The sequence below is a fragment of the Lissotriton helveticus genome, chromosome 4_1, assembly GCF_964261635.1.
Source record: "Lissotriton helveticus chromosome 4_1, aLisHel1.1, whole genome shotgun sequence".
NCBI classification, from domain to species: Eukaryota; Metazoa; Chordata; class Amphibia; order Caudata; family Salamandridae; genus Lissotriton; species Lissotriton helveticus.
This window is the reverse complement of record NC_136063.1, coordinates 2,064,921,963-2,065,210,320: the sequence shown is the minus strand read 5'-3', so window position 1 is coordinate 2,065,210,320 and position 288,358 is coordinate 2,064,921,963.

The window sequence follows — 288,358 nt, the reverse complement described above, 5'->3', positions numbered from 1 at the left end:
TGGGACTGGCCACGCCCATGCAGGTGCAGAAACCAACAGTCAGGAGAGCAGGAGGACAGACTGAGGAGCAGGCTTCCCTGAGCTAATCTGTACAGCACCATGGAGAGTCAGGATGCACAGACGGATGCTGCTGAGCGCAAAAGGAAGATGAAGTTCAGCCCTGAAGAACTGCAGGTGCTTGTTGCTGAGGTCGTCAGACATTACAGCAAGATGGGGGGCGTGGCTACGCGGGCGAACGAAATGGCCGCCTGATCGTAGAGCTCCGCCGGGCGAGAAATGACCGGGGCCGTTCGCCACTGATCCGGCGCTGCGCTGAGGACGAATTACGCCTGCAGCCGATCCTTGGAGCCTACTGATGCAGCCTGCCTGATCTGGAGGACGGGGGACACCGTGGAAGGTCGGACCAGCTGAGCGGTGCTGCGGCCGGCTGCGCCTCGCGGGCCGTTACGTTGCAGCTGCGGAGCGCCTGGTGAGTCTCCTGATTGCCCCCTTGCTGTCCCCCTCGGCCCTAGGGCCGCTGTAGTTCTCTCCCGGGTCCGCTGCTCGGCCCCGGTGGTCTCCGTGGGTGGAGGTGCGGCCCCTCGGTGCGTGACCGGCACTTGCGGCCTAGTCCGGCCTTGGGAGCCGGGGCCTCGATTTTTGGGGACCGCCGGGTGGGGCGGCGGCGAGCGGGGAGCGCGGGCGGCGGGCTTTGGGGCTGAGGGGCGCTTGGCGAGGGGTGTGGCCGGCGGGCTTCAGGGCGCTCTGCGAACGGCCTGGCGTCGCTGCACTCGGTGGGGGCCTACCTCCATTGCCCCACCGCTACCGTGCACCCAAGACCTGCGCCTGTCCCCCTGCGGAACTTGGCCTCCTGCGCTCCTGCTGATGCGGTGGCCCTGGTTAGCTGCCGCCCGTACAGCTTCTTGTGACCGACGCTGGCTACCTGACCTGCGAGACCTGGCCCAGCTGAGTTGCCTTTGCCTCGAGGCCTTGCCTACTTGGTCCCCCCGCCACACCACCTTTGGCTGCCTGTTTTGGTGGGCCCCTTGATCCGCCGGCTGCTGCCGGGTGGTTGCCGCAGCCGCCTGCTGACCCTACTTCTTGGCCTCTGGCGCACTCCTCCAGCCAGATTCATGCCCTGCTGTCCTGTGTGCAACTGCAGCGTGAGTCAGCCCCAGGGCGTTGGACCGCCGAGTACCCCTGCTCTGATCCCGTCCTACCCGCCTTGCTGCTGAGGTGCCCGGACACTGTGCTTGACTCTCTGGGTGCCGCTGTTGTCATAGAGTCCTGTGCCACTGGCGATTTGCCCGCCACTGCCTCCACCATGGTGAAGAAGGATGTTACCCAGAAGCGCCTTACCTTCAGTTCAGCGCCCGTACGTGCTTCTGCAGCTTCGCCGGCGGCGGAGGTAGACACTGGGGGCCAGTTGGCAGCGAAAGACACTGCGGGTATGGTTGCTGAGATGATGGGTGAGATGAGGGCTGGATTCAAGGCCTTGGATTCTCGTTTTGATACCCTCGAAAAGAAAATGGCGGACATGGGCGCGACGATCCAACTGCACGATAGGCGTCTGGACCTGGCGGAATCCAGAGTTTCCGACCTCGAGGATGGTGCGGCGTCGATGCTGAAAAGGTTGGAACGAGTGGAGAAGATCCTTAAAGACGTCGCAATTAAGAACGAGGATTTGGAGGCGCGCAGCAGGCGCAATAATATCCGAATTATCGGCGTGGCGGAGACGACAGCTACCGGACGCTTTGACACTTTTGTGGAACACCTCCTGATCGAACTTTTTGGCCGAGACACGTTTACTGCTGGCTTCGTGGTTGAGCGCGCTCACAGATCGCTGGGGCCCCGACCCAACCCTGGCCTGCCGCCCCGGCCCATTATTGCCAGGCTTATGAACTTCAGGGACAGAGATGCGGCGCTGAAGGCTGCCAGGGAGGCGGGCGAGGTTCGGTGGCAGGGAGATGTGCTCTCTTTCTACCCGGACTTCACCATCATGGTCCAAGATGCCCGCCGTAAATACACTGGTGTCAAAGCTGCCTTGCGCAAAATGGGATTGCGCTATGGTATGCTGTATCCTGCCAGGCTCCGGGTGGACGTGGACGGCAGGTTTCGCATTTTTGACTCTCCTGCGGAGGCACAGGAATTTTGTCGAGCCTACAAAAACAGGGGGTCCCCTCGACAATCTGATGTTGCTCAACAGTCTCCGCCGCACACTGACTCGCAGGCTAGTGCTGACCTGTTTACCGAAACCGGCCAGGGTTGACTTAGCACCTTTCCATCTTCTCGATCCGGAGTGTTTGCCCCAGTAATCTGCATCTGATACTACTGTTCCTATTTTTTTACTTTTGCAGTGCTTTTTCATACTTGCTGACATTTGAACGTGGCCCCGGTTGTGGTTCTTGCATGGCGGAGCGTCGCCTACCCCCATGGCGCGAGCCGCATTGTTGTTTTCTCTAACATTGTCTTTATTTTGCAGGTACATTAGTGGACAACTGTTGTTGTTTGCTGCTCTAGGTTGTTTCCGGAAGGGTGGGTTTAGCCTCCTTGGGCTTGAGGAGTGGCTGGGTGGTGGGTGGTTGGGATGGGCTTGTTTAAGCTTTGGTCTTGTTGTTTGTGCATTCGCACTGTTTTTCTATCTAAGTGATGCCTTTTTTGCGATAGGGAATGGCAGGTCCGTACACGCATGTTTTCTTACGATTCCACTAAGATTGAATGGCTAAGTTAGGGCAGCAGTCTGGTCCTTCCAGGCTCACCTCCATGTCTTGGAACGTCCGAGGTTTAAATGATACGAGGAAAAGGCGACAGGTTCTAAACTATGCAGCGCGGCATGGGGTGGATGTCCTATTTTTGCAGGAGACACACCTAGTGGATGCTGACTCTTCCTCCTTTGCAAAAAGCTGGGGCGCGCACAGATTTTTTTCTAGCTATAGCAGATATGCAAGGGGGGTTGCAATCCTGATCCATCGACGTGTTCCATTCGTGCTCTCAGACAGCATATTGGATGTAGATGGCAGATATGTTGTGGTTACGGGTGTGCTTCTGGGCTTTAAGGTCACCTTTGTTGGAATATATGGCCCCAATTCGGACTCCCCTGCCTTCTTCCGGGGACTTCAGGATGTTCTGCTGAGATTAGACACTGATATGATGATACTGGGGGGTGACTTTAACCTGCTCATGACCCCTGCCAGGGACAGCACCTCCTCTTCCCCGGATTGTAAGCCCCGCTCCCGTGCTGTGCTGGCGGATGTGTGCGCTCATTACTCACTGATTGACATTGAGGCCCGTTTGCATTCCACCTCACCCGTCTACACCCACCACTCAGGGTATCACAACACTAGCACCAGAATAGACTACTGGCTCCTTTCCCCAGGGGTAGCCGGTTGGGTGAGTGACCATTTGACACTCCCGCGCACTCTGTCTGACCACTCTCCCATAGTGCTGACCCTGCTCATCCCCAGGTTGGGAGGGTACGAGAAACAATGGCGTTTTCCTGGCAGGGCGTTAGCTGACCCGGTCTTCAAGGAGGACATTCGCACTGCCATAGAGGAGTACTTTGAGTTGAACGAGGGCACAGTGGACACTTGGGCTACATTGTGGGAGGGTTTCAAGGCCACCATTAGGGGGGTTTGCATCAACAAACATGTAGGGGCTTTGCGCGACATCCGTGCCTCCCTGACCCGTATTGAGAAGGACATTGCCGCTTTGGATACTAACACGCTCACTGACGCGAATGGTGGGGTGGAGGCAAAGAGGTTGGCACTGCTGCAAGAGTTCAGAGACACTGCAGACAGAGAACTGACATATCTCTGCACACAACACTCGGCTAGGCAGTATGGTGAAGGAGACAGGCCTGGCAAGCTCTTGGCCCATCTGCTTCGTCCCCCCCGCCAGGCTTCATTTATCTCGGACATGGTAGATGATCAGGGAGCTCGTCATCAGACCACCCCTGCCATCTGCGATGCCTTCCTATCCTACTATAAGGAATTGTACACCTCGGGACTATCGGCTGACTGTCGCGACCCTGGCCCCTATATTAACGAAATCTCTATGGTCTTCCTGGAGAAACACATGCAGGACTTTCTGGCGATGCCTATTGAACCGGACAGCGTTGTGGAAGCCATTGATGCATTGAAAAGCTCGTCGGCGCCGGGGCTAGATGGCTTTTCAGCTGACTTCTATAAGGAGTACAAGGAGGAACTGGTGCCTCGCCTGATCGAGGTTTATGCGGAGTCGCTCGAGACGGGGATTCTGCCACCCACACTGCGGGAGGCCGTTATCATCTTACTCCCCAAACCGGATCGGGACCCCACTAGGTGCGGTTCCTACAGGCCCCTTTCCCTGCTCAATCTTGACTATAAAATTTTGGCGAAAGTCCTTGCCACCCGACTATCTTTACTTATGGAGTCTATCATTTCGCCAGCCCAGTCCGGGTTCGTTCCCCATAGATCCACCTCCTTTAATCTGCGGACGTTGTTTTCTGTTCTTCACAAAATTGAGCCGACTACGCCGGCAGCTGCGGTGTTTTTAGACGCCGAGAAGGCATTTGACACTTTAGAATGGTCGTTCTTTCTATCTGTCATGCACCGCATGGGCATGCCGTCCTTGTTTGTCTCCACGGTCGAGCTGCTTTATACTGCCCCCAGAGCGAGACTGCGCCTTAATGGCACGCTCTCTGATAGCTTCCCTCTTTCCCGGGGAACCAGGCAGGGATGCCCCCTGTCCCCTCTGTTATATATTCTAGCCATGGACCCTTTGGTATTTTCAGGAGCGCCACCTGCACCGCGGGCTCCAGTTCCGGACAGGCCCGTTACTCGTCTCCCTCTACGCTGATGATACCATTCTGTATGTCAGGTCTCCGGAGACCAATCTGTCACCTTTGCTGCTTGAGGTGGAACGCTTCGGGAGGTACTCCGGTCTTCGTATTAATTGGCATAAATCTGAGATCTTTCCGCTCACCCCCTCCACTGCTCGCTGGGACTGCCCGTTCCCGCTGGAATGGAATGCAGACTCGGTGAAATATCTGGGTATCCACATTCATCTAGAAACGGTATCCATGATTCGTCTTAACTATGGGCGAGCGTTGGACTTTCTGGAGGATAATATTGCACGGTGGATTCGCCTCCCTATCTCTATGGCCGGCCGTATCGCCATAATTAAAATGATCATTCTTCCCCGCTTTCTGTACTTATTTAATAACATACCGGTCCCGCTCACTCGGATTTTCTTCACGCAGCTCCGCTCATTGTTGTTGCGGTTAGTGTGGGGGGATAAAAGGCCGCGAGTTTCTTGGCGCATTTTAACGCTGCCTTATGAGCGAGGTGGCTTTGGAGTGCCGGACTTTTATATTTATTACCTGGTCGCGCAGTGCGCCTATGCACACCCTTGGTTTCACCCGGACGCTCGGATCCCGTATTTGAGACCTGAAGCGGACTTGGTGCTGCCACTTACCCTCAACTCGATCTTGCCCGGAGGCTTTCCGCGCGACCCCCTTGACATACAAACTGTGTCCACTACATCGTGGGCCTGGATGCAGGTGCGTAGACTGCTCCAGCTGGACGTACTGTATTCCCCGGCTCTTCCATTACCTAACCCTCACTGGCTCCCCATCACTGCGGAAGCGGTGGTCTGCAGAACGCTGGCCAAATACCAGCTCACCACAATAGGTGATCTGTTTCCGGACGGACATGTTTTCTCTGTGTCCGAGGATCCACGGTTCACGGACCGGACATTTATGGATTCCTTTGTCCTGACCAGACTGAGGTCCCTGCTTAGAGTGCAGTTTCCGTCGTTCCCATTGCCGCCGGATGAAATGACAGCACTGACTTTTCTACTCCAGTCGCAAACGGGAGCCCATATGGTCTCCAGGTTGTATGGACTTTGTGTGGCGGCCCTCCCGTCTTCGGATGCGAGGGTTCGGGCGGCGTGGGAGCTTGATTTGGGCGGCCCCATCACAGATGCCCAATGGGATGCCTGTTGCCGCTCCACTAAAGAGGTCTCTATTAACAGTAGACACAAACTAATTCATTTCAAATTTTTGAGGCGACTATACTTCACCCCGGCGTTGGCCCACAGAATCGATCCAAACAGACCTCATCACTGCCCTAAATGCAAAGCTCCCCATGCCGATTTTGCACATCTCACATGGACCTGTCCGAAACTGCACACTTACTGGCTACAGGTACACCACATTTTGGGAGACATTCTAGAGTGCGAACTGCAACATAAGCCGGAAATTGCACTGCTTGGCTATGTCGCAGAGTTCCCCCGGGCCACGCGTAAGCTTGCCGCCATAGGTTTCTTGCTGGCGAAAAGGGAAATTGCTTTACTTTGGGGGTCCAGGCGAATCCCTACTTCCGTGAATTGGATGCGCAGCCTTGCCCAATGTAACACCAATAGTGTGGAATATTCCACCCAGATTCCTACAGCCTCACGCCCACTTGACATTTGGGGCCCATATCGACAGTATCTTAGCAAGATTACACGGGATGCACACTCCCAGGCTACTAGCTCAATTGTCCCAGAGGGGGTGGGCTAGGTGATTGTAGCTGCACCACCAGTGCGCTGCCTATTGGGGTCTGCAGGGCTTAACGTCCACACACCGCTGGAGTGGGTTATGAGTGAGCTGCTGATTTTTGGACTGTGTGCTGCTTGGGGCCGGGGCGTCTCCCTCTTCAGTTCCCTTGCACGCCTTGCCCCGGATGGGGTGTTTGCTTCGCCCTAGTCCTTATGCTTGTCGTTTTAATTACCCTCGTCTGCCTATGCCTCTGGTTATGCCATCTTACTAGTCACTAGGTGTATTGCTTGCCGCTCTGTCTGTCATGAAGGCTCACTTGTTTTCGTTTTGTTTGTGAAAAGTTGTATCTCTTTATACCGCATGTGCAATTTTCCTTCAGGTTTGGAAAAGTGAAAATAAGAATCTAGAATGTGCTACACTACCTGTAATGTCATTGGTCCAGTCATCCATGTACTTCTTTTGTATAACGATCATTAACGTTTTTATTGTCGACAAATTCTTGTGTATTTGTATGCTTGCACGGACCAATCTGATGCTAATAAAGAGATTAAAAAAAAAAAAAGACATTACAGCAAGATCTTTGGCAAACAATCACTGCATGTAGCTGAGTCCATCAAGTGCACCACCTGGATCGACATACAAGGCAAGGTAAATGCCATTGGTGTCACCCACCGTGAACCTGACGATTTGAAATAACTGTGGTATGATCTCCGCATCATCACCAAGAGGAAACTAGCTGCCCACCGCAAGGAATGTGCTGCAACAGGGGGAGGAAGAAACCGAGCCCCACGACTCACCGACATAGAGGAGCTGGTGGAATCCACCCTTGAGCCTGAATCCATCCACGGCATCGGGGACGCTGACAGCTCTGCAAGAGCTGCAAAGAAACAAGGTAAGATGCAAGTACATTGTCATTAACCCATTTACCTATTCCCCTCACACACTCTGTGTGCCTAAATCATACTCCAGAACAGGTTTTACCAATGTCCTGCAATGCATCATGGGAAATGTAGTCATGGGTAGATACCTCTGAGCAGTCAGCATGCCATGCAGCAAGGGAAGCAACAGACTACTAGCACAGGCAAATGAGAGACAGGCAAATGTGCTATACTAGTGTGTTTAATCATGAGACACAGGTGAACCACTCCACTGACACAATGTCCATGTCTGTCCACAGGAGATTCAATGCGCAGCACAGCAAAGGATAGGGATAAGAGGAGGGAAGATGCTGGACCCAGCACTTTACACGGAGGGAAGGAGAAAGAGCAGGCAGCCGAGTCACCTGAGGAGCCTACACCACCGCAGCCACAGTCCCCTCTGTTATTTGGGAGTCAGGAGACAGGAGCGGCTGCACAGTCCCCCACCCCCACAACTCCATCCCCAGTGCTGGAAAGGTCAAGGCGCCTTGATGTGCCCCCTCCCCGCATCCTGGAAACATCAGAGGAGGAGGAGAAGGAGGGTGACATGCCCATCAACCCACAGGATTCAGCCGACGCTGAGCAGCTGCCCACTCCCAGAGCTGTGCGGGCCAGTATCCGAGGAAGAAGGCCACGGGAGGCTGATGATGTGCCTGACGATCAGGGGGTCTTCTGCGGACTGGAGGCCACCATGGTCAAGGTACAGCACCTGCAGGCGAGAGCAATGGTGGGGGTTCAGAGGCAGGCACGCACAACCAACAACAAGCTTGATGAAATAGGCAAGGGCATTGGAGACATATCCGAGAGCATGCAGTCAATGGCATCTGGCATTTCCGACATCACACAGTGCATGACTGTCCTGTGTGACAAGTTGGACAGGGACCATTTGGAGAGACGCAAGGCTCGTGTCGATGTGCGGCAGCAGACAAAAGCCCTGAACAGATTTGCTACTGCAACCACCGTGCTGTGCAGACGGTCAGTGGCGATGCAGGATGCCATTGTGCAGTGCTGCAACAATTTATCAGTGGGAATGGCCAGAGTGACCTCTGCAATGGAGCTCATGCTCGCACAACAGACTGCCACTTGAGGCGACACATGTGTGGGGGAAAGTGAGGAGCCCACCAGCAGGAGTGGCGCAAGCACTCCTGTACAAGAAGTACGTAGGAGCGGCAGGCGTCATGCAACTGAGACAGGCCACACCGAGAACATTGACTCACAGCCACACCAGTCCCACCCTGTGGTCCGTGGCCGTAAACATTGACTATGCCCTTCACCCAAGGAACAGGTCACGGTGGTGTTAACCGTGTCAACACAGTCATGGACATTTATGTATCGTGTAACCAATGTGTGCTATTTAGCACTTGCGTAGTGAAAATTAAACTACGTACGTCATGAACTCTGCCTGTCTGTGTCTCATTACTCACTCAGAAATATTGCTGTGTGACCTCTGCCCGTCTCAGTCTCCCATCTGTAGCTGCTGCTGCTACTGTACCATGGGGCTCTGCCAGTTCTGTGTCATCATCAATGTCCTCATGATGTGTGATCTCCACCTCTGTGCCTTCCTTTGTGGCGAGATTGTGTAACATTGCACAGGTCGCAATGATTTTGCAGCACAGGATTGGCGTGTACTGGCGTGCCCCTCCACTCTTGTGGAGGCAGTGAAACCTGCTCTTTAGGAGTCCAAATGTGTGCTCCACAACGTTGCGTGTAGATCTGTGAGCCACATTGTATCGCCTTTTACTCCTGGTGGATGGGTTGAGGTAGGGGGTGAGCACAAAGGACCGCAGGGCATATGCACTGTCGCCTAGGGGGGAGAAAGAATGACATTAATTGCATGTACATGATACATTGCTCTGCTGTGAGTGTCATGGTGTGTCAATGTCATTTACCTAGCAGGTATCTGTTTCCAAATTCTCCAGCAAGTAGGCGTGTGCATATTCCACTATTCTGGAATATGTACGGATCATGGGTACTTCCAGGGAACTTCGCAACGATGTCTGTGATGATGTTCCCAGCGTTGCACATGACCTGTACGTTGATGGAGTGCGTTGACTTGCGGTTTCTGTATATGTGTTCTGTGGCTGCAGGTGGACAGAGTGGTACGTGGGTGCCATCAATGCAGCCTATCACGTGAGGGAAGTGTGCCAGTTGATAGAAATCAGTCTTGGTTTTTGCAAGTTCCGCTGGTGTATCAGGGAATGAAATGTAATGCTCCATCATCTGCATCATGGCGTCAAGGAACCTCCTGAAGAAGCGGGACAGGCAGCTCTGGGACACACCACCCACTGCAGCTATCACACTCTGGTAGCTCCCGGAGGCAAGCAGGTGTAAGTTACACAGCACCTGCACATGGGGTGGGATGGCGTGGGTCCTGGGTATTGGGTGCTCCAGGAGTGGGTGTAGGTCCCTGATCAAGTCCTGGATGGTTTGGGGACGTAGCCTGTACCTCTGGAGTATTTCAGGCTCTGTCAGTTGGAACAGTGTTATCCTCTGCCTGTACACTTGTTCCTCCCTTTGACATTCTCTCTCTTCTAATGCCTGTAGCCTTTGCCGCCTTGCAATGACGTAGAAAGCCGCCATTATGGTTGCACAGGTGCATTTTGGGACACTTTTTATGGCCCTCACCTGGTTACCACCTGCATTCAATCCATGGTAAATACCGACTCATAAATACCGAATTTCCGAGAATTCGGTATTTTTGGGCTTTCCTACATCTCCATGGCCATTTTTTACCGTTTCTTATTTACCGATTCGGAAAATAAGAATTCGGTAAATATGAAATCGGTATATTCCGCCTCGGTAAAAATACCGACTCATATTTACCGAGTCGGAATTATACCGACTCATATTTACCGAGTCGGAATTATACCAACTCATGTTTTCCGATTCGGTAAATAATATCCTCCTACATCTCATTTCATGGATACCGGTCGGTAACGGCCGAAATTACCGATTTTCGGCCGTTACCGACCGGTATTGGGCTACCTACATCTGGCCCTAAATTGCCCAGTGAAAACATTCCAGATGATAATGTGGTAATACTCCTGTCAATCACAGCCACTGCCAAAGCCTTTCCTACGTTAACCCTGTTGATCTCAGACATGGGTTCTAGGGACCTAATAAAAAATCCCTAAGATCCATGTCATCAGAAAGAAGGGACAAGTGTTGCTTCACCTCGGAAAGTGTTGAGGTTTTTAGCCAATCTAGGCATAACTTCCCAATACTATATGACGTCACCACCCCCGAATGTTCTGTTTGCACATATTGCTGATCAGGCCTATTAACCATAAACTCTTCGGTGTTACCCAGGAATCTAGATTGACACCTATTTGTGTCTGTCGGCCAAACCAACCATCTCTTCTAATTGGGATCTGAGGAATTAAAAGAACCATTACGTATCATGGTATCTAGTGTCTCCTTACTGAAGTGTGTAAAGTGCTGCCAATTCTCTAAGCGTAAGAATGCGGTAATACGTGGTGTGTTCAAATCCTTATTTTTTGTTATACCAATACATGAAGTTTGTTGCACTGTTTTGGTCAGGAAAACTATTTGATGAGGTATGAGTCATGTTCTAAATAAGGCCTCTGTTCCCTGAATCTGCCAGTCTTTTGTTTCCCAGACAGATTTAGTGTCTATGGTGTCTTTCCAAAAGTCAAAACCCTGTTAAGACAGTTGAGAAATAAAGGAAGCAGAATATATCAGCTTGGTGTTTGTAAGCATATTTTTCTTTGCAGGTGTAGGTGGAAGCCTTTATTAATATGAGGCTGTGTCTGATGGTTCAAAACCTGAAAAATAAGCAAACATTTGTGCAAATGTCTTTTGACTACCATTTGGCGGTGTTGGGCAGTGTTCCCATTGTGTGTAATTATAAACAGTGCACAGGGTACTAGCTGGGTGCAAAGAATGGTGACCATAATGTTGGTATCATAACATGTGCATAGTTAGATGTCCCATCAAACAATTTTTCATTAGAAAACACTGCTGATCACTCTAGATATGCAAGCAAATTATGCACAGATTTAATGTCCCAATTATCAGAGAAAGCACTAGCGGTGATGATATCAATTAAGGAAATATTGAACAAATAAGGAATAATTCATCAGGACCATATACATTATACGATATCCTGTCCTATACAATTACTTCAGGAACTGGAACTGCTGTAATGTTTACCAGGTATAGGCCCGTCAGTTCATGGTCCGATGATGCATGTGGTCTAAGAACCAAGTTCACAAGTTGTACTGCGGAGCATTCTAGGAGAAAGTGTCCATTCAAAAGTAGGAAAAAAGACAGTCACTAAACCAATCCAAAGTACGGGAAAAGTAATCCAATTATAATCCAGAGATGTATCCAGGGAACACCATAGTAAGCCTTTTTCAGCCAATGATGGAGAGCATACATTCGTTGCTTGAAAAGAAGAGGTGGTGTTGGCAGTTCAGGTTTACTTGTATCTGATGAGAAATCATCATAATGCACAAAGTAGCCAGATGCCATCCGGTCTATTCTTGGCAGCTCAGCAGGTTTTGTTGAACTGGTAGATAACTCGATATGTGGCATATTTACATAGACATCTGCAAGCTTTTTAATTGAAATTTCTGTACTTGTTGATTGTACAGTTGTAATGGTTTCAACAGGGAGAAGTATCATTTCATTGTCTTCAGTTGTTATTAAAGCTTCCATCTGAACTTCCTGTACTGTACCGAGAGGAGTGTGGTGGCTACCCAGAAGCCCACGTGGCCTACTGTTGAGAATCAGCCACATAGTGTGGTTTGATCAGATCATTTGAGACAAAACTTTTGTCTCGGCGACCGACAAGGGGCGATAGAAGTACAGACGGGCCAAATTATTTCTTGTCCACTACCTTTTCTCTGACCAGGTCCTCAATCCTCGGGACCCAGGTATGTCTTGCCAGAATTACTTTCCCTTCTCCAGTGGTGGTGCGTTTTACTAGGACGTTGCTTTGTAAGGCCTGGAATTCATTGAGTTTGTGTAAAACAGCCAAATGTTCATTGATGTCAAATGGTGTTTCAGCCGCCACTGTGCTAACACTATCAAGGTCATTTAAACACATTCTCACACCAAACAGGAGTTCATAAGGTGTACGACCCCAAGGGATTTTCTTGCCATGTTAAGTGCAGTCTCGACCCCATATAGGTGATTAACCCAACTGCCACCGAGCCTAGTACCCTAGTTGAAAGGATTGCTTTAAGCCATGGTTCTTCCTCTCAATGAACGAATTTCCCTTGGGATGGTGGGGGGGGGGCAAGATGGCGGCCGTGGCGTGGGCTGTGTAGGCAGCTCAGATCCTCTCTCCTGGCCCTGGGCTAATAGCTGTTTACGGAGAGGAGTGGTGTGGTTTCGGTTACTTGGTGAAATAGTAACACGTTGAAAGAAGGAAGGTGGAGACCAACGACGGCGGTTACTCTAATATTCTCTTTTTGCTGCTTTAATCCGGCTACAGTGGAAGAGACGCCGAGAAGAGCTGAGTAAAAGCCGCGGCGTAATCAAGGACGTGGTGGCGCTGTGAGAGAGCACAGATTGAGTGTAGTCTGGAAAGCAGCAGGAAGATTAGCGGCTGGAACGGCAGCTTCAGCACTCTGTGGGAACGCGGATAGTTGATGCTGGAAGTGGATACAGATACGGATGTTGGGCAGTTTGCTAGCGATCTGGCACAGAGCCCCACTTTGGCGACTCCCCGCTTTGTTGCTGGGGTATCGTTGTGGAGTAATTCGTGGTCGAGGAGGAGCCACGTCGAAAAAGAAGATGCCACCGAAAGCTCCGGCGCAGGTAAACGAAGCAGTGAAGGTCACTACCCGTAGTGGGAAAATCAAGGACCAAGTCACGGGAGAGACTGCTGAAAAGACGGGGGAAAACAGCTGGTGACCCAGGCGAAGCAGGTGAGAGCGTTCCTGACACCCCTGGTACCCCGAGCAGTGTTAAAGCGTATCTGAAAAAAGGAGGTGAAAGTCGGGGGAAGAGTGTTGCGACTTTACGCGTACTCAAACAAGGAACCCAGACTCTGCCTGCTATGTTTGAGAAAGCTAGGTTAGCTCATAACAGAAAGTAACAAGTTTTAAGAAAAAACAAATTATAAGAAAAAACAAATTTTATAAGAGAAAACCTCTCTGACAACAAATAAAATTCAAAGTATTTTTATGAAAAGATAAAGTCACATTAAAATACCGGAATTACTTCATTCCACTTCAATTCCAATTATAAGTGAAGGAGTGACTATTGGTGAACAAAGTGAATAGTGCAACAATTGCAGTGACACTTATTTACAAATATATACAAAATTATACATGGGAAAAAGGGGCAAGGGGAAATATTTTGGCGGTCAGAGTTCTGAATTAATATTCCAAGGAGACAGATGGTGACTGTGACTGTTCCCGGAGGGTTCTTGACCAATATTATGCGTCGACGTTTCGATCCTAGTGTGCCCCGATTGGTGGTCACGCGGATCTTTATCAAGACAAGAGGGGGGGAGATACCAGGGGTAGGGGGGGGGGTGGTTGTTATCTGTATTGAATTCCGGATACACAGGAGGCAGCAGTCACACGCTGTGCATAGGCCAATCGGTCAATCTCATATGGGGAACCGCTTTCACATAGAGCGAGTAACCGGCTTACAAGTCTCGCAATCACTCGTGATTGCGAGACTTGTAAGCCGGTTACTCGCTCTATGTGAAAGCGGTTCCCCATATGAGATTGACCGATTGGCCTATGCACAGCGTGTGACTGCTGCCTCCTGTGTATCCGGAATTCAATACAGATAACAACCACCCCCCCCCCTACCCCTGGTATCTCCCCCCCTCTTGTCTTGATAAAGATCCGCGTGACCACCAATCGGGGCACACTAGGATCGAAACGTCGACGCATAATATTGGTCAAGAACCCTCCGGGAACAGTCACAGTCACCATCTGTCTCCTTGGAATATTAATTCAGAACTCTGACCGCCAAAATATTTCCCCTTGCCCCTTTTTCCCATGTATAATTTTGTATATATTTGTAAATAAGTGTCACTGCAATTGTTGCACTATTCACTTTGTTCACCAATAGTCACTCCTTCACTTATAATTGGAATTGAAGTGGAATGAAGTAATTCCGGTATTTTAATGTGACTTTATCTTTTCATAAAAATACTTTGAATTTTATTTGTTGTCAGAGAGGTTTTCTCTTATAAAATTTGTTTTTTCTTATAATTTGTTTTTTCTTAAAACTTGTTACTTTCTGTTATGAGCTAACCTAGCCATCACGTAAAAGCAATTGATTGACCCGACGGAACCACTTTTGTCTTTAACCATACATGCCCAGGTTCTGAGGGACACAGGGTTACCCCTTTTTGGTATAAATATGCTATGTTTGAGAGGCAGAATGTTCTTAATATGGAATCTCCGTTAGTATTGACTGAAGCGGGTTGTGAAGCTGCCTCTGCGAGTGCTCATAGTGATCAGTTGCATTCAAAGAAAGTATTAATAAATGCAGTAGAAGTCCTTGATGTAAATTTAAATGAGGAGCATCGTCGTTCAGCAGAGATTGGTGTTGACAGCTGCATCGTGGGAAATGGAGTCCTGGAAAAAGTTGACGAATTAATGAGGGGCAGTTTGGATAATTTTGTAACGGAAATAGACCTGCTTGCTTTAAGTGAGGGCGCACAAGGGGGGACAGCGGTATATGAATCTGGCGAAAATTTTTACTCATTGTCTGAGGCATCTTCTGATGAGGGCTCAAATGCGAGTAAAGACATGGTGGATTATAGCGAAGGCAGCAGTCTTGATGAGGATTTAAGACAAAGCATGGCCTCCCCCAATTCTAGTGTTACTACTATTAAGAGGCGGAAAGAAAAAGGGTCACCAGAAAGTGCTTTAACCCCCAGTGAAATTATAAAGGGTGCACAAGTGTAAAATTCAGCCAGCCACGAAGGGGAGAAAAGTGGAAAAGACATATCAGACATACCACCCCCACAGGAGATTACCTTGGCTACTATTTACGAAACAATGATGGGCCATAGAGCAGAGAGCAAAGCGGAGAATACCCGAATGCAGGCTACATGTAGCAAGGTCAAGAACGCCGTTAGGCGTGAGATAAAAATCGGTGCGGAAACAGCTGATAGAGTTACTGAAGCAGAGGCCAGAATTTCAGCTCTAGAAGACTATGCGGCCGCACAAAAAGTGGAGTTAGAGTCCATTAAGGCTCATCCTGACGACCTGAGCTATAAACTGTCGGAACTTGAAAACCAGGCCCGTAGGAACAACTTACGTTTTTTGGGGGTTCCAGAGAAGAAGGAGGGCTCGGATGTACGTAAATTTGTTGAAGGAAGCTTTTCCTGAATTGACATCTCGGGACTGGTTTAGGGAAATCCAAAGGGCACATCGGTTTCCGTTTACAGTAAAGAAATCTCGTCAAGGAGAAGAGAATCTCCCTAGTGCAATCTTAGTTTGCTTTAACAATTTCCTAGCTCGAGAGGACATATATGCCCTGGCACAACCAGATAGGAAAGCATCTGCTAAGGACTGTAATTTTTTTTTTAGACCGGATTTCTGCCAGGCCACAGTCTCAAAGTGGTGGCATCTACGTCAATTAATATAGGACTTTCAAAAAAAGGGGGCGGTGGTGTATTTACAGAATCCGGCGAAACTCAAAGTTATGTTTAAAGGTCAAACTAAATTTTTCTGGTCAGAAATTCAGGCTAAAGAGTATTTGGACACTGTAGAGGGTGGTGCTATAAGATGTAATGCAGGGAAAATCTGGGATAAGTGGTGTTTTGTTAGTTACGCTGTGGAGATCTCCCTCGCTGAGTATATTAATCTTTTTTTCATTCTCCAGACTTCTGGTTCTTCTCTCCTGAAGTTGTGATATAGGTTTATTATTTGGTCTTTGGGGCCGGGGGGGGGGGGGGGGTACGGCATTCCATATTGTGCAGGAACTAAAGGTCCTTGGGCCTCATATGTTGGGTAGGATGGGCGGGGGAGGGTGGGAGTGGGAGTGGGAGGAATGGATGGGTGGGTAAGGGGTTGGGCACGGGGTCCAGGTGGTGGGGGGGAAAAGACAGCAGCAGACAGGAATGGGCTTAAGCAGGAAGGTGATATGCAGACGAAAGTAAAATCAGATAAGAGCTATAAAAGACGTGAAAGAAACTATAAAGTATTTATAGCTAAGAAAACTGGCTGCTCAATTTGGGAATTGGTTCTAGGTAATAATAATGCTTACGGAAAGGAAAATTAAGATCTGTACATTAAATATATGTGGCCTTAATGACCCCAAGAAACGTCAAGTCTTAGCTAAAATCGTGCAGATATTACATATTGATATACTGTGTTTGCAGGAAATACATGTCGCATGGGCTAACAGAGAGTATTTAAAAAATATGGGTATGGAGCTGGTAGTCTGCTCTAAACAAACTGGTGTGAAAAAAGGGGAGTGGGTGAATGTGTAAAGGCTGCGGCAGACAAATGGGGCCGCTGGGCTATTTCCGAGCTTAAGGTTTGGCAATGTAGGTTTACACTTTGTAATGTTTATGGGCCTAATTTGGACTATGGGGAACTCTTCAATTTCTTGAATTTAGAATTAGCACAGTGGACGTTGCTAGCTAAAGCCAAAATTGAGATTCATCCTAAATTGGTCTCAGACCACAATCCGATTATATTAGAGTGGGCTTTAGACTCGGAAGAAAAAGTAGAGCTTCAACAGTGGTCCTTTGATAGGAAATTGCTTTTGGACAAGGAGTACGGTCAGTTCATAGCCAAAATAATTCAGGAATTTTTCGATATCAACAAAGGCACGGCTGCCCAGGAGTTAGTCTGGGACGCGTTTAAATCAGTAGTCCGTGGGGAAACCCTTAGTTTTTCTAAATTTAAACGCAAAAAGATCCTGCTTAAACATCAACAGGATTTTGATCAGGTTCTTACGGCTGAGAAGAAGCTGGCAGAGACAATAAGGTCAGGTGTAGAAGCAGAAGCACTTTACTCGGTCCAAAGGGATCTTACTATTAAAAGGGCTAGTGCATATGCCAACATTGCCGATCAAATCACCAAAAAGTATGTACAGCATAAAGAAGCGGCGTATGAGTTTGGGGAGAAAACGGGTAGAGTGTTGGCAAAAAGGGCAAGGGAGAAAGCAGCTTATAATGATATCCCTAAAATCAGAGATCTACAGGGGGTTTTGCAAGAGACTAAGGAAGGTGTGTTAACTGCTTTCCAAGGATTTTATCAATCGTTATACAGTGACGAGACAGGCGGAGTGGAAGCGGGCGAATATTTAAAGGATGTGATCCCAGTAACATTGTCGGATATTCAAAGCACGATATTGTTGGTACCGCCAGGTTGGGGAGAAGTTGAACTAGCAATATTAGGCTTGGCCCAGGGTAAGGCCATGGGCCCGGATAATATCCCATTGGAATTTTATCGGACATTCAGGAATATGATGAAAACGGAATTGGAAGAAGTCTGCCAGCATGCTTTTTTGGGGAAGGCTCCTCACTCGTGGTCTAATGCTACGATTGTGGTGTTTAAAAAGAAAGGCAAAAACAATACCGAAATGGGGTCTTATAGGCCGATTTCATTATTGAATTCGGATAGTAAAATCTATTCCAAACTTATTGCTAACAGGTTAAATGATTTGATGCCGGGTCTGGTTTCTTCAAGACAACACGGATTTATACAGCGTAGAGACACTACAGACCATATAAGGCGGATTATATCTTTGTTGGATTGGTCACAGGGTATGCATTCTCCTGTTGGTGTGGCCCTGTTAGACGCTGAAAAAGCGTTCGACAGGGTCTCATGGAGTTTTATGTGGTCAGTCCTGGCAAGGAAGGGGTTTCTGGCGGAATTTAGCAGGGCAATTCAGACATTGTATATCCACCCGTCTGCTGTTATTCGGGTTTCCGGGAAGACATCAGGGAAGGTGCCGATAGCAAGGGGGACGAGACAGGGTTGTCCCTGTTCCCCCTTGCTGTTTGCATTATATATTGATCCCTTCATCATTACCCTGGAGAAAAACAAGGCAATTAAACCTGTGCAGATAAATAATTGGGACTTTAAAGTTTGTGCGTATGCAGATGATATAGCGGTATTGACATCGGATATTAGCAATGCATTACCTAATATTATAGAGGCCGCTGAGGTGTTCGGCCGGTTTTCTGGCTATAAACTAAACGTTGAAAAGACACAGCTTATTCATTCGGAGGCCGGTCGCCCAGAGAATAATAAGTTCGAAAAGGAGGCTATTTATTTAGGTATAAAGATTACAGCTAACGTTGAGGATATCATTCCTGTAAACCTGGACGCTATCATACCTTCTTCTAAGAAAATATTAGAAAGAATAAATAACATACAGATTTCACTTTTTGGGCGTAGCAATGTACTTAAAATGCTTATCTTTCCCAAATGTTTGTATTTATTTCGGGCAATCCCCTTTCTTATATCTACCTATTATTTTTCCCGAATAGAGAGAATGTGCTCTAGATTTCTCTGGGGGTATCACCGGGCTCGGAGAGCATTTAAAAGCTGTACGCTGCCCAGAGAGAGAGGAGGGTGGGGTATCCCGAATCTCCAGTTTTATCATTGGATGGCAATATTACAGCATATGGGGGTGTTAATATTACCGGAAGATCCAACTGAGGATTTTTCCTCCCCATCTATATATGAGATACTTTTGGGTGCCGAGGCAAAACAATGCGTAAACCGCATTGTTGAGCCAAGCTATTACAAGAAAACTAAATTTAAGATCTTTTGTACTGCCTATGTAATATGGAGGACAATAAAAAAGAGACTTGGAATAGGCCCTAGTTCATAATTTGGGGATTTGTAAGCTTGGGGATTTGTTTCAGGGGAATTATTTTGTTTCTTTTGACTATCTAAGGAAGGAATATAAGCTACATCGCACTGACTTTTTCAAATACCTTCAGCTACGAAGCTTTTGCGAACAGAAAATATCAAAGAATATGATTGTATTAGGGAAAATTGAGATTATCGAAGCGATTAAGGATAGGTATAAAATGGGGCCCCTATATCAGTTACTTTTGGAGAAGGTAGAAGATGACCTAGTGGTTAATGAAGTAAAATGGCAAAATAAATTGAGTATTGAGCGAGTCAATTTGGAGAGAAGTATAGAGATGGCTACTAATGTATTACTGAATGGACCATTGATAAGGCAACATTTCATGTCAGTCTTTGAGTTATATTATACGCCAGGCAAACTGGCTAAATGGAATTCGGCGCGGGGGACTAACTGTAGTCGCTGTGGCCTATATGCAGCGGATGCTGCTCATATGTTCTTTTTTTGCCCTAAGCTTTCCCAGTTTATTGCTGATGTAGAGTTTTATTTAATGAATAGTTTGGGTATCCGAGTACAATTAACGGCAGCATTGGTTATCTTTGGATGTGAAGAGAGTACGGTTCATAAGGGCTTAGTTGCAGAGGAAGGTTTCATTTTTATATGCATGTCTGTTTATCGTTCATGTATCATGTCTCAATGGCTCGATGTGGAATCACCAAATTTTATCAAGTGGCAAACTAAATTATTGTCTATCTATCATCTTGAGACTGCTTTGTATAAAATTAGGGCATCAGGAAGAAAACTTTTTGGTATAAATTATGGTCTCCAATCACCAATTGGATAGGACTTTAAGGAAAACTGTCGTATTCTCTGTATTTTCAATATCTTCTTTATGTATTTCTTTGTCTTGCTAGTATGTTTATGGAGATCTGTATTTGTCCAAAAGAGGTTTTATGTCGTTAGGTTACAAACTGTCTCAAAGAAAATGCAGGTGTTTGCCTATTGATATGCAAGTACTTTTGTTGTCTGTCTGCTGTCATAAAACTCAATTAATTTTTTTTTTTAAAAAGGGATGGTAGGGGGAGGATTAGACGCCGGACCCTGATTGGAATGTAGTGTGCCAATAGCGTATGTCCCAATAAAGACTTGCACATTCTTTATAAAGGTTTGAGCGTCAGCCGAGCACTGTGGCCAAACACACAGGAATCTGGAACATGAATCCACTGCCACCCAGATATACTTGTAAACCCCATCTGATTGTGAGGGGTGCAGTGGTCCAAATAAACACAAGCCAAAGGCTTGTCTGAGATCAATAGAGGTGTCTGTGCTGGAAGTGCTATGGTGGAACCTTTTATCTGCTGGCAGATGTGACATTTAAGGACAAAGTCCTTGGTCTGTATTGATAGACCTGTCCACCTATACTGATGCTTCAGTAAAGAAACTGTAGCAGTAATCCCTGCATGTATCATTCATAATCTGCGATCAATGTTTGCTATATCTCTATCCCCCACTACTGGAATCTGAGCATACAGAATGTTTTGTGTATCTAACTTGTAGGAGTACTTCAGTGGACAGCATTTTGTTCTGTTGCACGTGGCATTAACTGCCACCATAGTAGTTCCATCTATCCTCGAGCAGTACAAGCTTTTGCCTTGGCGGCTTCATTCGCCATCAATTTCCCTTCAATGTGAATGCCAACTTTTAAGGACTCAATGTATGAATAACATGAGTCTGTGTCTGGCCTTCTTTAAGCTTTGCCCCTTATTCCCAAAGTATCTTGTGATTTACTTTGCAACCTTTCGAATCCCTAAATCTATTCTGGGCCCAATAATGTAAATATTCATTATAGGACTGGACACAGTCAAATGAATCACACACAATTTGTGTGGGGAATTCACAATCCGTATTTTGTAGTGCCAGTCCCAGAGCTTTAGGATCTGCCAGCTGCGCCGTGTGTGTTTTCCCTGGACAGAACTTTTGTCATACATGCACCCTTTTACAAATACGCTAGATGTGCAATATTGATGTTGTTTTCCTACGGCCAGCTGGGCAGAACCATCGATATAAATGAACCATTCATATCGATCTAGAGGCATAATTTCATTCGGCACAGGGTATTCTTGTTCGTATTGCAAGAATGCTTGTGTTTGCAATGTAGAATCAAATCTGTAATCTACATGTGTTGCAGTGAGAGAGTTAGCCCATTGAATCCATTGTGGATGTAATGCTTTAACATTTGGGATGCTTGGTTTTGTAACAACCTCTAGGGTCGGAACCGCGGTCAAGACAATTATGAGTTTCCCCTGCGCTAGTGCTCTCTCCCTCACTACAGCAGTCTGTAATGCTGTGAGTATCTTCTCAGTGGGTGCAAAACCCATTTGAGCATTCGTGTACAATTGTGATTTGTATGCAATAGGGACTGTATCACCTTCATTGAAAGTGATATACATGTACCCAGTTGGTCCAGTGACTACTCGAATCACTAGGTTAGTTGTGTTAAGACGTGTATGTAAATGTTTAGAAGCTATCATGTCAGCTTGTACGGAACACAGAATATCTGTATGTTCCTGAGTCCAATGGGTCACTGAAAAATCAGGTCTAATCAAGTCGTAGAAAGGTTTTACCCTTTCTGCGTAATCCAAAATGTATGTCCTGCTAAAATTCACGAATCCTAAAATGGATTGCGGTTTTTTCAGAGTCGTTGGAGGTTGGAGCATTAGTTTGTGACAGGATATAGTCCTGAAATCCATCTCTCGTGATGCACCACTTTATGTGCAGATAGAACAATTAATGATAACTCTTCGCCCCTTTGTAATAGCACCAACGCGTTTCGACCTTCATGTTGGGCCTGTGAGGTGTTTCAGGAAAGGTCTTCTTCAGGGCTGTAACTTCATGGACACGTTGGGTCAGCTTGTTCCTTTGTTCTTTTGAGGGTTCCTGTTTTGCCTGAGAAAAGGAAAGCATATACCATTGCTCTCAAGCAGTTTCAAAAAAATATTAAGAAAGCCAAAATTAACATTTTTGCTTAACAAATACCTGCCTCCGAAAATGTCCCAAGAACAGTTTTTAAATTAATTAACCATGTTTGCATATGCTGCATTAGTTGCCTTTTCTTGTTGCATAATTTAGTCAACCATGTCTCATAATTTAGTACTCTCTGATACATAATTCCTTTGACCCTGGTTAAAGCACTGTGAGTTTTCAGAAGGAGCACACCCGCACACACACATGTACAGGGGCTATCTTGTAAGTATGTACTTCTTGATATCAAAGGTAGATTTGTAGCTTTGGGAAATTACTTTCATACTGCGAATGGCCCAGCAGCTCCCCAAAAATAAACCATTGCATATAAGCCAAGACGTAAGTATGCTGTGGTATTGAGTATGTGCAAGGTTAAGTAATACTGTCTCTTTTTGTCTTCTTTATTGTCTTTATAAAACCTGCAGATTCATCATAAAAGAAAGATACGTCTTTTTTGTTTGTTTATTTACTGTTGCACACATCTCACAAACGCACACATCCACCGACTGATTTAGAACAATTATTTGGCCTTCTACCTTGGAAAGTATTTTAGAAGGAAGGTTAGAGTCAGTCAGCACAGATGGAGTCACAGTGAATGACTGCTGCCCAGGCCCTAACTCAGGTTATGAAGGACAGCTCTGAGGCAGGATCAGATACTGAGAGGAATATGGAGCAGAATCTGGAAGGAATTTTTCCATCTGCGGAGTTTCACCAGTGGCAGGACACAATGCAAACGTGCTGCATTTCCTGAGTAATCATTTACCTCTATGGGTCAGCATATGGAACTGAGCGTACCGTTGTGAATTTTTGGCTTTGTCTAGGAATACTCTTGTATATGTATGTCTGACCACTTTTTCCACACAGTGCAAAGGTGTACTTCTCCCAATTCATTTGTTCACCCCACTGTAACTGTTCGAGGAACAGACCAGCCCAGAATGCATTGTAGCCTCTGCTTTGTAGTATTCTTGCACACATTGCTTAGAGGTTGCTTTATTAAAGTACTCACTATTCCACGGTTTCTATAGAACTTTAGTCAGGTGGTGATTGTCCAGATGAGACCTGGATACTAACTATGTGTCGAAACATTGACATTCTCTTCCTAAATTTCTTTCAAAACATGTTATAATTTGCAATGAGATACCATATATGAACAGAAAAACTCTCCTCTTCTGTTTGCTTGAAATAAAATCCTATGCATCATTGGGATCTGTTCAATGACTTGTTCTATGTTGTATATATATATTTGTTCGCTATCTGAGCACTTTGTTATCGGTACTAATTTTGAAACATAATGAAATGTATATTGTCCTTATACCAAAAATGTGAAAATCATGATCATACAAGATATTGTGTCACGTACCTTTTTTCAGTAACACTATGATACAAGTTACTAATTGAGTTTTCACACTTTCAAAGCAAAAGTAGAACTGTCAGTGAATGAGCCTAATGGACATTTGTTTGGCTTATTACTTTAGTGAACCTAGGCAGTATTCCAAGCATGTTTGCCTTAGTTTCAACAGTAGAGATGCTCGCACAGTTCGAGGAAATGAAGGCCTTAAATGGCATTCTCAAACACCCCCAACGTGCATCCACAAACTGGAAGGAGTTGGATTTACAACAGTAAGTGCGCTGACAGGGCATTAAGGACACATTTTCTTGAGCTTCAAGTAACTATTGACGAAAGCCATTAGTATAGGTTCACTTGGCAAGTATACAGGATTAGTCAGGACTTTGATGAGGGCAGAGATATGAACAGGTAGGAAAAGCTAAGTCTAGGTGTGCTTTAACAGGGATATTACATAGGTTGATGGCAGATAGTAAAGGTAGTACAGATACACATGCCATCACTTTGTCTTCACCTACAGATTCGAACCCATTGGTGATGCGCTTACCCCGATACCAAATGACTCACTCATTCAGGTAAGTAGATTACCCCAAACTATTCAGAACGCAGCAGGCAGTTTCCTCCCTCAAGACCCCAAAACGCACACACCCTTCTCCTTAAACAGTTACACTGAATCCCCATCCACAGCTCTTTTCAAACTTCTGACACACGTTCAAAGCCTTTAACAGCATACCTCAATACCACCTCAGATTCCAGATACCTTCCCGCCGCCTGTGCTCAGCTGGACTCAAACTTGGAAACACTTTTGCTCCAAAAGGGTGGAATGACCTGCCTGTACACAATTACTGCATTCTGCATGTAGCTGAACACTTGGCTCTTCGACTAGGTTAATCCATGGACCAGCACTAGGCCCAGGCACACAAGTGGGGCAGAGTTTGTATCTGCATAAGTGGGGTCATTCAGGGTGGTAGGAATTTTATGGACTCCTGTGGATTCTAGACAATTCCATCACAGAATTGTAAGGAAAGTTAGTTGTTTCAGGCAAAGTTTGAGGTTTGCAGAGCATTTTGGGTAAGAAAACCTCATGAGAACCATTTAAGACACATCATTGTGGAATGCCCTGGTTGTCTAGTTTTCTAAAATGCTATGGTTCATAGTTTTGCATGAGTGATGCCACAGCATGGCCCCAAATACAGCAACTTCCCCTATTACTTATCTTTCAACATAGCTATTCAGGGCCTTTTGTGTCGTTATGTATTGGCCTACCCACACAAGTGGGGTACGGTTCTTATCGGGAGATGTGCGGGAACTCAGGTAAGGAAATGTGTGCTCCCCGCCTATTCCAGAACTTTCTGTCACAGAAGAGTGTAGAAAATCTGTTTTTCTAACCACAGGCTGATGTTTACAAAGGCTTGTGGGTACAATATCCTGATGAGAGTCACACAAGTCATGCACCTCTGGACTCTCCTGGTTGTCTAGTTTTCAAAATAATTTCAGGTTTTCTAGATTTGCCTAGGTACCGACTGAGCTAGGGCCCAAAATCTGCAGCTGCCCACTTTACAAAAAAGAGTCTGTTTTGAGTGGACAAATGTGATGTATCCATTTTGCATTTTGGGCCGTTCCTCTCGCGGGCACTATGCCTACTCACACAAGTGAGGTACCATTTTTATAATGAGACTTAGGGAAATGCCAAGTGGAAGGAGGTTTGTGGCTCCCCACAGATTCCAGAACTTTCCATCACTGAATTGTGAGGAAAATTAGATTTTTGGTCAAAAAATGAGGTTGACAAAGGATTTTGAATAAAGGAATCGTTTGAGAGCCACACAAGTCATCCCATCCTAGATTCCCCAGTGTCTGGATTTCAAAAATTACACTTTTGCTAGATTTACCTAGGTGCCAGCTGAGCTAGGGACCAAAATCCACAACTACTCTCTTTGCAAAAAAAGAGTCAGTTTTGAGTGTAAAAATTTACCTATCGATGTTGCATTTTGGGCTGTTTTCTGTCATGGTCAGTGGCCCACCCACACAAGTGAGGTACCATTTTTATAGGGTGCCTTGGGGGAATTCTGGATTGAAGGAAGTTTGCGGCTTCCTGAAGTTTCTTGAACTTTCCATTTCAGAAATGTCAGGAAAATGTGTTTTTTTGTCAAGGTTTGAGGTTTGCCAGGGATTCTGGGTAAAAAAAAACCTGGTGAGAGCCATGCAAATCATCCCACCCTGGATACTCCTAGGTGTCTAGTTCTAAAAAAATTACAGGTTTGCTAGATTTCCCTAGGTGCTGGCTGACGTAGGACCCAAAATCTACAGTAAACACATTAAAAAAAAGTGTCCGTTTGCAAAGGAAAAATGTGATGCATCCGTGTTGTGTTTTGGCCCATTTCCTGTAATGTGCATTAGGCCAGCCACTCAAGTGAGGTACCAGTTTTCATGGGAGAATTTGGGTAATGGTGGGTGGAAAGAAGTTTATGGCTCCCTGCAGGTTCCAGAACTTTCTATCACAGAAATGTGAGGACAATTCGTTTTTTTAGTTAAAGTTTGAGGGTTGCAAGGGATTCTTGATATACAGAGACCTAGTTAGAGCCATTCAAGTCAACCCACTCTGGATTTCCTCAGGTGCCTAGTTTTTAAAAATGTGCAAGTTCATTAGGTTTCATTAAGGGCCGGCTGAGCTAGGGCCCAATATCCACAGCTACCCACTTGGTAAAAATGGGTCAGTTTTGAGTAGAAAGATTTGATGTATCCGTGTTTCTTTTGGGCTGTTTCCTGTTGAGGGCACAAGGCCTACCCACACACATGAGGCACCATTTTGATTGCGAGACTTGGGGTAATTCTGGGTGGAAGAAAGGGTGTGGTCCCCACAGATTCCAGAACTTTCCATCACAGAAATTAGTTTTTTAAGTCAAGGTTTGAGGTTTGCAAGGGATTCTCACCTAGGGAGTCTCACCACCCTTTATTCCCCTAGGTGTCATGTTTTAAAAAATTTACATGTTTACTAGGTTTTCCTAGGTGCTTACTGTGCTAGGGTCCAAAAACTACACCTACCCACATTGGAAAGAAAGGGTATGTTTTCAGTGAATAAATGTGATGCATTCGTGATGTGCTTTCGCCCATTTAATTTTTGCGGGCACTAGGTCTACCCATACAAATTAGGTGCCATTTTTACTGGGAGACTTGGGGGCGTTTTGGATGCAAAGAAGTTTGTGCTCCCTGCAGAATCCAGAACTTTCCATCACAGAAATGTGGGAAAAATGTGTTTTTCATTCTGTGTTTGAGGTTTGCAAGGGAGGAAGGGTACAGAACCTGATGAGAGCCATTCAAGTCACCCCACCCTGGATCCCACCATATGCCGAGTTTTCAAACGTGCACGTTTCCTGGGTTTCTTTAGAAGCCAGCTGAGATAGAACCCAAATCCCCAGCTACCCACATTGGAAAAAATGGGTCAGTTTTCAAGTTTGATAGGTTTTCCTAGGTGCCGGGCTGAGCTAGGGCCCAAAATTCACAGCTTCCCACTTTGTAACTAAAAAGGGTCCGTTTTGAGTAGAAAAATTTGATGTTTTCATGTTGCCTTTTAGACCATTTCCTGTTGCGGGCACTAGACTTACCCACACAAGTGAGGTAAGATTTATGTCAGCAGACTTGTGGGTGCATATAATAGTAGAACATGTGTTATTATCAATTAGATTTTGCTGCCTTTGTGCCTTTCAAACATAAGGCAGTGAAAAAGAAATCATACGCTAGTACGGTTACCCTACCCACAAATTCAAAGATGGACAAATAACTGCTGCTCTTAAACTCCACATCTTGTGCCCATTTCATAAATACATAGGTTTTCTTGAAACCCAGTTTTCGCTCTTCATATTTCACCATATGAATTGGACTATACTCAGTACACAATAAAATTACATTGTATGGCGCACGTCAGTTGTTGGCGCTGGGTACCTTGCCTTCATTGAACACAAGGGTCTAGCAGACGTAATGGTATATTGATTTTGTAAATCGGCCGTCATGAAAAAAGTTACAGATGAAAATGTGGTCACAAATGGCTGTTTTTTCCTACTAAATTTCAATATTTCTTTATTTTAACAGTTATCTTCTTTAGGAAAACCTTCAAGGAGCTACACATATGACTTCTTTCTGAATTTGGAAGTTTGCCTAAATTTGAGAAAGCTATAGGTTTAAAGGATCACCCATGGGTTTCACACTTTTTTCCATCACAAAGTGGAAGTAGGTTGAGAGCACAAAAAATTGGGAAAATGGGCTACCTCATTGAAAAATGCCAAAACTGTTGTACAAAATTAAGTTTTCATCGCAGCATGTTCCTGAAACCTGGTCAGATGGTGACTTAAACTGAGCAAACTGTTCATTGATGCCTTTTTCTAGGATGAAAAGCAAACTTGTATGCCTATTTAAAAAAAAAAAAAGAAAACTCAAAGTCCATGAACCATGGGTACCATTAGAATCCCCAGGATGTTGGAGAAAAGGAGACACATTTGACATGTGGGAAAAAAGTTACAAAGCCCTTGGTGCAAACTAACCACTGATTGACAAAAAAGGGCTCAGCACCAAGATTTGGGGGAAAGCCCAGCAGTTAAATTGAATGTAAAATATAATAGTGCAAAATAATATAACAAATAAAAGAAACAAAATGAATACAGTTAAAATAAATACACTTTACTCTCTCATACAGCACAAAAATCCATAACCCCACAAAAAATTATATTAAATTATAAATTAAACAATGATAACTTTAAAATAGTCATTAAATAAAACAAATGAAGTTAAAACCAAAAATAAATATAAAATACATTTCACAAATTGTATTGTTATATACACTTATTCATCAAGTAATAATTAAGACAAATGCTACACATAATTTATGTAGCAGGAAAAAATCAATTACAAATGTACATAATGTGTTATTAATTCAATCTTTTATTCACCTACAAATGAATAATATTTAAATAACCCCCCACACGCTATTTTATTACAAACCCAACAACCCACAAATACTAATTCAATGTAAAAAAATAATTACTTAATTACTTATTTAAAATGACAAAATATTCTAAAAAGATTAAAAGAATTACAATAAAAATATAAACACAAAAATTGATATTTTAAATGATATACATTACATTAATTAACAAAATATATTTAATGCAACTCTATTGAAGGAAAGGATATTATATACACAAATATTTTAAAAAAATGATATTCTTACCTTCTATATTCTCTTCCTCAATATTTTTGTAGTGACTATATTTTTGGCACAATATTTATGTAAAATGATATTTTAATGTGATATTAGTGGAAATTACAGAATGAGGGTAGTTTAGATGCCCACAAAAAATGTTGCTACGGATGACTTTGGTTGAGGACTAAAGATAATTTCAGACACTCTCGAAAGGATTTCACCAAGGTTTGTATGAGGTGTGGGTTGGAGGAGAGTACAGATGCCCACAACATACTAAAGGCCAGATTTACAAAGGGTTATTCATCAGGTTTGCATTACTTTTTTAAAGCAGACCTGCTGCAAAATCTGTTTTGAGATTTATAGATCAATGCACATTGATATGAAAAAGTAATGCAAACCAGAGCGATGCTCTGCTGTGCGTTACTCTACATCAGGGAGGCATTGCATGGGTGGTGCATGGGCATTCCCAGGCAACCACCCATGGCCTTTGACACAAAACCCTGTCTACTAACAACAGCAGACAGGATTTTGCACCAACAATTAGCACAATTTCACAGTTTGCAAATTCCCATTCTGCATATGTGATGCACTGTACAGAAAATAAACTACAATTAAGCGCAATGACCGACAATTTAAGGCCAGTTTTGGTCCATACCTAGGACCAGATGTAGGTAATCGTGAAATACGGATTCCTTAATACCGAATGTTACTGATTCGGTATTAAGGAATCAGTATATCCGATGTACGTACGTAAAGATTCGGTAAAAATTTCCAAAAATTGCGATTTGGAATGGATCGATAAAAAAAAAACATTACCGAAAGCCCAATACCGAATCGTAAATACTGAATCCCAATACCGAATCGGTAAATATTGATTCTGTAATTTAAAAATTTGGTAATTGTGGAATCAGCCAATCCTGTGCATCCCAATTACCTTCCAAACAGGAAGTGGTCACACCCAGGCAGCTGCACTGAAAATGGAGCTGACTGTGAGGCAGGGAGCAGAGCAGAGAAGCCAGGAGCCACACAGCCTCTTTTTGCAACGAAAACCAAGCAAAATGGCAAACCAGGAGAGGGAGAAGGAGGGAGCAGAAAGGAAAAGAAAGCAGAAATTTAGCGAGAAGGAGCTGGAGGTCCTCATCGAAGATGTCACCAAGGACCATGACAAGTTGTTTGGCAAGCAGTCCCTGCATGTGCCAGAATCTCAAAAAAGACAGATCTGGCTTGCTATTCAGAGCAAGATCAATCCCATCGGAGTCACCCTGCGCTCCATTGAGGATCTTAAAAAAAGATGGTATGATCCGAGGAAGACTGCTAAGGCGAGGATGGCACAGAGGCAGAAGCAGGCCAGCAAAAATGGTGGAGGGAGGCAAACAGCACCTGCAACAACTGCCCTGGAGCTCCTGGTTGAGTCCACCCTCCAGCCGGAGAGTGTGAGTGGGGTTGGCGATGCAGACAGTTCTGCCAGAGCTGCCAACAAAGAAGGTAAGATGCATGCACAACCCCAATCCCCAGAGAGGAATAGGGACTCCCACTCCAGTACATGTTTTACTCATAACCTGCAATGCATTATGGGAGATGTAGTCAGATGTAACACATGTTCAGAACAGGCAGTCCAGCAAACCCAACGGTATGTGACAGCAATTAGTAAGCAGAGGACAGTCAGTGTGATTGGCAGGCATTATGTTTATTAGAATGCTAATGCTGCCAGATAAGTGAGCATGTCTACATTCTGTCTTCACAGGTGAGACGTCTCGCAGTGCAGCAGAGGGGAGCAGAGGGAAGGCGCCCAGGCCACAGAGGAGACAAGAGGAGGAGGACCAGTCGCCTGCAGGTCACACAACCCCAGCACCACCAGCACAACCATCAATGCCACAACCGCCAACATCACCATCACCACAGCTACCTTCAATGCCACCATCACCACCATCACCATCACCAACGCCACAATCAAAGCCACCACCACCGTCAGGCAGGAGGCATGCAGTGGCCACCCTCCAGCAGATGGAGGAGTCCGAGGTGGACAGCACAGGGGGCTAACAGTCGACAGTGGCTGAGCACGGCAACAGGGCAAGGGCAGCCAGTCCTCACATCCAGGACAAAGATAACAGTGTGTTTGCTGGGTTTGAAGGCAACATGCTGAAGGTCCAGCACCTGAAAGGGAGAGCGATCAGGTCAGTGCATCGGGAGATGGCACACATGAATGCTCACATGCATCGCATTAAAAAGGGCATCAGTGCCAGGAACACCACCATGGCTGTGAGTATGAGTGACGTGGGGCGGCTGTGAGGCAGCTCTGCAGCAATTTGGAGGAGGACCGTCTGTTTAGGCGCAGGGAGAGGCAGAAACTGGAAAATTACACCAAGGCGGTGAACCGCCTGTCCACTGTAACCTCTGTAATGTGCAAACGCTCAATACCCATGCAGGAGGAGATGGCACACTGTAGTCGGGATGTGGCTAGGGGGCTGGACACAGTGACCACTGCACTGGAAGTGCTGCAAACAGACAAGGTGGCCACTACAGCTGATAGGGGGGAAACTGAGGAGGCTACGAGCCTTAGTAGCATCACGCCCCCTCCCACAGAGACCAGGAGGCACAGCAAATGCCACAGCGCTGGCCCTAGACAAACTGGCAGTGCAGACAGTGGGGCAAAGGAACGTGGCAGTGCAGCGAGTGGGCGCAAGAACTAGAGCCAGCCATGATATGGTTGTACAGAAATGGGTGATGTAACCCATGTTTGTATGGACACTGCTTTTGATCTTGGTGGTGTGCTCTGATCATTAAACACCATCTCTCAAATACAGTAACTGGCTATGTCTCCTTACTCACTCAGAAATAGTGTTATCTCAGTCCGTCTGTGTCTCCCATCCGGTGCTGCTGCCACACCTGCTGCGCTGTGCTCTGGCTGTGGATAGTCCTCACCCTTGTCCTCAGTGTCAGTTAGTTCCACTGCTGTTCCTTTCTTTGTGGCAAGGTTATGCAGCATTGCACATGTTGCTATTATTTTGCAGCAGATGATGGGGCGGTACTGACGTGCACCTCCACTTTTGTGGAGGCAACGGAACCTGCTTTTTAGTAGTCCAAAGGTGCGCTCCACAACGTTGGGCGTGCTTTTATGTGCCACATTGTATCTCCTCTCACTTGGGGTAGATGGGTTGAGGTATGGAGTTAGGATGAATGACCGGACGGCATATGCGCTGTCACCTAAATGGGAAAGAATGTGCCATTAATTTGGGTCACCAATATATTCTTCCAAGGTATACATCAGGGTGTGTCACATTGATTTACCTAGAAGGAATCCTTCTCCAAATTCACCAGCAGCCAGACGTGCATAGATCCCACCGTTCCTGAATATGTAGGAGTCATGGGTACTCCATGGGAATTTGGCCACAATGTCAGTAATGATGTAGTCTGCATCACATATCAGCTGCACGTTGATGGAGTGAGTGGATTTGCGGTTGCGGTATATGTATTCTGTAGCTGCAGGTGGGCAGATTGGTATGTAGGCCCCATCTAGGATGGTTTGTGAGTATAGCCTGTACCTGTCATGTATTTCTGCCTCAGTCAGTCTGTAAACACGCTCTTCCCATCTCCAAACCCTCAGTCCTGCTGCTCGCAAACGCAGCCGCCTTGCTATGACGTAGGGAGCTGCCATTGTGTTCACACTGTTTCATTTTGGGGCTGTTTTTATGCACTGCACCTGATTACCACCTGCTCTGGGTCAGTGGTAATTACCGATTCTTAAATACCGAATTTGGACACATTCGGTATTACCGATTTTTGGTACATCGCATTACCAAATTTTTACCGATTTCTTATTTACCGATTCAGTATTTTGGAGTTTCGGAGTCGGCCGATCGGAAAATAAGGAATCGGTAACTGATTTCCCTTTAATTTAATGATTAGTTATTACTGATGGCATTCGGTAATACCTACATCGCACCTGGCTACAAACCGGTCGGTAACGCTGAAATTTACTGAATTTTGGCTTTACCGACCGGTATTTAGCCACCGACATCTAGCCCAAAATGTATTATAAAGATAAATACTGAAAAAGAGCCAATTAGGGTCCCAAAGGAATAACTATTCTAATCCAAAAGTGCCAGTCAGATTGGATGAGGAGGCCTCAGCCACTAGTTGTGACATGGTTTATCATTTACAACCTCATCCCACCCTGGTACGATGATTTTACCAGCGCTGACTCAACCTCGTTAAGTGGTAGTTCTTAGATAAAAACTGACTGGACAAGATGGGATCAAGATAAAATAAAAATACTTTAAGGTAAACCCAGTCTAATACCAGTTTAGTGGGTACCTTAGGTACAACTAAAACCAACAAGAGGATGGTATATAGGTACAATGACCTAACCATCGATATTAAGCTCACGTGTTTCTGCCCTCAATCTTGCCAATAATGTTTTGGGGCATTCATCAGGGCCAATGGGGAAACCTATCTCTACTCCTCACATTAAGTAAGTTAGTGTGATGTGTGTAGTTGTCATTGTGAGTCCTACCTTGACAACCCAAGGAAAAGGTCCCAAAAATATCATGAAAAACAGAAACACCTATTTATTCGGATTCACTAAACTTATATATGGCACACAGGTGGAAGTTTAAATACAAGGTTATAGTAAACACATGCAATATAATTATGTGTCACTGCACTGCAAACAAAGAAACACACTTGGGTTGGATGGACACATGGTTGAGCCGAGCTGTTAACTGCTAGCTCTGACTCTCGAGAACTAGAGCTTCATGGTCTAGGTGGAAATGATATCCTCTGTAGTCACACACTAATCATGTGACATAGTAAAGTGAAGTAACTACACTTATTTTAATAGATGTGATTTCGGGAGAAATTTACATTCTTCCTTTGCTCGCCTTCATAGTTAAAAATCTCCTTTTTCGTGGGGTGACAGTTAATAATTAGTTCTCAATATCCCAGTAGCAACCCCCTCAGCTACTCAGTAAACATATACATTTAGTAATACTAGAGGTGACATGATGTGATATGAGGATGAACTTCATGCCAGTTAAACAAAACATAATGGGCCATATTATCAAGTAATTGCGATAATGATTGCAAAGCGCGCTTAGCTCGTTTTTGTCTATCGCCATCTATCACTGAGTTACATCGCCGTGTTAGCCGCGTATTAGCAACGCTTTGCTAACAGGCGATTTTCAAACCAGCGATTGATTGCGATAAACATCATTAGCATGTGAAATCAAGCGATGATTTCACAGCGCTAATGAAAAGCTTGTAAATATGGGAGTGTGGACTTAATCTGTCAATCCACCCCCCATTTAAAAGATTGCTAATTCAGGATTTTAGCTGACATTAGATTCCTGCTATAACCGCGGTTAGCGAGGCTATTTTATCGCATTGCTTGTGTGGGTCCGGCTTGTTAATAGCGCGATGTTGTCTTTGCGACTATTTTGCTGTTGTTTTGTGAGGGAACGCCTACTTTGCATCTAATTAGCGATGCGAGGCATTAGTAAAACTGCTGCTAACATGCGCTAAGGCATGTTAGCGGTGCATTGATGATATGGAGATAAATATATCGCCGCTTTTCGGCCAAATACGGCCGCTAAAGCGGCGATGTTGGGCTTGATAATATTCTCCAAGATTTTCTATCGAGCATCCAAACAAATAGCTGCCTTGACCATATTTACGGCGACTCACTTAATATGCAAGTCGCAACTTCAGACATACTTCTGTGGGACTATATGTATTTCCATGCAAACGAACAACCACATAAATTGATCGCAGTTTTGACCTTCACTCACACTTCCTCACATACAAACAAGAAGGTATGGTGTTCCTCAATTATAATAACTGACAAAAACGTACTTTGTGAAGAGGTATCCTATGTTGGAAACCTAAATAGCTTGTGTAACCCAGTGGCTCATTGCCTGCACTGAGAGCCAGCAGCACCTTATGAAGAGATGGCATCTGACTTCATTGATGTAATGTGTGTTGGGCCTGCACCAGTGAGTCTGATGAAAAATGTAGTTCCCTTGGCAGTCGATATGCGTCATGAACCAGAATAAAACACTCCATGATATCCAGGGACTGCGGGATGTATATAAGGAGTGCACCCCCTATAAAAAGAGAGAAAGGCAAAAACAACTTTATAGCCTTATTACCTAAAATTTCAGTAGGAGGTATGAATGTCAACCCATATAAAAACACCATACTGCCCTTTCAACAATTTGTTAGAAACATTGGGGGCCATGTACTCCATTTTATCTCCAAATACTCTTTCTCCCTCATTGGTACGTCCCACTTTCACCATTACTTATTTGATATTGTCATACTATTACAGAGATGAGCCAATACATAACAAATATATGGGCTCACCTCATCCTTAGCTTTCAACACATTTAGTACTGATCCCTAGTCACTATACGAAGACATATGAGGTGACAAATCCACATACAAAAAGCATTATAGAACACCAACCACTGACTTTTAACCCTCCTTGCTCTTTCTCCAATATGATTTTTTTTTCTAAGGGCATTCAAATATGATCAAGAAACGTCATAATTGAGTCCTGCACATTAGTGCGCAGCCTATATATCCAATGCTGTTCAAATAACAGAAGTGATTTTGGTCAAATCTTTAGAAAAGCATTTTAGCATTTCAATGACATACCAAATCAAATCCTTATCAGTATGTCCCTTGTCAATGAAGGGACAGGGATGCCTTTAGAAATCCTAGGTTTTATCATTAAACTGCATGAGGCAAATTATACAGAGGTGAGGTCGGGACAGCAGGGTGAACTAAGTGATCGGTTCCCAGTAAATAAGGGAGTGTGGCAAGGGTGTGTCCTTGCCCCTACCCTATTCTCCCTGTTCATAAATAAGGTAATGACTTATTAAATTAACTTCCCAACTGATGCTCCACTTTTAATGTTTGCAGAAGATACTTTAATTTTATCCAAAACTCAAACGGGTCTGCAACGTGCCCTTGACCGATTTACAGACTTCTGCAACTACCACGATCTTATAGTAAATGTTGACAAAACAAAATTCATGGTGCTGCATAAGTATAATTCTGTTAAAGGCAGAGTAGAATGGAAAAGCACCTTTGGAACAAACTGATGCCTTTACATACTTAGGTGTGACTATGGGTAGAAGGATGAACTGGTCACCGCAGTTAGACGTTCTAGTTGTCAGGCATAATCAGTTAACAGGAGCCCTACTAAAAGAACATCGACTCTCAACCACTAAACCAATGATGATTTATAAAGGGAAAATCAGAGCTTCCATAATATATGGTGCCGAACTCTGGGGGTTAGAAAATCTAGTCCTTCTAGTTCGGGCACAAAATACGTTTCTGAGGTCATTGACCTCACTCCCACAATCAACCCCTATTAAGCCTCTGCTATTAGATCTAGGCTGCACTTCCTTTGATGAGGTGGTGGGTTTCAGACCCCTAGCATACTGGAGGAGGCTATGGACCACCCCCGAATTGGCGTCCTTTGCTGATGCCTTAATGTATGTCAAGAATGCTGACCTGTCCTCAAAAATTAAATGGCTTCAGAAGCTTAAGCGCAATTTGTTTGACATGGGGCTTGGACACCTGTGGAAAGATCCTACAGGGAACTCATTTCCCAATAAAAAGGAGTACCAAGCACTCTATTGGGATATGATCACTAAGAAGTCCTTGTCAGTGGTGGGCAGTAATTCCCTTACAGGCATCTTCCTGGAACACAAGTTTGAAGTGAAAGCCGAGGCCTACTGGAATTTAAGTACGATACCTGGAGACAGGAAATTATATCATCAATTTAGAGTGGGCACTCTCCCGTTAAGATCATTCACTGCCAAATGGAACAACTCATTAGACACTAATTGTCCCGTGTGTCTAACCCAGGAAGAATTGATATCCCATGTCTTATTTGAGTGCCAGGCTAATAAGGGCCCCGGCCACAAGTGGCTTAAGCCGCTTTGTTTAAATCTAGGTACTAGGTCTAGCATGGTAGCTTTGCGTATTTTGGCAACAAATACACGAGTAGACATTGTTATAGTCATCACGAAATTTCTCAGTTGGGCCTGGGCACTGCGAAGGAAAAATCTCTCTTCTTAGGACCTACCACTAGACCAAGCTGCTTCTCCCCAGTAGATGCTTAACGAGGATGTTTTTCTAATATGGTTTTGTCTTTAAAAGCTATTGTAATGCTATACTGTCAGAGTCTTTCGATAATGTTTGTACTAAACTTTGTAAGAATTTTATGTTTTCTCTATGGTTTTTACCCTTTTACCTAATCTTTTATGACTGTATTGTGCCTTTTATGATTGGAAAATTATCGAATAAAGACTATTTGAACTGAACTGAAAACTGAACTATGAGCCCGATTATAATGGAGTAAGGAGTGGCTCCAACCTTTGGTCGGAGCCATTCATACTGCATCGTAATCTCCTGTTTGGAATAATTTCTGACTGACCCATTTTGATGCAGTCAGTCGGATATTATTCCAAACAAGAGATCTGATTGGCAAGGAGAGCCCGTCCGCCATTCGGAAAGCCTTCAGCAATCCCTCGACCGGCTCTTTCAGCCCAAGGGATTACGATGGCAGTTTCCCACTGCCTTTCTGTGCCGGCCTTTCCAACACAGAAAGGCATTGGGAAACTGTCTTTGGGCATCCCCAGCAGTGCCCCAATGGGTGCAAGGCCGCTGAATGGCGGCGTGGAGGCACCTATGGTGCCCCCTTGTTGATGCCTGAACCCGGTGGCAGGCACCTTGAGGTGCCTGCCACCGGGTGCAGGGATGAACTGCTCTTCGGGCCTTTGCTATGAGAGCATGCATTCCGTTCGGAATGCATGCTCCCATAGCAAAGTATAAGATTGCGACCGAACAGGGTTCAGTCGCATCCTAATAGCCCGGCTGGAACCGACAACAAAAGGTCGTTGGGTTCCATTTCCAGAGCGATATCGGACGGACTCCGGTCCATCTGACATTGCAATCAGGCCCTATGTAGAAAGGATTTCATAATTGTAAATAGTCGAAAATGGCCATTTAGGGAATGCAATTACCATCAATGTAGAAATGGTGGCAGCTAGGAGCAAAATGAAAAACACCCAAAATGCATCTGGCTCATTCAAAATGGGAGCTCTGTCTGTCTTGGAAAGTATGATGAGGATTTTTGCTGGTAGGCATAGAAGGAGGCAGAGACAGGAGAGGATATTTAGTGTGAGGCTCACCCTTTTTGAACAGACTGAGGACGAGATATATGAGAAGTACAGACTCAGTAGTGAGGTAAATTTGAAATTAACTGTTGAGTTGTAATCTCGGCTACAGACCCCAACAGTCAGGAGCAATGCAGTCCCACCAAATGTACAGGTATGGTGTTGTCTACACCTTTTGACTTCAGGCAGTCACCAGGGAGTCATAGCAGTGGCAGGAGGGGTGTCCCAAATGAAATTTTCTAGATTTTGTCACAGGTTACTGGACATCATGGTTAGCAAAGTAAACAAATATATATATTTACAATGTTGGCAACAGGATCGCCCTGTTTCCCAGTGTAATTGGGTGTGTTAATGGCACACATATTGGCTATGCCCTTCTGTGCAAATTAATTTATAAAGAGAAATAGGAAATGCACCCATTTTCACAATTTACAGGAAGTGTATTATGCCTCATGCATCAAAATTTACCTTGTAGGCAGATTCCCAGGCAGCACTCGGGACTCCTTTATGTTCCACCACAATGGAATACGTAACCATTTGACTCTGTGTGACTTTGGCAATGGCTTATTACTTGGTAAGAGAGTAGCAAACTCAATTCATACAATGTCCATAAATATGTTTGTAATGTGATCTAAGGTTTCTCCTTCACATACAATAAAAGGAGTCAGTACATATGCCTTGCACCCTTGGATACAGACACCGTACTTAAATCCAAGAACAAGAAGTGAAAGGCAGTATAACAGGGCACATACAACACTATCAGTCATTGAACGTACCTTTGGTATACTGAAGACTAGGTTCAGATGTCTCCACAAGACCTGCGGAGCACTGCTTTACAGACCTGAGACATGTTGCAAATTCACAGCCACATATGCCATTTTCCATACCATAACGATGAGCAAGGGTCTGCAAAACATCAACATAGAGGCCGATTTAGACTCAAATGAGAGCATACCACCAGAATAGGTGTAGCTGGATGGGACACAATCAGCAGAGATTAATGCATGATGAACAAAGATTACCAACAACTATATTTTGAGGTAAGAGTGATTACAACATCTAAGAAATAGACATCACACATTTTTGTAATGCATGGCGCATAAGTGGAAGATCACATTTTATTCAGGTTGTGACAATAATGTATCTATGTTAAATCAGCTGTATCCACTGCGGATGTGATGTTGTTTCAACAAAGCAGAAAAGTATGTCATATCAAACAAACCAAAGTCGACTCATTACTCTGAGGGCTCAGTGGATTCACTTTTTCCGGCCTCTGGGGTTGGTTGCCTTCTCACCAACACTACCCTGTGGAAGAGGGGACATGTCAGATCCAGAAGTGTTTTAGTATGTACTACTTGGACAGCATCCCTATGGCATAGATCTGGCACTGATGCCAGAGCTATCTTCACTCAGGTGGTGGCAGAATTTTGGAAACAGACAGATTGTGTGTCTGTATGTTTTCAATAGCTGTGGTCACCTGTATTAGCCCACATGGAACATCTTGAAAGCACGTTTTGGTTAGGTTTGCTCTATTGAGGTATCCCTTCCTGTACATTAACAAATCGAAAATGCCAGTTTTCTTTTTCCATGTGTGCTGCTACATGCAGCACACATGGAAAAAGCAAAAACGAGGAGAAATAAAAGTTTTCTCCACGTTTAGCCACCTTAAGATTGGAAATGTCCTGGTCTTAATTTGTGCACTACCTCCTATTCGCTGCCTTTGATAATAGGCGGTAGCGTCAAACTTAATGGGTGTTGCGGTGGTACGCCCAACGCAACACCCGCTGCATGCCCCCCTTTCACGCTAAGTTTAGCATTAAAAGGGCCCTATTCTAAAAGGCAGCATTAAGCCACTTAACGTTTAGCCACATTAGGTGGGTTAACGCTGCCTTGAGAAGAGGGATATGGCACTATCGCCACGGGAACCTCAATAAAAGTGACGTTCCGGTGCCGATATTGTTTTTAGAATATGCCCCATAGAGTCTAGAAAAAGGCAAACATTGTGGGCTAATCATGCAGAAAAGGTGGATTTTCCACAGATACAATTGACATAGTCCGACAATACCTGTTAAGTAATTATAATATCTAGTTTATTAACACATCTTCTAACAATGCAGTATAGAAATGCATATATTTCATTGTCAAATTATGTGTTAAGTGTACTACATATGAGCTCTACTAAGAGTGTTTAGTATATTATCTATAAAATACCTACAGCTGTAGGTCAACTAGCTGCACTATCTCTGAATGTGAGAGTGTCATGTTTGCTATCAGTTTCTCTCCCACATGTACCTTATCAGGGATTCTTTTATATCGCCCTCCAGGAGCACACGCTAACTTCTGTAATGACCTCCCTAACATAGCTATAAACTACGCAAGCCTCACTCCCAATTTCTCCATTCTGGGGGATTTTAACATCCACCTTGATGAACCTGACACTCCCGCTTCTCAAAACCTTATGGCAGGCTTAGATGTGCTTCATCTTAAACAAATTGTTAATGGCCCCACCCACAGAGCAGGTCTTCTGCTAGACCACTTCTTCACTAATCTTGATAACATCAGCCTGAAGGAATCTACTGTATTTCCTTGGTCAGATCATACTGTCTTATCCTTTTCTTGCCCCCCCCCCCGATCAGGCACCCCCTGTCATAACAACAAAAAAATTGAGTCGCATTTGGTCAAGTTACTGTGGTTCTGAAAATTATGGACTCGTGTAATAATTCTGGACTCGAGAATTAAACTTCGTCGTAACATGACGAATTTGGTATCAAAAGTCCGAGAATGGCTAGTACACTATGTACAAGCATTTTCGTCATGTTCAAGTGACGATTTCGCCTCGAAATCGTTATTCTCGTTCTGAACCCTTGGCTTCCATTTTGTGTATGGCAGCCATTTTGTGAGTTGCCCTCACACAGGCAAATGGATCAAGCCAAATTCGATTCCAAAGGACACGTACACCTTGATTGACTTTTCTCTGACCTGGGCAAGTTGGAACCATTGCCCCAGGCCGAACCTGTTCGGTCAGTTCCTCTCCCAGTGGCCGAACGAGATAGCATCAAGGCAGGATAGGCCATAAACCTTCTCATCGCACACACACCCTGCCGAATCTTGCTCACACCTGTCCTCGCTCTTTTCTCTTTCACTTGCTTTATGATGGGGAGGTGCCCGTTTTTATTGGGGGTCCACCGGTATCTGATGGAAATGCTGGACCTTGCCGGGTAATTTATTATGGGCTGGACAAACAGAAATGTGGGCTGTCATCATGACTCTGCTTTTCCTTTGTATTGGAAACATTTTTATGGTATAAGTAAAATGTGGAGAATGTTTGCCTAAAGCACAATATTTCGTATAAAAAGAGAAGCCTGACTTTGTGAATTTGAGCAGTCTCCTGAGAATATACATCCCGTGTGTTGTACTTCTAGGACCTGTTACTTGGTTGCAGCCAATAAAATCGATCCTTGACTTCACCTAGAAAACTCTCAGTTTCTGTGGTCTGAATCAGGAAAGTACTCGAGGTCTTTGGGTGTACCCTGCACCGCTAGGTTACCGGTTCGGTACCGGTTCTGAAAAACCCAGTACCTCAGTTGGCGCCCAACGTTGGGCGATACCAGCGGTACCGGTCCAGCCAGAGGTTCGTGAGGAGCTTCGTGTGAAAATTCTGGAGGAAGGCCAACCACTTCAACGACCCCTGCATGTCGACGTGGTCCGAAAGTCTTTGCTGCGAGGTTCCCCGCTTCCCAACAGCTACGAAGGACTGCCGCCCTGGCTATCGCCCTGATTTGGACCCTTGAAGTTTGGTAGAGCGAAACGCTAAGACGAGTCTTCTGGTGACGTCATCGATATTTCAGTTAAGTATAAGTGGAGCGTCTCCCAGTCCTTAGTTGGTTCTTAGTTTGGGTATCCTTTGGGAATAATTTGGAACTTGCAAGTGCCAAAGCCGAAGGACTCGTGTATTCATGAGAAATATCGTAATCGATAATCCTTTGAAGTTTGGAGCTAGACTAGAGAGCGAAGATGCCTGGTCTTAGCAGACTTGGAAATTTGTTTTGTCTTGGTTGGAATACTAGGGATTCCCGATTGGCGGATTCGTGTCCGGTTCCTCCGATTGGAACTCCAACTTATGAATTATATGTGAAACATGGAGTAGGCCCCATCACATATAACGAAGTGTGGATCAAATACACCAGAAAAGATGGTGTTTTAAAATGGCCCCAATATGGTAGCTTTGATACCGAAATCCTAGATAATCTTGAAGTTAAACTTTTTAAGAAGAAAGCCCGGCCGGCGATGTTTGACTCTTTCCGCCTATGGCGTAAGGAAGCCAAACAGAAGGAAATTAAATTAGCGAAGAAAAATAAGAGAGAAAGGGGAATATCGATAATGCAAGCTGCTATGCAGTTTAAAGACAATGAAGAAGAACAGATGAGTGAGCAGTTGCACAGGCAACGTAAAATGGTAATAGATAAATGCTATCCAGTTTTGCCACGTCTTCAGCAAGATGCAGCAAAAGAGCTTGAAAAAGACCCGTTAATGTCGCATCTGTTAAGTTCGCCACCCCCCCTATGCGCAAAATGCTACGGCACCTCCGCAACGTTTGGTTGTGCAACCTGTGATTGCATTGCCTCCTGCTCCTCCACAGCACCCACCAGCTGTTCTTCAGCTGGCTCCTGCTCCTTCGGTACAGCCTCCTCAAGGCCCACCGATCACATCTGCTTCACCTGTGCTTTCTACGACTTTGCCTAACGCACCTTCTATTTCTCCTAATGCTCCCTCTGCTATTGCCTCTGCTACAGCCTTATCTCACCCTGTTTTTCCGCCCGTTCTTCTGTCAGTTTCTCCTTCCGTTCGACAGAGAATGGCCAACACTGTTACTAATCTTTTCTCACCTTTTCTCGGGTCGCCTAATACGACCCCTAACACGGAACGAAGACAGTTGCGGAGTCAACTGCCTGACTATCGAGAGAGAGATTTACTGAATCGTTTAGCGCATAAATGGGTTATCGACGCTGTAAGGTATGATGTCGAGTCTGTCATGGAAGTCTTCCGTCAATGGGAAGCACCTAAGCAGAGATATGTTTTTGAACAAATGTGTGTTTTTCTCTGCGAAGATTTGGAAGACAATGATCTAGAATGCAACCCGCCCGAGTTGTGTCGTGTGCGGTTCGATTTCGCAGAGGGCATGATCGTAGGTCCCGATGTCGAGAGAGCAGTTGAGATATTGTTGTCGTATCGGAGTAAGGGGGGCACTTCTCGATCACTATTTGAGCGTGACGCATCCGGTAGGAAAAAGGCGCGACAGTATCCCATGAGAGAAGTTCCCCCACAGTGGAGGGAAGGGGACCTACAAGCTAACCCACCTATTCAGCCTCATTTTCAGCGTGTGTGGGTACATGTTCCTTGGAAGCGAGCTGAAGTTTTAGCCCTTAAACAGACATTGCCTGATCCCCGTATAAATCCTGCAGGGTATTACAAAGAGTTGTCACAGACTGCTGGGTCATGTATAATGAATTTGGCAGACATAGACATGTTATTTGGGAACGTTGTTCCACAGCCTTTATGGGGAAAGATTCGTCATGTAGATCATGATCAGGAATTAGGTGACTCATGGGCTAATATTGCTGCTGCAGATGCCCTACAAATTCGTGGTGCTAAGCCTGAGCCTTTAATAGCTGAACTTCATGGTAAAATAATTGATTACATGAAAACGATAATGCCTGCGATGCGTGTAAACTGGGATAAATTGTCTGCGTGTAAGCAGAAGAAAGAAGAAACTGTGTCTGATTTCTTCACCAGGTTTGAAGAAACGTTTGTCGACCACAGTGGTCAAGATCTGAGCACAGAAGGTGGTCAGCGATTGTTCGTCGATAAATTCGCGCACAATCTGCTTCCGGAGTTGTGCAAAAAGTTGAAAGATTCAGAGAGTTCTTGGGCAGTTTCCTCTTCAGCACAGATATTGGCTACTGCACAATATTATGAAAATAGAGACAAAGACGAGAAAGATAGAGCAGAAAAGAAAACTAAAGAACTGAAAACGAAGGTTTTGTTACAGCAAGCATACCCGCCACGTGGTGGTGGTGGCCAGAATAATGGTGGTCAGAATAACTATCAGAATAATTATCAGCAGCCTCAACAGTATCAGAGGAACTCGCAAAGAGTCGAGTATACTCAGCCGCGTGTTCCTGTAGGCCCCAACCAGTGTTCGTATTGCAAGGAAGAGGGTCATTTCAAGAATAGTTGCCCTATTTTGTTACAGCTCGCAAATGGTGGTTCAAACACAAGAGGTAGAGGTGTTCAGCAAGCACCTAGAGGTAGAGGAGATGGAAACGTCCCCCAAAACGCACGTCCCCTTCCACCTCAAAATTCTATGAATAGGTTCGATCAGCAGAATAACGTATCTGGTAAGACAGCTCAGTACTATACTGATGATTATTATACAGAAGATGAGCATTGGGAAGGTAATGATTGCTAGGACAGCCATAGACAAAGAGAGGGAGTTGTTTCAGTTCCAGTAGATCAGAGTGGACCATACGTTGAGGTGATTACATCAGGTGTGTCAGAACCTTTTCTGTTGGATACTGGTGCTACAAAGAGTTCTATTATGCACTCCAAACTCCCTGGCGCACCTTTGTCTGGCGAAATGAATGTTTCTGTAGGTTTTTCTGGCGCCCCGGTTAGAAATCCGATTTCTGACCCTTTGTCTCTTTCTGTTGGTCCTTGCGAATTAGAAGCACCCCTTATTCTGACAACAGGTTGTGGTGAAAACTGGTTAGGATTAGATCTGTTAAAAAGATTGTATGCGACTTTGTACTGCTCTCCTTCAGGAGTACAACTTACTTTAGGTAAGAAAGTGTTTCCTCGATGTACTTGTCCAGGGATAAACTTCCAACAGAATTGTCGTTTCTGCCTGATATTCTTTGGGCTACGGGTCCTAATGATCTGGGTCTCTTAGAAATACCACCATATGTTGTAACATTGAAAGCCAATGTTAAATTGCCACGAATTCCCCAATACAAAATTTCTAGTGAAGGTGAAAAAGCTTTGCTAGCGATCGTTTACGATCTAATTGAAAAAGATGTCATTGAAGAGACTAGAGGCAACGTTTGCAATAGTCCTGTTCTGCCTGTTTTGAAACGAACCGATCCTTCTCAGCCACCTGTTTACAGATTTGTGATTGATTTGAGAGAGGTCAATAAAATAGTTGTGCCACAATTTCCAGTTGTCCCCGACATTACTGCCCTATTGACTATGATTCCAGCTTCTGCAACATGGTTTTCGGTGATTGCCTTGAAGAATGCTTTCTTCAGCATCCCGATTGCTGAAGAGAGCAGGAACATTTTCGGCTTCAGTTTAGGAGGACGCAGCTTCCGCTTTAAACGAGATCCACAGGGCTACTGTGAAAGTCCATCAATATATAGTCAAGCTTTAAAGACACAGCTTGATACGATTGTTTTACCTGAAGGTGCTACTGTGGTACAGTACGTTGATGATTTGCTTATGACTGCAGACACTGAGGAAATATGTAAGAAAGCCACGTTGTCATTGTTGCGTCATCTGTGTGATTTGCATCACAAGGTGTCACTTTCCAAATTACAATATTGTCGACAAGAAGTGACCTACTTAGGTCATCTCTTATCGAAGGAGGGAAGGAAACTGACCCCAGAAAGAATTCATGCAAAAGCGCAATTGAGTGTGCCAAGAACACAGAAAGAAGTGCGTGCTTTCTTGGGTATTACATCGTACTGTAGGCAATGTATACCAAATCTTTCGTTATTAGCCAAACCTTTGGTGGCATTAACGTGTAAAGATACACCCAATCCCGTTCCTTGGTCTGAAGAGTGTCAGAAAAGTTTTTCTGAATTGCGCACAGCATTATGTTCGGCTCCTGTGTTAGGTACCCCCAACTACAGTAAGCCCTTTACATTGTATGTCTATGAGAAAGATGGTTGTGCATTGTCCGTGTTAACACAGTTATTCAGTGACAAGCAGCGTCCATGTGCATATTTTTCGTCGACTTTGGATCCGGTTGCTAAAGCATTGCCAAGTTGTTTAAGAGCAACAGCGGCAGCAGCTGTTTCTAAACGACAGTCTGCTGGTCTAGTAATGAATAATATGCTAGTTGTGATGGTCCCACATGCAGTAGAGACGTTGTTAAACAGAACCAAGACACAGCACTTAACTAGTGCTCGATTGTCAGGTTACGAGTTAACATTGTTAGCGAGTCATGTGCATATAAAAAGATGCAACACCCTAAACCCAGCTAAGTTGTTGCCAATTGTAGAGGAATTAGATGCTTCAGAACAGCATGATTGTTTTCTTAGAACCGAAGAAGAAACGAAAGGGAGAATAGACCTCCAGGACACTCCTCTTGCTGAATGTGATGGTACATTGTGGGTGGATGGTTCATGCTTCAAGCTCCCGAATGGTGACACGACTGCAGCATATGCTGTCACGACTTTGCATACAATTGTTGAAGCTGCACGTATCCCACATAATTCAGCTCAAGCAGCAGAATTGATTGCACTCACGAGAGCATGTGTGTTGTCAAAAGGAATGAAAGTGACTGTCTATACCGACAGCCAGTATGCATTTGGAGTGGCTCACAGTTTTGGACGATCGTGGAAAGAACGTGGGTTCCTGACTTCGCATGGAGCTAAGATTCAACATGGTCAGTTGGTGAATGAGCTTCTTGAATCGCTGACCCTGCCTCTGCAAGTGGCGATTGTGAAATGTAGTGCTCACAAGAAGGTGACTGATGATGTTGGTTGTGGAAATGCATTCGCTGACGAAATCGCGAAAGAAACTGCAAGGAATGTGATGAACCGAATGTATGTTGCAGGTCCTGCAAGATGGGTTGGTGATGTTGGAATGTGTGAAGACACGATAGAGAGTGTGAAGTCGATTCAAGCTGAAGCTACAGAGAAAGAGTTGAGTGTGTGGAGAGAAAGTACGGGTAGAATGGATGCAAATGGTTGTTGGGTTGAATTGTCAGAGCATCATAGATGGTTGTTACCCGATGCATATGTGCTTGCAGTGGTTACAATGGCTCATGGAATGGCTCACATCAGCGTGAAAGGGATTTGCAAGTTGTTGGCTCCAGTATGGCAAAATACAGGGATTCCCAAGTGTGCAGAGAATGTTGTCAAGAATTGCATGGTGTGTCTGAAACACAATCCTGGTAGGGGAACCCCAACTCCAGCTGGTCATTTTGCGCCTCCTACGTATCCGTTTGAGGTTTTGCAGCTAGATTTCATCCACATGGAGAGGTGCAACAATTTAAAATGTGTACTCGTTGTTGTTTGCGCCTTCTCAAGATGGGTGGAAGCATAACCCCTAAAAGACAATACTGCCTTGTCCACAGCGAAAGTCCTTGTGAAAGAGTTCTTCCCTAGATTTGGAATGCCTAGAATGGTCTGGAGTGATAACGGAAGTGAATTTGTGGGTCGAGTGATGAAGAAAGTATGCGAAGGGCTAGGCATTCAACAGAAGTTCCACGCTGCAAATCACCCCCAATCAGCTGGATTAGTAGAATGTTACAATGGCACGCTTAAGTTAAAACTAGCCAAAATTCAAGCGAGCACAGGTCTTAAATGGCCTGATGCTCTACCCTTAGCACTCCTATCCACCAGAATGACTGTGCATTCGCGAGTGAAACTCAGTCCCTATGAGATAGTCTTTGGCCGCCCGGCCAGCATATGGGGAGTGCCAAGGCCCACAAAGTTCAGCGAACTAGAACACCCTGTTTTGCTCGATTATCTGTACGAATTGACGGCTAAATTGCGTGTTTTGCATCAACAGGTTCATGACACCCTGCCTCCGGTCTCTGAAACTCCAGGTCACGCCATCGACCCCTGGATCCTGGGTCCTTGTGAAAAACTTCCAACGAACCAAGATCGACCAGCCCAGGTGGACCGGACCGCACCTCGTCCTTCTTTCCACAAGATCAGCTGTTCGAGTGGAGGGGAAGGCAAACTGGATCCACGGGATCCACTGCAAACGGATCCCTCTACCTCTGCCGTACGACAAGTGGGTCCAGAGGGGCGTTGGCGACTCAGAAACTGAAACCGTGCCTCGTTTTCTGCCTTTCAGTGATGCACGAGTAAAAGGAACACTGACTAAACAAGAGAGTGATGAGATTTTACAACCAGCAGTATCACCGTCATTGCGATTGGACACTTCAGAACCTGAACTCCTTTTCCAAGATAATACAATACCAGGAAAACAACGGTATAATTTGAGGCCGAGAAATACGAACTAATAAAAGTGTTTTTTTTTTCCTTCCAAAGTACTATTTTTGAAAGCGCAGCTCTCCCATCTGAGAAACTTGCTTATTTTTGTTTTTCGAACCGCCATCCGGGTTCCGCTGCTAGGGCCGCGATTGCCCAAAGTCTTTGGGGTGCAGCTGACGACGTTAGGTCGGCAGTTCTGGTTGGTCCAAGGGAGTTGCCCTAGACTGACAGAAGCATTCCTTAGCAGAATCAACCTCCCATCGCGGGCAGCGGATTGGTGTCAGTACAACGCGTTGTATTACAACGCATTCCGTTACAACGTAGATTTTACAACGCGGGATCCATTACAACGGATGTCATTACAATGCATGACATTACATCGCAGATGCTATTACAACGCATGGCATTACATCGTAAGTATAGGTAAGTTGACTTTTTAAAAAAAATGTTATTTAGTTTATTGTAATTAAATTTTTTTAAATAATTTAATTAAAAGACATTTAAAAATTGTCATTAATTTAATTTAATAAAATAATATCTATTTAATAAATGTAAATATAATAAAAATTGTAATTAATTTAATTTAATTAAAAAAAGTAATTAGTTTAATGTACATATTTTTTATAATGAAATTAAATTAAATTAATAATATTAAATTATTTAATTTAATTAATTTAATTAAAAAATGTAATTAATGTAAAATAATTAATTTAATTTATTAAATATATTTCAATTAATTTTAAAATGGTAAATATAATTTAATTATCCCTAAAGCCAAACCCTGCCCTGAAACCTAAAAACACCCCTGTACCCCAAAACCCAAACCCTGCCCTGAAACCTAAAAACACCCCTGTACCCCAAAACCCAAACCCTGCCCTGAAACCTAAAAACACCCCTGTACCCCAAAACCCAAACCCTGCCCTGAAACCTAAAAACACCCCTGTACCCCAAAACCCAAACCCTGCCCTGAAACCTAAAAACACCCCTGTACCCCAAAACCCAAACCCTACCCTGAAACCTAAAAACACCCCTGTACCCCAAAACCCAAACCCTACCCTGAAACCTAAAAACACCCCTGTACCCCAAAAACCAAACCCTACCCTGAAACCTAAAAACACCCCTGTACCCCAAAACCCAAACCCTACCCTGAAACCTAAAAACACCCTGTACCCCCAAACACCTATACATATACTCCTATACTCATATTTATTTAAAAAATTACTTAAAATAATAAATTTAATTTATAATATTTAAAAACATAAATAAATATTTTTATTTATTTTTATTTATAATTAATATTAATTAAATCATTTATATTATATTAAATAAAATTAAAATAAATTATATACTTACCAATACTTACGATGTAATGGTATGCGTTGTAATAGCATCTGCGATGTAATGCCATGCGTTGTAATGCCATGCGTTGTAATGGATCCTGCGTTGTAATAGCTGCGTTGTAACAGCATTACGACGTAAAAGTTGCGTTGTAAGTGATACACACCCGGGCAGCACCTTAGAGAGGATGGAGTTTTTCGAGATGGAGAGACCTGCCAAGGAAATCAACTTTAAACACAGAATATGTAAAATAATGACAAAGAAAAGCTTTTTGATATTGTGCATTTTCATGTTATTCAGCGTGATGACATTTTTTATAGGTTATGTTTTATTGTCTTTTCGAGTAACATTTGCACCCACTGCATCGCCCATACCTCCTCCTACTGTTTCCTCTCATTCTTTTCAACCCCTTCCTGAACATGAATCCGCTAGGAGATTAGAGTTCATTAATAACTCCTTTGTTCAGCTCTTGCACCAACACCAACTTGTAATGAACACGACTAACTGTTGGGTGTGTGGTCTTATGCCTCACACAACGGATAAAGGTATCCCTTATCTGGTCCTGCCTTTCAGCCACAACGGTTCTGTGTGGGCATACAGAACAATGTTCATATATGCACATGAGATCTACCCCCTACGTTCTGTAACAGACAATCCTAAGAATAGTGCTCTAGTTAAGGGTATAGTCGACATGATTAAGGAAGGTATCTCTTATGAGACTATCCCTAGAGATGAGACACAAGTATACATAGGATGGAACGTGACTGGATATGGAGCTACCCTGAGTGAGAAACAGCAAGCTAAGAGGTCTTCCCCGATTTGGATTGTACCCCATCAGGGTCACCTGTGTCTGCAAGGTATTGGCAAGAATCCCAGAGCTCAGTTAGGGAAGAGTATCTGCACTAAAACGTATGATTTTGCAGCCCAGACTTACCCTTCGTTTTTAGCAGCTAAGGGTACCTATTTCATCTGCCATGATAGAGCCTATACATGGTTGCCCCCTGACTTCTCGGGCACATGTTTTGTTTCGTTCCCGCTGCCTCCCACTTACACAGCAGCGGCTTATTACCACAAGACAAGGATAGTTAGAGGTGTTTTGAGTAAAGAAGACACTGCAGGTCAAGAATCTGGGGGTTTTCTGCCGTTCTGGGGACCCATGGTTAACAGCAGGAACATAAGGCAATTGACAAGGGTAGTTGAATCCACCATAGTTGAAACCGCTGGTGCCCTTAGTAACTTGACTGCTGAGCTCCAGTCGGATCGTCTTATGACCCTTCAGAACAGGGTTGCTTTAGATGTCATACTTGCAGACCGAGGTGGAGTATGTAAATTGATCCAATCGAGTTGCTGTGTTTTCATCCCAGATAACGCTCCAACAGTGTACCAGGCCATCTCCAAACTACATAAGATTTCCGAATCTATTCATGTGGATAAAGGAGATTGGTCGTTAATGGGATGGTTCTGGGAACTGATATCCGGCTGGGGATGGAAAATTCTGATGGTCATTGGGATGGTCTTAGCCATTCTTTTCCTGGTCTGTCTGTGCGTGCAGTGTGCTCCTGCAGTATGTGGCCTCTGTGCTACATCATGTGTAAGGAAACCTGTATCACGAGACGAACTAAGTACTAGAATGATGTTGCAGCAACATCTCAATGACTTTAGGAATATAGACCTGGACTCAGATTAGCATGAGATTAGGTTAAATTGCCTATGTAAGGGCAAAAGGAGGGTTTGTGGTTCTGAAAATTATGAACTCGTGTAATAATTCTGGAATCGAGAATTAAACTTCGTCGTAACATGACGAATTTGGTATCAAAAGACCGAGAATGGCTAGTACACTATGTACAAGCATTTTCGTCATGTTCGAGTGACGATTTCGCCTCGAAATCGTTATTCTCGTTCTGAACCCTTGCCTTCCATTTTGTGTATGGCAGCCATTTTGTGAGTTGCCCTCACACAGGCAAATGGATCAAGCCAAATTCGATTCCAAAGGACACGTACACCTTGATTGACTTTTCTCTGACCTGGGCAAGTTGGAACCATTGCCCCAGGCCGAACCTGTTCGGTCAGTTCCTCTCCCAGTGGCCGAACGAGATAGCATCAAGCAGGACAGGCCATAAACCTTCTCATCGCACACACACCCTGCCGAATCTTGCTCACACCTGTCCTCGCTTTTTTCTCTTTCACTTGCTTTATGGTGGGGAGGTGCCCGTTTTTACTGGGGGTCCACCGGTATCTGATGGAAATGCTGGACCTTGCCGGGTAATTTATTATGGGCTGGACAAACAGAAATGTGGGCTGTCATCGTGACTCTGATTTTCCTTTGTATTGGAAACATTTTTATGGTATAAGTAAAATGTGGAGAATGTTTGCCTAAAGCAAAATATTTCGTATAAAAAGAGAAGCCTGACTTTGTGAATTTGAGCAGTCTCCTGAGAATATACATCCCGTGTGTTGTACTTCTAGGACCTGTTACTTGGTTGCAGCCAATAAAATCGATCCTTGACTTCACCTAGAAGACTCTGAGTTTCTGTGGTCTGAATCAGGAAAGTACTCGAGGTCTTTGGGTGTACCCTGCACCGCTGGGTTACCAGTTCGGTACCGGTTCTGAAAAACCCAGTACCTCATTACCATTGGAGGAATGGGTCTCGAATCTAAGTCTTATCTCGAATACTATAATTGCAAACGCATCCTTTAATAATTGGCTGGAGTCCTCTTTGGACCTCAGCCTGCCTAAAACAGAACTCTGTCACTGCATTGGCGCCAATAAAAAAGCTTGGTACACTCCGGAATTAAAAACACTCAAGCAATCCTGCAAACAGCTGGAAAGAAAATGGAGGAAGGACTTCTCAGAGGTTAGTAAAAGCAACTATAGATCAGCACTTCGGATCTCTAAAAATTAAATAAAAACAACACAATTCAGCTATTACCTAGATACGATTGCCTCTGCCTCCAATTCCCCTAGGGAAATTTAATTTTTTTTTAAATCACTGGTTTCTCTTCCGGGCCCTCTCATTGAACCATCAAACGCACAGAAACGTTGTGATGAGTTAGCAAATTATTTTGCTTCTAAAGTTTCCAACATCTACTCGCTGTTTCAGCAGGTGGAACCTATATTACTCCTTGCCCCCCCCTGATGGGTTGGTTAGATTGGAGGAATTTGCTCCCCTTGACTTATCCACTCTCCAGCCACTACTGGGGAACCTTAAGTCTGGATCTTCGGCCGATGTCGCTTCTCCCACCACCCTTAAGATGGTTTCAGAGACTGTCTCCCCAGTGTTACAGGATGTAATTAACCTCTCCCTTGCAGCTGGGCTGGTGCCACCTTCCTGGAAACAGGCAAGAGTGAAGACACTCTTAAAGAAACCAAACTTAGATCCGGGGGATTGGGCAAACTATCGTCCCAGCTCTCTGTTACCTGGTATAGGTAAATTGGCCGAAAATTATGTCAATTCCCTATTATCCACTTTTCTGGAAAACAATAATGCCTTACATCCCACCCTGACGGACTTCAGATGTAAGCAAGGCACTGAGACGGCCCTCATTGCCGTAGTCGAAGAAGCAAGGAAAATAGTGGACTCTGGAAGCTGCGCTGCTATTATTTTATTAGACCTCTGCGCGGCCTTCGACACGGTTAATCACTTGATAATGATTCAGAGGCTGAGTGATGTGGGGGTATCAGGGATGGCTCTTAATTGGCTTCAATCCTTTCTCACTGACAGGACCTTTGCTGTCTTTGAAGATGAGGCAATTTCAAAGCAGATTCCCTTGCAGTACGGCGTCCCCCAAGGATCCTCATTAAGCCCTACCATGTTTAACATCTACATGAGGCTCAGGTGGTTCCTCCCTGGGGGGTCCAGCTGGTCACCTACGCCGATGATACCCAGTTGGCAGTCTCCCTTTCCAGACATGGCACCACTGGCATTAATCTTTCCTCGTGCTTAAGTAAAGTACTGGAATGGATGGATCCGTCCTTTCTTAAACTTAATGGCTCCAAGACCGAAATAATGATGCTGGGGCACATGGCCCCCAACAATCTAGATCCTTAGTGGCCTAGCTGCCTTGGGCTCCCCCGTCCCCCAAGAAGAAAATCAAGAGTCTGGGCGTCTGGCTAGATCCCAACACCGACCTCATAATACGACTCTTAGAGCATCTAGGGTTCGTCATAAACACAAAGAAATCTTGTGTGATTCCGAGTCAACAGACTCAATTTCTGGGTTTTCTGGTAGATACTGTAAAAACAAAATTAAGACTTCCGTCAGACAAAGTCAGGAAAGTCAGGAAGGAAATACGGAAATTACTCAGTCTACACCTCTTCCCTTTGAGGCTTCTGGCCAAAATCCTAGGTTTACTCTCTTCAACAATTCAAGCAATATTTCCGGGACCCTTACATTACCGAGCACTTCAGAGATTAAAAGCCAGATCCCTGAGATTGAATCACTCTTACTCTCATCTGAACTCCCTAGATCTAGACTCGAAGATAGAACTCCTGTGGTGGTTGAAGAATGTGGAAGCATGGAATGGCAGAGCCATTTTCGGGGAGACACCAGATCTAATAATAGAATCCGACGCGAGTTTACAAGGATGGGGAGCGAGATGTGGGAACTTATCTGCAGGAGGCCAATGGACTCCTCAAGAGAAGAGATTGCACATCAACTGTTTGGAGTTATTAGTGGGTTCATTTGCAATACGCTGTTTCACTCAGAATTCAGTCAAATGCTGTGTAACACTTCGGATGGACAATGTCTCTGCAGTACGTTACGTCAGCAAACTAGGAGGTCCACATTCCAAAGGTTTGTCGGACCTTGCAATAGGTTTCTGGGATTTCTGTTTGAACAAAGGAATTTCTGTAGTGGCAGAACACATTCCTGGGCTGAACAATGGCGTAGCAGATTGGTTCTCGAGGAACTTCAAGGACTCCAGCAATTGGAAACAGACGAATTTTCTTAATCCTTCAGTCTCATTGGGGTCCCTTTCAGATAGATCTCTTTGCAGATCGTTTGAATACTCAACTGACCAAATTTTTCAGCTGGAGACCAAACCCTCAAGCTCTCAGAGTGGACGCCTTTCTCCAAGATTGATTCATAAAGGGGGTGGTGATGGACAGAGTATCTGAATTAAGCAGAACACTCCTACCCAGTCAAAAGATCAGGGCTTGATCCATCACCGTTTTTTAGCTCACTGCACCATCCCAGCTCAGAACCACCTGGCTACATGCAAATTAGTCTGACCCTGGCCCAGTGCATCATGGGAACAGGGCAGACCAAACTACCAAGCCAATTCTTTACTGGAAAGGAAACAAGCTTCCGGGGACCGGTTTCTGGCAATACAGCCGTCTTCGGCCCGGCTTGCTTGAATCCTGATGGTGCAGTGAGCAAGGGACTCACATCTGAGTATACCCTTCCACACTTGTGGTGGCCAAAACGATTCATAAAGGGGGTGGTGATGGACAGAGTATCTGAATTAAGCAGATTTCAAGCAAGCCGGGCCGAAGACGGCTGTAATGCCAGAAACCGGTCCCCGAAAGCTTGTTTCCTTCCCAGTGTAAGAATTGGCTTTTGTAGTTTGGTTTGCCCTGTTCCCATCATGCACTGGGACAGGAACAGACTAATTTGCATACAGCCAGGTTCTGAAACTGGGATGGTGCAATGAGCTAAAAAACGGTGTTGGATCTAGCCCTGATCTCTTGACTGGGTGAGAGTATTCTGCTTAATTCAGAGACTCTGTCCCTCACCACCCCTTGTTGTAAATAACTTTGTCCACCCTAAGCGTGGAAGGGTATACTCAGACATGAGTCCCTTGCTCATTGCACCATCAGGATTCAAGCAAGCCGGGCCGAAGACGGCTGTAATGCCAGAAACCGGTCCCCGGAAGCTTGTTTCCTTCCCAGTGTAAGAATTGGCTTTTGTAGTTTGGTTTGCCCTGTTCCCATCATGCACTGGGACAGGAACAGACTAATTTGCATACAGCCAGGTTCTGAAACTGGGATGGTGCAATGAGCTAAAAAACGGTGTTGGATCTAGCCCTGATCTCTTGACTGGGTGAGAGTATTCTGCTTAATTCAGAGACTCTGTCCCTCACCACCCCTTGTTGTAAATAACTTTGTCCACCCTAAGCGTGGAAGGGTATACTCAGACATGAGTCCCTTGCTCATTGCACCATCAGGATTCAAGCAAGCCAGGCCGAAGACGGCTGTAATGCCAGAAACCGGTCCCCGGAAGCTTGTTTCCTTCCCAGTGTAAGAATTGGCTTTTGTTGTTTGGTTTGCCCTGTTCCCATCATGCACTGGGACAGGAACAGACTAATTTGCATACAGCCAGGTTCTGAAACTGGGATGGTGCAATGAGCTAAAAAACGGTGTTGGATCTAGCCCTGATCTCTTGACTGGGTGAGAGTATTCTGCTTAATTCAGAGACTCTGTCCCTCACCACCCCTTGTTGTAAATTTCTCCAAGATTGGACTGGTCTAGCCCCTTATGCCTTCCCGCCTTTTGCACTAATTCCACGCCTACCCCTTCATGCTCGTCGCTACAAACAAAGCATGGTCGTCATAACACCTCTTTGGAGATCCCAAGCTTGGTTTCCCATAATTCTCGAAATGTCTGTAGACTTTCCCATCCTAATCCCCCCCTTCAGGGAGATACTGCGGGGTCCATTAGGAGAGATCCGTCCCCTGGTAGAGCAAGGTCTTCTAGTTCTGACGGCATGGAAGATTTCAGGAGACAATGGCGAATCCCAGGACTTTCGTCAAATGCTCTCACTCTCATTTCAGAATCATGGGCTTCCGGTACAAGGAAAGCTTATCGATTGGCATGGAACAAATGGGTTCGCTGGTGCCTTCAACAACACTATGATCCCGTTTTAACTGATTTAGTTCACGTAGTTAATTACCTATCTGATCTGTTCACATCCGGTCTATCTTATAGAACAGTTAACGTTTATAGATCCGCAATTTCTGCTGGCCACTCCCTTATTAACGGAATCTCTGTTGGTCAAGCCTTACTAACTAAAAAGATTATGAGGAGCATGAGAGTCATCAATCCTCCTTCTGCCAAATACTCCGCTTTATGGGATGTTACCCTTGTTCTTAGAACTCTCTCCTCTTGGGGCGATAATCTCTCTCTTTCACTTAAACGCATCTCGTACAAACTTACTGTTTTGTTATGTTTGGTGTCTTTTAGAAGAACTTCTGATGTTAAAGCTTTGGATATCTCTAGTAGAGCCTTCCAACCCGAGGGTGTTTGCTTCTACCTCAAGAAAAGAACTAAAACAATGTCTTCCTCTATCTTTTACCCTTTCTTTCCCCAGAATGAAAGACTATGTGTAGTTAAATGTCTGAAAGAATATGAAAGAAAAACAAAAAATTTAAGAATGAATGAACATCAACTTTTGATTTCACATAGATCGCCTCATAAAGGTGTCTCTTCTCAGACCTTGGCAAGATGGGTTAAAGAGGTCATGCATGAAAGTGGTGTAGATACCTCTGTCTTTGGAGCTCACTCTCTTAGAGGTGCTTCGGCCTCCAAGGCCTTTTTTATGGGAGGAAGTCTACAAGATATCCTTAAGGCAGCTGACTGGTCGAATGATGGCATGTTTAGGACTTGTTATTTTAGACCAATTTCGAATCCGATTGATAATGTTATTAATGCACTTTAAACTTGCATAAAATGGCCTCAGTGTCGTGCCATAAAATTTAGATTTTTCACAGCCTGGTGGGCAGAAAATCTGGATTTTTTTAAAGACACGGAGGCTAATATTATCCCTCCTCTTATTATCCCTCCCACTGTGGATAAGATACTTGATATGTTACCTTTTTCTTTCAGAATGAAAATAAATTTTTTCCCTTTGGACGACCTTTGGAAAGCTGTCTTCAAATATATTCCTGTTTGCTTCATGAAGTTTGATCTTTCCTCGCAGTTTATAACAAAGAAGGAAGATGGCTGGTCGCGATGGGACTATGTAGTTCTCTAGAATGTTCATGAGTGTTCTATGTTCTCATTCTCACTGTTGCTACTGGGCTGTAGTAATAAAGGAGATTTGCATAATATTAGCCTCCGTGTCTTTAATAAAATCCAGATTTTCTGCCCACCAAGCTGTGAAAAATCTAAATTTTCTGATACAATCGCGTAAGGTTGCGGCAACTTGTTATGATCTGATTAGACTGCTAAGAAAGATCTTAAATCTTCTCCCTTTTGAAGCCAAGCGTCTGTTGGTCCAGTCACTCATTTTGTCGCGTCTTGACTACGCGAATGCAGTTTACCTGGGCGCCCCTCAGGGAACTATTAAAATCTTGCAGATAGTACAAAACTGTGCTGCACGATTGTTAATGGATGTGCCTAAACTGAGTTCGGCCAAATCTGCATTACGCCAGTTGCACTGGCTTCCAGTGCAGCAAAGGATTTGGTTTAAGGCTATGTGTACTGTCCATAAGGCCATTTCTGACTCCGGACCTGCCTTTATCCAACCCATGTTTCAACTCCATCATATCCCCGTACCCTCAGATCGAACCACAAGAAATTTCTGACAGTCCCTAGGATTAAAAGGACACGTATGGGTGGCCGACGTTTTCCCTACATGCTGCAAAATTCTGGAACCAGCTCCCTGATGCTATTCGACTGGAATCAAACCATCTTAGTTTCAGGAAACTGCTTAAAACCTTTTTGTTTCCCTGAGCCGGAGTAATGACTAGGTTACTTAACGCGGTGGGATGCCTCCGGGTAGCCATGCGCTATATAAATGCGTAATCATTCATTCATTCATTCATTTTATTCCATACCCCACAAGCTAGCCATTAGCCCTCTGCAGAGTTGGCTTCAGTGGGGGGGGGGCGGGGGGGGGTAGAAGCAATGGCACCTCATGAGAAAGTGCATTTGCCCCAGAGAGAGCAGTGCATGTCCCGATATTCAATGGTGGGACCGGTGGTGCTGCAGCAGAATGAGTAATTTGCATTCCACTTAGGTGTCCTATACCCTTGCCCCCATTGGAGCAAGCAATGTAACTATGGCCCCACGGTACCAAAGGGTCAGAGAAGGATACCTAAGTTTTAAGCGTGGCTTGACTTTGGAGGGTTCTCCTGAAAAGACTGATGTGTGAGTCAAGTCATAGCACATACATCATATCAAAACACCACCACAACATTAGTGGGAGATTTATAACATGATATATGACAGGATAAAGCTAAGGCAAGAGTTGCCATGATACACATGCTTTATAGGCTACTTAAGGAAACAGTTGTAGGATTTTTCAGGAGAAGAGGTTTTTCAAGTAAATGTAACCTAGTAGGTTTTATTGAGCGACCTATTGAAATGCAATGCGATAACTGTGAAGCTCAAGTGCATTAATTACTACCATTCAATATATTCTTCATAAATGGGTTTTACGTTCAACTGAAGAAGGCAAATCGTATGCTTCACAGAGCATCAAATAGCTAAGAGGTCAATGTCAGGTGATTTAATTAACTCGACATCTATGCACGTATACATAATGTGTGTTTTCATATTGCACAGAAACCCACGAGTTAAAAGCAGGTTGGAACTGCTTGCATTTTGTGTATGAAATTGACATATAAGACCACAACATAAGTGTTTCCACGCCGTATGTCAGCCCTGTTCATTGGTTTCATTGAATGATGCTCCTGTGAAACAGCCATGGGACGTGAAGATTGGACCACCAATGTCCACCATGAGGGCAGTACTGGAACGCATGTGCAAAAAAAGCCTTGATACTAAAATGACTGTAGCTGTAATGTACTATGAGCTAAAGTACAAGAAAACATCTATACAGTGGCGTGGAAAAACGTGCAACAGGCCCCATTGCAAGCAAGGAAAATGCAGTCCCGCAACCCTGGGCGCATAGTAAAAACTGTAATATTCTAAATGCAGTGGGCCTCTCTGACTACTGGCACCTGTAATGCCGCACCTGTTGCATTATTGATAACTGCGCCCTGTTTTCGCATCATCGGTAATAAGGCTGGAGCAGACTTTTACAAACTGAGTGAAAGTGCAAAGTTTCTGATTTGATAGAATTTTCGATACTAGAGTGGTAATAAGGCAGACATCTGTCAGTTTACATAAACCATGGTGACAGTGCAGCATGCCTCATTCGAAATTACCAGGCAATATATTCTAAAACACAAACGTTTTGGAACTGCTTTCTTAAAAATGTGAAGAACAGTGGGTGTACAAATGTATATAATGACAGCATTAGACGTAAATAATTGTATTTTCAAAGTTTTAGAGTCCATAATGAATAGATCCTTGTGTTGTGGCTTCTGTTTGATGGTGTAAAGTGTGACATCTGCGGCAGGCGCTGTCAATATTTTATTTGAGTCGTATGACATCAGAAATCTCACAATCACGTTCTTGTCATATTGTCACTCACAAACCCGCGCCTTGCACTGGATTTTATGTTTTATGTTTAAGATAACAAATGTTTGTCAGGATGGAAGAACATGCATATTTCGAAAATTATTGGGAATGTCTGCATTCTTGTAATAACATTTTACTAAATAAAATTGTACTTGGGATGCTCTAAAGCAAAACAGCTAATTTGTTCAAAACTCAAATCAAATGTTTGGTTTATGTACTACATTTTGCTAGTTATAAACCAAATAATGTAAAATGACAAAGAGGTTAATTACATTAATACATATACAATAGTATTTTAATTGAGATCGGGTTTTCAGTCTACTTTTAAGTATTTATTTCCACAACCTTTTTATATAAATGTTAGTGCAACATCCATGTCTTGGAACATATAGTTCAGGAATAAACTGCTTCACTAAATCTTATGACATTGTTTTCAGTTTCTAAATATGTACCATAACCTATCGTGATGCAAACAATGGCAACAGCATGTGTAAACAAGTATTGGCATAGCCAATAGGTCTCGCCTTTGGGACCTTATAAGTGTAACAGCTGATGTTGTTGCACCAAGGATATTGTGCTGCATAACTAAATACTTATAAGGTCCCAAAAGGCGAGACCTATTGGCTATGCCAACACAGAGACATCTCACTTCAAGCCCAAGTCTGAAGATCCCAGAACCCAGCTCAGCTCAGGGATGATCCCAGCCTTGAGTCCAACCCACCCCAGCCAAGTCTAGAGCTAATCTCCTTCAGTGAACCAGTCCTGCCCTCAGCTCACCTCTCTTTGTAAGTGCAACCCAACCCTGCCCTTAAATCTATCCTACCCTCGGCTCAGCCCTTTCCTTCTCACAGCACAGCCAAGATCCAGTCTGTCCCCTGCTCAGACGAGGGTGGAGTCCAGCTCAGGGCCTAACACAGGACCCAGCCCAGAATACAGCTGTGTCCAGGAGAACCCAGTGCAGAACCCAAACCTGCCCAGAAGAACTCAGTGCAACACCCAACTTTGTCCAGAAGAACACAACCCAGAACACAACCCTGCCCAGAAGAACCCAGTGCAGAATCCAACCCTGCCCAGAAGAACCCAGTCCATAACCCAAGAACCCAGTCCAGAACCTAACCCTGCCCAGAAGAACTCAGTCCAGAACCCAACCGTGCCCAGAAGAACCAAGCCCAGAACCCAACCCTATCTAGAAGAACCCAATCCAGAACACAACCCTGCCCAGAAGAACCCAGGCCATAACCCAACCCTGCCCAGAAGAACTCAGTGCAGAACCCAACCCTGTCCAGAAGAATCAAGAACTTCACCTCCGAAACCCAGCAAATCAACAAGGGCGTCCCCCAAGGATCGGTGCTCTCTCCACAGCTTTTTAACATCTATCTGGTACCGCTCTCCAAGCTACTCAGAAAATCCAACATCCGCTTCCACCTCTACGCAGATGATACACAGATCTATCTGGAAAATTCCTCTCTCAATGACATCCAAAGACTAAATGTTGTCATGAAAGATGTTCAAGAATGGCTGACAAACAATCCCGTGAAACTAAATCAGGACAAGACCGAGACACTCCTCTTCTCGAACAAGGAGGACAACCCACAAATCACCGAATGGCTAAAAGCAATTGATGCGTTCAAATGGTTCCTTACTCTAGCAGACTGTGTTAAATCTCTAGGCGTCACCTTAGATTCTAAACTAAACATGATGAAACACATTAAGTACTCGGCCAAAAGTGCACTCTTTAACCTTAGATGTCTGAACAAAATCAAACCCTACATTCCAAACAAGGATCTGAAATTGGCCACACAATCTCTGGTACTGTCAAGACTGGACTATGGGAACGCAGTCCTAACAGGTATTCCTAAATCGCACTTGGCACCGATCAAAACAACATTACATGCGGCATGCAGAATGATCACCGGCGTCAAAAGATCTGGTCACATCTCCCCTGCACTCAAAGAACTCAAATGGCTCCCAGTAGAAATGCGAAGTAATTTCAGAACGGGCTGCCTAACCCACAAAGCCCTCCATATCGGCAAACCTGAATACCTGGCAAAAAAACTCAAAAAAGCAGGCCAATCCAGGAATCTGAGAAGCTCTAACTCCCTCCTACTCATCCTACCTAAAACCAGAAAGAAAAGAACAGCGGACCGCTCTTTCACGGGAAACGCCCGCAAAATTTGGAACTCCATCCCCCCGCACATCAGAACCATACCGTCCTTTGTGGAATTCAAAAGACAACTCAGATCCCTGTTCCTCAACCGTTCTCTTGGTTGTGGAAAACACAGTACAGGCAGCAACCACAGAGCTATGCAACCGCAATGATTCCTGAAACCAAAGAAGTTTCTGCATTACAATTACGCAGCTCTTACTCTAACACTCGTTGATTGTTAATACCTTTCTTATGTCATGTTTCTGTTGATTATATGCTATTCTCTTAATGTAAAGTGCTCTGCTACCTTTGGGTCTTGACAGCGCTATAGAAAATGTATTAAATAAATAAATAAATAAAATAAACACTGCCCAGAAGAACTGAGTCCAGAACCCAACTCTGCCCAGAAGAACTCAGCCCATAACCCAACCCTGCCCAGAAGAACCCAGCCCATAACCCAACCCTGCCCAGAAGAACCCGGTACAAAACCCAACCCTGTCCAGAAGAACACAACCCTGCCCAGAAGAAACCAGCGCAGAACCCAACCCTGTCCAGAAGAACCCAACCATACCCAGAATAACCTAGCCCATAACCCTGCCTGGGCCAGAGACAGGAGCTGCTTTCGAGCCACTCCCTGTTCTTGTGAGGCGATGTGTGAGTAGTAAGTGTTGTCAGTCCGTCTTTGGTAAGGTGCATTCTTGCAGGTGATGAGATATTCTACAGGGAAGCCTGACAATTCTGTTGGGCCTCCCACCTTCTAATGTGTGGTAGGTGCGGATCTGTCCCTGTTGTGCTTTTTGTGAGTAAACTCCAGCATCAGCCTCCCTTGTGCAGCCATTTTATCACCAGTTTTCAGCGCACCCATGTCTGCAGCTCACTCCAGCCCTGTTCTCTGTCCAACCGGGTGAGGGTTAATGATTCTAGCCCATTCCCAGACCAGTTGACGACCCATCACAGCTCAGAGCCCACCCCAGTTTAGAGTTTAGTTTTTTTTGTCCATCTCAGAGTCTAGACGAGCACCTAATTCATCAATCACTCCGGCTGGGCCCAAAACCCAGCCCAGGCTAACCTGTCTTCCAGCCTAAAACTAGAGGCCACCCTCAGTCCCACAGAGACCCTAACTCAAAGCCCAGTTCAACTTAGAAACCTGAAAATATTTCAACTCCGATCCCACCCCAACCACAGCTCAACCTTGCTCGGATTTTCAGGCCAGAGGCCAGGCTCAGGACGGCATGGATATTACCAGGAGCACACCTTGGTGGTAAGCTGTGTATCAACAGGAACAGAGCCTTAAATATGTTCATCTTCAGCTCCTTCTACTTTCAAATAAAGAACCCACACGATTCCTTTACTATACACCTGTTTTCATGACTCTTGTCAATAATCAGGATTCGCCAGAACCCTAGTTTTATGTATTTATGCTTCATGGTGTACAGTAAACAAACTTTAGCCTCATTATTTTTGAACATACCTCAAATTCATCCAGATCACAATACTGTAAAATTTGTATTTGTATTATAATATACGGACTTCTGACTGGAACCATCCCTGACTAACACCACATGAACCACTATGGTTCCCATCCAGAATGCTTCTGCAGATGCCGGTGAATACGCGTTATTTTTTTTTACTTCGGTGGCTACCGGTGAATAGTAGAAACTAGACGGAGCCAGTAGAGACATCCCAATGGCAAAAAGTGAAGGAGTAAGAGACAGGTGAAGATGGAGGCCTGCACTACAGAAAAGGGAGAGAGAGAGTGTCTCCCAACATCCCTCTCACCCGGTCAAGAGAGCATCAATGCCGCCAGGCGCCCGTTTCCTTTGCCTTGAACTAGGTCCACAAACCTGCGAAAGTCCTGAGGGTTCTGTCTGTTGTTTGCTCGTTTAGTTCCCTCCCGCTGGCAGGTCTCGAAGAGCCGCAAGCATGCATGGAAGTGAAGGGCAGTCTAATTCCCCCTGGCCCAGCCTCAAAGCACTATGCCTGGCGGTAAGGAGGTCTCTTCATGGGCCCCAATGCAGAGGGGCTGCCTCTGAGGAGACTTCTCCTCGTCCTCACGGTACAACGACCAGCCGTGGGGTGACTGTTTCCCGCCCCCCCCCTCCTGAACTTTTCCCAGTCACTGTTGGACAGGAACCGGTTTGAGGATGCAAGAAGCAATGCCCTGCCCTGGACAGTACGCTGCTTTTATACAGCGTGTGGGATGCGCAGAAGACAATACACACCCACCCAACTCACACCACACCTATCCCTCCTGCCCCTATTACCTCGCACCGAGCAGGCCATGCCAGCCCCCCAATGCCATCAAGAATAGAGTGGGCGATAGCGACTGAGATCCTACGAGCGATATATCTCCTGAGGGTTGTAATCCACTTAGACAAGGTGTGTCATCAACACCTGAGAATCGCACACATCTGAGCTTCCAGGGGGTGGGCGGTGCGGATAGATGAGGTAAAGTGTGGCATTTGGGGCAAGAAGTGCGTATTGCTTTTCTCTAAACAGACAATGGCCTTTGGACCCGGTCTGAGCCTGGCTGCTCTGTTTGCGGCCCATATCTGTACAACATGTGTCAGCGCCGAGTGGGCGGGCCTGCCTGCCCTCTCCTTTGAAACTAGGGCAAGGAACAAGGCACAACACACCCAAACAACAAGAGAGATTATTCACTTAGCACCCCCTGCCCGCTCCCTGATCACTGTGTGTGTTTACATGTCGAGTGATTACAATGACTGAAAACTTCAGACGTGGAGTTTATGACTGTTCCAGAAATGATTCCTGGGCACAACTATGCAAATAAGCATTGGCCGCGCGCGAGGTAGGGAGGGGAAGAAGCGGGAGTTGTGTGCGCGCTCGGCCAATACTTACAAAAACAAGCATTGCGCGCAGGTGCATGCGAGGGGGAGGGAGGGGTGCGGCCGAGAGCAGGCGTTTCCCTTGCAGGAGCGTTCGACAAAATGGCGCTGCGCGCTCCCGCATGGAAATCGTCAAAACGTGCACGTGCAGCATTGAAAGCAATGCAACACGTGCACGTTTTCACCTGGAAATCTGCATCAATTTCAAGAGGTCTCTTTCCTATGCAGCGCATGCGCGCTGCATAGGACGAGACCTAAAAACAAAGGAGGGACATTGAAGCAAAAATGTGCATATGTTAATAGAAATTTCTCAAATCTTTTTGAATGTCAAGTGATTGTCTCCGTCAGTGAACTCACAATAGGTGCCTTTGCCATCATCAAATATTTCACAGCACCAACAGCCACCTCCAGCAACATCACCCCCTCGCAAGACATCTGCAACAAGATCACAGACATACACAGCAGCTTTGACCCTCAACTGGACCCCATCGACCATCTAGAAAGTCTTCGTATCTCAGCTGAAGAACAAACCCTGACAACATGACCCACTATCACCACAGATGAACCTTCAATCATCATACAGTCCATCTACTCCAGGACCCCTTCAGACCCTTGCCCCATTACGCATTAAAAAGAATGGACTCACCCCCATTAACAAAGCTCTCATGCCGGCAACCCACACCTTATTCTGTTGTTTTGAGACAACGCCCACAGCGCAAGGAAAAAGTTCAACAACTGCATGACCAAAGTTGGCACTTGGATAAAATCCAACATTCTTAAACTCAACACTAAGAAGACAGAAGTAGTGATCTTCAGAAAAAAAACTTCTCACTGGGGGACTCCATATGGTGCACCCAACCCTCATGGCAGGAACCTTTGGATTGTCATTGACACTAAATGTAAAATGATCTCCCAATTTAAAGCAGTAGGGATATCCTGCTTCCTCATCTTCAAATGACTCATGAGTAAGACCAAAAAAACTTGTCACCCATGCCCTCGTCACCAGCAGACTGTACGACATGAACACCCTCTACGCTGGAATCTCCAGGTAACTCACCAGAAGATCGAGAACATGGCAGGCAGACTCATCCTCAAAGTTCCTTGTATGACACACATCACACCACCCCTCAGGGAACTCCACTGGCTCCCAATACACAAACAAGCATATTTCAAACTCTTCATCCATAGAATCAAAGCACTACACAACACTTAGGCTCTGCCTTCCTTCATGGGCACATATCTTTCCATCAACCAAACACCTCCGCTCTGCCTGATTCCACTCATGTACATCCTCGCATATGCAGAAACAGAGTTGAAGGTGAGCCTTCTCTCACATTGCTTCTAAAGCTTGAAATGACCTCCCACTACACATCAGAGCCTCCTCCTCACTTCTACATTTATGATATAATATCCATTTGTAGAGCTCAGGCCTGGGGTGACATGTCCGAGGAGCTACCGACACATTACTTCATGCAATACCTCCATGTTATGGGCAATAGTTCCCATATAGTACATTGGCTAGCGCAGGCCCTCCTGACTCACAGTGGTGTGGCTCACTGGTTAGAGGCGGCAGACCCGGAAGCAGAGAACAGCCCGGGACCAGGGTTCAATTCCCGACGCGGCAGGGTCGTGGACCAGGGTCAACGGACTCGATAATTCTCGCCTCGGTGCCTACTCTAACCAGGTATCACACTCGGCAACTCTGGGCATTAAGCTTGCCTCATCTCTACAACGGCCCCCCACAGACGCCGGGGATGCCTGGTTTCACCTTGGAGATACCCAGAAGGGACCATCTCACAGGTAAAGCAAGGACGGGTTCCCCAGCGGTCTTCAGCGCCAGGACACCCCGAGATGGGGTAACAGTGCGCTTTACAAGTATCATCATTACATTGTTATGTTATGTTATGTTAATTTATTTCTTCTATAGCGCACGGCTACTCCAAGGAGCATCCCGGCGCTTTGGCGAAGAATATCAGCAGATAAAAACAACCACACAACAGCAGAAGCAGAGGCAAAAGAAAAAGAAATCTATTTCGTAAAGAGCCATGTTTTCAGGTTCTTCCTGAAAACAAGAAGACAAGGAGCCTGTCTCAGGGACAATGGCAAATCGTTCCAGGCCTTTGGTGCTAAATGGCGAAAAGACCGACCTCCCATTCTTGCACGTCGAATTTTTTTTTTTTTTTTTTTTTTTTTTTTGGGAGAGTTTTATATAGCGCGAACTTGAACCGAACCGAATCAGTTATCAGAGCGCTTTACATAGCACCAGTTACTTTCATTTTTTTAGGCACGGGGAGATTAAGTGACTTGCCCAGAATCACAGGGGTTTTTTGGCGTCGTTACCGAGACTCGAACCAAGTTCCCCAGGTCCGAGGTCGAGCGCCTTAGCCGTTAGGCCAACCCCTCTCCCAATTGCAGGGACTGTCATCATGGACAGACCAGATGACCTCAGGGTCCTGCTCGGTAAATACCGGGAAAGACGTTTCCCAATATACTTGGGGCCGGTGCCGTGTAAGGCTTTAAAGGCCACGGTCAGGCTTTTGAAAAGAATTCTCTTGGAGATAGGTAGCCAGTGTAAGGTGTTCAGTAGAACAGTGGCACCAGCTTTCCTCGGGAGTCCAAAGATGGCTCGAGCTGCCGAGTTCTGGACTACTTGCAAACGGGTCAAAAGATATTTCGGTAAACCTAAAAAAAGAACGTTTGCGTAGTCCAGTCGAGACCCGATCAAAGCCTGGACAACTGTTTTCCTAAGGTTGAGTGATAGTAAAGGAAGAAATTTCCTCAACATCCGCAAAATGCCAAAGCATTTCCCTGAGAGACACGAGATGTGAGGCCCAAAAGATAGTTCACAATCCACTATCACTCCCAAATTCTTGGCCTTAAAAGCCACATTATCAGGGGGGAACATATCTTGTGGCCACCAAGATTTCCAGTTGGGTTCAGGGGCGCAGCCAAAAAAGAGGAGCTCCGACTTGTCTGGGTTGCATTTTAAGCCATGACATCTAAACCACTCAAATACCGCCCCAAGGCAATCCCTGATCTGTATGCCATTGAATGACCCGCCCCTGTCGCATGTGAACAGGAGCTGGGTGTCATCAGCGTATGACACGATCTGGGCGCCGAATGATTCCGCGACTACCGCCAGAGGGGCCATAAAGATGTTAAAAAGCATAGGGCTGAGAATGGAGCCCTGAGGGATTCCCACCTCTAGCGGAGCCATATCAGCGGAAAAAGGAGGCGCCAAGATCGTTTATCGGCGGTCGGCCATGCGTTGTAATGGTTTGCGTTGTAAAAGCTGCGATGTAAAAGCATTGCATGGTAAAAGTTGCGTTGTAAGTGATGTTTCCCGCGTGGGTACAATGTCAATGTCAATGTCAATGTCATAGGTTTTTATAGAGTGCCATTATCACTGCAAGGTCTCAAGGCGCTTGCAGCATAAGAACCGGGTAGGAGGAAACAGACAACAGAACGGGCATCACAGCAAAGAACGGGGGTCCCATACTATGGAAAAAGCCATGTTTTCAAGGCCCCACGAGCTTCTCCTACTAGGAATAGTAAGCTGCATAGACGCTCGTCCATTAACACACTTGCGATATTGTATAGAATTACTCTTCAACTTCAATGCCCCGCATCCCCATAGGAGAAGAAACTTGCTGACATACTTGGCTCACTGGTTAGAGGCAGCAGGCCTGAGAGCAGAAGTCAGCCCGGGACCAGGGTTCAATTCCCGACGCGGCAGGGTCGTGGACCTTGGTCAGCGGACTCGATAATTCTCGCTTCGGTGCTTACTCTAATCAGGGTTTCCACTCGGCAACTCTGGGCATTAGCTTGCCTAATCTCCACAACGGCCCCACCAATTCCGGGGATGCCTGGCTCCACCTTGGGGACTCCCAGCAAGGGACCATCCCACAGGGAAAGCCAGGACGGGTTCCCCAGAGTTATACAGCGCCGGGACGCCCCGTTGCTGGGGCAGCTGTGCGCTTTACAAGTGTACTACATTTACATTTACATTTACCCGTAATATTCACTCATGGGAGCGGGCTATTGTCCAACTGACGACCATGACGAAACACCACCGTTGCTCTACAAACAGATAAAACCTCACAGGCCTATTTACTCATCGAGATATGTGGTTTACTAAATTTAAATGCTACAATGAAACACTTTATGCCGCCGGACCTCAGGGTTGTCGGCCATACGGCTTTGTTCACCTGACAATATTACATATGGTTATTGATCCACGCGGCTGGCCCCGAGGGGTTGTAAGCTGTAAGCTGTGTAAGATGCATTTTGTACAATAAAGGTCTTTAAAAAAAAAAATACATTTGTAGAGCTCAGTGAATCACAAACGCAGGTGTATATTGGTGCTCCCCCTACAGGAGCCATTGCTATATAGCTGAAATAGCTAGGTTTTCGACAGCTTCTTAAATTGACCGAAATCTGCACAGCTGCGCAGATGGGCAGGAGGTTAGCTCAAAGCCCTAGGATCGGTGTAAGAAAAGGATCTACCTCCAAGAAGCTGAATGTAGGAGAGTAGGATCTGCTTACTATGGTTACCCCCTATTTTTGCTGATGTTTCACTGTTTTTTTACTTTAATCTGGCTGGGGCCCTGCTATTCAGGACTCCAGCCTAGCTGCTTCCTCTCTAAACTGATTGCATGTACTTTAGGTACACTCCATATTGGTTACTGGGTTACCCTGGTGAGTCCCTAGTATATGGTACCTTAGGTACCAAGGGCATAGGTACCCCAGAGGCCTACGAGGGGCTGAAGCATGTATTATGCCACCCCTGGGAAGTCTTCCAAAATGGCACCACAGGTCTGCTACTGCAGCCTGGGTAAGGGGGTGCTTGCACCCCTTACTAAGATATAGGTTACCTATATCTAACTTTAATCAATGACACATACAAACCTATAAGTAAATGCTAACTTTGGAATGGCTGCATGGAAACATGTTGTGTTTGGTTTCTGGCGGCGGGGGTAAAATTTCACCCTTCTAGAGGGAGAAGACATGTGCACACTTACATGACCGATAATAGTTTAAAAGAGCTGCAGCATCACAAAATGGATGCTGCAGCCACAGACACGAGTCTTACCTCCTGCTGCTGGATGAAACTCCGGCAGGGAAGGCCTGGAAAATTGGTTTCCTGTCCCAGACAGGCTTTAGTGTATTGGGGCTGGGTGGGTGCATTCATAGATGCTTTTCAGACAGTGCTGGGGGCACACTTGTTGCCCCTGTGCATACCCCAGTTCAAACCGGTTGCAGGGGCACTCAGACCGTGCTCTGGCGTGAAACTGGACAAAGGGGAAGGGGTGTAACCACCCCCACCCCGGGTCATTCCATAGGTGGCACCCTAGAGTAAATCCAACCCCTAAACTTAGTATAGGAGCCCAGTCCTTAAGACTTTAGATTATACTTGGACGAAACTCTGCAACATATATCCTGGAACTTCGACATTCTATTTCGACTAGAAGACGGAAGAATCTCCCCTGGGATCAAGGAGTGACTCCCCTGTTCAAACAGGCACCAACAAAGCATCTTGCCAGTCTGCATTTCCAAGACTCCTGCCGGATCCCGAAAGATTTGCGACACAGGACCCGGACTTCCAGACATCTCTGAGGCCGACACGAGATCACAGCAAAGCTCAGACCCGCAGCCATCACGAGAGACATGGAACCGGAACTCCTGGACACCATGCACATTTGCTAGTGAACCTACTACCTGAGCTTCCCCAAAGTTGTTCATTGGGCTACTCATAGTCCAAGCCCTGAGCACCATCTGCACCGAAGATTGTGGGCCTACACTCCATGAGTGTGCCGTAGGCCCGCCTTTAGCATTTCTGCTTAAGGCCCCTCTGCAATCCCTGGTCTGTCAACTGGTGAGTCCCCACTACAGGTTGCAGTGAAAACTTATTAGGCCTGGATTTACTGAAAGCTCTGTATGCGACCATATCATGTAGTCCCCAAGGTGTATCCCTAATAATTTCCTCCACCGCATCCTCCTATATGTATCTGTCTGGTCCCCTCCCTCTAGAGTTGCAGTCTTTAACTTCCTCCCTCTGGGCATCATCAGACACTGATGTCGGCTGTCTCAATATACCCCCTCATGTGGTACGTATTCAGCCCGGTGCCATCCTTCCCCGCCTTCGACAGTATTGACTGCCCGCGGAAGGAGAAGTGGCCCTTTTAACAATAATATCTGAATTGATGGACAAGGGCGTAGTGGAGGAGACACATGGTAATATCTGTAACAGTCCCATTATTCTGGTTCTTAAAAAGACCAATGGAAATGCTCTCTCCCCTAAAATAAACAGATTCGTGATTGACCTGTGAGCCCTTAACAAAATAACGATCTCCCAATACCCTGTTGTCCCCAACATTACAGCCCTCTTGACGATGGTCCCTTCTGACGCCACTCACTTTTCTGTCATAGACCTGAAGAATGCCTTTTTCAGTATTCCTATACATCCTGACAGCAGACATTTTTTTGGTTTCTCCCTTGGTGGGCGGAGCTTTAGATTTTGCCGCTCCCCTCAAGGCTTCACCGAGAGCCCCAGTATCTATAGTCAAGCTCTCAAAAGACAACTAGATTCCTTTGAACTCCCTGATAATTCCACACTGTTGCAGTATGTTGATGACCTCCTCATTACTGCAAATTCTGCCCTGACATGTAAAGAGGCTACTCTCTGTTTGTTACGCCACCTTGCCCTCCATAACCACTAGGTCTCTTTAAAAAAGCTTCAGTTTTGTCAAGAGAAGGTGACCTATTTAGGTCATTTTCTCTCGAAGAAGGGAAGGCAGCTCACCGCTGATCGTGAAGTTGTTATCAATGCTATGGCTGCCCCATGGACACAAAAGCAGGTGCGAGCCTTCATAGGTCTAACCTCATACTGCAGACAGTGGAATTCCAACTTTTCGGCCATGGTCCAACCTCTTCTTCCTCTCACCACAAAATACATATCAGACAGTTCCTTTCCATGGACCAGAGAGCATACGCAGGCCTTCCAGGATTTAAAAAGAGATCTGTGTACTGCTCCAGTCCTCGGTACTCCTGATTATAACAAACAATTTTTTAATTTTTGTACATGAGACAGACGGCTGTGCATGCGCTGTCTTGACCCAGATATTCGGAGGTCACCATCGGCCATGTGCCTATTTTTCAGCTACCTTAGATCCTGTTGCGAGGGCTCTCCCAGGATGCCGACCACACTCATGGTCCGTCAGAGTGCGGGGATCGTCATGAACTCCCCCTTGACTCTGATGGTTCCCCATTCTGTGGATACCCTCCTTAATAACACCAAGACACAGTACCTCACTAGCGCACGACTCACAGGATATGAATTGACACTCTTTTCCAGCCACATTAACATCAAGAGATGGACTGTACTGAATCCTGCCCTCTTACTCCCACTGGATACTCAGGATGCCTGTTTAGATCCACATGACTGTATATTGAGGACAGAAGAGGAGACAAAGGGACGGGTTGACTTACAGGATACCACGATAGCAGACCCAGAAGGTACACTGTATGGCTAGATGGTAACACATCAGCCACCTATGCCCTCACGACATTGGAGCAAGTAGTAGAAACAGCTCAGATTCTGCAGTGCTCTGCTCAGACTGCAGAATTAGTGGCCCTCACTAGAGCCTGTGCGTTAAGCAAAGCAATAACGGTTAATATCTACACTGACCTTCAGTATGCCTTTGGGGTGGCTCACAACTGTGGGAGACTGTGGAAAGAAAAGAATTTCCTTACTTCACATGGGACAAAAATTCAACATGGACCCCTAATTCACCGATTATTAGATTCCCTGACATTTCCCAGAAAGGTAGCTATTATAAAATGTAAAGTGCATAAGAAAGTGACGGATGATGTTGGAAAAGGCAATGCCCTGGCTGAACAGACAACCAGACAGACAGCTTTTAAGAAAAAGGAAGGAATGTATGTGGGAGGTTCTGCCAGGTGGATGGCAGAAGGGGGCATGGTTGAAGATACCGTACAGAGTGTGATCGATATTCAGTCCCATGCTACCCCTGAGGAGCTGAGGATGTGGACGGAGCATTTGGTGGTAAAGGAAATAGATGGTTTTTGGGCCCGTATCACTATGGAGAGACTATGGATGTTGCCCGACAGTCATGTGCTACCGGTAGTAACGATGGTCATGGCCCTGCTCCCATTAGTGCGAAAGGGATATGTAAGTTGCTGGAACCCACCTGGTATAACTCAGAGATACCAGCATATGCTGATAGGATGGTCAAAACATGCATGATTTGCCTTATGTACAACCCGGGATAAGGTACAGTAACCCCTGGAGGAGGATTCTCTCCCCCTACCTTTCCTTTCGAAGCCCTCCAGATGGATTTTATCCAGATGGACAGATGTAACAATTTAAAATACGTCCTGGTGGTGGTCTGTACCTTCAGCCGATGGGTGGAGGCCTACCCTGTCAAAGACTGTACCGCTATCACTACCGCCAAAGTACGATTGAAAGAATACTTCCCACGATTTGGTTTGCCCCGTTTGGTCTGGAGTGACAACGGGACACACTTTACAGCTCAAATAATGGAGTATGTCTGTTCAGCGGATGTATGACGTTACGACGCATACTTTTACAACGCCTACCTTTACAACGCAATTTTTACAACGCAGGATCCATTACAACGAACTACCATTACAACGCATGTTTTTACATCGCAGATGCCTTTACAACGCATGCCATTACAACGTAAGTATTGGTAAGTATATAATATTTTTAAAAATGTAATTAATTAAAATTAATATAATTTAATTTAATTTAATTTGAATTTTACTTAATTTTCCTTTTTTTTAAATATAAATAATTTTTTTAATTAATAATTTAGGTGTTTTATAATAATGGGTGTAATAGTAGGGTAAGTTCTGGATAGTGTAGGGGTAAAAAATACTATTCTAACTCCAGGGGGGTGAAATAGTAGGGTAAGTGTTGGATAGTGTAGGGGTAAAAAAAAATACTATTCTAACTCCAGGGGGGTGAAATAGTAGGGTAAGTGCTGGATAGTGTAGGGGTAAAAATTACTATTCTAACTCCAGGGGGGTGAAATAGTAGAGTAAGTGCTGGATAGTGTAGGGGTGAAAATTACTATTCTAACTCCAGGGGGGTGAAATAGTAGGGTACGTGCTGGATAGTGTAGGGGTAAAAATTTACTATTCTAACTCCAGGGGGGTGAAATAGTAGGGTAAGTGCTGGATAGTGTAGGGGTAAAAATTACTATTCTAACTCCAGGGGGGTGAACTAGTAGGGTAAGCGCTGGATAGTGTAGGGGTAAACATTACTATTCTAACTCCAGGGGGGTGAAATAGTAGGTTAAGTGCTGGATAGTGTAGGGGTAAAAATTACTATTCTAACTCCAGGGGGGTGAAATAGTGGGGTAAGTGCTGGATAGTGTAGGGGTAAAAATTACTATTCTAACTCCAGGGGGGTGAAATAGTAGGGTAAGTGCTGGATAGTGAAGGGGTAAAAATTACTATTCTAACTCCAGGGGGGTGAAATAGTAGGGTAAGTGTTGGATAGTGTAGGGGTAAAAATTACTATTCTAACTCCAGGGGGGTGAAATAGTAGGGTAAGTGTTGTGTGGAAAAGTAAATTTTGCCATGTTGTATGTGCCTACGTGTTCCCCATGTTATGTCATATGTGCATGATCGATATGCATGTATTCCCCTATGATCGATTAAAGACGCAATTATAGTTGTGTCCATCTCTAGTATGCCAGTTTCCAGTTCTTCGTGAATACAACGAATATCAGGCCTATGTAAAGCTACGTTGCCACGTTTTACAGTGTGCACGTTAATTCATTGAATTGTCCCCGTTTCTAGGCCTCAAAAGGGCCCAGACTCAGATTCAGCTCCTGTTTCCTGAACCCTCTCCGAGGAGCGATACAGCCCCCACCTGTATCCCTGACCCTTCACTTACTTTCATGCCTCGCAGTGCCCGGCTCGGCCTGGCTCTGCCTCCCAGTCTGCCAAGAGTATGTTATGTTTCTAGTTATCAGTCCAGCCCTCCTTCTCTGCATTCCTAAGCTACTGAATCACATCAATAGTTTCCGTCATGGTCTAGCCTTTATGTCTCCATGTAAGAGAAATACTGTAATAATATTCATAGAATATTCCTCGCACACACACTACATGTAGGATAATGCATGCACCAGTCTTAATGTCTGTTAGCCTTTGCCCTGATAACTTTTGGATTCTATCAACATGTTCTCTAAACACTAGATACTAGATAGGCTTTAGGTACATGTCGCTCTGACACTCCAGACTTTTAGTCTCCTCTTCTAGCGCAGAAGTCATAGCCCCCCAGTTCTCCCTGGTAACACGTCATTGTCAGTTTGCGCGCACCAGTAGGTTAGAGGTCCCAGCTGCTCAGGTAGCCCCCTCCATGTTTCCGCCCCGTTTATGACATATTCTGTTACGTTTGCATCACATGTCTATGTATACGCCCTGTACACACCTCTTGTTACACCCACTTTATGCCTTATCTTTCGCGACTGCTACAAACTCCGCCTGCTGCTACGCCTACTGTATTGAATTCAATGTATTTTGTTTAACTATATATACTAATGTACTGTTATTAAAAGTTATCCAGTCCTTCCTTCCTGCCCCCGGCAGCTGCCATCCCATTCCCGTACAGGCTGTCCTGTTCTTGTCCTTTATGCTTATTAAAGCCTGTCAACTCCAGCTACCTCGAATCTTGACTCTTATTTATTGAGCTAACCGTTTATTGATTATAGTCAAAAATAGATCAGTTAATAATTTATTTATTTACCACATAATGGCGCCCGAATAGGGACTTGCCCTTTCCCCACGCGCCGGAGAAGCCACGCAAGCCCCCTGATCCTCTGCAGCCGTGACGGAACCATACCGGCCACGTGCAGATATTTCTGCTTCAAGTATCCCTCAGGCCCACGGAGGAGACGGAGGTTGCGGTCCAGCGTCCAGACGAGGCGGTGGAGGAACGCGGCGAGTCCCGACCAGAGCCCAAGCCGAGAGTCCAAGGTCCGAGGTATCCGGAGGCCCACCTGTAACTGAAGTCCGAAGTTCGTCCTTCCGTCGTCGTAGCAGTCCAGTCCAGTCCGAGGCCTTCCGTTCTTGCTGCCCGGTGAGTACCGTTGCTGGGGTAGTATCTAGACAGGGTCAATTAATTTGTCTCTGGTCCGTGGGTTTGGGTACACAGATCCAACACGAAGTATCCACCTAGGTGGGTGCGGGTCCTGACGTGTCTCTTTATGGGACCGGTAAGTTTCGTACTGTTTTAGCAGTGCATCTAGTCATTCTAGTAAGTTCTGTTCTCGAGAAATTCATGTGCTCTGTTTTCAGTATTCCAGGTAGTATTCTGTCCGAACTGTTATTTTAAATGTTATTCCATGTGTTTTCAATGTCGTGGTATGAATGATTCATTTTTCAAGTTATTATTGTGTTTATCGTGTATTGTATTGTGTCCAGACTCCAGTCTAAGTCATGCCTCTGTTCTCAAAGTTACGCCAGTTAAAAAACTAGAAAAGGTCTGCTCGAGGAAGCAGTTCCTGTCCCGCCTAGGGACAGTCCAGGTCATTTTATGTATCAAAAGCATGGCATAAGTGCCGTATTATATCTAGATTTATGGGTGGAGTACACCAAACAATTAGAGGAAAAGTATAGATGGCCCGTATCAGGTACGTGGGATGCCGAGTGCATCATGCGAGTAGAAGAAGCATTATGGAAAAAGAAAGCCAGACAGTCCCAGAAAGATGCCATCGAGTTATGGCGCAAAGAATCTCATAAAAGAACCGAAAAAGAAATCAGAAAGTCAGAATTAAGTAGAGAATCCTCAGAAAGAGCCCAAGAAAGGGAATTAATCGAAATAGGTGAACGAGTTAAAGCCGAACAGTCAGACAGACAGAGGAATGCCCTCATTAAGGGTATGTATCCTCTTCTTGCCGAGGGTTTGCCAAAAGCAACCCCGGAAGCACCATGTAATTTTCCGCCGCCATTAGTTCCGATTAAGCTACGTCACAAACCGACCGCAGCTGATATTTTTCTCTCGTCCTATTTGGACGACACAGTCCCAGAATATGCGAATCCTGCTCCGCCAGTTCCTCCAGTCACCGGGGCACCTGTTACAGTACCTGTTACAGTACCCCTGGTCCAGCCCGTAATACAAGTACCCGCTACATCGGTCACTCTGCCAGCACGAAGAGTATCAGTCGACGATTCCAGCTTAGGGGCCGCGGGGGGAGGTCCTCCTGGAACCCCGCCGCCACACAAACGTATAACATTAGTCGAGTTACATGAACGTGCGTTACAGCGTACGCCCAAATATCAGTCCGTTGCAGATATCAGACGAGCTCTTACTGAATGCCGTTATGATCCAGTCCCAGGCGATGATAATATGGTTATATATTCATTGCGTGTAAGACGGGTGACCGAGTATTTGGACACCCTACCGAATATGAAAGAAGATCTAGACAGAATATATCGTTTCATCCGTACAGGAGATGATCCAGAAAGTATTGGCGAAATCATGTCTCTCAGGAAAGCTGAGACCCAGCTCATGTTATTAAAATTTCTAATCAATTGTCTAATTAGGGAACAGGATTGTCCGACTAAAGATCCGATCGAAATGAAAGTTCTGACAAGGTGGAGTGATAATATAGCCGAGGGTAGACACAAGACACTCAGTAGTATAGAGAGTATGTACAAGAAAATTCGTAAGGAAATAATAGGTTACACGAGAAACGCAAAGCAGCACAAGTAAGCGAGAAGGAAAACGACTCTTCTACTGAAGAGGTAGACGACGAGAATACCGCCAGAATAGCGTATGTAGGTAAATCTAGACTTCCCGACCGACATTTACGCCTAGAACACAAGAAAGTCTTTCATCTTCCAGCACTAGAACAAGAGAATCTTGAACAAGTATTTCAAGCTATCGACCACATCCTGAAATCACGAATCGGTTATAGTGAACTTAGTACCATGCATGAACAAGAACTAGAACCGATCAGCAGTCCGATGGACTACTGATTCTACCACTTTTCCAGACGAAATAGTGGCACAAATGTTTCTGAAACTGCCCCCAGCCGAGCAGCGACTGGTGGGTATGTATATGATTCAGTACCTCATTACACTGTATGAGGGTCAACATTCTGATCCAGGTCCGTTACATGATGTTCTGAACGAGTTACTCCAGTATAAATGGAAAGGTTTAGGTACCGATTTAATTATTGTCATTCTAGAACAGCGCCACAAATATAGAACGTTTCTGAATCCGCATTTTGTTCATGTCTCACCTCCAGAAAGTAAACCATTTTACATAGATAGACAGCATCCGTTACGAGAAGTACACCCAGTTAGGACAGAGGGTGGTGAAATGCAACGAGTATTTGTTTACACCCCTATCACAAAGATGGAACTCTTAGAGATGAAGAAATTAATTCCCTGTCACGACAAAGATCCAGCAGGGTTCCATCGAGAATTAAAAGACATGCTCCGTATGGGAGAATACACGTATCCAGATATTATTAAAATGTTAAAGGTCCTGTTGCCCGCAGGGGTATATGAAAAACTCAAGGAAAAAGAATGGGAGGTGGGAGAGAAAAAGATTGATTGGACAGCTCTAGAAGCTGAAGATAAGATACGAGTACCAGGTACCGGTCTTGGGGACAAATGTAAAGAATTGCCAGAGTTATTGATTCAGGTTTTGCCAAGGTTATTAGCCACGAAAAAGGAAGATTGGGATGCAATCTCAGCATGCAAACAGAAACAGGATGAAGACACTAGTGATTTTTATTCTAGATTCGAAAAATGTTTCGTTATCAACAGTGGTTTGAAGACAGGTAGCGAGTCATACCCTCATCTTTTTGTTACTAAACTAGTCGAGAATTCAAGTCCACAAGTTAAAAATCGAGTTTTGAAAGTCGAAAGTACCTGGCAAGCTAGTACCCCGTCACAAATGTTACAGATGCTCCAGTATCACCAGAATAGAATCAGGGAAGAGCAAGAACACGAAAGGAGACGTATGAAAGACACGAAAATGAAAGTACTAGTTGCACAATCTGTTCCACAAGACAGTCAGAAGAGGGGTCCGAATCAAGCCAGTCATCCTGCAGCTCCCGTTAAAGGGACATGCAATTACTGTAAACAGCCAGGTCATTTTATAAACGAGTGTGCAGTTCTGAAACACAACATAGCTACTGGTAAGACTAAAGAAAGACCACGTCCGCCTAGACCAGAACAAGTTTCACAGACTTCTCAGTCACCACAGAATGCACAACAGACAGTTCCAGCACCGCAGCCTATTGCTGCAACACAGCATGTTACACAGCAGATGTACCAGTATGCCCAGTCCGAGTATCCAGAGTATCAACCGTATTCATGAAACAGCCTAGAGAGGGAGGTAGGCTTGCCTCTCATCGAGATACCTGTAGATCAAGAGGGTCCCTATGTACACAGTCAAGTATTAGGGAAAGACAGAAAGTTTTTGATTGATACAGGGGCAAGTAGGACTACTATCAGTCATGACGAGGTTCCAGGGGCTCCGCTCTCAGGCTCTAGAAATGTTTCCCTTGGATTTTCAGGAAAGCCTATAGTTAACGAGATATCAAAGCCAGTTACTCTAGAAGTTGGTCCATTGTCCCGAACTACTGATTTGTTACTTACGAAAACATGTCCAGAAAATTTGTTAGGTATTAAAACATTGAAAGAATTAGGTGCAGTTATTTGCTGCTCCCCAGAAGGAATACGTTTGTTCTTAAGAGACTTTAAAGGTCACTATGTATTACGAGATTTTGATCCAAGATTGTCCAATGTACCGCAGCATTTATGGGCGCAAGGTCCAACTGATGTAGGTTTTATGCTAATCACACCCCATCGTGTGACTCTCAAGCAAGGTATAGTTTTACCACGAATCAGACAGTACAGATTGCCACCTGAGGCTGTAGCAGCCTTATCCAAAATTATTGACGAGCTCATTGCTCAAGGAGTGGTTGTAGAAACTGACTCCAATGTATGTAATTCTCCTATCATTCCAGTCATGAAACGTACTGATCCAAATGCACCTCCAGTATATCGATTAGTGATTGACCTTCGAGAGCTTAATAAATGTATCATACCCCAGTATCCAGTAGTCCCAGATATTTCATCTCTATTGACAGCCATTGATTCCGAAGCTACATTTTTTACTGTCATAGACCTCAAGAATGCATTTTTCAGTGTTCCCATTCATCCAGACAGCCAGTACCTTTTCGGTTTTTGTTTAAATGGAAGGAGCTATACATTCACACGAGCTCCTCAAGGTTTCACAGAAAGTCCTAGCATTTATAGTCAAGCACTTAAGAGACAACTAGACAATATTCACATGCCAACAGACACTGCCCTGCTCCAGTATGTAGATGATCTACTGATCACAGCCCGTTCTGAACGTGACTGCGAGCGTGCGTCACTTACAGTCCTGTATTTCCTAGCCGAGATGGGGCACAAGGAGTCCCCTTCCAAGCTTCAGTTCTGTGTCCAGCAAGTGATCTACTTAGGCCACTTACTGTCCAAGTGGGGTAGGCAGTTGACACCAGACCGTATCCAGTTAATAGCGAGTCTTCTACAGCCCAAGACACAGAAGGAGGTACGTGCTTTTATTGGCCTCACTTCTTACTGCAGACAATGGATTCCTCAGTATGCATTTCTAGCCAAGCCACTGATACAGTTAACGACACAGGAGGCAGCCGTATCGACTGTTCTCCCTTGGACATCTGAACATACACTTAGTTTTAATGAGTTAAAGAAAGCCTTATGCCAAGCACCTGTTCTAGCTACACCGAACTACAGTAAGTCTTTTACACTTTTTGTCACAGAACGTGATGGTACTGCATTATCTGTTCTAACACAAGATCAAGCCGGACAGTACAAGCCCTGTGCTTATTTTTCGAGCACATTAGATCCAGTAGCCCAGGCTTTGCCTGCGTGCCTCAAGTCAGTTGCAGCCACAGCTCTAGCAATCAGACAAAGTGATTCCATAGTATTAGGACACTCCCTGACAGTACAAGTTCCACACTCCGTGGAAGTTCTTTTAAACCGAACACAGACTCAGCACTTGACAATCGCACGTTTAACAGGTTATGAACTAACACTGTTCCAGCCACACATAGAAATCAGACGCTGCAACGTTTTAAATCCTGCTACACTGTTACCGTCAGTTACTTCAAATCCTGCCACACATGACTGTGTGGAAGTAATTAACACTATGACAAAGCCAAGACAAGACCTGACAGACATTGCTTTACCTGATCCCGACCTGACACTTTATGTGGATGGTTCATGTATGAGAACTAGTACAGGAGAACTAGTAGCCGCGTATGCAGTGACTACTGACACTGAAGTTATTGAAACACACCGTATTGACACCTTGTCTGCTCAAGCAGCAGAGCTAGTTGCTCTGACCCAAGCCTGCATACGTGCTAAGAACCTGAAAGTAAACATATATACAGACTCACGTTACGCATTCGGAGTTGTACACGACTTCGGAGTGCTCTGGCAGGAGAGAGGTTTCATGACTTCTCATGGAACCAAGATTCAGCATGGTCTCCTCATTCAAGCTCTGTTAGATGCAATACATTTACCGACAGCTATCGCTATCATGAAGTGCAAGGCACATACGAAAGTTACTGATATTATTTCCCAAGGTAACGATCTAGCAGATCGAACAGCCAAGCTTACAGCTCAGACACCAGACATTCCAGTTAACAAGACACAGACATCCACTCCAGAACAGACTACTTGTATGACAGTTAAGGACCCTACACAAGATGTCATAGACATACAGTTACATGCTACTCCTGAAGAAATCAAGAAATGGTCCGAACAAGGAGGGGTCCAGACAGATCAGGGATGGTTGACTAAGGGAAAAGCCACATGGTTTCTCCCCGACTCTATGGTTCAAGTCATTATTAATACCGCACATAGTCCAGCACACCTAGGAGAAAAAGCTATGTTAGACAGTATTCAGAACCTTTGGTTCAACAAGCACTTACGAGCTGCAGCCAAGCAGAAAGTCCGTACTTGTATGATATGTTGCCAGTTCAATCCAGGTAAAAGTGTCCCGGTGGAACAAGGTGGATTCCAACCCCCTGACCACCCTTTTGAAGTCCTCCAGATGGATTATATTCAGATGGAGCGATGTCGAGGTTTCAAGTATGTCCTTGTAGTTGTATGCGCTTTGTCCAGGTGGACAGAAGCATATCCAGTCCCAGATTACACAGCAGCGACCACTGCCAAGCAGTTGGTTCGTGAATTCTTCCCCCGTTATGGACTCCCTAGGGTCGTGTATTCTGATAACGGCCAGCCATTCTCCTCTGAACTCATGAAACATGTTTCCCTCTTGTTAGGGTACCAGTGGAAGTTCCATTGTGTGCGCCATCCTGAAGCAGCTGGTCTCGTAGAGAGACATAATCAAACTCTGAAAATCCGTATTGCTAAGACATGTAAAGAGAAAGGTGTAGACTGGCTAGTAGCCCTGCCACTTGCTTTATTCTTCATGCGAATGGTTGCACATTCCAGATCAGGTCTGTCCCCTTATGAGGTCGTATTCGGCCCCCCCCCAAATATGTGGGGTACACCTAGACCCCGCACTATTACAGATGTTTCCAGTAATATGTTGACAGATTACCTAGCTTCCTTGATGTCTGCCCTACACTCTTGTCGTTCACAGGTTGCCGCTGCATTTCCAGACAATACTGAAGTGAAACCGCACGAGGTCCTTCCAGGGGATCTGGTATTAGTAAGGAACTTTGATCGTTCAAGTCCGCTGGAGCCTCGCTGGAAGGAGCCGAAACTTGTCGTTCTGACCACCCGTACGGCCGTGAAGTTGGAAGGCCGCAAGGGATGGGTCCATCTGTCGCATATCAAGAAATTTCATGGAATCCGAAAAAAGACTTTTAATGACAATTCCAAGGACTTTTCCATTTCTAAAGACTGCCTGAAACCAGACTCTAAATCAGACATTAATCTCAATCCCGATTTGAAAGTTCCTCTGTTAGAGAAAACTCCGCAGCAGGAGTATAAATTAAAACTACGGTCTAGTAAAATAAGTCAGCCAGTTTAATTGTCTAAGTCCCCCTCGGGTGAAACGGTTAGACAGGTATCTGACATGTATGAGATAGACCCCCATAGTGAGAGAGTTAGTCAAAACTCTATCAGATGTATCGTTTTTCTAAGTTTTATATTGTTTCTAAGTCTTATGGTTACCTGCACAAGTTATGCATTGCATTTATGTTTTCCAATTTCGCATGTAAATATGTTTTCTAATGCTACAGTAGAGCACACATTTAGTGATCTGCCTCCTCACGAGTTATCCTATCGTCTTGCTATGAGAAATAATACATTCATCAGAATGTTACACTATTCACACCAGACCAGCAATGCTACTAATTGTTGGGTGTGTGGTCGACTCCCCCCTTTCCAGACACCGAAGGGAGTTCTGCCACTCTTTCCTTATCAGTTTTCACATAATGGTTCGTGTGGAGCATGGTCCACGTTAACGTCATCCTCCAATGATATGTCCCTTCTGAATAGAACATGTTTTCCAGACAAGCAAGGTCTCTCCCATAGAACAGGGTTAGATCTAGAAAATGAAGTTTATAATTTAGGTAATTATTCTTCTAATTTTATGGTCCTGAATGTTCAGTCTGATACTACTCCAGACTTACCTGCTATTTCAGTACTACCAGTCAAAGGCAAATTATGTGTCCGAAAGAATGGTTCCGCACATTTAGGACATAGTGATTGTACTACTACTGTCGAGTATAGTGACAGTGGGAAATCTGTTTTCAAAGCTTCACGTCATTCTTATTTTGTTTGTGGTCAGACCGCATATGTTCGTGTGCCCCTCGATTGGGATGGAACATGTTACATTGCCTTCCTACTGCCACCAGCTTTTCTAGCCCCATCTGACTATCACAGAAACACACATTTAGTACACGTCAGACATAGAAGGGAGATTGAGTCCCCAATTGTCGATCAAACTGAAACTGCTCTAGAACAGTATACAGATTTCAATAAAGGTTTCTTCTTCTTTATAGGACCTATCCAGAATAGTAAGTTAATACGTAGACTAACCAGAACCCTTGAAGCAGTAGTGAATGAGACTACTTCTGCTCTAGGTAACTTAACCGAAGAGCAATCTGCTATGAGATTTGTCGTGCTCCAGAATCGTCTCGTTCTTGACGTCATACTGGCCGATAGAGGAGGAGCATGTAGAGTCATCGGATCTAGTTGCTGCATTTTCATTCCTAATAACGCGCCGTCTGTTTATTCAGCTATAACCAGACTTCACAAAATTGCCCATCAGTTACACCAGAATCCAGGCACCTGGACATGGTCCGGTTGGCTCTGGAGTATTATATCTGCCTGGGGATGGAAAGTATTGTCATTTCTAGGTATTGCAGTAATGATCATATTCAGTTGCTGCCTCTGTATACAATGTGGCCCTGCGATTTGCGGCATTTGTGCTACCTCTTGTATTCCTAGTCCAAAGTCCCGTTCTAAGACAATTCGAGACGAGCAAATGATGCTATATGAAATGATAGATGGTATCATGAATATAGATGTTTCCTGATGGAAACGTAGGGCACAAGGAGGGAATGTGGAAAAGTAAATTTTGCCATGTTGTATGTGCCTACGTGTTCCCCATGTTATGTCATATGTGCATGATCGATATGCATGTATTCCCCTATGATCAATTAAAGACGCAATTATAGTTGTGTCCATCTCTAGTATGCCAGTTTCCAGTTCTTCGTGAATACAACGAATATCAGGCCTATGTAAAGCTACGTTGCCACGTTTTACATTGTGCACGTTAATTCATTGAATTGTCCCCGTTTCTAGGCCTCAAAAGGGCCCAGACTCAGATTCAGCTCCTGTTTCCTGAACCCTCTCCGAGGAGCGATACAGCCCCCACCTGTATCCCTGACCCTTCACTTACTTTCATGCCTCGCAGTGCCCGGCTCGGCCTGGCTCTGCCTCCCAGTCTGCCAAGAGTATGTTATGTTTCTAGTTATCAGTCCAGCCCTCCTTCTCTGCATTCCTAAGCTACTGAATCACATCAATAGTTTCCGTCATGGTCTAGCCTTTATGTCTCCATGTAAGAGAAATACTGTAATAATATTCATAGAATATTCCTCGCACACACACTACATGTAGGATAATGCATGCACCAGTCTTAATGTCTGTTAGCCTTTGCCCTGATAACTTTTGGATTCTATCAACATGTTCTCTAAACACTAGATACTAGATAGGCTTTAGGTACATGTCGCTCTGACACTCCAGACTTTTAGTCTCCTCTTCTAGCGCAGAAGTCATAGCCCCCCAGTTCTCCCTGGTAACACGTCATTGTCAGTTTGCGCGCACCAGTAGGTTAGAGGTCCCAGCTGCTCAGGTAGCCCCCTCCATGTTTCCGCCCCGTTTATGACATATTCTGTTACGTTTGCATCACATGTCTATGTATACGCCCTGTACACACCTCTTGTTACACCCACTTTATGCCTTATCTTTCACGACTGCTACAAACTCCGCCTGCTGCTACGCCTACTGTATTGAATTCAATGTATTTTGTTTAACTATATATACTAATGTACTGTTATTAAAAGTTATCCAGTCCTTCCTTCCTGCCCCCGGCAGCTGCCATCCCATTCCCGTACAGGCTGTCCTGTTCTTGTCCTTTATGCTTATTAAAGCCTGTCAACTCCAGCTACCTCGAATCTTGACTCTTATTTATTGAGCTAACCGTTTATTGATTATAGTCATAAATAGATCAGGTAATAATTTATTTATTTACCACAGTTGGATAGTGTAGGGGTAAAAATTACTATTCTAACTCCAGGGGGGTGAAATAGTAGAGTAAGTGCTGGATAGTGTAGGGGTAAAAATATTAATTAATAATAGAATTATTTAAATTATTTCTTAAGATAAAAAATATTTTATTTCTAAAAATATTAATTAATTAATATTTATTTATTTTTATAAAAATAATTAAATACAATTTTTAATATCAATATATACTTACCAATAGTTACGTTGTAATGGCATGCGTTGTAAAGGCATCTGCGATGTAAAAACATGCGTTGTAATGGTAGTTCGTTGTAATGGATCTTGCGTTGTAAAAGTTGCGTTGTAAAAGTAGTCTGTTGTAATAGTTGCGTTGTAACGGTTGTTTCCCCTGTTCAGCACTGGGTATGAAACAAAAATTTCATGCAGCTAACCACCCCCAGTCAGCAGGTCTAGTGGAGGTGTACAATGGCATCCTAAAGACTAAAATGGCCAAGATTGTAGCCGAGACAGGTGTCACTTGGGTTGATGCTCTGCCCCTGGCTCTGCTGTCTGTCAGGACAACGGCCCATACCAGGATAGGACTATCTCCCCATGAGATTGTGTTCGGGAGGGCTGCCAGTGTGGGGGTGTTTCACGGCCCCAGAAACTGTCTGATGTTGAATACCCTGGTTGACTGATTATCTGTAAAGTTTGACCAACACCTTTTGTACTCTTTACCACCAGGTGCATGAGGCCATACCTGATAAAAGCGAGGGCCCAGGACAGGTTATCCAACCTGGCGACTTGGTTCTGATTCGCAACTTTCAACGTGCTAAGAGCCTCGAGCCCTGCTGGACACAGCCCCGTCAGGTGTTACTGGCCACCGGCACTGCAGTGAAAGTTGAAGGTCGGAAGAACTGGATCCACGCAACACACTGTAGACTAGAGCCTCTGCCTCTCCCCTATGATCAGTGGGTGAGAGAAGGACGAGGAGACTCAGAGACAGAAATAGTCCTGACGTTTGTTTCATTCAGCGACGCAAGATTACATTTCAGATCTACGGAAGCAGAGAGCGACAGTATACTGAAGGGAAAGGTGGAACACTCCCCTCACTCTGCTCAGCATCAGTAACGATTATTCCCTGACCATACTGTTCCTACTTGTACCCGATATAACTTGCGTTCCAGAAGGAAGGCTTGCCCTTGACTTCGCCTAGGTACTTACAGGCTGTAGGGCTCTGATCTCTCGGCTAAGACTGGTGCTGGTGTGTCAGACTAAGGTATGCCCCTAGGGATCTTGGTACCTGCATCCAGTGAAGCAACCACCAATCACAGACAGCCGCTAGTGGTCCCTGGCTTAGTACAATGGCAGTCGTCCAATGCACCCAAATCCAGAAACGATGTGTCAGTCTCTTACATAGCAAGTGCTTTGTGGCCCCCGTGGTGACGCTGTTTGTCTCAATCATCTTGTCTATCATCGGTTGGATGATGCTGATCTACTGTCCTGTTAGTGTTACCCCACCAACTCCTACCCCGACTCCTTTGTCCAAATGTTACATCATCATCAGCTGATCATAAATACTTCCAACTGTTGGGTATGTGGACTGATGCCGCATGCTATGACACAACCTGTCCCATTCTTTCCTTATCGTTTTTCCATCTCTGGGTCCTGTCTTGCGTGGTGGATGTTGATGCAGGAGGCCTATTCTATCAATGATACTGACAATTCTGCCCTTGGAACATTTCGAGATGACTTCTAGCGAAACAGGTCTGGCAATACAATACCCCTTTTTGCCCGACCGGCTCATCAACATTGCTATTACCAATGGATGAACTTGGTGAGATGGTGGTATTTACCTCAACTGCTTGACAAACATTTATCAAATTTTGCACCAGAAGGCTACTACCTGATGTACGAAACACTCTGAATGTTATAAATGTGCGGAGCTGTATCTGCATCCATGGCTTGGGAACTAAGAAAGTTGGTACTAGTATCTTTGACATCATTAAAACTTTAAACTCTACGTCTCCTCCAAAGTTGGTGGCGTCCCCTAACACTTATTTTATCTGTGGCACTGCAGCCTACACTTGGCTCCTCCGTAACTGGTCTGGTACCTGCTATCTGGCCTTTCTCCTTCCACCAACGTATTCTACCCATGGAGATTACCACCTGTTGATAAAGGGCGCTTTGCGCCGCTCATGTAGGGGTGTTGAGGTTCTGTGAATTCTGAACCCGTGGGTTCCATTTTGTGTATGGCAGCCATTTTGTGGTTGCCCTCACATAGGCCGATGATTGCGGCTGAACTAGTCTTTTAAGGACATGTACACCTTAGCGCGAGTTCGTGCTGACTCCTGTTTGACCTGAGTGAAATGACCCTGTTGCCTGAAGCTGACCTTGTTAAACCAGTTCCTGCCCTTTAGCTGATCAAGATTAAGGATCAGAGCACAGGACATCATACAGTTTTACTGCACACAAACATGCCTTATCCTACTTCTATCTGTTTCTGTTTCTTCTTTTATGGTCTATTTACGATATGGGTTGTGGTCCTTTTTATTATGGGTTTGTCCGGTTTGTCTAAAGAATAATGTTGGGTTTGTTCAATGATTGATTATGAGCCAGACAACTGTAGAAATGGGTTTGTCGTCATGCGATACCTTGCGTAATAATACCTATGATTGGAAAATTGTAAATAGTGGGAGTTTGTCCTATTGGCTAATGTTTGGCAGACCTTGCATGTCCATGTTATGTATTTTGCATGCTTGCAAAAGCTAGGACTGCCCCTTACTTGTATGCTGAAGTTTGTAACCCTAAGCATATAAAAGGCTTCTGTTTTCTGTACTCTTCAGACTGCCTCATTCAGTTGCTACGGCTCCTGTGTGACGTAGTTTCACTTAATAAAGATGTATTTTCATATTGCAGCTTCTGTGCCAAGTTCGTCTTTCTATTAGTAAGTATTCCCTGAGAATGAAGATTTCATTTCTTCAAATGGCGCGGCCAACGTGGGCTTCATCAGAGAAGTGACTTTCAGTGGGAGTGATCTTGTCAGAAGACTGAAATCTACTGAGGAGGACAGGACGGGACTCTACTACTCTGTGCACAGGAATTCTGGAGATTCTCTGTTTCTGCAGCCCAGTATATTTATGCTCTTCCTGATTTTGATCCTCCTCATGATGTCACTCCTGTCTGAGAACCTTTTTGGCGTGAGTATTCTAAAAAAGACCGTTAGGTCATGTAGAACTTGACAGTTAGAATTTGGATAACCTTTTGATTAATAAAAATAAGAAATACAAGTGGGTCGCTCCCACGACTTTGTTTGGTTTCTTGGTTTTGATTTGGTTATTGCAATTACCAAAGCCGAGAGGTTGGGTTCTTGGTTTTGATTTGGTTATTGCAATTACCAAAGCCGAGGGGCTCGTATATTTGCGAGTATATCGTTTTTGATAACCCCTTGAAGTTTGAAGCTAGATTAGTGAGCTATAAGATGCCTGGTCTTAGCAAATTTAGGACTGTAACCTTGGAATTTTGGAATTTGTGTTGGCCAACTTTTGATTTGTATAGGTTTGTATATGCAAATTGCAATTTGTGTAGACAGGTAATGAGGAGATTTTTCTCTATTTGGTTTAGTTGAACGGTGCACGTACGAAAAGTACCTTAAGCACTACTTTGATTATAATATTGTATATTCTGCAATATTTTTGGCATGCCTGTTTCAAAGCTCACATGAGAATGTGTTGCTTTATTTGGAAGGTACCATAGTGTGATGTGAAGTAAATTAGCCGGCTTCCCTAGAGGGAATATCTAAATAGGTTTAGATTTACAAACATATTTCTTCCTTGGTGATTTTGTATCCCCAGGGAATTAAAATATGACTTAATACATATAAGGATCCTTTGTTTTGCGCAATGTTATGAAGGAAGATATGCAGAGCGATTTTTTGGTGTTCTGCTAGCCAAAGCTAGTGAATTGAGTGTATTTATCGCTTCTTGGACATACATCAGTCTGTTGGGCTGTTTTTGCAGTCTTTTGAAACACAATTGAGAAGCGTTTCTTGTAAATATGACTTACAACTAGTATTTACAAATGGTTTGGTTTAAGTACAGTTTGTGGGCTGTCCTTTGTTTTTGTTCTGAGTATTGGTTTGTGGGTTAAATGTGTGTTTAAATGTCTATGTGGTTTTCCCATTAGTGCAATTTCTGTAAGTGAATAGCGTTGGCGCTATTTATGAAATGCATGGCTAAAGCGCGCCGTATTGTGTGTCCTGAGTGTTTCACCCCGTTCTGTTTGTCTGAAATAAGGGATGCAGCTTGCTTTTATATGTGGTATTGTCAAAAATGATTGGGTTTATTAACAATAATTATTAAATTATGAAAAATAATTATTAAAAATAAGTGCTACAAAATTCGTTTTTTACTATTCATGAAGCTTAATGCTCATACTGTGACCTCCTAGCATTATAATTTAATTTGAGTTGTGTTGCACTGCATAATGAGGACATTAGCATATGACATCTCACTTAGCGCAGGCGTAAAAAAACTCATTTTTCTAAGGATTTACATGAGATATGTCTAATGTCTAATATCTGTAATGTGTAAAGAACATTCTGAGGATGATTAATATGTAACATACTTATAGGATATTTATTTTTAAGTGCCCCAAATATCAAAGTCGAATTTGGGTATTTTTGCCATTTATAATAGCTTTAAAGTGCTTTTAGGCTTCAGTGAATGCATACATTTAGGTATAATACAAATTTGCAGGCTGTCCTCATTTGGGGTTTGCTTTTAAATGGCCCAGTGAGATTCATTTAAGTTTGATGAAATAAGTACCATTGCAACAAGCATTTGTTCTAAAACTGGTATGTGTGTTATTAGGTTCTGTGAATTATTCACAGTAAATGTTGTTTAATAATCTGGAAACAGAGATAATTTTTTAGCGCCTAAATAGGAGACATTATTTTTCAAAATAGAGTGAATTATTGCAGGTTAGGAGGAATTAGGAAAGCCTTTTGCCTTTGTCAGCCTCAGAATGAGCAGAGGGTGGGGGCTAGTAGAGCTGCAGAGGCTTGCTCAAATCGCGCTGAGGTGTTATCTTTAGTTTCCTTGTAAACAATGGAGGGAGGCTGCCATGTCGACATCTGTGACCTCGTAAATTAGAGCCTTGTCTCTGTGAAGTGTAGAATGACCTTGCTAAACGGGCCTCTAAAAGGAAGGGTTTCTGGTTTCTCCATAAGAACATCAATAAAATTAAAGAACTTAATTCCAAAGGGACAATATGAAAAAAGGGTTTCTTTGGAAGTCCCACAGTCATGCTAAATGCTCTGCAGAACTGATACATTTGTATTTCTGCTCTGAAAAAAGTAATGTCTGCTAGTTGCTTTTATTTGACAGAAAATGAAGCACTGCATTAAGTCTTAGACAGAAAATAAGACGAAGCTTTTTATTGAAATTTTGAAGGCTACATGCCTAAGTAAGAACGAATTGTGGGGCAAAGATAACGTGGAGTGTCAGTGAAAGAATTTTACTTTTGGAAAGTTAAAATGGCTTAATGTTGCAAGCTGACTGACAAGATGGTAACAGTTAAGTAATGGAAATGTATTTTTGTGTCTGTTAACGTGTATCATGTTTTGTCTTCTGATTACAAGTTATATAGGATATTTGTTTGTTCTGAGAAATGTCTCTCTTTTGTGTGTTGTGTATGTTTTTTGCTTCTGCCCACAGATCATTCATGGATTGTTCTGGGTGATTTTAAGGCTGACAAGACACGTGAGTCTAGTTGGTTAAAAAGGGATGTGTTTTTGCGTAGCTCTTTTGGAAAGGAATGTTCAGGTGGTTTTCATGTTTGTGTATTTGGTTCTATCATGCATTGTTCTTGATGGTCCTGTATGTCAGAAGTGACACAGTAGATTGTGTTGCCAGCCGATCACGACTGACTAGTGATCAGCTGTCAAAGGGAGGGTAAGGAAAGTAAAAGTAAGTGTGAGGAAAGTAAGAGAAAGTGTGTAAAAGAAAGTGTAATTTTGATTTTAAACCTGACAAATTGAGAAGGCCTGCATAGTGGGTTTTGGGCTGCAGGTTCACAGTGCATAAAGTACAGGACTTGAAGTGGGTGCGTCACCGCTCATTTACATATGTTATTGTCTTGTCTATGTTTTTTGTGCTTGATATACAGCAAGTATATCTGATGGCTTGACATGTGCGTTTTGTGTTATTGTCTTGTCTATGTTTTTTGTGCTTGATATACAGCAAGTATATCTGATGGCTTGACATGTGCGTTTTGTACTTTTTTTGCATGTTTTTGGTTTTATGTCGTTGCTTTTGATACTATTACAAGTTTACCTTTGTTGTGAAGGGATATACATGACGATGTGTATCCTGTAAACAGTTGGGTAGATTTGCTTTGACACTAAATTTCACAGAAAGACAGACAACACTTCATCAGTGTATGTCAAATTTGGCTTTAATGGTATTTGAAGGAAAATAAAAAAAGAGATATACAGGATCAAAGTGTGTCACATGCTGTTAGTCACGTACTGCCCCTCCCCTTAAGGAACAGGCAGCACTACATTTATGTTTCCTGATTGGACGTAAGGATAACATTATAGATCTGTGACTCTTGTACATGGTGACCTAATTTCTATATTACACAGGCAGCCCTACAGTTTTGTTCTGTTTTCTAAGTAGTATGGCTTTGTACCATAAAGGAAACAAGGTTTCATTTTTTCCTGAAGAAGGAACTGGAACATTAGCTGAGATTACCGTATATGGTTTAGCGGCCAGCGGTAGAGCTATTATTTCTGAACTATTTTTTGATTTTTGTTCACCCAAGTAATTTCTTGTTCTTCCTATAGATTTTTCTTTTTCTCCCCTGACCGATGTCACATCGTGCCTAGCGTTTGGGGATTTTAGCTGTGACCTAGTCCCATTTCTCTTTTCCATATTCCTTTCACTAGTCAGTCTTTTATTATTGTAGGTGTATTGTTCAGGTTCACACTTCCAGATTGCAGTAATGTACTAGGAACCCCCTATATTATGTATAATTCCCTTTTGTATGACCAGACTAGTTTTTAAGAATTTTCTTTAGGCCTACTTTGATGTTTTCCAGTCTGACTGTCAGGGTAGTGATGGACTGGTTAACTGACACAATACAATAGTAAGACAAGTTTCCACATTTTGATCATTAGCCTTTGTACTACATAGTGCACTTGATGCACAGTTCAAGGGAGGTATCGACATGTCCCTGATAATATGTATTCTCTTCTTAGATGTTTTAGATAAGGAATTTAGGAACACCTATATGTAATCATTGAGAGAAAAAATGTGTTTACCCCATTAGACGATGTCACTATGTGTGAGGACATCCATTAAGCTAGAATTCTCATGTAGTTATCTACCCTGAGATGGTAGAGGATATGCTCTCACATGGAAACCCAATTGAAGAGATTAGAGGCACTGTTTCGCTTATTGCCTTTGTCTTTGTAGTCTATGGGAATGACAGTGTATTTTAGATCACAATAGTTTCATTGCGTATAGCCACTCCTTTGAAGATTGCAGGCCACCTGTTTGCAGTCCCTTTGTTAAATGAACTGTTTTTGTACTGAATTGAAGGAAAATAACAACTATATCATTTCTTACGTCACTAGGTTCTGCGGGATTAGGTCATAATAACCTGCGGAACTCTGATGAAAGTCTAATTCCCATCAGTGACAGCTACAGTCCCAGCACCCAGAAAGCAGTAAGGCTGGACAAGCAATCACCAGAGCGCCATCAATGGTATCTCCAACGCATCGAACTTGCTCCATCAGATGGCATTGGACATCACAGAATCAGAATTTCAGTGCAAAAGAGCGAAAGAGAAGGATTAATGTTGTTTTGAGGCTTCAGCCTTCCACCTGTCATGTGCTGGTAACCTCTGACAGTGTGCAGTCCCTTGAGCCCCTTGGCCTGAGTTTTGGCCACACACACCCCCCTTTTCCTTTGCACCAATGGAAGTGCAGTGCACCGGAGGATCCAAGATTGCAAAGAGCACTACATTATGGTGCTCATGAAAGAGCAGCCTGAGCATTCTCTTACACTGAGTAATGAGTGTTGGAGCCTGAGAATGTAGACCCGGATCTGCATAAAATGATCTGTGCCCTTGATCAATGGAGAGCACACTATCTGTAGTGCCTCCAGCAGAGAAGAGATATTGGTGCACTGCATTGAGACATTGAGACTGTCGAATGAGCTGTGAGTGTTTGCCAGGAGGGCACTCCGACGGATACTGAGAAGGACTATTTTCATGAAAGGCCTGAATGAAGAGGCCCATGCGGAAGAAAACAACAGAAGCGGATTTAATGGACAAGAGAAGCCTGCCAGAGAGGCTTGGACGGACTCTGGGTATTTCCCGTGCGATTGCATAAAATGGGTGTTAGGAGACTGATTCTTTTTTTTTTGCTAGCATTATTTTAAAGTAGTATTCTGTTTAGTAAAAGCAGAATAAATCCATTCTCTGTGGAAGAGTATCCCTTTTTACCTCAGAGCATTGATGAGGATCACCACTGTTTCACCTGAACATATAATAAGTTACTGAAATGCATAGGAGCCATAAAAATGTTACTAGATAATTTTAGGATTTGCTTTCTGCTTAGAGTTGTGAAAAATGATAATTTTGTTTGTAATAGTGGTAATTACTTTCTCCTGTTGTCTATATGTTCTTATTAACGTGTTTTCTAGTATTTTTAAGCATGACGTTGTCTTTTGTGGGTTGGATTGTTTTTGCTACCCAATTGACATCTGTACCCACCTCCCAACCTATGTCTCTTCCTATTACTAATTCTTTGCATTCTTTCCGTACTTCACCTGAACATGAACTGGTTAGGAGGTCAGAGTTTACTATTAATTCCTTTGTACAGCTTCTGCATCAACACCAGTTAGTGGTAAACACCACTAATTGTTGGGTGTGTGGTCTTATGCCACATACTACAGATAGAGGTATTCCCTATTTGGTTCTGCCATTTAGTTATAATGGGATGTTTATTTATGCCAACGAAGTCTATCCCTTGCGTTCCATGAAAGATAACTCAAGTAATAATGCCTTAGTGAAGGGAATAACGGATAATATTGATATCGATTCAGACACAGACTGAGTGATTGCCTATATAAGGGCAAAAGGAGGGACTGAGGTTCTGTGAATTCTGAACCCGTGGGTTCCATTTTGTGTATGGCAGCCTTTTTGTGGTTGCCCTCAGATAGGCCGATGATTGTGGCTGAACTAGTCTTTTAAGGACATGTACACCTTAGCCGAGTTCGTGCTGACTCCTCTTTGACCTGAGTGAACTGACCCTCTTGCCTGAAGCTGACCTTGTTAAACCAGATCCTGCCCTTTAGCTGATCAAGATTAAGGATCAGAGCACAGGACATCATAAAGGTTTACTGCACACAAACATGCCTTATCCTACTTCTATCTGTTTCTGTTTCTTCTTTTATGGTCTATTTACGATATGGGTTGTGGTCCTTTTTATTATGGGTTTGTCCGGTTTGTCTAAAGAAGAATGTTGGGTTTGTTCAATGATTGATTATGGGCCGGACAACTGTAAAATGGGTTTGTCGTCATGCTATACCTTGCGTTATAATACCTATGATTGGACAATTGTAAATAGTGGGTGTTTGTCCTATTGGCTAATGTTTGGCAGACCTTGCATGTCCATGTTAGGTATTTTGCATGCTTGCAAAAGCTAGGACTGCCCCTTACTTGTATGCTGAAGTTTGTAACCCTAAGCATATAAAAGGCTTCTGTTTTCTGTACTCTTCAGACTGCCTCATTCAGTTGCTACGGCTCCTGTGTGACGTAGTTTCACTTAATAAAGATGTCTTTTCATATTGCAGCTTCTGTGCCAAGTTCTTCTTTCTATTAGTAAGTATTCCCTGAGAATGAAGATTTCATTTCTTCAGTGTCATATCGGCTGAGGATACAGTAGGCCAGGAAGCCGGGGACTTCTTTAAGGGTTTCCTCCTATTCTGGGGCCCCATGGCAAACAGTCGGGCTATACGAGGACTGACCAGGGTCCTTTAGGCCTCCATCACAGGAACAGCTGGTGCCCTCTCCAACATCACTGCAGAACTACAGGCAAACCACCTTGTAACTCTTCAAAACCGTATGGTCCTTGACATCATCCTCGCTGATCGTGGTGGTGTGGGTAAATTGATTGGCTCCAGCTGCTGTGTGTATATTCCAGATCACGCACCCACAGTATATGATGCCATCCAACGTCTGCATCACCTTTCCTCTAAAATTCATCAGGATGAAGGCAACTGGTCCCTCACAGGCTGGATCTGGGGCCTCCTTTCCCAATGGAGATTGAGGGTCCTCATCTTCCTTGCCTTGGGAGTAGCTGTCCTAGTCTCCTGGTGTTTGTGCATTCAGTGCCAGCCAATTCTCTGTGCAACGTGTGTTCAGGAACTCAAGCCTCAACCTTCTAACATTCACAACACCAATATGAAGATGATGCTCCAACAAGGAACAGATGATCTCATGAATATCGATGTTTCCTAGGGTATTTGCCACTCAATGGCAAAAGGAGGGTCTGAGGAAAAGTGTCCTTCTTGTCGGCATTTATTTTGTGTCAGGACTCCATTATTTTTGCATTGCCATTTCGTGTCAAACACCTCTGCACGACTCTCCTGGTCGTTTCTGCTGATGTTTGATGAAACTCTAACTGTCAGGACCACCCTGCCCTTCCTGCTCCTTGTGGTGAGCCAATTTCGAAAAAGGGAACAAAGAATTGGCCTCACCACCCTCGGACTAAACTCCTGCACACACCCACTCTGTTTCGCAAAACTTGGTCACACCACCGTCACAGAACTTGTTTCTTTCACATATCCTGCTGTTCAAGATCTGTCTGTTCTCTCACGTGCATATCCTGTTTTGCAAGACCTGTCCGTAATCTTTTGTACCATCTGTTGCAGCACCGTCCTGCCTGAACAAAGAATGGCGTAACTGCATTCTGACTCAGGGGCGCCAGGCCCCCATCCAAACTGGTTTCTTAAGGTGGGAAATGTGTATATAAGGCCTGTAAGCTGCGGAGTGAAACAACAGCCTCCTCTGTCTTGTCTCCGACGAACTTGGGACTGTGTTCCATAGCCTGGGCTATTCGAATAAAACTTGGTTCCTCCTGCAGACGAAGGCTCCTGTGTCTCCTTTTTTCTATATAAGGAAGGTATGGAAGACTTGGGCGGTTCCCCCGCCACTGAGACCGAGTAAGTGGCTATAAACAGTTCATCAAAGTATATGGTTTGTGATGCCCCATAGGGCTAATCATATATTGTGCTAATTTACTCTGTGCTAAATAAGTTTACTGTATGTACTTTTGCCTCTAGCTTCATAAAGAGACTAGAGGGATGTGTTTAGATTAAATACATTTATTTTATTTATATACCTGGTGTGGTTCTCCTTTAATATGGTCAGTCACGAGATTATAGACTGGTAAAACAAGCTGCTTTACATTCCTTCAAGACTTAGCCTGAAGGCTGCTCTCGACAGCTACCACTAGGATAAATTTCTATATAGGTTGTTGTTGGACTCGGCCTCGTGGCGTGGTCCTACCCCTCCCGCATGGCGGGCCTGGGACGACATCGGCCCTCCGTCGACCCGCTGTCGACCCCCCTGAACACGAACCCTCGACGAGAGCAGCCCCCCTGGCAACACCACGGCTCTCCCCCTGGGACCTCGGCGGACCCTGCTCGCCAACACTGCCGGTCTGGCGACCATGCCAGGCCACCATTCCCGGCCCGACTCCATCTTGGGCCATCACGTCACGAGCACGTGGCCGCAGCCATCCCTCGCCCGGCCTCAGCGAAGCCCCGACATCGAGGCACCAAGATCCACCCAGGTGGTCGAGTGGCCACTCGACAGATCCCGGAGGAAGGGGAGTTTCGATGGCCCTCCAGCCGTCCCAGACGCCTGGTATCGATCGCCCTCCAGCCTCCCTGGGCGCTGGCTCCACCCCCCTGCTGGGTGTCTGGACACCTTCATCCCAGCCCCTCTGACCCCCAGGCGCGAGGGTCCGGACATCAAAGGACTCCAGTCCTATATCTGGGCCAGCCCTGGATTAGGACGCCAGTTGTATCTTGGAGTCGAAGCCCTGCTGACCTTGTCGCGGCTGATCCTGATCCTAACTCTTGCACCTGGACCCTTCGAGGCCCTGCTGACGCTGTCGCGGCCTGACCAAGCTGAACCACCTTCGAGGCCCTGCTGACGCTGTCGCGGCCTGACCGAGCTGAACCATCTTCGAGGCCCTGCTGACGCTGTCGCGGCCTGACCGAGCTGAACCCTCTTCGAGGCCCTGCTGACGCTGTCGCGGCCTGACCCCTTGAACTATCCACGCACCAGTTGGTGCCAAGACTGTCCCGCTACCCCCGATCCCCGAAACCAAGACTTTACGGATCCCTCGATCCTTGCCTGCTAACCTGCAAAGGACTTGCCTTAATTGCTTATATAAAGATTCTTGTGAATATTCTTCCTGTGTGGTGTCCATCTGTAAGTAGTGTGATTGCTCAGCTGTTACGATTGTGGGAGAGGAGCCTCGCCAAGGAGGCCTCCCTACGGCGCTCGGCCTATTCCATACAGAGAGGTGGGTCTCGGGGCGGACAGTCAGACCCCTTCTGTCTCCCCTGGGGTCGCCTTTCCAACAGTTGTCTTTAAACCTACAATCAATAAGGGTCGTTTGGACTGGTGTAAGGTGCCCACTAGAATAGTGGACAGCATATGCCAGGCCAACTTCTCACACTGAAGACCTAGCTCTTCGATTAACCCCCTTTCCCACCCTTTGAGGCGAGGCACTTCTGCCTGCTCAACGACTGTATACACTTGGGGGTGATAGTGCACTCTACCAATGTCTGTCATGGTAGTGGACCAATACACTAGAATGAATGCCTCATCTGCCACATCAGACATTGGCAGAGCCAATGAAAGAGATGGAAGAGTCTTAGCTAATGGAATGTTTGCCAGCTGGGGGCTCTAAAGAAGATGAACAGGTTGGTGGAGGTGAATATGGGAATTTTTCCATTTTTGGCAGAATTATTACCATCCTCTTCTAAATCAGGCCAATCGTGTCTTCCTCTCACATAACACACATTAGTGACATGGCAGCGCTCACGTAAACATTACTCTGCAAGGAAATTACTATATGGCAATATCCATCGACCATGCTTACAGAAACCCATGTAGCCATGAATGATTCTCCTCTGGCAGACCCACATAAATCTAGGCTCTTCTGGAAAATAAAGTCATGATTGCTCTTAACCAGTTGCCTTCCTCAAGGCCTATAATGCCAATACCATGAATAGAAAGTAAATTCACTGATACACTATTCATCTTTGCAACAAAGGCAGAGATCAAAAGAGGCAAACGGTAGGACCCTTGATGGAAAGTGGATGCAATCATATTCACCAGATGACCTTACCTTATGCCTGATACACTCGATGCAACATGGCTCCGTATACTATTGCAAAATAGGCAACTTTAATGACCGTTTAATGCCATATTCTTCTTGGGCTTCTCATGTCTCCTCACAAAAATTTACAGAAAACAGAACCTACCCCCCACACACATCCCAGAAACACCAGTGGAACAAATTGTCCAGCAGCCTCTCTGTGAATCACCCCAGAAATGGAACTGTAGATCATAAAATCTATCTCAACCTTCAAACAATACTTGCTACCAACTGACATCTGCAAAGTGACATTCTCCAAAATTGGAGCCTTATTTAATGTTGGGTGGCAGGAGCTGTCACAAATATTTTGGATGTCCCATCTACTTTATTACAAGTGGCATTGCCTACAATGCATTTTTAAAATAGCTTACAGGACATCCATCATGGATGTGATGGAGTACCCTGTCTACCAAACTCTAAATAATGCCCTTACTTTTAGTCACTTTATCATTAATCTCATCAACACATCACTTTCAACAGGCTAAGTCGCTAGTACTAAAACATAGAATGTGGTTTCTGAAACGCTCTCCAACTAATGCCCCATGTCAGACTTCTCCTGCATTGCAAAAACTTGGAAACTGTAATGCTCAAACAGCATTCCACTTGCATGAATACCATCCGTCAAGCTTTTACTCACACAAGGGAGCAGCATGTATGATTCTAGATCTCTGAGAGGAGCTGCTAGCCAATCCTGACCAAGGATGTGTATCTGGACTTCTCTGTAGCCTGGGATCACATTGAAAAAAACATATTTTCCACCTCCTAGCCATGCATGCTCAAGCCAAATCAAATGCATCATCCTGGTTTGCAATGTTTATGAACAATCATACATATGAGGTTCAACTATACTTCTACCTGTCCGACATTAATACTATTGTTGACTGATTGCGACAGGGACTGGCCTTCTCCCTGATCCTCTTCAATATTCACATGGTCCTGGTAGCCTCTATCTTGAAAGCACAAGATTTCACCCACCAGCCATATACAGATTACACCTACATCTACCATCATATATAGAAATAAACCTCACAAAACCATCACTTATTGTCCACTGGCCAACTGCTTAAGAGATGCCAACATTTAGATAATGTTCATTTGTTTTTGCTTCAAAGACCAGGAGACTGTAATGTTGCTCATAGGTTCATTCTTGACCGATGCATGTCATCTGACCATGCTCATGTGTCATATATACAAACCAGAAATGAAGACACTCAACCTAGAGGTTGTCAAGGGGTTTGCTTTTATATTCCAATTCAATGCAGTCAAAACGAATGTGTTCATTCACCTACACCAGTTTAGAGGAATCCTCACAAAATGGCTCTACTTGTTCCAGTGTTTATTTCACAATTAGACTACTACCAAGTCATCTAAGCTCAATTTCCAGGACAGTCTCTTTCGAAGCTGCAGTGATCATTGCTAACTTGGACTTATAAATGTCTGACTAATTTCCTCATCAATTATTCTGAAAAAAATCTTCCAGTACTGAAATCAGCTTACCTCATTGCTGGAGACATTGTAGAGATGCATCCCACAGAAGTAAAATATTTAGCCCACCAACAAGGGATTCGTTAACCCCTACCGCGCTACCGAGTTTTCCCGCTGTGCGCTGAAAAAAAAAATGGCTTGTTTATGACAAAGCCAGCTCGTCATCCGCGCAGCGCAGGTAACGCTGATGACGAGCTGGCTTTGTCATCAGCGCCGAAGGGGTTAAAGAATAACTACCTTATAATGAGGCAAACAAAATGGAAATAGTACAGGTCCTGTTCTGATGACATTACCCATCTTTCTAAATTACAAATTAAGCATTTTAAAATGCGCTTCAAAGCCTAATTCACAAAAATGTGTTCCTCCATTCTGCAGTTAGAAAATACTGATTGCTAATTTCTCCCCACTCCCTCACAAAGCACACTTGTCTTGGCAAGCAGGCAGGGGCTGGTGCTCCAGGCTCTAGGACAGGTGGTTTTGGATTCCCTGGGTGATATCCCCTCACCCAGAGACAGAAACCAGATCGGCGCAGTTGGAACGAAATAACAAAAAAGGATTGTTTTATCTTTACAATGCACATATGGCATAAATAATTGAATGTGTAATGACTAGGTGTACTTTTTAAATGAAACATAGTCGCACTGCAATGGAGGGGGAAAGATTCATTCAAACAGACAATAGCACGCATTGAGAACGCAACACTCCTTGAGCAAAAGAGCCAGAGCTCCCTATATGTATTTTTCAAGTATTGGTAACACTAGGTAATGCAGACAGCTGCACAGTCAATTACATAATAATGATTGAAACACTCTGTACTCTGTATTCAGACTACAATATAACCTCCTTAAGCCTGGAAGAGGCCTAACCCACTTTTTCAATTGAACTTCTGCTGAATGAACATTACTCAGTTGCAGAATAGAAGGTATCATTTCTTCAAAGCCTCCATGCACCTCAGACGGTTCACATGCCACAAAAACTGGAGCCTCAACTCAGCCATTCCTCGGCTGGTGTATGATTACTTCAGTTCCAACTTATGATCTCGTTTTGAACATGCTGGTAAACATAGCAGTGATGCTCTCCAGTGGCAATGCCAGTAGAAAGGCTGTTTTGATGGTGAGCAGCCGGAGGGGACAATTATGAGGAGGCTCGAAAGGAGCACACAATAAAAAAGTGAGAACCACATTAAGGTGACACCGAGGTATAATGATAGGATGGGGGACATATTCACAAGACCTTTAAGAAACGTAGTCACAATAGGAGACTTAAATAGTTAAGGAAACCATAAAAGTGGAACAATATTCACAAGGAGAGTGAATCACTCAGGTCAGGCATATGTGCGGTGAGGCCGTAAAACAATACAAGATCAGGCCAGGCCTCAGCCCCGTTAAACACTACTTACCACTAAGAATAAAGACAGCTCAGACAGTCTAGTGTGTGTGACAACCTTTTCACCTGTTTCTAATCACATCAGGAACTGCATTCTTAAACGCTGGCCTATACCAAATGCCCGAGACCTCAATCTTGAGCGTCCTGTGGTTGCTTTCCGGTAAGAAAAAAACATCTGGGACCATTTAGTTAGAGCCAGCATTCCCCCTAAAAAGACAACGTAGATTCTTGTAGACCAATGGGGCAGGGGCATTGGGTAAGGGGGACGGCACTCAAAATGTGGCAATTTTCTTGCTTGTCAATTCATAATTGAAAGCAGAAATTCCAGCTTTGGTAACATTGATATTGCTCTTAACCCGTTTTCTAATTGTAACACTGCAAATGTTTTCTATGCTTTTCTTTGCCCATGTAATCGCATCTACATTGGCCAAACAACACACAAAATACAGATAGTAATCTTCAATATCGAAGCCGTCTACGCCGCAAGGTCCCTAATGCACCCCTTGTAGATCACTTCAATGAAATGGGCCACACTGATGACGGCATCCGTTGGCAAGGGATTACTGTAGTCAAACCACCACCAAGAGGTGAGAATCGGAGGTCCTTACTCAACAAAGAAGAACTTAAATGGATACTTTGCACCAAAAGTCATCACACTGCCTTAAACAAACTGGAGGATTGAACTTCTTTGATTTGAACCCCCTTTGGCACAGTGCTCTCCTAGCATATGAAATCAGTACTAATATCTGCCTCTTACTATATATATATACGCAAATGAACATTCATTTATCTTGTGCAGCTGCCCTTTCCTAGAACAATCAGAATTGCTCCTCCTCTGCAAATAGGGATATTTTTTCTGCTTGTCTCCAATCTGTATCCATAATCCTTTATGGTGGTTGCATTACAAAATGCATTTTGCATTTAGAGTGAAAGCTATGATTTTGACATCTCTACATTTTTAAGGCCAATAGTAATGTTAATTGTGCAATAAAGCTGTATAGGCTATGCTCTCTTAAACTTTTCAAAGTACTTGCTCCATATTTGACATCAGGATCTCTAATTCCAATATGACCGCTCTAACATGCCAACTATCTCAAATCTCCTGTATCCCTGTTATTCTGCCAAGCTCCTCAAGGCCTCCCTCTCGTCTTAACGAGCAAAGTGTCATCATTTCCTGAGAAGTCCTCGCCTCTTTAACGCCTCCTTCACTCTACCGGGTGATAACAGGGCGATCCCGACATCCTGATATTCGTCCACACCGATTCCGGGTAATCCTGTAACAGTGTAACCCTTTCTTGCCCGATCAGGTAATTGACATGCACGCTGGCGCACGGGCTGTTTAGCCTTTTTAGTGTAAAGTTTTTGGTATAGTTCTTATTTAAGCAGTGCTCCTTTCTGTTAATTCCTGGCTTGATCCAGCTCCGACCATTGTTTATGTATATTCCATTCATCAGCCCACCATTTCCCACACTTTTCTAGAGATGGAAGTATAACTTAGGTTTGTCTGACTTCGTATATTCTCTGGCAGTCTATGACTATGCTATTAACTCCTCCATGCACCCGAATTCTTACCTTGGATCCATCATTGGTTGGAATTTCAGACTCTTCCACCATGGGCCTCACTGCCCTTCCTTGCCATATAGGATGTTTATGTTGTTTATTTGTAACTGACAGGATTGTCAGTTAGTGCTGCCTTGCAAATACACGACAATGGGGAAACCCAAAAAACAACCGGACCTGGGTCAATGACAGTACAGAAATAGGTGATCAGAGTGGATGAATAATCATGCTAAAATAAAAAGAAGGAAGGTCTCCTACGAACGCGGCAGTAGTACAAGCGGAGCAGGGAGGCGGGACTTTTTTAAACAGATGGTCAATTGAAAAACCACATAAGGAGGACATTCCCCTATTTCCATTTGTAAGGATGACATTTGCCTTTTAATACTCGTATCCTTCGAGAACAATTACAGACCTCGATGGCTCCCTTGTACATATACACATCAAAAAGACAGAATAATCTTAAGGTGTTTAACTGAAAAGACATCACCCCCATCAAACTAATGAAATTAGGTTTGTGGAAACTAATAAAAGTGCTTCAAACTACTGTGGAGCGTGAATGAGAAAAATCAATTATTCTGAGAAAACTGTCCTGATGAAGGTGTAAAACATTTACCTAAACGCTGCGTCGACAACTTGTGTTTTCTGTTTTTAATCTTTTTAATATGTCTATATGAATTGACACTGTTTTAATTTCGCTTTATGGTACTTCTGTACAGAATCTGTATTGTCATTGAATAAACCATGTATTTTTAATATCACTGTTTATTGATTAGTATATTGTTTTAATTCAGTCACCATGAATATGTAATGTTGCACTTTTGGGTTGTGTGAGGTCAGTGGATGCTATATACAAAAAAAAGGGAATAAATCTCTTTCTTGTGTTAAAAAACCATATCCAATTGATAAGATTGCAGGGACTACTTTTGTTTTATTGAATAATCATGCTAATCACATCACCCAAAATAAACACATTATTCAATCAATTCTCAAAATCAAGTATATTTATATCAGCATTAGAGTCATGTAAATAGTCTATACATTTGTAAAAAGGTGCTCCAGTGGAATAGTATGCTTAAGGAAGTGCTCTTTTTTTTTTCTTTTAAAAAATTATTTTTTTTTGTCCTCATAAATGCCACCAGAAATTGTCAACTCTAGATGGGCTTTACTCCTGGCCTTTGACACGGGCTAACTATTCCCGCCCTGGCTACCGTGTATAGCCGGCGGAGATCGCCCAGAGGTAGGTCGTTACCTTGTCCCACTCCCCTTCGTGATGTATCGGAACCTTTGGGAGGACAGGACCACGGAACCTCTGGCATAATCATTGGACATTTTGTGTACCTTCTCCGTTATCTCTCAGACCATGCAGTTAGTTGGGACCATATTTTTACGGCACTCTCTCCTCCACACAATAGGTCTAAACGACTAACAGCCATAATGTTCTTAAGACAGTTTGCAAATCGGGGAGGACTTACCGATTTCCACTCTCTAAATATTTCCCTTCTCGCAATAACAATGACATAGAAAATAAACTGTGAGGTGCTGTTGCTGACATCATAGTCCGTAGGGAGACCAAAGAATATTAATCTAGGGGAATAGGTGATTGGTATGGATAGAACCTCTTCTAAAAACCCACACGCCTGATCCCAGTAGCTGGTGATTTCGGGGCAGTCTACAAACATATGTATGTCGTCCGCATCTGGTGACCTGCATCTTAAGCAGACATATTCTTCTGCCGAGATCCTTGACAATTTGGCAGGAGTCCAGTAGGCCCTATAAGCTGTGAATAAATGATTCCTCCTGAGATTTGATGGTTTTATGGTTTTTTGAGAAATTGTGAATGAATCTATCCAGATCTTCAGCATCTCTTCAGAGTCCTGGGTGACGGTACTAGCCCAAAGCTTGGTGGTATCCGCTCCTAGTTCATCTTTAGCCTCCACCAGTGCATTGTACCAAAGTGACACCTCCCCTTTCCTCCCTGTCGCTCTACTGATAAGTCCCAAAATCGGAATTTCGTCCTCATTGGCCCAGCATTGACTGCCCCACCAGGAAGACAACTGGTAGAACTTAAACCTGGAAATGGAACCCCCAGTTAGATTTAAAAGAGATTCCCAGCCTAATAGTTTGGAATCATTAGATCGGTCCCCCCACTTGGTTAATCCTGCAGCTCTCAAAGGAAGAGCCAGCCGATCCAATAGGCAGTCTGGTGTACCTGGAGAGTCCCAAATGGGGGCTTGGGGGTGATAGTAGGGTATGTTCAAGATTCTACGTATTGCCTTCCAGATGTTGAGTGCTGTCCCAAGAAGCTTCAGTCGAACCTTCTTAAAAAACTTCTGGTCCCCAAATTTGTACAGAAAAAACTCCAGACCTTGTAACAGGTCTGATAGAATGGCCTAAAAAAGTCTTCTGTGTGAAGAGGAATCTAGTTTGTTTGCCAAAAGTCTAAAATAGCAATAAAAAAGTAAACCGGGCAGAGCCAGTCCACCCAGTTTTAATCCCTTTCTTAATTTCCGCCAGGCAATTCTGGGGGACTTAGTCGCCCAGATAAACTAGCCAATCCTTGCTTGAAGATTAGAAATATCCATTTTGTTAAAGTGCAAGGGGATGGAATTAAAGAGGAAGGTAACTTTTGGCAGTATTATCATCTTAACTAGATTGACTCTTCCATAGATGTTAAGGGGTAAGGTATTCCATCTAGTCAAGAGCTTCCTAATATCCTTAACTGCCGTCTGCCAACTACTTTTAGTAATATCATCCAAATTATGAGTAAGCTGAATACCCAGGTATCTAATTTTTAATTTAGCTTCCGGTATCGGGGACAGGTTGTTCCAACTCATAATATCGGGTTTTTCTTTATTGATCCTGTATCCCGAGACCATGCCAAAATCCTCAGCCAATTCAAATAGTCTGGGAATGGCCTGCTCAGGATTTGATGTATACAGGAGCAGGTCGTCGGCATAAAGTGCTGTCTTAAGGATCAGATCTCCAATTTTAAAGGGCAGAATCACTGGGTCAGATCTCAAGGAGCAGACAAACGGCTCGATATAGATATCAAAAAGGAGAGGGGACAGGGGACATCCCTGCCTCCTTCCCCTCGAGATGTCCAACCATTCAGTCAGACTGCCATTGACTAATACCTTGGCTCGAGGGCCCCTATACAGTGTCTTAATCCCTCTAATAAATATGTCCGGAAATCCAAAGTTTACCATGGTTTTCCATAAAAAGAGCCAATTGACTTGGTCAAATGCTTTTGCAGCATCAATCGCCACAATAGTCAGCGGCAGTCCTTGCTGCACTGCCATACCCATTGCTCCTACTACTTGAAAAGTGAGTTTGTTTAGTTGGCGCCCAGGTATAAACCCTCGTTGATCAGAATGAATAATGGACTTAATTATTTTTGCCAATATAGACGTAAGAATGCCCAAATAAATTTTTGAGTCCGAATTGAGAAGTGAAATCGGCCTATATGATTCTATGTTATTGGGGTTTTTGTTAGGCTTTGCTATGAGGGTGATGGTAGCTTCTGACCATGAAACTGGGGTCTCCTCTCCTTCTATAAAGATTTTATTGAATAATGACAGTAATGGAGCTATAATTTCTTCCACGTTGTCCTTATACAGTTCGGTCGGCAGTCCATCTGGACCCGGAGCCTTATTCCTAGCCATATTTTTTAGTTGAGCCCGTACCTCCCCCTCGGTAATCTCTGTGACTAAATATTCTTTATCCAATTCGCTCAACTGGGGTAACTCTCTCATGGCCCACCAGCGTTCTAACTCTTCCTCCCCCAGGCTATTCTGCTCCCGGTATAGTTCTTCAATAAACCCTCTGGCCTCTATCTTGATATCAGCGTCTTCTGTTAGGGACAGACCTGAACCCCGCTGTATTAGTGTGCTTATACTATTCCTACACCGCTCCGTTCTAGCTTTCCAGGCGAGGAGAGAGCCACACTTCTCCCCATACTCGAAGTTTCGGAGTTTGCTCACTTCCCACCTGTCCTTATTTTTTTTGTCAGCGCGTGCTTTAAAACCACTCTGTAGCTCAATCAGTAGTAAATCCGGCCACTGTCTCGTCTCCAGTATCCCCCATGGTTCACATCTTACCTGATAATGGGAGAACTTTTACCTCTCAAACTCCCCATACAGCCTTACCTAAACCTAAACCTCTTTCTAATCCTCTTTCCTCTTATAGTACAAATAGTATTGCACACGACTCTACCCTAAACACATTAAACACCAGGGGTAGACTCGACGAAGCTCACAGTGGAGAAGAGAGGGACCGACTTGGTTGTCTATTTCAATCTCTTAGGGATGACTTGATGGACAAGTTTGCAACTTCTGAGAGCAACCAGAAAGGGCTATATGATAGATTTGATAATCTGGAGGAAAAAATGGGGGGACTAGCAGCTCGAACCTGTGTGCTAGAAAGTAAAGTTACCTCACTCTCAGAAACATCAAAGGAGAATTCTAAAGATATTAATACCCTAAAGGAGCAGAACCGTAAACTTACAATGGACATGGAAAGGTTGGAAATGCAGAGTCGTCGAAATAACTTAAGAATACTCAAGATTCCAGAGGGGACTGAAGTGGAAGACATTAAGGGATTCGTGTGCAGGCTACTACGGGAAGATATATTAAAGGATCGACCAGATATAGATCTAGAAGCTGAAATTCAGCGTGTACACAGAGACCCCTTCAGACTACATTCAGACCGTAAAGCCCCCCGAAAAATCTTGGTATATTTTCAGACATATACAGTAAAAGAACTAATCCTCAGCAGATGTCTCGCAAGATCCTCTCTTCACTATTGGGCCAACCCCTATCAAATTAGATCAGATATAGGGGGGAAACGGCTCAGAGGCAATGGGAGTTAGGCTCCAGGATGCCCGAACTCCGCTCTTTGGGAGCTCAAGTCCAAATGAAATTTCCTGCCCTACTAAAAATTATGTGGAACAATAGATGCATAACTGTAATTACCCCGAAGAAGTAGACAAAATGAGAAAATAGTCAAGCAGCATCAACTTTGACACATAGTTAAAAGTTACATAGTCATAAGTAGTGCATAACTAATTGTATGTAAATAGTAATATAGGGATGAGGTGGTTGGCATACTTGCTATTTCCCCATAGGGAAAAAAAAGGGAAAGGGGCAAAAAAAACCTTTGAAAAAAAAAAAAAACCTTTGGAAAAAAAAAAATTGCACACGGGTTGTCGGGGGACACAATAGTTAATGGTTAATAATGGTCAATACATAGAATACGGGAAGAATAAAGCTTTAAGCTAGGTGTGGTGTCTCAAAGGCGGGGGGAGCTCTCTAGGGCGTGGATACGCCGAATAAGAGTAAGGAGGGAGGGTTCCTCGGTGGGAGGGGTGGGAGGGGTGACTGGGGGGGAGGGGGTAAAACACTTAAAAATGTCCTCAGATGCTAGAAGTTTTTATTTTGATGGGCTGAAAAATCAATGCAGATCTCAACAAGCTATAATTACTGGTTTTCGCTATGGCAGTTAGCACCACGATATTATCTTGGATTTTAAATGGGATAGGGGATCGAAAGAAACAGCAAAGAGTTTGTGAATTTCTTAAAAACACAGAAGCGCACATTTTTCTTCTACAAGAAACCCATCTTGAGGCGGAAGTATGCGGTCAAGTTTTTTCTAGACTTAGGTGGGTTCAGGAGATCCTGTGCTCTAAACAGAAAGGTTCCACGAGAGGAGTAGCCATTATTGTGCGGGCAAATAAGGGCATTAGGGTACAAAACTGGGGAACAGATCAATCAGGGCGATGGCTAGTGGCGGTCCTCTCTATTGGCAGTCTTACTTTTCTATGTACTGCATATTATGGTCCTAACGAAGATAATCCCAGGTTTCTTCAAAAAATAGAAGAATATATGATTCAATACACAGCTCCAGTCATTTTGGGAGGCGATTTTAATCTTATTTTGGACCCTTTTCTAGACCGTACTTCCAAGGCAAAATATAACTCCCCTAACAAATCCTTGCTGGCCCTGAAAAATATTATAAAAAACTTCAACCTTAGGGAGGTTTGGAGAATCAAGCAAGGAAATCTCAGGGAATACTCTTTTTATAGTAAGAAGTATAAACAATACTCTAGAATCGACCTTTTTTTCTTAGACCAAGCTTTCTTGTCAGATATTGTTTCAGTATCTTATATTCCAGTAGGTTTGTCTGATCATTCGGTTGTGGAACTGAAAATCGATCTTAAAGTCACCCCCCCAACATATAGGTGGACTTTGGATAGAACGATTCTTTTAGATGATGAAATTAAAAGTAAAATCAAGGGAAATCTGCTGGAGTTCTTCTTATTCAATGCCCATACAGCCCCGGAACCAATGGTTTGGGACTCACTTAAGGCCTACTTGAGGGGTGTCCTTGGGTCATACATGGCCTTAAAGAGAAAGCTTATGAAAGCAAAAGATAGATCTGACCTTGAAAAGATTAAAATCAAAGAACAACAACTACAGTTAGCTGTATTGGAAGGTAGGGGTAGGATCCCACTACTCGAATAAGGAAGTGCTCTTGTGAGGGTTTCAGAAGTGTGGAATTGGGGTGTTTATACAGTATTAGCAATGTGTCTTAACAATAGACCTGTCCAGCCACCTGATAGGCTAGAAACATATCAAAGTACACAGTCTACAAAGATACAGTCCAACAATTGCTGTTATCTATGCTGTGAATAGAGATACAGTACAAAGTGAGGGACAGTCAATGTTTCGACCCCATAGATAAATGGAGGTACATTGGTTCTTAAATCGGGACAGGAAAACACACCTTATGTCCACCGCAACTATGTAGGTGGAAAAGAGATGCCTCAATGGGCCTGTAGGCTCCAATGTCAGAGGAACTAACCGGATTATTATTGCAGATGTATTTGTCTTCATACCTTGCCATATACAGCCCTGCCCTTTCTGGAGCAAAGGGACATCCCATCTCGGTCCCCCTACAATAATAATCCATTTATCAAACATATAGCACAGTGGTATCGATACATAGGCAACATGTGTTGCATTTGGCACGGCAATGAATCAGACCTCACGAAATTCCACATTTGTCTGAATAACAGAAGTCCTGACAACAAATTCAACTTGTCACACAGCCAAACAAGTCAGACATTCTTGGATGTCGAGGTTAGACCCTCTGGTTCTGGATTGATCACTACTTTGTACACCAAGGATCCATAGGAACCTCAATCAATCAATCAATCAATCAAGTCATTTGGAAAGCGCGCTACCTACCCGCTAGGGTCTCAAGGCGCTGGGGGGGGGGGGAGCTGCAGTCAGTGGTCGAAGAGCCAGGTCTTGAGCAGTCTTCTGAATTCCAGGAGGTCTTTAGTCTGTCGTAGGTGGAGGGGGAGGGCGTTCCAGGTCTTGGTGGAGCTGTGGGAGAAGGATCTGCCCCCGGAGGTAGTTCTGTGGATGCGTGGGATGGCGGCCAGGGAAAGGTCGACGGAGCGGAGTTTCCTGTTGTGTGCGTAGAAGGAGAGTCTGCTGTTGAGGTAGGCTGGGCCGGTCTTGTGGAGTGCTTTGTGTGCTTGGATCATGAGTTTGAAGGTGATTCTTTTGTCGACGGGGAGCCAATGCAGGTCTCTTAGGTGGGGGGTGATGTGGTCTCTGTGAGGGACGTCTAGGACCAGGCGTGCGGAGGCGTTCTGGATTCTTTGGAGTCTGCTGATGAGTTTGGCCGGGCTCCGGCGTAGAGGGCGTTTTCGTAGTCGAGTCGGCTGCTGATGAGGGCGTGGGTGAATGTTTTCCGAATGTTCGTCGGGATCCATCTGTAGATCTTGCGGAGCATACGGAGGGTGCGGAAGCATGAGGAGGAGACTGCGTTTACTTGGTTGGTCATGCTGAGCGTGGAGTCGAGGATGATCCCTAGGTTGCGTGCGTGATTGGTCGGTGTCGGGGGGGTTCCCAGGGAAGGAGGCCACCAGGAGTCGTCCCACGCCGATGGGTTGGCCCAAGGATAAGGATCTCCATCTTGTCCGAGTTCAGCTTGAGCCAGCTTGCCTCCATCCAGTCGGCGACGGCCTTCATACCCTGGTGCAGGTTGGATTTGGCGATGAGGGGGTCCTTGGTGAGGGAGAGGATCGGCTGGGTGTCGTCGGCGTAGGAGATTATGTTGAGGTCGTGTAGTTTGGCGATGCGGGCGAGTGGGGCCATGTAGACGTTGAACAGCGTCGGGCTGAGGGAAGATCCCTGAGGGACGCCGCAGATGGTTTTGGTAGTTCCGGATTGGAACGGGGGAGGACGACTCTCTGGGTTCTGTCGGTGAGGAAGGAAGTGGTCCAGTCCAGGGCCTTGTCTCGGATCCCTGCGTGTAGAGCCGTGTGCGGAGAGTGTGGTGGCAGACGGTGTCGAAAACGGCGGAGAGGTGGAGAGGAACCTCAAAGACAATTTGCCTTACGGCCAATTTTTGAGGTGCAATTGCACCCGGAAGGAAGATTACGAACTACTTGCTCAGATGTTGATTGACAAACTAAAAGAGAAGCACTACCCTCACAAATTGCTGATGCATTCTATGTAGAGGGCATGGTACACACCAAGGGAAGAGTTGCTGACAAAAAAGCCTAAGACACCCATGAACAGATTGGTATGCGTATCAACTTATGGTTCCCACACCAATGCATTCAAAAGCATCATAAGTCAAAATTGGCATCTAATCAAAGGAATGAAGCGTGGCTTTGACTTGCCATTATTTTCCTTAACCCCTTCCAGGCTGATGACGAGCTCAGCTCGTCATGAGCGTAACCTGCCGTGCGCTCATGACGAGCTGAGCTCGTCATGTAACGCGGTAATTTTAAAATTGCCGCGTACAGCAGGAAAAGCCGCTGCATCGATGTGGTTAAAGAAGAACACCAGTGTTGGACAAGGGATAATTAGAGCCACTGATGCACAGCAGAAAAAACCAGACGACTTGCGCTCACTTATGAATTTGAAACTCGTCCAAGGACATCACAAATGCGGAAATTGTACAGCTTGCAGCTCCACAATTGAAGGATACATTTACACAGACGGTCAGGTTCAATGGAGGCATAACGAGTTCTCTAATTGTAAAACAAAAAATGTGGTGTTCGAAATCATTTGTCCTTGCCCTCGAATGGACATAGGCAAGAGAAAACAAGAGGTCAAACAAAAAATTGCTCAACACCGTTCCAGGTTGAAGAATAAAGTTATTACCGCGCCGGTTGTCAGCTATTTTAGCGAGACGAACCACAGTGAGAGAGACTTGAAATGGACTGTATCAAGCCAAACCTTAGAGGGGGGGGGGATACAGAAACTCTATTGTTAAGAAGGGAGGTTTATTTAACTATGACATTCAACAAAGTAACACGAGGCTTGAATGAAATGACATAAAATAACATACTCTGAAATCCATACAACAACAAGTTAGTTATATGAACTTAAGAGTCATACAACAAGAAGACACATGCTTGAATTGCTCAATCAATGCTAAAATGTGCAGAACAGAGCCCCTTCAAGACGCAATCGTTTAGATAACTATGTAGAACAGCATGCAACGGTGCAACATTTTTCTCAGTATTTGATTAATCATGCCTGATCAACTCTCCTTAACTGAATGACTCTTAAACAGATGCCTGAGCACGAGAAGAGGAGTAATGGAAAAGAAGAAACCCGAATCATGCTGATGCCGGAGGCAAGTTAATTTACGACCTTGGGTCACCAACAATGTTCATGTTTCCTTCGCATACTTTGCATCACAGTTTTCAAGCGGGGTCACATCACTGATAGATAGTTTCTCCCCTCTGCAGACGTGCAGGCACAGGATATATATAGAACAAACCTGCCCCGAGTTTAAAGAAAAGTGAAAGCTTTGGAGTCACATTAATTGAAACAGGCAAGTTCTGCACTAACTACGAATGGGGCTCTGTTATAAAAAGGCAATGCACAGTAAGCAACACGTGCATCGGTCGGAAAACGAGGGGGACTAAAGTATAGCACAAACTAAATAGAAATACAAATGAATACAAATCCATTCTCTAACGTTGCAAAATATTGATTTCCTCTTAGAAAAAAAACGGTGATATACCATTGAAATTTGGGGATTGAATGCACGCGATTTTCAACTAGGAATTACTCCTGACAGCATGAGGCGGTTTGAAGGTACCTTATTACAAAAGAATCGAGTGCAGACTTTAAAAGGAAATTACTTTTTGCAGAACTGACCAGTTCCCGGTCCTGAGGAGAACCCCAATAATTACATAGGGTTTGAAACGCGTTGGCCCAGCATCTGAGGTATGAATATTTGCACTTAACCGGCAATAGAAGGGAGATACAATAGGGTGCCTACACCTTTAGCATAATACATTGAGGGTTAGTAACCCCCCAGTAGCTTCCACCTGCAGGACATATTGCATTACCTACCAAATGACATTTCTGCCAGGTGGCATTCTATTTAAATGTAGGACTGGTCCATTTTTCATTTTGTTCTCAAATTGTAAAAAACGTTATTGTTCTTGTTTGTCATTATATGTGGTCATATTGATTTTGATGTCAAAATGTGTTTTGAAATGTACAGTCTAACTGCAAAAAAGACATGGAAAGAAATGTTCTAAAAATTTTTTGATTATTACTGAGGAAAAGTGAAATAAATCACAAGGGTCATTTAAAAGGAAATGTTTGGTCCTTATGTTTGATTGTGGATATTGAGTTTGGCGCCTAGACATTGTTTTTGTTTATAACACTTTCTAAAAGTGACATTTTCAAACATACAATTTAAAAACCAACTTTTTGTTTTTGTTTTTATTGAAAACTGCAAAAAACATGCATACAATGACCATTAGCAGTTACAGTCTGTAGATGTCATAGCCAATTATAGTACAATCTCCTCCTGAGGTTCTGTGAATTTCGACTTCGCTTCGTATTTAGCCGCCATTTTGTGTACGGCGCCATTTTGTGTTGCCTTCACTCAGGCAGCACGGCGAACGTAGTGTTTTTTGCTTTCCCAGCTGCTATGCGTCTCTCCTGTTTAAAAAGTAACCCTTTGTCCTTGTTTACGAAACCGATGTCAGGGTCTGGCCGAGTTTGTTAATCCATGTCTAGACTGATTGATCCTTGTCTTAGTTGACTGTTTGGGTCCCACCATTCTTCCCTTACTTTATCTTATTTGACTGGCCTTCGCTATTCTCCTATTACACAACTATCCTTTGAGACATGTAGATATGTCCTGCCACCTGCAAATTGGATTACGGGCACTAGCAATGATTAACTTGAGGGAAGGAGAGGACACGGGGTCTGAAAGAAGGGCGTATTCAAGATACTTGATAGCTTGTTTTCAAACTTTTCCTATTTGTCAGTTTTGTATGTTTTCGGAGTAGACGTTGTAAATATGTGTGCTATAAAAGATTGTGCGCCACGGAATTAAGTGGCAGTCTCCTAAGAACATACCCCTGTACTTCTTGGATAACTGTGCTTAGCTGCAGCTAATAAACCCAATTTTCTACGCCTAACAGAGTGTCTCGTGTCTCTGTCTGACAAGGCAGGTGAACTCGGAGATATTAGGCGTGCCCTGCGCTGCTTGGCCCATAAGGCCCGGTTCTCCAACTGGCGCCCAACATTGGGCGGCTTCAGTGGTAGCGGTTCAGCCCGTGGATCGTGAGGAGCTTCGCAAGAAATTCTGGAGGAATCGCGAACCACGTCAAGCGACCCCTGTATGTCGAAGTGGACCGAAAGTCTTTTGCAGCGCGGCTACTCCTTTCCGACGGCTGCTGACGACTGCTGCCCTGACTGCCGCCCTGCCTTGGCCCTCTGGTGATGACTGGTATCGCAAGATGTTAGACGGACATCTGTTGGCGTAAGAAAATACTTAGTTAAGTATTCGTGGGTAGCGCCCACCTTTTTGTCTTGTTTTGTTATTCGACTTTTGCACTAGTCGAAGCCAAGGGGTAAGTACGTTTGTGCTGTGATCATTGCTCTAACCCCCTTGAAGTTTGTGAACAGTCCAGTTCATTTTCAAATGCCCGGGCTTAGTAAGTTTAGGAAGTTTTGCTGTTTTGACTGTAATAGGGATTCCCGGCTAGAGGATTCTTGTCCAATTCCTCCGGTTGGAACTCCCACTTATAAACTCTATTCGAAACATGGTCTTGGCCCCATTATTTTTAATGAAACATGGATCCGATATACGAAGAAACATGGTGTTTTGCAGTGGCCACAAAATGGTAGCTTTGAGCCTGACATATTAGATAACCTAGAAGTAATTTTGTTTAAGAGAAAAGCCCGTCCGGCAATGTTTGACTCTTTCTGCCTATGGCGTAAGGAAGCCAAACAGAAAGAAATTAAACAGGCAAAAAGAGATAAGAAAGCGCAAGATATGACGATTTTACAGGCTGCTCAACAGCTTAAGAATAATATGACTGATCAGATGATTGAAGTCTCAGAAAGACAGCATCGTATGGCAATAGATAGATGTTATCCTGTGTTGTCTACTCCCCCACAGAATAAAAATCTTGACGAAGATCCCTTAATGTCTCATTTGTTGAGATTACCTCCACCTTATGTATTAGGTGCTAAGTGGAGAAGTGTGGCTCAGGGGTTAGAGGCGGCAGACCCGGAAGCTGAGATCGGTCCTGGACCAGGGTTCAATTCCCCGCCTCGCCGGGTCTTGGGCTAAAAAGTTCCACGGACTCGATAATTCTCGTTCTGGTGCCTACTCGACTCACGGGTTCACACTCTGCGACTCTGGGCAATAGCTTGCTTAATCTCCACTACGGCCCCTCGCGGCGGGATGCCTGGCTTTCACCTTGTGGATACCCTGCTGGGGTTATCTCACAGGGGAATACCAGGATGGGTTCCCAAGGCAAGCGCCTTGATGCCTTCGGGTGATACGTGCGCTATATAAATCGCAATACATTTACATACATTTACATGCACCCCCATTACAACCTGTTGTTCAGCAACCTGTTGTTCTACCAGTTGTTCCGGTTCTTCCACAATTGCCTCTTCCAGTATTTCCACCTCCTTTGCTATCGACTTCTGTACCTCAGTCTCTCTTACCATCAGTTCCTCTTACGACTGTTAGCTCTTCTCCTGCTGTGCTTAATACATTGTCTCCCGTTTTATTGTCAGATTCTCCTACAGCTCGTCAACGATTAGTTGACACTGTTTCTGGTCTTTTTTCACCTTTCTTTGGGTCTCTTAACTTGACTCCTGTTTCGTCTCGAAGGCAATCCCGTAGTCAAATTCCAGATTCTGACGAACGAGTTAAGTTGGACTCTCTTGCTCACAATTGGATCATGAGTGGTCCACAGTATAGTGTGCGTGATATCCTGGACACTTTTCTTCAATGGAATGCGCCCACGCAGAGATATGTTTTTAATGGTATGTGTAATACTCTTGTGAAAGGATAGGGAGATCTGGATTTGGATTTACCTCCTCAGGGTTTGTTTGATATACAGGCTAAATTTGATAAAGGACTTATTGTGGGTCCCGACGTTGAGGATGCCGTTCAGACACTTGTCACTTTCAGATCTTCCTTTTTCTCTAAAGTTTCTCTTGAACTTGATTCTGCGGTTCGGCATAAGGTAAATATGGAGAGATGCGGTTCCACAGGCAGGCGCTGTTGCGGGTGTACCAGCTCATTTCCAGCGTATATGGGTACATGTCCCTTGGAAAAGATCAGAAGTTTTGGCGCTTAAACAGTCTTTACCGAACCCTCGTAAGAATCCTGCTGGGTATTATACAGAGCTGTCCCAGATTGTTGATGCGTGTATTATGAATTTGGTAGATATTGATTTGCTGATGGGAAATGTAGTCCCTCAAACATTGTGGGCTCGGATTCATAGGGAAGACCACGACCAAGCTTTAGGTGGTAATTGGGCTGCTATAACTGCTGCGGATACAGCACAAGTAGGTGGTGCTAAACCCGATGATTTAATCACAGAATTGCCTGGTAGAATAATCACTTTAATGAAAACGATGATGCCTGCCCTACATGTTAATTGGGATAAGTTAGCTACGTGTAAACAGAAGAAGGATGAGAGTGTCTCCGATTTCTTTACACGTTTCGAGGAGACGTTCATTGACCATAGTGGTCAAGATATGAGTACTGAGGGTGGACAGCGATTATTTGTGGATACGTTTGTATTTATTCTACTTCCAGAATTATCGCATAAATTGAAAGATTCCGAGAGTTCATGGACCGTTTCTTCATCTGCCCAGATATTAGCTACTGCTCAGTATTACGAAAATAGGGATAAGGAAGAAAAGGAGAAAATGGAGAAAAAGACTAAAGAGTTAAAAACGAAGGTTCTTTTGCAACAAGCTTATCCCCCTCGTTCTGCTCAGCGTAAGTTACAACAGCCTTCACAGTTTCAAAGATTGTTGCAGAAACCTACACCTTTTGTTCCGCGACCTTTGCTGGGTCCTAATCAATGTGCCTATTGTAAAGAAGAAGGTCATTTTAAGAGTAGTTGTCCGGTTTTATTGCAGGATAATGGTGGACTGCCAGGGCCACGAGGCCGTGGTGGTTTTCAGTCAGCACCTAGGGGTAGAGGGCGAGGTACGTTGCCTCAGGAACAGCGTTCTTTTCCCCCTCAGAATTCTATGAATTATGTTGATCAGCAGAATTCCCAGTCTGCACAATACTACAATGACGATTATTGTACTGAAAGCGAACATCAGGATTTTCATACTAGCTAGGACAGCCATGGACGAAGCAAGGGAGTGGTATCAGTTCCAGTGGATCAGAATGGGCCTTATGTCAACGTTTTTACATTGGGTGTTTCAGAGCCATTTCTTTTGGATACTGGTGCAATGAGAAGTTCTATAATTTACTCCAAACTCCCTGGGGCACCTTTGTCTGGATTAACAAATGTTTCTGTAGAATTCTCTGGCGCCCCAGTTCGCAACCCGGTTTCTTGTCCTTTGCCTATCTCCATTGGTCCTTATGATTTGGAAGCTCCGCTCATTTTAACGACTGGTTGCGGTGAGAATTTGTTGGGTTTGGATTTATTGAAACATCTACATGCAACATTGTATTGTTCCCCCTCTGGTGTACATCTTACTTTAGGTGATAAATTGGTTTCTCCTATGTATTTGTCTAAGGATCAACTGCCACTTGAATTGCGTTCACTTCCTGCTATGCTTTGGGCCACGGGTCCGAATGATGTTGGTTTGCTCAAAATTCTACCTTACGTGATTACTGTCAAGCCTGATGTTAAATTGCGACGCATTCCTAAGTATAAGATTTCTAACGATGGCGAAAGAGCTCTGTTGGCTATTGTTTATGATTTAGTTCAGAAGGGTGTGGTTGAAGAAACAAGAGGAAATGTTTGCAATAGTCCCTTTCTGCCTGTTCTTAAATGTACTGATCCTTCTAAGCCTCCTGTATACCGTTTTGTGATTAACCTTCGAGAGGTCAACAAAATTGTTGTCCCTCAGTTTCCCGTTGTTCCGGATAATACTGCTTTGCTCACAATGATCCCTGATTCGGCTGTTTGGTTCTCAGTTATTGATCTTAAGAATGCTTTCTTTAGCATTCCTATTGCTGAGGAGAGTAGGGATCTCTTTGGTTTCTCTCTTGGAGGCCGAAGTTTTCGATTTAAACGTGCACCTCAAGGTTATTGTGCGAGTCCCACCATTTATAGTCAGGCTTTGAAATCCCAGCTTGACGCTTTTTCTTTGCCTCCAGGTGCTACTCTTATTCAGTATGTGGATGATCTGTTAGTGGCTGCCGATTTAGAGGATGTGTGTAAAAATGCGACTGTTTCGCTTTTGAGCCATTTGTCTGATTTACATCATAAGGTGTCACCTTCTAAATTACAATATTGCCGCCAAGAGGTTACCTATTTAGGTCATCTCTTGTCGAAGGAGGGAAGGCGATTGACCCCAGAACGTATTCATGCAATTGCGCGAATGTCTGTTCCACCCACACAAAGGGTGGTGCGTGCCTTTTTGGGCATTACCTCTTATTGTAGACAATGGATTCCGAATTTTTCTTTGTTGGCTAAACCTTTGTTGGCACTTACTTTGAAAGATACACCCCAACCTCTTCCTTGGACTGATGAATGCCAGAAGAGTTTTTCTGATTTACGTACTGCTTTGTGTTCTGCTCCTGTGTTGGGTACTCCAGATTATGGTAAGCCTTTCACACTTTATGTGCGTGAAAGAGAAGGTTGTGCATTGTCAGTTTTAACACAACAATTTGGAGACAAACAAAGGCCATGTGCCTATTTTTCGGCTACATTGGATCCATTAGCCAAGGCATTGCCTAGTTGTCTCAGAGCAACAGCAGCAGCAGCGATCTCCATTCGTCAATCTGCTGGATTGGTACTGGATCACACTCTTGTTGTTATGGTACCACATGCAGTGGATACTCTCTTGAACAGAACAAAAATGCAACATCTCACGAGTGCTCGCTTGTCGGGGTATGAGTTGATGCTTTTGGCTAGTCACATACATATCAAGCGATGTAATGTTCTAAATCCAGCAACATTACTACCTATTCCAGAAGGGAAAGATACACAAGAACAGCATGATTGTTTTCTTCGTACAGAGAAAGAAACTAAAGGCAGAATAGATTTAAAAGATACCCCACTCGTGGACCCGGATGGGATCCTATGGGTGGATGGGTCTTGTTTCAAGCTTCCTAATGGCGAGACGACTGCAGCCTATGCTGTTACTACTTTGTATACAGTAGTAGAGACTGCACGCATTACACAGACTTCAGCACAAGCAGCTGAGTTGATTGCACTGACGAGAGCGTGTGTGTTGGCTAAAGGAAAGAGAGTGACTGTTTACACCGATAGCCAATACGCCTTTGGCACGGCTCATAGCTTTGGTCGTTTGTGGAAGGAAAGAGGATTCTTTACTTCCCATGGGACTAAAATACAGCATGGTCAGTTGGTAACTGACCTTCTCGAATCACTTGCCTTACCTATTCAGATAGCGATCATGAAGTGCAGTGCACATAAAAGGATCACTGATGATGTGGGTCGTGGGAATGCTTTTGCAGATGAGGTAGCAAAAGAAACAGCGAAAGATGTTAAGAGTCGTATGTATGTTGCAGGTCCTGCAAGATGGGTCAAAGAAGTAGGTATGTGTGAGGACACAGTAGAAAGTGTGAAAATGATCCAAGAAGAAGCAACTGAGAAGGAATTGAGTAAGTGGAGAGAGAGTACAGGAATGTTGGATGCGACAGGGTGTTGGACGGAATTGTCAGAATACCAACGTTGGTTGTTACCAGATGCCTATGTACTGCCTGTAGTTACTATGGCGCATGGTCCAGCTCATATCAGTGCGAAAGGAATATGCAAGCTTCTGGCTCCAGTATGGCAGAATGAAGGTATCCCTAAATGTGTGGAAAATGTGCTAAAGCATTGTATTGTTTGCTTGATGCATAATCCAGGAAAGGGAACCCCAACTCCGGCAGGTCATTTTGCTTCCTCTACGTATCCTTTTGAGGTATTACAAATTGATTACATTCACATGGAACGTTCCAATAACCTCAAGTATGTAATGGTTGTGGTCTGTGCCTTTTCCAGATGGATAGAGGCCTACCCCTTAAAGGATAACACTGCTTTGTCCACTGCCAAAGTCCTCTTGAAGGAATTTTTCCCGAGGTTTGGTTTGCCTAGCATTTTCTGGAGTGAAAAATGGAAGTGAATTTGTAGGTCGAATTATGCAGGAGGTGTGTGCGGGTCTTGGTATTAGGCAGAAATTCCATGCGGCAAACCACCCTCTGTCAGCGGGTTTGGTAGAGTGCTATAATAGCACTCTCAAGCTCAAATTAGCAAAGATTTAGGCCAGCACGGGTCTTGCTTGGCCCGATGCTTTACCTTTGGCACTTCTCTCTACTAGAACAACTGTACATTCTCGTTTAGGACTTAGTCCTTATGAGGTCGTTTTTGGGCACCCAGCCAATGTCTGTGGAGTCCCTCGACCTAAAAAGTATTCCGATATTCCATACCCATTGTTGGTTGATTATCTGCATGACCTCACCACTAAATTACGTGTTATTCATCAACAAGTTCAAAACGCTTTGCCGGAGGCTTCCTCAGATCCAGGTCATTCCATTCAACCTGGAGACTTTGTTTGTCTGAAGAATTTTCCGAGGAAGAAGAATTTGGAACCTCATTGGGGGCCGCCGCGACAGGTGCTTCTCGTGACGCGTACAGCAGTGAAGGTCGTCGGGAAGAAAAATTGGGTCCACGGTGTGCACTGTAAGAGGGTACCTTTGCCTTTACCTTACGACCAGTGGGTCCTAGCTTTCAGTAGTGCACACCTGGACTGGACAAGTTCTGAGAATGAAGATGACGACGTGTTGCAAGAAGCTGTACCAACACATTTGCAATTGAATACAGCGAACCCAGAGACTTTGTTTCAAGATCAAACGATACCTGGCAAGACACGGTACAACCTAAGACCTAGGTAGACTAAAGACAATTTAACTTTTTGTTTTCCTTTTTCCTGTTTATTCTTTTTGAAAGACATTCCTTTTTCACTATCCATCAAGTTGCAGGGTCACGGTATGAGTATGAGTCTTAGGCTGTGACCTGAGTAGTGCAATAGGTCTGCAGGACATGCAGTGTCATAGGACGGCTAATAACCACAAGTGATCCAGGAAGATTGCTGTAAGCAACGCTTTAGAGAATGGATAATAAAGTGGAAGGGAATGATAAAAAGGTTCAAATGAAAATAAGTATAAAAAATTATTGTTTAGTCGGTGTGGCGTAGCATTGTGTATTTTAGTATGTTTATGTATTTTATTAGCTTGTGTGGGTTGGGTTGTCCACACTATGCAGCCGGCACCTGTTCCAACTTCTGTTTCTTTGCCTTTTTCTACTACTACCTCCCCGCATAAGTTCTATACACTCCCAGATCACGAGCAAATTAGGAGAACAGAATACTTCAACAATTCATTCATCCAGTTGTTACATCAGCATCAACTGGTAGTCAACACTACTGATTGTTGGGTTTGTGGGCTTATGCCCCATAATGCTTAGAAAGGCATGCCATATTTAGTCCTTCCGTTTTCTTATGAAGGTTCCGCTTCGGCTTATTTGGCTATGTTTTCTAATGCATACCAGAATCAACTTCGATATCCTCCTGATGGTCCATATAATGGTGGAGCAGATTATAGTCATAGTTCTTTGATAAAGGGAATATGGACTATGGCTAAAATTGCCGAAATTGGTAAGATTCCCGTTGATGAGAAACGAGCATATGATGGATGGAACGTGACTCATTACGTTACCAGCCTCACTGATAAGGGTAGACAAAGAAGATCTTTGCCAATTTGGACCATACCTCATAGAGATAACTTATGTCTACAGATAAATGGTCAGAATATTAAGAATAAACAGGAAAGGAGTATTTGTTCCCATACATATATCTATTCACCTTTGATTTCTTCACCGTTGGTACCATCTCAAGGTACATATTTTGTTTGTTATGATAGAGCCTACACATGGCTTCCTACCTGTTTTTCAGGAACATGTTATGTGGCTTTCCTTCTTCCCCCGACATATACTGCTCCTTCAGGTCATCACAGAAAAAGATATGGCAGAGGGGTTATTGATTCTAAAGACACAGCTGGACAAGAGGGAGGAGACTTTATCAAAGGGTTTCTTCCTTTCTGGGGATCAATGCCCTATAGCAGAAACATTAGACAGCTAGTCCGTGTTGTTGAGGCTACGATAAATGCGACTTCCGGAGCCTTGAGTAATCTGACAGCCGAACTTCAGGCGGATCGTCTTATGACTTTGCAAAACCGAATGGTTTTAGACATTGTCCTTGCAGATAGAGTAGGAGTCTGTAAATTGATTGGCTCTAGTTGCTGCATTTACATTCCTGATAATGCCCCTACAGTATACCAAGCCATTTCTAAGTTACACGTGATTTCCGAGTCTATTCATCAGGACACAGGAGATTGGTCTGTGATGAGATGGTTTTGGGGACTACTGTCCACATGGGGATAGAACGTGTTAACTTTCCTTGGAATGATTTTAGCCATAATTTTCTCTTGTTGTCTTTGTTTGCAGTGTGGCCCTGCCATTTGTGGTCTTAGTGCCACCCTGTGTGTCCCAAAGCCTGTGTCACAGAAAACAGAGAACATCAAAATGATGTTGCAGCAACAGCTCAGTGACCTCATGACCATTGACATTGACTCAGACTAACTTGAGTCCTTTGTGCTTTGCCTGAGTAATGGCAAAAGGAGGGCTGAGGTTCTGTGATTTTCGACTTCGCTTCGTATTTAGCCGCCATTTTGTGTACGGCGCCATTTTGTGTTGCCTTCACTCAGGCAGCACGATGAACGTAGTGTTTTTGCTTTCCCAGCTGCTATGCGTCTCTTCTGTTAAAAAGTAACCCTTTGTTCTTGTTTACGAAACCGATGTCAGGGTCTGGCCAAGTTTGTTAATCCGTGTCTAGACCTATTGATCCTTGTCTTAGTTGACTGTTTGGGTCCCACCATTCTTCCCTTACTTTATCTTATTTGACTGGCCTTCGCTATTCTCTCCTTGTATTCTCCTATTACACAACTATCCTTTGAGGCATGTAGATATATCCTGCCACCTGCAAATTGGATTACGGGCACTAGCATTGATTAACTTGAGGGGAGGAGAGAACACGGGGTCTGAAAGAAGGGCGTATTCAAGATACTTGATAGCTTGTTTTCAAACTTTTCCTATTTGTCAGTTTTGTATGTTTTGGGAGTAGACGTTGTAAATATGTGTGCTATAAAAGATTGTGCGCCACGGAATTAAGTGGCAGTCTCCTAAGAACATACCCCTGTATTTCTTGGATAACTGTGCTTAGCTGCAGCTAATAAACCCGATTTTCTACGCCTAACAGAGTGTCTTGTGTCTCTGTCTGACAAGGCAGGTGAACCCGGAGATATTAGGCGTGCCCTGCGCCGCTCGGCCCATAAGGCCCGGTTCTCCACTCCTTTATAATACAAACTTATGATTTTTTCAACAATACATAGCCCCTTTGATTTTACGAAAGTCAACCTCAAACAGTTATGTTATGTTATGTTATGTTATTTATGTATTTAATATAGCGCAACGGCTACTCAAAAAGAGTGTCCCGGCGCTTTGGGTAAGGGGAACAGATTCAGAATAACATAACGCAATTAAAAAGAACAAAAAAAAGACACCACACACACAGAGAAACAAGAAAGAGCAGCTAGTGAGGCCTACTGGGTGAACAACCAGGTTTTAAGACCTCTCCTAAAGTCCAGAAGACTAGTCGCTCCCCGAAGTGAGAGTGGAAGCGCATTCCACATCTGTGGGGCTAGCAGACTGAAAGAACGGCCGCCCAGGCGAGCTCTCTTAATACGCGGGACGGCCGCCATAAACAGCGATTCAGACCGCAGAGAGCGGCCCGGATGGTAAAAGACCACTCTCTTTTGGAGATGTTTAGCTCCTACTGCGTGGAGTGCCTTATAGGCCAATATCATGGCCTTAAAAGCGATCCGTTTACGGATCGGTAGCCAATGCAAAGTCCTAATTAACCCAGAGGCACTGGCGCGTCTGTTTAGACCAAAAATGGCCCTGGCCGCCGCATTCTGCGCGACCTGAAGCCGCTGTAACAGGTACTCAGGTAGGCCCAGGTAAAGAATGTTGGCATAATCCAACCTGGAGCCTATCAGGGCCTGCACTGTCAGCCTCCTATGCTCCTCCGACAAAAGAGGCAGGAACCTCCGCAGCATTTTTAATAGGCCGAAGCAGGTGCCGGTCACCCCAAAAATCTGGGCTTTCATTGACAGTCCCCCATCCATCTTAACCCCCAAGTTCTTAGCCACCGGGGAAGAACCGGACGGAGGGAACATGTCAATGGGCCACCAGGCCTGCCAGCTAGGCTCCGCATCGCACCCGAAAAAGAGTACCTCGGACTTATCGGAGTTGCACTTGAGGCTGTGCAGTTGGAACCATGAAAACACAGCCCCAAGGCAACTCCGGATACTCTCCCCGTCAAAGTCAGCCCCTCTCTCGCAAGAGAAGAGGAGCTGGGTGTCGTCGGCATATGACACGATCCGGACACCGAAAGACTCCACGACCGCCGCCAAGGGGGACAGAAAGATATTAAAAAGGGTCGGGCTCAAAATAGAGCCCTGAGGGACCCCGACTCCCAATGGCGGCATCACAGCGGTGTCAGGCGGCGTCCAGATCGTTTGCCGGCGGTCGGCAAGAAAGGATGAAAACCATTTGAGCACCGTCCCCCGCAGGCCAATCTCATAGAGTCTTGCGAGAAGGCCATCATGGGGGACGGTGTCAAAAGCCGCCGACAAGTCCAGCAACACCAGCATGACTTTGCCCCCGGTATCCAACACTCCCTTGATGGTTTCAGAAACCTCAAGGAGCGCGGTTTCGGTACTACGATTAGTGCGGAAGCCAGACTGGGAGTCGTGCAAGATCTCATGAGACTCCAGGAAATTGGAGAGCACCGACTGGACGTGCTTCTCCAGGATTTTAACGAGGGCCGGCAACAGCGAAATCGGTCTATGATTGGCTGGGACCTTCGGGTCGAGCCCCGGTTTTTTTAGCAGCGGGATGACCATCGCTTGCTTCCATCCTGGCGGAACCACTCCCTGACTCAACGAAAGATTGAGAAGAGGGTTCGCCAGTGGGTTAACCACCTCCGCCAACTTACCCAAGAGCTTAGCTGGGCATGGGTCAAGTGGCGACCCCGATTTTAAATTGCCCATAAGTGCTAAGGAGGCAGAGGCCGGCAGAGATGGAAACTCGGCCAAGACGGCGCCCTGCCAAGCGGGAGAGGGAGGGCCAGCCGCGGAAATAGACGATGTTTCCTCAGGCGCTCCCGATGGGAAAGAATCCTGAATAAGCTTTATCTTGGCCGTAAAAAAACAGGCAAGGTCCGCCGCCCAGGACTCTAGGGGCACCTCTTCCGACGTGACGGTCCGGGGAGAAATAAATTCTCTCACAATAGTAAAGATTTCCTTACTAGAGTTCGATGCTGCATCGATTCTGTCCGCAATATAAATTTTCTTAGCAAGGCGGATATCCCGATGGTAGTCATTCACCACGCGTTTATAGGCAGACCTGTCCCCAATGTCATAGTGTGCCCGCCAGGCCCTTTCGGCAACCTTGCACTGCTGCCGCATAGCCCGCAGTGCTGCAGTAAACCAAGGGGCCGAGACCCGCTTAGATGTTAAGCGGGGAGGCAACACCGGGGCCAGATCATCAAGCCTATCCGCAAGCCACTCCTGCAGGGACTCCAGGTCTCTCTCGAGGTCTCCGACAAGCGGGCAGGGGTGATCCACGGCGGCCTGAGCCAACATCTCAGGGGTCACTCGATTGAACGCTCTGGCAGCACCAGCCCGATGCTGAGGGGCAGGGACGGACGACCTAACACTGCCAGTGATAGAAAATTTGGCAAGGCAGTGATCCGACCACACAACCGGGAGAATGCCTTCCACCACCAGAGGCGAAGTGGAAAAGACCTGATCAAGCGTGTGCCCCTTCGCATGAGTCGGCCCCCTCAAATAGGGGATAAAGCTCAGCGGAGTCAAGGTGTCGGACAGCTTTATAGCAGCGGGGTCAGACGGATCGTCCATACGGATGTTAAAGTCCCCCGCGACTATGCAATGCTCTGCTCTCAAGGCCAATCCCAGCAACACCGACTCAAGGTCAGCAAAGAAAGTACCGGGCGGACCTGGTGGTCGATAGACCAGGAGTCCTTTCACTGATTGGTGCGGCGCTAGCATGATAGAGAAAGCAAGCGACTCCGAGCCACGGATATCCTCCGACTGCAAGACGGTGCAAACCGTGCCCTTCTTCACCACCAGTGCGACCCCTCCGCCCCTGCCCTTGGCCCTGTCCTTCCTGAAGATGTTATACTCTGACGGAATTGCCATCGCCACGTCGGGGTTCGAGAACTCTCCCCACCATGTCTCGGTCAGCAATAAGCAAAGAGGCTTCTCTGTCTCAAGGAGCTCAAAGATATCTTGCGCATGACAACACGCCGATCTGGTATTAAGCAGCATGCATGCATACTCTGTGCCCACGTTGTTACTAGTAGGGGCAGATGATATAGCCCGATTGGGGCGCCAACTACAGCCCGGGCAGCGAAGCTCACCCCTATGGCGTGCCGGAAAGACAGTAACTTCCTATAATGACATGCTGCTGCACAGACCTTGTCTAATGTAATATTTCCACACATGTAAAAATGATCATTCTTATACTACCATGTGCTCACCCTCTTTTTCTCTTGTTCCCTGCAGCTCCCCTGTTTCCTTTCCCAACAAGTACTGTTGGTACAGTACCCAAAAACACTTAGGGCGGCTCTGAGGAGGTGCAGCTCGCTATACACTTTCGATTGTGTGTTGCAATATATCATGTCCCTGGTCCATTCTGTAGTGGTAGGTGCAGGTCCCTGTGCCCACTGCATAGCAATGTTTAGTTTAGCCAGCAACAGACCCATATCAATAACTTTTCACACATCGTTTGGCAGCTCCCCAGTGTACCCCAACAATGCCACCAGTGGGTTTAGTGTAAGTTCCAAGCCAGTAATTTAGTTTAATATTTGGAAGATATGTTCCCAGAACCTTGTTATCCGTGGGCATGTCCAGGCTATATGCAGGAACCCCGCTGAGTCTGCCCCTTATCTCTCTCAGTCTGACGAGTTTTGCAGGCCATATCTAAATAGCTGTTCCAGTGTATAAATAACTCTTTGTAGGAGTTTAAAATGGATTAAATGATGTCTATCATTCAGGGACACTTGCTGTGTGATCTCACAACAATATCTTCATACAGTATCCTCTAGCTCCACCCCCATGTCTGTTTGACTTGACCTGTTTTACCATGACTTGACTTGACTTGACTTGACTTTGCCATTTTAGTCTGGCGTTCTAATAGTGGTGTTGTCTATAATCTTGTGTTATATCATAAGTAATTTAAACTATCTTTCTAGGGGCTTCACTGTGTAATATGTGGGCGAGTGCCCTCAGTTCAGGAAGCTCCAACATCTCATCACCAAGCAACTTGCTCAATGCATGGCTCGCTCTATGAAACTGGAAGCGAACATGCGGTGTGGTAGGCCCACCTCCACAGCCGGCTCATCCCAGCTCCGGGCCTTGTCCTCTGAAAACAGATCACCCATCTTAGTAACACCAAGTGTTTCGAGTGCCTGTACAACTCCCTTCTCTCGGCTCAATGGCATCCAGTCACACCATTCAATCGGGGTCAAGGGGGAATAAATAATTGCACCCGCCTGCCTTTTCAGCAAATTGTGCCATGTGTGCACCACGGAATTAACAGAATCCAGGACTCGAGTTCTTCTGATAGGAGCCCGAAACAACACTGCAGGTAGTGATTCAGGCGCTGCTGCCACCTTCTCTATTAACATATGTGGAGGGCACATTTCCTCATGTATACAGTGGAAAGTCTGGGATCCCTGGGCAGCTCTAAAGTATAGCTAAAGATCTGGAGCCCCTAGCCACCCCATAGAATATGGAAGTGTAAGAACATTCCAGCTAACCTGCGGCTGCTTCCCTGCCCAGGCCAATCTGGTAACCATTGAGTGAATTGTCTTAGAAATATGCATAGGTAACCCAATTGGATGTTTAGGAATACAAACAGAAATCTAGGCAACACCACTGTTAGATCTGGGGGTCTCTAGTTGGCTATGGTATTCACCTTTGTCCAAATAGGGACCCTTACTTCTAAGTCAGGATAAGGGGATTACACTCCTTAATAACCCCTGCTCACCTCTTGGTAGCTTGGCACGAGCAGACAGGCTTATCTCAGTGTGTTAAGCATTTGTGAATATACACAGTAATACAGTGAAATCACTACAGATGGACACAACACAGGTTTTTATAAAAATAAGTATTGTTTATATAGACTTAAACACAAGACCGCAAACGACAAAAATCCACAATACTACACTTAAAGTTGACTTAAAGATGATCAAAGTTACTTAGTTTAAGTTGATGATAGATGCGACAAAGTTCTCAACAAAGTACTTCCAGATTCGCCTGAGCGAGATCTCTGAATTGCCGAGTCTGGTTCCTGAGGGTCAGCATGTAACTATATACATCCTGGGGAGGTTTCCTGGGAGATTGCTCCCAGCCTTCCTTGACAAAACTCAAAGGTTCTCTTACCGGGTGACCATACAAAAGCTCAAAGGGGCTGAACCCTAGGGACGTTTGTGGCACCTCACGGTAGGCAAACAGAAGGCATAGCAAGAGGACGTCCCACTTACGCCTCATTGGTTCCTCAAGAGCCATGATCATGCCTTTGGGGGTCCGGTTGAATATTTCAACCAGCCCATTACCTTGTGGGTGATAAGGAGTGGTGAACTTATCGGTGATATAATTAGAAATGAAGTTTGTACCTCGGTAAGACAACACCTCTCTGGGGAATCCCACACGGGAGAAGATCCCCATCAGTGCACGTCCCACCACAGGGGCCGTCACTGTCCTTAGCGGAATGGCTTCCGGGTACCGGGTAGCATGGTCCACCAAGACCAGGATAAACCTGTTGCCCATGGCTGTCTTGGGGTCCAGTGACCCCACAATGTTAATGCCCACCCATTCAAAGGGGATACTGACTACAGGGAAAAGTTGGAGAGGGGCCTTGTGCCTCCTCCCACTTTTCCCACTTGCCTGGAAAGTTTGAGAGGTCCTACAATGAGTATCTGAACTCTTCCGCATCTGGGCCCAATAAAAGTGGGAGACAAACTTTTCAAAGGTCTTGTTCTGCCCCAGATGACCAGCTAAAGGAACATCATGAGCCAAACCCAGTAGGAAGGCTCTGAAGCACTGGGATACCACCAGCACACGGGCTGACCCAGGCTCAGCAACCTTAGGCTCGCTATACAGGAGACCGTTCTCCCTGTAGATCCAATGTGATCGAGACTGATCACCTGCTGCCTGGTTTGTGGCCTGTTGCCTCAAACTCACAAGAAAAGGGCACTTCTGCTCTTCATAAATTCCTCCCTGGAGGGACCCCCTTCTTGCTGCCAATGGGTAAGCTCAGGTAGGTTCCCCAGTTCAGAAACTTGCTCCCCTGTAGGTTCCAGGGCATCCCCCTCAAGGTCTGCCTCCTCCTGGAGCGTGGGAACAATAGGGGCTGGTTTCCCATGCCCCCTACCTCTTCTCTTTAAGGCACGTCCCTGGGCCATACTTTCAGGCTCCAGGGTTTCTTGAACACCCTTAGCTGCCATAGACTGAGTGGTCACACATGCCCACTCAGGCAGACCCAACATCTCTAAATGAGCCTTCTTCTCCACCTTAACCCAAGGGGAGCTTTCCGAATCATTGCCTAACAAACAATCAACAGGCATGGCTGGCCTCACAGCTACTTGAAGAGTACCAGAGACCTCCCCACTCAAAGGGCACAACTGAGAAAAATGCATTTGGGACCACCTGCTCTTCAGACGCTAAGTGACACTTGACAGCTGTCACACTGGCTCCGGTGTCTCTCAGAGCCTCCACTCTATGGCCATTGATGGTCATCCACTGCCTGTATTTCTTAGTGTTATCAAGCAGCTGAGTTCTAGGTTCCATCTCAAAGTCTCCTAATGAGTCAAGGGAAATTTCTGCGGGACCCCACTCATCTTGGGCACCCATCTCCTCCCCACCCAGGGCTACGCTGGCCATCTGATGGGGTGGTGCAACAAAGTTCTCAACAAAGTACCTGGATGTGTACCGCAAAGTAAACAAAAGCAAACTCAGCCCCTTCAGCTTCCCCCCACTTCACTACCTCACTATGCCAATCCTCTGGGTTCGGGGGTCTAGCGGATTTCCATCGAGCCGTTACTGTCCTCTTGGCCAGGAGTAAGGCTAAATTAACAAACCTTAACGCCGGGCTCTTCTTTTTGTCCCTGGTGCCCAGACCCAATAGACAGCATTCTGGGTGGTCATAGGGTTGTCTAGGGATAATCGCGGTCAGTATTTTGCATACGAATTCCAGTAATGCCCCAGTTTAGAACAGGACCACAGCATATGCAATAATCCCGCATCAGACTCGTGGCATCTCTGCAAGTATTTGTAGCATCTGGGTACATAGCATGTAATCGGCGCGGGGTAAGGTACGCCCTATGTAGAATCATAAGTTGTATAAATTTAAACTTAGGGTTGCGTTATACCTGCCTGGGATATTTTAAAACCCTATCCCATTCCTTATCGGAAAAGCTCCTATTTATGTCTCCTTCCCATTTAGTACTTAAGGGTTGCAGGGTAACCGTTCGCTCATTGCGTATACCGTGCGTAAGCCACTTTGTCAAGCGCCCGCCACTGCCCATTAAATATTGTAATGTTAGGAGCGAGTTCGTGGGGGGTTCTGTTCCAGTATGCGTCCAAGTGGTGCGTATGTAGTGCACAACGTGAGCGTGCAATAAAAATAACACGCCCGTGGTTCGATGTGTATCTACGAACTCCGCATGGGACATCAGCTGTCCATCAGCGAAGAAGTCTCCCAATGTTTGAACTCCGGCGTCAGCCCAGTGTTGTAATGTGTGAGTAGTGAGTACCCCGGACCTGGTGGGCAAACCAAGAAGGAGCAAAGTGGGCGCATAAGGAGCACGGCCTCCTGTGTATCTCGTGGCGCTGCGCCAGCAGTTGATTGCCAGGCACAGTAAATGCGGCGTGGAGGAGGGGAGTGCAACCCCGGGGAGTAATAATCTATGTAGTAGTTCCCTGTCTCTGTCCGCTAGGTTAATTCCAATTTCATGCAAATTACGCCCTGCCAGCCAGTAAGCTAAACATTGTAATTGGCATGCATAACTATAGGCTCTCATATCAGGAACTCCCATGCCACCATGTATAGTAGGCAGTTGTAATTTGGCTAATCCTACGCGACGTCTCCCCGTGCCCCAAACCAGAGAGAGTGTTAAGAAGTTGGAAAGTACGCACTGGGATGAGAATAGGGAGATTCGTGAAATAGTATAAAAGGCGTGGCAGTACTACCATCTTGGTAATGGCTATCCTCCCCGCTATGGACAGCGGCAGAGAAGCCCGAAAACTGGGTCTGTGATCTAAGAGATGTTATAGCGGGCCTAGGTTGCCATCCAAAAGATCCGCCTCATTACGATATATATTAATTCCCAGATACTTACAAGTAGTGGGGGCAATGCGGATCTTGTAGGGAGCAAAGCATATCTGGTCGTCAGTAACCATACGACTTAAGCGCATTAATAAAAAGGCCCGAAATCGCACTGAAGGAATCAAATATAGCCGGCAGGGGGTCAGGCACGGCAGACATATCGTTGAGGTACAATATAAAGTCATCGCGTACGCCAAAACTACGTGACGGACATCGTTACGCATTATGCCTCTCGGGAGAGTGGACAGTCTGATTCTGTGCAGTAGGGGTTCCAGTGCCAGAATAAACAGCAAGGGCGACAGCGGGCAACCTTGCCGTGTGCCTCGTGCTATTCTGAAAGGACCAGAAATACATTTTCCCGTACGCGCACGTGCCGTCGGGTCTGTGTATAGAAGTCGCACCCACGCCAAATACTCTAATGGCAAAACAAAACGCGCCAGGACAGTAAACATATAATCCCATCGCAGGTAGTCGAATGCTTGCTTTAAATCTAATGAGATGCATCCCTCCGCGCTACCCATGACCTCAATATCCAACATTATTTGGTGTAACCGTCGTAGGTTACAGCAAATAAGTCGATAACGCGGAGATCTTCCAAGAGTTTCGCATAACATATATTGGCCTCCTGAAGTTGAGTGAGTCGGTCATCAGTGCCTGCCGCTTCCCCCTCCAACAAAGTGATCCTATCTTCTGCCTCCTTCAATTTATCCATCACGAATCGTCACGCCCCTACCTTAGTACCAATAGCTACACCTCTGAGCGTCACCTTGAACGCGTCCCATTCGGTCTGTCGGGTGCTTGCTGTACCTGAATTACACTCAAAGTATGTAACAATCGCGTCCGAAAGTGCCGATCTGAAGACAGGATCTTTAAGCATATCTGGCTGCAGTCGCCATGTCGGAATTGGGGTCGGTTTTTTCCCCCACTGTATTGTCATCTCCACAGGGTTGTGATCAGACAGTGTCTTCCCCATGTGTATCACAGACAGGACAGAGTTCATTAATGTATTGGAGCAGAGGATCCGGTCGATTCTGGTGTGCAGTTTGTGCAGGGGTGAATAATAAGTGTATTCCCTATGTCCCTCGTTCTTACACCTCCAGGCATCACATAGCCCCCATCCCGCTGCCCAATTCACCAGTGCCTCCGCCTGTTTCCTACTATCTGCAGCGTGAAGGGGGGGGGGTGACCGGCCCAATGATATATCTAATACGGCATTGTAGTCTCCCCCTAAGAGCCAGCGGTAGTCAGACCAATCCGCCAAAACCCCACTAAGAGTCTCTAAAAAACGCGCCTGGTCCATGTTAGGGGCATAAACACATCCCAGCACCACGTGTATGCCATCCAGTGACCCATGGAGTAGCACATAACGACCCGCCTTATCTATGCGTTGTTCTAGCAGTTTAAAGGGGACATTGCCTCTCAGCCATATCGCTGCGCCTCGAGAAAAAGCAGAATACGTGGTAGCAAATATCTGAACTTTCCATTTCTTATGAAGCTTGGACGTTTCAGCCGCGTTAAGGTGGGTCTCTTGCAGATACACAATAGAGGCCCTAAGCCTGTTCAACTGCGCTAGTACTCTATGGCGTGTATTGAGCCTAGGCCGCGCACATTCTAGGTGCATATAGTATAAGTATTATATGTCGACATCACAGTAATATCTTCTGATCCACGCACTAATTACATTCAAGCCATACTGCATAATTTCTCTATAAAGCAAAGCACGGTGTACCACAAAAACCACCCAATACCAGGTTCCCTCCCCACAACTAGAAGGGACCAAACGAAAATCAGTAACCCAACAGGGGTTATTGAAACTAAGCGCAAATCTGCATTCGCACATGGGGGGGTCTCAAGTGCCTGCACCTATACATTCAAGTACATTGCTAAGACTGATTAGCAAAGGTGCCCGATATACAGAAACATTCCAGGGGTCAAAACAGTGTTCATTATCAGCGTGTCCCATATTATACATTACCACCTGGGCTCGACCCGTAGCAAAAATCAAAAGTAATTCGCCATCTGGGCAGTGATGATTGGGAACAGTAGCTGGCTAGCATCCGATGCGGAAGATGCAGTTCGATCACTTAGTATTTGCGTCACGTGGATGCGGCTCCTCGCATCATGGGCCGCTAGGGCTTCCACTGTGAGAATGGCGTTTTCCTTTTCAGCCGTCTGTAGTTCCGACGTCGGTGCAAGTGTTGGCGTTGGGTCATGCAGCGTACTTTCCTGTCGAGGTCGATCCGGTCCATCCGCCATGGCAGGTCGGACCAATCGTGGGGAAGCCAATAGGTTTTGCGTCATGGTGGGCGTAAGGGTAACCTCCACCCATTCCAACGCCTCTTCCGGAAAGTCAAAGAAATAAGATTTCTGTTTGTGTATGATCTTCAATCTTGCCGGGAATAGGAGGGCATATTTAATGTTGCGGTCTCTGAGACGACATTTAACCCCTAGAAATGTTGCTCTAGCTCGTTGAACTGTAGGGGTAAAAAAAGGGTATAGTGACATCGTCTTGTTTTCATAGATCACCGGCGCTTTTTCCCTAGCGACCTTAAGGATCTCATCTCGGTCCTTATAGATTAGAAGTTGTGCGATCAAGGGGTGGGGAGGCGCACCCGGTCGGGGCGGCCTCGGGGGCACCCGATGGGCCCGTTCCACGTTCTACAAAGGTGTAAGGGCTCCAGGGAGGACCATATTCCTGAGCCAATCCCCCACAAATTGCGCAGGGTTGGATCCCTGGCTGCACTCCGGAATGCCCAAAATACGCACATTATTGCGCCGGGCCCTCCCCTCTGCATCATCTGCTCTCTCCTGCAGACCCTTGATCTGACGCGTTAGTTCCTCCAGGCGCGTGGAGTGCTCCGTTTGCTGCGGGATTGAGTCATCTAGTGCCAGTTTATGAGCCGCTACCTTCTCTGCCAGCTTGTTGTGGTCGGCTTTCAGGAGACTCATGCCCGTGGACAAGGTATCCATGCGTGATTATAACGCTTCACAAGAGGCTTTGATTTCGTGCAATATTAAGTCCAGTTTGGCGTCTCATGGATCCAGTCCCGTGGGCAGGATAACATCGCTTCCCTGCGAGCCCAGTGGGTCCTCCGAGTCAGTAGACTGCGTGGTGGGCCCCGAAGCGGCATCCGCCGTTTTGGCTCTTGGGCACCCCATGGCGCTCCGGAGATTCACCCCACCCCGCTGCTCCAGCCCGATCAGATGTAGTATTATCGTACCCGAGGGCACCTCAGTTAGGGCCCGATGTAGGTAAATTAGATTTACCGATTTATAAATACCGAATTTTACCGATTCGGTATTCATGAATCGGTAAATCTAATGTAGGTAATGTTTCGGTAAAAAATACAGAATCGGTAGGATTCGCTATTTACCGATTCTGTAATTACAGAATCGGTATTTGTCATTGATTCCTATGGGCCTTGAAGCCCATAGGATTCAATGGCAAATACCGATTCGGTAATTACAGAATCAGTAAAATTACCGAATTGAAAAGGGGGACAGGGTGTCACTTTGACACCCTGTTGCACCCCTGTTTGTGGCTTGTGTGCCATGTGGCACACATACATGCCCTAAGGGCATGTACCACAAAAACTACCCAATACCAGGTTCCCTCCCCACAACTAGAAGGGACCAAAGGAAAATCAGTAACCCAACAGGGGTTATTCAAACTAAGCGCAAATCTGCATTCGCACATGGGGGGGTCCCAAGTGCCTGCACCTATACATTCAAGTACATTGCTAAGACTGATTAGCAAAGGTGCCTGATATACAGAAACATTCCAGGGGTCAAATGCCCCAACAGTGTTCATTATCAGCGTGTCCCATATTATACATTACCACCTGGGCTCGACCCGCAGCAAAAATCAAAGTCATTCGCCATCTGGGCAGTGATGATTGGGAACAGTAGCTGGCTAGCATCCGATGCGGAAGATGCAGTTCGATCACTTGGTATTAGCGTCACGTGGATGCGGCTCCTCGCATCATGGGCTGCTAGGGCTTCCACTGTGAGAATGGCGTTTTCCTTTTCAGCCGTCTGTAGTTCCGACGTCGGTGCAAGTGTTGGCGTTGGGTCATGCAGCGTACTTTCCTGGTCGAGGTCGATCCGGTCCCTCCGCCATGGCTGGTCGGACCAATCGTGGGGAAGCCAATAGGTTTTGCGTCATGGTGGGCGTGAGGGTAACCTCCACCCATTCCGACGCCTCTTCCGGAAAGTCAAAGAAATAAGATTTCTGTTTGTGTATGATCTTCAAGGGCATGTATGTGTGCCACATGGCACAGGTGTACAGATGTGCATGTACACAGGTATTCGTTATTTACCATGCAATAGTATTACATGGTAAGTAACGAATCGGTAAGGGCCTGTGGCACTGTTTTCAGTGCCACCTACATATTGATTTTCCGATTTGGTAAATTTACACAGTCGGTATTTTACCGAATCAGTAACTTTACCGATTCGGTAAATATACCGATTCTGTAACTTTTAAGGCCCCTACATCTTCATTTTCAAATACCGGTCGGTAACGGCCGAACTCGGCCGTTACCGACCGGTATTTGCCGACCTACATCTGGCCCTTAGTTTCCAGTGTGATTGACCGGGTTCAGAAAGCGTCGAGTCAGCACCCTGTCCCGTGCTAGGGAAGATAATAGGAGCAATAGTCCAGATCTCAGCCAAACCCACACCAAAGTCTCGTTGTCCCTCCTCTGCCCAGCCAGTAGTAAGGTGCAGCGAGATGTGTAAAAAGCAACCTCCAGGGCAATCAGGCAAATCCCAGTAGTACGCTGCTGCAGGAAGATACTACTCGTCTTCTCCAGTCTCAGCAGGGGTTAACACGCATTGGCCAGCACCATCGAGGGGTTAGCATGCTCCCAAGCCGGTAAACCCATCATTCTCTTTCCATATGCCCCAGCCAGTCTCCTCAACCAGCTAATCTATACTGCGTGTAACCTGTGGGATAGCACGATGCTCCCCTCGCCCGCTGTCCCCCGGGGGCACTCACCGCCGGCAAGCTACGTTCTGAAGGGGCCGATAGGGCTGGATTTTCTGTTTCTCCTCCTAAGAGGCTGCAGGGAAGAAAGGGAGTCGTCTCTGATCCCCTGCTTACAGTTGTACCCTCAACGGGGATCTAAAGGAGCACTCCAGCGGCCGGTGTTCATTCCGCTTCCAGGACCGCAAAGCTGACGGGTCTCTTCACCGCTTTCTCTCCGAGTATAGGGGCCATTCAGGGTCTGCAGGGACTTGCAAATCTGATGATGTATAACACCAGGGTAAGATTACGGTGGCTCCGCTCCCAGCGGTTCTCCACCAGGCTTCTCACTGAGCTTCCGGCAAGCACTCTGTCTCCGGCGGTCTCAGATCCAGTTCGCCATGGATCCGCCCACCGGGTCTCTCCGTCACTCCAGTCCGCTGCTTTTGTCCGCCGCACAGGCCGCTCCGGTCATCCAGGAGATCACAGGTCTGGGAGCGCCAAGTTGGTTCCCACAGCCATCATCTGTATGCAGGGGGACCTCCGTTAGGCATCCGTGTCGTTTAGGGACATCGAGGCTCACGGCCCCACAGGATAATTAGTCAAGTGTCTGGGCGGTAATCGGAGCTCTCTCAGCTCACGTCCGCCATGATTGGCGTCAGGCCACGCCCCCATCTCTTAAGCAATCAGCTACCAGAGGGCTGTCGTTACCAACAGCTTCCTTTTCTAACTCTGCCAACCGCTCCTGCATTCAGTGCGAGATTGCCGACCCAAGAGAGCACTAATCGCCCTCCTTAGCCCTGCTTTCATCAGGCGCTTCCCTGCTGATCACACTAACCAACGATCAGCCGCCTCCTCCGATGACCCAGCCCGGATTTTAGATTCCTCACGCAACCGCTGTGTGCGTGTCCAACACTGCCCTCATCGACAACCTTGTCCTGATGACGATCCCGACTCACGGGGATCGAAACGCCGTTGACACCACAGCATTATTTGTTGGCGCATTTTACGTTTTGTGCTCCAAAAAAAGTTTATTGAATTTTGCTTTAAAGTGACTGCAACTTGACCTTGTGGAGCCATCACTGTATATATATACTTTGTCACTATGCGTCGTTCACGCTGTTCACCTTAGCACTTGCACTGTCACTTATTGTATATATCACCTCTCACCAAGTGCCCTCTGGTTGTCACATGATTTGCTCTACACAGTGCTGTTTAACTGTATTTAGCCATGTGAAAGACCCTTTATAATTGCTGAATAATAAGCTTTTACAAAACTTCTTTGAGACTCCTTGTTTTCCTGTTTCTTGTAATGCTGATTGCATACATCGTTTAACTGATTTCTATTGACACCTGTTGGGAATTGTTTCTTGTTTCACCGCCCTTCTAGGCTCACCCTAGGCAGCACCTGGCTGACAATTCAAAAACCAACTTCACTAAAAGTTGTACTTTTAAATTCTGAGATCAGGGAACCCAAACTTCAGATCTCTATCTCTTCCCAATTGAAAGTTACACTTGTAAGATGTTACAAAACAGCTCCAAGGATAGCCTTTCAGAGAGATAGGCCTTGCAATAGTGAACAAGCATTTGTAATGCAATAGGTCTCGCATTTGCGAGTGTTTGAGGTATTGGCATTGTAAATGACAATGCCTTTTATTTATGTCTTAAGAAAATCCGCTATGTGCAAATTGTGTGTTAGTGCACTGCTGTTTGAAGGTTTTCAAAACACGTTAAAACAAGCATTGGAAATGCAATAGGTCACGGATTTATTTGAGTTAGAGCTAATGGCATTGTAGATGGCAATGTCTTTTAGCCATGTGTTATGGAGTGTATGCATGTGGTGTGTAATGGAGTTATGTGGTTTGGATTGGAATTGTTCACCCTGCACACTCACAAACTGTTCACCTTGCACACTCACAAACTATTCACCCTGCACACTCACACACTGTTCACCCTGTACGCTCACAAAATGTTCACCCTGCAAGCTCACACACTGTTAACCCTGCACGCTCACACACTGCTCACCCTACACGCGCACACACTGCTCACCCTACATGCTCACACAATGTTCACCCTGCATGCTCACAGACTGTTAACCCTGCATGCTCACACACTGCTCACCCTAAACACTCACACACTTCACACTCTGCACTCACACTGTGCACTCACAACTCTGCACTCTGCACTCACACTGTGCACTCACAACTCTGTCCTCTGCACTCACACTCTGCACTCTGCCCACTCACTCTGCACTCGGCACACTCACTCTGTACACTCACAGTCTGCACTCACACTCTGCACACTCACTCTGCACACTCACTCTGCACTCTGAACTCACAACTCTGCACTCTGCACACTCACTCGGCACTCACACTCTGCACTCACTAGTCTGCACTCACTACTCTCCACTCACTACTCTGCACTCACTACTCTGCATTCACTACTCTGCACTCACTACTCTGCACTCACTACTCACTACTCTGCACTCACTACTCTGCACTCACTACTCTGCACTCACTACTCACTACTCTGCACTCACTACTCACTACTCTGCCCTCACTACTCTGAACTCACTACTCACTACTCTGCACTCACTACTCTGTACTCACTACTCACTACTCTGCACTCACTAATCTGCACTCTGCACTCACTACTCACACTCTGCACTCACTACTCTGCACTCTGCACTCACTATTCTGCACTCACTACTCTGAACTCACTACTCACTACTCTGCACTCACTACTCTGCACTCACTACTCACTACTCACCACTCTGCACTCACCACTCTGCACTCACCACTCACCACTCTGCACTCACTACTCTGCACTCACTACTCTGCACTCACTACTCTGCACTCACTAATCTGCACTCACTACTCACTACTCACTACTCTGCACTCACTACTCACTACTCACTACTCTGCACTTACAACTCACTACTCTGCACTCACTACTCGGCACTCACTACTCACTACTCTGCACTCACCACTCTGCACTCACTACTCTGCACTCACTACTCTGCACTCACTACTCTGCACTCACTACTCACTACTCTGCACTCACTACTCTGCACTCACTACTCACTACTCAGTACTCATTACTCTGAACTCACTACTCACTACTCACTACTCTGCACTCACTACTCACTACTCTGCACTCACTACTCACTACTCTGCACTCACTACTCTGCACTCACTACTCTGCACTCACTACTCTGCACTCACTACTCACTACTCTGCACTCTCTACTCACTACTCTGCACTCACTACTCACTACTCTGCACTCACTACTCTGCACTCACTACTCTGCACTCACTACTCTGCACTCACTACTCACTACTCTGCACTCACTACTCACTACTCTGCACTCACTACTCTGCACTCATGACTTTGCACCCACTGCTCTGTACTGACTACTCACTACTCTGCACTCACTACTGTGCACTCACTACTCTGCACTCACTACTCTGCACTCTGCACTCACACTCTGCACTCAGACTGTGCACTGTGTACTCACCACTCTGCACTCACTACTCTGCACTCACTACTCTGCACTCACCACTCACTACACTGCACTCACTACTCTGCACTCACTACTCACTACTCTGCACTCACTACTCACTACTAACTACTCTGCACTCACTACTCACTACTCTGCACTCTCTACTCACTACTCTGCACTCACTACTCACTACTCTGCACTCACTACTCTGCACTTACTACTCTGCACTCACTACTCACTACTCTGCACTCACTACTCACTACTATGCACTCACTACTCACTACTCTGCACTCACTACTCTGGACTCACTACTCTGCACTCACTACTCTGCACTCACTATTCACTACTCTGCACTCACTACTCTGCACTCACTACTCTGCACTCACTGCTCTGCACTCACTGCTCTGCACTCACTACTTTGCACTCACTACTCTGCACTCACTACTCTGCACTCACTACTCTGCACTCACTACTCTGCACTCATAACTCTGCACTCTGCACTCACACTGTGCACTCTGCACTCACTACTCTGCACTCACTACTCTGCACTCACTACTCACTACTCTGCACTCACTACTCTGCACTCTGCACTCACTACTCTGCTCTCACTACTCTGCATTCAGTACTCTGCACTCACTACTCACTACTCACTACTCACTACTCTGCACTCACTACTCTGCACTCACTACTCACTACTCACTACTCTGCTCTGCACTCACTACTCTGCACTCTGCACTCACTACTCTGCTCTCACTACTCTGCACTCAATACTCTGTACTCACTACTCACTACTCTGCTCTGCACTCACTACTCTGCACTCTGCACTCACTACTCTGCACTCACTACTCCGCACTCTGCACTCACACTCTGCACTCACAGTGTGCACTCTGCACTCACTACTCTGTACTCACTACTCTGCACTCACTACTCTGCACTCACTACTCTGTACTCTGCACTCACTACTCTGAACTCACTACTATGCACTTACTACTCACTACTCTCCACTCACTACTCTGCACTCTGCACTCACTACTCTGCACTCACTACTCACTACTCACCACTCTGCACTCACCACTCTGCACTCACCACTCTGCACTCACTACTCTGCACTCACTACTCTGCACTCACTACTCTGTACTCACTACTCACTACTCTGCACTCACTACTCTGCACTCACTACTCAGTACTCATTACTCTGAACTCACTACTCACTACTCACTACTCTGCACTCACTACTCACTACTCTGCACTCACTACTCACTACTCTGCACTCACTACTCTGCACTCACTACTCTGCACTCACTACTCTGCACTCACTACTCACTACTCACTACTCTGCACTCTCTACTCACTACTCTGCACTCACTACTCACTACTCTGCACTCACTACTCTGCACTCACTACTCTGCACTCACTACTCTGCACTCACTACTCATTACTCTGCACTCACTACTCACTACTCTGCACTCACTACTCTGCACTCACTACTCTGCACTCACTACTCTGCACTCATGACTTTGCACCCACTGCTCTGCACTGACTACTCACTACTCTGCACTCACTACTGTGCACTCACTACTCTGCACTCACTACTCTGCACTCTGCACTCACACTCTGCACTCAGACTGTGCACTGTGTACTCACCACTCTGCACTCACTACTCTGCACTCACTACTCTGCACTCACCACTCACTACACTGCACTCACTACTCTGCACTCTGCACTCACTACTCTGCACTGACTACTCTGCACTCACTACTTTGCACTCACTACTCTGCACTCACTACTCACTACTCTGCACTCACTACTCTGCACTCACTACTCTGCACTCACTACTCTGCACTCACTACTATGCACTCACTACTCTGTACTCACTACTCTGCACTCTACACGCACTACTCTGCACTCTGCACTCACTACTCTGCTCTCACTACTCTGCACTCACTACTCTGCACGCACTACTCACTACTCTGCACTCACTACTCTGCACTCTGCACTCACTACTCTGCACTCACTACTCTGCACTCTGCACTCACACTCTGCACTCACACTGTGCACTCTGCACTCACTACTCTGTACTCACTACTCTGCACTCACTACTCTGCTCTCACTACTCTGCACTCACTACTCTGCACTCACTACTCTGCACTGTGCACTCACTACTCTGCACTCACTACTCTGCACTCACTACTCACCACTCTGCACTCACCACTCTGCACTCACTACTCTGCACTCACTACTCTGCACTCACTACTCTGCACTCTGCACTCACTACTCTGCACTCACTACTCTGCACTCACTACACTGCACTTTGGCTGGAGAAGGTGACCACTCTACATCGACCTCGCTAGCGCTAGTCGCGCTCTTTGCCTGCTGTACTGCATTTTTAAAATCCCGTTTTTGTATTTAATTTGATTTTGTTATTTTACCTTGCTCTTAACTGTAGCGACTTCTTGGCCTCATTTCCTGCACATTAAACCCCTCCCCTGGGGACCATCACCACTGCCTTTGACGGGTCCGGGATCACGGGGCACCGGGGAATAATTTGAGCGCCATTTTGGATCGGGCTGGGGCACTCTCGCGCATTCTCGCGAGATTTCGGCCTGCAGAGCCTATTTGAGGCAGCGAGTGACGGTAGGTCAGCCTGGAGAAGGTGACCACTCTACATCGACCTCGCTAGCGCTAGTCGCGCTCTTTGCCTGCTGTACTGCATTTTTAAAATCCCGTTTTTGTATTTAATTTGATTTTGTTATTTTACCTTGCTCTTAACTGTAGCGACTTCTTGGCCTCATTTCCTGCACATTAAACCCCCCCCCTGGGGACCATCACCACTGCCTTTGGCGGGTCCGGGATCACGGGGCACCGGGGAATAATTTGAGCGCCATTTTGGATCGGGCCGGGGCACTGTTAGACGGGGACCTGGAGGGTCGGCCGAGCACAAGGGGAGAGGCCTCCGGGGAGGGCCGTCTCCAGCGATCGTACAGACAAGTAACTTCCCCCCCACAGATGGACACCACACGAAGGTCAGCTTAACACCTTTTATAGGCAATTCTTGAGTAAGGTGGTACGATACAAGGAGATCAGGACACGATGATCCTCTCAATTCTAGTCTCTGTTAGGGAAAGGGGGTAGCGGGACAGTCTTGGTACCTACGGGTACTGAGGTGAAACGGTGGTAGCTCACAATCCTCGAGCTTGGCGTTCGGACGGGTCAGACCGCGGCAGCGCCAGCAGGTCCCGAAGGGGTCGTAGGTGGCAACGGGCCGCGGCAGCGCCAGCAGGTCCCAACGAGGATGACGGTTACACCGGGCCGCGGCAGCGCCAGCAGGTCCCACGAGGATGGAGGTTACACCGGGCCGCGGCAGCGCCAGCAGGTCCCACGAGGATGAAGGTTGCAGAAGGCCGTGGCAGCGCCAGCAGGCAGGACGATAGTTCACAAGGCAGGGCTGCGGCAGCGCCAGCAGTCCGTCAAGGATGAGTTCTTCTCGGTGTCTCTCGACTCCAGGATACAACTGCCTTCCTGCTCTGGGGCTGCCTTGGTTATAGGTCTGGCGCCCTTTGATGTCCGGACCCTCGCACTGGGAGGTCGGGAGGTCTGGGATGAGGGAGTCCAGACACCCAGCAGGGCGGTGGAGCCAGCACCCGGGGAGGCTGGGGCGATCGGCACCTGGCGGGGGAGAGCCATCGTCACTTCTTTCTCCCATTAACCTGCCAAGTGGTCCGTTCATCTCCTGGGTGGATGGTGGTGCCGGGATGTCGGGGCCCGGCCAGGCCCAGGGTTGGGGTCGAGCTGAGGCCACGCGGCCGCGTGGTGCAGTGTCCAAGATGGCGGCTGGGCCGGGCAATGGGATTGCCGGGGGCCGGGGCCCGTGGCACAGAGATATCCGGGAGCAGGCGTCCCGGAGGGTACGGGTTGCGGGGTGCTTCTGCGGGTAGCACCCGGAGAGCCGATGTCGGGGCCCGGTCATGCGGGGAGGGAGCGAGCCCTTCGTGGGGCCTGTCCAACATGCGTCCCCCCCAGCTGAAGGCGGGGAGAGTCACCCATCGCGGCTATACACCGCGATGTCGTCCAGGTATGCGGCGCTGAACTCTTCGAGGCCCGCCAATACCTGGTTCACAAGTCGTTGAAACGTGGCTGGAGCGTTTTTCATGCCGAAGGGCATCACTCTGAAATGGTAGTGTCCATCCGGGGTGGAGAAAGCGGATCGTTCTTGTGCCCTGGGGGTGAGGCCGATCTGCCAGTAGCCCGCCGTCAGGTCGAAGATACTTAGGTAGCGGGCCGCCCCCATGCGGTCAACTAGTTCGTCGGCTCGGGGGATGGGGTGAGCGTCGGTTCGGGTGACAGCGTTCAAACCCCGATAGTCGACGCAGAACCGGAGCTCGGGTGTGGTGCCCGGGGCCGCAGCTTTGGGGACCAGTACAACCGGGCTGGCCCAGGGGCTGTCCGAGGGTTCGATGACTCCGAGGGCGAGCATCTTGGAGACTTCTTCTTGGATGCAGGTGCGTACCCGATCTGGTACTCGGTACGGCCGGTGTCGGATAGGAGGACTGTCGCCAGTGTCCACGTCGTGCAGGCACCAGGGGGTGACCCTGGGTGTGAGGGAGAATAGGCGTGCAAATTGCAGCAGGAGGGCCCGACAGTCTTGGCGCTGCTCCGGGGTCAGGGCCTCGGAGAGTTGGACCCCGTCCACTGAACCATCTTTTTCCCCGGCCCCCAGCAGGTCAGGGAGGGGCTCGGAGTCCTCTTCAGCTCCACTGTCTGTGGCCATCAGCAGGCTGAGCTCCGAGCGCACGAAGTGGGGTTTGAGTCTGTTGGCGTGGAGGACCCGGAGGGGGTTCCGGGGGGATTCCATGTCGATGAGGTAGGTGACGGGGCTCTTACGCTCGATCACCTTGAAGGGCCCCGTCCACTTGTCCTGTAAGGCACAGGGTTCGATGGGGGACATCACCCACACCTGCTGGCCAGGCTCGAATTCGATGGAGGAGGCATGTTGATCGTACCACTTCTTCATGTCCTCCTGACTGGCCTCAAGATTGGCTTTGGCGAGCTCTCTGAATCGCCGGGTCTGATTACGGAGGGTCAGGAGGTACTTGTAGACGTCTGGAGGGGTCTTCAGGGGGGCCATTTCCCACTCTTCCTTAACTAGGCTGAGAGGCCCGCGAACAGGGTGTCCGTACAGGAGTTCGAAGGGGCTGAAGCCGAGGGACTTCTGGGGGACTTCTCGGTAGGCGAAGAGGAGGCACGGTAGTAGCACGTCCCACTGGCGGCGTAGGGGTTCCTCCAGCCCCATGATCATCCGCTTGAGAGTGCGGTTGAATCGCTCGACCAGTCCGTTTCCTTGCGGGTAGTAGGGGGTTGTGAATCGGTAGGTGACTCCGCACTGTTGCCATAGGGATTTCATATATTTTGAAATAAAGTTCGTGCCCCTGTCACTGACGACCTCCCTGGGGAAGCCCACTCGAGAGAAGATCCCCATTAAGGCTCGACCTACCACTGGTGCTGTTACAGTTCGAAGAGGAACCGCCTCAGGATAGCGGGTGGCGTGGTCCACCAAGACCAGGATGCCTTTGTGCTGTTCGGGGGTACAGGGGCCCCACAATGTCTATTCCCACCCTTTCGAACCGGGTGGTCACAACGGGGAAAGGTTGCTGAGGGGCCTTGAGTTTGCGGCCGCTCTTCCCACTGGCCTGGCAGGTCGGGCAGGACCGGCAGTGGTTGGAGACATCATTTCTCATTCTCGGCCAGTAAAAGTGAGTCACCAGGCGGTTGTATGTTTTGTCGTGCCCCAAGTGTCCAGCCAGGGGGACATCATGGGCCAAGTTCAAAAGGAAGTCTCTGAAGCGGAGGGGCACCACCAGCACTCGACTGGCCCCCAGCTCCGCTACTCTTTGTTCGCTGTACAGTAGGTCATTGTCCCAATAGATCCAGTGGGCCCCTGCGGTGTCTCCTGCGCTCTGGGCGAGCGCTTGCTGTCGTAGTCCCTCGAGGGAGGGACATGTCTTTTGCTCTTGCCGGAATTGTTCTTGGGTGGGCCCCCCTTCCTGACGCCACTGAGCCAGGTCCGGAAGGTCTTGGGGCTGAGCGGGCTCTTCTTGGGTTTGTTCCGGGGTGTCGGTAGGGATGGAGTCTCCCTCCGGAGCGATCGGGGGAGGAGGTGCTGGCCATTCGGGTTCTTCAGATCTAGGGATGGTGTCGGCGGCCATGGACCGGGTTGTTACGCACGCCCAGCCCGGGAGGCCTAACATCCCCAGGTGCTCTCTTCTTTCAACGGCTGCCCACGGGGAACTCTCGAGATCGTTCCCCAGGAGGCAGTCCACGGGGGCATCGTCGCCGACAGTCACTTTTAGCATACCGGACACTCCTCCCCATTCGAAGGGGACGCAGGCCATCCGACACAGGCTCTCCGAATTGTCGGCCGATCGGACGGGGCAAAGAACGTTTGGCAGGATTTGTTCTGGGGTCACCAGGTGACAACGGACGGCCGTCACACTGGCCCCTGTGTCACGCAGGGCTTCGGCCTTACGCCCATTTATGCTCACCCACTGGCTGTACTTCCTGGTGTTGGCTGGTAGGGGAGCCCGCGGGATCAGGTCTCTCCCCCCTAGGCAGGCCAGGGTCAAGGCGGCAGGTTCCCACTCGGGCTGCTCCTGCTCGTACTCTTCAGGCTCTTCGGAGACTTGCTCTTCTCCTAGGGCGGCGGCAGCCACCTGGCGGGGCCCGGGGGTCTGGTTCTTTGGGCAGGTCGGGTCACTGGCATAGTGGCCGACTCGCTGGCATCGATGACATGTAACGTTGGCTCGGAACCCCGGGCGCATCGGGGGGTTGCCCCGGCCGGCCGGGGGCGGGGTGTAGTTTGCGGGAGCGGCCGGGACGGCGTCTCTGCCCCGGCCCGGGCCTCCTCCTCCTCCTCGGGGACGATGATGACCTTGGTTGGTTCTGTTCTGCTCGTTGGACCCACTCCGGGCCACTCGGGTGCTCTCCCATCGGTCAGCCTCGGCGGCGAGCTGCCGGGGGTCAGTCAATTTACTGTCGAGGAGGTGCTGCCTGAGCTCGACGAAGCAGTTGTTGGAGAGGTGCTCCCACACAATGAGGTTGAAGAGCTGTTCGTAGGTTGTCACGTTGCTACCCTTGATCCATCCCTCGAAGGCTCGGCTGAAATAGTTCACATATTCTATCCAGGTTGTACCCGGGATGCGGGTGCAGTTGCGGAACCTCTGGCGGTACATCTCGGGCGTCAGCCCATATCGACTGAGGAGGGCGGCCTTCATGTGGTCATAGGACGTCATTTGATGGTCCGGAAGCTGCAGTAGGGCATCACGGCCTTCATTGACGAATCTCCCCCATAGACCGGCTCCCCAGTCACTTCGAGCGATCCGGTGGGCAGTCATGGCGATCTCGTAGGCCTTGAACCACTGCTGTATGTCGTCGTTCCGATAATATTCACGGACCACATCTTTGGGGATGTGGACCTTCTGTTCGGTAGTACCTGGGGGGCGAGGTTGCTCGGGCACCCCATGGTCTTTGTTCTGTTTGCGCATTTCTATCTCCGCTAGCTTGCACTCGTGTTCGTATGCCAGTCTTTTTTCTTCGAGTTCTCTCTGTCTCTGCTTCTCCTCTCGCTCTTCTTGGAGCCGTAAGTGTTCTAAGTTCATCTTTTGTTCTGCCAGTTTCAATTCTCCGTCTAATTTGAGCCGTGCCAGCTCTAACTCGTGAAGTCTATTTTTCTCTCGTTCTCGGATCTCTTCCCGGGAGAGATCCGTTCTCCTTTCTTCCGTCAGAGCGGTGTTTGTTTCCGGGGCTTCGGGGTCCCGGGGTCCGGCGGTATTTGTCTCTGCCCAGGATTCTAGGGCGTGTTTGAAGTCCTCTTTCGTGCTCAGACCGGTGGTAGCAATGCCTAGTTCTATGCAAAATTGTTTTAGCTCTCGGTGATTGTACTCTTCCAGTTTTTCCATCTGGAATTTCTCTGCAGATCCGCTCTCTCTGGTCGTCATTGTGGATTAGTCGTAGGGTGAGTTACTCTCTGTACGGTTACGCGTTGGTTCGGATCGCGCCGCTGGCCACCAATGTTAGACGGGGACCTGGAGGGTCGGCCGAGCACAAGGGGAGAGGCCTCCGGGGAGGGCCGTCTCCAGCGATCGTACAGACAAGTAACTTCCCCCCCACAGATGGACACCACACGAAGGTCAGCTTAACACCTTTTATAGGCAATTCTTGAGTAAGGTGGTACGATACAAGGAGATCAGGACACGATGATCCTCTCAATTCTAGTCTCTGTTAGGGAAAGGGGGTAGCGGGACAGTCTTGGTACCTACGGGTACTGAGGTGAAACGGTGGTAGCTCACAATCCTCGAGCTTGGCGTTCGGACGGGTCAGACCGCGGCAGCGCCAGCAGGTCCCGAAGGGGTCGTAGGTGGCAACGGGCCACGGCAGCGCCAGCAGGTCCCAACGAGGATGACGGTTACACCGGGCCGCGGCAGCGCCAGCAGGTCCCACGAGGATGGAGGTTACACCGGGCCGCGGCAGCGCCAGCAGGTCCCACGAGGATGAAGGTTGCAGAAGGCCGCGGCAGCGCCAGCAGGCAGGACGATAGTTCACAAGGCAGGGCTGCGGCAGCGCCAGCAGTCCGTCAAGGATGAGTTCTTCTCGGTGTCTCTCGACTCCAGGATACAACTGCCTTCCTGCTCTGGGGCTGCCTCGGTTATAGGTCTGGCGCCCTTTGATGTCCGGACCCTCGCACTGGGAGGTCGGGAGGTCCGGGATGAGGGAGTCCAGACACCCAGCAGGGGGGTGGAGCCAGCACCCGGGGAGGCTGGGGCGATCGGCACCTGGCGGGGGAGAGCCATCGACACTTCTTTCTCCCATTAACCTGCCAAGTGGTCCGTTCATCTCCTGGGTGGATGGTGGTGCCGGGATGTCGGGGCCCGGCCAGGCCCAGGGTTGGGGTCGAGCTGAGGCCACGCGGCCGCGTGGTGCAGTGTCCAAGATGGCGGCTGGGCCGGGCAATGGGATTGCCGGGGGCCGGGGCCCGTGGCACAGAGATATCCGGGAGCAGGCGTCCCGGAGGGGACGGGTTGCGGGTTGCTTCTGCGGGTAGCACCCGGAGAGCCGATGTCGGGGCCCGGTCATGCGGGGAGGGAGCGAGCCCTTCGTGGGGCCTGTCCAACATGCACTCTCGCGCATTCTCGCGAGATTTCGGCCTGCAGAGCCTATTTGAGGCAGCGAGTGACGGTAGGTCAGCCTGGAGAAGGTGACCACTCTACATCGACCTCGCTAGCGCTAGTCGCGCTCTTTGCCTGCTGTACTGCATTTTTAAAATCCAGTTTTTGTATTTAATTTGATTTTGTTATTTTACCTTGCTCTTAACTGTAGCGACTTCTTGGCCTCATTTCCTGCACATTAAACCCCCCCCCCTGGGAACCATCACCACTGCCTTTGGCGGGTCCGGGATCACGGGGCACCGGGGAATAATTTGAGCGCCCTTTTGGATCGGGCTGGGGCACTCTCGCGCATTCTCGCGAGATTTCGGCCTGCAGAGCCTATTTGAGGCAGCGAGTTACGGTAGGTCAGCCTGGAGAAGGTGACCACCCTACATCGACCTCGCTAGCGCTAGTCGCGCTCTTTGCCTGCTGTACTGCATTTTTAAAATCCCGTTTTTGTATTTAATTTGATTTTGTTATTTTACCTTGCTCTTAACTGTAGCGACTTCTTGGCCTCATTTCCTGCATATTAAACCCCCCCCCAGGGGACCATCACCACTGCCTTTGGCGGGTCCGGGATCGCGGGGCACCTGGGAATAATTTGAGCGCCATTTTAGATCGGGCTGGGGCACTCTCGCGCATTCTCGCGAGAATTCGGCCTGCAGAGCCTATTTGAGCCTTTCATCGGTCGCGCAGCGGGGACGCGCAGCGGGAGCGCCTTCATCGCGCCTGAGTCCAGCCAGAGTCCTGCCCGCCTGCGCTCGTCCGCGCTAGGCAGGGCTATGCAGGTCTCTCTGGCAGGATAGGATGATATCTTCTGTAGATTTACGCTCGTTGCGACGAGGGGTAAGTGGATGTCGCCACGGTACTTTGGATCCTCTTTGTGGTCCTTATCAGTGCCCCATTTGCTCTTTCATTCTTCCGGCTCCACGACCTATTTTGCTTTTTCTACCTAAATCCCCTAGAGCTCCCATCCCTGGTCCTATACGAGGCTCAGTTATTAGTTCACCTCTTAAAATATTTCTTCTGAATGTAAGGTCTTTGGCCTGCCACTCGCAAGAAGTCTTCTCTTTGATTTATGATGAAAGTCCTGATATATTCTTTTTTACCGAAACATGGCTCCACGACAATTCGATGGCTGTGATTAACTTAGCCCTCCCAGTAGGCTATACCATGCACTCATCCCATCGTATTGGTAGAGGCGGAGGTATCGCAGTCGCGGTAAAAACTCGCTATTCGTGTGTCTGGTCTCCCACCACTATAGCTGGATGCGAGAGTGCGCACTTCAACATCACTGTAAGTCCCCATTTCACCTTTGCGGGACTCTTAATCTATAGGCCTCCTGGTCCTGATGGAGCGTTTCGTGTCAGTCTTCCAGATGTGGTCTCCTCTTTAGTTTTGAAAAACAATAATTTTACGGTCATTGGTGACCTTAATCTTCATATGGATGCCCCACTTTCTAACTCAGTCCAAAGCTTGCTTTCTGATCTCGAGGCATTTCAATTAGTCCAACTGGTTGAGTTCCCGACCCATATCGGTGGACACCTGCTGGATCCTTTTTTGACGAACATCTCCTCTAATATTGAAGTGCTCCAGCCAAAGCCTATGGCCTGGACTGATCACTATCTGATCGAAACGCGCATTACTATCAACATCCCTCCAGCCAATAACAACCTGCCTAAGACTCTTAAGCGTCCTTGGAGAAACTTGAACCTAGAGCACTTTCATCATCTCTTGTTGCAGCATCATCCCCAACCTCCTGAGGAAGTTTCCCGTGGTTATGACGACTTTTGCAAGTGGCTTGAGCAGTCTCTGGATACCCTTATACCAGCTAGGTGGAGCAAGGCTAAATCGGGCTCCCCCAGTCCCTGGTATGATGATTCCCTTAGGGTATTGAAATCATCTTGTAAAAAAGCTGAACGTGCCTGGCGCAGAAACTATGATACCGATCTTAAAGCAGCCTATAGATCCTGCACCAGAACGTATCATAGGGCCATATGTTCTGCCAGGGCTGCTTTCTACTCACAGGAAATAAAAAACAGCACTAACCCTACCAAGACCATTTTTAGGGTGTGCAAAGACCTCACCAATAAAAGAACTGCCTCCACATTCACTGCCTCCCTGACACACTGCGAAGATCTTGCATCGTTCTTCGTTGAAAAAGTGGAGGCCATATATAGGTCGTTTGCTCTGCCTTTTGTCAGGGAAATTAATAGTGCCCCTATGGTCTCCAAATCCCTATTAGCCATTACAGGTCCTACCCAAGAGGAGTTCCTAAATCTGACGATCAAAGTTAAATCTGGCTCTCCGGATGATCATATGAGACCTATGCAATTCCGCGATTTCGCCGATTGCTGTTACCCGGCGATGCAGAGCTTAATTGATCTTTCTTTCAGAACTGGTAGTGTTCCCACTGCTTGGAAGCAGGCCACTATTATACCAATTCTAAAAAAACCTTCTCTCGACCCTTCCAAATCAGAGCATTACCGACCTATCTCCCTCCTTCCTTGGATGGCTAAAATAGCCGAAGCTCATGCCAATAGGATTCTAACCCTCCACCTGCAAGAAGCAAATATACTGGACAACTCCCAAAATGGGTTTCGAGCCGGTCATAGTACCGAGACCGCCCTCTTGGCGGTGGTGGAACATATCAGGAAAATACTAGACCAAGGTCAGACGGCGGCACTGATCCTATTGGATCTAAGTGCCGCTTTCGACACGGTCTCCCACCAGATCCTGTTACACCGCCTTGCAGAGGCAGGAGTTGAGGAACAAGCACTTGATTGGTTTCAATCATTTCTTACGGATCGAACCTTTAAAGTTTCTACACCTCCCTATATCTCTGCCCCTCGCCCCATTCCGCAGGGAGTTCCACAGGGTTCGGCTCTCAGCCCTACCCTTTTTAATTTGTATGTTGCTCCGCTGGCGCAGGTAGCTGCTAGTTTTGGTCTTACAATAGTGTCTTACGCCGATGACACACAGTTGGTTGTGTCACTCAATGGCGACTCCAATATGAGCGCCTCCACCTTTCAGGCAGCCCTTAAAGCTGTCGCCGGCTGGATGGCGAATAATCGCTTACAACTTAACGCCACCAAGACGGAGGTCATTCTCTTCGGTAGGGACAGTGAGCTATGGGGAGACCAATGGTGGCCTCCTGAATTGGGTCCTGCTCCCACTCCTGTAACTGAAGTCAGAAATTTGGGCGTATGGCTTGATGATCAATTGTCATTTATTCCTCACATCAAACATGTCGCGGGAACTTGTTTTGGCGCTTTACAGTGCCTCCGGCCTATTGTTAAATTTTTTGACGCGGACACCAGGCAGATCATAGTCCAAGCTATGGTATTGACCAGATTGGACTATGCCAGCTCCCTGTTTTTGGGTGTTAATCAAGCTGAGCTAGCCCGTCTTCAGCGGATACAAAATGCGGCGGCCAGGATGCTGGTCGGCCTCCCTAAATTAGTTTCTGCTCGCAGCACTATCCACGACCTCCACTGGCTCCCAGTAGGCCAAAGAATCAAGTTCAAGGCTTTGTGCCTTACTTTCAAAATTCTTAACTTGGCCTCCCCTCCTATTCTCACCCAGACCATTCTCCACTATGTCCCCTCAAGAGCCCTTCGGTCTGCAGGGTCAAATTTGGCCATTATTCCTCGCTTTAAAAAGTCCAGAATGGGCGGCCGTTCCTTTTCGGTGATGGCGGCTACATTATGGAACTCTTTGCCTGCCTCACTACATTGCATCCCTGATCTGTTTCGGTTCAGGAAACAATTAAAAACTCATTTATTCTCCTCTGTTTAGCTTCAGTGTTACCTGGTCCTCTCTGTTGTGTTGTGTGTTCCATCTCCAAAAGCGCCGGGACGCCTCTTGGCTGCGGCATCTGTGCGCTATACAAAATAAAATAACATAACATAACTACTCTGCGCTCACTACTCACTACTCACTACTCTGCACTCACTACTCTGCACTCACTACTCTGCATTCACTACCATGCACTCTGTACTCACTACTCTGCACTCTACACTCACAACTCTGCACTCACTACTCACTACTCTGCACTCACTACTCTGCACTCACTACTCACTACGCTGCACTCACTACTCTGCACTCACTACTCTGCACTCACTACTCACCACTCTGCACTCACCACTCTGCACTCACCACTCTGCACTCACTACTCTGCACTCACTACTCTGCACTCACTACTTTGCACTCACTACTCTGCAGTCACTACTCACTACTCTGCACTCACTACTCTGCACTCACTACTCACTACTCTGCACTCACTACTCACTACTCACTACTCTGCACTCACTACTCACTACTCTGCACTCACTACTCACTACTCTGCACTCACTACTCACTACTCTGCATTCACTACTCACTACGCAGCACTCAGTACTCACTACTCACTACTCGGCACTCACTACTCTGCACTCACTACTCTGCACTCACTACCCTCTACTCTGCACTCACTACTCACTACTCTGCACTCACTACTCACTACTCTGCACTCACTACTCTGCACTCACTACTCTGTACTCACTACTCTGCACTCACGACTCTGCACCCACAGCTCTGCACTGACTACTCACTACTCTTCACTCACTACTGGGCACTCACTACTCTGCACTCACTACTCACTACTCTGCACTCACTACTCTGCACTCACTACTCTGCACTCTGCACTCACACTCTGCGCTCACACTGTGCACTGTGCACTCACTACTCTTCACTCACTACTCTGCACTCACTACTCTGCACTCACCACTCACTACACTGCACTCACAACTCTGCACTCTGCACTCACTACTCTGCACTCACTACTCACTACTCACCACTCTGCACTCACCACTCTGCACTCACTACTCTGCACTCACTACTCTGCACTTACTACTCTGCACTCACTACTCTGCACTCACTGCTCTGCACTCACTACTCACTACTCTGCACTCACTACTCTGCACTCACTACTCACTACTCTGCACTCACTACTCACTACTAACTACTCTGCACTCACTACTCACTACTCTGCACTCACTACTCACTACTCTGCACTCACTACTCTGCACTCACTACTCACTACTCTGCACTCTCTACTCACTACTCTGCACTCACTACTCACTACTCTGCACTCACTACTCTGCACTTACTACTCTGCACTCACTACTCACTACTCTGCACTCCCTACTCACTACTCTGCACTCACTACTCTGCACTCACTACTCTGCACTCACTACTCTGCACTCACGACTCTGCACCCACTGCTCTGCACTGACTACTCACTACTCTGCACTCACTACTGTGCACTCACTACTCTGCACTCACTACTCTGCACTCTGCACTCACACTCTGCACTCAGAGTGTGCACTGTGTACTCACCACTCTGCACTCACTACTCTGCACTCACCACTCACTACACTGCACTCACTACTCTGCACTCTGCACTCACTACTCTGCACTCACTACTCTGCACTCACTACTTTGCACTCACTACTCTGCGCTCACTACTCACTACTCACTACTCTGCACTCACTACTCTGCACTCACTACTCTGCACTCACTACTATGCACTCTACACTCACTACTCTGCACTCACTACTCTGCACTCAGTACTCAGTACTCACTACTCTGCACTCACTACTCTGCACTCACTACTCACTACGCTGCACTCACTACTTTGCACTCACTACTCTGCACTCACTACTCACTACTCACCACTCTGAACTCACCACTCTGCACTCACCACTCTGCATTCACTACTCTGCACTATCTACTCTGCACTCACTACTTTGCACTCACTACTCTGCACTCACTACTCACTACTCTGCACTCACTACTCACTACTCACTACTCTGCACTCACTACTCACTACTCACTACTCTGCACTCACTACTCACTACTCTGCACTCACTACTCACTACTCTGCACTCACTACTCTGCACTCACTACTCTGCACTCACTACTCACTACTCTGCATTCACTACTCACTACTCTGCACTCACTACTGACTACTCTGCACTCACTACTCTGCACTCACTACTCTGCACTCACTACTCACTACTCTGCAGTCACTACTCACTACTCTGCACTCACTACTCTGCACTCACTACTCTGCACTCACCACTCACAACACTGCACTCACTACTCTGCACTCTGCACTCACTACTCTGCACTCACTAACCACTACTCTGCACTCACTACTCTGCACTCACTACTCTGCACTCACTACTCTGCACTCACTACTCACTACTCACTACTCTGCACTCACTACTCTGCACTCACTACTCTGCACTCTGCACTCACACTCTGCACTCACACTGTGCACTCTGCACTCACTACTCTGCACTCACTACTCTGCACTCACTACTCTGCACTCACTGCTCTGCACTCTGCTCTCACACTCTGCACTCACATTGTACACTCTGCACTCACTACTCTGCACTCACTACTCTGCACTCACTACTCTGCACTCACTACCCTTCACTCACTACCCTTCACTCACTACTCTGCACTCTGCACTCACTACTCTGCACTCACTACTCTGCACTCACTACTCTGCACTCACTACTCTGCACTCTGCACTCACTACTCTGCTCTCACTACTCTGTACTCACTACTCTGCACTCATTACTCACTACTCAATACTCTGCACTCACTACTCTGCACTCACTACTCACTACTCACCACTCTGCTCTGCACTCACTACTCTGCACTCACTACTCTGCACTCACCACTCACAACACTGCACTCACTACTCTGCACTCTGCACTCACTACTCTGCACTCACTACCCACTACTCTGCACTCACTACTCTGCACTCACTACTCACTACTCACTACTCTGCACTCACTACTCTGCACTCACTACTCTGCACTCTGCACTCACACTCTGCACTCACACTGTGCACTCTGCACTCACTACTCTGCACTCACTACTCTGCACTCACTACTCTGCACTCACTGCTCTGCACTCTGCTCTCACACTCTGCACTCACATTGTACACTTTGCACTCACTACTCTGCACTCACTACTCTGCACTCACTACTCTGCACTCACTACCCTTCACTCACTACCCTTCACTCACTACTCTGCACTCTGCACTCACTACTCTGCACTCACTACTCTGCACTCACTACTCTGCACTCACTACTCTGCACTCTGCACTCACTACTCTGCTCTCACTACTCTGTACTCACTACTCTGCACTCATTACTCACTACTCACTACTCTGCACTCACTACTCTGCACTCTCTACTCACTACTCTGCACTCACTACTCACTACTCTGCACTCACTACTCTGCACTTACTACTCTGCACTCACTACTCACTACTCTGCACTCACTACTCACTACTCTGCACTCACTACTCTGCACTCACTACTCTGCACTCACTACTCTGCACTCACGACTCTGCACCCACTGCTCTGCACTGACTACTCACTACTCTGCACTACCTACTGTGCACTCACTACTCTGCACTCACTACTCTGCACTCTGCACTCACACTCTGCACTCAGAGTGTGCACTGTGTACTCACCACTCTGCACTCACTACTCTGCACTCACCACTCACTACACTGCACTCACTACTCTGCACTCTGCACTCACTACTCTGCACTCACTACTCTGCACTCACTACTTTGCACTCACTACTCTGCGCTCACTACTCACTACTCTGCACTCACTACTCTGCACTCACTACTCTGCACTCACTACTATGCACTCTACACTCACTACTCTGCACTCAGTACTCAGTACTCACTACTCTGCACTCACTACTCTGCACTCACTACTCACTACGCTGCACTCACTACTCTGCACTCACTACTCTGCACTCACTACTCACTACTCACCACTCTGAACTCACCACTCTGCACTCACCACTCTGCATTCACTACTCTGCACTATCTACTCTGCACTCACTACTTTGCACTCACTACTCTGCACTCACTACTCACTACTCTGCACTCACTACTCACTACTCACTACTCACTACTCTGCACTCACTACTCTGCACTCACTACTCTGCACTCACTACTCACTACTCTGCATTCACTACTCACTACTCTGCACTCACTACTGACTACTCTGCACTCACTACTCTGCACTCACTACTCTGCACTCACTACTCACTACTCTGCAGTCACTACTCACTACTCTGCACTCACTACTCTGCACTCACTACTCTGCACTCACCACTTGTTAGACGGGGACCTGGAGGGTCGGCCGAGCACAGTGATCGCACAGACAGGTAACTTCCCCCCCACAGATGGACACCACACAAAGTTCAGGGTAACACCTTTTATAGGCACTTCTGGGAGTAGAGTGGTACGATACAAGGCAATCAGGACACGATGATCCTCTCAATTCTAGTCTCTAGTAGGGGAAGGGGGTAGCGGGACAGTCTGGGTACCCACGGGTACGGGGGTGTAACGGTGATGGCTCACAATCCTCGAGCTCGGTGTTCGGAGGGGTCAGACCGCGGCAGCGCCGGCAGGTCCCGAAGAGGTCGTAGGTGGCAACGGGCCGCGGCAGCGCCAGCAGGTCCCAACGAGGATGAAGGTTACAACGGGCCGCGGCAGCGCCAGCAGGTCCCACGAGAATGCAGGTTGCAACGGGCCGCGGCAGCGCCAGCAGGTCCCACGAGGAGGAAGGTTACAACGGGCCGCGGCAGCGCCAGCAGGTCCCACGAGGATGAAGGTTACAACGGGCCGCGGCAGCGCCAGCAGGTCCCAACGAGGATGAAGGTTGCAGAGGGCCGCGGCAGCGCCAGCAGGTCCCACGAGGATGAAGGTTGCAGAGGGCCGCGGCAGCGCCAGCAGGCAGGACAATAGTTCACAAGGCAGGGCTGTGGCAGCGCCAGCAGTCCGTCAAGGATGAGTTCGTCGCGGTGTCTCTCGACTCCAGGATACAACTGCCTTCCTGTCCTGGGGCTGCCTCAGTTATAGGTCTGGCGCCCTTTGATGTCCGGACCCTCGCTCTTGGAGGTCGGGAGGTCTGGGATGAGGGAGTCCAGACACCCAGCAGGGGGGTGGAGCCAGCGCCCGAGGAGGCTGGGGGTGCTCGGCACCTGGCGGGGGAGAGCCATCGACACTTCGTACTCCCATTGACCTGCCAAGTGGGCCGTTCACCTCCTGGGTGGAGGGTGGTGCCGGGATGTCGGGGCCTGGCCAGGCCCAGGGTTGGGGTCGGGCTGAGGCCGCACGGCCGCGTGGTGCCGTGTCCAAGATGGCGGCTGGGCCGGGCAATGGTGCTGACGGTGGCCCGGGCCCTGTCCTGCGGGGAGGGAGCGAGCCCTTCATGTGGCCTGTCCAACATGCGTCCCCCCCAGCTGAAGGCGGGGAGAGTCACCCATCTTCTTGGGGACTTTCCTCGTCGAGGCGGAAAAAGCGGGACAGGCCATCCGCGTTGGCGTGGTCTTGGCCGGGTCGATGTTCCACAGTGAAGTCCATCCCCTGCAGGGAGATGGACCAACGTAGTAGTTTCGGATTTTCCCCCCGCATCTGCATGAGCCATTGCAGGGGTCGATGATCGGTCTGGACCCGGAAGTGGGTGCCGAAGAGATAAGGCCGGAGCTTTTTGAGGGCCCACACCACGGCGAAGGCCTCCCTCTCGATGGTGCTCCAGCGTCGTTCTCGGGCCAGGAGTCGTCTGCTGATGAAAGCCACTGGCTGGTCAAGTCCTTCGGGGTTCAGCTGGGAAAGGACTGCCCCAACGCCATGGTCGGAGGCATCTGTTTGGACGATAAATTCCCGGCTGTAGTCGGGGGCCTGGAGCACCGGGGCGGAGCACATGGCGGCCTTCAGCTTCTCGAAGGCCGCTTGACAGTCTGGGGTCCAGTTGACCTTCTTTGGTTGGTTTTTGGAGGTGAGTTCCGTGAGGGGCCCTACGATGCTGCCATAGTCCCTCACGAACCGCCGGTAGTAGCCTGTGAGTCCCAAGAAGGCGCGGACCTCGGTCTGGGTGATGGGGGACTGCCACGACTGGATGGCAGCGATTTTGAGTTGCAGAGGGGCCACCAGACCGCTTCCCACCTGGTGACCGAGATAGGTCACGGACCCCTGGCCAATTTGGCATTTGCTGGCCTTGATCGTGAGGCCAGCTCGTTGGAGGGCCTGTAGCACCTCTCGGAGGTGGTGGCGGTGGTCGGACCAGTGGTGGCTGTACACAGCGATATCGTCCAGGTAGGCGGCGCTGAATCCTTCGAGTCCTGCCAGGACCTGGTTTACTAGCCGCTGAAATGTTGCTGGCGCATTCTTCATGCCGAATGGCATGACCTTGAAGTGATAGTGGCCATCAGGGGTAGAGAATGCCGATCGTTCTTGGGCCCGGGGTGTGAGACCGATCTGCCAGTAGCCCGCTGTCAGGTCGAAGATGCTGAGGTAGCGGGCAGCTCCCATGCGGTCGATTAGTTAATCTGCTCGGGGGATGGGGTGTGCGTCTGTTCTGGTGACCGCATTCAAGCCCCGGTAGTCGACGCAGAACCGGAGCTCCGGCGTGGCGCCGGGGGCGGCCGCTTTGGGGACCAGTACCACTGGGCTGGCCCAGGGGCTGTCTGAGGGCTCGATGATCCCGAGTGTGAGCATCTTGGCCACCTCCTCTTGGATGCAGGCCCGTACCCGATCTGGTACGCGGTAGGCCCGATGGCGGATAGGGGGACTGTCTCCAGTGTCCACGTCGTGTAAGCACCAGGGGGTGACCCCTGGGGTGAGGGAGAACAGGGTGGAGAACTGGAGCAGGAGGACTCGGCAGTCTTGGCGCTGTTCCAGGGTGAGGGCCTCCGAGAGTCGGACCCCGTCCACGGAGCCGTCCTTCTCCCGTGACCGTAGGAGGTCAGGAAGGGGTTCGGAGTCCTCCTCGGTTCCATTGTCGGTTGCCATCAGGAGACTGAGTTCGGAGCGTACAAAGTGGGGTTTCAGTCTATTAGCGTGGAGGACCCGGAGAGGGTTTCGGGAAGATTCCATATCGATGAGATAGGTGACAGGGCTCTTGCGCTCGATTACTTTGAAGGGCCCCGTCCATTTGTCTTGCAGGGCGCATGGTTCGGTGGGAGACATTACCCACCCTTGTTGGTCGGGTTCAAATTCGATGGAGGATGCATTTTGATCGTACCACCTTTTCATGTCCTCCTGACTGGCCTCCAGGTTTGCTTTTGCCATCTCTCTGAACCTTCTGGTCTGGTTGCGGAGGGTTAGGAGGTACTTGAAAACATCTGGAGGGTTCTTTAGAGGGGGCATTTCCCAGCCTTCTTTGACTAGGCTGAGCGGGCCTCGCACCGGGTGTCCATACAAGAGTTCGAAAGGGCTGAAGCCGAGGGACTTCTGGGGGACTTCTCGGTAGGCAAAGAGAAGGCACGGTAGTAGCACATCCCACTGGCGACGGAGGGGCTCTTCCAACCCCCCAATCATCCCTTTGAGCGTGCGGTTGAACCGCTCAACCAGTCCGTTCCCTTGAGGGTGATAGGGGGTCGTGAATCGGTAGGTGACCCCACACTGTTGCCAGAGGGACTTCATGTATTTTGAGATAAAGTTCGTACCCCTGTCGCTGACGACTTCCCGGGGGAAGCCCACTCGAGAGAAGATCCCCATCAAGGCTCGACCCACTACTGGGGCTGTTATCGTACGAAGGGGAACCGCCTCAGGATAGCGGGTAGCGTGATCCACCAGGACCAGGATGAAGCGATGTCCCTGTGCTGTTCGGGGGTCCAGGGGCCCCACAATGTCTATTCCCACCCTTTCGAACGGGGTGGTCACCACGGGGAATGGTTGTAGGGGTGCCTTGAGTTTGCGGCCGCTCTTCCCACTGGCCTGGCAGGTCGGGCAGGACCGGCAATGGTTGGCTACGTCATTCCTCATTTTGGGCCAGAAAAAGTGAGTCACCAGGCGGTGGTAGGTCTTGTCTTGGCCCAGGTGCCCGGCCAGGGGGACATCATGGGCTAGGTTCAACAGGAAGTCTCTGAAGTGGAGGGGCACCACCAGCACTCGCCCGGCCCCCAGTTCTGCGATTTTCTGTTCGCTGTACAAGAGATCATTGTCCCAATAAACCCAGTGGGCCCCGGTGGTGTCTCCTTGGCTCTGGGCGAGCGCTTGCTGTCGCAATCCCTCGAGGGAGGGGCAGGTCTTTTGCTCCTGCCGGAATTGTTCCTGGGTGGGCCCCCCTTCTTGACGCCACTGAGCCAGGTCGGGAAGCTCGGGGGGCTGTGTGGACCCCTCTGGGGTGGGGTCCGGGTGGTCGGTCTGGAGGAAGTCTTCTTCTGGAGTGATCGAGGGCGGAGGTGCTGCCCATTCTGGTTCTTCTGGTCTAGGGATGGTGCGGGTGGCCATGGACCGGGTGGTTACGCACGCCCAGTCCGGGAGACCCAACATCCCCAGATGCTCTCTTCTTTCCACAGCGGCCCACGGGGAGCTCTCGAGATCGTTCCCCAGGAGGCAGTCTACGGGGGCATCGTCACGGACAGTTACTTTCAGCATGCCGGACACTCCTCCCCATTCGAAGGGGACGCAGGCCATCCGACACAGGCTCTCCGAGTTATCTGCCGATCGGACGGGGCAAAGTACGTTTGGTAGGATTTGTTCTGGGGTCACCAGGTGACAGCGGACGGCCGTCACACTGGCCCCGGTGTCACGCAGGGCCTCGGCCTTGCGCCCATTGATGCTCACCCATTGGCTGTACTTCCGAGTGTTGGCGGGCAGGGGAGTCCGCGGGACCATGTCTCTTCCTCCTAGGCATGCCAGGGTCATGGCGGCGGGTTCCCACTCGAACTGCTCCGACTCATAGGTCTCCGTGTCTTCGGAGACTTGTTCTTCTCCCAGGGCGGCGGCCGCCATCTGGCGGGGCCCGGGGGCCTGGTTCTTCGGGCAGGTCGAGTCACTGGCATAGTGGCCGACTCGCTGGCATCGATGACACGTCACGTTAGCTCGGAACCCCGGGCGCATCGGGGGGTTTCCCCGGCCTGCTGGGGCCGGGGTGGCGTTAGTGGGTGCGGCCGGGGCGGCGTCTCTGCCCCGGCCCGGGCCTCCTCCTCCTCCTCGGGGACGATGGTGACCTTGGTTGGTTCTGTTCTGCTCATTCGGCCCACTCCGGGCCACTCGGGTGCTCTCCCACCGGTCAGCCTCGGTGGCGAGCTGCCGGGGTTCAGTCAATTTACTGTCGAGGAGGTGCTGCCTGAGCTCGACAAAGCAGTTGTTGGAGAGGTGCTCCCACACAATGAGATTGAAGAGTTGTTCGTAAGTGGTTACGTTGTTACCCTTGATCCACCCCTCGAAGGCTCGGCTGAAATAGTTCACGTATTCCAACCACGTCGTACCTGGGATCCTGGTGCAGTTGCGGAACCTCTGGCGGTACATTTCGGGTGTAAGTCCATATCGACTGAGGAGGGCGGCCTTCATGTGGTCATAGGACGTCATTTGATGGTCCGGAAGCTGCAGCAGGGCATCACGACCCTCGTTGACGAATCTCCCCCATAGACCGGCTCCCCAGTCACTTCGAGCGACCCGGTGGGCGGTCATGGCAATCTCATAGGCCTTGAACCACTGCTGTATGTCGTCGTTCCGGTGATATTCTCGGACCACATCCTTGGGGATGTGGACCTTCTGCTCGGTAGGACCCGGGGAGTGCGGTTGCTCGGGCACCCCTAGGTTTTTGTTCAGTTTGCGCATTTCGATCTCCGCTAGTTTGCACTCGTGCTCGTATGCCAGTCTTTTTTCTTCGAGGTCTCTCTGTCTCTGTTTTTCCTCTCGCTCTTCTCTGAGCCGTAAGTGTTCTAAGTTTATTTTTTGTTCCGCCAGTTTCAATTCTCCGTCTAATCTGAGTCGTGCCAAGTCTAACTCGTGTAATCTATTTTTTTCCCGCTCTTGGATCTCTTCATGGGAGGGGCCTGTTCTCCGTTCCTCCGTCCGGGTGGTGTTGACTTCCGGGGCTGCGGGGTCCCGGGGGGTTGCGGTATTTGTCTCTGTCCAGGCCTCTAGGGCGTTTTTGAAGTCTTCTTTTGTGCTTAGCCCGGTGGTAGCAATGCCTAAGTCCATGCAAAATTGTTTGAGCTCTCGGTGGTTGTATTCTTCCAGCTTTTCCATCTGGAACTTCTCCGCCGATCCGCTCTCTTTGGTCGTCATTGTGGTTTTAGTCGTAGGGTGAGTTACTGTCTGTACGGTACGCGTTGGTTCGGATCGCGCCGCTAGCCACCAATGTTAGACGGGGACCTGGAGGGTCGGCCGAGCACAGTGATCGCACAGACAGGTAACTTCCCCCCCACAGATGGACACCACACAAAGTTCAGGGTAACACCTTTTATAGGCACTTCTGGGAGTAGAGTGGTACGATACAAGGCAATCAGGACACGATGATCCTCTCAATTCTAGTCTCTAGTAGGGGAAGGGGGTAGCGGGACAGTCTGGGTACCCACGGGTACGGGGGTGTAACGGTGATGGCTCACAATCCTCGAGCTCGGTGTTCGGAGGGGTCAGACCGCGGCAGCGCCGGCAGGTCCCGAAGAGGTCGTAGGTGGCAACGGGCCGCGGCAGCGCCAGCAGGTCCCAACGAGGATGAAGGTTACAACGGGCCGCGGCAGCGCCAGCAGGTCCCACGAGAATGCAGGTTGCAACGGGCCGCGGCAGCGCCAGCAGGTCCCACGAGGAGGAAGGTTACAACGGGCCGCGGCAGCGCCAGCAGGTCCCACGAGGATGAAGGTTACAACGGGCCACGGCAGCGCCAGCAGGTCCCAACGAGGATGAAGGTTGCAGAGGGCCGCGGCAGCGCCAGCAGGTCCCACGAGGATGAAGGTTGCAGAGGGCCGCGGCAGCGCCAGCAGGCAGGACAATAGTTCACAAGGCAGGGCTGTGGCAGCGCCAGCAGTCCGTCAAGGATGAGTTCGTCGCGGTGTCTCTCGACTCCAGGATACAACTGCCTTCCTGTCCTGGGGCTGCCTCAGTTATAGGTCTGGCGCCCTTTGATGTCCGGACCCTCGCTCTTGGAGGTCGGGAGGTCTGGGATGAGGGAGTCCAGACACCCAGCAGGGGGGTGGAGCCAGCGCCCGAGGAGGCTGGGGGTGCTCGGCACCTGGCGGGGGAGAGCCATCGACACTTCGTACTCCCATTGACCTGCCAAGTGGGCCGTTCACCTCCTGGGTGGAGGGTGGTGCCGGGATGTTGGGGCCTGGCCAGGCCCAGGGTTGGGGTCGGGCTGAGGCCGCACGGCCGCGTGGTGCCGTGTCCAAGATGGCGGCTGGGCCGGGCAATGGTGCTGACGGTGGCCCGGGCCCTGTCCTGCGGGGAGGGAGCGAGCCCTTCATGTGGCCTGTCCAACACCACTCACAACACTGCACTCACTACTCTGCACTCTGCACTCACTACTCTGCACTCACTACCCACTACTCTGCACTCACTACTCTGCACTCACTACTCACTACTCACTACTCTGCACTCACTACTCTGCACTCTGCACTCACACTCTGCACTCACACTGTGCACTCTGCACTCACTACTCTGCACTCACTACTCTGCACTCACTACTCTGCACTCACTGCTCTGCACTCTGCTCTCACACTCTGCACTCACATTGTACACTCTGCACTCACTACTCTGCACTCACTACTCTGCACTCACTACTCTGCACTCACTACCCTTCACTCACTACCCTTCACTCACTACTCTGCACTCTGCACTCACTACTCTGCACTCACTACTCTGCACTCACTACTCTGCACTCACTACTCTGCACTCTGCACTCACTACTCTGCTCTCACTACTCTGTACTCACTACTCTGCACTCATTACTCACTACTCACTACTCTGCACTCACTACTCTGCACTCACTACTCACTACTCACCACTCTGCTCTGCACTCACTACTCTGCACTCTGCACTCACTACTCTGCTCTCACTACTCTGCACTCACTACTCTGCACTCACTACTCACTACTCTGCACTCACTACTCTGCACTCACTACTCACTACTCTGCACTCACTACTCTGCACTCACTACTCACTACTCTGCACTCTCTACTCACTACTCTGCACTCACTACTCACTACTCTGCACTCACTACTCTGCACTCACTACTCTGCACTTACTACTCTGCACTCACTACTCACTACTCTGCACTCACTACTCTGCACTCACTACTCACTACTCTGCACTCACTACTCTGCACTCACTACTCTGCACTCACTACTCTGCACTCACGACTCTGCACCCACTGCTCTGCACTGACTACTCACTCTCTGCACTCAGACTGTGCACTGTGTACTCACCACTCTGCACTCACTACTCTGCACTCACTACTCTGCACTCACCACTCACTACACTGCACTCACTACTCTGCACTCTGCACTCACTACTCTGCACTCACTACTCTGCACTCACTACTTTGCACTCACTACTCTCCGCTCACTACTCACTACTCACTACTCTGCACTCACTACTCTGCACTCACTACTCTGCACTCACTACTATGCACTCACTACTCTGTACTCACTACTATGCACTCTACACTCACTACTCTGCACTCACTACTCTGCACTCAGTACTCAGTACTCACTACTCTGCACTCACTACTCACTACTCTGCACTCACTACTCACTACGCTGCACTCACTACTCTGCACTCACTACTCTGCACTCACTACTCACTACTCACCACTCTGAACTCACCACTCTGCACTCACCACTCTGCACTCACTACTCTGCACTATCTACTCTGCACTCACTACTTTGCACTCACTACTCTGCACTCACTACTCACTACTCACTACTAGAGCTAACCGACGCTCATGTTTCCCGTTTTCTAGCGCATCGCCCTGATGAGAGACACACTCGTCTCGAGCTTAGTCCAGTTACAGACGGATCCCCTCCCGGCTTATCTCCTGACACACCAGGAGTCAGGTACTTTCCTTTTCCAATTCAATCCTAGAGATCCCATCTCTTTCCTAAGGGCAACATGTCTTCATGAGAGAATATGCCATCATGCATATTCAAAAGCCAATATTTAATAGACCAGGAGTCTAGTAATTTCTCTTTAACTGAATGCTCTATAGACACATAATTATTTCAGTAAAACTGAATGGAACATGTCCTTCTCTTAAACGTCGCGCTAACTCGCGCACTAATCCGATTGTTTCCCCTTAATGAAATGGTCTACAGACCTATAAGTACTGCGAAAAAACACAATGCAATATGTCCTTTCTTTAAACATGGCGTTAACTCGCGTATCAATCCGATTAATTTTCTGTATTCTTTCTGTGATCCCCTTTTACACAGAGTGATCAAACACGAAGATTCTGGCCTTACACGAATACTTAATATCAAACAAGCAGTACCGTCCAAGTGACTAGTATAAAGGGACAGACCGTTTCTTTCCAGTCACATCTAGACTCGTGGTAAGAAAACTGCAATCTTGTTCTCCATCTACTCTACTGAGTAGTTGGTCCTCTTCCCTTACCTTAGAATGCTTCCACTAATGATTCCCCCCCTTTTTAACATATACTCTTTCTTTTAGTCTCTCTCCGGCAAGTAACGTCCAATACTCGGATATTAGCCCAGACCCATCACCAAGCGCCAAGGAAAATATTATTTCTCAAGGTAAATAAACAATAATAGCGAGAGACAGTTACTTGTCCAATCCTATCGAATCTTATGTTCTTAAAGGGCACGATAACAGAATACCCTTAGTACCCCCAATCAGCACAGATATAGACATCACCGGCCAACCACGTTATGATACTGTTATGGCCCCTCACCCACACCTCCTCACATAGACTCACCTAGTTTCGTTTGGACTGATCCACAACCACATGAACCCTCGAAATGCAAGATCTCTGTGTATGTGTTAAACTCGATCACACACCAAAGCGTCATGTCACGAAACTTTCTGTCATTGCACCACCACCCGAGGGCTACCACTCACAGCCTTTGAGTGACACATGTACTATTATGTTGATATCACCACTACACAACACTATCACGTGCGAACCGATTCGTACGGCACCACTGCATGTTGGCTGCATCTTGTCACCATTTGCAGTATCTGACAACGGCAGTTTTGACCTGATGTATTTATTCTTGTATCATCAGCCCTGAAGAGTCGTGTTGACTCAACTGTACACGACGAAACACGTGTCGGCTTTTCATTACATCTCTTGAGTCTGGAGAGAATAAATCATCTTCTTGCTGTTTCAAGAACATACCAAAGATTCTGCTTCTGTTTTCTTATATATTTTCAGTCATTGTACTGTATGTGATTTTCTGTTGTAGTAGCGAGAGCACACTTGTATATACCTTGTTTAGTCCCTTGACTTTTTAGACGGTTAAGGGTGTTTTTCCGCCTGCTCTGCACGCACTACATGTCTGATTGTCTATCAACACCCTGTAACGTATATCCTAGGCAGTGCGCCAGAATAATCTGATTTTCTAAAAACCCCACTGAAGTGTTACTCTGCACTCACTACTCTGCACTCACTACTATGCACTCTACACTCACTACTCTGCACTCACTACTCTGCACTCAGTACTCAGTACTCACTACTCTGCGCTCACTACTCTGCACTCACTACTCACTACGCTGCACTCACTACTCTGCACTCACTACTCTGCACTCACTACTCACTACTCACCACTCTGAACTCACCACTCTGCACTCACCACTCTGCACTCACTACTCTGCAGTATCTACTCTGCACTCACTACTTTGCACTCACTACTCTGCACTCACTACTCACTACTCGGCACTCACTACTCACTACTCACTACTCTGCACTCACTACTCACTACTCACTACTCTGCACTCACTACTCACTACTCTGCACTCACTACTCACTACTCTGCACTCACTACTCTGCACTCACTACTCTGCACTCACTACTCACTACTCTGCATTCACTACTCACTACTCTGCACTCACTACTGACTACTCTGCACTCACTACTCTGCACTCACTACTTTGCACTCACTACTCACTACTCTGCAGTCACTACTCACTACTCTGCACTCACCACTCACAACACTGCACTCACTACTCTGCACTCTGCACTCACTACTCTGCACTCACTACCCACTACTCTGCACTCACTACTCTGCACTCACTACTCACTACTCACTACTCTGCACTCACTACTCTGCACTCACTACTCTGCACTCTGCACTCACACTCTGCACTCTGCACTCACTACTCTGCACTCACTACTCTGCACTCACTACTCTGCACTCACTGCTCTGCACTCTCCTCTCACACTCTGCACTCACATTGTACACTCTGCACTCACTACTCTGCACTCACTACTCTGCACTCACTACTCTGCACTCACTACCCTTCACTCACTACCCTTCACTCACTACCCTTCACTCACTACTCTGCACTCTGCACTCACTACTCTGCACTCACTACTCTGCACTCACTACTCTGCACTCACTACTCTGCACTCTGCACTCACTACTCTGCTCTCACTACTCTGTACTCACTACTCTGCACTCATTACTCACTACTCACTACTCTGCACTCACTACTCTGCACTCTATACTCACTACTCTGCACTCACTACTCACTACTCTGCACTCACTACTCTGCACTTACTACTCTGCACTCACTACTCACTACTCTGCACTCACTACTCACTACTCTGCACTCACTACTCTGCACTCACTACTCTGCACTCACGACTCTGCACCCACTTCTCTGCACTGACTACTCACTACTCTGCACTACCTACTGTGCACTCACTACTCTGCACTCACTACTCTGCACTCTGCACTCACACTCTGCACTCAGAGTGTGCACTGTGTACTCACCACTCTGCACTCACTACTCTGCACTCACCACTCACTACACTGCACTCACTACTCTGCACTCTGCACTCACTACTCTGCACTCACTACTCTGCACTCACTACTTTGCACTCACTACTCTGCGCTCACTACTCACTACTCACTACTCTGCACTCACTACTCTGCACTCACTACTCTGCACTCACTACTATGCACTCTACACTCACTACTCTGCACTCAGTACTCACTACTCTGCACTCACTACTCTGCACTCACTACTCACTACGCTGCACTCACTACTCTGCACTCACTACTCAGCACTCACTACTCACTACTCACCACTCTGAACTCACCACTCTGCACTCACCACTCTGCATTCACTACTCTGCACTATCTACTCTGCACTCACTACTTTGCACTCACTACTCTGCACTCACTACTCACTACTCTGCACTCACTACTCACTACTCACTACTCTGCACTCACTACTCACTACTCTGCACTCACTACTCACTACTCTGCACTCACTACTCACTACTCTGCACTCACTACTCTGCACTCTCTACTCTGCACTCACTACTCACTACTCTGCATTCACTACTCACTACTCTGCACTCACTACTGACTACTCTGCACTCACTACTCTGCACTCACTACTCTGCACTCACTACTCACTACTCTGCAGTCACTACTCACTACTCTGCACTCACTACTCTGCACTCACTACTCTGCACTCACCACTCACAACACTGCACTCACTACTCTGCACTCTGCACCCACTACTCTGCACTCACTACCCACTACTCTGCACTCACTACTCTGCACTCACTACTCACTACTCACTACTCTGCACTCACTACTCTGCACTCTGCACTCACACTCTGCACTCACACTGTGCACTCTGCACTCACTACTCTGCACTCACTACTCTGCACTCACTACTCTGCACTCACTGCTCTGCACTCTGCTCTCACACTCTGCACTCACATTGTACACTCTGCACTCACTACTCTGCACTCACTACTCTGCACTCACTACTCTGCACTCACTACCCTTCACTCACTACCCTTCACTCACTACTCTGCACTCTGCACTCACTACTCTGCACTCACTACTCTGCACTCACTACTCTGCACTCACTACTCTGCACTCTGCACTCACTACTCTGCTCTCACTACTCTGTACTCACTACTCTGCACTCATTATTCACTACTCACTACTCTGCACTCACTACTCTGCACTCACTACTCACTACTCACCACTCTGCTCTGCACTCACTACTCTGCACTCTGCACTCACTACTCTGCTCTCACTACTCTGCACTCACTACTCTGCACTCACTACTCACTACTCTGCACTCACTACTCTGCACTCACTAATCACTACTCTGCACTCACTACTCTGCACTCACTACTCACTACTCTGCACTCTCTACTCACTACTCTGCACTCACTACTCACTACTCTGCACTCACTACTCTGCACTCACTACTCTGCACTTACTACTCTGCACTCACTACTCACTACTCTGCACTCACTACTCTGCACTCACTACTCACTACTCTGCACTCACTACTCTGCACTCACTACTCTGCACTCACTACTCTGCACTCACGACTCTGCACCCACTGCTCTGCACTGACTACTCACTACTCTGCACTCACTACTGTGCAATCACTACTCTGCACTCACTACTCTGCACTCTGCACTCACACTCTGCACTCAGACTGGTCACTGTGTACTCACCACTCTGCACTCACTACTCTGCACTCACTACTCTGCACTCACCACTCACTACACTGCACTTACTACTCTGCACTCTGCACTCACTACTCTGCACTCACTACTCTGCACTCACTACTTTGCACTCACTACTCTCCGCTCACTACTCACTACTCACTACTCTGCACTCACTACTCTGCACTCACTGCTCTGCACTCACTACTATGCACTCACTACTCTGTACTCACTACTATGCACTCTACACTCACTACTCTGCACTCACTACTCTGCACTCAGTACTCAGTACTCACTACTCTGCACTCACTACTCACTACTCTGCACTCACTACTCACTACGCTGCACTCACTACTCTGCACTCACTACTCTGCACTCACTACTCACTACTCACCACTCTGAACTCACCACTCTGCACTCACCACTCTGCACTCACTACTCTGCACTATCTACTCTGCACTCACTACTTTGCACTCACTACTCTGCACTCACTACTCACTACTCTGCACTCACTACTCACTACTCACTACTCTGCACTCACTACTCACTACTCACTACTCTGCACTCACTACTCACTACTCTGCACTCACTACTCACTACTCTGCACTCACTACTCTGCACTCACTACTCACTACTCTGCACTCACTACTCACTACTCTGCACTCACTACTCACTACTCTGCACTCACTACTCTGCACTCACTACTCTGCACTCACTACTCACTACTCTGCAGTCACTACTCACTACTCTGCACTCACTACTCTGCACTCACTACTCTGCACTCACCACTCACAACACTGCACTCACTACTCTGCACTCTGCACTCACTACTCTGCACTCACTACTCTGCACTCACTACCCACTACTCTGCACTCACTACTCTGCACTCACTACTCACTACTCACTACTCTGCACTCACTACTCTGCACTCTGCACTCACACTGTGCACTCTGCACTCACTACTCTGCACTCACTACTCTGCACTCACTACTCTGCACTCACTGCTCTGCACTCTGCTCTCACACTCTGCACTCACATTGTGCACTCTGCACTCACTACTCTGCACTCACTACTCTGCACTCACTACCCTTCACTCACTACCCTTCACTCACTACTCTGCACTCTGCACTCACTACTCTGCACTCACTACTCTGCACTCACTACTCTGCACTCACTACTCTGCACTCTCTACTCTGCTCTCACTACTCTGTACTCACTACTCTGCACTCATTACTCACCACTCACTACTCTGCACTCACCACTCTGCACTCACTACTCACTACTCACCACTCTGGTCTGCACTCACTACTCTGCACTCTGCACTCACTACTCTGCTCTCACTACTCTGCACTCACAACTCTGCACTCACTACTCACTACTCTGCACTCACTACTCTGCACTCACTACTCTGCACTCACTACTCACTACTCTGCACTCACCACTCACTACTCTGCACTCACTACTCACTACTCACTACTCTGCACTCACTACTCTGCACTCACTACTCTGCACTCACTACTCTGCACTTACTACTCTGCACTCTGCACTTACACTCTGCACTCACACTGTGCACTCACACTGTGCACTCTGCACTCACTACTCTGCACTCACTACTCTGCTCTCTGCACTCACACTCTGCACTCTGCACTTACACTCTGCACTCACACTGTGCACTCACACTGTGCACTCTGCACTCACTACTCTGCACTCACTATTCTGCTCTCTGCACTCACACTCTGCACTCACTAATCTGAACTCACTACTCTGCACTCACTACTCACTACTCTGCACTCACTACTCTGCACTCACTACTCTGCACTAACTACTCTGCACTCTACACTCACTACTCTGCACTCATTACTCTGCACTCACTACTCACTACTCTGCACTCACTACTCTGCACTCACCACTCTGCACTCACCACTCTGCACTCACTACCCACTACTCTGCAGTCACTACTCACTACTCTGCACTCACTACTCACTACTCTGCACTCACTACTCTGCACTCACTACTCTGTACTCACTACTCTGCACTCACGACTCTGCACCCACAGCTCTGCACTGACTACTCACTACTCTTCACTCACTACTCTGCACTCACTACTCACTACTCACTACTCACTACTCTGCACTCACTACTCTGCACTCATTACTCTGCACTCTGCACTCACACTCTGCGCTCACACTGTGCACTGTGCACTCACTACTCTGCACTCACTACTCTGCACTCACCACTCACTACACTGCACTCACTACTCTGCACTCACTACTCTGCACTCTGCACTCACTACTCTGCACTCACTACTCTGCACTCACTACTCACTACTCACCACTCTGCACTCACCACTCTGCACTCACTACTCTGCACTCACTACTCTGCACTCACTACTCTGCACTCACTACTCTGCACTCACTGCTCTGCACTCACTACTCACTACTCTGCACTCACTACTCTGCACTCACTACTCACTACTCTGCACTCACTACTCACTACTAACTACTCTGCACTCACTACTCACTACTCTGCACTCACTACTCACTACTCTGCACTCACTACTCTGCACTCACTACTCACTACTCTGCACTCTCTACTCACTACTCTGCACTCACTACTCACTACTCTGCACTCACTACTCTGCACTTACTACTCTGCACTCACTACTCACTACTCTGCACTCACTACTCACTACTCTGCACTCACTACTCTGCACTCACTACTCTGCACTCACTACTCTGCACTCACGACTCTGCACCCACTGCTCTGCACTGACTACTCACTACTCTGCACTCACTACTGTGCACTCACTACTCTGGACTCACTACTCTGCACTCTGCACTCACACTCTGCACTCACTACTCTGCACTCACTACTCTGCACTCATCACTCACTACACTGCACTCACTACTCTGCACTCACTACTCTGCACTCACCACTCACTACACTGCACTCACTACTCTGCACTGTGTACTCACCACTCTGCACTCACTACTCTGCACTCACTACTCTGCACTCACCACTCACTACACTGCACTCACTACTCTGCACTCTGCACTCACTACTCTGCACTCACTACTCTGCACTCACTACTTTGCACTCACTACTCTGCGCTCACTACTCACTACTCACTACTCTGCACTCACTACTCTGCACTCACTACTCTGCACTCACTACTCACTACTCTGCACTCTCTACTCACTACTCTGCACTCACTACTCACTACTCTGCACTCACTACTCTGCACTTACTACTCTGCACTCACTACTCACTACTCTGCACTCACTACTCACTACTCTGCACTCACTACTCTGCACTCACTACTCTGCACTCACTACTCTGCACTCACGACTCTGCACCCACTGCTCTGCACTGACTACTCACTACTCTGCACTCACTACTGTGCACTCACTACTCTGCACTCACTACTCTGCACTCTGCACTCACACTCTGCACTCACTACTCTGCACTCACTACTCTGCACTCACCACTCACTACACTGCACTCACTACTCTGCACTCACTACTCTGCACTCACCACTCACTACACTGCACTCACTACTCTGCACTGTGTACTCACCACTCTGCACTCACTACTCTGCACTCACTACTCTGCACTCACCACTCACTACACTGCACTCACTACTCTGCACTCTGCACTCACTACTCTGCACTCACTACTCTGCACTCACTACTTTGCACTCACTACTCTGCGCTCACTACTCACTACTCACTACTCTGCACTCACTACTCTGCACTCACTACTCTGCACTCACTACTATGCACTCTACATTCACTACTCTGCACTCACTACTCTGCACTCAGTACTCAGTACTCACTACTCTGCACTCACTACTCTGCACTCACTACTCACTATGCTGCACTCACTACTCTGCACTCACTACTCTGCACTCACTACTCACTACTCACCACTCTGAACTCACCACTCTGCACTCACCACTCTGCACTCACTACTCTGCAGTATCGACTCTGCACTCACTACTTTGCACTCACTACTCTGCACTCACTACTCACTACTCTGCACTCACTACTCACTACTCACTACTCTGCACTCACTACTCACTACTCACTACTCTGCACTCACTACTCACTACTCTGCACTCACTACTCACTACTCTGCACTCACTACTCTGCACTCACTACTCTGCACTCACTACTCACTACTCTGCATTCACTACTCACTACTCTGCACTCACTACTCTGTACTCACTACTCTGCACTCACGACTCTGCACCCACAGCTCTGCACTGACTACTCACTACTCTTCACTCACTACTGTGCACTCACTACTCTGCACTCACTACTCACTACTCTGCACTCACTACTCTGCACTCATTACTCTGCACTCTGCACTCACACTCTGCGCTCACACTGTGCACTGTGCACTCACTACTCTGCACTCACTACTCTGCACTCACCACTCACTACACTGCACTCACTACTCTGCACTCTGCACTCACTACTCTGCACTCACTACTCTGCACTCACTACTCACTACTCACCACTCTGCACTCACCACTCTGCACTCACTACTCTGCACTCACTACTCTGCACTCACTACTCTGCACTCACTACTCTGCACTCACTGCTCTGCACTCACTACTCACTACTCTGCACTCACTACTCTGCACTCACTACTCACTACTCTGCACTCACTACTCACTACTAACTACTCTGCACTCACTACTCACTACTCTGCACTCACTACTCACTACTCTGCACTCACTACTCTGCACTCACTACTCACTACTCTGCACTCTCTACTCACTACTCTGCACTCACTACTCACTACTCTGCACTCACTACTCTGCACTTACTACTCTGCACTCACTACTCACTACTCTGCACTCACTACTCACTACTCTGCACTCACTACTCTGCACTCACTACTCTGCACTCACTACTCTGCACTCACGACTCTGCACCCACTGCTCTGCACTGACTACTCACTACTCTGCACTCACTACTGTGCACTCACTACTCTGCACTCACTACTCTGCACTCTGCACTCACACTCTGCACTCACTACTCTGCACTCACTACTCTGCACTCATCACTCACTACACTGCACTCACTACTCTGCACTCACTACTCTGCACTCACCACTCACTACACTGCACTCACTACTCTGCACTGTGTACTCACCACTCTGCACTCACTACTCTGCACTCACTACTCTGCACTCACCACTCACTACACTGCACTCACTACTCTGCACTCTGCACTCACTACTCTGCACTCACTACTCTGCACTCACTACTTTGCACTCACTACTCTGCGCTCACTACTCACTACTCACTACTCTGCACTCACTACTCTGCACTCACTACTCACTACTCTGCACTCTCTACTCACTACTCTGCACTCACTACTCACTACTCTGCACTCACTACTCTGCACTTACTACTCTGCACTCACTACTCACTACTCTGCACTCACTACTCACTACTCTGCACTCACTACTCTGCACTCACTACTCTGCACTCACTACTCTGCACTCACGACTCTGCACCCACTGCTCTGCACTGACTACTCACTACTCTGCACTCACTACTGTGCACTCACTACTCTGCACTCACTACTCTGCACTCTGCACTCACACTCTGCACTCACTACTCTGCACTCACTACTCTGCACTCACCACTCACTACACTGCACTCACTACTCTGCACTCACTACTCTGCACTCACCACTCACTACACTGCACTCACTACTCTGCACTGTGTACTCACCACTCTGCACTCACTACTCTGCACTCACTACTCTGCACTCACCACTCACTACACTGCACTCACTACTCTGCACTCTGCACTCACTACTCTGCACTCACTACTCTGCACTCACTACTTTGCACTCACTACTCTGCGCTCACTACTCACTACTCACTACTCTGCACTCACTACTCTGCACTCACTACTCTGCACTCACTACTATGCACTCTACATTCACTACTCTGCACTCACTACTCTGCACTCAGTACTCAGTACTCACTACTCTGCACTCACTACTCTGCACTCACTACTCACTATGCTGCACTCACTACTCTGCACTCACTACTCTGCACTCACTACTCACTACTCACCACTCTGAACTCACCACTCTGCACTCACCACTCTGCACTCACTACTCTGCAGTATCTACTCTGCACTCACTACTTTGCACTCACTACTCTGCACTCACTACTCACTACTCTGCACTCACTACTCACTACTCACTACTCTGCACTCACTACTCACTACTCACTACTCTGCACTCACTACTCACTACTCTGCACTCACTACTCACTACTCTGCACTCACTACTCTGCACTCACTACTCTGCACTCACTACTCACTACTCTGCATTCACTACTCACTACTCTGCACTCACTACTGACTACTCTGCACTCACTACTCTGCACTCACTACTTTGCACTCACTACTCACTACTCTGCAGTCACTACTCACTGCTCTGCACTCACTACTCTGCACTCACTACTCTGCACTCACCACTCACAACACTGCACTCACTACTCTGCACTCTGCACTCACTACTCTGCACTCACTACCCACTACTCTGCACTCACTACTCTGCACTCACTACTCACTACTCACTACTCTGCACTCACTACTCTGCACTCACTACTCTGCACTCTGCACTCACACTCTGCACTCACACTGTGCACTCTGCACTCACTACTCTGCACTCACTACTCTGCACTCACTACTCTGCACTCACTGCTCTGCACTCTGCTCTCACACTCTGCACTCACATTGTACACTCTGCACTCACTACTCTGCACTCACTACTCTGCACTCACTACTCTGCACTCACTACCCTTCACTCACTACCCTTCACTCGCTACTCTGCACTCTGCACTCACTACTCTGCACTCACTACTCTGCACTCACACTCTGCACTCACTAATCTGAACTCACTACTCTGCACTCACTACTCACTACTCTGCACTCACTACTCTGCACTCACTACTCTGCACTAACTACTCTGCACTCTACACTCACTACTCTGCACTCATTACTCTGCACTCACTACTCACTACTCTGCACTCACTACTCTGCACTCACCACTCTGCACTCACCACTCTGCACTCACTACCCACTACTCTGCAGTCACTACTCACTACTCTGCACTCACTACTCTGCACTCACTACTCTGCACTCACTGCTCTGCACTCACTACTCACTACTCTGCACTCACTACTCTGCACTCACTACTCACTACTCTGCACTCACTACTCACTACTAACTACTCTGCACTCACTACTCACTACTCTGCACTCACTACTCACTACTCTGCACTCACTACTCTGCACTCACTACTCTGCACTAACTACTCTGCACTCTACACTCACTACTCTGCACTCATTACTCTGCACTCACTACTCACTACTCTGCACTCACTACTCTGCACTCACTACTCTGCACTCACTACTCTGCACTCACTACTCACTACTCTGCACTCACTACTCTGCACTCACTACTCTGCACTAACTACTCTGCACTCTACACTCACTACTCTGCACTCACTACTCTGCACTCACCACTCTGCACTCACCACTCTGCACTCACTACCCACTACTCTGCACTCACTACTCACTACTCTGCACTCACTACTCACTACTCTGCACTCTCTACTCACTACTCTGCACTCACTACTCACTACTCTGCACTCACTACTCTGCACTTACTACTCTGCACTCACTACTCACTACTCTGCACTCACTACTCACTACTCTGCACTCACTACTCTGCACTCACTACTCTGCACTCACTACTCTGCACTCACGACTCTGCACCCACTGCTCTGCACTGACTACTCACTACTCTGCACTCACTACTCTGCACTCACTACTCACTACTCACTACTCTGCACTCACTACTCTGCACTCACTACTCTGCACTCTGCACTCACACTGTGCACTCACACTGTGCACTCTGCACTCACTACTCTGCACTCACTACTCTGCACTCACTACTCTGCACTCACTGCTCTGCACTCTGCTCTCACACTCTGCACTCACATTGTACACTCTGCACTCACTACTCTGCACTCACTACTCTGCACTCACTACTCTGCACTCACTACCCTTCACTCACTACCCTTCACTCACTACTCTGCACTCTGCACTCACTACTCTGCACTCACTACTCTGCACTCACTACTCTGCACTCACTACTCTGCACTCTGCACTCACTACTCTGCTCTCACTACTCTGTACTCACTACTCTGCACTCATTACTCACTACTCACTACTCTGCACTCACTACTCTGCACTCACTACTCACTACTCACCACTCTGCTCTGCACTCACTACTCTGCACTCTGCACTCACTACTCTGCTCTCACTACTCTGCACTCACTACTCTGCACTCACTACTCACTACTCTGCACTCACTACTCTGCACTCACTACTCACTACTCTGCACTCACTACTCTGCACTCACTACTCACTACTCTGCACTCTCTACTCACTACTCTGCACTCACTACTCACTACTCTGCACTCACTACTCTGCACTCACTACTCTGCACTTACTACTCTGCACTCACTACTCACTACTCTGCACTCACTACTCTGCACTCACTACTCACTACTCTGCACTCACTACTCTGCACTCACTACTCTGCACTCACTACTCTGCCCTCACGACTCTGCACCCACTGCTCTGCACTGACTACTCACTACTCTGCACTCACTACTGTGCAATCACTACTCTGCACTCACTACTCTGCACTCTGCACTCACACTCTGCACTCAGACTGTGCACTGTGTACTCACCACTCTGCACTCACTACTCTGCACTCACTACTCTGCACTCACCACTCACTACACTGCACTCACTACTCTGCACTCTGCACTCACTACTCTGCACTCACTACTCTGCACTCACTACTTTGCACTCACTACTCTCCACTCACTACTCACTACTCTGCACTCACTACTCTGCACTCACTGCTCTGCACTCACTACTATGCACTCACTACTCTGTACTCACTACTATGCACTCTACACTCACTACTCTGCACTCACTACTCTGCACTCAGTACTCAGTACTCACTACTCTGCACTCACTACTCACTACTCTGCACTCACTACTCACTACGCTGCACTCACTACTCTGCACTCACTACTCTGCACTCACTACTCACTACTCACCACTCTGAACTCACCACTCTGCACTCACCACTCTGCACTCACTACTCTGCACTATCTACTCTGCACTCACTACTTTGCACTCACTACTCTGCACTCACTACTCACTACTCTGCACTCACTACTCACTACTCACTACTCTGCACTCACTACTCACTACTCACTACTCTGCACTCACTACTCACTACTCTGCACTCACTACTCACTACTCTGCACTCACTACTCTGCACTCACTACTCACTACTCTGCACTCACTACTCACTACTCTGCACTCACTACTCACTACTCTGCACTCACTACTCTGCACTCACTACTCTGCACTCACTACTCACTACTCTGCAGTCACTACTCACTACTCTGCACTCACTACTCTGCACTCACTACTCTGCACTCACCACTCACAACACTGCACTCACTACTCTGCACTCTGCACTCACTACTCTGCACTCACTACTCTGCACTCACTACCCACTACTCTGCACTCACTACTCTGCACTCACTACTCACTACTCACTACTCTGCACTCACTACTCTGCACTCACTACTTGCACTCTGCACTCACACTGTGCACTCTGCACTCACTACTCTGCACTCACTACTCTGCACTCACTACTCTGCACTCACTGCTCTGCACTCTGCTCTCACACTCTGCACTCACATTGTGCACTCTGCACTCACTACTCTGCACTCACTACTCTGCACTCACTACCCTTCACTCACTACCCTTCACTCACTACTCTGCACTCTGCACTCACTACTCTGCACTCACTACTCTGCACTCACTACTCTGCACTCACTACTCTGCACTCTCTACTCTGCTCTCACTACTCTGTACTCACTACTCTGCACTCATTACTCACCACTCACTACTCTGCACTCACCACTGTGCACTCACTACTCACTACTCACCACTCTGGTCTGCACTCACTACTCTGCACTCTGCACTCACTACTCTGCTCTCACTACTCTGCACTCACAACTCTGCACTCACTACTCACTACTCTGCACTCACTACTCTGCACTCACTACTCACTACTCTGCACTCACCACTCACTACTCTGCACTCACTACTCACTACTCACTACTCTGCACTCACTACTCTGCACTCACTACTCTGCACTCACTACTCTGCACTTACTACTCTGCACTCTGCACTTACACTCTGCACTCACACTGTGCACTCACACTGTGCACTCTGCACTCACTACTCTGCACTCACTACTCTGCTCTCTGCACTCACACTCTGCACTCTGCACTTACACTCTGCACTCACACTGTGCACTCTGCACTCACTACTCTGCACTCACTATTCTGCTCTCTGCACTCACACTCTGCACTCACTAATCTGAACTCACTACTCTGCACTCACTACTCACTACTCTGCACTCACTACTCTGCACTCACTACTCTGCACTAACTACTCTGCACTCTACACTCACTACTCTGCACTCATTACTCTGCACTCACTACTCACTACTCTGCACTCACTACTCTGCACTCACCACTCTGCACTCACCACTCTGCACTCACTACCCACTACTCTGCAGTCACTACTCACTACTCTGCACTCACTACTCACTACTCTGCACTCACTACTCTGCACTCACTACTCTGTACTCACTACTCTGCACTCACGACTCTGCACCCACAGCTCTGCACTGACTACTCACTACTCTTCACTCACTACTGTGCACTCACTACTCTGCACTCACTACTCACTACTCTGCACTCACTACTCTGCACTCACTACTCTGCACTCTGCACTCACACTCTGCGCTCACACTGTGCACTGTGCACTCACTACTCTGCACTCACTACTCTGCACTCACTACTCTGCACTCACCACTCACTACACTGCACTCACTACTCTGCACTCTGCACTCACTACTCTGCACTCACTACTCTGCACTCACTACTCACTACTCACCACTCTGCACTCACCACTCTGCACTCACTACTCTGCACTCACTACTCTGCACTCACTACTCTGCACTCACTACTCTGCACTCACTGCTCTGCACTCACTACTCACTACTCTGCACTCACTACTCTGCACTCACTACTCACTACTCTGCACTCACTACTCACTACTAACTACTCTGCACTCACTACTCACTACTCTGCACTCACTACTCACTACTCTGCACTCACTACTCTGCACTCACTACTCACTACTCTGCACTCTCTACTCACTACTCTGCACTCACTACTCACTACTCTGCACTCACTACTCTGCACTTACTACTCTGCACTCACTACTCACTACTCTGCACTCACTACTCACTACTCTGCACTCACTACTCTGCACTCACTACTCTGCACTCACTACTCTGCACTCACGACTCTGCACCCACTGCTCTGCACTGACTACTCACTACTCTGCACTCACTAATGTGCACTCACTACTCTGCACTCACTACTCTGCACTCTGCACTCACACTCTGCACTCACTACTCTGCACTCACTACTCTGCACTCACCACTCACTACACTGCACTCACTACTCTGCACTCACTACTCTGCACTCACCACTCACTACACTGCACTCACTACTCTGCACTGTGTACTCACCACTCTGCACTCACTACTCTGCACTCACTACTCTGCACTCACCACTCACTACACTGCACTCACTACTCTGCACTCTGCACTCACTACTCTGCACTCACTACTCTGCACTCACTACTTTGCACTCACTACTCTGCGCTCACTACTCACTACTCACTACTCTGCACTCACTACTCTGCACTCACTACTCACTACTCTGCACTCTCTACTCACAACTCTGCACTCACTACTCACTACTCTGCACTCACTACTCTGCACTTACTACTCTGCACTCACTACTCACTACTCTGCACTCACTACTCACTACTCTGCACTCACTACTCTGCACTCACTACTCTGCACTCACTACTCTGCACTCACGACTCTGCACCCACTGCTCTGCACTGACTACTCACTACTCTGCACTCACTACTGTGCACTCACTACTCTGCACTCACTACTCTGCACTCTTCACTCACACTCTGCACTCACTACTCTGCACTCACTACTCTGCACTCACCACTCACTATACTGCACTCACTACTCTGCACTCACTACTCTGCACTCACCACTCACTACACTGCACTCACTACTCTGCACTGTGTACTCACCACTCTGCACTCACTACTCTGCACTCACTACTCTGCACTCACCACTCACTACACTGCACTCACTACTCTGCACTCTGCACTCACTACTCTGCACTCACTACTCTGCACTCACTACTTTGCACTCACTACTCTGCGCTCACTACTCACTACTCACTACTCTGCACTCACTACTCTGCACTCACTACTCTGCACTCACTACTATGCACTCTACACTCACTACTCTGCACTCACTACTCTGCACTCAGTACTCAGTACTCACTACTCTGCACTCACTACTCTGCACTCACTACTCACTACGCTGCACTCACTACTCTGCACTCACTACTCTGCACTCACTACTCACTACTCACCACTCTGAACTCACCACTCTGCACTCACCACTCTGCACTCACTACTCTGCAGTATCTACTCTGCACTCACTACTTTGCACTCACTACTCTGCACTCACTACTCACTACTCTGCACTCACTACTCACTACTCACTACTCTGCACTCACTACTCACTACTCACTACTCTGCACTCACTACTCACTACTCTGCACTCACTACTCACTACTCTGCACTCACTACTCTGCACTCACTACTCTGCACTCACTACTCACTACTCTGCATTCACTACTCACTACTCTGCACTCACTACTGACTACTCTGCACTCACTACTCTGCACTCACTACTTTGCACTCACTACTCACTACTCTGCAGTCACTACTCACTACTCTGCACTCACTACTCTGCACTCACTACTCTGCACTCACCACTCACAACACTGCACTCACTACTCTGCACTCTGCACTCACTACTCTGCACTCACTACCCACTACTCTGCACTCACTACTCTGCACTCACTACTCACTACTCACTACTCTGCACTCACTACTCTGCACTCACTACTCTGCACTCTGCACTCACACTCTGCACTCACACTGTGCACTCTGCACTCACTACTCTGCACTCACTACTCTGCACTCACTACTCTGCACTCACTGGTCTGCACTCTGCTCTCACACTCTGCACTCACATTGTACACTCTGCACTCACTACTCTGCACTCACTACTCTGCACTCACTACTCTGCACTCACTACCCTTCACTCACTACCCTTCACTCACTACTCTGCACTCTGCACTCACTACTCTGCACTCACTACTCTGCACTCACACTCTGCACTCACTAATCTGAACTCACTACTCTGCACTCACTACTCACTACTCTGCACTCACTACTCTGCACTCACTACTCTGCACTAACTACTCTGCACTCTACACTCACTACTCTGCACTCATTACTCTGCACTCACTACTCACTACTCTGCACTCACTACTCTGCACTCACCACTCTGCAATCACCACTCTGCACTCACTACCCACTACTCTGCAGTCACTACTCACTACTCTGCACTCACTACTCACTACTGTGCACTCACTACTCTGCACTCACTACTCTGTACTCACTACTCTGCACTCACGACTCTGCACCCACAGCTCTGCACTGACTACTCACTACTCTTCACTAACTACTGTGCACTCACTACTCTGCACTCACTACTCACTACTCTGCACTCACTACTCTGCACTCACTACTCTGCACTCTGCACTCACACTCTGCGCTCACACTGTGCACTGTGCACTCACTACTCTGCACTCACTACTCTGCACTCATTACTCTGCACTCACCACTCACTACACTGCACTCACTACTCTGCACTCTGCACTCACTACTCTGCACTCACTACTCTGCACTCACTACTCACCACTCTGCACTCACCACTCTGCACTCACTACTTTGCACTCACTACTCTGCACTCACTACTCTGCACTCACTACTCTGCACTCACTGCTCTGCACTCACTACTCACTACTCTGCACTCACTACTCTGCACTCACTACTCACTACTCTGCACTCACTACTCACTACTAACTACTCTGCACTCACTACTCACTACTCTGCACTCACTACTCACTACTCTGCACTCACTACTCTGCACTCACTACTCTGCACTAACTACTCTGCACTCTACACTCACTACTCTGCACTCATTACTCTGCACTCACTACTCACTACTCTGCACTCACTACTCTGCACTCACTACTCTGCACTCACTACTCTGCACTCACTACTCACTACTCTGCACTCACTACTCTGCACTCACTACTCTGCACTAACTACTCTGCACTCTACACTCACTACTCTGCACTCACTACTCTGCACTCACCACTCTGCACTCACCACTCTGCACTCACTACCCACTACTCTGCACTCACTACTCACTACTCTGCACTCACTACTCACTACTCTGCACTCTCTACTCACTACTCTGCACTCACTACTCACTACTCTGCACTCACTACTCTGCACTTACTACTCTGCACTCACTACTCACTACTCTGCACTCACTACTCTGCACTCACTACTCTGCACTCACTACTCTGCACTCACGACTCTGCACCCACTGCTCTGCACTGACTACTCACTACTCTGCACTCACTACTCTGCACTCACTACTCACTACTCACTACTCTGCACTCACTACTCTGCACTCACTACTTTGCACTCACACTCTGCACTCACACTGTGCACTCTGCACTCACTACTCTGCACTCACTACTCTGCACTCACTACTCTGCACTCACTGCTCTGCACTCTGCTCTCACACTCTGCACTCACATTGTACACTCTGCACTCACTACTCTGCACTCACTACTCTGCACTCACTACTCTGCACTCACTACCCTTCACTCACTACCCTTCACTCACTACTCTGCACTCTGCACTCACTACTCTGCACTCACTACTCTGCACTCACACTCTGCACTCACTAATCTGAACTCACTACTCTGCACTCACTACTCACTACTCTGCACTCACTACTCTGCACTCACTACTCTGCACTAACTACTCTGCACTCTACACTCACTACTCTGCACTCATTACTCTGCACTCACTACTCACTACTCTGCACTCACTACTCTGCACTCACCACTCTGCACTCACCACTCTGCACTCACTACCCACTACTCTGCAGTCACTACTCACTACTCTGCACTCACTACTCACTACTCTGCACTCACTACTCTGCACTCACTACTCTGTACTCACTACTCTGCACTCACGACTCTGCACCCACAGCTCTGCACTGACTACTCACTACTCTTCACTCACTACTGTGCACTCACTACTCTGCACTCACTACTCACTACTCTGCACTCACTACTCTGCACTCAGTACTCTGCACTCTGCACTCACACTCTGCGCTCACACTGTGCACTGTGCACTCACTACTCTGCACTCACTACTCTGCACTCACTACTCTGCACTCACCACTCACTACACTGCACTCACTACTCTGCACTCTGCACTCACTACTCTGCACTCACTACTCTGCACTCACTACTCACTACTCACCACTCTGCACTCACCACTCTGCACTCACTACTCTGCACTCACTACTCTGCACTCACTACTCTGCACTCACTGCTCTGCACTCACTACTCACTACTCTGCACTCACTACTCTGCACTCACTACTCACTACTCTGCACTCACTACTCACTACTAACTACTCTGCACTCACTACTCACTACTCTGCAATCACTACTCACTACTCTGCACTCACTACTCTGCACTCACTACTCACTACTCTGCACTCTCTACTCACTACTCTGCACTCACTACTCACTACTCTGCACTCACTACTCTGCACTTACTACTCTGCACTCACTACTCACTACTCTGCACTCACTACTCACTACTCTGCACTCACTACTCTGCACTCACTACTCTGCACTCACTACTCTGCACTCACGACTCTGCACCCACTGCTCTGCACTGACTACTCACTACTCTGCACTCACTACTGTGCACTCACTACTCTGCACTCACTACTCTGCACTCTGCACTCACACTCTGCACTCAGAGTGTGCACTGTGTACTCGCCACTCTGCACTCACTACTCTGCACTCACTACTCTGCACTCACCACTCACTACACTGCACTCACTACTCTGCACTCTGCACTCACTACTCTGCACTCACTACTCTGCACTCACTACTTTGCACTCACTACTCTGCGCTCACTACTCACTACTCACTACTCTGCACTCACTACTCTGCACTCACTACTATGCACTCACTACTATGCACTCTACACTCACTACTCTGCATTCACTACTCTGCACTCAGTACTCAGTACTCACTACTCTGCACTCACTACTCTGCACTCACTACTCACTACGCTGCACTCACTACTCTGCACTCACTACTCTGCACTCACTACTCACTACTCACCACTCTGAACTCACCACTCTGCACTCACCACTCTGCACTCACTACTCTGCACTATCTACTCTGCACTCACTACTTTGCACTCACTACTCTGCACTCACTACTCACTACTCTGCACTCACTACTCACTACTCACTACTCTGCACTCACTACTCACTACTCACTACTCTGCACTCACTACTCACTACTCTGCACTCACTACTCACTACTCTGCACTCACTACTCTGCACTCACTACTCTGCACTCACTACTCACTACTCTGCATTCACTACTCACTACTCTGCACTCACTACTGACTACTCTGCACTCACTACTCTGCACTCACTACTTTGCACTCACTACTCACTACTCTGCAGTCACTACTCACTACTCTGCACTCACTACTCTGCACTCACTACTCTGCACTCACTACTCACTACTCACTACTCTGCACTCACTACTCTGCACTCACTGCTCTGCACTCTGCTCTCACACTCTGCACTCACATTGTACACTCTGCACTCACTACTCTGCACTCACTACTCTGCACTCACTACTCTGCACTCACTACCCTTCACTCACTACCCTTCACTCACTACTCTGCACTCTGCACTCACTACTCTGCACTCACTACTCTGCACTCACACTCTGCACTCACTAATCTGAACTCACTACTCTGCACTCACTACTCACTACTCTGCACTCACTACTCTGCACTCACTACTCTGCACTAACTACTCTGCACTCTACACTCACTACTCTGCACTCATTACTCTGCACTCACTACTCACTACTCTGCACTCACTACTCTGCACTCACCACTCTGCACTCACCACTCTGCACTCACTACCCACTACTCTGCAGTCACTACTCACTACTCTGCACTCACTACTCACTACTCTGCACTCACTACTCTGCACTCACTACTCTGTACTCACTACTCTGCACTCACGACTCTGCACCCACAGCTCTGCACTGACTACTCACTACTCTTCACTCACTACTGTGCACTCACTACTCTGCACTCACTACTCACTACTCTGCACTCACTACTCTGCACTCACTACTCTGCACTCTGCACTCACACTCTGCGCTCACACTGTGCACTGTGCACTCACTACTCTGCACTCACTACTCTGCACTCACTACTCTGCACTCACCACTCACTACACTGCACTCACTACTCTGCACTCTGCACTCACTACTCTGCACTCACTACTCTGCACTCACTACTCACCACTCTGCACTCACCACTCTGCACTCACTACTTTGCACTCACTACTCTGCACTCACTACTCTGCACTCACTACTCTGCACTCACTGCTCTGCACTCACTACTCACTACTCTGCACTCACTACTCTGCACTCACTACTCACTACTCTGCACTCACTACTCACTACTAACTACTCTGCACTCACTACTCACTACTCTGCACTCACTACTCACTACTCTGCACTCACTACTCTGCACTCACTACTCTGCACTAACTACTCTGCACTCTACACTCACTACTCTGCACTCATTACTCTGCACTCACTACTCACTACTCTGCACTCACTACTCTGCACTCACTACTCTGCACTCACTACTCTGCACTCACTACTCACTACTCTGCACTCACTACTCTGCACTCACTACTCTGCACTAACTACTCTGCACTCTACACTCACTACTCTGCACTCACTACTCTGCACTCACCACTCTGCACTCACCACTCTGCACTCACTACCCACTACTCTGCACTCACTACTCACTACTCTGCACTCACTACTCACTACTCTGCACTCTCTACTCACTACTCTGCACTCACTACTCACTACTCTGCACTCACTACTCTGCACTTACTACTCTGCACTCACTACTCACTACTCTGCACTCACTACTCACTACTCTGCACTCACTACTCTGCACTCACTACTCTGCACTCACTACTCTGCACTCACGACTCTGCACCCACTGCTCTGCACTGACTACTCACTACTCTGCACTCACTACTCTGCACTCACTACTCACTACTCACTACTCTGCACTCACTACTCTGCACTCACTACTCTGCACTCTGCACTCACACTCTGCACTCACACTGTGCACTCTGCACTCACTACTCTGCACTCACTACTCTGCACTCACTACTCTGCACTCACTGCTCTGCACTCTGCTCTCACACTCTGCACTCACATTGTACACTCTGCACTCACTACTCTGCACTCACTACTCTGCACTCACTACTCTGCACTCACTACCCTTCACTCACTACCCTTCACTCACTACTCTGCACTCTGCACTCACTACTCTGCACTCACTACTCTGCACTCACACTCTGCACTCACTAATCTGAACTCACTACTCTGCACTCACTACTCACTACTCTGCACTCACTACTCTGCACTCACTACTCTGCACTAACTACTCTTCACTCTACACTCACTACTCTGCACTCATTACTCTGCACTCACTACTCACTACTCTGCACTCACTACTCTGCACTCACCACTCTGCACTCACCACTCTGCACTCACTACCCACTACTCTGCAGTCACTACTCACTACTCTGCACTCACTACTCACTACTCTGCACTCACTACTCTGCACTCACTACTCTGTACTCACTACTCTGCACTCACGACTCTGCACCCACAGCTCTGCACTGACTACTCACTACTCTTCACTCACTACTGTGCACTCACTACTCTGCACTCACTACTCACTACTCTGCACTCACTACTCTGCACTCAGTACTCTGCACTCTGCACTCACACTCTGCGCTCACACTGTGCACTGTGCACTCACTACTCTGCACTCACTACTCTGCACTCACTACTCTGCACTCACCACTCACTACACTGCACTCACTACTCTGCACTCTGCACTCACTACTCTGCACTCACTACTCTGCACTCACTACTCACTACTCACCACTCTGCACTCACCACTCTGCACTCACTACTCTGCACTCACTACTCTGCACTCACTACTCTGCACTCACTACTCTGCACTCACTGCTCTGCACTCACTACTCACTACTCTGCACTCACTACTCTGCACTCACTACTCACTACTCTGCACTCACTACTCACTACTAACTACTCTGCACTCACTACTCACTACTCTGCAATCACTACTCACTACTCTGCACTCACTACTCTGCACTCACTACTCACTACTCTGCACTCTCTACTCACTACTCTGCACTCACTACTCACTACTCTGCACTCACTACTCTGCACTTACTACTCTGCACTCACTACTCACTACTCTGCACTCACTACTCACTACTCTGCACTCACTACTCTGCACTCACTACTCTGCACTCACTACTCTGCACTCACGACTCTGCACCCACTGCTCTGCACTGACTACTCACTACTCTGCACTCACTACTGTGCACTCACTACTCTGCACTCACTACTCTGCACTCTGCACTCACACTCTGCACTCAGAGTGTGCACTGTGTACTCACCACTCTGCACTCACTACTCTGCACTCACTACTCTGCACTCACCACTCACTACACTGCACTCACTACTCTGCACTCTGCACTCACTACTCTGCACTCACTACTCTGCACTCACTACTTTGCACTCACTACTCTGCGCTCACTACTCACTACTCACTACTCTGCACTCACTACTCTGCACTCACTACTATGCACTCACTACTATGCACTCTACACTCACTACTCTGCACTCACTACTCTGCACTCAGTACTCAGTACTCACTACTCTGCACTCACTACTCTGCACTCACTACTCACTACGCTGCACTCACTACTCTGCACTCACTACTCTGCACTCACTACTCACTACTCACCACTCTGAACTCACCACTCTGCACTCACCACTCTGCACTCACTACTCTGCACTATCTACTCTGCACTCACTACTTTGCACTCACTACTCTGCACTCACTACTCACTACTCTGCATTCACTACTCACTACTCACTACTCTGCACTCACTACTCACTACTCACTACTCTGCACTCACTACTCACTACTCTGCACTCACTACTCACTACTCTGCACTCACTACTCTGCACTCACTACTCTGCACTCACTACTCACTACTCTGCATTCACTACTCACTACTCTGCACTCACTACTGACTACTCTGCACTCACTACTCTGCACTCACCACTCACAACACTGCACTCACTACTCTGCACTCTGCACTCACTACTCTGCACTCACTACCCACTACTCTGCACTCACTACTCTGCACTCACTACTCACTACTCTGCACTCACTACTCTGCACTCACTACTCTGCACTCTGCACTTACACTCTGCACTCACACTGTGCACTCTGCACTCACTACTCTGCACTCACTACTCTGCACTCACTACTCTGCACTCACTGCTCTGCACTCTGCTCTCACACTCTGCACTCACATTGTACACTCTGCACTCACTACTCTGCACTCACTACTCTGCACTCACTACTCTGCACTCACTACCCTTCACTCACTACCCTTCACTCACTACTCTGCACTCTGCACTCACTACTCTGCACTCACTACTCTGCACTCACTACTCTGCACTCACTACTCTGCACTCTGCACTCACTACTCTGCTCTCACTACTCTGTACTCCCTACTCTGCACTCATTACTCACTACTCACTACTCTGCACTCACTACTCTGCTCTCACTACTCACTACTCACCACTCTGCTCTGCACTCACTACTCTGCACTCTGCACTCACTACTCTGCTCTCACTACTCTGCACTCACTACTCTGCACTCACTACTCTGCACTCACTACTCACTACTCTGCACTCACTACTCTGCACTCACTACTCTGCACTCACTACTCACTACTCTGCACTCTCTACTCACTACTCTGCACTCACTACTCACTACTCTGCACTCACTACTCTGCACTCACTACTCTGCACTTACTACTCTGCACTCACTACTCACTACTCTGCACTCACTACTCTGCACTCACTACTCACTACTCTGCACTCACTACTCTGCACTCACTACTCTGCACTCACTACTCTGCACTCACGACTCTGCACCCACTGCTCTGCACTGACTACTCACTACTCTGCACTCACTACTGTGCACTCACTACTCTGCACTCACTACTCTGCACTCTGCACTCACACTCTGCACTCAGACTGTGCACTGTGTACTCACCACTCTGCACTCACTACTCTGCACTCACTACTCTGCACTCACCACTCATTACACTGCACTCACTACTCTGCACTCTGCACTCACTACTCTGCACTCACTACTCTGCACTCACTACTTTGCACTCACTACTCTCCGCTCACTACTCACTACTCACTACTCTGCACTCACTACTCTGCACTCACTACTCTGTACTCACTACTATGCACTCTACACTCACTACTCTGCACTCACTACTCTGCACTCAGTACTCAGTACTCACTACTCTGCACTCACTACTCACTACTCTGCACTCACTACTCACTACGCTGCACTCACTACTCTGCACTCACTACTCTGCACTCACTACTCACTACTCACCACTCTGAACTCACCACTCTGCAGTCACCACTCTGCACTCACTACTCTGCACTATCTACTCTGCACTCACTACTTTGCACTCACTACTCTGCACTCACTACTCACTACTCTGCACTCACTACTCACTACTCACTACTCTGCACTCACTACTCACTACTCTGCACTCACTACTCACTACTCTGCACTCACTACTCACTACTCTGCACTCACTACTCTGCACTCACTACTCACTACTCTGCATTCACTACTCACTACTCTGCACTCACTACTCACTACTCTGCACTCACTACTCTGCACTCACTACTCTGCACTCACTACTCACTACTCTGCAGTCACTACTCACTACTCTGCACTATCTACTCTGCACTCACTACTTTGCACTCACTACTCTGCACTCACTACTCACTACTCTGCACTCACTACTCACTACTCACTACTCTGCACTCACTACTCACTACTTTGCACTCACTACTCACTACTCTGCACTCACTACTCTGCACTCACTACTCACTACTCTGCATTCACTACTCACTACTCTGCACTCACTACTCACTACTCTGCACTCACTACTCTGCACTCACTACTCTGCAGTCACTACTCACTACTCTGCAGTCACTACTCACTACTCTGCACTCACTACTCTGCACTCACTACTCTGCACTCACCACTCACAACACTGCACTCACTACTCTGCACTCTGCACTCACTACTCTGCACTCACTACCCACTACTCTGCACTCACTACTCTGCACTCACTACTCACTACTCACTACTCTGCACTCACTACTCTGCACTCACTACTCTGCACTCTGCACTCACACTCTGCACTCACACTGTGCACTCTGCACTCACTACTCTGCACTCACTACTCTGCACTCACTGCTCTGCACTCTGCTCTCACACTCTGCACTCACATTGTGCACTCTGCACTCACTACTCTGCACTCACTACTCTGCACTCACTACTCTGCACTCACTACCCTTCACTCACTACCCTTCACTCACTACTCTGCACTCTGCACTCACTACTCTGCACTCACTACTCTGCACTCACTACTCTGCACTCACTACTCTGCACTCTGCACTCACTACTCTGCTTTCACTACTCTGTACTCACTACTCTGCACTCATTACTCACCACTCACTACTCTGCACTCACTACTCTGCACTCACTACTCACTACTCACCCCTCTGCTCTGCACTCACTACTCTGCACTCTGCACTCACTACTCTGCTCTCACTACTCTGCACTCACTACTCTGCACTCACTACTCACTACTCTGCACTCACTACTCTGCACTCACTACTCTGCACTCACTACTCTGCACTCACCACTCACTACTCTGCACTCACTACTCACTACTCACTACTCTGCACTCACTACTCTGCACTCACTACTCTGCACTTACTACTCTGCACTCTGCACTTACACTCTGCACTCACACTGTGCACTCACACTGTGCACTCTGCACTCACTACTCTGCACTCACTACTCTGCTCTCTGCACTCACACTCTGCACTCTGCACTTACACTCTGCACTCACACTGTGCACTCACACTGTGCACTCTGCACTCACTACTCTGCACTCACTACTCTGCTCTCTGCACTCACACTCTGCACTCACTAATCTGAACTCACTACTCTGCACTCACTACTCACTACTCTGCACTCACTACTCTGCACTCACTACTCTGCACTAACTACTCTGCACTCTACACTCACTACTCTGCACTCATTACTCTGCACTCACTACTCACTACTCTGCACTCACTACTCTGCACTCACCACTCTGCACTCACCACTCTGCACTCACTACTCACTACTCTGCACTCACTACTTTGCACTCACAACTCTCCACTCACTACTCTGCACTCACTACTCACTACTCTGCACTCACTACTCTGCCCTCACTACTCTGCACTCACTACTCTGCACTCACTACTCTGCACTCACTACTCTCCACTCACTACTCTCCACTCACTACTCTGCACTCACTACTCACTACTCACTACTCTGCACTCACTACTCTGCACTCACTACTCTGCACTCACTACTCACTACTCTGCACTCACTATTCTGCACTCACTACTCTGCACTCACTACTCTGCACTCACTGCTCACTACTTTGCACTCACTACTCTGCACTCACTACTCACTACTTACTACTCACTACGCACTACTCACCACTCTGCACTCACTACTCACTACTCTGCACTCACTATTCTGCACTCACTATTCTGCACTCACTACTCTGCACTCACTACTCTGCACTCACTACTCACTACTCACTACTCTGCACTCACTACTCTGCACTCTGCACCCACACTCTGCACTCTGCACTCACTACTCTGCACTCACTACTCCGCACTCACTACTCTGCACTCACTACTCACTACTCTGCGCTCACTACTCTGCACTCACTACTCAGCACTCACTACTCACTAGTCTGCACTCACTACTCTGCACTCTCTACTCTGCACTTACTACTCACTACTCACTACTCACTACTCACTACTTTGCACTCACTACTCACTACTCTGCACTCACTACTCTGCATTCACTACTCGGCACTCACTACTCTGCACTCACTACTCACTACTCTGCACTCACTACTCTGCACTCTGCACTCACACTCTGCACTCACTACTCTGCACTCACTACTCTGCACTCACTACCCTTCACTCACTACCCTTCACTCACTACTCTGCACTCTGCACTCACTACTCTGCACTCACTACTCTGCACTCACTACTCTGCACTCACTACTCTGCACTCTGCACTCACTACTCTGCTCTCACTACTCTGTACTCCCTACTCTGCACTCATTACTCACTACTCACTACTCTGCACTCACTACTCTGCACTCACTACTCACTACTCACCACTCTGCTCTGCACTCACTACTCTGCACTCTGCACTCACTACTCTGCTCTCACTACTCTGCACTCACTACTCTGCACTCACTACTCTGCACTCACTACTCACTACTCTGCACTCACTACTCTGCACTCACTACTCTGCACTCACTACTCACTACTCTGCACTCTCTACTCACTACTCTGCACTCACTACTCACTACTCTGCACTCACTACTCTGCACTCACTACTCTGCACTTACTACTCTGCACTCACTACTCACTACTCTGCACTCACTACTCTGCACTCACTACTCACTACTCTGCACTCACTACTCTGCACTCACTACTCTGCACTCACGACTCTGCACCCACTGCTCTGCACTGACTACTTACTACTCTGCACTCACTACTGTGCACTCACTACTCTGCACTCACTACTCTGCACTCTGCACTCACACTCTGCACTCAGACTGTGCACTGTGTACTCACCACTCTGCACTCACTACTCTGCACTCACTACTCTGCACTCACCACTCATTACACTGCACTCACTACTCTGCACTCTGCACTCACTACTCTGCACTCACTACTCTGCACTCACTACTTTGCACTCACTACTCTCCGCTCACTACTCACTACTCACTACTCTGCACTCACTACTCTGCACTCACTACTCTGTACTCACTACTATGCACTCTACACTCACTACTCTGCACTCACTACTCTGCACTCAGTACTCAGTACTCACTACTCTGCACTCACTACTCACTACTCTGCACTCACTACTCACTACGCTGCACTCACTACTCTGCACTCACTACTCTGCACTCACTACTCACTACTCACCACTCTGAACTCACCACTCTGCAGTCACCACTCTGCACTCACTACTCTGCACTATCTACTCTGCACTCACTACTTTGCACTCACTACTCTGCACTCACTACTCACTACTCTGCACTCACTACTCACTACTCACTACTCTGCACTCACTACTCACTACTCTGCACTCACTACTCACTACTCTGCACTCACTACTCACTACTCTGCACTCACTACTCTGCACTCACTACTCACTACTCTGCATTCACTACTCACTACTCTGCACTCACTACTCACTACTCTGCACTCACTACTCTGCACTCACTACTCTGCACTCACTACTCACTACTCTGCAGTCACTACTCACTACTCTGCACTATCTACTCTGCACTCACTACTTTGCACTCACTACTCTGCACTCACTACTCACTACTCTGCACTCACTACTCACTACTCACTACTCTGCACTCACTACTCACTACTCACTACTCTGCACTCACTACTCACTACTCTGCACTCACTACTCACTACTCTGCACTCACTACTCTGCACTCACTACTCACTACTCTGCATTCACTACTCACTACTCTGCACTCACTACTCACTACTCTGCACTCACTACTCTGCACTCACTACTCTGCAGTCACTACTCACTACTCTGCAGTCACTACTCACTACTCTGCACTCACTACTCTGCACTCACTACTCTGCACTCACCACTCACAACACTGCACTCACTACTCTGCACTCTGCACTCACTACTCTGCACTCACTACCCACTACTCTGCACTCACTACTCTGCACTCACTACTCACTACTCACTACTCTGCACTCACTACTCTGCACTCACTACTCTGCACTCTGCACTCACACTCTGCACTCACACTGTGCACTCTGCACTCACTACTCTGCACTCACTACTCTGCACTCACTGCTCTGCACTCTGCTCTCACACTCTGCACTCACATTGTGCACTCTGCACTCACTACTCTGCACTCACTACTCTGCACTCACTACTCTGCACTCACTACCCTTCACTCACTACCCTTCACTCACTACTCTGCACTCTGCACTCACTACTCTGCACTCACTACTCTGCACTCACTACTCTGCACTCACTACTCTGCACTCTGCACTCACTACTCTGCTTTCACTACTCTGTACTCACTACTCTGCACTCATTACTCACCACTCACTACTCTGCACTCACTACTCTGCACTCACTACTCACTACTCACCCCTCTGCTCTGCACTCACTACTCTGCACTCTGCACTCACTACTCTGCTCTCACTACTCTGCACTCACTACTCTGCACTCACTACTCACTACTCTGCACTCACTACTCTGCACTCACTACTCTGCACTCACTACTCTGCACTCACCACTCACTACTCTGCACTCACTACTCACTACTCACTACTCTGCACTCACTACTCTGCACTCACTACTCTGCACTTACTACTCTGCACTCTGCACTTACACTCTGCACTCACACTGTGCACTCACACTGTGCACTCTGCACTCACTACTCTGCACTCACTACTCTGCTCTCTGCACTCACACTCTGCACTCTGCACTTACACTCTGCACTCACACTGTGCACTCACACTGTGCACTCTGCACTCACTACTCTGCACTCACTACTCTGCTCTCTGCACTCACACTCTGCACTCACTAATCTGAACTCACTACTCTGCACTCACTACTCACTACTCTGCACTCACTACTCTGCACTCACTACTCTGCACTAACTACTCTGCACTCTACACTCACTACTCTGCACTCATTACTCTGCACTCACTACTCACTACTCTGCACTCACTACTCTGCACTCACCACTCTGCACTCACCACTCTGCACTCACTACTCACTACTCTGCACTCACTACTTTGCACTCACAACTCTCCACTCACTACTCTGCACTCACTACTCACTACTCTGCGCTCACTACTCTGCCCTCACTACTCTGCACTCACTACTCTGCACTCACTACTCTGCACTCACTACTCTCCACTCACTACTCTCCACTCACTACTCTGCACTCACTACTCACTACTCACTACTCTGCACTCACTACTCTGCACTCACTACTCTGCACTCACTACTCACTACTCTGCACTCACTATTCTGCACTCACTACTCTGCACTCACTACTCTGCACTCACTGCTCACTACTTTGCACTCACTACTCTGCACTCACTACTCACTACTTACTACTCACTACGCACTACTCACCACTCTGCACTCACTACTCACTACTCTGCACTCACTATTCTGCACTCACTATTCTGCACTCACTACTCTGCACTCACTACTCTGCACTCACTACTCACTACTCACTACTCTGCACTCACTACTCTGCACTCTGCACCCACACTCTGCACTCTGCACTCACTACTCTGCACTCACTACTCCGCACTCACTACTCTGCACTCACTACTCACTACTCTGCGCTCACTACTCTGCACTCACTACTCAGCACTCACTACTCACTACTCTGCACTCACTACTCTGCACTCTCTACTCTGCACTTACTACTCACTACTCACTACTCACTACTCACTACTTTGCACTCACTACTCACTACTCTGCACTCACTACTCTGCATTCACTACTCGGCACTCACTACTCTGCACTCACTACTCACTACTCTGCACTCACTACTCTGCACTCTGCACTCACACTCTGCACTCACACTGTGCACTCTGCACTCACTACTCTGCACTCACTACTCTGCACTCACTACTCTGCACTCACTACTCACTACTCTGCACTCACTACTCTGTACTCACTACTCTGCACTCACTACTCTGCACTCACTACTCTGCAGTCACTACTCTGCACTCACTACTCTGCTCTCACTACTCTGCTCTCACTACTCTGCACTCACTACTTTGCACTCACTACTCTGCACTCACACTTTGCACTCACACTCTGCACTCACTACTCTGCACTCTGCATTCACACTCTGCACTCACACCCTGCACTCACACTCTGCACTCACACTCTGCACTCACAACTCTGCACTCACAAATATGCACTCACAACTCTACACTCACTACTCACTACTCACTACTCTGCACTCACTACTCTGCTCTCACTACTCTGCACTCACTACTCTGCCCTCACTACTCTGCACTCACTACTCTGCACTCACTACTCTGCACTCACACTCTGCACTCACACTCTTCACTCTGCACTCTGCCTCTGCACTCTGCACTCACAACTCTGCACTCACAACTCTGCACTCACAACTCTGCACTCACTACTCCGCACTCACTACTCTGCCCTCACTCCTCTGCACTCACTACTCACTACTCTGCACTCTGAACTCACTACTCTGCACTCACTACTCTGCACTCACTACTCTGCACTCACTACTCACTACTCTGCACTCACTACTCTGCACTTACTACTCACTACTCTGCACTCACACTCTGCACTCACACTCTGCACTCACACTCTGCACTCTGCACTCACAACTCTGCACTCACAACTCTGCACTCACAACTCTGCACTCACTACTCACTACTATCCACTCACTACTCTGCACTCACACTCTGCTCTCACTACTCTGCTCTCACTACTCTGCACTCTGCACTCTGCACTCACACTCTGCACTCACTACTCTGCACTCACTACTCTGCACTCACTACTCACTACTCTGCACTCACTACTCTGCACTCACTACTCTGCTCTCACTACTCTGCTCTCACTACTCTGCTCTCACTACTCTGCTCTCACTACTCTGCACCCACTACTCTGCACTCTGCACTCACTACTCTGCACTCACTACTCTGCACTCTGCACTCTCTACTCTGCACTCACTACTCTGCACTCACTACTCTACACTCACTACTCTGCACTCACTACTCTGCACTCACACTCTGCACGCAGCACTCTACACTCTGCACTCACACTCTGCACTCACACTCTGCACTCACACTCTGCACTCACAACTCTGCACTCACAACTCTGCACTCACTACTCACTACTCTGCTCTCACTACTCTGCTCTCACTACTCTGCACTCATTACTCTGCACTCACTACTCTGCACTCTGCACACTCACTCTGCTCTCACTACTCTGCACTCTGCACACTCACTCAGCACTCACTACTCGGCACTCACTACTCTGCACTCACTACTCTGCACTCACTACTCTGCACTCTGCACTCACAACTCTGCACTCACTACTCACTACTCTGCTCTCACTACTCTGCACTCACTACTCACTACTCTACACTCACTACTCTGCACTCTGCACTCACTACTCACTACTCTGCACTCACTACTCTGCACTCACTACTCTGCACTCACTACTCACTACTCTGCACTCACTACTCTGCACTCTGCACTCACACTCTGCACTCACACTCTGCACTCACACTCTGCACTCACACTCTGCACTCTGCACTCTGCACTCACAACTCTGCACTCACAACTCTGCACTCACTACTCACTACTCTGCACTCACTACTCTGCACTCACTACTCTGCACTCACACTCTGCTCTCACTACTCTGCTCTCACTACTCTGCTCTCACTACTCTGCTCTCACTACTCTGCACTCTGCACTCTGCACTCACACTCTGCACTCACTACTCTGCACTCACTACTATGCACTCACTACTCACTACTCTGCACTCACTACTCTGCACTCACTACTCTGCACTCACTGCTCTGCACTCTGCACTCACTACTCTGCACTCTGCACTCACTACTCTGCACTCACTACTCTGCACTCACTACTCTGCACTCACACTCTGCACTCACACTCTGCACTCTACACTCTGCACTCACACTCTGCACTCACAACTCTGCACTCACAACTCTGCACTCACCACTCACTACTCTGCACTCACACTCTGCACTCACACTGTGCACGCTGCACTCACTACTCTGCACTCACTACTCTGCACTCACTACTCTGCACTCACTGCTCTGCACTCTGCTCTCACACTCTGCACTCACATTGTGCACTCTGCACTCACTACTCTGCACTCACTACTCTGCACTCACTACTATGCACTCACTACCCTTCACTCACTACCCTTCACTCACTACTCTGCACTCTGCACTCACTACTCTGCACTCACTACTCTGCACTCTGCACTCACTACTCTGCTCTCACTACTCTGTACTCACTACTCTGCACTCATTACTCACCACTGGACCTCTGGGCCGGTCACCCCCACGCACCTCGCACACTCCTCGTGAGTGCGACCAGGCTGCCCTTGTTCCCTCTAGTGCCGCCGCTGCCCGCAGCCGGGACCCTGCCTGCTGTGACCCTGTGACCTGCTGATTGTGCTCCTGCCCCGCCTGCGCCGCGCTGTTATTGAGTTCCATTGTCTCTCCTTTGTGCTTTCTGCTCCTGGTAAGGGTGTACCTCTGTGACCCCGTCGTTGTATCCCCTGGTGTACTGTCGGCCCCCTGTTTTATTCTGTGTATCCCCGTTCTGTTAATATTGTAGTTTGTAGTATAGTATTATTGTTCCCCTGTGTTTTCGGCGCCCCCGGCCCCTGCCGCGCTTCCCGCCACCTCCCCGCCCCTCACCTCTGCTGCCCTCCCCATTCGCCGCCCCGCTCCCCGCCTCCCAGCTGCCCCTCCCTCCCACGGGACCATATAGGACGAGGTGGGCGAGGTGGTGAGCAGTGACCTCTGTCCCTCTGGGCCGGTCACCCCCACGCACCTCGCACACTCCTCGTGAGTGCGACCAGGCTGCCCTTGTTCCCTCTAGTGCCGCCGCTGCCCGCAGCCGGGACCCTGCCTGCTGTGACCCTGTGACCCGCTGATTGTGCTCCTGCCCTGCCTGCGCCGCGCTGTTATTGAGTTCCATTGTCTCTCCTTTGTGCTTTCTGCTCCTGGTAAGGGTGTACCTCTGTGACCCCGTCGTTGTATCCCCTGGTGTACTGTCAGCCCCCTGTTTTATTCTGTGTATCCCCGTTCTGTTAATTTTGTAGTATAGTATTATTGTTCCCCTGTGTTTTCGGCACCCCTGGCCCCTGCCGCGCTTCCCTCCACCTCCCCGCTCCCCGCCCCTCACCTCTGCTGCCCTCCCCATTCGCCGCCCCGCTCCCCGCCTCCCAGCTGCCCCTCCCTCGCTCCGCCCCCCCACTCTCCACATATGGCAGAGTGGCCTACGCGCAGCGTTGACGCGCAGCGGGCACGCCGATTGTGCGCCGAAGGCGCGCCAAAGGTAAGCCCGTCTGCGCCCGTCCGCGCCTGGACCGCGCCCAGTGCCAGGACCCCTGGCCCCCACCGACGGAAGCCGACCCGACGGACCTACGACGCCACCGAACTCAACGCTCTCAACACCGGCCGAATCCCGGGATGCTACCGAGCAACACTGAGACGCACCCACGGACCCTTCAGCTGCCACTCCTGCAAGTTCACCTGCAACCGGAACCGGACCCACGCTACACCAGCACCCACCAAGCCGAACTCCAGCACCACCCACCTGAAGTGCATCCTGCTCAACACCCGCTCCGTCCACAGACACGCCGTCGAGCTCTGGAACCTGCTCGACACCACAGCCCCAGACGTCGCCTTCCTCACGGAAACCTGGATGAACGCCTCCTCAGCGCCCGACATCGCCATCACCATCCCGGACGGCTACAAGATCATCCGGAGGGACCGCATCAACCAGACCGGAGGAGGCGTCGCCATCATCCACAGGAACACCATCCGCATCACGACTAACACCGACGACACCCTCGCACCCGCCGAACACCTGCACTTCCAGATCCACGTCAACCCCAAGACCACCCTCAGAGGCACCCTCATCTACAGACCCCCGGGACCACGCACACAATTCAGCGAAGACATCGCCGACTTCATCAGCCCGCACGCCCTCCCCTCCGCTGACTACATCCTCCTCGGGGACCTTAACTTCCACCTGGAGAACAACAACGACCACAACACCACCACCCTGCTGGACAACCTCGCCAACCTCGGACTCAAGCAGCTGGTCAACACCCCCACCCACTACGCTGGACACACGCTCGACCCGGTCTTCTCTTCCAGCAAGGACATCGCCTTCAGCCACGCCACGGGACTCCATTGGACGGACCACAGCTGCGTCCACTTCAGCTTCAGAAGGACCACGTTCCACCATCACCAGCTACAGGTTCCCCGCAGAAGCTGGAACAAGATCACCACAGACCAGCTCGCTACTGCCCTGAGCAAGAACCCCCCCACCAGCACAACGAACCCCAGCCAAGCGGCCACCAACCTCACGAAATGGATCAGCAACTGCGCAGACGACCTCGCCCCTCTGAAGACCCCGCCCAGCAGACCCAGCAGCAAGAAAGCCCCATGGTTTAACTACGAACTCAAGAGCTCCAAGAAGAACTGCAGAGCACTCGAGAAAACCTGGCGCAGAAACCCAACACCAGACAACATGACTGCCCTCAAGCTCGCCACCCGAAAACACCACCAACTGATCCACACCACCAAGAGAACCGCATTCAAGGAACGACTTGACAACAACGCACACAACAGCAAGGAACTCTTCTACATCGTGAAAGAGCTCTCCAACCCCAACGCCGGAAACAACGACATCACCCCTTCGCAAGACCTCTGCAACTCCCTCGCCTCCTACTTCCACAACAAGATCGCGGACATACACAACAGCTTCAGCACTCAACCGACGCACGCCACGACCGAACCACCGCCCCCCACAACCACCCTCCGCGCCTGGACCCCGATCAGCACCGAAGACACCGTCCACACGATGAACTCCATCCACTCTGGTTCTCCGACAGACCCCCTGCCCTCACCACGTCTTCAACAAGGCCGATGCTGTCATCGCACCCCACCTACGGGACATCATCAACACCTCCTTCGACACCGCGACCTTCCCGGAGAGCTGGAAGCACGCCGAACTCAGCGCTCTACTCAAGAAACCATCAGCCGACCCCACCGACCTCAAGAACTACCGCCCCATCTCGCTGCTCCCGTTTCCGGCAAAAGTCATCGAGAAGACCGTCAACAAGCAGCTGGCCGCCTTCCTCGAGACGAACGGATCCCTCGACCTCTCCCAGTCTGGCTTCCGGGCCAACCACAGCACCGAGACCGCCCTGATCGCAGCTACCGATGACATCCGAGCCCTGCTCGACAACGGAGAAACAGCGGCCCTCATCCTCCTGGACCTCTCCGCGGCCTTCGACACTGTCTGCCACCGTACACTAGTGCAGCGCCTCAGCAACGTCGGAATCCAGGAGAAGGCACTGGAATGGATCACCTCCTTCCTCGCCGGAAGGACACAGGGAGTCCGCCTCCCCCCGTTCAGATCGGAGGCCACCGAAGTCATCTGCGGCGTTCCTCAAGGCTCCTCGCTCAGCCCAACACTCTTCAACGTCTACATGAGCCCCCTCGCAGCCATCGCACGCCAGCACAACCTCAGCATCATCTCCTACGCCGACGACACCCAGCTGATCCTCTCCCTCACCAACGACCCCGCCACCGCCAGAGCCAACCTCCACGAAGGGATGTCAGACGTAGCCAAATGGATGTCGAACAGCCGCCTGAAACTGAACTCGGACAAGACGGAAGTCCTCATCCTGGGATCATCACCCTCCGCTTGGGACGACTCCTGGTGGCCCCCCGCCCTAGGCAGCGCACCCAAACCAACAGACCACGCACGCAACCTGGGATTCATCCTGGACTCCTCCCTCTCCATGACCAGACAAGTCAACGCCGTCTCCTCGTCATGCTTCAACATCCTGCGCATGCTACGTAAGATCTTCCGGTGGATCCCCACCAAGACCAGGAAGACGGTCACCCAGGCCCTCGTCACCAGCCGTCTGGACTACGGCAACTCCCTCTATGCCGGAACCACCGCCAAGCTCCAGAAGAAACTCCAGCTGATCCAGAACACCTCAGCACGACTCATCCTGAACATCCCCCGCCGCAACCACATCTCCGGACACCTGAGAGACCTGAACTGGCTCCCGGTCAACAAAAGAATCACCTTCCGGCTCCTCACCCACGCACACAAAGCCCTACACAACCAAGGCCCAGGTTACCTCAACAGCCGCCTCAACTTCTACGCTCCCAAACGTCAGCTTCGATCGACCAGCCACGCCCTCGCCGCTGTCCCCCGCATCCGAAGAGCCACCACAGGAGGAAGGTCCTTCTCCTACCTGGCCGCCAAGACTTGGAACTCCCTTCCGACCCACCTCCGCCTGACCCAGGACCACCTCGCTTCAGGAAGCAGCTCAAGACCTGGCTGTTCGAGCAGTAGCGGACCCCCTCCCCCCAGCGCCTTGAGACCCTCCGGGTGAGTAGTGCGCTCTATAAATGCTCTGATTGATTGATTGGTTCACTCACTACTCTGCACTCACTACTCTGCACTCACTACTCACTACTCACCACTCTGCTCTGCACTCACTACTCTGCACTCTGCACTCACTACTCTGCTCTCACTACTCTGCACTCACTACTCTGCACTCACTACTCACTACTCTGCACTCACTACTCTGCACTCACTACTCTGCACTCACTACTCACTACTCTGCACTCACCACTCACTACTCTGCACTCACTACTCACTACTCTGCACTCACTACTCTGCACTCACTACTCTGCACTTACTACTCTGCACTCTGCACTTACACTCTGCACTCACACTGTGCACTCACACTGTGCACTCTGCACTCACTACTCTGGACTCACTACTCTGCTCTCTGCACTCACACTCTGCACTCACTAATCTGAACTCACTACTCTGCACTCACTACTCACTACTCTGCACTCACTACTCTGCACTCACTACTCTGCACTAACTACTCTGCACTCTACACTCACTACTCTGCACTCACTACTCTGCACTCACTACTCTCTACTCTGCTCTCACTACTCTGCTCTCACCACTCTGCACTCACTACTCACTACTCTGCACTCACTACTCACTACTCTGCACTCACAACTCTCCACTCACTACTCTGCACTCACTACTCACTACTCACTACTCTGCGCTCACTACTCTGCCCTCACTACTCTGCACTCACTACTCTGCACTCACTACTCTGCACTCACTCAATCAATCAATCAATCAGAGCATTTGTATAGCGCACTACTCACCCGGAGGGTCTCAAGGCGCTGGGGGGGGGGTCCGCTACTGCTCGAATAGCCAGGTCTTGAGCTGCTTCCTGAAGGCGAGGTGGTCCTGGGTCAGGCGGAGGTGGGTCGGAAGGGAGTTCCAAGTCTTGGCGGCCAGGTAGGAGAAGGACCTTCCTCCTGTGGTGGCTCTTCGGATGCGGGGGACGGCGGCGAGGGCGTGGCTGGTCGATCGAAGCTGGCGCGTGGGAGCGTAGAAGTTGAGGCGGCTGTTGAGGTATCCTGGTCCTTGGTTGTGTAGGGCTTTGTGTGCGTGGGTGAGGAGCCGGAAGGTGATTCTCTTGTTGACCGGGAGCCAGTGCAGGTCTCTCAGGTGTCCGGAGATGTGGCTTCGGCGGGGGATGTCCAGGATGAGTCGTGCTGAGGTGTTCTGGATCCGCTGGAGTCTCTTCTGGAGTTTGGCGGTGGTTCCAGCGTAGAGGGAGTTGCCGTAGTCCAGACGGCTGGTAACGAGGGCCTGGGTGACCGTCTTCCTGGTCTCGGTGGGGATCCATCGGAAGATCTTGCGTAGCATTCGCAGGATGTGGAAGCACGACGAGGAGACGGCGTTGACTTGTCTGGTCATGGAGAGGGAGGAGTCCAGGATGAAGCCCAGGTTGCGTGCGTGGTCAGTTGGTTTGGGTGCGCTGCCCAGGGCGGGGGGCCACCAGGAGTCGTCCCAGGCGGAGGGTGAGGATCCCAGGATGAGGACTTCCGTCTTGTCTGAGTTCAGTTTCAGGCGGCTGTTCGACATCCATTTGGCTACTTCTGTCATCCCTTCGTGCAGGTTGGCTCTGGCGGTGGCGGGGTCGTTAGTGAGGGAGAGGATCAGCTGGGTGTCGTCGGCGTAGGAGATGATGTTCAGGTCGTGCTGGCGTGCGATGGCTGCGAGGGGGCTCATGTAGACGTTGAAGAGAGTTGGGCTTAGCGAGGAGCCTTGAGGAACGCCGCAGATGACTTCGGTGGCCTCGGATCTGAACGGGGGGAGGCGGACTCTCTGTGTCCTTCCGGTGAGGAAGGAGGTGATCCACTCCAGTGCCTTCTCCTGGATTCCGACGTTGCTGAGGCGCTGCACTAGGGTGCGGTGGCAGACAGTGTCGAAGGCCGCGGAGAGGTCCAGGAGGATGAGGGCCGCTGTTTCTCCGTTGTCGAGCAGGGCTCGGATGTCGTCTGTGGCTGCGATCAGGGCGGTCTCGGTGCTGTGGTTCGCCCGGAAGCCAGACTGCGAGAGGTCGAGGGATCCGTTCGTCTCGAGGAAGGCGGCCAGTTGCTTGTTGACGGTCTTCTCGATGACTTTGGCCGGAAACGGGAGCAGCGAGATGGGGCGGTAGTTCTTGAGGTCGGTGGGGTCTGCTGATGGTTTCTTGAGTAGAGCGCTGAGTTCGGCGTGCTTCCAGCTCTCCGGGAAGGTGGGAAGGTACTCTCCACTCACTACTCTCCACTCACTACTCTGCACTCACTACTCACTACTCACTACTCTGCACTCACTACTCTGCACTCACTACTCTGCACTCACTACTCACTACTCTGCACTCACTATTCTGCACTCACTACTCTGCACTCACTACTCTGCACTCACTACTCACTACTCACTACTCTGCACTCACTACTCTGCACTCACTACTCCGCACTCACTACTCTGCACTCACTACTCACTACTCTGCGCTCACTACTCTGCACTCACTACTCAGCACTCACTACTCACTACTCTGCACTCACTACTCTGCACTCTCTACTCTGCACTCACTACTCACTACTCACTACTCACTACTTTGCACTCACTACTCACTACTCTGCACTCACTACTCTGCATTCACTACTCTGCACTCACTACTCTGCACTCACTACTCACTACTCTGCACTCACTACTCTGCACTCTGCACTCACACTCTGCACTCACACTGTGCACTCTGCACTTACTACTCTGCACTCACTACTCTGCACTCACTACTCACTACTCCGCACTCACTACTCTGTACTCACCACTCTGCACTCACTACTCTGCACTCACTACTCTGCAGTCACTACTCTGCACTCACTACTCTGCTCTCACTACTCTGCTCTCACTACTCTGCACTCACTACTTTGCACTCACTACTCTGCACTCACACTCTGCACTCACACTCTGAACTCACACTTTGCACTCACACTCTGCACTCACTACTCTGCACTCTGCATTCACACTCTGCACTCACACCCTGCACTCACACTCTGCACTCACACTCTGCACTCACAACTCTGCACTCACAACTCTGCACTCACAAATATGCACTCACAACTCTACACTCACTACTCACTACTCTGCACTCACTACTCTGCTCTCACTACTCTGCACTCACTACTCTGCCCTCACTACTCTGCACTCACTACTCTGCACTCACTACTCTGCACTCACACTCTGCACTCACACTCTTCACTCTGCACTCTGCCTCTGCACTCTGCACTCACAACTCTGCACTCACAACTCTGCACTCACAACTCTGCACTCACTACTCTGCACTCACTACTCTGCCCTCACTACTCTGCACTCACTACTCACTACTCTGCACTCTGAACTCACTACTCTGCACTCACTACTCTGCACTCACTACTCTGCACTCACTACTCACTACTCTGCACTCACTACTCTGCACTCACTACTCACTACTCTGCACTCACTACTCTGCACTCACACTCTGCACTCACACTCTGCACTCACACTCTGCACTCACACTCTGCACTCTGCACTCACAACTCTGCACTCACCACTCTGCACTCACAACTCTGCACTCACTACTCACTACTCTCCACTCACTACTCTGCACTCACACTCTGCTCTCACTACTCTGCTCTCACTACTCTGCTCTCACTACTCTGCACTCACACTCTGCACTCACTACTCTGCACTCACTACTCTGCACTCACTACTCACTACTCTGCACTCACTACTCTGCACTCACTACTCTGCTCTCACTACTCTGCTCTCACTACTCTGCACCCACTACTCTGCACTCTGCACTCACTACTCTGCACTCACTACTCTGCACTCTGCACTCTCTACTCTGCACTCACTACTCTGCACTCACTACTTTACACTCACTACTCTGCACTCACTACTCTGCACTCACACTCTGCACGCAGCACTCTACACTCTGCACTCACACTCTGCACTCACACTCTGCACTCACACTCTGCACTCACACTCTGCACTCACAACTCTGCACTCACAACTCTGCACTCACTACTCATTACTCTGCACTCACTACTCTGCTCTCACTACTCTGCACTCATTACTCTGCACTCACTACTCTGCACTTTGCACACTCACTCTGCTCTCACTACTCTGCACTCTGCACACTCACTCAGCACTCACTACTCGGCACTCACTACTCTGCACTCACTACTCTGCACTCACTACTCTGCACTCTGCACTCACAACTCTGCACTCACTACTCACTACTCTGCTCTCACTACTCTGCACTCACTACTCACTACTCTACACTCACTACTCTGCACTCTGCACTCACTACTCACTACTCTGCACTCACTACTCTGCACTCACTACTCTGCACTCACTACTCAGCACTCTGCACTCACACTCTGCACTCACACTCTGCACTCACACTCTGCACTCACACTCTGCACTCACACTCTGCACTCTGCACTCTGCACTCACAACTCTGCACTCACTACTCACTACTCTGCACTCACTACTCTGCACTCACACTCTGCTCTCACTACTCTGCTCTCACTACTCTGCTCTCACTACTCTGCTCTCACTACTCTGCACTCTGCACTCTGCACTCACACTCTGCACTCACTACTCTGCACTCACTACTCTGCACTCACTACTCACTACTCTGCACTCACTACTCTGCACTCACTACTCTGCACTCACTGCTCTGCACTCTGCACTCACTACTCTGCACTCTGCACTTAGTACTCTGCACTCACTACTCTGCACTCACTACTCTGCACTCACTACTCTGCACTCACACTCTGCACTCACACTCTGCACTCTACACTCTGCACTCACACTCTGCACTCACAACTCTGCACTCACAACTCTGCACTCACTACTCACTACTCTGCACTCACTACTCACTACTCTGCACTCACTACTCTGCTCTCACTACTCTGCACTCACTACTCTGCACTCACTACTCTGCACTCTGCACACTCACTCTGCTCTCACTACTCTGCACCCTGCACACTCACTCTGCACTCACTACTCGGCACTCACTACTCTGCACTCACTACTCTGCACTCACTACTCTGCACTCTGCACTCACAACTCTGCACTTACTAGTCTGCACTCACACTCTGCACTCACACTCTGCACTCACACTCACAACTCTGCACTCACAGCTCTGCACTCACACTCTGCACTCACTACTCTGCACTCACTACTCTGCACTCACTACTCTGCACTCACTACTCAGCACTCTGCACTCACACTCTGCACTCACACTCTGCACTCACACTCTGCACTCACACTCTGCACTCACACTCTGCACTCTGCACTCTGCACTCACAACTCTGCACTCACTACTCACTACTCTACACTCACTACTCTGCACTCACACTCTGCTCTCACTACTCTGCTCTCACTACTCTGCTCTCACTACTCTGCTCTCACTACTCTGCACTCTGCACTCTGCACTCACACTCTGCACTCACTACTCTGCACTCACTACTCTGCACTCACTACTCACTACTCTGCACTCACTACTCTGCACTCACTACTCTGCACTCACTGCTCTGCACTCTGCACTCACTACTCTGCACTCTGCACTTAGTACTCTGCACTCACTACTCTGCACTCACTACTCTGCACTCACTACTCTGCACTCACACTCTGCACTCACACTCTGCACTCTACACTCTGCACTCACACTCTGCACTCACAACTCTGCACTCACAACTCTGCACTCACAACTCTGCACTCACTACTCACTACTCTGCACTCACTACTCACTACTCTGCACTCACTACTCTGCTCTCACTACTCTGCACTCACTACTCTGCACTCACTACTCTGCACTCTGCACACTCACTCTGCTCTCACTACTCTGCACCCTGCACACTCACTCTGCACTCACTACTCGGCACTCACTACTCTGCACTCACTACTCTGCACTCACTACTCTGCACTCTGCACTCACAACTCTGCACTTACTAGTCTGCACTCACACTCTGCACTCACACTCTGCACTCACACTCACATCTCTGCACTCACAGCTCTGCACTCACACTCTGCACTCACTACTCTGCACTCACTACTCTGCACTCACTACTCTGCACTCACTACTCAGCACTCTGCACTCACACTCTGCACTCACACTCTGCACTCACACTCTGCACTCACACTCTGCACTCACACTCTGCACTCACACTCTGCACTCTGCACTCTGCACTCACAACTCTGCACTCACTACTCACTACTCTACACTCACTACTCTGCACTCACACTCTGCTCTCACTACTCTGCTCTCACTACTCTGCTCTCACTACTCTGCTCTCACTACTCTGCACTCTGCACTCTGCACTCACACTCTGCACTCACTACTCTGCACTCACTACTCTGCACTCACTACTCACTACTCTGCACTCACTACTCTGCACTCACTACTCTGCACTCACTGCTCTGCACTCTGCACTCACTACTCTGCACTCTGCACTTAGTACTCTGCACTCACTACTCTGCACTCACTACTCTGCACTCACTACTCTGCACTCACACTCTGCACTCACACTCTGCACTCTACACTCTGCACTCACACTCTGCACTCACAACTCTGCACTCACAACTCTGCACTCACAACTCTGCACTCACTACTCACTACTCTGCACTCACTACTCACTACTCTGCACTCACTACTCTGCTCTCACTACTCTGCACTCACTACTCTGCACTCACTACTCTGCACTCTGCACACTCACTCTGCTCTCACTACTCTGCACCCTGCACACTCACTCTGCACTCACTACTCGGCACTCACTACTCTGCACTCACTACTCTGCACTCACTACTCTGCACTCTGCACTCACAACTCTGCACTTACTAGTCTGCACTCACACTCTGCACGAACACTCTGCACTCACACTCACAACTCTGCACTCACAGCTCTGCACTCACACTCTGCACTCACTACTCTGCACTCACTACTCTGCACTCTGCACTCACTACTCTGCACTCACTACTCTGCACTCACTACTCTGCACTCTGCACTCACTACTCTGCACTCACTACTCTGCACTCACTACTCTGCACTCTGCACTCACTACTTTGCACTCACACTCTGCACTCTGCACTCTACACTCTACACTCTGCACTCACACTCTGCACTCACACTCTGCACTCACAACTCTGCACTCACAACTCTGCACTCACAACTCACTACTTTGCACTCACTACACTGGTCTCACTACTCTGCACTCACTACTCTGCACTCGGCACACTCACTCTGCGCTCACTACTCTGTACTCACTACTCTGCACTCTGCACTCACTACTCTGCACTCACTACTCTGCACTCACACTCTGCACTCACTACTCTGCACTCTGCACTCACACTCTGCACTCACACTCTGCACTCACACTCACAACTCTGCACTCACAACTCTGCACTCACACTCTGCACTCACACTCACAACTCTGCACTCACTACTCTGCACTCACTACTCTGCACTCACTACTCTGCACTCTGCATTCACTTGTCTTCACTCACTACTCTGCACTCAATACTCTGCACTCACAACTCTTCACTACTCTTGTTGGACAGGCCACATGAAGGGCCGCTCTCCCCCGGCCCAACCAGGCCCGAACCAGCCACGCTAGTACCACACACCACCATTGCACGTCCACCGTCCCCGCAGGGACCCCTACACTCGAACCTGTTGACCCCGTAGGCCGACCCACTACCGGCCTGCGCGCCCATCCTGGGCGCCATCTTGGACACTCCACCACGAGGCCGCCTGGCCCCCGATCGACCTCAACCCTGGGCCTGGCCAGGCCTCAGACATTCCGGCACCAACATCCACCCAGGAGGTGAGCGGGCTACTTGGTCAGTCAATGGGAGCAGGAGGTGTCGATGGCTCTCCCCCGCCAAGTGCCGCTCGCCCATCGCCTCCCCGGACGCTGGCTCCACCCCCCTGCTGGGTGTCTGAACCCCCTCATCCCGGACCTCCCGACCTCCAAGTGCGAGGGTCCGGACATCAAAGCACACCAGCCCTATAACTGGGGCAGCTCCAGAGCAGGACGGGAGTTGTATCTTGGAGTCGAGAGACGCAAAGAAGAACTCATCCTTGACGGACTACTGGCGCTGCCGTAGCTCTGTCTTGTGCACCCTCGTCTTGCCTGCTGGCGCTGCCGCGGCTTTGGGAACCACCCTATCCTTCATCATCGTCGGGACCTGCTGGCGTAGCCGCGGACCGTTTGTAACCACCACCTTCATCGGGACCTGCTGGCTCTGCCGCGGACCGTCGTCTGCCTTCATCCATCTCGGGACCTGCTGGCTCCGCCGCGGCCCGTTCATCTACACCACCGAGCTCGAGGATTGAGAGCTATTTTCCATCGTTTTGGTAACCAGACTGTCCCGCTACCCTTTTCCCAAACAGAGACCAGAATAGAGGGGACCCCTGAGTCCAGACCTCCTTGTACCATTCTACCGTACTTGAAGAATTGTCTATAAAGTATCGTTGAACTTTATCATTGTGTGGTGTCCGTCTGTGGGGGGGAAGTTACTTGTCTGTACGATTCACTGGAGACGGCTCTCCCCGGAGACCTCTCCCCGTATCCTCGGCCGACCCTCCCGGTCCGTCCAACATTGGTGGCCAGCGACGGGATCCGAATCACCGCATAAACCGTACAGAGAGTAGCTCACCCCACGACGAATCACGATGTCAACTAAAGAAAGCGGATCAACGGAGAAATTCCAGATGGAGAAATTGGGCGAGTACAGCCATCGTGAACTTAAACAGTTCTGTATCGAATTAGGTATCGCTACCACCGGACTAAATACCAAAGATGACTTTAAGCAGGCCCTGGAATCTTGGGCAGAAACCGGGGCTGCCGGAACCCCCGATCAAGACATCACAGCACAAACCCCCATGGCCCCTGAAGAGCGAAGAACGGGTCTCTCGCCAGACGAGATCCAGGAACGAGAAAGAACCCGACTACACGAGCTGGAAATGGCCCGGCTCAAAATGGACGTTGAACTAAAGTTGGCCGAACAGAAAATCAACTTAGAGCACCTGCGTCTCCGAGAAGAAAGAGAAGAGAAACAGAGACAAAGGGAGCTCGAGGAAAAGAAACTGGCATATGAACATGAACGGAAATTAGCTGAAATCGACCTACGCAAACAGAATAAAGAAACAGGGGTGCCCGAGCAACCCCACACTCCAGGGGCAACAGAGAAGAAGGTACACATCCCCAAGGATGTCGTTCGAGAATACTTCCGAGAGGACGACATCCAGCAATGGTTTAAGGCCTATGAAATCGCTATGACTGCACACCGGATCGATAGAAGCGATTGGGGGGCCGGTCTGTGGGGGAGATTCCTCAATGAGGGCCGCGACGCCCTGCTGCAACTCCCGGACCAGCAGATGACCTCCTATGACCATATGAAAGCGGCACTCCTCACCCGCTATGGCCTCACACCCGAGATGTACCGTCAGAGGTTCCGAGACTGCACCCGCATCCCAGGTACAACTTGGGTGGACTATGTCAATTACTTTAGCCGAGCCTTCGAGGGCTGGATCAAAGGAAGCAAGGTCACAACCTACGAACAACTGTTCAATCTTATGGTATGGGAGCATCTGTCGAACAATTGCTTCATTGAACTTCGCCAGCACCTCCTCGACAGCAAGTTAACGGATCCCCGGCAGCTCGCAGCCGAAGCTGACCGGTGGGAGATCACCAGAGTGAGTCGAAATGGGTCCTCCGAACAGAACCGGAACAACAATGGTCAGCACCGTCCCCGAGGAGGTGGAGGCCAAGGACGCGGAAGAAGCAACGCTCCGGTCGCCCCCACTACCAGCCCCACCCCCCCGGCCAACCGGGGCAGCACCCCAGCGCGACCGGGACCTCGAGCCAATGTTACCTGCCATCGATGTCAACGAGTCGGACACTATGCAAACGACCCAAACTGCCCCCAGTACCAGAGCCCAAGACCCCGCCAAGTAGCCGCTGCTGCTCTGGGGGAGGAACGGATCTCAGAGGAACAAGAAGAATATGAACAGGAACACCAAGAATGGGAGCCAGCCGCCATGGTTCTCGCCTGCCTAGGGGGGAGAGACATGGTCCCGCGGGTCCCCCTACCCGCTAATACCCAGAAGTACAGCCAATGGGTGGGCATCAATGGACGCCGGGCGGAAGCCCTTCGTGACACTGGGGCCAGTGTAACAGCCGTCCGCTGTCACCTGGTGACCCCCGAACAATACTTACCAAACATTCTCTGCCCTGTACGTTCAGCCGATAACTCAGAAAGTCTGTGTCGGATGGCCTGCGTCCCCTTCGAATGGGGAGGGGTCTCCGGCATGTTGAAGGTGACGGTCCGAGATGATGCCCCCGTAGACTGCCTCCTGGGTAATGACCTGGAAAGCTCTCCATGGGCAGCAGTCGAACGAAAAGAGCACCTGGGGATGCTGGGCGTCCCGGACTGGGCGTGCGTCACCACCCGGTCCATGACCGCCCGTGCCAACACCCGCCCAGAGGAACTCGAATGGCCGGCGCCACCGCCTCCGGTCGCCCCCGCCGAAACCACCGACCGTGACGTCCCCCCCGAACCAGCTCAACCTCCAGACCTCGCTAACCTCGACCAGTGGCCTCAAGAGGGGGGGCCCACGCAAGAACAATTTCGCCAAGAACAAAGGACCTGTCCGTCCCTCGAGGGACTCCGCCAGCAAGCGCTAGCCCAAAGCGCAGGGGATACCTCCGGAACTCACTGGGTCTACTGGGACAATGATCTGCTGTACAGTGAGCAAAGAATCGCGGAGCTGGGGGCCAGCCGAGTCCTAGTGGTACCCCTCCGTTTTAGAGACTTTCTGCTAAACCTGGCCCACGATGTCCCCCTGGCAGGACACTTGGGTCAAGACAAAACCTATAGCCGCCTGGTGACCCACTTCTTCTGGCCCAAAATGAGGGACAATGTACACCAGCATTGCCGATCTTGCCCCACGTGCCAAGCCAGTGGGAAGAGCGGCCGCAAACTGAAAGCCCCCCTGCAACCTTTTCCCGTGGTCACCACCCCGTTCGAGAGGGTCGGAATCGATATCGTAGGGCCGCTCAGCCTAGTTAAGGAAGGCTGGGAGATGCCCCCTCTAAAGAACCCACCAGATGTGTTCCGCTACCTCCTAACACTCCGCAACCAGACCCGGCGATTCCGAGAACTAGCAAAAGCCAACCTAGAGGCCAGTCAGGAGGACATGAAAAGGTGGTATGACCGGAATGCCTCCTCCATCGAGTTTGAACCTGGGCAACAGGTATGGGTGATGTCCCCCACCGAACCCTGCGCCCTACAAGACAAGTGGACAGGGCCCTTCAAGGTGGTCGAGCGCAAGGGTCCGGCTACCTATCTCATCGACTTGGAATCTTCCCGGAACCCCCTCCGGGTCCTCCACGCTAACAGACTGAAACCGCACTTTGTACGGACAGAACTCAGCCTCCTGATGGCCACAGACAATGGGGCTGAAGAGGACTCCGAGCCCCTCCCGGACCTCCTACGAACGCGGGAGAAAGACGGTTCTGTTCTCCCTCACCCCAGGTGTCACTTCCTGGTGTACGCACGATGTGGACACGGGGGACAGCCCCCCTATCCGCCACCGGGCCTACCGCGTGCCAGATCGGGTACGGGCCTGCATCCAGGAGGAAGTAGCCAAAATGCTCACGCTCGGGGTCATCGAGCCCTCAGACAGCCCCTGGGCCAGCCCTGTAGTACTGGTCCCCAAAGCAGCTGCCCCCGGCACCACACCAGAACTCCGGTTCTGCGTCGACTACCGGGGCTTGAATGCGGTCACCAGGACAGACGCACATCCCATCCCCCGGGCAGATGAACTAATCGACCGCATGGGAGCTGCCCGCTACCTCAGTATCTTCGACCTGACGGCGGGCTACTGGCAAATCGGCCTCACACCCCGGGCACAAGAACGTTCTGCCTTTTCCACGCCCGATGGCCATTACCATTTCACAGTCATGCCCTTCGGCATGAAGAATGCTCCAGCAACGTTCCAACGGCTCGTCAATCAGGTCCTGGCGGGGCTCGAAGGATTCAGCGCCGCCTACTTAGACGACATCGCTGTATACAGCAACCAGTGGTCCGAGCACCTCCACCACCTCCGAGCAGTACTGCACGCCCTTCAGCAAGCTGGCCTCACGATCAAGGCCAGCAAATGTCAAATTGGGCAAGGGTCTGTAACCTACCTCGGGCACCAGGTGGGAAGCGGCCTGGTGGCCCCTCTGCAGCTAAAAATTGCCGCCATCCAGTCCTGGCAGCCCCCCACTACCCAGACCGAGGTACGAGCCTTCCTGGGCCTCACGGGCTATTACCGAAGGTTCGTGAAAGACTATGGTACTATCGTGAGGCCCCTCACAGAGCTCACGTCAAAAAATCAGCCCCAGAAAGTCAACTGGACCCCAGAGTGTCAAGCTGCATTTGAACAATTGAAAGCCGCCATGTGCTCCGCCCCTGTGCTCCAGGCCCCCGACTACAGCCGGGAGTTCATCGTCCAGACGGATGCCTCCGACCATGGCATTGGGGCAGTCCTGTCCCAAGTGAACACCGAAGGCCATGACCAGCCGGTGGCCTTCATCAGCCGGCGACTCCTACCACGGGAACAACGCTGGAGCACCATAGAGAGGGAGGCCTTCGCGGTGGTATGGGCCCTCAAGAAGCTCCGGCCCTACCTTTTTGGCACACCCTTTCGGGTACAGACCGACCACCGACCCCTGCAGTGGCTGATGCAGATGCGGGGGGAAAACCCGAAGTTACTACGCTGGTCCATCTCCCTACAAGGGATGGACTTCACAGTTGAACATCGGCCTGGGCCCGATCACGCCAACGCAGATGGCCTGTCCCGGTTCTTCCGCCTCGACGAGAAGAGTCCCCAAGAGAACGGGTAACTCTCCCCGCCTTCAGCTGGGGGGACGCATGTTGGACAGGCCACATGAAGGGCCGCTCTCCCCCGGCCCAACCAGGCCCGAACCAGCCACGCTAGTACCACACACCACCATTGCACGTCCACCGTCCCCGCAGGGACCCCTACACTCGAACCTGTTGACCCCGTAGGCCGACCCACTACCGGCCTGCGCGCCCATCCTGGGCGCCATCTTGGACACTCCACCACGAGGCCGCCTGGCCCCCGATCGACCTCAACCCTGGGCCTGGCCAGGCCTCAGACATTCCGGCACCAACATCCACCCAGGAGGTGAGCGGGCTACTTGGTCAGTCAATGGGAGCAGGAGGTGTCGATGGCTCTCCCCCGCCAAGTGCCGCTCGCCCATCGCCTCCCCGGACGCTGGCTCCACCCCCCTGCTGGGTGTCTGAACCCCCTCATCCCGGACCTCCCGACCTCCAAGTGCGAGGGTCCGGACATCAAAGCACACCAGCCCTATAACTGGGGCAGCTCCAGAGCAGGACGGGAGTTGTATCTTGGAGTCGAGAGACGCAAAGAAGAACTCATCCTTGACGGACTACTGGCGCTGCCGTAGCTCTGTCTTGTGCACCCTCGTCTTGCCTGCTGGCGCTGCCGCGGCTTTGGGAACCACCCTATCCTTCATCATCGTCGGGACCTGCTGGCGTAGCCGCGGACCGTTTGTAACCACCACCTTCATCGGGACCTGCTGGCTCTGCCGCGGACCGTCGTCTGCCTTCATCCATCTCGGGACCTGCTGGCTCCGCCGCGGCCCGTTCATCTACACCACCGAGCTCGAGGATTGAGAGCTATTTTCCATCGTTTTGGTAACCAGACTGTCCCGCTACCCTTTTCCCAAACAGAGACCAGAATAGAGGGGACCCCTGAGTCCAGACCTCCTTGTACCATTCTACCGTACTTGAAGAATTGTCTATAAAGTATCGTTGAACTTTATCATTGTGTGGTGTCCGTCTGTGGGGGGGAAGTTACTTGTCTGTACGATTCACTGGAGACGGCTCTCCCCGGAGACCTCTCCCCGTATCCTCGGCCGACCCTCCCGGTCCGTCCAACAACTCTGCACTCACTACTCTGCACTCACTACTCTGCACTCACTACTCTGCACTCACACTCTGCACTTTGCACTCTGCATTCACTACTCTGCACTCACTACTCTGCACTCACTACTCTGCACTCACTACTCTGCACTCACACTCTGCACTCACACTCTGCACTTTGCACTCTGCATTCACCACTCTGCACTCACTACTCTACACTCACTACTCTGCACTCACGCGTGCCTCCTTAATCAATCCCTTATTTCTTATCTAAATTTTATATAGCGCAATCAGGAGCCTAGCTGTGCAATTGTTAACGGCCAGGCTAATATAAGACATAACATAGCACAACTAAGTGACATTTGACATTGAAACCCTCTCACAAATGTTTATTGGCGCCTATTAGTTGCAGTTGTTATATTGGCACCGTAGAAAGCACTGTGCTGCTCGTGCGAGGAATGGTGTTTACTCTGTGGGGCTAACGTGAGCACGCGCGCCCACCATCTGCCTTGCTCACCCAGCATCTGTCTTCAATTACTGCCAGCCATGACTACTGGTAATTGAAGATTTATGACCTTCTCCTGCTCGTGTCCGCAAGGAATATGCAGGAAGTGGAGAAACTCTACAGCCTATGGCCTATTGCGTGCTGACTTCTAAAAAGACAGGCATGCAAGGCCCAATTCCCATGCAGATGGCAAAAAATGAACACGAAAAATCACGAGCATTCAGGAGTGTTTGGGTTGCTTCTCGGAGACCCTGATTATAGGACTCCTGGCTCTGCCCACACTGCTTTGCAGTGTGTGAGGTAGGCCCAAGCCCTAAAAAGGCATGTCACTGAAAATGCCAATAGCTCTTTTATGTATTATTGTTGGAGCTACTTTATGAATGTTATCGTATTTACAGTTCATACAGTGAAAACATATAGCATGTTTAAACCCTAACTTCAGTTACACAAATATTGAAATTACAAATCTTGCCAATGCAAAGGTAGACTAACATCAGCAACAGCCATCAAATATTCCAACACTGTTAAAGTTTTCACTCTGCAGTCACAAAAGCACCATTTTACCTTGTCACTTTGCTCCTTGCCCTTTTCCCCTTTAAAGATTTCTATTATTCCATAGCGGTCCTGGCAGTACAAGCGTTCTATTAGGGTCATTGATTGGAATCCTCAAACCCGCCCCTGCCTTTCTATATTTCATTTACAGCTATCCGAGTTAGAAAACATTCTCAGTCTAGCCCTTCCTGACTGGTATTATTAGCACGTTCTTTCCAACAGATAATTGTTTTATTGGTCCACTTTCTATTATTACAGGTTGAGTTATCAACATATATTACAATCATATCAAGTCGGAATCCTTTACATTGGGAAAAAGAACAGCTTTTTACCTGTTGAGTTGTACTGTAAATAAAAGTTCAAAAGCATCGACTTTTTAGGGCCCAAAACCCATCAGGGAAACGGCCTTTACAACGAGGCCGTTTCCACGAAATCTTTAACCACGCATGCAGTACAACGCATGCGTGGTTACCACTAATGCCTTTACCACGCATGCCTTTACTACGATGTTTGTAGTAAAGGCATATGTGGTAAAGGTAAAAAAAAAAGGGGGGGCTTGGGGGGGTCTCCCCCCCAAATAAAACAACTCACCTGAAGTCACGTCGGCATCAGAGTCGATTAAGAGAAATCGGGAAAAAATGCCGTTTTCTCTTAACGACGTATGACGTCACCACGCAAATAGTCGAGGAAATGTTTATGCGTGGTAAACGAATTCCGTTGTAACGCATGCGTGGTAAAGGCATGCGTTGCAACGGAAATCGTTGTATCGTCATATATTCAACCCATCATTGCAAAGTCAAAGAGCAATCGACTGCAACCGTTACTGGTTGGGAGGTATGTATATAATTATGCGTTTGGGCTATTCAATCTCACTAACGCGCATTAACCTATACTCTCCATGAACTTCAGAAAATATAAACTGTACTCAGTATTTCTTTACAATTGTAGTTAAAAAGAAAAATAATCTACCGGTTTTTAAAAAGCACAGGTTCCAGTCCCCTGTGAAAAGCATTAACATTTCTCCAGCATGGAAGGTGAAATAAACACTTATCTGGTGAGTTAATTCAGAAGTTGTAAATGAAGCGGGACCAGAGATGCATATGGCACCTGTTGAGTTGAGTGGTTACCTGTTGCGACACAGCAGGTGCTGGTTGGCTGAGGCTCGGAGGAACCTTTCCTGCTGCAGAGAGGGTGCATGGTGCTGTGAGTGAGGGATATTAGTAACCAGTCTCCCTCACAATCTATAAAAATGTTAACCCCTTCTCCGCGCCTCCACTCCGGCAGTGCTTTGAATGCTGTACAAAAGATTCAAAAGAGCCCCTCAACTACAAACTAAAAAACATCATGGATAAATTGGAAACCTTTGGGTTTACGGATGCAGACTTTAGTAGTCTGTTGGGTCATGTAGTAGATAAAAATAGTACCACCAGTAACACATTAAGTGATAACAGCGAGTGGCAAAACCTACTGAATCTCAGGAAGAGAGCTAGACGTATTGAATCACATGCCTATTATATGAGAGAATACTTAATAGCAGGGGTGATACCATCAGGCCTCAGAGTCAGGAACGCCCCGGCTCTCTTTATTGAAATACGTAAATTCCTTGAGCGATGGTCCCTCATATCCAATCGCTGTTCCAGAGATTGGATGTTATTAATCATAGAGACCGCCAGGGACATTCTGATCACATTAAATGATGAAATTCAAAAACTAGAGGAAAAACTCAAATCCTCAGATGCAGTGGAAGATGCCAAAGAAAAATTAGAGAAAATACAAACAGAAATGAAAGATTTTGAACTATATCTAACCAACAAAAAGACAGAAAAACTAAAAAATGATGTGAGGTGGTTTTCCAAAGAAAAAATCTACCCTTATCTAAATCCAAGTTATTTCCAAGCTAATAACCCTAATGAATATCCACCGAACTTTACTTACAAGAAAAATTACACGAACTTCTCTGATACCGGCTCATCTGGGTCTGACAGCGACAATTTTTCTCATCCTGGTCCAAGTAGAGGGGGATATAACCCGGGGCCCTTTAGAGGACGACAAGGGCAGAGAAATTACCAGAACAGGGGTTTTTTATCGAGGGGATCGTACAGGGGCAAACAAGTCCATTGGCAACAACACAATGGGGGCCCCCATACCTCGAGTCCTCAACCACAACAACGGTATGTGAAGACCAGGAACCAGCAGTACTGGTGGTAGAGGAAATGCAAGAACAAAACAGGGTTAGTGACATTCTTCCTATTTACAACTTATCCTCTAACATCTTAAAGGAAGAAGAATCCTCAGTTCTGAGTAAGGGCCTTTCCTTTGTCCCTTTCTCAACATTAGACAAATTCAAACTACATGTCGACCTTCATGCCTTTTTTAGAAAGGTCCGATTGAAAAAATATTTTGAAGGAAGGGACCTGGTTGACGAGGAAGAGAATCTTTCACGATGTAAACCTCCATCTATTTTTTCCCCTACTTTAGACATGGTTGGCCCTGAAGTTCAGATCTTTGAAAAACAAGTTCTGACAGAGATCAATAGACTTTTAGCAAGACCTGAAAAGTATAAATACAACCTTACCAAACAGGAGAATTTAGCTCTTAAAAATCTTGCTAGCAACACCAATATAATAATAAAACCTTGTGATAAAGGTGGAGGTATATTGGTGTTCGACAAATCAGACTATGACATCAGAATGAGAAAGATGTTATCCAACATAGAACATTATAGACCCGCGAATGTTAGAGAGATGCATAGACTCAGTGGTCACATTAGGGAAATAACTGAAGAAGCTTTCTCTAACGGTTACATATGTGATAAAGAATTGCAATTCCTAAACAAGAGTTGTCCCATTACTCCAGCTATGTATGGTCTTCCTAAGACGCACAAGAACGAAATTGACCCTCCGCTACGCCCTATCATATCTACCATTGGCTCGAACACTGAACCGTTATCTAAATATGTAGATACCTTCATATGTCCTCTAACTCAGACGTATGAGTCATTTGTAAAAGATACAGGTGATATGATAAACAAAATAGAAGGGTGGGCTTTTAATCCTCTGACAGACATCCTGGTGACGCTTGACATTGAGGCGTTGTACACCAACATCCCTCAATGTCAAGCGTTGCAAGCAGTAACGGCTTTGCTACAGAGACATCCAAACAACAGACCAGATGAATTTATCATCCAGTGTCTGGAAATTGTGCTCCTAAATAACTTCTTTGAGTTTGAGGGTACCCTTTTTAAACAGATAAAGGGTACGAGTATGGGCGCTTCATGTGCTCCAAGTGTGGCCAACACCTATATGGGGGAATGGGAAAGGAAGAATATCTATAACACAGATGCCCCTTTCTTTGAGAACGTCTCCCAATGGAGGCGTTTTATTGACGATATTTTTTTTATCTGGCATGGAAACACAACACAACTAGAAGAATACATCTCGTGGTTAAATGCCAGCGATAAAAATCTTAAATTCACCTCGAATTATAGCAACGAAAGAGTTGAATATTTAGATATTGTGATTGAAGGTAATGATGGTGAGTTGAAAGTAAGTCTCTACCGCAAGCCAACAGCGAAAAATACCATCTTGCAGTTTGAGAGTTTTCACCCTCATTGTCAGAAGGATTCCATCCCATTCGGGGAATTCCTTCGCACAAGACGTAATTGCACATCTCTCGCTGACTATGACAAACATAGTGTATCCTTACGAGAACGACTAATCGATAGAGGTTACCCCCATCGTTTAGTTCGCCAAGCATTTAAGAGGGCCAGGTTTTATGACAGGGACGCTTTACTTAAAAACAAAAGGAACAAGACTCAGGACAAGATCGTTTGTGTCATAAACCATTCAACTCTTAACTACAAGATCAAGAATATAATCAACAAAAATTGGCGTATTCTTGAAGTTGATCATGAAACCACCTTAGAGAAACCTTTGGTGACATACAGGCGTAATCAGAATCTCAGAGACCGTCTGGTCCATACTAGACCTAAGAATGACTCAATTGAAAAGCAAACTACCTTAACGAATGGGGACATCATTCGTGGTAATCACAGATGTGGTAATTGCCACGCATGTGATTCTGCGATCGTAGGGAATAATCTCCAACACAATAACATGACTATTGCATTAAGAACATTCACCAACTGTCGCAGTAAGAACATCGTTTACTACATTGTCTGCCCATGTGGCCTCGCATATATAGGCGAGACAGGAAGAGAATTTAGACAACGATTCAGTGAACATAAATCGTCAGTTAGAACGAATAAAATGACAGCACCCTTGACCCAACACTGTATTGATTTAAATCATACAGAAACAGAATTAAAATGGTGCATTCTAGAAAGAATTCAATGCAGAAAAGGGGAACAACCAGAGAGAACCCGGAAAAAGCAAGAATGCTACTGGATTTTTTTCTTTGACAGTGTAAAAAGAGGTCTCAATGAAAATATATCCTGATACGTGACAGAATAACTTTATCATGTTAAATACTGTAACTACAAGAAAGTACAATTGGTATGCATTGGGTATCATTCTGAGGTCACAGACAAGTAAAATATCACGTGGGTATATTATGTAATCAAGAACTAGATTGGACACCGCATATAAAACTGGTATTAATAATATATCGCGTTATTACCCTTAGAGACGAGACTAAGTAAGAGAAATAGTTTGGAGAAACATCCTCCATATTATTATCATTATTGCAATCATAATATTGGATGTTTTGTTGCTTACGTATTTTTCAGTGTGGCGTATACATTTTTAAAATCCCCTTACGGTAGCTGAGAGTTCTGGTAGGGTACTTCTCTGTGTACCATTATGACCAACATTCCTGCTAACGCACTGTTCAGGCATCCAAAAAGTTCTCACGTATCCAGAGAGGTACTAGTTAGTAATGGCGTCCACCTTTACTACCCAAGTCAGAGCGTGTTTTGGCCAACTTTCCCAATAATAAGTCTGATCGAAATATAATAAACGCGCTCGAATCTTTTCATGCTTAAGCTATTAGTATCATATATATTAGGGGTTACACTACGTAAGAAGGACGTTTTGTAGAATAACAACAAATGGAATGATATATACCTGGAATAGAGTTTTACCTTTCGAATACATGTTTCAAAAAGTGGAAAACGGATTATTATCACTACATCTAATAAAATCCTGGTCGCTGTCGCGCTGGGGGATGCGGGGGTAACAAAACATCTAAAATTTGAAAAAACCCACTCAATAATGGCTGCCAATATCGTGGTCATGTGACCGCAATAGTACACAAGACGGTAAAAACGCAATTATCCCTACATATATAATAATTTTTTCGCTACTTCATTTTACATATTAAAAAGAAAAAAGGATCCTTGCACGGAACAGCAATACAATATTATCAAGTTCTGAATATAGAAGTAATGTTTCGTAGCAAGACCACTTAACAATGGCGACCATTACGGCGATCATGTGATCGCATACTTTGGCGCGAAACAAAGGGTATTTAAAAAGAGACGTGAATTGATGGATCCCTAGCCCACTCCTCACAACGCAGAGATGCCGGTGGTACCGAGATAACGGCAAAGCCTGAGCAAGAGCCAGTAAGTAGTACCCGGGGATTAGTTATTAGCCGTGTTAGCAAAGTTAAGACAGAGAGCACAGTGTCGAGTGCTTTTTTTGCTAGGCGGGTTGTACTAAGATTTGTCGAGTAACGCATCCGTTCTATGGGGAGGTTTTCTGGCTGACAAACAACTGGCTGGTCACACTGGTTTTATTTATACTCAGTAGCGCATCCAGATTTATGTGGAGGTTATTATTTGTCAAAGTATATTCTCCCATAGTCAGGCTAACAGAGTAGATATACCATGCCTTATTTTAAGAGTCTACTTTCTAAAATCAAAAGCAGCTCCTAACCATCCAGTATTTTATTGGTTACAGTTATCGAAAAACGTAATATAAATACAGACAAAATTACAGAAGGGATACACGTACAGTATATAGGCGAAAGAAAAGACCCTTCCCTTTGAGTATATAAGTGCGTTAAAAAAGGTTAGTAGGAGTGCTATACATTCCAGCAAACTATGGAGTTTCCTTTAAAGATATGTCCCATAGAAAATTGTTGGTTTACTTTCAGATAATATTACCTTGGTGAAGGCAAAGGAACGAATTCAAGAGAAACTTTGATGTCAATAACTTTTTGAGGAATATATGGTTTTGATGCGTGGTAAGTGTCGATAAATAAATACATTTGTCACGCAGCACTGTCATGACTTTTTAACCATTGGGCACTGACATAAAGTGTTTTCTCTGACTCAACTTAGGATCGTTTAAAGAACTTTAAGTCCTTACGTTATGAGTGGGTGATCGAACCAGGTTTCTTCCCAAGAAAGGTTGTTGTGGGTAAGAACATGTAACAACCTTTTCACTTAGTTTCTATGGTAGAATTTATAGCCACTGATTAATACGCTGGAGAAAAGCTAGTATTTACATGACAAACAAACTTCCAAACTAGAAATGCTGCTTCCTTTGTAGAAACTTAGAGTATTCTTTTCCTACTTTCATGTTTTTCTATTAAATAATTATTCATGTCCAGAATGGGTACTGTGCTCTACTGTATATGTCTCAAATCTGCCAGTTATAAAGCATTAGAATTATAAAGATGAACTGTTAGCGTTCATTGACATCACAGGGCAACGTGAAATGCAGTACTTAAATGTATCAAAGTGAATAAATTCGTAAGATTCATGAGACAAATATACATATTTTTATTGTTACAGATTTCACACCGTGCAGTGGTTTTTGTTGGTTTATGAATACCTGTCTATTCTGCCAGAAGGTCCTGAGGAAGGTGGTTTCATACCGCCGAAACGCGTCGACCTCGCGTAGTTATATCGCGTCTCAATCTGCGATCCCTCAGACGCAGAACAAGGAGCGAATGGAGTATGAATGAGAGAGTTTGAGTGTGGTGAAATTGATCAAATTGTTTATTCTTATATGTTTTGCTGCACGGAGTGTCATAATAATTTTTAATGTCTTTAATAAATCACTATGTGTCTTGCTAAATGAATTAATGGAAATGTATTTGCTATAAATGAAAAAATAATTATGTGATTTTGTACTCAAAAAATAAAAAATAAAAAATATGAATGAAAATAATTCGTTGCTATACTGTGTGAAATAATAATTGACAAAATATAGAAGTAGTTATCACTTCTAGTATAGAGGTCGTGAGGGAATTCTGTCTATATTTTGAATGCTGTAAATGTAATAATAATGCACTTCTAATAAAGCGTGGCAGGAAGGAGCTGTGTGCAGTGGCCGGCATAAAAATGTACTTATTTTAAATCGCGTCCGGAGGGGGCTGTGTGCGGTGCCCGCCATTCTTAATCTTACTCCCATGTTATTGTAAAAATGGGTGCCGTGCTGTAACTTAAAGCACGGCGCCTGGGGGCGGAGGTGGTTGCATGTGGCAGCCGCCATTGTTAAAAGGGTGCACAGTGTCCTTAAACAAACAAACAAACACTGATGAGCGGCGGGGACAGTCCGAGGAAGTTACAAGATGTAAGTAGTGGATGGCGAACACAATCACACATGAGGTAATTGTGTGGGAGGGCACAGCACAGACTGCAGCATGTAGCTGCATCTATGTCAATTGAAGCTTTTTTTGTTAAAACAGCGGCGTGAGGTAATGGTGGGGGAGGGCACCACATGGACTGCAGCGCGTCAGGGCACCACAAGACAGGAGCTGGACTTGTAGCGCAGGGCACCGCATGACAGGAGCTGGACTTTTAGCACAGTGAAGGCCAGCAGTAGGAAAAGAGTTCGTCCAACCAACAGAGATGTCTTCAAAGCGTAACGTAACTGTACTTGGCCGGTGCTCTGCAGTCTTCAAGGGGAGTGACGTATCGGCTGCAGGAACCAGTCAGGAGGCAGTGAGGAAGATTGACAGTGTATGGGAAGATGCATGGGGGGGAAAAAGTTGTTCTATAAATAACTGCATGTCTTCTAAAAACGAAATTAGCAGTATTTCACTATCAGGACATGTAAAACACACCAGTGCATGCCCTACCTTTCACATACACTGCACTCTGCCCCTGGGGCTACTTTGGGCCTACCTTAGGGGTGCCTTACATCTAGTAAAAAGGAAGGTTTGGGCCTGGCAATTGAGTGCACTTGCCAGGTCGACATGGCAGTTTAAAACTGCACTCACAGATACTGAAATAGCAAGACAGAGACCTTTTTATAGGGCTACTTGTGGGGATGGCACAACCAGTGCTTCAGGCCCACTAGTAGTATTTGATTTACAGGCCCTGGACACACAGAGTGACCTTTACTAGGGACTTACCAGTAATCAAATATGCCAATCACAATTTACACAGGGAGCACTTACACTTCGGCAGTGGTGAAGTGCCCTGAGTACATAAATCTTCAAAGACGAACTCCAACGCACCATCAAAAATACTGAGAGTAGAGACAAAAAGACAGGTGAAACCATGCCAAGGATGCCAGGTCTAACATTATCTATTCAATGTCTCACAAACTATAAATGGTTAATTCAGTATTGTTCCAAAGAATGTAAATAACTGTACTGGGCCATCCCATGTTCATTTTGAAAATGTATGTAAATCATTTAACTATACAGGAGATTAGACAGAAATAGTTACAAAGGGGTACATTTACTAACATTGACTCAACCCAATGCAGCAAGAAAACTTGCTGCGCTGCATCAAATGGAGAGAGCAGAAATGTGCCATATTTACTAAGATAGGCGCATTCCTGCTCTCCTTGCGCTGGCTCACTGTATGCAGCCCAGCACCAATGCAGGCACCTTTGCACCATGGTGCAATGGTGCCTGCATTACAATCAGAAATGTTTGTGTAAACAATCCTCAGAGGCAGTTCCCTCTTCCTATGTGTGCTGTATAATGCAGCACACATAGAAAGAGGAAAGAATAGTATTACTCCTTGTTGCTTCCTCTTTCTATGTGTGCTGCATAATGCAGCACACATAGAAAGAGGAAACAGCAAGGAGAAATAAACATATTTCTCCTTGTTATGCCTCTGCTGTTTGACGTAGCATTTTTTTTAAAATAATTTTTTTATTGATAAACAAAAATAACATCAACAACATAAAACAAGGCAATAATCACAATAATTACGATCAAGTGTCCACATAGAATGTTACTCCAAGTAGGGCGATAAGAATCATACAGTCGTAACTAGATGCCGAGGGGGGGCAGTGGGGAAACATTGCGATAATTACAATTAATGAGCTATACATGGAATGCCGTTCAGGGGGATAAGGAAACATCAGGGATTAAGTCTTGCGGGGGGGGGGGGTACATATATTTCCACGGTAAGAATTCCACTGGGACCAGACTCTGTTCTATTTTCTAGGTCTACCCCTAGCCAGATACACAGGGCCTTATTTATGAAAAGTGACGCATCGCTGCGTGAAAACAGCGATGCGTCACTTTTCACTGCGCTCTCTCTGCGACATGATTGATGCGTCATATTTATAATATGACGCATCATGTCGCAAGGAGTTACAGATACGTCAGTATTTCTGACGTATCTGTAAGCGCAAAAGTCACGCATTGCTGGGGTGTGTCACAAAAGTGACGCAACTCCAGCAATGCGTCCTTTCACATGGGTAAAGCCCCATGTGAAAGGGCTTGCGTCAATCTTACGCCTGCTGTGAGGCAGGCGCAAGATTTTGACGCACCAGCGTCCTAAAAGTGACGCAGTGAAATCTCATAGATTTCACTGCGTCACTATTACGAGGCTTTTTGCGTGTGAACGCCCCCTTTGCATACATTATACCTGACGCAGGTAAAATGTAGCGCAGGGGTTTACAAAATGACGCATCTGCTTAGATGCGTCACTTTGTAAATAGTGCGCAACACGACGCATGTTTTACGCCGCCGATGCGTCACAAAAAGTGACGCATCGGAAGCGCAAAGCTCATGCACAGCCTCATAAATGAGGCCCACAGTTTTTTCCCGAAACATGCACCAATCCATGCCCTCCTTCCACACCAATACCGTGGGCGGCCTCTGGGAACCCCACAGCTGTGCGATGTCTCTCTTAGCTATCATGTTACCAAGGGTCGCCCACCGGATCTGAGCGGCAGTGTAATCATTCGGTTCCCACACATTCAACAGGCAACGCCTGGCCTCAGGCAGCAGTGACACCCCGGTAACCCTTTCCATCACAGCATGTACTCGAGCCCAAAACGCAACCACCTCCGAGCATTCCCATAGAATGTGGAGGAAGGTACCAGGCATACCGCAACCGCGCTTACACAACCCATCCACAGAATAACCCATTCGAACCAGACTCGGGCCATTGACATACACACGGTGCAGGATCTTGAGCTGGACAAAGCGAAGACGAGCAGGTATGGCAACCTCCTTGGGTGATGACAACGCAGCTTGCCAGTCCTCGTCATCCAGCTCCAACCCATCATCAGTCCATACTGTTCTGAGACGCACAAGTAGATCAGCCCGATTATTAATCAACTTTTTATAAATTAATTAAATCGTGCTGTCAGGCACATAGCCGTCCAGTATGCGGTCCTCGAGAGGAGAGGACTCGGGAATATCAGTGCCAGCAGCAAAAACCGAAAGCAAAGCATGGCGCACCTGTACGTATCTGAAAAATTCCCTGTCCCCGAGCTCATATTCCGTCCTAAACGTCTCATAGGTTTTAACATTACCCTTGGACCAGAGGTCACCCACTCTGCTGATGCCAATCACGTCCCATTTCTCAAAACCTTTCGTCCTCCACAGACAGCCCAATCTCTCAGATGCATACAATGGGGTTGCACGAGTCAATCTATCACTCCATCCCAACGCCGCATTCGCATCACGCCAGACTCATACGACAATCCTAGTGGGTCCAGCCAGTGTCTTGCAAATCCCCTTGGAGTAAAGCGACCTGCTATAATGCCCGCCCGGTAAAAGGTGTTTGTCCATCTCAAAAGCCGGGGCAGGACCTGGTGCATAAGTTGCGTGGTTAATCGCACTCAATTGAGAGGCCCAATAATAGCGATTGATATCCGGGAGAGCGATGCCTCCGTCGTACCAAGGGAGCGTGAGTTTGGAGAGAGCAATACGCGCACGCCCGTCCCAAAACAGACGTCTCTGCAGGCTCTCCACTTCACGAAAATAACTCGAAGGAATGGGGTCAAAAGAGTTTTGGAGTGCATATAAAAATCTCGGCAGTGACATCATCTTAAAAAGGGCCGCACGCCCGAGCGGCAACAGCGGCAACTGACGCCAGCGCGCAACATCGAGTTTCAATCGTTGAAGAGGGGGAAGCAGATTGCGCTCATAGCGGACAACAGGATCCAAGGAGACGTAAATCCCCAAATACTTAAACCCTGTCTCGGATACCTGAATTGGGAATCTACGAGGCAGTGGAGGGAGACCCCCAGCCAACACGTAGACACAGGATTTTGTCCAGTTAATAATAAGACCCGAGTTCTTCCCAAAGGAGGTCAACACGTCAAAAAGCACGTTCAGGGATTTCTGGGGGGATGTGAGGTACAAAAGGATGTCATCCGCATAGAGCAAAATACGATCCTCGAAATCAGGGGTCCACCGAATGCCCTTTATCGAGGGCTCCCAGCGGAGCCATGCGGCCAAAGGCTCCAGTGCAAGGGCAAAATGACGTAGCATTTTGACGCATTCCCAGGTTTACTACCCTTAGTAAATCTGGCACTGCGCCAAAATCTAAGGGTGGATGCGTGGAAATTTCCACACTCCACCCATAGAATGACTTCCCAACACATAGTAACGCAAGGCAGCAATTTGCACTGTCTTTCGCCACTCTGGATTTACTAAGCCACACAGAGACACCCAGGGAGGCTTAGTGTGGTTTAGTAAATATTACTTAAGCCCTTGCGTAGCCTTGCATCACCTTACATGACGCAATGGCAATGCAAGGCTTAGTAAATCTAAGCTTAGGGTTCTGATTGCGAGTTTGGCGGTCCTCCTGTAGGATCACCATCGCTGCGCCCACAGGAAATCTTGCAAGCCTGTGGTGCACGCACGCACCTGCCGCTTTCCGAGTTAAATCCAGGGCAGGCAGGCGGTACGGCAGCAGTCCCATGGCTGTGGCATGCTTTGGCTGAAGATTACAGCCTGCCGTCATGCCGCTGCCGTGGGACCGCTGCCACGTCGGGTACACTGTGTGGCATGCACTATGTTGTGCATGCCACAGAGTGCACGCAGGAGAATGGTACTTTCTGGAAAGTTACCATTTACACATTCGAGATATGTGTTGGTAACCACTTGTATAAGTTAAGTTAACCCAATATCGAACATGTTATTAGCTAAGCACTTATTTAGCTAACTTCATGGGTCAATCGCCCAAAAAGTTGAATTTCTGCCTGTCAGGATTTTGTTCAACGTTGAACAATGGCAGCAACTTTAGGACTGTGCTAAAAAATCCATTACAAATATTAGAATTAGAGTTTTTGCCAACGTTTGTCTGCCTTTTGAGTATGGTGGTCTGGGCATGTAGAGAATTTTTTGTTAACATTGTCTTGGCAAGTGTTCATAGAGGCCTATGAAACATACGGTGCTTTGCAGGTATTATATCTGTAGGTGTGTAAGCAGTGTGTTTATGCTGTCACTGATCAGGAGTTGTAGTGCTGCATGGGATTGAATAGTGATTGACAGACTCACTATAATGATCCATTTATTGAACTAAAATTTGACATAATTAGATATCCATAACGTATGCCAAAGATTAGTCAATCTCACTAAATGCATCAACTTCTCCCAAGTGTCAAGCTTGAAGCTAAGGGCTATGAAGTCCTCAACAATTACTAGGGTCCAGCATGCCTTCTGATTATGGGCTAGACACTTGCACAGATGACACACGTCTCCTTCTTGGTATGTCAATGGTGTCGGACAGCACAGCAAGTGAAATAGGCTTTTTTCAAATAAACATACACTTATCCAATTGGTAAAACAGAAAGATTACCATCACTACAATCAGCATTTGCCAGTGCTTACTGAACTCCTCAGTGGATGGTGTTGAAACAAATCCCCATGTCGATCAGTATATAGGCAAAGAACCCCTGGACTCCAAAAAGAGAAGGTTTGTTCACAGACAGTACAAACATGCAAACAAGGAATATCCTGCTAAAACCTAAATAACACGAAGAAATTAAAAAAGGGGGAAAAAAACTTCAAATACTCCTGCTGCCTGGATTTCCTTGGCAATGGATTGGAAGTGATTGCACTGAAGAGCCCGATTTCTAGTTCATGGCCCAAACTTTTATTGCCTGGTTTTCCATAAATCCCACTGCATCCTATGACCAAAATACATATTACATGCCTGCGTGTGTGAGGCATTTCGTTTGCACTGTATTTTTATTTGTGCTTTCTTTTTTCTCCCTGTAAGGACTGAGAGCTCCCTCTCCAAAATGTCATTGAGGCAATTACTAACACAAAGTGACCAATACCTCATTTATTACTAGTAGAGGGTGCAAATCCAACCAATTCTTAAGGTCTCTTAAGGGCTTAACAACTGTCCTCATAACATAACTATTAATATGAGGACGGGCCATTAACCGTAACGAACTGTGGGGCATATTTACAAGGGCTTTATCTCCGCTTTTTTGGCTTACAAAGCCAAAAAAGCGGAGATAAAACCAGCGCCCTATTTACAAGAGGGGTACAAAAGGGGGTGGTAATGGACGGAGCATCTGAACCAATCAAACACTCACACCCAGTCAAAAGATCTGGGTTTAATCCATCACTGTCCATCAACTGTGTTATTTGCAATTTCACCCCGAGTGGGCTGGGGATGCGCAGACGTGAGTCCCAGGCTCTCCACACCACTGGAGTCAAGCTATCCAGGCTGATGAAGGCTGATATCCAGAAACCGGTCCTTGGATGCTTGATTCCGGTCTTGGAAAGACATGGCTTGGTAGTTCGGACAGGACTGTTCCCATGAGGCACAGGGTCAGAGCTGATTTGCATATAGCCAGTGTCTAACCCAGGGTGGTGAGGAGTGCAAAAAAAACGATGGATTTAGGCCCCGAACCTTGTACTGGGGTGAATGTATGACATTGTTCTACATTCTGTCCATCAACTGTGTTTTTTGCTATTTACAAGAGTGTGCTTATATGCATAATCGCATGTTAGCACCCTTTTTCCCAAAGCCTCCCTTTGCATCTCCAATGAGATGCAAAGTGGGCGTTACTAGACGTACCCCAGATGGACTACCTTGCAAATATTGCTGATGTTTACATCGCAATATTTACAAGGCAGCCCGCATAATTTTAGCACACATTAGATTTTGGTGAAAACGACTGTTTTTGCCAAAATCTAACGTCTGCTAAAATCTAAGCATGGGCGGATTTTGCGGATCCACGATTCGCGGATTTGCGTATTCACGGATCGTGGATCCGCAAAATCCGCGGATTTGCGTATCCTCGGATTTGGGGCGGGGCTTCCATGCGAGTGCACATGCCTCTTGTGTGTATTAAAGGTCAGAGACCGATCAGAGCAGCAGATGAAGATACAGAAGCTCCTGGCCACAGGAACAGCACGAGGATTGCGCTCGTGAAAGTCATTGGATGCAAAGGCCTCTGTCCAGCATCACAGCTGATTTTCGATGGTATATTTGGGAAGAAGGCACATCTGCCCAGCCTTGACAACGCTCACGATTGTTTTTTGGGCCGATGAATGAGTCACTGAATTTAAGCTTCAACTAGGGCACATGCTTAATTGATATCTGTAAGTGCTTCCGGTTGAGGTTTAATTTTTGTGCCAGGACCATCGTGCCAGAATGAACCCTGCCCTTCATATTTATTCAAGAAGACGCCACCGTTTTGTGCCATACCTCGTTGGGTAAATGTATAGTGCTTTTACTACACTACAGCTGCCTAAAGTGCCAGAGAGTTGTCTACAGCGACCAGGTGTGTGTTACTATGCAATCGCGCTGAAGGGCGCAGGAGTCCCTAGAGTGAGCTATCATTGTGGGTAAATGGCGGGAAGACGGTGCCCACCGCGATTGTGTGGGCGGGGCCAAACGGACGGGGCTTCCATGCGAGTGCACATGCCTCTTGTGTGTGTTAAATGTCAGAGACCGATCAGAGCAGCAGATGCAGATGCACGAGCACCTGCTTTATTTGATCTATTAGTGCTTCCTGTTGAATCTAATTTAGTACCTATTTTAGGATGGCGCTGGCAGCTTGCCGGCGCCATCGTAAAATAGTTACAACAGGCCAGCAAGGCTTGAACTTTTGCCCTCGGAATCCGCCACTCGCGGATTTGCGAATTCGCGCTAAATTCGCGGGAGTTTGCGGATCGCGAATTTACCGAAAATTCGCTAAATCCGCGAGCGTAACGGATTTTGCGCTCATGCTTACTAAAATCCTGATTTAGCCATCCCTAACGTAGGGGGTGGATTACGCTGATACAACCCTGTGGGTCGAATCAGCAAGGTTATCGCCCTTTTGCAGAGAACATCGCTGGAAAAACAGCGATGTTCCCTGCAAAAGGGTGATAATCTCGCTATCTCTGGAATTTTTATCGCCCTGGAGTAACGCGTTGTTAATTACGCGCTACCATGGCGATAAATACCAGAGATAGCCTGCGATAATATAATTATCGCTAAGCACGGCCAGCGATAATTATCGCTGACCGTTGTTAATATACCCCCATATATTTACCATTTAAACTCCATGCACGCTTTGATAGTAGAGTAGGTTATGAGGCAGACCGAGGCAAATATAACTGCACTTTTAGTTATTAGATACACTCACTTGAAAGTACCTGAACACACTACCCGGATCGGTCCTCCTAAAACTCTATTGGCCCTATGGCCTTACCCTCACTATGAGCAAAGCGTGGGTTATACATGCACACACAAACATATACGCACACGTGCACAAACCAACACACACATACAAACACACACACACACATATGTATTTGGCATTGAGCCCCTGCCTTGGACACAATCACTACAAAGCCAACAATTTGAATTTTATTGGTTCTGTTAATGGCTTTTCATGTCTTTCAAGCACTCTCTTTAATGGACCCCTTATTAAGTTAAGTCCTAGGCATTTATGATTTTATGGCATAAACCCTTCAATTTCCCTTATGTTCTTTGTGGAACCTTTTGGGAATATGATGTTCACATTTTCTATCTATTCTCCTTCAATTCATAGTTCCCCTGTATTAAGTTCAAGTTTAGCAGTTATTTTGATATATCCACCTAAATAATAAAAATATCTTCTCTGTGACATGCAAACTGACTCTCATGCTTCTCTGCGAGAACAACAGTGATGCCATAAACACCTCAATCTTTCCAATAGATTTAGACAAATTTCATCCAGGAACTTATGCCTTCTGCAGTTATGTACACCTTCCATCAAAGACACAATCCTCGTGTGTAATGTAAGGTATCCCAGAATCAGCTTTTAGCTTTGCATTTACACCATTCACTATAATGCCACATCATGATATAGGCACATACTCAGCATCACTCACAAAACAACTTCTTACACAGTCTTGGTCATGCTCTCCACCATTCTTATATTAGCATGTTGTCTACATACCTAGATCAAATTTCAACACTTATTGCCACTACCTCATTTGAAACACGTTTCACAACTTTCCGTCAATTTTGCTGATCCACTCATGCTCTTAATTCTGCTTTTGATTTTCTTTTCTTTTTTTTCATTATCCTTGAGGGTGTTTCTTTTTTAGCACATTAACATGTTCTGGGTGTGATGTTATTTCTTTTATTTCCTCAACACATTAACTCAGCTGTATGTTCCACACTCTGAGCTTTAGGTATGGCTTCTTCCACATTTGCTATTTTTTAACAGTTTTCCCTGATTTTGTTGGATATTTATGAATTTACTTGATTGGCCTCTAATGAAGGGATTGGCAAGGTTTTCAAACAAGCTGGTCAAACTTAATCACCTAAAACTAATTGAGTTGTTCTTCAAATGTTGTCATATGGTGCGGGAGTCACTATTTGATGAATGTTGCACTTAGTAGAAACCTCATGCACAATAAATATCTGGAACCAGGATTCTTCATAAGACATTGTCAATTCAATAAAACTCTTCTTCTTTAAGGCCCCTGCAGTAACTATTCCCAATATTTTATCTGCAAGCATTTTCCAACCCAACATTACGATTGTATACTAGGCATCTATCCATTACAACACCCCATGTGTGGGAGAAACCTTTTCCAAAATGGCTGTCAGGTTTCTGCTCTGGAGATGGTCAAAATGCGAAAGTTTAACCCGGCGGCGTCAGGGGCACGCCTAAGATCTTCGAGTTCACCTGTCTTGGTATTCAAAGACACAGAATACTTCTGGATGGCGTCAGAGACCAAGTTTATTAGCTGCAGCTAGTAACAGTGATCTTAGAAATACATCACGGTGTAAATTCTCAGGAGACTGCTCATTTAACTAAGGCGAGACGTCTCCTTTTATACCCAATATTCACATTATAAATGTACACCCACTGCACAAAATTCTAGCCAATAAGATACATTTTCAAACAAAGTATCACATAGCAAAAACTCAATTTACAGTATCCCAACCCAAAAGTTAATTATTAGGAATGTCCCAAATTCAATCTCCACAAGCCGGACAAACCTATAATTGAAAGCATAACCCATGTAATGAAGAAACATAAAAGAGAAACAGTAACAGATGCTGAACAAGATAAGGCATGTGCAAGGAAACTAAAAAGTTAACGATGTCCTGAACATTGATTGGCAATCTCAGACAAAGATCGATCAGGGAAATTGGCTTTGCGGGGTCAGTTTCAGGTGAAGAGGTCACTTTCTTACAGTTCATTTCAGAGTCAAAAAGAAACCTAGTTAATGTATACATGAACTAAGAAGGCCATTCCACTTTGTTTGCCAGGCTACCTTTACAGGCCTACGTGAGGGCAACACAAAATGGTGGCACAGAACAAAATGGAGTCAGACTGGAAAATTACAGAACCTCAGTCCCTCCTTTTGCCATTACGTAGGCAATAACCTAAGACTCATGTTAATCTGAATCTAGGTCTATATCGATATTCATTAGGTCATCAAAGTGTTGCTGTAGCATCAGTTTGTTATTCTCTACTTCTCTCGGGACAGATCTCCGAACACACATAGTAGCACAAAGACTACAAATGGCGGGACCACACTGGATGCAAAGACAACAAGAGAAAAGGATGGCTAAAACCATACCAAGGAATGTCAGAATCTTCCATCCCCATTTGGACAGCAGTCCCCAAAACCATCCTGTCAACGACCAGTCTCCTTCCTCTACATGGATAGACTCAGAGATCTTATGCAACCTAGAGATGGCTTGGTACACTGTAGGGGCATTATCTGGTATGTAAACACAGCAACTGGATCAAATCAATTTACATACTCCTCCTCGATCTGCAAGTATGATGTCTAATACCATACGATTCCGCAAAGTCATAAGGCGGTCCGCTTGAAGCTCAGCTGTAACATTACTAAGAGCACATGCTGTCTCATTAATAGTAGCTTCGACAACGCGGACAAGCTGTCGAATATGCCTACTATTGATCATAGGACCCCGAAAGGGCAGGAAGCCCTGGAAGAAATCTCCTACTTCGTGTGCTGCAGTATCTTCCTTATTGAAGACACCTCTACCATATCTCGTTCTATGATAGTCTGAAGCAGTAGTGTATGTAGGGGGAAGCAAAAACGCCACATAACATGTTCCTGAAAAATCAGGTGGCAACCATGTGTAGGCTCTGTCACAACAAACAAAATATGTGCCTTTAGCTGGGACAAACGGTGGAGAAGTCCGGGATGAATAGACATAGGTTTGAGCATACACACTCTTACCTAGCTGAGCTTTCGGATTCCGACCAGTACCTTGCAAACAAAAATGGCCTTGGTGGGGTACAATCCAAATAGGGGGAGACCTTTTTCGTCTCTCCTTCTCTGTCAAGCTGGTACTATATCCAGTCACGTTCCAACCAACATAAGCCTGCACCTCATCCTTAAGGATAGCATTATATGCATCAATATCTCGGATCATAGATACTATTTCCCTTATCAAGGCACTATTGCTGGAGTTATCTTTAAGGGAACGGAAGGGGCGTACCTCATTTGCATAGATAAACATGGTCTGTAAAGCCCACACAGACCCATTAAAAGAAAAAGGCAAAACCAAATATGGCATACCTTTATCTGTCGTATGAGGCATAAGACCACAAACCCAACAATTAGTGGTATTTACTACTAACTGATGCTGATGCATCAACTGTATGAACGAGTTGTTGACAAATTCTGATCTCCTTGTTTGTTAATGTTCAGGCAACGTATAAAACTGGTGCAAAGAAACAGTAGTGAAAGAAATCATAGGTTGGGAGGTGGGTGCAGATGTCTGTTGTGTAACATAGACAATCCAACCCACACAAGCTAATGTGATACTTAAAAACATCAAAAAGCACAATATTATAAAACATTTGCTATATATCAATGTACAAAATCTTGTGTTAAGATCTATTCTCTCAACATCTCTTTCAGTTACAACAGACTCCATCCTCTAACGTGCTGTTAAGAACCGGGTTTTTAGAACCCAGCGGCGCCAGAGGAAACGCCCGATGTCTTCTTAGTCCACCTGTCTTGGCATACAGAGACACGGGATACTTCTTGGTGGCTTCAAAGATCAAATTTATTGGCTGTAACCAGAAACAGAGGTCCACGAAGTACAATGGCGTATATTTAGGAGACTGCTCAACTTTACAAAGCAAGTCATCCTTTTTATACCAAATATTGTGCTTCAGGCAAACATTCCTTATTTACAGTTGACCAATCCCATGTGTACACGACAAAAAGCATTGCATGACGAACCCACATTTCATTGTCCAGCCCATCATCAATTACCCGGGAAGGCCCAACATTCTTCATCAGATAAGTCGAACGGACCCCTAATAAAAACGGGCACCTCCCCATCGTAAATAGATCATAAGGAAAGGAGCAGAAACAGATGAGAATCAAGATAGAAGGGTGTATGCATGTACCATAAACTCAGCAATGTCCTGCTCTTTGATCTCTATCTTGACCTAGCTGCTGAAGAAGGAACTGGCTCAACAAGTTTGGCCTCGGGCAACGGAGTCAGCTTGCCCAGGTCACACAGAAGTCAGTTAAAGGTGTATGTGTCCCAAGGACTCATTCGGCCGTAGTCATTGGCTTATGTGAGGGCAACCACAAAATGGCTACCGTACACAAAATGGAACCCAAGGGTTTATAACGGAATCCCTGATTTCATGGTGATCTCGACACTCGAACATGACGAAAACACTCGTACATATTACACTCGCCATTTTCGGTCTGCTGATACGATACGACGAACTTTATGACACAGGTTCAGAATCTCGGAACCTCAGCCCTCCTTTTGCCCTTACATAGGTAATCACCTAAACCCATGTCAGTCTGAATCCAGGCCTACACTCATCAGATCATCAAGATGTTGCTGTAGCATCATCCTATTACTTAGCACATCTCTTGATACAGGTCTCCTCGCACACGATGTAGCACAAAGGCCACATATAGCAGGAGCACACTGTACACAAAGACAGAACAGGAAAAGAATGGCTAAGATCATCCCAATGACCATCAGAATCTTCCATCCCCACGTGGATAACAATCCCCAAAACCATCCCATTAATGACCAATCTCCTTTGTCCACATGTATAGACTCGGAGATCTTGTGCAGCTTGGAAATGGCTTGGTACACTGTCGGCGCATTATCTGGAATGAAAACACAGCAGCTCGATTGGATCAATTTACAAACCCCTCCTCTATCTGCAAGTATGACATCTAACGCAACTCTGTTCTGAAGTGTCATAAGACGATCCGACTGGAGCACAGCAGTCAAATTACTAAGGGAACCGGCAGTTTCAACTATGGTGGACTCAACCACTCTCGTCAATTGCCGTATGTTCCTGCTGTTAACCATAGGTCCCCAAAACGGCAGAAAACCCTTCAAGAAATCACCTAATTCTTGTCCTGCAGTATCTTCCTTACTGAAGACACCTCTAGCAATCCTCGTCTTGTGGTAATCTGCCGCAGCTGTATACGTAGGAGGCAACAGGAACGAGACAAAACATGTGCCCGAGAAATCAGGGGGCAACCACGTGTATGCTCTATCGTAACAGATAAAATAGGTACCCTTAGCTGCTAGGAACGATGGGGAAGTCTGGGACGCAAAAACATACGTCTCAGTGCAGATACTCTTCCCCAACTGGGCTTTCGGATTCTTGCCATTACCTTGCAGACAATAATGACCCTGATGGGGTACAATCCAAATCGGAGAGGATCTTTTTGCTCGCTGGTTCTCACTCAGACTTGCTCCATATCCGGTCACGTTCCATCCAATATACGCTAGTGTCTCATCTTTCGGGATAGTCTCATAGGAATCTATTCCTCTAATCATATCGACTATTCCCTTAACTAGAGCACTATTCTTTGGATTGTCTTTCACAGAACGTAGGGGGTAGGTTTCACGAGCATAGATGAACATCGTTCTGTATGCCCACACAGAACCGTTATAGCTGAATGGCAGGACCAGATAAGGAATACCTTTATCAGTAGTATGAGGCATAAAGCCACACACCCAACAGTTAGTCGTGTTCACTACTAGCTGATGTTGGTGCAAAAGCTGAACAAAGGAGTTATTAACGAATTCCAATCTCCTAATGGACTCACGTTCAGGCAGAGAATGAAAAGAATGCGAAGAAACAGTAGAAAAAGGTATGGGTTGTGTAGTGGGTGCAAACGTTACTTGAAAAGAGAATATAACATATCTCATTAAAAACATCATTAAGCTAAGCAACCTGAAAAGACACAATATTAAAAAACATTCTCTGCTCATAATTTTACACATTGTGCTTCTAAAATTCATTTCTTTAACAGGTCTCTCCATCTCGAAAAACTCCATCCTCTAACCGTGCTGCTCGCGGCGGTTGGGTGTTCCGTGCTAAGGAATGCGTCTGTCAGTCCAGGGAACGCCCTCGGACCAACCAGAACCGTCGACCTTATGTCTTCGGCTTGCAATCCAAAGACTTGACACCACGACCCTACAGCTGAACCCGGATGACGGTTCAAAAAACAAAAATCAGTCAAAACAGTTTCTCAGATGGGAGAGCTGAACTTTTTTAAAAAAATAGCAACGAAAAGAATCTTATTTTATTTGTCACACAATTCTTGGCTGTAAATTATAATGGCCTTTACCAGGCAATGTCTGATCACAGAACAAGAGTTCGGGCTCGGTAGTGTCCAGTCGAATTGACGGTGGCACAGCTTCTTACAGAAGATCGTCGCTTTCACGCTCAGAATTCCTCCCCATTAAACATGCATCGCTAAAAGGCACAAAACGAGGCACGGTGTCAGTTTCAGAATCAGGAATATCCTCCTGGACCCACCGGTCGTACGGCAGAGGCAAAGGGGCCCTCTTACAATGTACGCCGTGGATCCAGTTTTTCTTCCCTTGCACTCGCACTGCAGATCGCGTCAATATTAGCACCAAGTAGGGACCAATCCAGCGGGGCTGATCGTTCTTTGTTCGCTGGAAGTTCTTCACAAAAATCCAAGAACCAGGACTAATGGAATGTCCCGAATCTTCAGAAGCCTGAGGCAAAGTATCGTGAACCTGTTGGTGTAAGACACGCAATTTAGCCGTCAAATCATACAAGTAATCAAGCAGTACAGGGTGTTCGATCTCACTAAATTTCGTCGGCCTCTGCACTCCCTATATGTTTGCCGGGCGACCAAAAACTATCTCATAAGGACTAGGACCCACTCGAGAATGTACAGTCATCCTTGTCGACAGAAGTACTAATGGCAAAGCAGCAGGCCATTTAAGACCAGAGCTCGCTTGTATCTTGGCCAGTTTCAACTTGAGGGTGCCATTATAGCATTCAACTAAACCAGCTGATTGGGGGTGATTTGCAGCGTGGAATTTCTGGTGAATTCCTAAACCATCACACACTCTCTTCATCACTTGACCCACAAATTCACTCCCATTATCACTCCAGACCATTCTCGGCAAACCATACCTAGGGAAAAACTCTTTGACAAGGGCTTTAGCTGTGGACAAGGCAGTATGATCTTTCAGGGGATATGCTTCAACCCATCTTGAAAAGGCACAAACAACTACGAGCACATACTTCAGATTGTTGCATCTTTCCATGTGGATGAAATCTAGCTGCAAACCCTCAAACAGATACGTCGGAGGAGCAAAATGACCAGCTGGAGTTGGAGTTCCCTTACCGGGATTGTACGTCAGGCAAACCATACAATTCTTGACCACATTCTCTGCACACTTAGGAATTCCAGCATTTTGCCATACTGGAGACAACAATTTACAAATCCCTTTCGCACTGATATGAGCCATCCCATGCGCCATCGTAACCACTGCAAGCACGTACGCATCGGGTAACAACCATCGCTGATGCTCTGACAACTCAACCCAACAACCATTCGAATCCAATTTACCCGTACTCTCTCTCCATACGCTCAACTCTTTTTCTGTAGCTTCAGCTTAAATTGACTTCACACTCTCTATCGTATACTCATACATTCCTCTATCCGGAACCCATCTCGCCGGACCCGCAACATACATTCGACTCATCACATCTCTTGCCACGTCTTTTGCAACTTCGTCTGCAAAAGCATTACCACGACCAACATCATCGGTAACCTTTTTGTGTGCACTGCATTTCCCAATCCCAACTTGCAACGGCAAGGTAAGTGACTCCAGAAGCTCATTCACCAACTGACCATGTTGTATCTTCGTCACGTGAGACGTGAGGAAACCACGTTCCTTCCTCAAGCGACCAAAGCTGTGAGCCACACCAAACGCATACTGGCTATCGGTGTACACAGTCACTCGTTTCCCTTTTGACAACACACACGCTCTCGTTAAAGCAATCAACTCTGCTGCTTGAGCTGAATTATGTGGGATATGTGCAGCTTCAACAATCGTATGCAAAGTCGTAACAGCATATGCCGCAGTCGTATCACCATTCGGAAGCTTGAAGCACGAACCATCCACCCATAAAGTACCATCACACTTCGCAAGAGGAGTGTCCCTAAGGTCTATTCTCCCTTTCGTTTCCTCCTCTGTCCTAAAAAAGCAATCATGCTGTTCAAAAACATCTGTCCCCCCTGAAGTCGTCAACAACGTATCTGGATTCAACGTATTGCATCTCTTTATATGCACATGACTCGCTAAAAGTGTCAACTCATAACCTGACAATCGAGCACTAGTTAAGTGCTGTGTCTAGGTCCTGTTCAACAAGGTATCCACTGCATGTGGAACCATCACAATTAACGTATTATCCATCACCAAACCAGCAGACTGTCGAATGGAAACAGCCGATGCCGCTGTAGCTCTCAAGCAACTCCGCAACGCTCTAGCTACCGGATCCAAAGTCGACGACAAATACGCACATGGACGTTGCTTAACAAATCGTCGACATACTGAACAAGAGCAGTACCATCAGGTAAAACAATCGTATCAAGCTGTGTCTTCAAAGCCTGACTATAGATTGATGGACTCTCACAGTAACCTTGAGGAGCGCGTTTGAACCGGAAACTTCGACCTCCTAAAGAGAAGCCGAAAATATCTCTACTCTCCTCGGCAATCGGGATGCTGAAGAAAGCATTCTTCAAATCAATCACCGAAAACCAGGTAGCCGAAACCGGAATCTTAGTCAGTAAAGCAGTAATATCCGGAACAACAGGAAATTGCGGAACTACAATCTTATTCACCTCTCGAAGATCAATCACAAACCTATATACAGGCGGTTGCGAAGAATCAGTACGTTTCAGAACAGGCAGAACCGGACTGTTGCACACATTTCCTCTCGTTTCTTCAATCACATCTTTCTCAATCAAATCACAAATGATTGCAAGCAACGCTCTTTCACCATCCCTAGAGATCCTATATTGGGGAATACGTGGCATTCGAACATTCGCTTTCAACGTCACAACATATGGCGGTATCTCCAAGAGACCCACATCATTAGGACCAGTAGCCCAAAGAGTGTCAGGAAGAGAAGACAATTCAACTGGGAGTCGGTCTCTCGACAAATACATCGGAGAGATCACGCTCTTACCTAATGTAAGTTGTACCCCCGAAGGAGAACACTGTAGCGTCGCATACAATCCCTTCAATAGATCTAATCCCAACAAATTCTCACCACAACCTGTCGTCAAAATGAGGGGTGCTTCCAATTCACAAAGTCCAACAGAAAGAGATAAAGGACTAGAAATCGGGTTCCTAACTGGGGCGCCAGAAAAACCTACTGAAATATTCGTTAAGCCAGACAGAGGTGCGCCAGGGAGTTTAGAGTGCATGATAGAACTCTTCGCAGCACCAGTATCCAACAGAAAAGGCTCTGACACACCTGATGTAATCACCTCCACATAAGGTCCACTCTGATCTACTGCAACTGAAACAACTCCCTCTCTTTGTCCATGGCTGTCCTAGCAATCATTACCGTCCACATTCTCACCTTCGACGTAGTAGTCGTCAGCATAGTACTGAGTCGTCCTACCAGACGCACCATTTTGCTGATCAAAACAATTCATCGTATTTTGTGGAGGAAAGGAACGCGCATTCTGGGGGAACACACCACGTCCCCTACCTCTAGGAGCTTGCTGAACACCTCGACCTCTCACACCAGAGACACCATTCGCACGCTGTAACAAAACCGGACAACTACCCTTAAAATGACCCTCTTCCTTACAATATGCACACTGATTAGGGCCTACAGGAAAACGCAGTTGAGGAGACTCGAACCTTTGCGAGTTTCTCTGAAACTGCTGAGGCTGCTGATAATCACGCTGGTTACTACGGGGCGGATACGCTTGCTGTAAGAGCACCTTCGTCTTCAACTCCTTAGTCTTCTTCTCTACTCTATTCTTCTCGTCCTTATCCCTATTTTCGTAGTACTGTGCAGTAGCCAATATCTGTGCTGAAGAGGAAACGGCCCAAGAACTCTCTGAGTCCTTCAACTTCTTACACAACTCGGGAAGCAAATTATGCACAAACTTGTCAACAAACAACCGTTGACCACCTTCCGTACTCATATCTTGACCACTATGGTCAATAAACGTCTCTTCAAACCTAGTGAAGAAATCAGACACACTTTCATCTTTCTTCTGCTTACACGCGGACAATTTATCCCAATTTACTCGCATAGCGGGCATTAAAGTCTTCATGTAAGTAACGATCTTACCAGGGAGTTCTGCTACTAAAGGCTCAGGTTTAGCACCACCAATTTGTCGGCCATCTGCAGCAGCAATATTAACCCATGTATCACCTAACTCTTGCGCATGATCCGTATGACGGATCAAACCCCATAAAGGCTGTGGGACCAAATTTCCAAACAACATGTCTATATCAGCTAAATTCATAACACATGAGTCTGCAGTTTGTGATAATTCCTTATAGTACCCTGTAGGGTTTTTACGGGGGTCAGGCAAAGTCTGCTTAAGAGCCAAAACTTCAGCTAGCTTCCACAGAACATGTACCCAAACACGTTGAAAATGAGCCGGTGCAGCTACAATACCAGCATTAACATTGGCCTGAACGGCCTCTTTCCATACCGGAGGAACCTCTCTCATTGGGTATTGTCGCACCTTTCTCCTAACAGAAGGATCAGGCTCAAACAACGGCTGAGAAGGAGACTCGCTCCTAAACGACAACAATGTCGCAACTGCTCTCTCAACATCGGAACCCACGATCGTACCTTTTGCAAACTCGGACTGTACACGGAACAGCTCAGACGGAGTCTGTCCCAAATCACCATCTTCCCATTCTTCACGAAGGAAAGTACACATCTTATCGAAAACATATCTCTGTTTCGGTGCTTCCCATTGACGGAAGACATCCATAACAGACTCTACATTATATCTTAAAGGACGAGTGACCCATTTACGCGCTAAATGATCCAATACTTCCCTCTCTTGGGAATCAGGCAGTTGGCTACACAACTGTTTACGCGCTGAAACAGGGGTCATACTCAATGACCCAAAGAGAGGAGATAAAAGACTAGTAACAGTATCAGTCATTCTCTGTAGAACAGAAGGAGAAGTCGACGAAAGAACAGGAGGAAAAACAGGATGAGAAAAAGCAGACATAGAGGCAGTATCAGAAGGAAAATCGGAAGAAGTGGACAACACAGGAGACAAAGTCGCAGGAATTAGAGACGGAACAGATAGCAAAGTTGGCGGCCCTTGAGGAGGCTGCGCCAAAGGAATAGGAGCCAACTGAAGAGGAGCTGGCGGCTGTGGAATAACAGGAGGCAAAACAACCGGAGGTTGCGCAACTAAAGGTTGCGGAGGTGCTGTAGCACTCTGCATATAAGGGGGTGGCAAACTCAACAAATGTGACATTAAAGGATCTTTCTCAAATTCCTTCGCTGCATCTTGCTGAAGAAGTGGCAAAGCTGGATAACACTTATCAATCACCATTTTACGTTGCCTGTGCAACTGCTCACTCGCTTGTTCTTCTTCGTTGTCTTTAAACTGTATAGCAGCCTGCATTATCGAGATACCCTTCTCTCTTTTATTTCTCTTCGCTAATTTAATTTCTTTCTGTTTGGCTTCCTTTCACAATAGGCGGAAAGAGTCAAACATCGCCGGCCGGGCTTTCTTCCTAAAGAGTTTGGCTTCCAGATTATCTAAAATCTCCGTGTCATAACTACCATATTGGGGCCACTTTAGGACATCATCCTTCCTAGTGTAACGGATCCACACTTCATTATACGTAATGGGGCCCACACCATGTTTCACATAGAGCTCATAGGTTGGAGTTCCAATCGGAGGCACCGGACACGAGTCCTCCAATCGGGAATCCCTATTACAACCACAACAAAATATCTTACCAAGTCTGCTAAGACCAGGCATCTTCGCTGACTAGTCTAGCTTCAAACTTCAAGGGATTATCGAATACGATAGTCTTGTGAATACACGAATCCCTCGGCTTTGGTACTTGCAAGTCCCAAATCAAAGATCCCAAGGGGATATCCAAAAACTAAGGACTGGGAGACGCTCCACTCATACTTAACTGAGGTATCGATGACATCACCAGAAGACCCGTCTATCGTCTCGCTTTACAAATCATCTAAGGGCTCAAGACAGGGCGACAGTCAGGGCAGCAGTCCTTCGTAGCCGTCGGAAAGCGTGGAACCTCCCAGCAAAGACTTTCGGACCACGGCGACATACAGGGGTCGATGAAGTGGCTGCCCTTCCTCCAGAATTTTCACACAAAGCTCCTCACGATTCTTCAGGCTTGGACCGGTACCACTGAAGTCGCCCTACGTTGGGTGCCAATTGAAGAACCGGGTTTTTAGAACCCAGCGGCGCCAGGGGAAACGCCTGATGTCTTCTTAGTCCACCTGTCTTGGCATACAGAGACACGGGATACTTCTTGGTGGCGTCAAAGATCAAATTTATTGGCTGCAACCAGAAACAGAGGTCCACGAAGTACAATGGCATATATTTGTAGGAGACTGCTCAACTTTACAAAGCAAGTCATCCTTTTTATACCAAATATTGTGCTTCAGGCAAACATTCCTTATTTACAGTTGACCAATCCCATGTGTACACGACAAAAAGCATTGCATGACGAACCCACATTTCATTGTCCAGCCCATCATCAATTACCCGGGAAGGCCCAACATTCTTCATCAGATAAGTCGAACGCACCCCTAATAAAAACGGGCACCTCCCCATCGTAAATAGATCATAAAGAAAGGAGCAGAAACAGATGAGAATCAAGATAGAAGGGTGTGTGCATGTACCATAAACTCAGCAATGTCCTGCTCTTTGATCTCTATCTTGACCTAGCTGCTGAACAAGGAACTGGCTCAACAAGTTTGGCCTCGGGCAACGGAGTCAGCTTGCCCAGGTCACACAGAAGTCAGTTAAAGGTGTATGTGTCCCAAGGACTCGTTCGGCCGTAGTCATTGGCCTATGTGAGGGCAACCACAAAACGGCTACCATACACAAAATGGAACCCAAGGGTTCAGAACGGAATCCCTGATTTCATGGTGATCTCGTCAATCGAACATATGAAAACACTCGTACATATTACACTCGCCATTTTCGGTCTGCTGACACCAAAATCGTCATGATACGACGACCTTTATGAAACGGGTTCAGAATCTCGGAACCTCAGCTGCTCGCGGCAATTTTCCTTCTTCACTCAAGTGTGCGTCCAGGCGTCCTAGACGTCCCTAGAACCGCAGACCTTTCGTCAATACGCGGGCCACCCCTTAAGTCTTATACCACGACCCTGCAGCTGAACCCGGATGGTGGCTCAAAAAGAAAAAGAAAAATAGTCTCTTGTCTGAAAGAGTTTAATTCACAAAAAAAATCAGATTTTAATTGTCCTTTTTAGACCTTAAGTTGTAGCGTTCTTTACCAGGCACAGTTTGATCCTTAAAGAGTGTCTCTGGATGCGTAGTATCAAATCTCAAACACGGCGGCACAGCTTCTTGCAAGACTTCATTATCCGCACGTTCTGACTGAGTCCATTCCAGATGTGCATCGCTTAAAGGTACAAATCTTGGAACCCTTTCACTCTCGGAATCGGCAACACCTTCCCGGACCCACTTATCGTACAGTAAGGGCAAAGGTATCTTCTTGCAATGGGTACCATGTACCCAGTTTTTCTTGCCGAACACCTTAATAGCAGTCCGACCCTACAACCATTTGAATCCAATTTACCCGTACTCTCTCTCCATACGATCAACTCTTTCTCTGTAGCTTCATCTTGAATTGACTTCACACTCTCTATCGTATACTCATACATTCCTCTATCCGGCACCCATCTCGCCGGACCTGCAACATACATTCGACTCATCACATCTCTTGCCACGTCTTTTGCAACTTCGTCTGCAAACGCATTACCACGACCAACATCATCGGTAACCTTTTTGTGTGCACTGCTTTTCACAATCGCAACTTGCAACGGCAAGGTAAGTGGCTCCAGAAGCTCATTCACCAACTGACCATGTTGTATCTTCGTCCCGTGAGACGTGAGGAAACCACGTTCCTTCCTCAAGCGACCAAAGCTGTGAGCCACACCAAACGCATACTGGCTATCGGTGTACACAGTCACTCGTTTCCCTTTCGACAACACACACGCTCTCGTTAAAGCAATCAACTCTGCTGCTTGAGCTGAATTATGTGGGATACGTGCAGCTTCAACAATCGTATGCAAAGTCGTAACAGCATATGCCGCAGTCGTATCACCATTCGGAAGCTTGAAGCACGAACCATCCACCCATAAAGTACCATCACACTTCGCAAGAGGAGTGTCCCTAAGGTCTATTCTCCCTTTCGTTTCCTCTTCTGTCCTAAAAAAGCAATCATGCTGTTCAAAAACATCTGTCCCCACTGAAGTCGGCAGCAACATAGCTGGATTCAACGTATTGCATCTCTTTATATGCACATGACTCGCTAAAAGTGTCAACTCATAACCTGACAATCGAGCACTAGTTAAGTGCTGTGTCTTGGTCCTGTTCATACCAGCAAACTGTCGAATGGAAACAGCCGCTGCTGCTGTAGCTCTCAAGCAACTCGGCAACGCTCTAGCTACCGGATCCAAAGTCGACGAGAAATACGCACATGGACGTTGCTTAACAAATAGTCGACATACTGAACAAGAGCAGTACCATCAGGTAAAACAATCGTATCAAGCTGTGTCTTCAAAGCCTGACTATAGATTGATGGACTCTCACAGTAACCTTGAGGAGCGCGTTTGAACCGGAAACTTCGACCTCCTAAAGAGAAGCCGAAAATATCTCTACTCTCCTCGGCAATCGGGATGCTGAAGAAAGCATTTGCTTTCAACATCACAACATATGGCGGTATCTCCAAGAGACCCACATCATTAGGACCAGTAGCCCAAAGAGTGTCAGGAAGAGAAGACAATTCAACTGGGAGTCGGTCTCTCGACAAATACATTGGAGAGATCACGCTCTTACCTAATGTAAGTTGTACTCCCGAAGGAGAACACTGTAGCGTCGCATACAATCTCTTCAACAGATCTAATCCCAACAAATTCTCACCACATCCTGTCGTCAAAATGAGGGGTGCTTCCAATTCACAAGGTCCAACAGAAAGAGATAAAGGACTAGAAATCGGGTTCCTAACTGGGGCACCAGAAAAACCTACTGAAATATTCGTTAAGCCAGACAGAGGTGCGCCAGGGAGTTTAGAGTGCATGATAGAACTCTTCGCAGCACCAGTATCCAACAGCAAAGGCTCTGACACACCTGATGTAATCACCTCCACATAAGGTCCACTCTGATCTATTGGAACTGAAACAACTCCCTCTCTTTGTCCATGGCTGTCCTAGCAATCATTACCGTCCACATTCTCACTTTCGACGTAGTAGTCGTCAGCATAGTACTGAGTCGTCCTACCAGACGCACCATTTTGCTGATCAAAACAATTCATCGTATTTTGTGGAGGAAAGGAACGCACATTCTGGGGGAACACACCACGTCTCCTACCTCTAGGAGCTTGCTGAACACCTCGACATCTCACACCAGAGACACCATTCGCGCGTTGTAACAAAACCGGACAACTACCCTTAAAATGACACTCTTCCTTACAATATGCACACTGATTAGGGCCTACAGGAAAACGCGGTTGAGGAGACTCGAACCTTTGCGAGTTTCTTTGAAACTGCTGAGGCTGCTGATAATCACCCGGGTTACTACGGGGCGGATACGCTTGCTGTGAAAGCACCTTCGTCTTCAACTCCTTAGTCTTCTTCTCTACTCTATCCTTCTCATCCTTATCCCTATTTTCGTAGTACTGTGCAGTAGCCAATATCTGTGTTGAAGAGGAAACGGCCCAAGAACTCTCTGAGTCCTTCAACTTCTTACACAACTCAGGAAGCAAATTATGCACAAACTTGTCAACAAACAACTGTTGACCACCTTCCGTACTCATATCTTGACCACTATGGCCAATAAACGTCTCTTCAAGCCTAGTGAAGAAATCAGACACATTTTCATCTTTCTTCTGCTTACACGCGGACAATTTATCCCAATTTACTCGCATAGCGGGCATTAAAGTCTTCATGTAAGTAACAATCTTACCAGGGAGTTCTGCTACTAAAGGCTCAGGTTTAGCACCACCAATTTGTCGGCCATCTGCAGCAGCAATATTAACCCATGTATCACCTAACTCTTGCGCATGATCCGTATGACGAATCAAACCCCATAAAGGCTGTGGGACCACATTTCCAAACAACATGTCTATATCAGCTAAATTCATAACACATGAGTCTGCAGTTTGTGATAATTCCTTATAGTACCCTGCAGGGTTTTTACGGGGGTCAGGCAAAGTCTGCTTAAGAGCCAAAGCTTCAGCTTGCTTCCACGGAACATGTACCCAAACACGTTGAAAATGAGCTGGTGCAGCTACAATACCAGCATTTACATTGGCCTGAACGGCCTCTTTCCATACCGGAGGAACCTCTCTCATTGGGTATTGTCGCACCTTTCTCCTAACAGAAGGATCAGGCTCAAACAACGGCTGAGAAGGAGACTCGCTCCTAAACCACAACAATGTCGCAACTGCTCTCTCAACATCGGAACCCTCGATCGTACCTTTTGCAAACTCGGACTGTACACGGAACAGCTCAGACGGAGTCTGTCCCAAATCACCATCTTCCCATTCTTCTCGAAGGAAAGTACACATCTTATCGAAAACATATCTCTGTTTCGGTGCTTCCCATTGACAGAAGACATCCATAACAGACTCTACATTATATCTTAAAGGACGAGTGACCCATTTACGCGCTAAATGATCCAATACTTCCCTCTCTTGGGAATCAGGCAGTTGGCTACGCAACTGTTTACGCGCTGAAACAGGGGTCATACTCAATGACCCAAAGAGAGGAAATAAAAGATTAGTAACAGTATCAGTCATTCTCTGTCGAACAGAAGGAGAAGTCGACGAAAGAACAGGAGGAAAAACAGGATGAGACAAAGCAGACATAGAGGCAGTATCAGAAGGAATATCGGAAGAAGTGGACAACACAGGAGACAAAGTCGCAGGAATTAGTGACGAAACAGATAGCAAAGTTGGCGGCCCTTGAGGAGGCTGCGCCAAAGGAATAGGAGCCAACTGAAGAGGAGCTGGCGGCTGTGGAATAACAGGAGACAAAAAAAACGGAGGTTGCGCAACTAAAGGTTGAGGAGGTGCTGTAGCACTCTGCATATAAGGGGGTGGCGAACTCAACAAATGTGACATTAAAGGATCTTTCTCAAGTTCCTTCGCTGCATCTTGCTGAAGAAGTGGCAAAGCTGGATAACACTTATCAATCGCCATTTTACGTTGCCTGTGCAACTGCTCACTCGCTTGTTCTTCTTCGTTGTCTTTAAACTGTATATTAGCCTGCATTATCGAGATACCCTTCTCTCTTTTATTTCTCTTCGCTAATTTCATTTCTTTCTGTTTGGCTTCCTTTCGCCATAGGCGGAAAGAGTCAAACATCGCCGGCCGGGCTTTCTTCTTAAAGCGTTTGGCTTCCAGATTATCTAAAATCTCCGTGTTATAACTACCATATTGGGGCCACTTTAGGACACCATCCTTCCTAGTGTAACGGATCCACAGTTCATTATACGTAATGGGGCCCACACCATGTTTCACATAGAGCTCATAGGTTGGAGTTCCAATCGGAGGCACCGGACACGAGTCCTCCAATCGGGAATCCCTATTACAACCACAACAAAATATCTTACCAAGTCTGCTAAGACCAGGCATCTTCGCTCACTAGTCTAGCTTCAAACTTCAAGGGATTATCGAATACGATAGTCTCGTGAATACACGAATTCCTCGGCTTTGGTACTTGCAAGTCCCAAATCAAAGATCCCAAGGGGATATCCAAAAACTAAGGACTGGGAGACGCTCCACTCATACTTAACTGAGGTATCGATGACGTCACCAGAAGACCAGTCTATCGTCTCGCTTTACAAATCATCTAAGGGCTCAAGACTGGGCGACAGTCAGGGCAGCAGTCCTTCGTAGCCGTCGGAAAGCGGGGAACCTCGCAGCAAAGACTTTCGGACCACGACGACATACAGGGGTCGATGAATTGGCTGGCCTTCCTCCAGAATTTTCACACGAAGCTCCTCACGATTCTTCAGGCTTGGACCGGTACCGCTGAAGTCGCCCTACGTTGGGCGCCAATTGAAGAACCGGGTTTTTAGAACCCAGCGGCGCCAGGGGAAACGCCCGATGTCTTCTTAGTCCACCTGTCTTGGCATACAGAGACACGGGATACTTTTTGGTGGCGTCAAAGATCACATTTATTGGCTGCAACCAGAAAAAGAGGTCCACGAAGTACAAAGGCGTATATTCGTAGGAGACTGCTCAACTTTAAAAGCAAGTCATCCATTTTATACCAAATACTGTGCTTCAGGCAAACATTCCTTATTTACAGTTGACCAATCCCATGTGTACACGACAAAAAGCATTGCATGACGAACCCACATTTCATTGTCCAGCCCATCATCAATTACCCGGGAAGGCCCAACATTCTTCATCAGATAAGTCGAACGGGCCCCTAATAAAAACGGGCACCTCCCCATCGTAAATAGATCATAAAGAAAGGAGCAGAAACAGATGAGAATCAAGATAGAAGGGTGTGTGCATGTACCATAAACTCAGCAATGTCCTGCTCTTTGATCTCTATCTTGACCTAGCTGCTGAACAAGGAACTGGCTCAACAAGTTTGGCCTCGGGCAACGGAGTCAGCTTGCCCAGGTCACACAGAAGTCAGTTAAAGGTGTATGTGTCCCAAGGACTCGTTCGGCCGTAGTCATTGGCCTATGTGAGGGCAACCACAAAATGGCTACCGTACACAAAATGGAACCCAAGGGTTCAGAACGGAATCCCTGATTTCATGGTGATCTCGTCACTCAAACATGACGAAAACACTCGTACATATTACACTCACCATTTTCGGTCTGCTGACACCAAAATCGTCACGATACGACGACCTTTATGAAACGGGTTCAGAATCTCGGAACCTCAGCTGCTCGCGGCAATTTTCCTTCTTCACTCAAGTGTGCGTCCAGGCATCCTAGACGTCCCTAGAACCGCAGACCTTTCGTCAATAAGCGGGCCACCCCTTAAGTCTTATACCGCGACCCTGCAGCCGAACCCGGATGATGGCTCAAAAAGAAAAAGAAAAATAGTCTCTTGTCTGAAAGAGTGTAATTCACAAAAAAATTCAGATTTTATTTCTCCTTTTTAGACCTTAAGTTGTAGCGTTCTTTACCAGGTACAGTTTGATCCTGAAAGAGTGTCTCTGGATGCGTAGTATCAAATCTCAAACACGGCGGCACAGCTTCTTGCAAGACTTCATTATCCACACGTTCTGACTGAGTCCATTCCAGATGTGCATCGCTTAAAGGTACAAATCTTGGAACCCTTTCACTCTCTGAATTGGCAACACCTTCCCGGACCCACTTATCGTACAGTAAGGGCAAAGGTATCTTCTTGCAATGGGTACCATGTACCCAGTTTTTCTTGCCGAACACCTTAATAGCAGTCCGAGTTGATAACAGGACTTGGTATGGACCGGTCCATCTTGGTTCCAAAGTCTTTGACCTCTGGAAATTCCTGGTTAGAATCCCGTCGCCAGGTTGAATCGTGTGGCCTGCGTCTACAGAAACTGAAGGCAAAGTGTCATGGACCTGTTGGTGAAGTACACGTAATTTAGCAGTCAAATCATGTAAGTAGTTAACCAACATAGGGTACTCGATATCACTGTACTTCTTAGGCCTCTGCACACCCCTGACATTCGCCGGGCGTCCAAAAACAATCTTGTATGGGCTAAGTCCCACGCGAGAATGTACTGTCGTTCTCGTGGACAAAAGTGCCAATGGTAAGGCATCGGGCCATGTAAGACCAGAGCTCGCTTGCACCGTGGCCAACTTCAGCTTCAGAGTGCCATTATAGCACTCGACCAGGCCTGCTGACTGGGGGTGATTCGCAGCGTGAAATTTCTGTTTAATACCCAGACCCGCACATACTTTCTTCATAATCTGACCCACAAATTCACTTCCATTATCACTCCATACCATCCTCGGCAAGCCATATCTGGAAAAAAATTCTTTGAGCAAAACCTTGGCTGTAGACAAGGCAGTATTATCCTTTAGGGGGGTAGGCCTCTATCCATCTAGAAAAGGCACAAACAACCACAAGAACATACTTCAAGTTATTGCATCTTTCCATATGAATGTAGTCTATCTGCAGCACCTCGAACAGATACGTTGGAGGGGCAAAATGACCCGCTGGAGTTGGGGTTCCCTTTCCAGGACTATGCACAAAGCAAATCATGCAGTGTTTAACCAAATTCACAGCACACTTAGGAATTCCACCATTCTGCCATACCGGAGCCAACAATAATAATAATAATAATAAACTTTATTCGGATTTTTTTAGAGATCCATAAAAGCAGTACATAGTAAAAAATCTGCTGTACGATGTGTTTACAAGCAACATAAAATTTAAAAAAGAAGATTGGGAAGTTATATACAGTACTGTTATTTTAGAGATTTTTTCTGTGTCTGTATATACATTTCAAAAAGTTAAGAACGTGGTAACATGTGGCTTCAGTGTCCAAAAGCTGCAAACTCAGCATAGCTGCTCGACATTGTCTAACACCCCAAGTTTTTAAGAGAGTCAATAACCAAACTTTGCGGTGTTCCTGATAAAATTTACAGAACAAGACGGTGTGAAGGGTAGTTTGTGTTGATTCCCCGTCACAAGGACAAAGAGGTGGATTTGAGTCCCAGACGTTTGGGGTTGGAAAGGCTACCAGTTTGTGAAATATGTTTAGTCTGAATCTTATCAGGAGGTATCGGTCGAAAGTGCCAATGTTGAGAGTTAAGTAGGGCTGAATTAGAAAGGTGGATTGGACCGTTATTGCATGCTGAACGGACTGTTTCCCTGCTTCTGATTGCAATCTCAAGTTTCCCAGGTGGTCCAAGGCTCGTGTTTTTAAATTGTTTTTAGTGAGTTCTCCAATTTTTTTGGGATTTAGATAGTATTGTTCTATTCCGAGGTCAATGAGGAAGTTCTGGATATAGGCTAGCCATTTGATTTTTAGAGCATAGTCCAGGGACATTGCATTTGCCAATATTGTTTTTGTAAGGTCATTTTTTTCTGAAGTCCAGATGCGACGCCATAAAAGTAGCGGTTGTATTTTCGCGAGGTCTTCGATATATGGAACGCCCAATTCTGTGTGGCAGGCGTAAGTCGAAGCTCGCTTGGGGGCTGATAAGAGAAATCTAAAAAAGTTATTTTCTGCGATTTGCAGAGAAGTAACGTCCGTGTGACCCCATAATCCTGCTCCGTATAGAGCTGTAGATTGGCATTTGGCTTTATATATAGTCATCAGTTCCATGGGCGGACGTTTTCCTAGTTTTTGTGTGAACGTCACCAGTGCAGCTAATGCTCTTTTAAAGCAGTGTTTCCTGGCTTCTACTGCTGTTTTCCAAGAGAGTTTGTTATCTATCGTGACTCCCAGATAGCAGTATTCATTTGTGGAGTCTATTTTTTGGGTGTCAAGATAGATGGTTTTTTGCTGTTTTCTCCCGACCCCAGCCTTCATTACGAAAGTCTTTTTCACGTTTATGTGAAGGTCTAGGGTTCTCATGAACTGAGAGTATCTGTTGAGGGATTTTTGGAGTTCACAGGGGTTCGTGCCAGGAGGACGGCGTCATCCGCGTAGAGCAGAGCGGGGATCAGGCGATGTTTAGCCTGCGGGAGATCTCGGGCACCCTTCAAAAGCTCCACCTCTAAGTTGTTAGTGTAGAGGGAGAAGAGGAAGGGTGCCAGGACGCATCCTTGTCTGACCCCACGCTCCACCCTAAAAGACGCTGTGAATTCCCCCTTTGTGCCAAAACGGACTCTTGCGGATGGATTAGAATAGAGTTCCCTTAGAAAGTTCAGGAGTGGCGGATCTACCCCCATTTGTGCTAAAAGGGACCATAATTTTGTATGGGAGACGCAGTCAAAAGCCGCGGACAAGTCCACATAGGTCATATAGAGTTTTTCTTTTTTGGCTTGCACGTATTTTCCAAAAATGACCGAAAGGTTTAGGGCTTGTTCCACGGTTCCTAGTCCTTCTCTAAATCCGAATTGTAGGTCAGATAGTATGCCTCTCTCTTCCACCCAGTCCTGAAGTCTTTCTAGGATCACTCTGCCTGCCATTTTCCCCAGTGAATCCAACAAAGAAATTGGGCGGTAGCAAGCAGGGTCCTGGCGGTTTCCTTTCTTGAATATTGGCACCATAATGGACCTTGTCCATGACTCCAAAATTCCTTTTTTTGCCGTTGCGGTGCACACCCTTGTTATAATCGGTGCCCAAAGTTCTGTTTTATATTTAAAAAAGTCCGCTGGGACTCTGTCTGGGCCTGGAGCTTTTCCTTTTTTGGTTGAGTTCAGTGCCAAAAGGATCTCGGAGATTTCGAAGTTTATGTCTATAGGGTATGGTAGAAATGTTTCTTTCTCCTCTTCCGTCTCTTGATCAGAGGATGATTTTTGAAAGATTCTGGTAAAATGTGATACCCATTCTGCAGCATCTATTGCAGCTTCGATTTTTGGGCGCATGTCATCAACCAAGAAGGGAGTTCTTATAATTCTCCAAAAGGCTTGGGAGTTTTTTTCTTGTGCACTGGTATGAAGTTCGTTCCAAAGTGCTTGCTTAAGTTCCTCTTTTCTCTCTTTCCTGATTTTATGATATTCGCTTCTGAGAGTGGCTATAGAGCGAGGATCCCTTTCGTCTTTGTTTAGGGCTAGCTTCAGCTTTGTGTGAGCCTTGGTGCACTCTTGATTGAACCAGCCTTTAAGTCGAGGTAGTCCAGTTTTTCGTTTTGCTGTAAGTAAAACCTTTAACTTATCCATAATTTGGGCAAAGTTGTTAAGAAGCTCCTCGTCTTCTGTTGATATGTCCAAACAGATTTTAATTTGAGGGTAGACTGACTTTATCAGCTCTTTAGTGAGTTCTTCTGGGTTTATCCTCCCCCACTTTATTGAGTACCCATTTAGTTTATCCATACTTATGTTTTCCTGAGTCAGTGCGTTAGCTATTGTCATTGGAGGGCATTGTTGATGGTTTATTATCACTTCCAATTTTAATATTGCGTGATCACTTTGGGGATTCGGTTTGACTTCAAAGTTTTTTACTCTTGGTTGCAGGGATGCTGATATTATTATGAAATCAACCGTGGTGCTATAACCTCTTCCTAAGTAGGTCGGTGCTAGTGAATTAGCTCCATGGTCCAAGGTGTTTACTACTTGGAGATCCAGATCTGATAGAAGATCGTTCATTTGTCTGCCCATGTTGTTATGCGAGAAGTGGGTAAGGGAAAGGCCTTCCTCTGTCACCATGCCAGAACACTTTTGTTTTGGTTGGGTGCAGGCGTGGAGGTTAAAATCGCCTGCCCATATTATGGTTGTCGGACCTCTTTCTCCTTGCTTCGTTCTGAGGGTGGTTAGTTTTTCGTGGAGGTGGGTCAGGACTCCCTGAAACTCTGGTTCATCCAAGTTATTATAAAAGTTAATAATAACTATAGACTCTTTTTTCTGCAGGAAAAGACCAAGGATCTGCAAATTAGAGTCCAGTTCAATGACCTTAATTTTTATATTTTGAATAGTATTGGCTAGATAGATGCATAATCCTCCCTTTGGTCTACCCACCTGTCCCGACTTCGCAAGGGAGGAGTATGTCTTGTACCCCTGTAGGTGGTATTCTTGTTGTGACCACGTCTCCTGTATGCATATTATTTGATGGCTATGCGGTACATAATTGTCCCGTCCTCCACTTTTGTCCTTAATCCTGCGATATTCCAGGAGATCAGGCTTAGGGTTGTTGGATTATCCCTAGAGATTTTAACTATTTTTGGTTCATTAGAAATCTCTGGGTCTGAAGGGACTGGTGGAGGATCCGGGGGTCCCGGTAAGTCGGTGCTATTTAGGGAGTATTCTTCTAGCTGTGGTAGTCAGTCGACGCACTCTAGGGCACTATACTTATTTGCTAGGGGAAGACCATTCCAGCCATCCCAACGTGGGGGATCACTGTGGTTTCTCCACTGTTCTTGTCCTCTCCATTCCTCCCTTTCTCTGCCTCGGTGATTAGGGCCTAATGGGTTGAAAGGGGGGGGGCGTCCTTGCCACGGCTGCTGCCATTGATGAATGATGTGTTGCATGGGTTGAGGGGGTTGCTGCCACTGTTGAGAAGTGTAATGTAAATATTGAGGGAGTTGAGAAAGTGGTTGAAAAGTGTAATGTAGAGGTTGAGGAAGTTGAGGAGGTGGTTGCCACTGGAAAGTTGTTTGTTGTGGTGCTTGTGGGAATCGGGGAGTATGTGGGGGCTGCTGGCATTGGTACGTAATATGTTCTGAGGGGTTTATGAGCCCTCTATTTACTGGGACAGTGGAGCAGGGAAAATTTTGTCGTGAGGATGTAGGTAGGAAATAGCACAAAGGAAGAGGATTTATTTGGGTGGCGGGTCCACTGCTAGGTGTGTTACAGATATAATTTGCTGCCCCTATCTCCCTAAATTTGATGGTAATAACGTCACCCGCTATGGTCTTCGTTTTTCTGCCCACCCATTCTCCTCTACGTACAGAGAAGATGTCACCCCTGATGTGAACAGGTAAGGGTTTGTGCAGTTGGAGCCACTGGGCGCATTTATTCTTCAACTCTACGAAAGTTTCTCTTACACCCTCCTTCAGTGGTGGTACAGATGTTAACACCACCACGAAGGGAGAAGCTTCCGGCGGCAAATTAATTATTTTTGGGCGAGACTGCTTTGTCTTAGATTCTTGCGATTTCTCTAAGAAAGGAGTCGCTGCTGGGATAGTGATGTTCCCATTTGTGCCTTTTGGCTGTCGGTTTTTGGTTGAACCCAGTGGTGCTGCTTGTGTTTCGGGGGCGGGATCTACTACTATGGGGGTGACTGGGGGAGCATCTGATTTACTCCCTTTTTGGATTGAGAGCTGTGTTGCTGGCGCCTTGCTAGCTGGTGGAGTATGAGGTTTGGTCGATGTGCCTATTGCATGTTTGGTACAGGATGTTTTTTTAGGAAGTATTTCTTTTACCCCATGCGTTTGATCGGGGCCATAACCGCTTATCTTACTACCACATTTCGAATTGATTAGTGAGGTGAGTCTATCCAGCTTCGATATTAAAGGTTTAATTTGTACCGCTTTTGTGGCCTCAAGATCTGATTTAAGGTCTGTTACCATGTTTTCCACCCAGCAGGGTATACCTGCCGCGGAGTTGGGGGTGGGCGTGATCAAGTTATGATTCTTGATTTTTGCTTTAGGTTTTTCCTTAGTGTTTGGCATAGCCTTGGTGGAAGTGGAGGTATCTTTCCTTGTTTTTATCAGGTCTAAGGTCATTTCTGTATCGGGTAGGATGGATTGACTAGTTACGCTCTGCTCTGGTTTGTCAGTTGGTGATTGGCAGGCTTCTAAGTCTGGGGTTGCCTCAAGGTCAACATATGAGAAATCGGAGTCTGATTGGGTCACGGATAAGTCTACAGCATTTGGGACAGTCAGCGTGGGAACGGTAGTTAGGGGTAATGGTAAAGAGCAGTTGTTCACGGCCTGGTGGACGGGAGAGCTTGCGGTTGCAAGAGAACCCAGAGAGGAACGTTTAGCCTGCATAAGGTCCAGGGAAACTCTTTTCTCCAACAGGATTATGCTCTTATCGATGGTTTCATTGACCCGGGATATGAAGAGATCTATGGGACCGGTCACTTGTGCCACAGCCGTAGCTTTTTTGGTGTTGCTTCTAGTTTTGGGACGCATAGTGATCGTCTGCGATATAAGTCAGGTACCGCGAGGTAAGCCTCACGGGAAATAATTGGTGAATCCTAAGTCTGGCCACTCTATGTTGGAATGTAGGGTAAGTATCACTGGGACGCCTACCTTGCATATGATGGAACAGAATAAATGCAGGGGGTCTGGACCGTGGCCGTCCTCTGCCGTCCTCGAACGGCCTAAAACGGCCCTGTCTTTGCCCAGTCTTAGCCCGGGCTGCGTCCCGCGCTGCGGGAGTGAGTTGGTGTTTTGTAGGTGGCGGTTTGGGCGGGGGGCGGGCCAGCAGGGAGAGCGGACCGGGAGCTCTTCCTTGGTCTCGCAGGGACTTCTGGGAAATGAAGTCCCTGCACGCTCGCAGCCCCGCCGGTTGCCTCGCGCCCCTTACCGCCAAGGACCTCACGTGAACACCCACGAGAATTCTAGGACAGGGGCTCACCAGCGAAGCGGCACCCGCGGAGCGGGTGCGGCGAGTAGTCAGCTGGGAGCCTCGTATGCCGATTCCAAAGTGCGCTGTGCAGTGGAAAGCCTCTCTCACGGATCCTTGGACCTTTTTCCACAAGTAAGTGTCCCACAGAACAAGGGTTGCAGGTGCGCTTTTGAAGTCCTTAGATGGGCGGGGGGCGGGCCAGCAGGGAGAGCGGACCGGAAGCTCTTCCTTGGTCTCGCAGGGACTTCTGGGAAATGAAGTCCCTGCACGCTCGCAGCCCCGCCGGTTGCCTCGCGCCCCTTACCGCCTTTCCGCCAAGGACCTCACGTGAACACCCACGAGAATTCTAGGACAGGGGCTCACCAGCGAAGCGGCACCCGCGGAGCGGGTGCGGCGAGTAGTCAGCTGGGAGCCTCGTATGCCGATTCCAAAGTGCGCTGTGCAGTTGAAAGCCTCTCTCACGGATCCTTGGACCTTTTTCCACAAGTAAGTGTCCCCAACTTACATATCCCTTTTGAACTAATGTGAGCCAGCCCATGAGCCATAGTAACCACCGGGAGCACATATGCATCCGGCAACAACCATCGTCGGTGCTCTGACAACTCAACCCAACAGCCTGTCGAATCCAACATTCCCGTACTCTCTCCACATACTCAATTCTTTCTCAGTAGCTTCTGCCCGAATCATCTTCACACTTTGAATTTGAATTTAAATTTGAATTTGAATTGAATTTAAAAACATTTATATAGCGCGCTTATACCGTGCGGTTACATGGCGCTGCCAGATAGCGAGAGAGCAGTAGGAGTGAGGAGACTTTCTGTTGTATCTTCACACATTCCTCCTTCCACAACCCATCTGGCAGGACCTGCAACATACATCCGACTCGTCACATCTTTCACTTTTTCTCTCGCTACTTCATCTGCAAACGCATTCCCTCGACCCACATCATCCGTAACCTTCTTATGTGCACTACACTTTACTATCGCAATTTGGGTCGGCAAAGTAAGTGATTCAAGAAGTTCACTCACTAATTGTCCATGCTGAATTTTCGTACCATGGGAAGTAAGAAATCCTCTCTCTTTCCACAAACGACCAAAACTGTGAGCCACGCAAAATGCATAGTGGCTATCAGTAAAAACATTCACTCTCTTTCCTTTTCACAACACACACGCTCTAGTCAATGCTATCAACTCCGCTGCTTGTGCTGAATTCTGTGCAATACGTGCTGTTTCAACAATCGTGTGCAAAGTTGTGACAGCATATGCTGCAGTCGTCTCTCCATTCGGAAGCTTAAAGCATGAACCATCTACCCATCGGGTACCATCAGGATTCGAAAGATGAGTATCTTTCAGATCAACTCTACCCTTCGTTTCCTCCTCTGTCCAGAGAAAACAGTCATGCTGTTCCTGAACATCTGTCTCTACAAAAATTGGCAACAATGTAGCTGGATTCAATGTGTTGCACCGCTTGATGTGCACATGGCTAGCCAAAAGCGTCAACTCATAACCTGACAAACGTGCACTGGTAAGATGTTGAGTCTTTGTTCTGTTCAATAGGGTATCCACTGCATGTGGAACCATCACAATCAATGTATTATCCAATACCAAAACAGCAGACTGTCGGATAGAAACAGCCGCTGCTGCTGTAGCTCTTAGACAACTAGGCAACGCCCTAGCTACCGGATCTAAAGTGGCTGCAAAATACGCACATGGGCGCTGCTTGTCTCCAAATTGTTGCGTCAATACTGACAACGCACAACCTTCTCTCTCGTGTTCATAAAGTGTAAAAGGTTTACTATAGTGGGGGGTACCCAACACCAGAGCAGAACACAATGCATCACGCAATTCTGAAAAACTCTTCTGACATTCGTCAGACCAAGGAAGAGGGTGTGGCGTGTCCTTAAGAGTAAGTGCCAACAAATGTTTCCTGTTTTCCCAGACATTACTGCGTTATTGACTATGATTCCTGCCTCAGCTGCTTGGTTTTCTGTTATTGATCTGAAGAACGCTTTCTTCAGTATTCCGATTGCTGAGGAAAGTAGGGATATTTTTGGCTTCTCTTTAGGAGGCCGCAGTTTCCGGTTTAAACGCGCTCCTCAAGGTTATTGTGAGAGTCCTTCCATTTATAGTCAGGCTTGAAAACTCAGCTTGATACTTTTGCATTGCCTTCTGGTGCTACTCTTATCTAGTATGTTGATGATCTGTTGGTTGCTGCTGATGATGAAGAGATTTGTAAAGAGGTTACTCTTTCTTTGTTGCGACACCTGTCTGACCTTCATCATAAAGTGTCACCTTCGAAGTTGCAGTATTGCCGACAAGAAGTGACCTACTTAGGTCATCTCTTGTCGAAGGAGGGAAGACGATTGACCCCAGAGCGTATTCAAGCGATTGCCCAAATGACTGAGCAAAGAAAAATTCAGAATCCACTGTCTACAATCCGAGGTGATACCTAAAAAGGCACGCACCTCTCTCTGTGTGCATGGCACAGTCATTTGGGCAATCGCTTGAATACGCTCTGGGGTAAATCGTCTTCCCTCCTTCAACAAGAGATGACCTAAGTAGGTTACTTCTTGTCGGCAATACTGCAACTTCGAAGGTAACCTCTTTACAAATCTCTTCATCATCAGCAGCAACCAACAGATCATCAACATACTGGATAAGAGTAGCACCAGAAGGCAATGCAAAAGTATCAAGCTGAGTTTTCAAAGCCTGACTATAAATGGAGGGACTCTCACAATAACCTTGAGGAGCGTGTTTAAACCGGAAACTGCGGCCTCCTAAAGAAAAGCCAAAAATATCCCTACTTTCCTAAGCAATCGGAATACTGAAGAAAGCGTTCTTCAGATCAATAACAGAAAACCAAGCAGCTGAGGCAGGGATCATAGTCAATAAAGCAGTAATGTCTGGGACAACAGGAAACTGTGGCACAACAATCTTATTGACCTCTCGAAGGTCGATCACAAACCGATACACAGGTGGCTGAGAAGAGTCAGTACGCTTAAGGACAGGCAGAACAGGACTATTACACACATTACCTCTCGTTTCTTCAACCACACCTTTCTCAACCAAATCATAGATAATCGCTAAAAGAGCTCTTTCGCCATCACTGGAAATTTTGTACTGAGGAATGCGAGGTAATTTAGCATTCGACTTAAGGGTAACAACGTAGGGTGGAATCTGCAAGAGACCAACATCATTAGGACCTGTAGCCCAAAGTGTATCAGGGAGAGAACGCAGTTCCAGTGGAAGGCGATACTTAGACAGATACATCGTGGAAATCACTTTCTTACCCACTGTAAGATGTACTCCAAAGGAGAACAATGTAATGTCGCATGCAATCTTTTCAACAAGTCCAAACCCAACAAATTCTCACCACAGCCAGTCGTTAGAATAAGGGGAGCCTCCAATTCACAAGGACCAATAGAAAGGGGCAATGGTCAAGAATCCGGGTTACGAACTGGGGCGCCAGAAAATCCTACTGAATCATTAGTCAAGACAGACAAGGGTGCGCCAGGGAGTTTAGAGTGCATGATAGAACTCTTTGCTGCACCAGTATCCAAAAGAAAAGGTTCTGCCACACCTGATGTAATCACTTCAACATAAGGTCCACTCTGGTCTACTGGAACTGACACTACTCTCTCCCTTTGTCCATGGCTGTCCTAACTATCATTAAAACCAGCACTCTCACTTCCAACATAATAATCATCAGTGCAGTACTGAGCGGACTGGACGGTCGGAACATTCTGTTGGTCAAAATCATTTATAGAATTCTGAGGGGAAAAGGAACGTTCATTCTGGGGAAACGTACCACGTCCCCTACCCCTAGGTACTTGTTGGTAACCACCACGACCTCTCAGACCAGACATACCATTCGCACGCTGTAGCAAGATCGGGCAACTATTCTTGAAGTGACCTTCCTCTTTACAATAAGCACACTGATTAGGGCCTAGCGGGAGTCGCGAAGCAAAAGACTCAGGCTTCTGCAACAGTTTCTGAAAGTGTGGGAGTTGCTGAAACTGACGCTGATTAGGGCGAGGCGGATAAACCTGCTACAGAAGAACTTTAGTTTTTAATTCTCTAGTCTTCATCTCTACTTTATCCTTCTCATCTTTATCTCTATTCTCATTGTGTTGTGCAGTAGCCAATATCTGGGCCGAAGAAGAAACTGCCCATGAACTCTCAGAGTCCTTTAACTTATTAGAAAGTTCAGGAAGTAAATTAAAAACAAACTTATCTACAAACAACCTCTGACCACCTTCTGTACTCATGTCCTAACCACTATGATCAATGAATGTTTCCTCAAACCTAGTGAAGAAATCAGACACACTCTCATCTTTCTTTTGTTTGCATGCTGCTAACTTGTCCCAATTCACCCGCAAAGGAGGCATCATAGTTTTCATTAAATTAATAATCCTACCAGGTAGTTCTGCAACTAAGGGTTCAGGTTTGGCACCTCTTACCTGCCGACCATCTGCAGCAGTAATATTAACCCATGTATCTCCTAACTCTGGCGCGTGATCCTCGTGACGGATCTTCGCCCACAAGGGTTGAGGAACTACATTACCCATCAACATATCTATGTCAGCTAAATTCATAACACACGCATCAACTGTCTGAGACAACTCCTTGTAATAACCAGCAGGATTTTTACGGGTGTCAGGCAAGGTCTGCTTAAGAGCCAGGACCTCAGCTCTCTTCCAAGGGACATGCACCCACACTCTCTGAAAATGAGCCGGTGCAGCCGCAATACCATGAGCGGCATCAGCCACAACTGCCTCTCTCCAAACAGGGGGAACCTCTCTCGTAGGATACTGCTTCACTTTTCCCCTAACAGAAGGGTCAGGTTCGAACAATAACTGAGGTGGAAGTCTAGACCTAAAAGTGAGTAGTGTCTCTACCGCTTCCTCAACATCGGAACCCACTATCGTTCCTTTAGAAAATTCAGACTGAACATTAATCAATTCCAGTGGAATTGAACCCAACTCATTATCTTTCCACTCCTGACGAAGGAAGGTACACATGACATCAAAAACATACCTTTGTTTTGGTGCCTCCCACTGTAGGAAGATACCCATAACCACTTGTGGACCGTACTTGGAGGCATTCGAAACCCATCTATGAGCAAGGAGATCTAACACTGCCCGCTCTTCGGGACCAGGAAGCTGACTACGTCTCTGCTTACGTTCAGAAACAGGGGTCATATTCAGTGACCCAAAGAAAGGAGACAAAAGACTAGTGACAGTCTCAGTCATTCGTTGCCGAGCACAAGGAGAAGAAGTTGACATGAGGACAGGAGACAAAGTGTTTTGAGGCAAGAGAGACGTAGGGACAGAAATAAGAGAAGTCGAAGATAAAGGAGTGTGAGGCAAAGGAGTTTGAGGCAAGGCTGGTGACAAAGCTGGCGGCCCTGGAGGGGGCTGCGCCGCGGGAGGAAGAACCACCTGTGAAGCAACAGATGGCTGAACAACAACAGGGAGTTGAACGACAACAAGGGGTGCAACAACTGGAGGTAACGGAGGTGCAGTAGCACCCTGCATATAAGGGGGTGGTAATCTCAGTAAATGTGACATCAAAGGATCCTTTTCAGGGTCTTCAGTCACATTTGAAAGGGGAGGTGTCAAAGCCAGGTAACATTTGTCAATGGCCATGCAATGTTGTCTATCTGACACTTCAATCGCACGATCTTCTTCATCTTCCTTAAACTGCCTAGCAGCTTGCATTACCGACATTCCTTTCCTTCCTATCTCTCTTAGCTTGCTTAATTTCTCGCTATTTGGCCTCCTTACGCCAAAGGCGGAAAGAGTCAAACATCGCCGGTCGGGCTTTCTTCTTAAATAGCGCAACTTCTAGGTTATCTAAAACATCTGATTCAAAACTACCATGTTGGGGCCATCGTAAAACACCATCTTTCCTTGTATAACGGACCCATACTTCATTAAAGGTAATGGGACCCACACCATGCTTTGAATAGAGCTCATAAGTTGGAGTTCCAACCGGAGGTATCGGACACGAGTCCTCCAATCCGGAATCCTTATTACAACTACAACAAAACCATTTCCTAATTTTGCCAAAACCAGGCATCTTTAGCTCACTAGTCTTGCTTCAAACTTCAAGGGGTTATCAAAAATGATACACTCGTAAATATACGAACCCCTCGGCTTCGACTATTGCAATGGCCGAATCAAAACCAAGAAACAAAACAAAGTCGTGGGAGTGACCCACTTATACTTAACCAAAATTTCTGTCACGCCACCAGAAGACCGTCTAACGTCTCACCTTACAAATCATCACAAGAGGGTCCAAGACAGGGCGACAGTCAGGGCAGCAGTCCTTCGCAGCCGTCGGAAAGGGGAAGCCTCGCAGAAAAAACCTTCGGTCCATGTCGACATGCAGGGGTCAATGAAGTGGCGGCCGTCCTCCAGAATTTCCTCACGGGGCTCCTCACAATCTTTGGGCTTGGACCAGTACAGCTGAAGTCGCCCAACCTTGGGCGCCAGTTGAAGAACCGGGGTTTAACCCAGCGGCGTCAGGGGCACGCCTAAGATCTTCGAGTTCACCTGTCTTGGTATTCAAAGACACGGAATACTTCTGGATGGCATCAGAGACCAAGTTTATTAGCTGCAGCTAGTAACAGTGATCCTAGAAATACATCACAATGTAAATTCTCAGGAGACTGCTCATTTTACTAAGGCGAGACGTCTCCTTTTATACCCAATATTCACATTATAAATGTACACCCACTGCACAAAATTCTAGCCAATAAGATACATTTTCAAACAAAGTATCACTTAGCAAAAACTCAATTTACAGTATCCCAACCCAAAAGTTAATTATTAGGAATATCCCAAATTCAATCTCCACAAGCCGGACAAACCTATAATTGAAAGCATAACCCATGTAATGAAGAAACATAAAAAAGAAACAGTAACAGATGCTGAACAAGATAAGGCATTTGCAAGGAAACTAAAAAGTTAACGATGTCCTGAACATTGATTGGCAATCTCAGACAAAGATCGATCATGGAAATTGGCTTTCCGAGGTCAGTTTCAGGTGAAGAGGTCAGTTTCTTACAGTTCATTTCAGAGTCAAAAAGAAACCTAGTTAATGTATACATGAACTAAGAAGGCCATGCCACTTTGTTCGCCAGGCTACCTTTACAGGCCTACGTGAGGGCAACACAAAATGGTGGCACAGAACAAAATGGAGTCAGACTCGAAAATTACAGAACCTCAAAGGTAAGCTTCTTAAACATTGTAAGATGGTTGCTCCTCTAATGAGCGGTAAATATATTCCACAGAGTAAAATATTTTAGTGCGAACGCTGATCTTGGCTTGGTCTTTGAACTTTGTAATGGCCCAAGGCAGAAAAAGATGTGATTCTGAAAGAACCAGTAAGCCTTTAATTCAGAGAGACTATGGAGTGAGCATTGATGATGGGGCTCAGAGAACTCAGATTTGTAATTGGCTCGAGATAGGGGAGCAGTCAGGCACACAGCAGACCAGGAATGGGCAGTTTGGAAATGTGGAATGTTGAGGAAAGTGTTCCAGTGTCGGGACATAAGAAGGGATACTCATTTTAAATGCCACACCAAAGAAAGATGATTTGTGGGGTGATCAGCAGATAATTGGAAGGGGAGCACCATAGAGGAAAATTACCTTGTTGGTGTTTAGACTTTGAGCAGATGTATTTAGGTGAAGGGTGCAATCATAGAGAAAGCTGTCTATGATCTTGACTCTTGGGAGGCTGACTCTCCACCTCCGACACAAGAGACCCTCCTTCCAACACAGAACACCTCCACTTCCAGATACAGACCAGCTCCAGGACCACGCTACGCGGCACCCTTTCCTACAGACCCCTGGGTCCCTGCACCAAGCCCGCAACGACCATAGCCGACCGTTTTACACCCCACGCCATCACCTTGACGAACTACATCCTACTCGGAGACTTGAACAACCGCAGCAACCCCGACTCCACCACCCTCCTTGACAACCTCTCCAACCTCGGACTGGAGCAACTCATCAACACCTCCACTCACAGAGCAGGACACACCCTCGACTCCATCTTCGCAGGAGGAGCAAACATTTGCTTCAGCCACACCACGCATCCCCTCTGGATGCACCACCACTGCGTACACTTCACCTTCAACACCACCACGGGCACCCAAGCTGTACCAGCGCCCGCCACGAAGGAACTGGAGCAAGATCACAGAGGAACACCTTAACACCACCCTCCTCCTAGATCCCACCTGTGCCACGACCATCACCAACTCCAGAGCAAAAGAACTCCACCCCTGGATCTCCAGCTGCGCCGACAAGCTTGCACGTCCCGCGCCGCCCTGCTAAACAACGCCCCCTGAAGGCCGCCTGGTTCACCTCCGAACTCCGAGATGCCAGGCGCTCCTCCAGACGCCTCGAGAAAACCTGGCGAAACAGTAAAACTACAGAAGACATGAACAACCACAGGACCACCTTGAAGGAATACCACCAGCACATAAAAGACACCAAGCGGACCTTCATCAAGGACAGAATCCACACCAAAACTACCAATGCCAAAGAACTTTTCAACGTCATACAGCAACTCACCAAATTGCCCAGTGAAGCCACCGATGTCACACCATCCCAGGAACTCTGCGACAAGCTCAGCTCCTACTTCCATCTGAAAATCAAGGCCCTCTATGACAATTTCAGTGAACAGACATCTGTCACCACCCCCCTCCCAACCAACGACAACAAACTGACTTTTAAGACCTGGAACCCCGCTACCGTTGAACGCATCAATTCACCGCGACCATGATGAACACCCTCTCAGGTGCCCCCACGGATCCCTGCCCATCTCACATCTACCACAGGGCTGCCGCCGCCATCGCTCTCCAACTAGGACATAATGTCAATGCCTCCTTCAAATCCGGCATCTTCCCAAATTACTGGAAGTAAGCTTAGGTCAAACCCCTCCTCAAGAAACCCACGGCCGACCTGACGGACCAGAAAAACTACCAGCCCATCTCTCTCCTCCTTTTTGCTGCCAAAGTCACCGAGAGACTCAAAAACGCCCAGCTGACCACCTTCATTGAAGAGAACTCCATCCTAGACTCCTCCCATTCCAGATTCCGCAGCAACCACAGCACCAAGACTGCCCTCCTAGCCACCATGGATGACATCTACATGCTGCTAGAACAGGGTCACATTGCAGCCCTCATCCTTCTAGACTTCTCTGCAGCCTTCGACACAGTCTCCGATCACACGCAGCCAGACTTCACAACACTGGGATATGAGTAACCACCCTCAATTAGATCCAATCCTTTCTCTCATGCAGAACCCAATGGATCAGACCAATCAATCAATCTACTTGTAAAGCGCGCTAACTTACCCGTGAGGGTCTCAAAGCGCTGAAGGGGGTGGGGGGGTGGAGGTGATGCTAATTCTCTAAGAGCCAGGTCTTGAGGAGTCTTCTGAAGGTGAGCAGGTCTTGAGTCTGCCGCAGGAGGGTAGGCAGGGTGTTCCAGGTCTTGGCGGCGAGGAAGGAGAAGGATCTGCCGCCTGAGGTCGCTCATTGGATGCGAGGAACAGCGGCGAGGGCGAGGCTGGCGGAGTGGGGTTGGTGGGCGGGGGTGTGGAAGCTGAGTCTGCTGTTAAGGTAAGCTGGTCCGGAGTTGTGGAGTGGTTTGTGTGCGTGGGTGAGGAGTCTGAAGGTGATCCTTTTGTTGACGGGGAGACAGTGTAGGTCTCTCAGGTGGGGGATGATGTGGCTGTGGCGAGGGATGTTGAGGATCAGCCGGGTGGAGGCGTTTTGGATGCGTTGCCGTCGTCGTAGGTGTTTGGCTGAAATTCCTGCATAGAGTGCGTTGACGTAGTCCAGCCTGCTGCTGACGAGGGCCTGCATCACTGTTCTTCTTGTTTCGGTAGGGATCCACTTGTAGATCCTGCAGAGCATGCGGAGGGTGTTGTAGCAGGAGCAGGAGTCGAGGATGATTTCTAGGTTGGGTGCGTGGTCAGTGGGTGTTGGTGCTGCTCCCAGCGTGGTTGGCCACCAGGAGTCGTCCTAGGCTGATGGGGTTGGTCCGAGGATGAGGATCTCCGTCTTGTCTGAGCTAAGCTCCAGCCAGCTGCTCCTCATCCATTCGGCAACGCCCTTCATACCCTTGTGGAGGTAGGTTTTGCAAGGTGTGCGGGTCCTTGGTGAGGTAGAGGATGAGCTGGGTGTCATCGGCGTAGGAGATGATGTTGAGGTCGTGCTGGCGGGCCACTTGTGCGAGGGGGGCAATGTAGACATTGAACAGTGTCGGGCTGAGGGAAGAGCCCTGGGAAACGCCGTAGATGATATCGGTGGCTTCAGAACGGAAAGCTGTGCTTTCTTCTGATTCCGGACTGGGATGGGTCTAAGATGTTGTTGTCCTCGAGGTGGTGGGTCAGTTGTATGTTGACAATTTTCTCGATGACCTTCACCGGGAACGGGAGTAGGGAAATGGGACAGAAGTTCTTGAGGTCCTTGGGGTCCGGCTTGGGCTTCTTGAGAAGGGCATTGATCTCGGCCTGCTTCCAGCTTTCCGGGAATGTCGATGTCTCGAAGGAGATGTTGATGACTTTCCGTAGTTGGGGTGCGATGGCTGCGTCTGCTTTGTTTAATACGTGGTGTGGGCAGGGGTCTGATGGTGATCCTGAGTGGATTGAGTTCATGACCTTGCGTGTCTCATCGTCGGTAACCCTCTCCCTTTCTCTCCAAACCCACAGAGATCAACTGCGGAGTACCCCAAGGATCATCCCTCAGCCCCACGCTCTTCAACATCTACATGGCCCCCCTCGCAGCCATTGTCAGACAGCATGGGCTTAGCATAGTATCCTACGCCGGCAACACCCAGCTCATCCTCTTCTTCCCAAAGAACCCCGAAAACACCAGACACTGCTTCCAGAAAGGAATGAAGGACTTTGCAGCCTGGATGAAGGATAGCTGCCTGAAGCTCAACCGTGAGAAGACTGAGATCCTCATCCTCGGACCCTCCACCTCTGCCTGGGACAACACCTGGTGGCCCTCTGTCCTTGGCAGCCCACTCACCCCTACAGACCACGCACGGAACCTGGGCATTATCCTGGACTCCTCCCTCACCATGACCCGCCAGATCAACTCCGTCGCCGCCATTAGTTTCGACTGCCTTCGCATCCTCAGCAAGACCTTCGAGTGGATACCCCCGGAATGCAGAAGGACCCTCACTCACGCACTGATAACCAGCCGACTGGTCTATGGCAACGCCCTCTACCCCGGAATCAACATAACTCTTCTTCACAAGCTCCAAACCATCCAGAACTCCACAGCAAGACTCGTCCTCGGGACCCCATGGAACAAACACATGACCCAACACCTACGAGACCTACACTGGCTCCCCATCGACAAGAGGGTAACCTTCAAACTTCTCACCCACGCCTACAAATCCCTCCACAACATCGGACCCAAATACCGCAACGAGAGATTTTCCTTCCACGTACTCAAAAGGAACCTCCGCTCCACCAACCTCGCCCTGGCTGAGACCACCGCATCTGCAGAAACAGAGCTGGCAGAAGAGCCTTCTCCTACATCGCGACCAAGACCTGGAACAAGCTCCCAGTGAACATCAGACGCTCTCCCTCCCTGCACATCTTCAGGAGGAATCTCAAGACCTTGCTCTTCAACTGAACCAGAGCTGCAACCACCCCTCCCCCCACAGTGCCTTGAGACCCTCATGGGTGAGTAGCGCGCTTTATAAACCCACTAATTGATTGATTGATGCATTCATTTAAACAGTTCATGAAGCAGATTGCTTCTGAAGGCAGACCAAGTCCCAAGAAATTCATTTCCTTTACCTATTGTTCAAGTGAACAAAGAAATATATAGATTGTTCTGGAAACAATTTATTATTTTCTTCTTTAATTAGAGAAACAGTAGCCTGTCTCTCTTGAAAAGGTGTAGAAGTTGCCTAAAAGAAAGCTTAAAATACAAAATCTAGACCACAGGTGGATAGATTTAAGAGAGGCTGCCTTTAAGAACCATATGAGAAGCTTTTGGGAAATAGGTGTGGATTGCTGCGGGCCAAGAGTTAGGTCCTCCCCTCTCCAATCAGTCTGTTGGGTTGGCTTCATTTCTGCACTTTATGTGGCGAGTGATTTAAAGAGAGGCCCCCAATTCCTGTATTTTGCAAGCTTACTCATAACTCTCCTACAATTAAGGACATTTGGTCTGCTATTTTAGGAATGTGACCTTTCTCAGAAGTGGGCCCGGATGAAATTCCGATCTGAGTAGTAAAACAGAAGCTACCCTCTAGGCCAAATTATTATTTTCAGTCTTTATATTTTGTTATGCGAATAGGACAGTTCCTGCTTTCTGGACTGGAAGTATTATTGTCCCCCTATACAAAAAGGGGGACTATAACTTGCCTGAAAACTATCTCCAGATTGCACTATTAGATGCAGTGGTAATTATTTTGCCAGATGTCTGTTGGTTCAGCTAAATATTTGGGTGGAGGACAATAAAATCCTCCTGGAGGAGTAGACAGGTTTCAGGAAAAAACATGCGACCTTAGATAACATAGCTGCATTACAATTAATTAATGAGAAGTATGTGATCTCTAGAGGTTGTACGGTATATTCCGCATTTAGAGACTTCTCCAGAGCCTTCGATAAAGTGGATTGTTTAGCGATCTGAAAAAAGTTGTTGGATCTCGGAATTCCTGAAACCCTTATGGTCCTAAATATTGCCCTTCACTCTGCCACATGTGGCCACATTTTGTTAGGTGGTGATCAAGGACTCTCTAGGATGATCCCAACGAAGAATGGTTTAAAGCAGGTGTGTCTCCTCGCTCCAATTTTTCTCTCTGTATTTATCTCAGATTTGCCTGTTTCTCTCTTACAAAGTATGGGTTTACCACCCAATATTGGGGGACGGACAATTTCATATATTCTCACTCTTCTGTATGCAGATGATATAGCAATTTTGGAACTTAGCCCCAAAGGTCTTAACAGTTGATTAGGGGCATTGCAAAAAATACTGACATACTCTATCTAAAAACAAACTCATCTAAAAGCAAAATTCTCTAGTTCCATGGTAAGAAAAAGGCTAAATATGCTAACTTCACTTGGTATTCAGGCTCCCAAAAATTAGAAGTGGTTAAGACATTTATCTGTTTGGGGAAGATAATGTGCCGCAGTGATCATATTTCAAATAACACGTGTACAGCTCAGTCACAGGCTAAGGTTGTGAGAGCCTTTTATACGGCTACAGGTAGAAGACACTTCTCCCATCTCCTATCTATTATCGGGCTAAAATCCCTGCTACTCTACTTCATGCAGTGGAGTTCATAGATATTTCTTTTTAGTTGGGGCTTTTTGAATAAGGTATTGGGGCAGATTCTGAGAAGACATATTTCGTTCAATAATACAGTATCAGTGGCAGCACTAAGGCTGGAATTGGGTGATTAAAAGTGCCTACGTCCACGGTTTAGTGGGTAATGTCCAGTGGGCTTTCTGCCTTGGGAAGAGAAAAAGGGATACATTAAGTGACTATATGAGAAAGGAAATTCTCAGGGAGAAGAAAGAAAAAAACTTTATTCTACAGGATTTACAAATATCTCATAGAGCAACTTGAACTTGATCAAAAATCGGAACTTTCTCTTCCCGCCTCCCAACTAAAGGCCTGCTTAAAACAAGCCCCGCTGGTTTTAAGTTTTTGCTTGGACAATAAGGCTTATGGTCGGAAAAGGGGCTACCAAAGGATAAAAGATACCATTATTATGAAAGAAGTCCAACCGTATGTGGCATGTAATACACCCCATGGGGTAGACATTTCTGGACACTCTTGCAATTGGATATTTTGCCTTTAAAGTGCTTAACATCTAAATGGTATGCAACTTTTGAAGTCTGTCATTTTTGTCAGAATGGCATTCAAGATCTGAAACATGTTTTGCCTGCCCTGCTCTTATATAGCCTCACCGTAAATGGTTGAGACCTATCTTTTTTAAATTGTCAGTACGATCCTTCTCGGAAGCCTTGCAGTTATTGTTTTATCCCCCGAATGAACTTTTCTATAGTTCAATTTTTTACTTTTAAAAATGTTTTTTAAGCCTATACTTGTTTTAGTATGAATACTGGTTTAGTGACGTTAATATCTGTATGTCTTAAATTAATTTTATTAACCGTTTTTAATGATTTTTAGGAAAGATGTTATTTGTTTTAACTTAAATTAAATTGTTTTGTGTGAACCTCCTCAAAGTTCTGTATCATGAATTAACTTTAACTTTAACTTGAGAGCAGATCAACACCACTCAGCATCAAGGGCTCTCTGTGGAGATCCAGTAGTGTAATGGTGAAAAGGCATTCAGATGTTAAATGAAAGCCACAAATGTATAAACATGGAAATGGTTGATTACCATAGATATCCATGGAGTATTTACTGTAAGATTTTCCACTAATGACACAATGAGGGTACTCTATTTGTGTGCACAATGAGATATTGCAAAAAGTGTCAACGGTACATATCTAAGGACGCTTTTCTGGCGCTCAAACTTCCTGTGGCCCTCCGTCAAAACCACTAACACACAAATTTAAACACAAATGGAAGGGGCGTCAAAGTATATAATAATATCAAGCATCATAAAGTCATGCAATTTCAAAGAGATTCAAGAAAAGTCCATGCAGGCTTCCTTCGAATTTTAGTTCAGTTCTTTTATTGTGGTATTTCATTCCATGTGATGAAGATATCCACCTTGAGGATGTTCATAGAATTTAACAAACATATATCGTACAGCCGAAAATATTTTTTTATATTCCACAGCCCTCCGAAAACAGAGTCATTTTAAAGTCTCCATTATCCAATCATCTTTCGCGTTTTTTCTCCCGCTCAATTGCATTCAATCCCGTCCTACCATTCTGAGAGTTCTGCTTTCCTTAATCTTTCCTACTTTAAAAATGTGTTTTAAAGCCTATCATTAATTCAAGATTTCTTGGGGAGTCCCCCTTCATTTGGCTTGCTCTGATGAAACACCTCAGCGGCCCATTTCTCTCTATCATCCTCCATGTTAATTGTATTATATTACTGCTCCCACGTGCTCCTCTACCCCTAACAAATAATGTTTTTTTTGTGAAGTGAACAATGTCGTATCACTGTTTTCAAACACGTAATAAGAGTGGTTTTGTATGGTTATACATGCTGACTTTTCGAACCAGTACGAGAAACGAAACACCACTCTTTGATAGGAGTAACAACGTGTTTAGAATAGTCAAATCTCTGATGTATTATACGTAGACAGGCGGGCTTAATAGCTCAAGGATTAGCTATGCGGGGGAAACAGGTTTGATTGGTCCATTCATAAAACAGGAAACAGATGAAGCGTTTCCATTTTTTTTATATCGAGGACGGGCATCAAGACAAAGTATAGCAGAGTGCGGTCTAGAGAGGAGACTTGGGTAGAGCAATCGAACATGATTGGCTAGGCAGACTTAAATGAAAATCTTTAAAATCTCTAAAGTCTTTCCGGCACGCTAGAATGGGGGTAGAATGGGGGTAACGCCATTTGATTGGCCAATATACAAAACAGGAAAGAGATGAAGTATTTCCTGTTTTTCGATAAACTTAGGCTGTGCATTATTATGAATTTAGCAGAGTGCGGACCAGAGAGGTAACCTGGGTGGAGTTATTGAATACAATTGAGTGGGAGAAAGAACGTGAGAGGATTGGATAATGGAGACTGTGGGCTGTGGAATATAACATTTTTTTGGGGGTGGGGGGTGTACGATATATGTTTGTTAAATTCTATGAACATCCTCAAGGTGGATATCTTCATCACAATGAATGAAATACCACAATAAAATAACTGAACTAAAATTAGAAGGAAGCCTGGACTTTTCTTGAATCTCTTTGAAATTGCAAGACTTTGTGATGCTTGATATTATTGTATACTTTGACGCTCCTTCCATTTGTGTTTATATTTACTGTAAGAAGTAACAGATGCAAAAATTGAATTGCAGTGAAAAGGACATTTGAAAACTATAAATGCTACAGTGCTGGAATACCTGAAAAGAGCCAGCAGGCTCTTTGATTGTGGTGCAAGCACATTCATATAACAAAGCTGAAACCATATATCCCCCCATCCCTCAGGTGTATGCTATGATTGATAACTGGGCTCAAGGTCATAAGCCTCTGCTACAGATGAGGGAGCCTGCATTCAGAGAGGCTATGAAAATAAAACCTCCACAATACTGGTGATATGTATTGAGAGTCACCTCTCAGAATTTACAGCGTATTGCTGGTTGCACACTTTGTCATTCTGAACCTTGCGTGTCATTTGCCTGATTGGACTAGACACCTGCAGCTGACGGTGCCTGCTTTATCTGGTGTGTGTCAATTCTATTATATCAAAAGTTGTCAACAACATTTATACATTGCTTGTTTTTGTCTCCTAAAAGGTCACTATTCAGGATAATTGAAGATGATCTATATAGAGGAACCAGTATCTGCCATCTTTCCTTTCTGCTCAACCGAAAGAAGCTGACTTAGGCACTGTTGTTCCTTCCATTCTCAATGTAAGACCTTGTAGGCACAAGGTGGATGACCTGATCACGCCTCTGTGCTAATAAAGCAAAATGTTTTCAAAGTATGGTTGGATAGTTCAAAGTTTTATTCACTTTGTATTTTTTCCTTTTGATCCATGTGTATTTACACTTTTATAGTTTCAAATAATTATATTTTCCAAACAAATCAATAGTCACGACTTGATTAAATCCAAGGTATTCAGAAATTCCAAATTTCCCATTATGTACATGGTTGAAATCAGAAATCAGAAATTCCAAAATTCACATTATGTACATGGTTGATTTCAACCATGTACATAATGTGAATTTTGGCATTTCTGAATACCTTGGATTTAATCAAGTCGTGACTATTGATTTGTTTGGAAAATATAATTATTTGAAACTATAAAAGTGTAAATACACATGGATCAAAAGGAAAAAATACAAAGTGAATAAAACTTTGAACTATCCAACCATACTTTGAAAACATTTTGCTTTATTAGCACAGAGGCGTGATCAGGTCATCCACCTTGTGCCTACAAGGTCTTACATTGTGATTTACCCTTTCGCCCTTCCGGGACAGTAAGGGCAGCATCCTGATCACCCTAAGTGATTTGACGTTCCCTGAATACCCAGTTAACCACTTAGTTGTACCCCGGAGTGCAGCGGACACATTTCTTTTCTTCTGTTCCTTCCATTCTCACAGCATGTCTCATTAGCTACCTTTGCTAATGTCTGCTGGTGCTCCACTTTCCAGTTATCCTCACACTGCATCGGCTCATAGTAAATGTTTTAAGCACACAGGCCGATACTGGGCAACAAGGATCTAAAAATTAGTCAAAGAGGTTAGACAAGTTGTCAAATTATTAGAAAAAAAGCAGGTATACACACTAGCTGTATTACATTACTACCCAACAAAAGTACAATGTATGCTATGGAAGCATATATCCTAAAACGGGGTCAGCATTTATACAACAGACAAAACAAAGAATACCATTAATCTACAAAAGGCTGTTTAAGACAAGCCTATATATGAGCTTTCAAATTTTGTACGTTTGGGGAGTGCCTGCCTTTAGACAAAAAACGGCAGCAGAAAAGTTGGTGAAGTACATTTTCCGTATGAATTACCGTAACTATTGTACTAATGTAGTATGCATTTTTGCATTCGCAAATTCTGTGTTTCACAAACTCACAGGCATTGCAGAGTATTAAGTGCATGCTGTATATTGGAAATGACTTTGTAAGTCTCAAAATTCAATTCCCCCTGCTCTTATTGATTTACATTGGCATCTATCAATGGTTGAGAACCATTGATAGGCTATTGACATGTCAAAGTGAGTGGTGACTCATTCACAAGGTGGAAGTTGTCCCAATGTGTGTTTGGTATTAGGGGGAGGGGTGCAGACAGTGGTCCAGGCGAGCACAGCATACACCCAGAGTGGCTTTCCTGAATGCCAACTTTGTTTTGGAAGTCACACCTGTCACTTTGAAAACAGGGGCTTTCAGAGAATCAGAATGCTGGGGTGGAGGTTTGCTGTCCCTGTAGGGTCTTCATTCTTGCATTTGCAGTCATTCACAGGAAGTCGCATAAGGACTCCTGCTAATGAAGATGAGCTTTTGTGATTCCATTAAAATTGGCATTTCGCAGTGGTACTTTAGTCATAACTCAGAATGAAGGTATAATCACAAAGCAGTTTGTGTGCCCCTCTAGTCCACTGTTGCTATTGATTCTAGTGTTAACGCCATCTCCAGGGTCAGAAAAGGTAGCTTTTAGATAATTTACCATCATTTAAAATAAATCCAGAAATGAAGTGGTAATTAGTGTAGTTGAATGAGCAAGTTGCTGATCTACACGATGGCCATGCCTCAAAGAACAGTCATAAACAATGGTGCAGCATCAGCATCTTCAGTAGTGCTGAACCTAAGGTAAATGCAATACTATGATACATTGTGAAACGTGGAAGAGGTGAGTTATGGAACGTGAAGAAAGGATATATAGGAGAAGGCTTAAGACCATTGAAGGAGGATGATACTGAGGAGGGGATTAAGGCATATATTCACAGTAACGATTAAAGGATCTACTTCACTTCTATCTGTCGTGGTGGCAATCTCAACAAATGCTTCAATTATTAACTGGTAATTGCATTACTCTGAGTCTTCTTCCTTCGCTTCAATTCAATAATTCATTATGACACTGAGGCAATACAGCCTCAGTAGACACCCATATCATGTGCTTTTTCACGTAATAAAAAGACCCTCCCCCTCCAATTCTCCTGTATATATTACATAAACCGAGACAACTCCAATTTGGTTGGCCTGGACCACTTGGGAGGGAGGGATATAATGGACAAATGCGAGGGAAGAGGACTCAGAGTAATACAATTACCAGTAACTAATTGAAGCATTACCTCATCATCTCTTGGCTTGCTTCTTTTCACCTTAATCTATTGAACAATCAGATGATCAGAGGCAAACCTCAATGGGGATGACCTGGTGGCTGCACTGCAGATCTCAGCAATGGAAGCCCACCGCGTCCCAGCCTGTGAGGTAGACAGATCTTGTTGAGCTATTCTGATCCCCTAAAGGAGAAACCTGACCTGAAGTCAAGGAGACCATATAAATCAATGTCTGAACCCAGTGGCTCAGAGAGGATGAGGAAGGCTGCAACTCCCTAGTCACAGGGCCAAAATTTACAAACAGGGAATTGGAAAGACGGATAGGAACTATCCTATCCAAAGAAATAAGAAGAGACCTCCTGACATCCAGACAATGCAGCCGCATTCCCTCCCCAGCAGAAGAAGACCAGAAAAAGGAGGGCAAAATCAACTCTTGGTCCTTACAGAACTGGGAATAAACCTTAGGACAAAAGGAAAGAAGAGGCCTCAAAATATTCTATCTTTAAAAATTTGACAAAAAGGATGCTTGAAATATAAAGCTCCCAGCTCACACAAATCCCTAGCTGAAGAAACAGCCCAAAAAAGGAATGTTTAAAGGGACAAATCCTAAAATCAATGGGGACCAGGGGCTCATACGGAGGATCCATCAACACCTCCAAAGCCAAAGATATATTCCAACAAGGGAAATGCTTGCTAGGTGAAGGAAGACCATTCTTCAAACCCTTTAACAAACGACACACCAATCCTTCCGCATATAACAGAGTATTCCAATAACCTCTAAAAGAAGCCTAGGGGTAGCTACCTTCATCCCCAATGAATCACCGTCTTCCAGAAACACCATCACATTAAAGAAATCGGAAGAAGTAGTGGCCAAACCCTTACCCTGATTCCACTTACTAAAGGAATGTCAGCGCTGCAAGTAACGAGTGCACAACATTGTCACATTTACTGTGGAGAATCTGGGATCATTAAATGTATTTCACATACTGAAAAATAAACTTAAAGACATTTTTTAAAGTTTAAGTCTAAATATTTAGTAAGATATTATTTTAACTATTCTTTCTGTGATCAATTTAGGAGAAATACACCTTTACAAAAAAATTGATATTCGTGACTATCGACGTCATCGCAGAGCTGTCGGTAGTCGCAAAGAGCGCCTGGTTTGTACAAAGTGTAAAACATATATGTAGACATATTCTGCAGTATATTTAACAATAAAGCTTTTCAAACTCATATTTTTGTAGTCAATTTCTAGAAAAAGCGTCTTCAAACAGTATTTTCCGTTTTCGTGGAAACAGCGGAAGTCCCGACGACATCAGTAATCACGTTCCCCCCACAAAAACGTCGTGAAAACGGAAAACAATAGCACACATTCAATGACCACCAACACAACTAAAAATAATATGTAAACAAAATCCATTCTGAGGATTGCACCACACATATTACTATAACACCAATGATCTAAAGATCTCTTTCTTTGGTATTGACAGGATAACGGCACGCACCGGAGGGGGAGATAGGGAGTGTGCATTGAGGAGATTAGAGTTGGAGTATATCATCTGTCTACACAGCAAGCAGCCCGGCGGCTGTAACCAGGATGAGGAGCTCCATGTACAACTGGGTTGAATGGTGGAGGGATGGTCTACTGGCATCATGATGCTTTAGGACAGCACGTTCTTCTCCTCTCTCTCTTTCTCTCTTTTTGATAATTCTCCCCCTCTTCCACTCTCTCCTCCTCTTTCCCTTGTGTGGCTATTCTTTCATTACCTGCCTCTCACCCCTTAGGGGCCTATTATCATGATGGGCGGACCGGCAGTGGCGATTCGCCCGCCAAAACTCCCTGCGGACGGCTATTTACCCCCGCCACCTTTGCATGCTGGTGGGGTACCGCGGTGCACGGAAAGACCTTCTGCTGCTTTTCCGCCAGCAGGCAATCATCACGATTACAGCACCGCCCGCCACAATGTTAAATATGCGGGTGGAGGTCGCATCCTAATGGGCACGGCGGGACCGCCGCACCTTTGACGGTCGGTTACGTTTACCGTTACGTGGCAGGCGGTCATCGTAATGGTTCCCTAAGTCTCGACAGGGATCCTCTCCCCTTCTTGTGTGATCTAATACTTATGCCCTACACTTCTGTACAAACCTTCAGCACCGAATTTCAGGCATTTTTCCCTGTCTTTTTTCCTTCTTCTCCTGGGGATACTTGGTACACATAGGGGGCCTCTTCAGTCATGGTAGTGCGCTGAGAATTGAAGGGTAGATAAGGGACTCTTAACCTTATATCTATACCATGAACATTTCAATATTACATGACCATAGCTCACTTGACTATACAATAGTGACAGTTATATTGATTTGGGCTCCAGTGTGTGGCACTAGCCGCTTTTCAAACTTGGAGCTACCCGGGAACGTGTATTTTTGTATTTCATGATGAAAAATTAATTTTCTTTCTGTTCATGACTTTTTTCATATTAACTGTCTTTCCCATTGTGTAAATATTATTTTTATTATTTCTACATGATACCAATGTTTGGTGTTGACAGTGATTGTAACTGATAATTTTCTTGCATGATTCTCAGTACACTGGGGAAGTCTGTTTACTATGTTCACAATGACCTGGAAAAGTGTATCTTTAAAAGAAATGGGGCACACAGGAAATTGTATTGTTCTTTGAAGAAGACCTTGGTTGTCAAAACGTGTAAGCTGTATTAAAATGTTTGTAACAAAATACCCTTGGAGTGCGGGCATTCTTTGCTGGCGTGGCTATGTCGGCATTTGCTGCATACATATTACTATATACATACTTCTTTCAAAGCATGTTTAAACTCATATTTTTTGTCTTAAGTTTCTTTAAAAATCATCTTTCTGACCTATTTTCCATTTTAGCGGTTATTTGGGGGCATCGCGGTGACATTGTTAACCGCGACGATTGCGCCTTTTCTCTACAGTCATGTTTTTCCAGAGAGTTTCTATAAAAAACCACCTCTAAAACCTATTTTCTATGTTCGGGGTGACTCCGGAGATCGCAATGGCGTCGGTAATCACGATCTCTGCGGATACGTCGCGAAAATGCTAAGCAAAAGCAGGAATTCAATAGCCACCACCACATTCAACAGATATAACTATCTTACTAATTCTAACCATCACACTAGATACATCTCTATCTAATTAACTCTATAAAAACATTTATCAATATCCCAACATCTCTATAACAGTCTTTATTAATGATACACTTGGTTAAGTGAGTGTATACTTAAGTCTCTGAGTGGGTCTGTCACTGCATATATACGTCTTTGAGTGGTTATCAGAGTAGACTCATGAGTCTTTCATTATGTGTGTCGATGGCTGCATAGGACTGAGTGCATCTCTCTATAAGTGAATGTATAGGCAGAAGTATAAATCTCTCAATAGTTTGTGAGTCAGTATGTAATTATCATATTGGATCTGTGACTGAGTCAATCAAAATGTCTCAGTGGATGTGTAAGTGAAATTATAAGTCTCCTAGTGGGTCTGTGGACTGATTCATGAATGTCTGAGTGAGTCTCTGACAGGGTGTGTGAGTGTCTGAGTGTGTCCCTGAGCGGGTGCATGAGTGTCTGAATAGGTCTGTGAGTGGTTGTATGAGTCTCTGACTGCATATCTGAATGGGTAAATGAGCCTGTGACTTGATCTCTGAGTTGGTGCATAAGTGTCTGAGTAGGTCTGTCTATCAGTAAGTGTCTCGGTGGAAGCAAAAAACTGACACTGGGTCTGTAAGTGATTGTATGTGTGGGTCTGTACATGCCTGTGTCACTCTCCAAGTGACTTTGAAAGTGCGTGCATGAGTACCTGAATGGGTATGACAGTGCGTACATCAATTTCTCGGTGGGTATGTGACTAGATAAATAAGTGAGTGAGAGGGTATGTGAATGGGTGTATAAATGTCTGAGTGAATATGTGAGGTGAGTAGGTACATAAGTGTGTGATAGTCATCTGCTAGTGTGCACAAATATGTATATTTTTTATATTTTCACCAATATTCGGAAAACAGATCACTGACAGAATATCGACTGTCAGAATATCGAGCTACAGAAATATTGACACAAGAATATCGATGTCCAATTTCCTATCTACATTATGCTAAGTACAAAATTATCGGGGAAAAATATTGTTGTCAAAAATATCGCTGTTAAAAATATTAGTTTTTAATATTAAACAAATAATGTAAAATAAAGTAAGTAATACATATGCTTAAAAGAAACATAGTTACAAATATTTTAAAATGTTTACAAAGTATAACTAATACATATAATGTAAACATAAGTTAAACATATAGATATAAAATATAATATATACTTACTTCATAAAATTCATAAATAATTATTTTAATACCATAAATTGTTAAAAACATTTAGTAAATTATAAATAGATATATATATTCATACAACAATAATATAAATAAAAATATAACATATATATATAACATTAAAAATTACAATATTTATAATCTTTTTAAAATAAATTATACACTACATTAACAAAAACTGAGGAGAAAATATTGGATAGTGGAGGGAATAAAATTACTATGCCCACTCCAGGGAGTGTAACAGTAGGGAAAGTGGTGGATAGCATAGGGGTAAAAATTACTATTCCCACTCCAGTCAGTGCAACAGTAGGGAAAATGTTAGATAGCGTAGGGATAAAAATTACTATTCACACTCCAGAGAGTGTAACAGTAGGGAAAGTGTTGGATAGAGAAGGGGTTAAAATTACGATTTCCACTCCAGTGAGTGCAACAGAAGGGAAAGTGTTGAATAGTGAAAGGGTTTCAATTACTATTCCCACTCCAGAGAGTGCAACGGTAGGGAAAGTGTTGGATAGCGTAGGGTTAAAAATTACTATTCCCACTCCAGAGAGTGCAACAGTAGGGAAAGTGTTGGATAGATTAGGGGTAAAAATTACTATTTCCACTCCAGAGAGTGCAACAGTAGGGGAAGTGTTGGATAGCGTAGGGTTAAAAATTACTATTCCCACTGCAGAGAGTGCAACAGTAGGGAAAGTGTTAGATAGCGTAGGGGTAAAAATTACAATTCCAACTCCAGGGAGTGCATCAGTAGGGAAAGTGTTGGATACCGTAGAGATAAAAATTACTTTTCCCACTCAAGAGAGTGTAACTGTAGGAAAAGTGTTGGATAGCAGGTGGTTAAAATTATTATGCTTATTTATGAAATATCCAATTAATAATTAATTAACAATAAATTAATTATGAATACCAATAAATTAAAATAATTACTTTAATAAAATTAAATTACT